Source organism: Perna viridis, chromosome 8 (assembly GCF_037379345.1).
Source record: "Perna viridis isolate PV_CMFRI_1.1 ecotype Kerala chromosome 8, ASM3737934v1, whole genome shotgun sequence".
In the NCBI taxonomy this organism is placed as follows: Eukaryota; Metazoa; Mollusca; class Bivalvia; order Mytilida; family Mytilidae; genus Perna; species Perna viridis.
In genome coordinates, this window is record NC_142452.1 from 49,106,425 (window position 1) to 49,394,782 (window position 288,358).

At 33.4% G+C, this 288,358-nt stretch overlaps 6 protein-coding genes, 1 long non-coding RNA gene and 1 pseudogene across 17 annotated transcripts; 4 read left to right on the forward strand and 4 right to left on the reverse strand.

The window, feature by feature from the left end:
• Positions 1 to 22,890: 22,890 nt before the first annotated feature.
• On the forward strand, positions 22,891 to 54,212 carry LOC148610829 (ras association domain-containing protein 9-like). Of its 10 annotated transcripts, none has more exons than XM_088596241.1 (4): positions 22,891 to 23,223; positions 35,695 to 35,781; positions 40,275 to 40,347; positions 52,288 to 54,212. In XM_088596241.1, exons 3-4 carry the CDS (start codon positions 40,345 to 40,347, stop codon positions 53,761 to 53,763), a joined length of 1,479 nt encoding a protein of 492 aa, XP_088452367.1. In that variant the 5' UTR covers positions 22,891 to 23,223; positions 35,695 to 35,781; positions 40,275 to 40,344; the 3' UTR covers positions 53,764 to 54,212. The 10 variants fall into 10 exon arrangements, with proteins under 10 accessions (XP_088452367.1, XP_088452364.1, XP_088452366.1 ...); XM_088596240.1 differs by lacking the exon at positions 22,891 to 23,223 and adding an exon at positions 30,757 to 30,963; XM_088596242.1 differs by lacking the exon at positions 22,891 to 23,223 and adding an exon at positions 30,757 to 30,935.
• A 32,234-nt stretch (positions 54,213 to 86,446) lies between these two features.
• LOC148610830 (uncharacterized) lies at positions 86,447 to 87,649 on the reverse strand. The gene is given in 2 exon segments (XM_088543244.1): positions 86,447 to 87,521; positions 87,524 to 87,649. Coding segments are annotated over 2 exon segments (909 nt in total). The 3' UTR covers positions 86,447 to 86,738.
• A 5,817-nt stretch (positions 87,650 to 93,466) lies between these two features.
• LOC148610831 (electron transfer flavoprotein regulatory factor 1-like) lies at positions 93,467 to 107,248 on the reverse strand. Of its 2 annotated transcripts, none has more exons than XM_088596247.1 (3): positions 107,171 to 107,248; positions 95,142 to 95,224; positions 93,467 to 93,784 (listed from the first exon to the last, which is right to left on the reverse strand). In XM_088596247.1, the coding sequence occupies exons 2-3, from the start codon at positions 95,187 to 95,189 to the stop codon at positions 93,569 to 93,571; spliced, it is 264 nt and encodes an 87-aa protein (XP_088452373.1). In that variant the 5' UTR covers positions 95,190 to 95,224; positions 107,171 to 107,248; the 3' UTR covers positions 93,467 to 93,568. The 2 variants fall into 2 exon arrangements, with proteins under 2 accessions (XP_088452373.1, XP_088452374.1); XM_088596248.1 differs by lacking the exon at positions 107,171 to 107,248 and adding an exon at positions 106,035 to 106,111.
• Positions 107,249 to 128,752: 21,504 nt separating this feature from the next.
• Positions 128,753 to 146,497, forward strand: LOC148610832 (Na(+)/H(+) exchange regulatory cofactor NHE-RF1-like). The gene is made up of 5 exons (XM_088596249.1): positions 128,753 to 129,247; positions 137,532 to 138,044; positions 139,750 to 140,154; positions 143,344 to 143,375; positions 146,244 to 146,497. The coding sequence occupies exons 1-5, from the start codon at positions 128,860 to 128,862 to the stop codon at positions 146,448 to 146,450; spliced, it is 1,545 nt and encodes a 514-aa protein (XP_088452375.1). The 5' UTR covers positions 128,753 to 128,859; the 3' UTR covers positions 146,451 to 146,497.
• On the forward strand, positions 130,860 to 132,534 carry LOC148610833 (zinc finger protein 862-like; annotated as a pseudogene).
• Positions 146,498 to 155,998: 9,501 nt separating the features above from the next.
• LOC148610834 (transforming growth factor-beta receptor-associated protein 1-like) lies at positions 155,999 to 232,927 on the reverse strand. The gene is made up of 22 exons (XM_088596250.1): positions 232,715 to 232,927; positions 226,698 to 226,750; positions 226,170 to 226,266; positions 225,103 to 225,201; positions 219,748 to 219,834; positions 213,849 to 213,953; positions 210,912 to 211,046; positions 209,086 to 209,246; positions 206,816 to 206,948; positions 203,542 to 203,637; positions 202,293 to 202,397; positions 200,880 to 201,065; positions 196,531 to 196,724; positions 195,580 to 195,648; positions 195,186 to 195,258; positions 190,531 to 190,665; positions 189,928 to 190,028; positions 189,506 to 189,617; positions 186,490 to 186,650; positions 183,685 to 183,757; positions 180,578 to 180,768; positions 155,999 to 158,446 (listed from the first exon to the last, which is right to left on the reverse strand). The coding sequence occupies exons 1-22, from the start codon at positions 232,787 to 232,789 to the stop codon at positions 158,305 to 158,307; spliced, it is 2,583 nt and encodes an 860-aa protein (XP_088452376.1). The 5' UTR covers positions 232,790 to 232,927; the 3' UTR covers positions 155,999 to 158,304.
• A 16-nt stretch (positions 232,928 to 232,943) lies between these two features.
• LOC148610835 (uncharacterized) lies at positions 232,944 to 236,509 on the forward strand. Its single transcript, XR_015924795.1, has 2 exons — positions 232,944 to 233,121; positions 236,364 to 236,509. It is a non-coding gene; the product is annotated as an uncharacterized LOC148610835 (long non-coding RNA).
• An 18,375-nt stretch (positions 236,510 to 254,884) lies between these two features.
• LOC148610836 (inactive pancreatic lipase-related protein 1-like) lies at positions 254,885 to 270,721 on the reverse strand. Its single transcript, XM_088596252.1, has 6 exons — positions 270,577 to 270,721; positions 269,029 to 269,312; positions 268,443 to 268,671; positions 267,679 to 267,777; positions 257,891 to 257,971; positions 254,885 to 255,144 (listed from the first exon to the last, which is right to left on the reverse strand). The coding sequence occupies exons 1-6, from the start codon at positions 270,617 to 270,619 to the stop codon at positions 254,909 to 254,911; spliced, it is 972 nt and encodes a 323-aa protein (XP_088452378.1). The 5' UTR covers positions 270,620 to 270,721; the 3' UTR covers positions 254,885 to 254,908.
• Positions 270,722 to 288,358: the final 17,637 nt, after the last annotated feature.

A 288,358-nucleotide genomic window follows, 5' to 3' on the forward strand; every position in this document is an offset into this window, starting at 1 on the left:
TCATTATGTATCCTTTTGTACACTACATGTTAATCGAAGTACTTATATAAGTATTCATATGTGTAAATTGAGAACGAAGGATATTAAATGTAATCTTATTAATATACAATGTAGCATATACAAACCAGTCATTTCATTGTTAAGGATGGCTCTAAATGTCATATTTGTGAGCCCATGGCAATTTAATGCATTTACCACCTGTCTGCATGTGCCAAGTGCGCCTCGGTATCGTTTTATATGACGAGTTAAATATTAGATTATCCATTAATAAACTTTCAAAAACTTTGATATAACTTATCATCAACCGCATCACGTAATATCGCAAATAGAATAACATTTAAAGGGATTATTTTAGAAAAAAAAGTTTTTTTTTTTTAAATTTTACATTACATCTGCCGAAATGACATTTGTTCAAAATCAGATTAAGACTCGACTCACTAATAAAGGGATATTAGGTCTTTAGATCACACGCAAAGATAATGGTGTTGTTATATTGTCTTATTTGGTAATTTACGCTTGAAGTGCAAGTCTTTGTATGAATCAGGCAAATTTTGAAAAATCTGAAAAGTCAAAACCGAACCAATTGTACTTTTATTCATTCAAAATTGTCCCCCCCCCCCCGTCTTGGGTCTTCCGTGTCGAGTCCCTCGTCTTGGGTCTTTCGTCTCGATTCTCCTGTCTCGTCCCTGTCGTGGGTTCACTGTACTAAATGTAATATCCACAATCATTTGACCAATTGATAGTTCTTTAAATAGTATATAATGTTTAGAATTTATCATTTGCCTCTAATACGTCAATATGTAGTCCACTACAATGCAACCACATTGTGTGCCTATTGTAAAAAGACGAGACGGCGGATCCAGAGATTTACATATGGTGGCCTAAAGCCTCGGCTCCAAAATTTTCCTTTTGATAAAACTTTAACCTATATCACTTTACTTAACGTATTATATTTGCATTTGCCAAGTAATGAATTTGCTTGGTCATTTATTAAACTGTATTCTTCCTGAGTAATTTCTATATTTTTATTTAAAATATATATAACATTTGGGAAAAAATCTATCTTATAAAAAGGAACCGAGCCACCCACCCCTTTTGGATCTGCCAATGTAAACCTGGTCTTTTTGTCTAATTTTTATCATATTGTAGATCTACAAATAATCAAATAACACTGTTCTCCCACTGCCTAATTCTTACAAAGAACGACACTGAAACAAATAGACTATAAAAGAGAAGTTCTCCCACTGCCCAATTCTTACAAAGAACGACACTGAAACACATTCTGAAGTTTATCGCTCCGATCTTCACGGCGGTTTTTTTTATTAGATAATTAAAATATTTTACAAATGTAAAAAATTAAGGGTGATCAATAGTAGGTCACGCTTTAAAGGTTTTGTTAATTTGTGAGACAATCAAACCGACGACTTTATGTCAATGTGAAATTTTAGGTTTCTTAATTTCAACCCCCAAAAAGAAGAAATTTGAATTCCTTTAGTTAGATATACTGCATATAAGGAAGTTAAATCTCATAGTAAAAAAATGTAAATTTTTCATATACATGTAATAAGTGTTACCAAAATTACAGGAACATATTTCTTTATGAGCTGTGAAGAATTCCTTTGTATATTATTCAACTGTTCTTGTTCTGATATTTTCTTGAAAACTACTCAACTTTGTACGCCCCCTTCTATTTGGAAAAATATTACCTTTTGTATGATTTCTTTCTACTCCAAAATATGTCTGTGCTCGTTTCGCTTGGTCATTAATTCTTAATGTATTTAAACCCCCCTCCTACAAACAAAAAAGTTCCACCTACAGAGCATCAACAAATTTATTAAAAATTTATAGTTGAAATTTGAGTTTGTATCTTAGACTAGTTAAAAGTCCCTAAAGTAGGATTCAAAACCTCAACACGAACCAGAGATTTTGAAAAGGGGGTGCCAGAGTATAATTTATTTATTTCTGTCAACATTTTCAACGAAATAAACAAAATTTTCACGACCAACAAAAAGGGCTTCTAAGTCTGTAACCCTCTGGATCTGCCACTGGATCCACACAGAGGAAGGCTGCTGTGAACGGAGAATAGTTGAACATGAAAAAAAGTGTTTAACTGCCTAAATCAGATAGAATTAATATGTTATTTATGCTGGATGAACATTATGGCAGATAAAGAACTAGACCTGCCACAAGTAACTCTTTATAAAATTTATGTAATAACCTCCCTGATCACGCCTCTCCTGCAGTTTTTTTTTTTTTTTTTTTGCTACCAGAAGAGATACATTCAATGAACACACATAACATCTATTCTTAAAATCAAAGAGAGGCAATTGCAGTAAATTTAATGAAATACATTTTCGGTTTAGATGAGGAATGAGATATCTTTTTTTCTTAATGATACCCACATTTATACCTATTATCGAATGAAAATTTGATTATTTGGTTTATGACCAATGAAAACATTGAATTTAACTCCATTAGAAATTCCCTACTTGCGGAGCTCGGGATACAGCCATATTTTATTCTGTTTTCAGAGTTACCTCCCGTAAGAGCAGGTATAATTTCTTTCGAGGTCTTTCTAATTGATGTTCGGATTCGGGTGCAGAAAAAAGAGGTAACTCGAATGAAAATGAAATCCCCAGCAGACAAACACAACGGTGTTTCTAAAATTTACAGGGTGTTTCATTTTGTTGGTAGGTTACATAAGGACGATTTTCATTTGTATCCCGGGTAAAGAAAGTTCATGGCAGGGTCAGTAGAACGAGAAATTCTCTTTTGACTTTCGAGATTTTCTAAAGTATCGTCGATATTGGATGGAAAATCTTACGTGTTCCGAATAGACACCTGCTCCAAAGGGAGATAAATGTTGACAAAATGTTGGTCCGCAAGTCGGGAATAGGTACCAGTATCGTATTGCATATCCCTGAGCAGATGTACGTCAAAACATGGATGCTATAAAAATATAGTGCATTTTCTTTTTGCCTCTCTACAAACTAATATTTTGTCAAAAGATATGAACAATGACTTATAAAATAGAGCAAACATCACACTGTAAGATGAAGAACTTTTTTAAAAGAAAATCTAACATAATATCATAAAAATGTTCCACTGAAAAGGTTGGTTTGGTGAGTACAAAACGAAAGTGAAAGTAGGGAAAATGGCTATTTATAGTTCGAGACTACTTTTCTGTCCGATCTTCGTGGACTCACCCTATTTTCTTTGCGGGAAATTATTTTTTCACATGTCCTTAGAAATGCTACATAAGTGAAAGTTTTATTGAATCAATTTACATATTTTTTAAAAAATCCTAAAAATATGCACTTCACTATAGAAGTCTATGGGAAAATTAATACGATACTGAGACCAATAAGTGATCTTCATTCTATACACTAAAACATCTAGTCAGACTAGTAATGGTTCCTTCATTGGGAACAAACTCCTCTGGGAAAACTACCTATATCTTGGCATAGTACACTGACTCTCCGATCATTTAAATATCATTTTATCAGAAAGATTGTGGTCTGGTAAGGTGTTTGTGGGTGTGTGTGTGTGTGTGTGTGTGTGTGTGTGTGTGTGTTCTATTTTACTTAAAAGTTGATTGTATGTTGATATGAGCCCTCTAATTAGTGATCCATTAGATAATAAAACATCGAATTTTTATTCTGATCGAAAAGGGCGTTTAAAAATAAACATAATCCTAACCATTTTGTGCAATGTTAGTCAAAGGGGAGGTAACACTATTATTATTAAAGCGTACGTTGCTTCTTTTAGTGCTGCGGACGGCTAAGGATTTTTCGAACTTTAATGGGCCTAGAGGGTATACGGCTGTACATATGTCATATGTCAATGGAAAGATACATCAATGTAGTTTTTGAATATCATTCTTTTTAACTGAAAAGTGGTAAAGTTTTCTGCTATTTTGCATCAATTAGAGGAGGGGTCAAAGATCAATCGACCCCAACGCAAATTTCAAAACTTTTTCCGACAAAAGTTGACTATTTAATCACAGAACAAAAATGCCACTAAAACTGGTTGCATTTTAATGCATTTACATCGATTAAGAGATAATAAGACACCGTAGAATATTACAAGGTATATCTAAGTATTCTTTACTGAAAATACGAATAAAATAAACACGAAGTTCTCGATTCGATCTGCAACATAGACTTTGCAAAATGAGTTTGAAGTTGCAAATTTTCACATATTTAAACTATTAATTGTACTAGAATTGTATAACACGGTCGTTTCCGGGCAATTGGTCTAGTTTCAGGACTGTTTTATAAACAGACTCATTTAAAGTATCGAGTCTACCTTACGTTCTGATGAAAAAACTTAAGGTTTTGAGATTTTTTTTACATACAAATATCATACATATTTGTTTTTGTTGCATTTGTCTTTATATGCTTGGACTTCAAATAAAACCTCAAGATTTAACCATGAATCAGGGATTCTCAAACAAAAAATGATCAGCACTATTTACCTGATGGAAACACAAGCCCAATTATTCACAATGCTATTTCCGTACGAGGGGGGTCCACTAAAATCTAAAAATAGATCCGGGTGAAATTTCTCTAATCTAACGCAATGTTGCTAAAATACACCCATATAGCTTTTAAATTTTGAAATAAGAACCACCATGTCATGGCGTTTTTTTCTCCGTAAATTGAGTTTAAAAAGGGGATATACTTTTTCACATTAATTTTTCAGTAGCCACCCTAAGCCTTAAGTGCCCCATAAAATACACATATATGGGCTGTTAGCTTTCAAATTCGATACTTTTGGTTCCTTACTGTTCGTACAATTTTTCATGAAAATATCTTTTTTATTATCCACTATTAAATCATGAACGTTTCTGTATTTTCCGCTCGTCACGTAAAGATCTGGCTGAATACCGAGTAGACATAATTGAGCTTTTGTAACCTAATACGTCACGAACCGGTAATGGGGAATCCCGGGACAATAGATGTGATCACATCATACCATGAAGTCAAGAAGATGCGAAATGTCCATTGACGAAATAGGAGAAAACAATTACTGAAATTAAAAAATGTCATTTTTTACCAAAAACAAAAAATGAAAATAGGAAGCCTGAGTCGGAGGCCGAACCAAAATTGTTTCGACTATCAGATCAATTAGGCTACGGACACTACACTAGCCTTACTTCTGAATAACCTACATTGTGTATATAAGGTATGTTTGTATGTTTGGTGTTTTTAATAAAAAAGCTACATTTTCACACAAAAGCACATCATTGATAACCATCTTTTTTAGAATAATATATGTTCTTCTTTAATCCTAGAACGCGAAAATCCTTATGTTATAATGGTGATGAAGGTGCTAATTTCCGATTTCAAGTCACAGGTACTTAGGGTCGGGATCTTTTTTTGTTTGTTTTGTTTTGTTATTCTTTAAAATAAAAACGATTACAAGTACCTGTGCTTAAAATGTCCTATTTAGAGCAAGTATGACAAAGAGTAATCAAGGGAACCAAGATTATAGCGGTAATCAAAAGAATGCAATCCAGGGACAAAGACCAGACATGAAAAACAGACATACACAACCAAAAACATGAAGTAACTAAAATCATACATACAAAGTAACAAAAGTAAATGAGCAACTCCATCCTCCCAAGTTAGGGTTTTGAGTCCACCCTCGCTCCCTCAAACCCCTGACATCACTCATTCATATTTAGCTGGTATCGTCCATCGTTCTTGAAGTTTTAGCTATTGAACATGTTTCTGCTACATACTGATCTTTAACCCTGTTAAACCATCTGAGTAATGATTGGTACCTATACATGTTTAGTAAGTGTTTGTGAACGATACTTGGAGTCCTATCTTAAAGTTTTAATGTTATGCAATTCAAAAGGAATTTGACTATTAAAGAGATAATGCAGTGAAGTATTTAATTTTCTTTTTCTTTTGTAAATTCTAAACAAATTCAAATAAAAAATTTTTTGAGGACAATCGTTTTGTTCTGAGAGAAAATTAACTAGTACATTTTCCAGCATTGAAATATTCGCTACTTGTGTGGTACGACGGCCCACATGTGTGGTATAATATGTATTTACCAGACTTGAATTGTGAATAGACAGTGAATTAACTTGGACAAAAATAATTCTGTGCAGAAATCAGTTTGACACTGGCTTGCCTCTGAACAGTCTATGACAATCTATACTCGGCGTCACATAAATAACATACTGTTAAATTTGAATAAAAATATTTTCTACGACTTTATTGACACCTACCGTCGTTTAAATTGTCTTAAATGACTTGTTCATTCGTTTAGCCAAACGGCTTCTCCCTAAACATTGAATCGTTAAATTCCGGTCAGATTTTAATTCTCGGTGCCAATATTTACATTGTAAAAAGTCGGCCATGTTTACAGTGATCGGGTTGTTAGGAGATGTTGTTTACGTTTAAATGGTTTGTCCAAAAACCGAAGAACCCAGAATGCATTTCGGCGTTATTTCGGATATCTCGGATTTATTTTACGCGAACAACGTACAATACCGAGAAGTTGATCAAGCAGACGATTGTCACCGGAGTTCGACGGGAACTTACGAACTTCGTTTGTAAACAAATCGTCCCGTAGAAACCAACATGGCGGATATTAGTATGGGATTTTCCCGTAAGGATTTGTTACGCATGATTTAAGCTAATAAGCGACTTGTTTAGGGAGAAGCCGTTTGGCTAAACGAATGAGCAAGTCATTTAAGACAATTTAAACGACGGTAGGTGTCAATAAAGTCGTAGAAAATATTTTTATTCAAATTTTAACAGTATGTTATTTATGTGACGCCGAGTATAGTCCTCAGTGGCGACGTTACAACTTTTCAGTTCACTTTTGCTCTCTCACTTTTTTGCGGGATTGTTTTCAGTGTAAGTTTGCTGAGAACAATGGTTACAAAAAGTCATATTATATGTAGTTATACATGTAGAAATTAAGGACAACATCATGATTCATTTTAAGTACTATTCCATATAAAATTCAGGCACTGCCTATGGTAGGGGTGAAAACCCTACAAACAAATTATGTCTACACATGATATGATATTTTTACGTAACGATAGTCCTTTTACTATTCAGATCTGTATTTTTTAGGAAACCATACATGTCTCCCACTTAAATCAACCAAATCAAACAAAATAGAGAACAATAACTCGTGCCATTTTCATACACAATCTATGTAACTGCCAGAACTGAATGACAAACTATGACTAGTTATGTGATCAGTAAGTGTTTTTGAAGTAAACATGTATTGGATGGGTTTTATGCATGCATGAATAGATCTTTTGGAGACAGTCAATTCAAGACTATTATCTGAATATAATAGCATTAAAACCTATGATTTTTCAACACTGTATAATTCTATTCCCCATACTCAGTTAAAATCCCGACTTAAAACATTATACATAGTTGTTTTTCCAAAAAAAGATGGTACACCTAGATACAAATATATAGCTCTTGGTAGAGATTCCTCATACTTTGTAAGAAATAATTCCAAATCATCTTCCAATTAATTCCTTTAATTGACAACATATTTGTCCAGTGTGGTGGACGTGTTTTTCAACAAACGGTCGGCATTCTAATGGGAACAAATTGTGCTCCTTTACTTGCTGACCTATTCTTTCACTCTTATGAGGCTTACTTTATAGCTGATCTGATCAGAAAGAATATCGTTTGGCTAGATTCTTCATTCGCAGTTTCCGCTATATAGATGACGTATTATCTTTAAACAATCCTAATTTCGGGGATTTGATACATCGCATCTACCCAAAAGAACTTGAGATAAAGGATACTACAGACACTGTGAAGTCAGCCTCATATCTTGACCTACACTTAGAAATCGATGGTATAGGAAAACTATTGACCAAACTTTACGACAAACTTGATGACTTTTCATTCAGAATTGTCAACTTTCCTTTTATCTGTGGCAACATCCCTTCGACTCCTGCGTATGGAGTGTTCATATCACAACTCATACGTTATGCCAGTGCTTGCCGAAACTACGCAAACTTTTTGTATCGCGCTAGAACTCTAACAAATAGGCTTCTGGAACAGAGTTATGTTGCTACAAAATTGAAGTCATCACTACAGAAGTTTTATGGCCGTTATCATGAACTCGTGGATCGTTATGGTGTATCCATCAGCACCATGAAAACTGATTTATTCAACGGGTCATAGTTTTCCTTCCCTCGTTTGTCTACCCCGGACTTGACTTTTTATGAGCAACTCGGCGGGTGTTTCTAGAAAAGCAGAGGACGCTTACCCTACCAATGCACCTGGTCCATGCTCCCAGTTTTTAGTGGAGTCCGAGTTGCTCATTTACTTTTGTTACTTTGTATGTATGATTTTAGTTACTTTATGTTCTTTGTTGTGCATGTCTGTTTTCCATGTCTGGTCTTTGTCCCTGGATTACATTCTTTTGATTACCGCTATAACCTTGGTTCTCTTGATTACTCTTACCTCCTATATGATTTTTATCAAGACTGCTACTTACGACTACAGTTTCCCCAACCCTTATACAAATGTCTCCTTCCTATACCTTTGTTGCCTATCACTTGCTTTAAAAAAACAAATTACCTGTCACTTGAGTCCAAAAAGGGGGATATATTTACTAGGAAACTACAACATTGTTGTGGAGAAGTTTACTCATCAGTAAGTTTTCAATAAATTATTTGTAGGAAAAGTTTGAATGGTCCATTTCTGGTATAACATTAATAACTCGCAATTGAAACACAAGATGTTTGTATTCTACTAAGATGCCAGCGGATCTTTGGTCACTGCTCCTATTATTTATATATTTTTTTCATCTTTATTTATCATTTATTTATATCTGTTTTGTTTATTTCGGGGTTTTATTTAATTTTTAGTTTTATTTATTGTTGTTTTTTATGTTTTTATGGTTATATGTTGTTTGTTTTGTTTCTTTATTCTCTCTAGAAATCGTCGATTGGTCTTAAAGTCCGTAGAAATCATCGATTGGTCTTAAAGTTTCTAGAAATCATCGATTGTTCTTAAAGTCCGTAGAAATCATCGATTGGTCTTAAAGTTTCTAGAAATCATCGATTGGTCATAAAGTCCGTAGAAATCATCGATTGGTCTTAAAGTCCGTAGAAATCATCGATTGGTCTTAAAGTTTCTGGAAATCATCGATTGGTCTTAAAGTCCGTAGAAATCATCGATTGGTCTTAAAGTCCGTAGAAATCATCGATTGGTCTTAAAGTTTCTAGAAATCATCGATTGGTCTTAAAGTCCGTAGAAATCATCGATTTGTCTTAAAGTTTCTAGAAATATCATTGTTTTCACTACAGAAGTCCATTAGTGCCATATGTTGTTTATTTACAAGCCTTAATTGAAAACGACTACTTAAAAAAGTTATTTCTAGCACAGGCACTTGGGTCTAGGATTTTTTTCCAAAAAAATAAAAAATTCTTCGTTTTTAACCATTATTAGAAAGTTCTAACGACAATTTGGCAATTTTTGAGAAGTTTCTAGCTTTGTTTGTATGGTGTATATGAATATATATATATGAATATGAATTTCGGGGAGGGTCAAACATGCCAAAAAAAATGCCAAATTTTTACCCGAGAACTTGCTAATGATGGTTAAAATTGACGAATTTTAAATTTTTGCTGACTAATTAATACCAAGCACATGGACAAAAAGGTGTACTATGTAGTGAATAATTGTATGTAAATAAATGAATATGTATTTCAATGAAATATATAACATGGACTCTGACTTCATTAGTAGCAAAGCAGTTACAAGTCTAAGATATGTAAAAATGATAGGATAAAAAAAGCGAAGACACTGAGAGGACATGATAGAAAAAATCCAGGAAACTCAGAATCCAGGTCAGTGAAAAAAAGACTGGATCAGTAAAATAAAACTGTGTCAATACAAAACAACACTGGGTCAGTAAAATAAGACTGGGTCAATGCAAAACAAGACCGTGTCAGTAATAACAAAACCGTGTCAGTAATAACAAGACTGTGTCAGTAAGGACAAGACTGTGTCAGTAATGACAAGACTGGTTCTGTAATAACAAGGTTTGGTCAGTAAAAAAGATTGTGTCAGTAATTAATAAGTATTTTATTTCACCAATCATGAGTAACAAAACAATATTTAATGATCCAATTCACAGACACATGTATAAAGACCATTTAAAACACGCAATTAGAGTATTGTTTGTATTTTCAAGTACAATTTATCATTAAAATAATCATTTGTATGATAGTGTACTTTGTCAGATAGTCAGACCAGGAAAGCAGAGAAATTACGTATTGTTTTCCAACATAGGAGGAGCTTATAAGGTGATCATCCAGTTGACACTATTTGGTTGTTTATCTGCCAGAGGCACCAAGTGATAGCGATTTAGGAATTACAGTTGTTATTAATGCATTCATCCTGGTTTCTGATGAAGGGAAACAAAACTATTCAAAATTAAAATATAAACAAATACGCTATCGGCTTACAGTAATTCGACAAAAAGGACACATCTGGACATTACAATTTCTATTTATTTGGTTAACATACAGTGATTAATCTGTAAAAGTCACCAAGGGACGTGCAGCTAAGATAAAATTAAAGTCCTCGTGTCTAATGCAGAAGAACAGCTGTATATGATTAGCTTTAAGGATGATGCCAATATGTATGGTTTAACAGAACCACAAAGTAAAGTATATTCGAAAACAGAATATTAAATAATATGAAAAGAAATACTAAATAAATAAAATATATAAAATGCTAGTAAGATAAGTTGACAGCTGACATTCAGCTACATCGTGACCGGATAAACCTGCTCAAATCTCTTAATATCAACGTTTCCTCATATGTCATCAGCCATATGTTTGTCAACTTCATTTAAAAAGAAAGAAGTTGTAACATAATAGAGATATGATGTGATATATGTATTTGTTGTCTCTCTCTTGATCAAAGTGAGCACAATATGCAACCAAAAAGGGAATGGATTTCATCCTCAACTCCCCCTAAGTCACACCGCTATAGTCTGTAATGTTTCTTTTGAAATCTTTCCTCTATTCAAAATTACAAAACTCTGGTACATGTTTAGCAATTGTTGCAGTGAGCCATACCATGATGGTTTATCTTGATCATGGAATCATTTTAAGAGTTTAAATGCATCTTGTAACAATGAGAATGATTGATAGTTTTCTAATCTGAGCAAATTTGACAATGTCACAATGTAAGTTTAGAAAAGACAGCAAAATTAGTTGTCTTTCATGTACACTCAGTATAAATTAGCAAAATTTAATGTGTAGTTTTTCACAAAAACTATTCAATTAATACATGTCGAAGTTAATCGACCCATGTCTTTTGGTTGAGATGGAATTGAACGAGCCCCATAGTTCACTATCATACTGTGACAGTAATTACAAGACTGTATCAGTAATAACAAAACTGTATCAATATAAGCAAGACTGTGTCAGTAATTAAAAAAACTGTGTTAGTAAAAAAGAATGTGTCAGTAAAAACAAGTCTGTTTAAGTTGGAAAAAGACCGTGTCAGTAAAAACAAGACTGCATCAGTAAATACGAGACTGGGTCAGTAATAAGACTGTGTCAGCAACAAAAGGATCCCAGGAGCCTGAACGCTCACCTGGTTAAATTAAGACATAATATTTTGCCTTTCAAGAGCAATAACTCTAACAAGGATTCATCCCAAAACTTTGATCCCCACAAACTTTTGTTGGCCCTATCATAAGGATCATTTCAGCAACTGAAGGTTTCATTCTATCTATCATAGTTTTCAGGACATTGGCTGAAAACGGTAAAAAGGTTATTTTTCACCTTCCAAGGCAATAACTCTTACAAGGGATCAGACAACTTTGAACCCTTGGAGACTTTTGTGAGCCATATGATAACAATCATTTCAGCAATTGAAAGAATTTGGCTAAACCTAACGGTTTTTGGAGATATATGCAAAAAACTACTTTTACCTCTTGTCAGAATTTGGCTGAACCTAACGGTTTTGGAGATATATGTCTGACCCCTATATTATATTTTTAGTAATAGCGGCCATATTTTTCAACGGATAAAAAATCCCCGCATCAGTTTTATGCAGAATGCCCCAAGGAACATTTTGAAAGAAATGTTAAAAAAAGGGCAATAACTCCAACATGGTTAAACAGATTAACAAAAAAACCAACAGATAGATCTCATCATGCTGGACACTTTTACCTCGTCAGAATTTGACTAAACCGAACGGTTTTGGAGATATATGCAAAAAAAAACTACCTATGTTCTATTTTTAGTAACAGCAGCCATGTTTTTTGACGGATAAAAAATCCCCACGATAGTTCTATGAAGGATACCCCAAGAAACATTCATACCAAGTATAGTTCCATTTGGTCAAGTAGTATTAGAGGAGAAGAGTTTTGAAAAATTGTTAACGACGACAGACGACGACGGCAGTGATGGCAGTAGTTCACATGGCCTATGGCCAGGTGAGCCAATAACAATACCTTGGCGGTAAAAGTAAAGAAACAACAAAAGAAAAGATGTCTAAAACAAAAAAACAAAAACAAAACAAAAAACAAAAACAAAAAAATAGGTGTGCGAAAACAATTTAAAAATCTTTCAAAATTCGAGGTTCGATTTTAAATCCAGTAATTGATCTTGATTTCTGAAAACAAAACATATCCGTAACTTACGTTTTATTGCAAATGACTTTGCCAATATTTTCTTGCACCCACCAGTTTGAACTTAACTACAAAAATTATCTACATCAAAGGTTGAAACTGTTCCCCCATCAATCGGACGTATGATCGACGGGTTATTTCTCCTATTGTGTATCTCTTAAACAATTCTCTCGCTACGATATCCTTTTCAGAATCAGTTCCCTCATATTTGACTACATGCCAACGCATACTTTTCATGGAATCGTATGTATTTTCTTGTATCCTCAAAATTTGTTTTGAAAAATTTAACACCATTGTAGGTGCAGCGCAGTTATATTTGTTGTACTTCGAGTAAAAGGCAACAGGTCCGACGTCTGTGCGTCTCGAATAAGGTGGGGTTTTCGCCCACATGTACGGAGGAAATAGCGCATTTCTTGTAATGAATGTAGAGAGGATGTAGTCTGCAAACTTCTCTACATCTTCATCTTTAGGCATCTCTGGCACAAGATCCTCTGTAAAACAATCTTCTACTTCGTCCGAATCTAAAAATGCCAAACCAAAGAAATCATGCAGCCATTTGCTTTTTTCCGTCTTTTTATTTCTGTACTTTTTTGCCAGACCTAAATCCTGAAGTTTTTGCCACCATGCTTGTCCGAGGTGAAAACGGGTGCTCTTGATAACGATGAAAGGAAAGTGTTCCTTCATCGCTGTGTGTATCCTAATGTCGAAATCGAGATGAATGATGTTAAAATTTAGACTCAAATTGAAGGACTGGCAGCACCTATCTAAAAGGTAGGAAAGAATGCGGTAACAATCTTTCGATTTTAAGGGTAATAAACAGAACAGCAGCGGTACGTATTGTCCGTTTTTGAACCCATGAATAGTATACATCTGCTCATAAAATGACGGATAGCACTTAAAAGAATCATCAGCGAATATACCTTCAGCCTCTTCACACAGAAATTTTAAATTTGATTCACTTCCAAGAATTACTATTTCACTTTCTTTATCATTGACCAAGACAAAGCCTTCATCTTGAGTAGTAATCAAACCAACGTCTTCTAAAATAATTTGAAACTCTTTCCTGGTTTTAGGTTCAGCCTGAAACAACACTCGTTTTTGTCTAACTCTATACATGGATTGACGAACACACTGTATATCTTGTTTTAACATATAGTTGTGTTCGTCCATTTTGAATAATTCGTGCTCGATAATTTTTTCTGGTCGCACTGACATAAACTCTTCTGCTTGCCTTTTGCACGCTGTCCGCAATTTTTGGCGTTGTAGCAAATTTGGGTTCGTTTCGTGTAAATGCTCGAATATTCCACTTAACACAGCATTTGACATAGCGTCAGTGTAAATAGTAGCAGTGCAATGTTTAACAGCGCAGCGCCACCTAATTATACCATTCTTCTTTACAAACGCTTGTCGATATTTTTGATTATCTACAATTATCAGCGGTTTTCCTCTGTTCGAGTCTACTTTCGTGATGACCATATTTTTCACTCGCAAATCCATCCTTACTCGGATTGTTCAGTCCCTCCCCGTTAGATCTAATTTTTCCTTGTTTTTACGACCATTTCATCCTACTGCCAATATTGGTTGATTAGTATCATTTATCGCAGCATCTCTTAGGAAAAAAAGAACACTTATACTAGTAGCATAAAGGGACGAGTTAACCGATTAGACAAGTACATGTTCATATTGATAGCCCTAAGTATAGAGAGGTGCAGACAAGCTGATACCAATCACATGTGTGTAGGGAAAGGTTATGAGCGAATAAGTCTTCACGGTTTGTTGAAAACAAATGCAGCATATGGCGAATCTTGCGTCTTTCCTTCTGGTTTTTTTTCCTCCATGTAAATGAATTACTGAAGCATGGTTAAAGTTGAAATACTGATCCGAAAAAAAGACTAATCGATGGCTTCGACTCCTTTCTCCTATAGACTAGGTGTTTCAAGTTTGAAAGTGCATTATGCCAAACGGGTATATGTACGAACGATCTGCAGCGAATTGATGCAAATTTTAAGCAAGAATTATATCTGGCTGTAAATCTATCAAGTAACAAATATGCTATAATCATTGCCCTTTTTAAAAAAAGAATAAATAAAAAATTTGCTTCGAAATGACGGTAATTTTATTCTTTGTTTCACTAGACACTCGTGGTGATAAAAGTGTCATTTTATTTCGATACTAATTTAAAACGTATATTTTATATCAAAAGTTAAAGATAACATGTAAATTGTTTTCTATTAAAAACTAAAATACACGCACCTACATGTAACTTCTGGTCAAAAATATTAATAATTGTTCATTTAAATGCACTTACGTTGTCTCACAATTGAGAGATTATTCTAGAGTTCTCTCCCTTATCCCACGTGAAGTGCATTAATTGTAGAATTAAATATCACTCAAGTAACTCGTCCTTAAAGCCAATCAGCAAGCACTAACCCTTCCCTTAGGCCTGTCAGCAGGCATCAACCCTTCCCATAGGCCAGTCAGCAAGCACCAACCCTTCCCTTAGGTCAGTCAGCAAGCACCAATCCTTCTCTTATGCCAGTCAGCAAGCACTACCCTTTCTCTTGGGACAGTCAACAGGCACCAAACCCCTCTCTCTGTCTGTTGTTCCACGGAAGATGAAACCTACTATAGGCATTGTACATATTCTGGCAGGAGAGATCAACAATTACACGAATCAATCAATATGAGTCATGGCATTCGTTAGTATTCAAAGAAAATTAGAATTATTTTTTGTGTATTTGATTCGTTATGCATTTTATAACACGAGGTAGGTTTATGTTTGTTTTTTTTCGGCACCGACCATAATTATCCTGAGGGGGGACTGGTATTTGATATCGAATAATTTTGTGTGTGCAAACACAAGCACAAAGTTTACATATTTCAGCAGCAATCGAAATCAATGTATATTTTTAAATATGTCTTGTTGTGTAATGGGTGAAATATTGTATGATTCTTGCTTTATTTATAAATGCTACTTAATTATTCTTGGTTTCGTTCAACATGTCTTAGCTTTCCTTTTCTCTTTCGTCTACCTCGGACTTGACTTTTTATGAGCAACTCGGCGGGTGTTTCTAGAAAAGCAGAGGACGCTTACCCTACCGGTGCACCTGGTCCATGCTCCCAGTTTTTAGTGGAGTCCGAGTTGCTCATTTGCTTTTGTTACTTTGTATGTATGATTTTAGTTACTTTATGTTCTTTGTTGTGTATGTTTGTTTTCCATGTCTGGTCTTTGTCCCTGGATTGCATTCATTTGATTACCGCTATAACCTTGGTTTCCTTGATTACTCTTCATAAGATTTTGCCTCAGTGTTTCTTATCCGACATGACCGGTCTATTTGCTCCAATTTAAGACATCTTTTGATTTTAACACTTCCATATCCTCGAGTTATTGCCTTCAAAAGTTCAATTTTCTATTTATCTACAAAAAGTTCAAAGAATTTCGATAAACCTATCAATTCTTTTCAATAAGGCGTTATGGTCTCTATAAAGAGTGAGTTATTATTCGTTTTATTGGGAAGTGGTCAATATATTGTGAAATAAAAGGTGGAAATGTTTATCTTGAAGGAGTTTTACCAAGGTTTCAAATAATAGATTGATAGTTAGCATCTCTCCGCTCTTTGGTTTGAAAAAAAAATAAATAACGTCATTGGGGCAAAAACTTAAAATATTCATCAAATAATGATATGCCAAAAGTTAATGCACTCAGTGGTCCTTATATCCTATGTTTACAGTGTCGACGTCTCTATGTATCAGTTGTAAATCTTTGAAAGAATCTAAATTGACCGTTGACCTAAGACTCATGTATGGGAGGGGACTGGTCATTTACTTTTTTTTCGGGGATGAGAGAAATTTATAATTTGCTCCTTTTTTTCAATACCCATCCATGCAGATAGGGAAAAAATCAAGACCCCTTCTAGAATTTTTGAAACACGTTTTTTTCGAAACCCCCTCTTGTGGTACCTGTTATTTTCAAGACCCTCATCATTTCTAACACCCCTCACCCTTACCTTTATAAACGATCAGTCCATTACAAGTTGAAAGATCACATATTTGTTTTTGTAATATAGTTAAACATGTAAAATCGAATTTCTTTTCGTCTGAAGTATAATTGTTCCGTTTGGTTTACACAGGTTTCTTGTTTATCAAAGATTCTGTTAACATAGGTTTCACTCTAATTAACCGAATGTGCCATGTTATTTCTATTGAGGGGGGAAATCGATGAAACCAAGTAACATTTTCAGTCTTTTTCTGTGAAGGGGATAACTTTATTAATAATAACATCACACTTTTGTATCTTAAATATATTTTACATATAGTTAACATTTATTGCACCTAGTCTTTACACTTTTAGTATTTTTACATTTTTGACATGTACAATTAACTTTAATGAAGTATTCTATTTAGACTCATTACAGTGAAACATGTGTTAAAACTTCGAATTCTTCAATCTCAGACTATTAGTACTTAATTGTTTGAGATATGAATAAACCAAACCTCTGTTGAACCTAACTATATTTAGACAGATGTTGGAGGATGAACTATATTTAGACAGATGTTGGAGGATGAATGATTACGAAATGCACGAAGGTTACAGACAACGATTACATTTTAATGCCAAATGTATAATGGTTTACCAAGGTTAAAAACATTTCAAATAATACAAAATGACTTTAAAAGGTGTCTGGTTTAGACAGGATTTCGTTTAAATTCAGGGCTAGGTTTTGAAAGGTTTAACTGTACTTTCCACTTTAATGGGGATTTATTTGATAAAAATGAGTGCCAAATTATTACTTTCATATATTTTGATAAAAAAAAATCAAAAGTTAAACATCCAAGCTCCGCGGGTCATTTAAATCAAAGCTCCGGGGGTCATTAAACATCCATGCTCCGGGGGGAGTCGTTAAAATCCAAGCTCCGGGGGTCATTACACATCCAAGCTTCGGGGTCATTAAACATCCAAGGTCCTAGGTCATTAATTAAAATGTAGAACATCCAAGCTCCGGGGGTCCGGGGGTCATTAAAGATCTCAAAGTGAGAATTTCTTGAAATCCTTGATTTTTTTCCTCATAGTTGTACTTTAGTTTTGGACCACTTTGTGTGATATCTTGTATCATTACGTCTGACACCAATGCTGAATCAATTAACCGGCAATGTTAATGAGATTAAAAAAGTCCTCAAAATTTTCCCCTCACCCATCCTGGATCAATGTTTGCTACATCATCCAATTTGATGGTAAAATATTTTGTAAGATTGGCACTCTTCGTACAGTCCAAACCACATTAATCCAGGCGAAAGGTAACCCGTTACGAAATCTTGATTTTATTCCCCTCTTTAACTTCACGCTGATCTGTAGAGAGAAAAGCGTTCAAATCCTAAATTTTAATCACACGACGTAGCCATTAAATATATCCAATAAATCGATTGTCGCTAATCCGACTAAATTCTCTGACAAATAAAAACGGATTTTTGTGTCAGAATTTAACATAAATCAGTTTTTATAATAAAAAGTTGCGGTTTTCGCCCTTTCATTGATTCCCGAAATATTAAATATGCTGATTAGATAAGCTTCGAGATATTATAGGCGCATTTGACATGAACTCAAGTGTACTAGAAATTTTCAGCTGTTCTTGCGTGTATATTGATTGTCAAGTTGACATAAGAAAATTTAATCTTTCATGAACTCTTTTACATTCTTAAATTTGTGAAACTTCTTCTTTTTGTTTCTTTCTTTCTTTTCTTCTTTTTTTTTTGAATTGTTTGAATATATTTGATAGTCAATTACCCGGTTCGGTAAGTATGCCGTATATTACCTTAAAATGACACTGTCATTTCTTTATATCTGTATAAATCAGAAAAAAAGAATATCAATAGGCTTGAGATTCCGCCGCTGATTAGGTATAAATCGAGCAGTGGTAAATTTTTTATTCCTTCCACGACTGTTACTAGTACTAATTAAGGCTGTATTATTGGTGCTAAAAAATGTTTAAGAAGATATGTTCTAAATAAAGCCAGTACAGCTGAAAGATAAAACTCGGCGATAAGTTTGTAATCACTTGGGATAAAATTGCATTAACAAAGTTAGAGGATGAAAATATGGTACAATTAAATGTTTACAGGACATACATGTATTTGTAACTTGGTTGTGTTAATCATGATCAGGTCTGTGTAGAGTCTCAGATCCATAGCTGGCCTTAATAGGCGGAACAATTTGCATTTATTGATTAGTGTTGGTGAGAAAATTGTAAGATAAATGTTTCCCTTTCTTTTTATCTAACTTTTTTATTCATATTCATATTTATAATGTAAAATCACATTTTCGTTAGAAACAGTGGTCTAAACTCTTGATCAAATATTACGGTACATGACATTGATCTTGCTATTTATTTGAATGATTATTATCTTTTAGGCTTAGCACGTAAACAGCGAAAATACCATAGTTTTACGATTTATTAGAGAACCAAATGTTCGATCAATGGTCTTGAATCCTTTGAATGAGATTCGCAAACATCCTAGGAAAACACATTTTAATTGCTAACACACCGAGCAATTAAAGCAGGTCATATAGTACTGGTCAAGCAAACAGTACAATTTTATTTTATAATGGATGTTAATTGGTGTTGGTATAAATACTAGAACATTTTGACCCAATATTCAACTTGGAAAATATAAAGGTCAGTAAGTGAATAGTTACAGAATGTGACGACTCTATTCGCTACACTGCTCTATCGGATCAAATTGATACAGGGAAGATAATGTAAACTTATAGAAGGGTCTGAAAAATTCCAAACGATATTAGAACTGTCAAATTTGCGAAGCAAATGTTTGTTCCCTCCGCGGCTGGATTCGAACTCGTACCGCTGTGACATCTATGGCAACACCGCCTGCACAAAGTTCAGCGCCCCAGACCACTCGGCAATCTTCCTAGTTCAGATTTTGAAGCAATATTACTTGCAGTTCTTCGTTCACATAAAACACATTTTGTTTTCGTTTTTTTTTTCGGAAAGAAAGATGAAATGAAGGAAAATTACTGAAATGTGATGGTGCGCGCCCAATTCCTGAGTTATTTTTAAGTCCTAAGAAATGCACACGCCTGAATCAGCTTCGTTCATTTAATCGAATCATTCAGAAATGCACATTTTTTGCAAATTAGCATCACTAGCATAATTGTCGTTGAAAAATAATAAGAGTATTCGACCAGAGATAAAGTATTAGATAATGATCGCTTTTCATGAAGTAATTCTATTAAGGATTCTTGTGATACAATTAACAAATGATTTTCTGCCAGACTCCTGATAAAGATTTTATTTGGATCTATAGAAAATAAAAGTACAGTACAGAGTTGGCTTTAATTAGCTGAATTAATTTCATGTCAATTTTCCACAGAAATTGATAGGCTGTGCGTAATTAACGCTGCTACAAGTGCTGTTACTTTGTTTAGATAGATTGTACACGATAAAAACCAAATAAAGATGTATTTCATTGGAATATTGGACGGTTTATGCAGAGTTGCGTGGGAATATATGCATTCTAAACAATTCACAAGCGTACTATATCCAGTAAGAGAACTCTTAGGTGACTAAGCAGGGATGCATCTACAGTCGTATGAAAGTGGAGGTCCAGAAAAAAGGGGATTCAAATTTTCCAACAAAAAGGGAGCAAGAATCTTTCCGCTGGATCTGCCACTGTCTTTCTTTTCGCTGGATCTGCTACTGTTTTTCTTTCCGCTGGACCTGCCACTGTCTCTCTTTCCGTTGGATCTGCCACTGTCTTTCTTTCCGCTGGATCTGCCACTGTCTTTCTTTTCGCTGGATCTGCTACTGTTTTTCTTTCCGCTGGACCTGCCACTGTCTCTCTTTCCGTTGGATCTGCCACTGTCTTTCTTTCCATTGGATCTGCCACTGTCTTTCTTTCCGTTGGATCTGTCACTGTCTTTCTTTCCGCTGGATCTGCCACTGTCTTTCTTTCCGTTGGATCTGCCACGGTCTTTCTTGAATTTAGAAAACAAATAAAGAACAACATCCTGATGTATTTTATCATTTTATTCCGTGTGTGTATTGTTTGTTCCTGATGTGTTTTATTATTTTATCTCTGTGTGTATTATTAGTTACATAGTGATTTAGTGGCCGTGTACGGAATTTACCCTGGTCAGTATATTTCACATCCGGCGAGGCGCAGCCGAGCCAGGTATGGAATCTACTGACCAGGGTAAATTCCATACACGGCCACTCAATCACTATGTAACGAATTTATCCCATCGGTGATTTTGTTTTTGTTTATTGTTTTTTTTTAAGAAAAAAATAGTTTATACCCGATATTTAGATAGCAATAATTTTCTTTAGTGTTCCTGATGTGTGTTTCAATTTTTACCCTTGTGTTGCCTCTGTGGTAATTTTGTTTTGTATATCGTCTTCCGTAAGCGACGCAAAACGTTTGGTCGCCAATTTGGTTGTAGTAAACTAAAAAACGATAACTGATCGGGTATTGCTAAAATGGAGACTGTGTATCGGAAATACACCGTCTTCCTGTGATCAAAATACAGCGCTCCGATTAGTTGATTTCAACCGATAATTATCAGAGGTGGGGTAATGTTTGCTACTGATGTGTTTTATCATTTTATTCTCAGTGTGCATTGTTTGTTCCACATTACTTTTGTACGCTTTTCAGTTGAACATTGTTTCTATTTTTGTACCAACCCAGTGGCATGGATTATACATCGATATAATATCCAATTCTGATTCTGTGGTCGCCGAGTCCTTATACATGTACATGCATATTTTCTTTTTCTATACATATATTTGATATAGGAATTCCGAAGGCTGTAAATTTTATGGTCCATATTCTAGTAATTCTGTCAAGTTCAGATACATTTGACCCTGCTTTAAAGTGCCTCGCTATTTAAAACATCAAGTGTTCTCTAATGCGTGGGCAGATAGTTCTGGTTGATTTTGTTATATTATTGCCAAATGAGGATCAAATGATATTAAATTATCAAAATTTCGAACAGGAATTTATTTATTTAAATCAATAATAGGTCAAATGGAATTGTAACCTTCTCAATCAAATTGGTATCTAGTCGTTCAGTGGTCCGAATACAGTCTTTTGATATTAACCGTTCTCTTTAAACTACAGACATCCCATTCATACCAAAAATGACTCAATTAGCCAATTCTTATCCAAAAGTAGTGTGAAATTCAGAAATCAAATTTATATTAAGGATTAAAATTTTACGTTGTAGTAATGTGTATTTAAGATATACTTCAAAGGGATTAATATCTGTCCTCGAATGACCATTGAAATCAAGCATTTATGAATCAATTTTAGGGCGTTTTATTTGCTGAGCATGGTAATAAAGTGTTCATTCACGTCATTTTGGGGTTTTGGGCAAATATTTGGTCACTTGGAAACAGGAAAATAGATTTGAGAGCTGTTGACCAATATCTAAAGTTGTGCCAACTTCCGAAACTGACAGAGTCTACAAAACCTTATATTTGAGTTTTGTTTAAACAATTAGCATACCAGTTCTTCAAGGTGAAACTTTCACACAGATTTCTTATTTGTTTTTTATAGAAAAATCTATGATAATATTGAATCTTAAAAGAAAAGACACGCATGACTGGTTTTATATAAATATACATGTACAGAGTATACATCAGTTGTACCAAGACGTGTTCATGTACCAAGTCTGACCATTAAATAAGGCAATTTTGGCTGGGGTACTTTTTTTATGGATATTTTGGGTGTTTTTTTCTATTATAATGTGTAATATTTCATTTCATTCACAGAATATTTCCGAAATTCGTGAATTCATCAAGCCTAATAGTATCTTAAAGTAGATAAAGCAGACAAATATTTCAGCAGATTTGTTGGTTAGCATTAAATCGCTGCTAATCTGATAGTACTAAATAATAAACATTAAAATTAACGGTCATTAACGAGTCATCTGCTAAATATTATCACCTATCTCGGTATATAAACATATTTCAATGTAAATATCTCTATCATAAAGGGTGTCAAATTTAAATAAACAATTATTTATCATAACTAAACTTTTGAGAGGAAATTCGGACTAATCCTTTAATCCAATCTGCCATTTACTTGTCGTGTTACAGTTTCCCCAAGTCGAAATCCATCAAATTAATAAATCCGTCTTTAACAGCCTTTTTCAACATGTTTTATCACGAGGTGTCTATTTAAAATTAGTTCTAAATGTTTGTTTTAGGAATTAACCTCGCGATCAGCGATTACAAGAGGGCGGTGACTAATTTTAGATGAGCACACAGATTGTATTTGTTTGATAATGTTTAAAAGTCATACACGACCGTGCTTCCGCAAATACAACTTGAGACTGTCTGAAATCGACACGGTTTATATAAATCGACTTGGTTTGAAATCGACACGTGTGGAAAAGACATAATGAATATTTTATAAACTATTGGATCATATTTCGATCGAAATAAGGCCCATTCATTCCCGTACATAATTGATGAGAAGTTTCGTGTTTTGTGTTAGTTTTGTGAATATTATTGAAAGGATATAGGCGTATGGAAAAAGATAGTTCTGAAGGTACGTGGTGACTTTTATGTGAAATCGATTTTAAAATGTTTATTCAAACGTATGTTACGTAATATTTATCTAAATTTGATATTGTATGTACTGTCGGTTATCATAATTGTCTTGCTTGTGTAAACTTCCTTAAAATCTTTCCATGGTTCTAATTTGTTAAAAAATTCCTATTATTTTCTATCGCTAAAATATTCACAAACTGAAACAAATAAAATTCAACAACTGATTCACACTTTCATTCCACATCACCATTATAGCAACATATATAAGGCTACGTGAAAGCATTTTAGTGTAGCCGCCCGTGCGAGTCCCGACGTTAAAAACCCCCTGTCAGTCATTCAAGTATAGAAGGGGGACAGTGATGGTCAGTCGGAGGTAAAAAAAATGTGATATTACACATGTAATACTGTTCATGGGGGACAGTGATGGTCAGTCGGAGGTAAAAGAATGATATTACACATGTAATTCTGTTTATTGGGGACAGTCATGGTCAGTCGGAGGTAAATGTGATATTACACTTGTAATACTGTTCATTTGAACGTAGCTTACATGTACATTTTGTATTAGCCACTACTATTGATGAAATGTGTGTGCATAATCTAAGATGGATAAAAAAAAAATACTAAATCCGGTAAAAAAAAACACGAACTCCTCATATTCTATGATATCCAAAGTATTCATTCTACAACTTCACAACCCGCATTGCGTAAACAATTCCCATCACCATGAAAATCCTCATTCAATAATAGAATTGTGACCATTTTTTGCAGGTTACATGTACATCCCCCTTTTCCAAAATTACTTGAACTTAGAATTTGAAGGTGGTCAAAATAATTACATAACAGTAAAATACATGTGTAAGATAGTTAGATTCTTCTTAACATTTTATTTCCTTTCTTCAATGACTGACTTAACTCCAAAAAAATTCAGGAGATTCACAAGTAAGTAGATTTGGGAACATAAATCTGGGTTTTTACAGCCTATAAAACTTAAGCCATTAGATCTTCTATTGAGGTTTTACTTGAGATTTATCACTATTAGTTGAATCATAACGTCTTTATATCACGGATTGAATAAAGTAAATTCCAGTCCCGTCCTTCAGAACATTCTCTATTTATTTTATTATCATCGATCAAACACTTTTGTTAAAGATATGCAAATTTTCTCACTTTTCTTCAAATGGAGTCTTTATTACACAATAGTTGTATGGTGATACACAACTATAAGTTTTAGAATTTCTACCTATGATGGAACATGGTATGTGAGTTGAACTGTTTTGTTAGTTTAAAGTGTACGGTGTTTGTTCCCCCTTTTTCTGGTAAGTGGACTGTGTTTGGTCTCCTTTTTCTGGTAAGTGGACTGTGTTTGGTCCCCCTTTTTCTGGTAAGTGGACTGTGTTTGGTCCCCCTTTTTCTGGTAAGTGGACTGTCTTTGGTCCCCCTTTTCCGGTAAGTTGGTTTAGTAATGTTGAAATAAAACATGGTGCACTATTTTAGTATGGATTATTGATTTGCACAAGATGTTTGGGGCTATGGATCAGAGTAGCTGATTAAAGGGTCGGTTGATAACTCCAGGTACATATACAAATCTCACAGTGAATTTACCTTAATGTTCACAATTTAACATGGACTTAAAAGAATCGTCATCAAGTGAATTTAATGGGAGTCAAGCTTTCATTTGAATTTCATATGTAATCATTTGAAGTAAATTTCACATGAAAATTACATAAAAGTCATATTAAAATTATGTGAATTTCATGTGAAGTAGATAGACATGAATTTCAACTTGAACACTTAACTACATACTGTGCAGCTTAATTGTAACTACTCTCTACCATGAGTGAACAATATACGTGTACATGCAGATGTATTATATATATATATACATGTAGTAAAATGACACAATCTATATCATTTTTATCTCAAATGCGCAACAACCAAATGGAAAACTAAGACTTGTTATGTGATTAGTGACTGTTTCTGAATAAGAAATAAAAGTCAGTTCAGTCGGTTTTTGACATGCATGAATTGCCTCCTGTCTGATTTTTATAAAGACTGCTACTTAACAAAAAATAAATGATAATGCATTAATGGAACCTTTTGTGATACCCCACCTTGTAATGGTAAAAAGGGGGTTGCAAAATGTTCAAAGTGGTCTAACTCGAAATCATTTTTTGATTTTTCTTGAAAATTTAACTTCACCTGAATTTTATGGTATTCAACATCTGTGTGAATTTGGAATAAATCAAAGTACTTATGTACTGAATCAATTTATATCGATGATTTGAATTTTTACGCCCCAAATAATCGTCAAAGTGCAAAAAATAGGGATAAGCTATAAGTAAAAAACGAGAATTGACTTGAAACTTATTTAGGCACAAACGTATTGTTGTAAATGGTTAGTATTAAACTCTTATTTAGTTTCACCATATTGATTACAAAGGACATTCAGTTTACCAAACTTCACGTGACATCGTAGCAGTGCGCCAGTTTACGGAATATTCAGGTTCGATGTCGATTTAATAGGGCATCGAACACCTAGATGACTGAACACGAACCTCTCCTACATTCTGCCTAATTGAGCTACAAGCTTCTAAATGCCAGATCCTTCCCAGTTCCTAAATTTTCAAGTCAAGTTCAATTTATCGACCTCCACTTCAAAACCATCAAATCCTTCAAACTTAAGCCACAATCGTTGAAATAAATCCTGTCCTTAGATGCATGTACCATATTTTATAAATGCACGGTAAAACGGGTGATACATCAAGATGGTTTCGGGGGTTTGGCTACCCTTTTGTTCTAACTTTGGTAAGAAAAACACAAAAAAGAGGCAAATAATAGCCTGGAACCCCTTTCAACAAAACTACCCAATTACGAATATCATCTCTCTTCTTAATGAAATTACGATTATCCTTTTTTGTGATTATGATATTTACCACGACTTTTACGGCAACTTTCGAAGTTACCGAAGGCAATTATTTTCCGAAACAACATATATAGGCCAGAACTACTTAGAGGAACCATGTAGCTGAGCAACTCTTGGCAAAAACGCGTTTTATTCGAGAAAATAGACTAGAAAAATCTGAACTGATTCTGCCATTGCCATGATTGGATCGTCGTAATTGCAATTACGATTTTGAGTTTAATACCAATGTTATATAAGTTCGGAATGTAAATATTTGGATCCGCCTAGACCAGCATGAAATAGATGAAGGCAGCTATTCCAATTGGTACTCAGCATTTCTCTTTATATTTCCTTTCTAAGATTGATGACTATTTATTACCTGGTAGGGTTTACATTTCTAGCTAATCATAAAGTGATTTCTTTTGTGTCTATATATCGACAGTGAACGACTGATTTATTCTGGTAAATGAATAGAAATGAACGACATGCACTGGTAAGACGATAGATGTCAACTTTTTTAATTGGATCTTAACCCGAATAATCCATTTCCTCTCCGTATCCGTTTCTTTCCTACTCTCGAGGAATGATGGTAGGAAACGTTATATTACGACTGGAATTTTCGTGTTAATTAGATTGTTGTTAATTAGAACCTAGTATATAGTTGGCAGTAAAAGTCGTTTAATGAGTTTGTTAATTGGTGTAAACAACAGAGGATATACAATGTATTAAAACTACCTGCAAAGTGGACCTTACTATCTGCATTTGAACCTTAACGTGGTATGTAAATGAAACTAAATGTTTACAAGCCCGTTGCTTGGAATTTCAGGACACTTTTAGTTAAGTACAGACTTGATATTCGAGTATTTTTGGATAGTTGGCTTTCAATGGCTCCGTCCGAAAGTGGAACACATACATGTAATGCTTATAAGTATTTCATAATTAAAGAGTCCGGGTGATGCTTAAACGTCATAGTTAGAAAATTGGTTAAAACGGGGATGGGGCGTGTATATTTTATAAAAGAAAAAGAATCAAATATCCTCCCAAAAATATGGAGATTGTGCTCTTCCTAATACAGCTTGCCTATCCCCTGATTATTTTCTCAAAATATTCGTCTTTTCGTGTCCGAATATCGGAATGAGGCCGTAAAGACCATCTAAACATACTGTAGCATATTTTATACGCCTAGCTTAGACCACATACTTGGCTCATAACCCTTTTTACGGGCTTTGTCGTAATTATCCTAGGCCATTGTACCCATATTGATACCTGTCAGTCAATGTAGATTCCAATCTAAAGTCGTTGATTTCAGCCATGATAGTTGACATTATTAATAACTGAAACGTCGGTATCTCATTGAGAATTTGACTTAAGTCATGTGTCCCATGTTTTTTTTTAATACGTACCGCGTTTGTGTGGCTTTAATGTCCCTAATTTTATAACAAGGACTTAATTGTTATTACTATACTGGCCATGTTAAAAACACGGATCTTGTTCAATTGAGATGTTCTTTTTCGTGTAGTTGCTTTTAATTATAATATATTAAGTTGCATTTTTAATGTTTTTGCCAGAATAGTAGTGTCTATATTACAATCGCTCTCAGCATCAGCTATACTATTGGGGGGGGGGACTTTCTAAGGATACAACTGACCTTCATGTAGGTCATGTATAAGTATAATTTGGGCAAAAGACAAACAAAGGTAACAAGGAGACACCGTCTGATTTTCCATATGAAACGTGCGTTCCATTTAACATCTTGACGGGATTGACGAAAAGAGGGGGAGGGGAAAATATTGGAAAACAAATTAAAACCAGAGGAAATAACCAAGCAATACACGCATTACGATAAACTTAGGTAAGCTAGATAGGACACTCAAGTTTAGAATTTGTTTTTGAAAAAAAAACTGTCAATGAGATTTGTAATTTTCATATGAATTCGTTTTACGTAATCTTCTTTAATAGATTGGGTTGATGTTTTGCTGGTGAAGGTATTGAGACCTTACAGCTTAAATGTTTGGTTCTTTAGTGGTACGATAATTATTTCTCGGTAGGACACATTGATGATATATCATGTCTCTCAATGTTAGCCTTAATTGTCCAATTAATTGTTACGATGAAAATTATGAATGAAGGATAACATGTTTTAAATCTTGAATATGTTTATTTTCCGTCTACTAACTAATAGAATGGCATTTTTTAGGTACGTCACAAACAAATATCTCTCATTAATGGGAAATAATGTTACACGGGTCTTGTAACATGAAAGAGCTTTGTCAAATGACCCAAAAAATTACATCTAGATTATGAAAATTTAGAATCCGTTTCTTTTGTTGATTTTAAATACCTGTAAAATCGATCAAAGGGTGTTCTCGATCATTATATAATTGTAGTGATGACTTTTATTTGTCATTTTGAAAGACGTAGCTGAGTCATTTTACCCATCTTAGGGGGTACATGTAAACGGGTCAACGTTAAGACCACGTACCTAGTCTATTAGCGTTAATATCTGTAAATGAATGAAAAAATAAAACATTGTCCCCAAAGTAAAACAATTATTACAACGATTATTAACAATTCAAAAGAAATTGGAAAGATGGTGCAATACTGAAGTTATTTTTACAGCATATACAACAATAAAGACATTGTGCAATGTTTCTTCGTGGTAAAACATGGGTATCTATGAGAATCTGTTCTTTTTTCTCTAATTTGTTTTGTGATTTACATTGTTATGAGGTCGTTGTATCATTAGCATTTTAAAAAACATCTCTATTTTCTGTAATAAGCAATTCCTCAGCTTATTTTGGAGTATAGTTTCATATAATGAGTGGTTTTGTTTAATTTTTACACAGCCCAATCTGTCAGGTTATTGTAATGATTGCTCTTCAAAATAGTAAAAAAAAAATGTGTCTTTTTGTTTGGTCATTGGCTGGCGAGCAGTGTTAAACTTCTTTGTTCTTTTAAGTTTGAGTTAACTGGGCTTGGGTTCCGTTCACACGTATAACGTGTAATATTTTCTCTTTGGGAGAACATCCCACCCCAAAGAGACAAAAGTGGGAGTTACCAAACTAATGTCAACAATTAAGTTTTTTTATACCTTCTTTTATTTTTTTTCCATATCGACTTTTGTACTAATTTAAATGCATATATTTTTTATTCTTTTTTATTTATACCACATATTGTTTCTATACTAAGAACAATCTTGAAGTTTCTCGATTCTTGACACGAATTACAGATATGCTTTTCTGCACATGGACGTCTATAATATTCGTAGTAGATGCTCCGAGAGTAGATGGAGCTAAAATAAACATACAGCTAGACCGGAAATGAAACGCTAGTGAATAGTCATACGTTCTTAATTTATTTTGTACTTCAACAAATGAAATACTTCAGGCAAAGCGATTGTTCATGTGTTCGATTCTAGATATTTTGAAACATCAACTGTAAGTTTAAACATTGTCATTTCAATACTCCAAAGTAACTGTTCCCGAATAAATGAAGAAGCAGTTGGTCGCCTAATGCTGCGGAAGTCGCTTAAGTTCACGTTGGCAATTTTATTTGTATGCACAACAAGTGCATGTAAAACGAATTTGTGATTGGCTAAGTGTCTATAAACCTAATACCATTTCTTAAATTTCGTGAAATATCAGACCAAAACCTTTAAACATTGATATTTAAATGTGATTTATTTGCATTTTCTCTTGAATTTGACAGGTGCGAATTTATAATCTACGGTGTATCTAATATCTTGGTGTTAAATTTAAACGTTTTGGAAATTACAACGATCCTACGTATTCGTTGTAAATGATTTATCTACAAGATAGAAACATTTCAAATGGAGACGAAATGGCAAAGTTTTCTTCTTTTTTTTTGCTGCAAGAAAGGGCTAATTTTCTATTGTTGGTTAGTTTGTGTTTTATTGCCATATATTACCTGACCTATTTTATGGTATATTTATTTACTTCATTTTGTTTACTGGTCCAATCAGTCCATCCATCATGCATGTTTTGATATTCGCTACATCTAACTTTAACACCTGGCGGAATGAACGGTTTACGAGCTGGGGCCAATCCTAAAATTTGAAAGGGGTCCAGAAAAAAAGGGGTTTCAGACCCTTGTATTATTTGCTCATTTTTGCCCAAATTTTGTCTGAAATACAAGTAACAGGGGATTGTTTAAAACTAAAAGAAAAGTTTGAAATTTGTACATTTTCATTGTGCATTATACCTTTAATGCATAAAAACTACGATCGTCCACTGCAAAAATGTCTAAATTTGATACCATTCCACAAACAAAAACGAAAACCGTATACTAATTTTAAATTAAACGTAAGAAATAAACTTCCTAACAAATATTCAAGTCAAACGAAGCAGCCTAATGGGGTGAATGCCATGATTTCTCAAATAAATGTATACAACTATTTCGTTATCAAATCCAATTAAGATGTGACTGATGCATTATTCAAATATTTATCCTAAGAAAAGATCTTTTTCCCTACTTTATCTATAAACATGTTTATTCTATGTTCACTATAACCAACTACATGTACGGTAGCTTACAGAGGACTTAATCGTTTACTTTGTTTCCGAGAAGCGCTTGGGTTTTAAGCTCTACCTAAGATTCGATTGGATGAACAAACATTATCGAATGTAGTGAATTTGATAGCTTGAGCTACAAATATGTATAGTACATTTAATGCCTAATTTGGATACGGATTTGCTTTAAAAAGGTGGTGTTTTATTTTGTGAATTTTGTGAATTTCTGTGTCAAGGGATGAACGTAAAAGGTGTTGATATTTCGGATTTTTTATATATGTAAGTTGAGGACGTTGACTTTTATAAGGTTAGTTAAGTTAATCATGATTTTAATTTACGAAGCATATTGGCTTTAAACGTTTTTTTCCTTTTAATCAGAAATATTTCAAAATGTATATGTAGCTAGCTGTATTTTTGCCACGGTTGGAAGGATCTGACTAAGAATCATTATACATTGTAAGTTATTCTATGTTTTCCTTATTTTCTTTACAATGTCTGGTAGTAAACAACATCTGTTTACTCTTTATAGATAAAGAAAAATGACTTCTTAAAGTAAATTTTCATTTCAATAAATTCTATTTTATGGTTAGATTAGCGTCATACATTTTCCATGTTTAATGTACAGTCTTTCATAGGTCTCCTGAAATAATATTCAAAATACCTATCAGGATTAGTTACACATGCACAATTGATGGTCCAAAAGTTAAAAGAAAGTAGCCAGTGAGGGGCTCTGACAGAAAAATGCAAATCAATACAAAAAGGCTACGCTTAGCTTGTACATATTTGTTCAACTAAAACACCATCTTTTTACACCCCCAAAATAAAAAGAAGAAAGTAGACATATTAAATTGATGGTTCCTCATCTTCTAAAACCTTTTTAGCAGGGTAAGAAATAATGCAACACTCGTCGATGCTTTGATTTATCGAAGTAGCAAGGTAAATTAGAGATACAAATTAAGTTCATGTTGAAACGCCGGTACTGGTTGTTCCATTTAACCTATTTGAAATATGACCAGTTACTGTATTTCTTCCTCGTATTATGTATGATTTTATGGTGAAATATGGCCCTGACATCAACCTAAAACATGTTACTTGTATTTATGGCTTGTAAGGAATTATGCAAACTATTGATCAGGGTTCCCCAAAACATTTTTATCATGCTTGTTTTCGGGTGTTGAAACGAATGTATAAGTACAGATATTCACTTGAAAAGCCAATTGCCATTTGTATAATTAAAATACCATAATTTAGCAAAACTTGCAAATTTTCCTTCAGTTTTACCGTATTTGGAACACGTTATGAAAGTCTCGACCAGACAAATTACCCCGAACCGTAACAACAGACCACTTTCAACCCTAATTCAATGTAAACACTACCCAAAGTATACATTTTACAATCATGTACCATCGTAATTCTCAGGATTTGATAGTCACTAAGCCAAGATTTTAAAAGGTTTTAATTGTGTATTACATTTCTAAATATTATTCTTTATCAACAAAAGTTTCGTTTAATTTACCAAAGTTTACTTTGCCGAAGTGAAATAATCTTGGCATTATTAGGAAAATTTTAAAGCATATTTGAACAAGATACAGTAAAGCTAATATGGTTAATAACATTTTTTTTCTACATCTAATACTAATCGATAGTTGTATGACCCCAGAATAATAGATCACTCTAGCGTCTTTACGAATAAATATACAATCAATCCGTGACAACCATTGCCTCTTGGACTGTAAAATCGTATTATTATCATGGATTTACTATACGGAGATCGTTCTAACGTTTTATGTAGCCTCAAAATGAAGGTATTTACAGTCAAAACGTGACAACCTTGCCTCTGAGACTGTGCTAAACGTCCGAATGAAGCTAATTACAGTTAGTCTGTGACAACCATTGACTCTTGAGACTGAACAATAGCTGTATGATAACGTCTCTACGTAGTCCCGAGTGAAGCTATTTACACTGAGTTACATGTAGTCCATGATAACCATTAACTCTTGAGAGTGTACAATAGTAGTAATGACCCTTGATATATATAGATTATTCTAACATTTGTATGTAGCCCCGGATAAATATATTTATACTGCAATCGTTCTATTTGATCAGTCAAAAAGCATTGAATGTTTTTTTTTCATTTCGCTTTAAACTCTAGTATGCCATAGGCTTGATAATACTACATTCGAGTGCTACATGCTAAAAGACCCAACGATATGTTTTCAAAATCTTTCAACAGTGACACTGACGTCACTCTTCCAAAGTATCGAGTTCCCGCCGAAAAAAAGTGAACAAATAGCGATATTAGTGGTAGGGTTGTATTTATTACATTTGTATGAAATCAAAGGATAGAATTGAAGAGGCTTTAGTACTAATATTTACTGCATTAATACTTCTTGTTTCCCTAAAAGAAATTCTAAGATGGAAATAACTAGTTGATTTTCAATGACCGATGTATAAAATTCCCTTGATCAAAGAAAAACCAATTAAAAAAACCCAGACATTTCATTGAGTCATATCAAATTAAAAAAGTTCTTTTCAAATTAGCTGAGAGATGCAATATTGCATGTAGCTCTAAGAAACATGTACATGTACTTGTAAGTAGAAATAAGTGTTTAGGGATCGATGTAGTAAATTTTTATGCCCCCGCGACAAACAGTCGGGGGCATATTAATGTACCCCTGTTCGTTAGTCCGGATTAAGCATGATCATGGCTTGTCCGGCTATCTTCACGTACAGTTTTTGAACTACATCTAAAATATTTTACAGGATATTTTAACACATGATGAAGGTGTGCAGAGCCAAAGGATTTTGATTTTCGTGAAATATTACGGAAATTGGTAATAGTTACACTTAGTCATTTTACTCAGAAATATATAGATCATGGCTTGTCCGGCTATCTCCTCGTACAGTTTTTGAACTACATCTAAAATATTTTACAGGATATTTCTACACTTGATGAGGGTGTGCAGGGCCAAAGGATTTTATTTTCATGAAACTTGGTGACAGACTTAGTTATTTTCATCAGAAATAGGACTATATGGCTTGTCCAGCTATCTTCTGTAGTTTTTGAACTACATGTAAAATATTTTTTTGCTGGATGTTTCTACACATAATGATGGTGTGCAAGGTCATAGGATCTTGATATTTTGTGGAATATTACGGAACTGGATGATAGTTGGAATATGTCAGAAATATACCTCAAGGAACAATAGTACACGTTGATCTTGTAAAAGTCACTTATGATTATAAAAAGCTGGAAAAACGTTTCGTATTATTCGCTCTTTGTCAGGTTAATTTGATACATGTATCAGGAGTATTGTAGTGTCATAAGAATTAAGGTATTATATTTTAATGGTTAGATTGACATTTTGGCAACCCCCATTTGCATCCCCTCCCCCTTTTCCATGATTTTATTAAGTGGAGAAGAATGATAGACTTATAACTATTTAAAATCTCACAAAAATGTGATTCCGATTTACATTTTTTTAATCAGATTTGTATATTGCCTTAGTTTTCACTAAGAATTGTATTCAGTGACGATGATAAAAGAAATGGTTGATCCTGTTTGGTTGTTACGTTTTGTAAGGTTGTACTATAATCTGACCGTCAATTTTTATTGGGCAAAATAATAAGCAAATATTGGTCAACTGCGGGAACTGCTGTGTTTAAGGTTAATTATACAAACTTATTTGCAATTCATGATTTTAAGCTATTCTCGGTCAAGATAAACATTTAAATTATTGTTGTCAATCTTGATACCTAATAATATAAAAATTCTGAAAATGTTGGTTATAAGTTCGATCCAGAATTAGATGCCATACGTGATTTAGAATAATCGATCTTTCTTTGTACTCGGTGATTTCAATTCAAATTCGTTTATTCACTATATTGTTTATGAAATTAAGCGTGGATTTTATAAATATTTATATCACTACACATGACTCCGTGTAGTGTACATATACATTGTAGCTTACCAATGACTTTAGATGTTGTGTAACTTTAATGCTCTGTAAACAAATATCATGTAAAGTATGACGCCTGTACATCTTTTAAGCTTAGTTATTTAGGTTTAAGTTCCTATTTACGGAATGAAATATGTACTTATTGAAATTTACGGTATGAAATGCGTACTAATTGACCTATTTACGGCATGGAATACGTACTTATTGACATTTACGGTATGCAATACGTACTTATTGACATTTACGGTATGGAATATATACTTATTGACATTTACGGTATGAAATGCGTACTTATTGATATTTACGGTATGGAATATGTGCTTATTGACATTTACGGTATGGAATGTGTACTTATTGACATTTACGGTATTGAATGCGTACTTATTGACCTACATGTATTTACGGTATGGAATGCGTACTTATTGACATTTCGTACATGTAAGAGTAATCAAGGGAACCAAGGTTATAGCGGTAATCAAAAGAATGTAATCCAGGGACAAAGACCAGACATGCAAAACAGACATACACAACAAAGAACATAAAGTAACTAAAATCATACATACAAAGTAACAAAAGTAAATGAGCAACTTGGACTCCACAAAAAACTGGGAGCATTGACCAGGTGCACCGCTTTTCTAGAAACACCCGCCGAGTTGCTTATAAAAAGTCAAGTCCGGGGTAGACAAACGAGGAAAGGAAAACTATGACCCGTTGAACAAATCAGTTTTCATGGTGCTGATGGATACACCATAACGATCCACGAGTTCGTGATGACGACCATAAAACTTCTGTAGTGATAACTTCAATCTTGTAGCAACATAACCCTGTTCCAGAAGCCTATTTGTTAGAGTTCTAGCGCGATACAAAAAGTCTGCGTAGTTTCGGCAAGCTCTGGCATAACGTATGAGTTGTGATATGAACACTCCATACGCAGGAGCCGAAGGGATGTTGCCACAGATGAAAGGAAAGTTCATCGTTTGTCGTAAATATTTCCATTCCCATTATATATGCATGCATACATTGTTTTGTTTATAATGGGCGCCTGAGGAATATAATAACCCATGCACGTTTGATTTTAGGAGGTTAGTGGATAAATAACAACATGAAAGATTCATCTGTAGCATCAGAATTGTACAGTACAATGCAAGGACTCATCAATATCGGAAGTATAAAAAATTAAAACTAAAAAAACTTAAATGTTAGGATAGATTTTTACAACAAATTAAATAATCTTTCACCTCTAGGAATCAAATTAATACTAGTGTTCACTTAATCCACTATTGCTGGTGATACATGTGACCAGCTAACTTTCAGTTATGGGCGTTAAACATGGTCTTCTCTACCCACTTACAAGTTCACTCGCCATAAACCCTCCGATTGGTACCTGAAAGTAGAAATGATTTTGTTTAATGAAGTGTATGCATAAAACCTTTGGTCATAACTACATTGAACGACATCCCATTATTAGTTTATAAATCTTTCTCCGAAAATGTCAGTGAAACATTGAACAACCCCTCCTCCTTTCAAATATACAATGTAATGCTACACACTGTATAAATATGTCAAATCGCCTCTGTAGGTCTCCAATCATTTCATGCGTTATTAAATTGAACTTTATTGGCAAATAAACTGTACCAGTGAGCATAAAATTAAAAAGCAAATTGTTATTTTACTACTCTTCATTACTTTATTTTATATTAACTTTAAAGTAAGTTTACTTTCTGCTCTGGCTGCCTCTTCTCTTTGTGTTGAAGAAATTGATTAACTGAAAACCTGGAAGATACAGTCTATCTTTGCTGTGATAAGAACGAATCTTTTAAAGAATAAGACAAAATTTGTAAATATGAACACCCCCCCAAAAAAAATATACGAATATATTTGCTCTCCTCAATTTAAAACTATCACTGTCTGTACAGTGTACTTTCAACATTGAAAGAATTTGTCACTTTTTCGTATAATACTGAGAAAATTGAACGTTCTGAAGACTCAGAGTTTTCTGTCCCTGTCGTAACCATCTCAATATTGCGAATCTGTTGTTATATACCATAGTGGTAATAGAATGAAAGGTTCTTACACGAGTCTTTATTGAAAATGTGGGATTTCTTCCGCGAGTGTGAGAAATTCCGTCTTTTGACGAGAGTAGCGCAGCGGGATCAGTGAAAAGACGAAGAATTTCCCACATGAGTGGAATAGTAATCAAGGTAACCAAGGTTCTAGGGGAAATCAGAAGAATGTAACTCAAGGACAGAGACCAGACATGGAAAAGTAAATGAGCAACTCGGACTCCAATAAAAACTTGGGGCATGGACCAAGTACACCGGTAGGGTAAGCATCTTTTTCTTTTCTAGAGACATCCTGGAAGAAACCACAGATCTCCAATAGATGTCGAGTGTTATAACGTGTTTCGTCCGTTTTACAGCCAAAAGCTGTGGAATTACAATAAAGGCCAATGAGTAATTTGCATAAGATATGTGTCAAATTAACAACTTGCGATTAACAGTAATCACCCCGAAAATTCTGTTATATAGTAATTACTAATTCTCAAGTTTTAGTATATTTTGAATACATCAACATTAATTGTCATACAAGTATATGGAGCTGGATTAATTTGTCCTTTGACCCTCTGAACTTACTGGACTACTTTTACATTGCTTGTTGCGATTAGCTATTTCACCAATGACAGACACGGTCGGGTGCGCCTGTCTGTCGTGGGCTGTCTGTCATAGAAAAACAACAAAAACGGAAGAACAGTGAAATTCTTGACATGTACCTCATCCCCTTTCATTAGATAAATAAATTTAATGATGTTCGCGGCTTTATTTAAAAGTAACAAGGGTTTTTTTATGATTTTTCTATACAAAAATATAGTTTTTGAGACATAAGCATTTGACGGCGGAAAACGATATCTCTTGATTTTCCATACGCTTTGTCTTACGAGGTTTCATCAAATACAAACCTCGATGAAATAACAGAGATTTCATAACATCATATTAAACGACATTTTAAGCTGTATTTAATGAAATTATAAAAAAAGAAATGTTGGGGTCACTGGGCAAAACATATGTATAAAAACTGACATTTTTTATATAATTGAGAAATTTGGAATAAAGGACTAAATATACAAAATCTTGACTATAGAATTATAAACATGTCAATATCTTGAAGGATGACAAGAAAAAGGACAACATATAAACAGTTTAATGAGTTTGTGTATTTTTGGAAGCTTGACTCTAATTCAAGAAGTAACAAGTTGGGAAACAGCCTTAATTTTATGTTCTCTGATCAGTATCAAAGTAGTACATGTAGGTCTGACCATGTTTATCCCGCTGCATGATGTATACAGAATTTGATATATAACAATGCAAATGTAACCATAACAACAAATTAAATATTAGAGAACAATAATTACATATCAAGTTTTTAGAACACCCTGAATTCCGTTGTATTGCATTCTGTCTGCATACAGGAAGTGTATATTAGTGTAATATAAAACCCCTCCTGTATATTACGTTTTATAGAAATAAAAAAAAACCAAACTGAATCTCATTTTGGACTGAAACATTGTTCTTTTTAGACAGGTTTTCGGTATACGTAAGTTCAAAATGAATGAAAAAATGATGTGAATTGACTTCAATAGATATCGAGAATACGCACTGTATATAGGTATACAAGGTTCGGTTAAGATAGGTTTCCGTGTATAAAGGAATACACGGGTCGGTTGGGAGATGTTTAACTGTACACAGGTATACACGGATGGGTTGGGAGATGTTTAACTGTATACAGGTATACACGGATCGGTTTGGCGAGGTTTAACTGTATACAGGTATACACGGATGGGTTGAAACAGATTACACTGTATAAGCTAGGTATACACGGATAGGTTGAGCAGGTTGCACTGTATATACAGGTATACACAAACGGTTGACAGGTTTTACTGTATACAGGTATACACATGTCGGTTGACAGGTTTTACTGTAAACAGGTATGCACGGATAGGTTGAGACAGGTTTCTCTGTATACAGGTATCCACGGATAGGTTGAGACAGGTTTCTATATATACAGATATCCACGGATAGGTTGAGACAGGTTTCTCTGTATACAGGTATGCACGGATAGGTTGAAACAGGTTTCTCTGTATACAGGTATGCACGGATAGGTTGAGACAGATTTCACTCTATACAGGTATACACGGATGGGTTGAGACAGATTTCACTCTATACAGGTATACACGGATGGGTTGAGACAGATTTCACTGTTAATGATATACACGGATCGGTTGACAGGTTTTACTGTATGGACAGTCATACACATTGGTTGACAGTTTTCACTGTATGGACAGTTATACACATTGGTTGACAGGTTTTACTGTATGGAGTTATACACGGATCGGTTGACAGGTTTTAGTGTATGGACAGTTATACACATTGGTTGACAGGTTTTACTATAGGGACAGTTATACACATTGGTTGACAGGTTTTACTGTATGGAGTTATACACGGATCGGTTGACAGGTTTTACTGTATGGACAGTTATACACATTGGTTGACAGGTTTTACTGTATGGAGTTATACACGGATCGGTTGACAGGTTTTACTGTATGAACAGTTATACACATTGGTTGACAGGTTTTACTGTAGGGACAGTTATACACAGTGGTTGACAGGTTTTACTGTATGGACAGTTATACACATCGGTTGACAGGTTTCATTGTATGGACAGTTATACACTTCGGTTGACAGGTTTCACTTTATGGACAGTTATACACATTGGTTGACAGGTTTCACCGTTTGAGCAGTTACACACATCGGTTGACAGGTTTCACCGTATGGACAGTTATACGCATCAGTTGACAGGTTTCATCGTATGGACAGTTATATACATTGGTTGACAGGTTTCACCGTACGGACAGTTATACACATTGGTTAACAGGTTTTACTGTACTGACAGTTATACACATTGGTTGACAGGTTTCACATTGGTTGACAGATTTTACTGTACTGACAGTTATACACATTGGTTGACAGGTTTCACCGTACGGACAGTTATACACATTGGTTGACAGGTTTTACTGTACTGACAGTTATACTCATTGGTTGGCAGGTTTCACTGTATGGACAGTTATACACATTGGTTGACAGGTTTCACCGTACGGACAGTTATACACATTGGTTGACATGTTTTACTGTACTGACAGTTATACTCATTGGCTGACAGGTTTTACTGTACTGACAGTTATACACATTGGTTGACAGGTTTCACTGTATGGATAGTTATACACATTGGTTGACAGGTTTTACTGTATGCAGGTATATACGGATCGGTTGACAGGTTTCATTATATACAGGTATACACGTTTCGTTTGAGACGGGTTTTACTGTATACAGGTATACACGTTTCGGTGGAGACAGGTTACACTGTATACAGGTATACGCGAACCGGTCGAGGTTTCACTGTACTTTCCGGGAAACGCCATGGTTGTCAGACACTTATCTTACAGTTATTCGCTATTCAATATTTTTCACACGTTTCATTAGCAGCTTCGTTACTATTTATAGTGGAAACTCTTCGTTTCCGCTTACATCCATGTTATTTATTAATGTCACGAATTGCATACAATCGCTTCCATTAATAGAAATAATGCTTTTTTTTCTACTTTCAGTGAACAAAGAGTTTTGATCAAAGGAACAAAAATTATGGACTAAACAGTTGGGAATATTTCATTTCTTTTTATGGTAAGTGTCCATGTATGTTGAATTACCAACGTTCTTTTGCGTTTAAACTGTGCGTAACAGTCTATTATTGCTTTGGGATAAAAAGAGGTTTGTGCTTTGCATGCTACCGATAACCATTACACGGGCACAATGATGAGCAATTAATAATTCAATTAAGTGTAATTAAATTAGCAAGACCAATGATTGTACGTGTATGAAAAAGAAATTGGGATGCATGAATGAATAACAGAAGGGGAAATGTATGTGGGGAAAGCAAAAAGGGCTAAAATGAACAGATGATTAAAAATGATTGCTACTCTAGATGTGAAGCATAATAGCATTATGGTGAAACTCTAGAAAACAAGGAATCAAACCGAGTCGAAATAAAAAAAGGGGGGAAACGACAAGTACATGAATTGGTTGCACCAGTAAGATCATGAAATAATATTATCTTCCCTTTACCACGGCTCTCTACTGACTCAGCGATAAAGGAAATGTTCTCTGTGCATGTCTCGGGTCCTTCACCGCATTCTAAGATTCCTACATCACTGAGATGTTAAAACATGTTTTGTATAAATCTACAGTTAAATACCAGTTTTTACTGTCCCAAAGAATCAGGATAAATGGTTTTTAGGCCTTATAAAATCAAGCAATGAATCTTCAAATGCAGTGAACTTTTTCATTAGAACTGGTAATATTTACAGAAACGATTACCGCAGTGTACCTATGCATGTGATTATTTCTATTTTCGTACATGTGATCTAGATACCATACAATATGTAGGTTGGTGCATACAATCAAAGGAAGTTTATGAGTTTATTCCCACAAATGTTTTGTGTCTTGTTATACTTGGCTTTTAGTACTACATGTATTTTCGTCCAACCTTACTTAAAATCCTGTATCCTTTCCTGTTTTTATTGGCACAAAAAATACTTCTATTTTCCAACAAAGGGACATTTTATGAACTGTTTTGAGTGACCACTGGATCTTGTGACTTCCGGTCAATTTTTGTCCGATATTTGAAAAATAAAAGTTTTGAATTTGAAATTCCAGTGCCTCTAGCATATGTAAATATTTAAGTTGGGAATTCATTGTTTTCGTTTTGTTTGTATTCGATTACACATTAGTTGCTCTGAGGGTCAACAAAACGTTTGAAGTGCAAATCATTGTGTAACTTAACGAACCAACAATCAAGATTTCGCAGCGATAATGGAGATAACTGTTGATATAGGGTAGATAACTGTCTTTATCGAAGTGAGATAATTGTCTGATCAGATTATTTGCACCTACAAATATTTTCTGGTTAAAGGTTAAATGCAAAACAATGAAATTAACAAAGATACGTGTCACAAAATCTGATAACAATTTGTATTTATGTAGCAAGGACATCGATTTGGAATAAGCCTGATAAGTGACATAAATTAATCATGATATTTATGTCTCTGCACAAGTCCTGATCACGTTTTATTGTTTTTTAAACATGAAGATAAGGAACAATCTGTAAATACTATGGGCCTATCTTGTCTAGATAAAGTTTGTACAAAAAGTACGTTTTTGATGGGAATTGATAATATTATTTCTATAAGCTCTACTCAGTTAAACCACCTTTAGTGCGCAGGTCTACTCAGTTAAACCACCTACAGTGCGCAGGTCTCCTGTTCTATTTTGTATAGTGACAATCGTATTTATAGCTTTTTTCGGATATTGGTTTTCATTAAGTTGTTTAATTGAACATAAAGTGAAGTCCCCCATTGATGAATTTATATCAACTCTTGACTGAAATCCTTCCACTTAGGTTACCCTTTTCCTGCACGTCTGATCCAAACACCTTTCTCTAATCCATCTTTCCATGCACCTCTAATACAAGTCTTTCCACACCGGATCTCGGATCTATTTTTCCATGCTCTTCTGATACAATTCTCGCCACTCCAGATCCATCGCTCCATGCACTTCTTATCAAACTCTTATCTTTCCATGCTCAACAGACTTATCTTTCCCTCTACGCGAAGACTCACCTTCCCTAATTCTAATCAAATCCTTCCACACCAGATAATACACATCTAAAATTTCTCTCCACTCTAAAACCCATTCCTTCTCCAAATTCCGATCAAATCTCTCAACTGCAGATCAGATTTACTCTCCAGCCTGGATACATCTTTCTCAATTGCTTAAGTTCTTTTTATTCTACCTCTACATTTTTCATTTGCATTGCACATTTTTATCTTGGATGTAACGTATATGCACCAACCATCTATTTTTCAAATCTTATTGAGCAGGTATACGAGAAACATTTGATTGTGTTTTTCTAACCAAGTAAGAAATACATAAAATGTAAATCAAATTATTTCTTTTTTTTTTATTATTTACGGCTCCTTAGGTCAATTACATGACTTATTTAAAGAAAACAATGATAAATTTCCCTTCGTCAGAAAACAGCCTGAGGTCAGAAGGTCAAACCTCGAAAATTGTCATTCAATAAAAAACTTATTGTATGTTCGCTTAACTGTCACTATTAATTATTCATTATGATTAAACGGTTTCTGTCACTCCATGACGAAAAATTAATTTTAACATTGACAATTGAAAGTTCAAAGAGAACTTTAATCGACTTTCATGTAAAAGCCTTTCTTATTTGATTATTGTATGATAATGTACCCTCTTTAAAGGTCCTTTTGTTGTTCCTGAAGTTACAATGTACAATTGTTTTATCTTTATTTAATTATTTTCTATATTTGTACATTTAAATTTCATTATCCAAAATACTAAATGTCTGAAATATGTCTATGCCGCATTATGTTGACGGAAAGCACGCGCACCACCTTGGACATTTTTAGCAACCTGTCAGTCTATTGGATTAAAGCACAATTGCTTTTAAAAATTCACGACCAATTTCAGCTTAACTGCGAATCGCATTAATTTCATAACACATTTCGCTCTTTGAATCGTTATAGTATTTAATACCATGAGCATTATTTTGGTTTTTTTTTCATATAAAATCTACATGTACATGTACAACTGTCATGTAAAATTAAGTTTCGTAAGTATACATGTATGCCGTAATAGTCATACTAAAATACTACCTTTTAGATCTTATCTCAAATATTTATGCAACTGTTGAAAGTGCAAACATTTTCGAACCAGAATTAAACTTCAAAATACGGCTATAGGGCATGGCGCCTTGATTGCGCAATGACAGGAGACGGTCGACTCGATCCTTCAAGGGTCCCAAGTCCTAACAGTTTGTACAACAATAACCAAGCAGTTGCCTCTTGAAACTAAGCTCAAGTGTTGTTAAGTACACACTAAGTCCTAGTATTTACGACCGTGAAGTTTACGACATGACCCGAATTTTTCACTCACAGTTACGACTTTTCTTACGAAACGAATTTTATGGTAATATAGAATTTTTAAGTTTAAAGGTTTGGCGACGCGGGGACTGTTATTATTAGTAAACCATCCATCAAGATCCCTATTTGTTGTAATGACAAATTTATGTCTTTTCTAATCAATTTGGTGGTGGGGTAAATTATAAAACAAGGGAGATAATATATGTTAACAGTTGTGTGGTTTTATGTCATTTATCATGATTAAGTAGTTCCTGGTTATTTCTTTGAAATATTTGGCTAATATATTAAAATGGTTATTTATTGAAATAAAAGTATTAAAAGGACAGACAAATCGGAATATAACCTATCGCAGGATGTATTGTGTCAGAGGCGGTTCCAGTAAATTTTAAAAAGGGGGTATATAACCCTGATTTTTTTTTAAATGGCGGTTCAAGAAGGCTATTTGTTGCCAAATTTGAACGAACATTCATTCCACCACTGCGTGTATTTCATAACAGAAATACTTTGAAGCTTGGACTATAATGCTTTTACATTATATTAACTTCAGATACTTCAGGAGTTTTGGCGGAGACAAGTGGGCAATGAAATGTTCACTGTTTACCAAATAAATACCATTGTTTTACAAAATTCTATTCTGTACACAAACTAAGATTGTGAAACAATGGCCGGAAAGAAAATGAACACGCCCCCGGATTAATTTAAACATTTTAATATATCTACAAGTACTTATAGTCAATCATTGCGGTTCCTTTCACAGTACTCAGTCTATCTCGATACAATCAATCAACTGATTATCGGTTGCGACAATCAATCTGGTTTGTTCCGTCAACCTTCAGGCATTTACTTTGACCCTCGAAGATTGGGGAGTTTCTGAATTATTTTTTTCATTGCACAGAGATTGTGTCCGCATACCTCTGTAATTCGGATTAGAGTGCATAAATTAAAATTTCATGAATTGCATCAGGAATGGCGTTCAAGGTAAGGTATATTATATATCATTAACATAACACGGCAATTTAAATTTTTGAGCTCAATGAAAATTTCATAAGTATGTTTATGTCTATAACTATTTTGGAGTCTCTCTTCTGTATTACAATTATTGTACTGCTTTCAGCATGTGTATGTCAGTGGGTCTGAAACCAAAAACTTGAAAGAACTAAATAAAATTTAATAAAATAATGATTCAAATAAAATCAAGTACTTTGTTGTCAGAAAAGAGTTTTTAAGTTGCTTCACACATAAACACGACTGCAATACAAGTTAATTAGTGTGGAACATTTATTTGTATCTTTAAAATTATCAAATAAGCTAATGAAATAAAGCGCCTCTTTTGTTTTCAGTACACAATATTTTATGAGACACTCATACTATCTTAATCACCTTCTGTTATTTATCTGTGCACTGAGTCGAGTGCACCTTTACAGTGACTGGCGCTTTAATTGTTGTCTTCTAAAATTGTAAAGTATATTGACAAGATCGGTATATTTTAAGTCTACATTCTGTTTGAAGTTCTATATCACATTTAACTTAAATTGATATGGGTGTGAAACTATTTCTAAAATATATTTACTATAGCTTTTAAAGCTAACAAGACACCGCTACTTTTGAATTTAAACTAGACGTTGGTTCAAAGACAAAAGTAAAATATAAAACCACTACATAATCTTGAATGCATAGGATTCTTTATTTTCTATTATGCATTTTACAAGGCAAATAAAATATGATTACCCCATGTTTTTTAGTGGGTAAATTGTTTTTTTCCTGTCAAATCTGACATCCATTTCAGATCTATATATGATTTATATATTTATGTACGTAAACAAACGTTAAATTTGAGATGCTTGTTTATCAGGTTAGTTGAGTAATTGTACGATGTTAGTGAAAATAGTTAATTGTCATGGGTAATTCATTTCTTATTGGAGATAGAACTTTCTTTCAATGCTCCTTTTGTCATCAAAACGCTTTAAAATGCATGTCAGAAAACACAAATAGCATGTATTAATACATGTTTTGACGGAGAAAGCTGTCAAGCATCTATGAAAACGACCTGTGCTAAGAATTTTTTTTTTAAAGAATTCAGTTTTGTTCGTGTCAACGTCAAACACTAAGGGTTTACTAAACTGTTAAGTTATGTACATGTATTTGTGTATCTTACAGTGCAGATTCTTGTAACCAACGAACACCAGTTTTGAGATTAAAAGCTACAATATACTAAATTTGTCCCTTACAGATTTCTAGAGAGTATTTTGTAGTGAATAGTTGGAGACTGTTTTGTATTTTCCATTTGAATATTGTAGATTTGAAGCATTTTGCCTTATACACGTATATATATACTGGTAATTAAAATCACATGATGTGTTACTTTCACTAAAATATTTTTTCATTATATCTTGATGAGGGACCCATAATATATTCGTTTCGGACGAAGAAATAAATCCACATTTTTATGAAGTGTTACTTTTTACCAGTGATTACTTTTTTCAATAAGATTCAAGAAATTGATCCGTCTGGCAGCCTGTTATAAACCCATTGAACATCAAATTCATCTGCGTGCCAGGAAACAGGGGAATGTAATTCCAAAAAACACTATTGTTCAAACCTGCGAAACCTAAATTATGACTGACACCAGAGAACAATTGACAAGACGTGAGGGATATCTGCATGTTTATCTATTGTTTTGTTAAGGTAATGCCCGAATCTGTTATTTTTGTTACCTCCATTTGAAGATAAATTACATATCAGGTCATCTGACTGAAGGGGACCTTCTGTAAAGATTATGAAAATAAACTCCGTCATTATTTAAATTTGGATGTATTATCGATGTAAACTTGTATCATTGTTATTTTATAAGTATGTGATATAAAGTTTCGTCATTATCTACAAAAAGCGATGTTCTTTTGTTCTAAGGTGATAGAATTGTCACAACAATTTCAGACTGTCCACAAACCTTTGGTTGATCCTAGGCATGGGGTCATTTATCCCCATTCAATGGAAAAAACAGTTTAATATGCGTTTAGACAGGTTTACAAATAACTACTTGTTAGCCCAATATCTGCTGACCGACCATTTAAATATTGGGAGTTTATGAAGTAAGGTATAGTTTGCTAAAGCATAGACTTACATCTTTAAATTGAAATGTCTTAATTCTGAAAAAAAAATGGAACCAATGGATAATTGCCAATTACGAACGCTTGAGGTAAAAGGTGCTTTTAATTTCGTTTTTCAGCAGTTCATTTAAACGGGTAAAATGGTTTCAGTAGTTATCCAGCAATTAAAATTGATGTTTGTTACGTAAACCGCCATGTATTCATCTTTTACCAGCGTTTATCTTCTAAATAGAAGCATATGGGGTTTGTTACAAGGATCGGGAACTTCCGGAACATTTGAGTTCTGTGTGGGTCTGTGCTGTTCGTTTGTCGCCAACTAGTGCGGTTGGTTCTTCCATTTTTTGTTGTTTGTCGAGTTGCGTTGATTTGTCCACGGATTTCTCCATGTTTGTGTTCCACCTGCTCGAAACCAGTATGCCTTCTATTGCATAAAAAGGGACGGGTTGGTAGTATTTTCTATGTGATTTATGTATATGGTTACTGAGCGAACTGATTTTATGTCAAGTAATTTTTTTTGTATTTTTTTCTTCTAAAATGTTATCCTAAAAGCAGAATTGCGTATGTATATAGTTAACAACGCACACTGCTTACTTTGAGCTTAAGACTGTTGTCTCGGTACCGAAGCGCATTGATTGAAATTTTGCAAGATAAAATCAGTCGAGTGCACCATTTAAAATTAGCTCCAAGACAAACTGAATGAAATATATATATATATATATATATATATATATATATATATATATATATATATATATTTTTCTTTACCATTATTATTATATATTGAAGTGTATATGAACGTGTACCAGGGATGAGATTGACCTTTTAAATTAAATATCCTAGAAATTTGTATATTGACCTACAAAATTAAACGATGAAGCGAATATAATTTTTCATTCAGTGTTTATCTATGCATGTTTATATTTTTCAATCAACGCGGCGTGGATCTTTTCATAAGTACAAAGGGTCTTTAAATCCGTTCCTTTATTCCAACCTCGGTTTACCACAAATAACTGATTTTGAATGATTGAATTAGTAACTTTTAAAAATTGAGGTTGTAATGATTTAATGCGATCAATCGGTTCTAATTCTGTGTATTATGACATTTATTTTATCAAAGGAAGTTTTAGAGGGTGCACAATCGGATGAAGATTAGGTTTGAGGTTTAAGGGATTGTATTTAATAAGAGATTAGGAGCGGTTAATTTACAAACACTATGTGCTTATATGCCAATTGACCTTTAAAAGTTTTCTTTTTTTTTTCTAATTTAAAACCTTAATCTACATGTTTTCAATGGTGATTGCTGTGTATGTTGAATTTGATTGTGTTTTTTTTATTAAACAACTTGCAACACAAACGAAGGGCTACGTAAAAAAGAAACAGATATATTGTTCTGTGTGTTAGGAAACAACTTTCTGAAGTAAGATATATTCATAATTCAGTTTTTTTTATTTGTTCTTTGGCTATGTTGTTAGTGAGTGAGTTGTTCTGTATAGATAAGATAGTACATTTATTCATGTTTTCGTTAAAAAAAATCTGATAATGTAAGTCGAGATTTGACGTGTGAAAATATGTAAACAAAAAAAATATTTTTCCTGTACTATAACTTGTTTGCATTCATTTGTTTGTATTCATGGACAGATCGACAGTAAGAATGCACCTTAGCTCGACTCGTTCTTTGTTGATAAAGCATAGTTTTGTTCAAGTAACTGAAAATCTGCATTTTGATGCCGTTGTTACAATTCCCAATGTGGAATATTTGAATTAGATTTTTTAAGGCAAACACAACCAATTTCATGTCATGTTTGGTAATAAACGGATATCTTAATTTTAAATCAACTTCGGCTCTAAGTCACTTGTTAAACAATATAGAAATGTCGAATATTTCGATTTCATAAAATTTTTAATGAAATTTTTGCTTGAAAAATAGGTTTTTAATTCGTTCATTATTTGATACAATTTGATAGAACACAATACCACTATTGAAATGATTGAACCCTTTTTATCTTTTCCCATTATTTCAACATAGCCCTTTTGTCTGCAAAATTTTAGTATTAAATTTCTACATTATCTTTGTTAAATATCATTTACTATATCAATATCGAAAAGTTGCAATTTTGTGGTTTTATCACATCAACGATCAAATTATTTAGGAAAATGCAATAATTATGATAAAAAGATTTACAGAAAAATATTTTGTAAAATTGAATATGCATTTCGTAAACATGGAACTTCGAATGAAATCAAAAGTTTATACTGTCAGTGAAAAGATATAGATTATTGAAGCAGTAAATTTATGCCACATTTTACATAATCCCAGGGGCAAAAAAAGTTCTCATTAACAAATGTCAATCAGGCGAAACCAACAAGTTGAGTTCGAAAAATTACCTTCACACTGTAAGGTGCGTTCGAATTTGATTCGAATACCGAGATCAAATTACGGTTTAAGAGACAGACATACAGATTGCATTTCTTTCCAGGGTCTTTCAGAGCTTGATTTAAAGGTGTTTTCACTTGTTGAAGATAAAAGTATTTACTATTTTGGATTTATGTTTACGCTGGCGGATTTGTTAAGTTTCACCATTCCCGTTCTTTTTCTTATTGGAAACATAGATAGTCATTCTACACGTAAGTTATATTTTATTTGACATTCTTTTGATCACCAAAAACCTTATTACAATTTTTGTGTATGTTTTGATAATTATATTCTCAATGTTAATTTTTCTGCAAATACGTTGTTGTGACGTCTTTAACATTAAACATTCTGACCACACAATACACTGTGAATTCTAACGAAAGTTTGCGAACGTGTTCTTAACAAATTGAAAGATCATCTTTAAGATGTTTAAGCTGCATACAAACAAAACTTATACATGTACCACTTTAAGACTGAAATATTGTGAAAATGAACTTTTTCATCTTTTCAAGGGCGAATCTGTAAGTCCAAACACCCCGGTTTTGTGAAAGATAAATTATACCGACTTTTCGTCACGTCTTTAATACCTCTACACAGAAGAGTTATTTAACGGAACATGCTACATCCCATGACATTTTATACCGTCTGCAAAAAATAAGAAATCAACATTTATATTACTTTATTGTATCGGATGTCCCTTTGACACTGAAAATATGTCCTTCCAATGTTTTGACAGTTTCTTTCTAATTGAAGGAGTATCATGTTAGTTTTTTGAGACATTAGACATCATGGCTTTATTCACTGAGATAAAACTATAAGTAACCAAAGTATAACTTTCATTGTTTAAAGGAAACAAATATGGAAACTTACTCTAAAATGGCGTCATATTTTAAATTGCTTATGGACGAAGAAGAACGCTCACTAAATGATATGTACTCTATTGTATGGTACCTTACTATCACGCAAGTTTTCTTTGGATGAGAATTGAATGAAAAGACACACAAGGTGCAGATCCAGAGGGGGTTCAGAAAAAAAGGTGCCAAACTATCATTTTATAATTTTGCCCACATTTCGCCGGAGATTAAAAAGAAAGCAAAAGGTGATTCCAACCCCCAGAATCCCCCTTTTTGGATCCGCCACTTCATTTATTGTACCTTTAAAGCATCGATCTTAGTGTACACGTATAAACAGGCAACTCATATTGCTGGTGAAAATTTACAGTTTCTCAATGTAATAAAAATTTTTTGCACTTACATTTACAACTCAACATCCCAACTTTTAAGTCTGTTTGATAAAGCTATATGTGAATAATAATCTTCTGTATTTACGGGTATTATAGGTGCATTTCTTTATATTTTCAAATAGACACACCTTAAAAGACAAGCTGTTTATTATAGAGATTTGCCAATACAATCATCCAGAAATTGTCGTACTGTTCAATTTGTACTGTAAACCAAAATGGTAAAATTCTCACATTTTGAAGCTATTATAACAGAGGCATTCTAAGTGACCTAACTGATATTTACTAATCTAAAACTAATCAGAAATAATGATACCACAAATGTCTTAAACAGTTCTCAAGCTCAAAAGTTATTTCTCTTTAATTTAAATCAATTCAAGAGGGTTTTCATTCAAAGCAAAATTATTGTAGCGACTAATTCAAAGTTCAACTTTAGATTTAATTGAAATTTAGGAATATAAACATAGTGTTACATACGTTCTCAGGAAAGCGAGAACTGACAAAAATCCGTTTGAATACAAAGTCGTTCAATTCACAAAACATTGATACGTAACGGCTGGTTGTAAGTTAAAAGATTGAAAAGCCACAATATTTTCTCAGGTGTAAAGCATCTGTAACTTTAAATAGAAGAGTTTCGACCATTTGTACAATTTAAATAAAATAGTGACCATACGGAACTTAACATAAAAGAATTCATTGAAAGTAACAGAAAAATAAAAACATACAGTTATGCGAAAAAAAAAGAAACAGTGCCCTTGTCATAAATTTCTAATTGTAAAAATGAAATATATGCCTATATCCTTTCATTGTAGTTAGACTGAAAAAGCTCTAATTTTGCAACCTTTTATTTCAGAAATAATTGCAGGTCCTCGCGACGGAATATTTATTAAAAAGTTCATGTAGTTATTTATTCAATTTTGACAAACTGTTTTGCGCTTGTGCCTTACCATATACATACATGTACATGTGTATATGCAAGCAGGCTACCTTAAGTTTGAAAATTTAAAGAAAAGAATGAAATTGCGATCAGATCACGACGTCATGAACGTTTCAATGTTTTTGATGGGCTAAGATCATTAGAACGGGGACATTGACTGTAAATGTGAACTATTGAAACGTACTCTATAGTAAGATGCTTGGGGTTTAAAAACCTTCGTTCATTGAAATTCGACAAATACAGCTGCAAAAAGCTGATACAATGGTTCATGTTAGTCTGCTATACAATTCAAACAAAACCTCAAACAGCCTTCTCAAAAGCTACGACAGAGGCAATACTCAATTGCAATCTCAAAGCCTTTTCTTGTTATATAATGGAGATCTGCTGAGCAATTCACCGATGAAAAAGTGAACATGAATTTTAATCTTCTTCAAATTGAAAAAAGATGACTTTGACATTAATGCACAATCATACTGTATTATTCCGGCGTATTTATTTTCAAGTATTATGTAAGGCCTCTGTAAGCAAACAAACTTTTCCGAAATATTGAAGTAAAGAGTCCATTTTGAAATGTTCCCACGCAGGTAATATGCTGGTTTTTTCTGAAAGCCGGAAGAAATTAATATTTTCATAGTTTTATAAGCGAATATTTTATTTTATGGAACAACTGCGGATTTTATGTAAATGACTTAGTAAGTACTTATTAAGTTAAAATGTAAAATACGTGCATGATAATAAATGAGATATTAACACTATAATGTTTCCACAGAAACTGGAGCGATTTTTATTTCTCCGAGATATTGTAAAAGTCCTAGCATCGCACGAAAACAATAAGATATTTGAGAAACGTCACCAAGCTGTGCGTTTGTTCAGGTGTCTGATATACGAAATTTTCAGTTTTGTTTATATATTTATAGATGGAAGGAACTGAGCCGCTATTTGAAATCCCTGTGTGGTTCACTGGAACTCAAAGATGGGTGACTGGATTAACTAAAAGGACAACGTGTGATGACGTCATTTACGCTTTGTTATACAGTGAACAAAAACATGAAGACGAGAGGACTGACAAATACACAATTTATGAAAGATGGAGGGATGTTGAAAGACCCCTCCAAGGTCGCACAAAAATTTTAAAAATATGGAAGGCATGGGGCGATGAACAGAAAAATGTTCAATTGACAATGCGCCATGTCGATGAATTTGACGAGTACGGCGAGTTTCTTCGAGCAAGACGACGCCACCGAAGATCTAAACATCGTTCACGTGACGGACAAGGTCAGAGGTCAAAAGAGATTGATCATAAGCATAAATCCTCAGACAGACTTAAATCAATCGATGAGCTTGCCAAAACTGTTATCAAACAAGAAAGGAAACTTTACGATCTGTCACACAGATTAGAAGGAATGGATAGAGAAATTGAAATGTACGAAACTAACATGCACAAAACAAGAATAGAAGCTAATGGGACAGACTACGTTCAGGATGCGTACCTCAAAGGATGCCATGAAGACAGCATGGACGAATTTTTACGGAAAGTCGATCCGGAAAATCTTGAAATGTACATCGAATTTTGTGAACGGGTATTAAACTTGGAATCAAAGATTAAAAAAGAAAACTCTTTAATTCAGGATTTATCTCATCAAATTAGTGAGGAACCATTTAATAAAGGATTTACCGACAATCCAATTCTTACAGACGTTTGTGATAACGCGCTAGAGTCTGAACTTTCAAGTTTACAAGCCGAATTGAATAGAATTGTTTCTGCTAATATGATGCAGAAATATAAAGCAGCTGAAATTACTCGGGAAATAGATACTTGTGACAAGATTTTATCGGATAAGCAGAAAACGATTCAAAACTTACAAAAAGAACTTGAATTTCTTGAGAAATGTGAAAAAAATGTTCGAGACAGTACAATTACAAGTAACATTGCTATGTGTTCAAGGACAGACGCTTCCTCAGACTGTATTAATATCGATACCATTGTATCAACTGATCTCTCTCCTTCCGACGTTTGTAAAAAGAATTTCTGTGATACTGACGATTCTTTCTCTGTAGAAACAGATACCTCAAACGACTCACAGTTTGGTTATAGTAAAGAAAGTACGCCCAAAAATGGCCACCGACGGAACTGTCTATTTATTCCACAGGGCAAAATGTTCGATGATAGTGTCATAAGTGAAAGAATTATATCAGAGGTATACTCTTATAAATCTAGGTCAGACTGTCGCTTGAAAACGGACGGATTTGTTACCGCCAGTATGAACAATAACTCTAGATCGGACTGTTGTGTCAAAGTTGCTGACGACGATTCTAATTCCGACACAGGACTAAGTTCGATGCATAGTGACGACACGACACCCCCATACAATGTCCTTGAGACTCTAGTTTAGCGCTTGTATTTTCTTTTTGACGACGAATGCTACAAGGGACTCGTTAAGACTTTTTTGTGTTGTTTAATCCGTCATGAGGAGATACGACTGTATACCTTTTATACGGTATTGCTTTTGGAAAACTATTTAAAATGACAATGGCTTATGAAAATCTGGTAGTCATCATGTTAACCATAAAGTTCCAGTATAAACCACACACATGATTAGATTCTCTGACCGCCAAAATAATTACGAATTTTGCAGTTTTTATATTAGTTAATGAGCGAGCCTTTTACATAATCATATCTCCATACCAAGGCATGGTAGCATTCTATAAATACACCACATTGTGTTCGGATTTGTGGTACTTATATTAACTCTTCATCCCTTCTCCTCATTCCTTTCCATTGATTTAGTTATACCAGTTGTTGATATTTTTGATATATACAAGAAATTAAATGTTTCTTCAAGAGCAGTTTATTTTTCTGTTTTTGTTATGTTTGTTTGAAAATGCGTCTTTTAAAGTAAAGTAATGTATCACATGACTTGTGCTGCACACTGTATGGTGCAATATATGCACAGATATTAATCCGTCTGTCTGCCTGTTCGTTGTTTTGACCGCCACAACTTTACTTCATGTACCCGTGGGCTTAGGTAAGAATAATTATTTGAAGATTACATTATAAAACTGAAACTATCTGTACACAGAGTGCCGAATGGAGCGATAGTATTGTGTTTTACAGTTATGACAGACTTTCTGGGTGCATGTTTTAAGGCGAAGCTGAAACATGTTTTATGAATCCAAATCATGTTTCATGGTTGGTTTCCTTTGTTTCACATGATTAAAAACCATGTTTAGAATTTCATTTAAAAAAAGGCACGATGAAATAAAAAATTGTCTGGAAGCTTGTTTCAGATTTACGTAAAAGAAATGCGCCCAAGCTGGTTTTTCAATTGGGCGTCGATGCTAAATATCGACAAAAGTATACCAGAGTGTCAACAATGGATCATGGAGAAGTACAAGAGATGTAGTCATCCAAGTCACATGACAAAAATTCAACCATCTATCAGCACACATGCGTGTAGTAAAACCAGTTCGAGTCATTAGCATGAATATACATTTGTATAAAGATTCATTTATGATTTATCAATGGTTACAATCTATACAAGTCGTCTCGTTTTCTTGTGTAATAAGAGAAATCCACGAAAGTCCTTAAAGTCGCTAATCGTCAAATATTCTATGCCACTGATCTTTACTTTCTTTCAACACACGTTAAATGCTAGATACTAAACTTGATTCCAAATCAATCAGCGATTTTCTCATTTTCATCATAAACATTGGCATTGATATATGTATGGACTTTGTTATATAAATTTAAATGAACTGAAACTTGAAGATTTTATTTGGATTTAAGGAAGGCTTTGCAAAGAAGATGATTATGTTCCTTTCCATGTATTTCACATCTTTTTGACATCGTACGTTTGTACATCACTGGCAAAATAAGCGTATTCCTTTTTTCGAAAATATACTTGACATTTTAGAACTATATTGTGTCGGTTTCAAAAGCTCATAAGAGCTTGTGTTGTAATATTTCATATATACCGACTGAAATAAAGCTTTTGAAGTTCGAAATTTGTTGTGGAACGCAACAGTTCGTCAATCGGGTAAGATCGGCAAACTGTGAGTGAGTCCGAATTGGTACGATCTCAAGCGAAGTTGCGATATGCTCTATTTAAAATTGAGTGAATTCATATGCGTGATGCCCGAATTTTTCTCAATCAAAACAGCTCGGAGCTATTGCCATCATTTGGCGTCCGTCGTCGTCGTCGTTAACAATTTTTAAAAACTCTTCACCTCTGAAACTACTTGACAAATAATAACTAAACTTGGTATGAAAATTCCTTAGGTTGTTCTGCATAGAACTGATGTGGGGATTTTTTACCCGTCGGAAAACATGAACACAGTTACAGAAATAGAACAAAGGGGTCAGACAGAAGGTTTTCGCAGATATCTTCAATGCGGATATGTCGAGTAAAAGTGCTCAGCATTATGAAATCTATCTGTGGTCAAATTTTCGTGTAAATCTGCTTAGCCATGTTGGAGTAATTGCCTTTTTCCATGTTTTTTTTTGCTATTTTTAATGTTATTACTTAAAAAATCCTTAGAAACTACTGGACATAATTTAATGAAAGTTGATATATTATTATTATGATTATTTTTTAGGTATGAGCGTTAGAAATTTTTATCTAATAAAAAATATGGCCGCTTTTACAAAAATAGAATGTTGCTTATCGAACCAAGTGAGCTCATTAGAGCCTTTAATTTTTAATAGTTTGAATTAAAACTTGTCCAGAGTCCCATTCGAGTGCGGGAGGTCTTATGGCTTTCATACTGCTCCGGCAGGCCCGCGACGTGCTAGAGATACAATGGTGACTGTTTCTCGTAAAGAACTAGAATACCGTGGCTGTGAACTATAAAATCCAGGTTCGCATATCCGTGGGGTACAAAAGCAGAATCTGTTGAATTTGACGCATTTCATCACAAAAGAATGGCTATCCGTTTTTGCAGAAAATATGAATTAATTTCCAGATTTTTATTACTAAAAATTATTACCATTTCCGTTTGCCAGTTAATACCCATTGCCTCTTGTTCGCCATTTGAAAGTGCATGGAAGTAAGATACCAGCTGTATGAGGAAGATAAATTTCTTAAAGTTATTAAGACATAAGCACTAAATAAACATTATTACACAATTACCAAACTCAAAATCAAAAATCGAGAGAGAAATAAACAACAAACTTGCAATATCAAGTGTAAACCACGGAAAAATTAAATTAACATCTACGTTCCTGACTTGATTGTTACGTGCATTTCGAAGTGAAAAAGTTGGCTAAACCAAGTAGGGACAAAATGGTGTAAATTTGTGTTTCCCGAACGAGAGTTAAAATAGGCAAACAGTAATCAGTGTCGCGCAAGACTAGACGACTGGTGGAGTTGTCATGCTAGCTATTCACTACTCGTGAGGTAGACTTTTCAATAGTAAAAAATGGCAAAGTCGAACTGAACAGATAATGGGCACAAACCAAAACAAATATATACAACCTATGCTCCATCTATATAAAGGTCATCCGAAGTCGAGCGAGTGAAGTTCGACTGTACCAAAATTGATATCAACCCATCAGGTCATGATGATAGTGACGAAATTTGGACAGACGAACGGACAGTGTTATTCCAATTTATCATCCACTCGATCGTTGAGTGGGATATAATAAGAACTTCTAAATATGTTATAAAACACACTGCATAGCGGGAAATATAAAACTTTCGAACATGGTAGTCTACTTACATATTTACATATCCGGTTGTGGGACGCAAACGGGTAGCTAACTGACTTTAGGATTTGTGAAGAAGTGATTCTTCCTCTGAATACCACCGGGAGTGTACCAACAGAAAATATGTCCACTCGTTCCCTGCCTTTACGTGTATCCGATTTTCCCCTGCGTTGTATAGTGAGTTGAACTCACTTTACCGAAAATTTAAGCGTGAATTCCCTGTGATATATTTTATTGTTAGAAGTGCTATCACACAAGGTTAACTATTCAGAAATAAACGGTACTAAAATCTTCAGAAATGAAATGTGAAAAATAAATAAATACATAAAAATGTATAAATAAGTTTAATTTGTTGGTTTATTATGTAGATAATATGCTTATTGTATGCAAATAGATCACGTACAAAGCGGAATAACTGTTTTTGCCAATTGTCCCACAATGAACCATCGAAACGTTGTCTTTAATTTGTCTAGAAAATTAAATTTGTTATATATAAGGAGCAGATGCCGTTTTCAGCAGTTGGCGTGGTGCAGTAAAAAAAATGTTCAACATAAAAATCTTAATATGCACCAAACAGTCGTTGGGAGTACATGTGTCATGCTAAGACAAACAAAATTTATAAGGAGGGCTGGAAAAAAGTGAACCCGTTTCCAATATGTTCGATATCTTAAAAAACTCAAGGAAGGAATAAATACAGGTCTTGCTCTAAATCATCTCTCAAACACAGAGAAAAATCAAAATATAGAAATACTTGGTATAAACACATGAAACAATTAATCAACGAAAAATGGAAAGTTAAGAACTTATGTTCAGCTACATGTAAAAAAAAAAAAAAACACAACTCAGGATTTGAAAAATATATTGATATATAATGTCAATAAATCAAAACTTAGAAGACACATCACAAAATCAGCACGAACTTAAAGTTGTACAAGCTCCTAATACCATTAACTGTTGTCATAGATACAATAAACATGAAGTTAATGATGAAGTTCATCTTTTAAATAACTGCAATTACTAGTACTTCGAAAATAACCAAAGTACTCATGTACTGAATCAATTTATATCGATCCTTTGAATTTTTACATCTCAACTAATCGTCAAATTGAAAAAAAAATGAATAAAATGGAAGTAAAGGGGATTGAATTCAAAACGTATCTAAATATAGTAAGCTTATTGATGTAAATAGTTAATGTTGAAATCTGATTTATTTTTAAATTCACCTTTCTGATTACGAAGGACATTACAAAAAACACACATCAATTTCATAAAGCATCGTAGCAGTGTGCCAGTTTGCGTATTATTCAGGTTAGATGTCGGTTATGCTACCCTTTTTGTGAAACATTTGGCAAAAAATGAGTGACTAATGATAGCATGGCACCCCTTTCTTTATATAAGTTTCTTGATCGGATCTACTGCCCCCTTTTTGTAAATATTTGGAACCGCTAGGCCCTGTATGTCAGAAGATAGCTTTAGCATTCCGACTATTTATAGCTGATTGCATAGAAATAGGTATTAAGAGAATAGAAGTCAACTATTTTTAATTGGATCGTTGATAATACAAAGGTACAATCCTATTTAATCAGCATATTGAGTTCGCAGTAAAAGTCGTTCATTGGGTTTGTTTATGGGCGTAAATAACATATAAGTAAATTTGATATACTAGAATTAAATATCTATAAAACAGATCTAACTAACTGCATTTGAACCTATATGAGTTATGCAAATGGGACTATTTTACTGCGGCAGTGTAAGATAATTGCAGATGCTATCAGGCTTACAAATCTAAAGCTCTGGTGACTGCTATATCAATTCTGATCTTCGATCTAAATAGATAATAATAAAAAAATACGATCTGATCTGTGAACCTTATGATAATTTTCAATCCCTATTATTTTTTCATATTGTTCAGTTTGGACCTTCAACTGTGATAACAGAGATTCTGAATCACTTGTGTACGTTCCTCCTGAAGTCGGAGATTATCACCATTTAAGTCATGTAGCGACTGCTTTAAAATTGTTGTCATTTTGTTGAATGCATGTCTTCAGTCACTGCTGTGTTGTACTTGCTCCTCGAGGGCCCTCAATTGGTCAAATAACTTGTGTTTTTTATTCTTGTTCCAGGATATCCATTGCTCATTATTGCCCCAAAATTTCACAAAATAACCAAAATTTTTCCAAAAAAAAAGTATCCACCACTGTTGACCTTTCAGTATGAGTTTGTGAAGGACCATTGAAATCTAAAACTTATTAGAAAGACCAAATTCGATTACAACAAGCAAACAATACAAGGTCGGAAAAAAATGGCAGTTAAAAATTACACCGAAAGAAAACAAAATGACAACATTCCCATGTTTCTCGTACACAAACAGGTCACACGGAATGATAACATTCCTATGGTTGTCATGCACAAACAGGACACACGGAATGACGACATTCCCATGTTTCTCGTGCACAAACAGGACACACGAAATGACAACATTCCTATGGTTCTCGTGCACAAACAGGGCACAAGAAATGACAATTAACATTCCCATGTTTCTCGTATACAAACAGGGAATACGAAATAAAAACATTATCATGTTTCTCGTGCATAAACATGGTACACGGAATGAAAACATTCCCAATGTTCTCGTGCACAAACATGGCACACAGAATGACGACATTCCCATGTTTCTCGTGCACCAACAGGAAAAACGAAATGACAACATTCCTATGGTTCTCGTGCACAAACAGGGCACACGAAATGACAATTAACATTCCCATGTTTCTCGTATACAAACAGGGAATACGAAATGAAAACATTCTTATGTTTCTCGTGCACAAACATGGCGCACGGAATGACACATTCCCATGGTTTTCGTGCACAAACAGGGCACACAAAATGACAACATTCCCATGTTTCTCGTACACAAACAGGGCACATGGAATGACAACATTTCCAGTGTTCTCTTGCACAAATAGGGCACATGGAATGACAAGATGCTTCAAGTCCTCATGCACAAACAGGGCGCAATGCAGCCCTCGTTGTGAGTGAAACTCTTTAGAATATTTTAATGATGCCTAGATCTAATCATTTTGACGAAATGGGAAGTTAAAAGCCTGCTGAATCGTGTACAGTTGAAAAAAAAAACATGTTTGTTTTCAAACAACATTATATAATCTAATAAACCACTTCTAACTGTAAATCCAAAAGCCTAAACTATCTAAACCTCACATCATGTGTCACTATAAATATGGCTTATCATTCCATAGTTAATCAATACAGATTTTCTTAATTTCTAAATATTGTTTCTGTTATTTTAACAACCATAAAATATTGAAACGAATTATCATTAAAAAGTTTCTTTATTACAGTTAAGCGATTTTGTATTGATAAATTTCTCACTTTCCAAAAATTCATTAACTTTAAAACTGATTGTACTTTGCATTTTAAATTCAAACTACGTGTACTGTAAGCCGTCTTTTTTTTGTGCAGCTTTGAATACGCAATTCGTTCTACAGATCGAATTATGATATAGTCACGCCTCTTTTATTTTTGCGTTACAAGTCTTACTGGAAAAAAAAACAGCTGCGGTTTACAGGAGTACATTTGGAGATTTATCATCGCCCATCACCATGGCTAAGAGCTGTATAATACCACATTGTATGTGGACAATATCATTTCTTCTATGTTCGTATTAGGAATGATTAAACATTTGATCTTACCGTTCTTTTTAGCAACGTAACGCACACAATGATGCAGATAATTCACATCCTTCTTTTAATAAGTTCTTAAATTTAAAAGAAATTGACAATGAAAAAGTGCCGAAAATGGCACAAAGTAAGATATTTTAATCCAAAAAATTGATTTCTCCGCAAAACGAAATTTCTGCAATATCGGATATAAAAAAGAAGAAAAAGATTTACAAAAAACAAAAAAATAATTTCATAATTTAGTTTCAATTTATATTTGAAAAGGTTGTACGATAACATATAAAGATAATCATTTAAGATTTTCTTATTGTACAGTCAATGTAAGGCTCTATATTATAAACACATAGTTAACTTATTTAGTAAATGAAATCTCATTTATTTCTTAGGTTTTCACATTTTTTTCTTCATGCAATAGTTGAATTGCATATTTTTGGAAGGAAGTTTTATTTCAGTTGATTTTTGCCTTTGTTACTATTTCCAGAAATTACAGAGTGTAACATAAAAGGAAAATGTTTCAAAGTCATTTTGATATAAATTAATTCGAGATAAATACTGTAATCTTATTGGTTAAAATAATTTTGTTATATCTCAATGGATAAAAAAATATTGACACGACCATATTCAGTTAAATTCAGAGCTACTTTTCTCATGTTTAATAATAAAAATATGTTTTAAAATTAATTTATAAGAATTGGCTATGATAAGAAAATTGTCTATTGAAAAATAACATAAATTTTCCATGTGCATATTTTGTTTATTGCACTTCGCGCAATAAACACTATGCACAGCCCTATTTCAATTACTCTAATAACTTCCATTACCGTTTAAATCTTTCTGATATACGTTTTAATTGTCCTAATACACGCTCCGACTTTTGTGTGATCCAAAATGTCCTTAGGCCGAATTGTCCAGCACTTGAAAATATCATGGTACCTATAAACTGCAAAACGTATTTAAAGATTAATTTGATTTGACTTAATTTAATTTCGTTTCGTTTCGTTTCATTCTGGTTTGACTTGTCTTGTTTTATTTCGGCATACTTTTAAACGATTTATTTTTTGTTTTTTTGTTTTTTGTTTTTTGTTTTTATTTTTTTGCAATTTTTAAGTACCCAAGAATTATGGGTAATACTAATTTTTGTAAATATCAGGGCGTCATGCTGCTGACTATGATTCGATTTGTATAATTATCGAAGCAAGCGAATAATTTCAGTCACTGGTCTTGTTCTCAATCGCATTCTTAATGTATACGCAATTGAAGCTGCCATGATGCTGTTTCAAGCTTCTGAATCTGAAGGTTCAAACCGGGTACTGATGTTTTTTGTTGTTTGTTTTTTTTTCTGGCCATAAGAATACTGAATAATTTATAATACAATCATTAATGCTACCTTCGGGAGCGAAATAACGACCAGATTTTCATTTGAGGAACAAACTACAGAGAAAAGAATTTCTGAACTTGATATATCAGAGCGCTTATCTAATATTAGTATTTTACCATGCAATTCAATTCAAGAGCACCGATCCCTATATTTTCTATTCATTAGAAGTGACATTGTAGGTTATACAAATGTACACATTACATTATTAGAGTTTCTTTTTTTTCTTCTATGGTTTTAAAGATGAACCTAGAAACCAAAAAAAAAAAAATGGTGAACTTTAATTTAATAGGAATTAAAATAAATTTACAAGTCTCTGACAAAAGAGTTTATGCGCATACAGAGATTAAAAACAAATTAGTTCATCGTGTATCTGTAATATGGAAGGATACGAGTTGAAAACACTTAAAACTTTAAAGGGTAAATAATTCTAACATTAACCCTTTACGAATGAGCCTGCTCTTTACTAAAGACTTTAAAGAAAAGCTAGCTAAATTTTCTAATGAAGTAACCAATGTATACTTACTTTGATAGCACAATATAATGCTTTACTGATTGGTTGGTTTTTCACGTGTTGTAAGTGAATTTGCGTAGTAAAGAACCATAACAGACTGAGTCATACGATGTTTCCCCCCACGATTATATCGGTATGTGAGAGAATTAATCCATAATGAGTACATTGTTACATTTTGAAGTGCTTAAAAATCTTCAATACTGTTACTACTGAGAGATTGACTAAGTTCTATGCACTTTTTTGTCTTCACATTCAACAATGCAAAGGATGTTAACTCGATGTATAGTACACCAAGTCACTATAAAATACACACAGGAATAATGAGATCAGAATCGGCTCTATAAGTCAAGAAAATGAATCAAAATGATGGAAGGATCGGCAAAGTTTTATAAAGCCCATGGATCGATAATAAAGGCTGGAAGTGTATCAAAAACATTCATTACTTGTAAGTTAACGAATGTTTCAAATAAAAATAACTGGGAAGTGATGAAGTAAGAACAAGATAGATATTGGAACTATGACACAATTTATAAAACAAATCATTGTGTAATAAATAATTTGACAAAAAGTATTCACGAAAAAACGCCACACATGTGTTATGTTAGCTACCAACACACCAACGATTTGGACTGAGATGTTAGATTTTGAGCAAACATGTCGGAAATAATGTAAATATATATACAGTTGACTTAGCTTCTAGAGTAAATTATTTTAAACTCTCGAATAAATTGCATTAATTGCATTTATTCGCGTACAGTATTTAGGCATTTTTAGATAATGTAAATTTTGTATTTCGGATACAATGATTTTTTTATTGTACTAAACCTATAAAAACTATAAAATATGATGTTAGTTAGTGAGGCGAAATCTTCTAATCAGTTTAATGACAGTCTGGATCTTACATGTCAGAATGTTCTTGAATCTTCTGGAGTTTTGCAATTGTTTTATGCATGGTTGATTATCACCACTAATTTCACGGTTGACTCAGATCACCTTTGAAGTAAAATTTGTCAAATATTTTGTGTAATACTGTCTACATTTGCTTAAGGGTAAGAGTTGGGGTCCTAGATAAATTCACCTATCCCGCATAGTTGCTCCCTGTCCAAAGTCAGGAACGTTTACCATACCACCTTAAACTTGAAATAATCAGAGTTAACAGAGAGAAATATTTCATGCGTTCATAACCTTGGTTTCCTTGATTACACTTCAAAAACATCATTAAAGCTTTAATATATGATTAAATCTTATGTTCTAATTTTTCACAGATGGTTTTTGTTTAAAGCTGCATTAGCTGCCAAATTTGTTCAGTTTTGATTCTCCTGAAATTTGCTGATTCAATGAAATAAGTTAGTAGTAATGCAACTGAAGCAATGAATGTCCATAATACCTACTGAATATTGTGAAAACAACGGTTTTTTTTTTAATCAGAGGAGATCGATAGCTCTGATCTAATTATTTTTCGCCATTACTTCCGAAGATTGCCGACAGGACACTCATCTGGGTTAAAAATACTTTAACCTGTGTGAAAAAAATAAGAATAAGGGTTACATAGGTAAGCCTACATTTTTTGATATTATGTTTGAATTGCCTCAGTAAACAGAAATAACATTTTGTTTTTCATATAACCCATGTTCTTAGAAGAATAAAATTATATAGAATGCACTGTAGATTTCAAAATTAAGGGAGATAAGTCTGTAAAAACACTTAAATACTATAGAATCTATTGGATTTTCAATGTTGATTATCTTCTAAGAGCAGACAGATTTGAATGAATAATTACACATTTCATAATATAGACCCATAAAGCAACTTAATTACAAAAATAAAAATTTGTAGCCTTTTTTTTGGGTGTATCACATTTTTAGATTATTACAAAGACTATAACTTACGTGCGCAAGTGCTCCATTTTATTAAAATGATGTTTGGTTCAATTAAAACAATAATTTGGATAATTCAAAATAAAAATAAAGGGGTTGTTAATAACAGCAAACAATGACAAATGATATTTTTAAGTAAAGTAGACTTGGTACAAGTCTCTCCGTAATATATGTATTCTTTTAGGAGGTAGACCTAGGGTAAGGGACATAACTCTTGAAATCAGTGATATGTCTGTATCATATTCAATTTCACCAAAGCCTTTCAAACTTTTATCTGAGACAGACTGAAATCAGTCCAAGTCACTTTGATGCTAACATGAGCTTGATGTAAAAATGATGAACACAAACGTTCCAATGATTTCTAAGAGTTGTCCCTTACCTTAGGTCTACCTCTTTAATATCATAATTAATATCAAATATTCATTCACTTTACATCTTCAGTACTGTACAGCGGAAATATAGTGTAGATATGTACAAAGAATGGAATATGGGGAGCCCGTACCGTAGATATAAACATTTTATAAATTACTAATACAGATGTAAAGAAATAGTAATCAAGAGAACGAACTAAGGTTAGAGCGGAAAGGAATATATTCCAGGATTGAGACTAGACAGGGAAATAGACACACAACAACAACAACAACAAAAACCAAAACTACATATACAAAGAAATAAAAGAAAATGGGCAACCGAAACACCCGCCGAGTTGGGCATATGATGTCAAGTCCGAGTTAAACGGAAGAGGAAAGGAAAACTATGACATATTGAACAAATCGATTCTTATGGTGCAAATTTGTATACATTGAATATAAATACTTTAAATGTGTACATATCGGATATAAATAACTACGAAGTACTTATTATATCGAAATAACAATTATTTAAGAGAATGACGTTTTTGATAAGAGTAATCAAGGGAACCAAGGTTATAGCAGTAAATCAAAAGAAAGTAATCCAGGGACAAAGACCAGACATGGAAAACAGACATACACAACAAAGAACATAAAGTAACTAAAATCATACATACAAAGTAACAAAAGCAAATGAGCAACTCGAACTCCACTAAAAAACTTGTAGTATGGACCAGGTGCACCGGTAGGGTAAACGTCCTCTGCTTTTCTAGAAACACCCGCCGAGTTGCTCACAAAAAGTCAAGTCCGGGGTAGACAAACGAGGAAAGAAAAACTATGACACTTTGAACAAATCAGTTTTCATGGCGCAGATGGATATACCTTAGCGATCAACGAGTTCATGATGACTACCATAAAACGTCTGTTGTGATGACTTCAATCTTGTAGCAACATAACCCTGTTCCAGAAGCATATTTGTTTGAGTTCTAGCGCGATACAAAACGTCTGCGTAGTTTCGGCAAGCTCTGGCAAAACGTATGAACTGTGATATGAATACTCCATACACAGGTGCTGAAGGAATGTTGCCACAGATGAAAGGGAAGTTGACAATTCTGAATAAAAAGTCATCACGTTTGTCGTAAAGTTTGGTCAATAGTTTTCCTTTACCATCGATATTTGAGTGTAGGTCAAGATATGAGGCTGGCCTCTTAGTATATTTTACTGCTGATCATGACATGTCAATGTGGCTAGTGATATGTGTCAAATGTAGGCCACTTCAAAACAGACACCATGTAAATAAACTGAGTGAAGTACTCTACCACCGGTTATCTATGTGCAAATTATAGAAAAGTTCAAAAACACACATGGCTTTAGAACAGATATGGAAATCTGGCACAGCTTAAAATAGGATTTTTCTTGTTCTGGTATTGTGAGAAACCTAGCACAGCTTAAAATAGGATTTTTCTTGTTCTACTGTTGAGAGAAAAAAAACGTGTACAAAGAAACAAAAGTAAATGAACAACCCACTAAAAATCAATCAATAATTGAGAATATGAATCAGGTGCACTGGAAGGGTAATCACTTTCTGCTATTTTAGAAGCACCAGTCGAATTGCTCATAAAATGTCACATCCAGAGTAGACGAATGTGATAGAGTTGATTTTTATTAGTATAAGCAATCATAATGTGTATTGCAATTATCAATTCACTAATTGATAATCACATATATATTGTCCATTTAAACCATTAAAGTAATCTCCAGCTAACCTGACTATATTATTGATTTATTGTTTTTACTACATGTACAGGTATAGAATGAACATGCATTGGTCATGTGACTTATACAGGGTCATTCTATCTATGATGTAATTTTACTGTTAGCCGTATAAGATTGTATGATCTATGTCTGAGCGAGTGATCTGATTGGTTAGATTTAGTGTGTGAATGATTTCAGAGTTAGCTTTGAGATGTGATGTAGTGGTATCCGAGAGTTATCATTGGTTGTATGGTCATGAGGTTTGAGAAGCGTTTGTGATTGGTTGAACGTATTGGAGGGAATTTAGATTCTTTCATTTTTTTTCATTGTGTCCAAGTAATATTGATCTTTGATATTTTCTTATATTTTATTTAGGTAAATATAGCCCTCAAAGTTTAATATTTGATATTTTTACTAAATTTTCTACACTTTTTACAAGATAGGACATAAAAATCAGCCAAAAAGACAAATTTTTCATAATTTGGACCTATAACTTAAAAAAATGCATACTTAGAAGGATTTTTGTAGTGTATTCTTCTCATGGCAAAGTTTACAAATATTATCATTGCTTGGGTTTATGTTATTTGGAATCCTGTTGTTCCATTAAGTAAAAGTATTTATATTTTACTTTTCTAGATGCTAATTTATGTAAATTGGTGGAGTTATGAAGTAGATTTCTTTGTACTATGAGAAATGCTGCAAATGGGAACTTGTTTCTTTTTGAATCCTTTATTACCTTGAAACTATATAAATATAAATATATTGAAACTCAGGGTATGGATCATATACCGTTATAGTAGTTTGAAACATTAATGAAAATATTGAGTACTGATAATATCTATTATACCTATAGGATATTTTTATTATTGTATTATATGCATAATATGATTTAGTTGTTATACTATTTGTAATTTGTATTTATTGTTATTACAGGGTTGTTTTGTTTCCTGTACACAATAAACAACTACTGGGAAACTGTGTGTATTTCATAGAACCTCCCGGTTACATTTGGCATCCTCGACGGGATACAGAGGTCGCGGGAAGGTGGTGATTTTAGGTTACAGACCACCAATTCAACCAATGAGCATTTGGAACGTACGCAAAAATAGTCCTACGCAGAAATTACCCCTGTTCCTCATAGTGCTGTGAAAAAAGTTCTTATCTTATTTAAAACATTTAAACAGTTTCTGAAAGGAAAAACATTTCTGTACATTTTATAGGTGCATTTTGCTTCTTGTGATGTGAAGCCTAATCTCCATAATGATTTTTAAATATACCCCTATCTTGTGAAAACACTGGGATTTCCCATGCTATTTATAGACCCTTCACTTCCGGTGACCAGTACTGCACTGCAAGTCTGCTAACCCCACATGCCATTCTGAGGATTGTGAGCTGACATATGTAGAATCAAGCTGATATATAGTCCTCTGCAGGTTAAAGTTAAGGTAAAGTCCAGAGAAGCCATTGAATATTGTGAAATTAGCATAGAAGCCTATGGGAAGTGGAATTAGTGGTTTTTAGCCTTAAGTTGAAGCCATGGCAAAATGAAAAGTTTTTTGAAATAGCTTTAAACTACTAGAAGATCTTGTTAACTTTGCCATGAGAGGAATACACTACAAAAATCCTTCAAAATATGCATTTTTTTAAGTTATAGGTCCAAATTATGGAAAATTGGTCTTTTTGGCTGATTTTTATGTCCTGTCTTGTAAAACGTGTAGAAAATTTAGTAAAAATATCAAATATTAAACTTTGAGGGCTATATTTACCTAAATATGGTGGTAATAAGCACTTGAAATCAAGTTTTGTGTAGATTTGAGCAAAAATTAGGTTAGAAATGAGGAAAAACTCACTTTCATTACTGCGGTTAAGGCCATATAAGCATTCCCCTATGGTAACATGGAAAATCCATTATTGAGTACTTTTTTTGCTTTAGGTGCCCTTTACTGGTCATGTTTTAATGTGAAAACACTGTATTTACAAATTTAAAGCCAAATATATCACCTTTTGTGAAAATTTAAAGATTTAGGATTTTTGACATGTGATCAAGAAAAAGGGGGAGGCATGTCAGAAATAAATTTTTAAAAATAGACCAATTTCTCAGAAAATGATTACTTTTAAAACTATTTCTTCATTAATATTGTTAAAAAACAAGTTGTGATTGATATTTTTTATTTGAAAAGTCAGAAAAAGTTCTTTGCAAATATTTAATGCATTTAAGTATGGTAGAATATTGTCACTTTTTTGCTCGCACAACTTGGTTACCCTATATTTAAAAATCAAATATTTAAAAAAGTGCTTGTCACATTTCACTGAAACTTTGCAAATGCATTCAGTATGTGTGTAGGAAGATACCTGTATAGTTATTTATTTTTTCTAAGACAAAAAGTGACTCTTTAGGTTACAGACCACCAATTCAACCAATGAGCATTTGGAACGTACGCAAAAATAGTCCTACGCAGAAATTACCCCTGTTCCTCATAGTGCTGTGAAAAAAGTTCTTATCTTATTTAAAAAATTTAAACAGTTTCTGAAAGGAAAAACATTTCTGTACATTTTATAGGTGCATTTTGCTTCTTGTGATGTGAAGCCTAATCTCCATAATGATTTTTAAATATACCCCTATCTTGTGAAAACACTGGGATTTCCCATGCTATTTATAGACCCTTCACTTCCGGTGACCAGTACTGCACTGCAAGTCTGCTAACCTCACATGCCATTCTGAGGATTGTGAGCTGACATATGTAGAATCAAGCTGATATATAGTCCTCTGCAGGTTAAAGTTAAGGTAAAGTCCAGAGAAGCCATTGAATATTGTGAAATTAGCATAGAAGCCTATGGGAAGTGGAATTAGTGGTTTTTAGCCTGATAACAGGAAGTCCTAGGAAGAGTCTGTTCTTTAGGAGGAGAAAGCAGATAACTGTGTTTTAATTACTCATGTTTCTCTGAGTAACTGACTCAGAATGAACTTTTGAAATGTGAACTAATTCATTTTTGTGATAACTGTGGTATAGCTGAGAAGTGACATTGAGCTGCCAATTGTACGTATATTTTCCTTTTCTCTTTTATACTATTTATTTTAGTTAGTGGTCCTGTCTAGTAGACATATATTTACCATTTACGTACATAGAATAGAGTATATCATTATTTATACTTTACTCGGTGATACAAAGCTAAATATTGAAATCAAGGGCATATTTTATATACATCTAGCTATTGGTATAGTATATGTACATGAAGTAATTAATCTAAGTGGTATATTTTTTTCTGTATTTTGACAATAAGACAAATTACTCTCTCTTGAATTTCATATAAACACATTTCCTATACCCATATATCACATTGAATATAGATTTCCTTCTATTTTATTAGTCTTATAGTACACGTGATATTACTATTGACATAATTATTGATGTGGTGATAGTCACATACTAACTAGCTCAATATTGTCTTAAACATAATACAAAGTCGGTATACTTATGAGCAATCGACTTAGGAAATATTTGCATGAGCAGCCTTATACTCCAGAGAGTTTTCGGTACAGTGTCCCCATTCTAGTTTCTGACAGCAAAGGATACACACTTAGAAACAATTGTCAGGACTACCAATTTCCTCTTGAGTGTTGATGCCAACCTAGAGCTAGAACCAAACATCTGGTTGATATTATAGAGGCCAGAATCAAGAAAGCCATTCAGCGACATAACAGTATAGTTATCTACCTTTGGGCTGGAACGTGTGATATTACTTACAAAAAAGGTAAATCTATATTCTTGCGCTATCGATCTAATAGAGCAGTGGAAGAAATTCTCCAGCAGTACGAGAGGGCAATTCGCATAGTAAAAAGATTTAAGCAAGCTGGAATCAAGTTGATAGACTGTCCCTTTTTGTCGATTGTCAAGTGGAGCACTTCAAAAGGACATCCAGAACCAGAATCCTTTAAAGAAAGTGATTTGAGAGCTACCAGTCAAATAGAGAGTCTGAATAAAGAAATATGGAAGCTGAATTCTAGCCTAGGAAAGGCAACCATTAAGGCTAGTCAATACTTCCTTAAAAGGCGGAAAACAAAAGCCAGAAAGGTAAGAACATAAGTAAATCGTAGCATTAACAAAAAGGACGGTGTACACCCAGGAAAGTTTTTAAGTGAGCCATCAGTAAATATATACTATTAGATACGTATAAAGAGTGCTATCATATCGTTAAAGAATCTGAGCAACTGCAAATAAGAGTAGAGGAGGAGGAACTATTGTCTCTCTTTTAACTGTAGGTGTGTTTGTCGTACCACGTTAACAAGAGTTGACAACAAACCAACCTCAATACCTAACTGCATAAGAACTGATTATTACAGCATGTAAAAGATGGCTTCCACTGGAGAAAGAAAAACATCAGACCAACCAACTAAGCTGAGTCCTGATGATGAGAAAATTTTGCTTGAAGCATTTCAAAAAATTGGAGCAAAACCAAAGATCACCAACGCACAAGTCCTGAAAAAGTGGATGCTCAACTATTTAGGAGAGTCTGTAAAAATTGAACGGGAAAATCCAACATCAGATAAGGGCCAAGGACAAGATAGCAGGGACAGAAATCAAGATGCTCCATCAGATGTTCCAAGCCAATACTCTAGTTCAAGGCCATCAACTCAAGATAACTGTAGAATTGACTCAACAACCTATACTCCAAAGATTTACAACTTCTTTGGCGAAGAAGGTAAGGGAGAGGCTCCTTATGACGTCTGGAGATATGAGGTAGACACTTTATGAAAATCAAACTTACAACAACCAGTCAAAGAGATAGGAAAAAAAGCGATCACTGAAAGGTGAAGCTGCACGATTTGCCATGAGTCTCGGCAGTGAAGCAAGCTTACACCAACTGCTCATCAAACTAAAGAAAATATATGGTATATCCATCCAGAATGATCAGTTGATGGAAGAATTCTGACAAAACTCAAAAACAAAAGCCAGGTGAGGATGTAATTTCCTGGGCAAATAGACTTAAAGACTTACTGTACAAGGCTAAACAAAGGCACATGATACGAAAAGACGAGGCAAATACTAAACTATGATCCATGTTTTGGAGTGGTTTAGATAATGAATTAAAAAGTATGTCAGGTCACTTGCATTATATTGTGAAAGACTTTGATGAGCTTAAACAAGAAATGAGACAGATTGAAGCTGAAAAGAAAAACACCAAACAAGCTACATTAAAATGGCTTCAGTTAGAAAGAGTGACACTGACGAAAACAATTATACAGAGAATGGCGACAGATATAGAGACACTTCAGAAAGATACAAACCGACAACATCAATACAAACCATGGATACCAGAGAAAACAAAGAAGAGGTCAGAACTATAGGCGATATCAGTTCAATGGTAACAACAATAATCAGAGACGACAAAATAGTGAAAACAGAGATTATGATAAGCCACTAGAACAACACCAACAAAAAGAACAAGAACAGCAAGACGATGAAAATGAAGATGTGATATGTTGGCGTTGTCATCAGAAGGGCCACCTTAGAATTGGCTGTCGATTCAGGCTTGATCACAGCAAGAAAGCTTTAAACGAAAGAGATCAACATAGCGGGGCGTATGGTTGGTCGGAATTTTCGAAGCTCCAGTAGGAAGAGTTATCTAAATGAACTCGTTGGAACATCAAACGAAGCTACTTTAACAATAAATTCCATACCAACAATTTGTCCAGATACGGGTTCTGCCGTTTCAACATTAAGCAGATCATTTTATGATGAACACCTGTCAGAACTACAAATACAGCCTATACATGATCTATTATCGATAGGATGTGCTGATGGGAATGAGTTACCTTATGATGGTTATGTAGAAACAGATATTAGTATGAAGGCTAATGACAATGATAATACTTCAACTAACTGCCTATTACTGATTGTTCCAGACCGAAGTACAATGCAAAAGTAATCACTAATGACATCACTAACTGAAACCTTGCAAGATAAATATGGTGACAAGTACCTGCAAGATGGCAAGCTTATAACACCAGTATATATGGCTCTACGATGTATGAAACTGCGTGAGAAGAACCTACACCGACGAAATAATCGATTAGCAATAATCAAGTCGCTATAAACAAAAAGGGTAACCATAAAACCAAAGAAATTACAATATCCGGGTATTTTGATAAGCAAGTACCATACTATCCTGTAAGCGCATTGCAACCAACAGTTAAGTCAGTTATTCCATCGGACTTAGATATTACACCATCATTGATACCATACAAATATAGTGAACAGTCAACCAGTTCTGTAGAAGTTATTATTACAAATCCAACAACCAGAACAGTGACAATATATCCACATACTATTCTTTGTGAGATTCAACCAATTCACATAGAAAACATTAATTGCCAAACAGAAGAACTTAATCCTCAAACAGAAAAGAAAGAAGTAACGGACCAAATCACAATATGAAAAATATGGTTTGACAAATGAACAGATAGAAAAAGGAAAGAACCTGATCAACAAATTTTCTGACATCATGTCCAAAGATGATCTGGATATAGGACACACTACCATGGTAATACATCGAATTGAACTAGTAAATAATACACCATTCAAACAAAAGCACAAAAGAATACCACCATCGATGTATGATGAAGTGCGTGACCATCTACATTTACTTCTTGCAAGTGGCATCATACGAAAGTCTTTTTTACCTTGGACATCAAATGTAGTCCCTTGCAGGAAAAAGGATGATAAACTGCGAATGTGCGTAGATTATCGCCAGTTAAATGACAGAATAATTAACTATGCCCATGCACTGCCAAGAATTGAAGAAATCTTAGATGGACTGGCCGGCAACAAATACTTCACTGAAATTGATATGAAGTCGGGTTAATATCAGCTAGAAATTCATGAAGACCATAAAGAACGCACGGCTTTCACTGTTCACTGTACATTAGGCTTCTATGAATATGAAAGAGTAATCAAGGGAACCAAGGTTATAGCGGTAATCAAAAGAATGTAATCCAGGGACAAAGACCAGACATGGAAAACAGACATACACAACAAAGAACATACAGTAACTAAAATCATACATACAAAGTAACAAAAGCAAATGAGCAACTCGGACTCCACTAAAAACTATGAACGAATGTCATTTGGACTAGTAAACAGTCCTGCAACGTATCAACGGTTGATGGAAACAATATTAATGGGTCTTAATCTGAAAATATGCTTTGTTTATCTTGACGACGTGATCATCTACTCTGACACATATGAAGAACATCTAGATAGAATTGACCAAGTATTTAGTAGACTCAGAGGCGCTGGTTTAAAATTGGCAACAAAGAAATGTGCATTGTTCATGCCGAAAGTGAAGTATATAGGTCATATCGTGTCTGAAGATGGTATTGAACCAGACCCAGATACGATTGAAAAGATCAAGACCTGGCCAAAACCAACAACACCTGAAGAAGTAAGAAAATTCCTTGGTTTTGCTGGTTATTATCGCCGTTTTGTGAAAGATTTTGCGAAGATAGCCAGACCTTTAACCAACCTGGTACCACCGACTGTGAAGAAAAAAGTAAAAAGGTAAAAAAAAAAGATGTACCACATGCAAAGTGGATATCGGAAGTAGCTCATGACCAATCCTGGCTATCCAAACTTCAATAAGCCATTCAAGCTACATACTGAGGCATCTGGACAATTTTTAGGAGCAGTCTTGTGTCAGGAACAAGAAATTTACTGTAAAAGACAACTTATAGCTCATCTAGCCAAGGCCATATACGCTTACGCCATCATTTGGCGTTCTCGTCTGTGATAGTTAAATTTTTCTTTAAAAATCTTCACCGAAATCTCTCCGTGGTTTATTACCAAATTAGGTTTACAGCATTCTTATAGTGTCCACTTACGAAAATTGTGTAAATTATATGTATTGTAGATCAAGAGAAAAGCATGGATGCTGTTGGTTATTTTTTGTTGTTATTTTCGGGTTTTTGATCCCTTATGTCACCAGTCCATCACTGGAACTTCCCGTCTATTTCTGAACACTACACAAAAATATAGTCCAAATGTCATTCCTTTTATATCATTCAATACTTCTTTTATAACCTGTAAATAGGTTTCTTACATTTATTCAGCTCAATAATATTCTATTCTTTATGCAAATGAAATTAAGATCTAGTGTTCATTTCACCTAAAGATTTCAGGGACTCCTTTTTGGTCTTGAAAGATATTTAGTTATAAAATGTATTAAAAATGTTCCGTTTAACACGTCTGTTTGTCAAATTCTCTATCCTATCATTTATATTTTACCATTGATAAACAGGAAGTGACGAGAACGGTGATTTCAACCAAGTATAATTGGGAATATTCAAATTGATAAAAGTGTCTAGTTTTTGAAAATCTTCTGTTCATCAAGGAAATAGTTTTCTTGAGCTGAAATTGGTTTTATTTAAGTATAATTATAGTATACTAACACTGTGCTCATGGCCGAGTACAGTTATATTTAGTATTGGTCCCTGACGAGTTCATCGATAGTGTCTACTCTAGTACAGAGAACTACAGATGTTTGTAGCATGTTCCAATGTATGATGGTATATGGGTAATTAATATGAACGTTTATAAGTGTCTTTTGTCGTCTGAATTTGTTTATAATGGTAGAGATGTTTATTTCTTGTTCTATTGTCTGATGGTACAAGTAGATTTGTTGGGTGTATTTCCAGTTGATGGTAAATGATCTTATTAAATACTGCTAGTGTTGTCTGAATCACAGGGACTTGTGGTCCTGAATTAGATTCATTAAATGACGAAAATTGTACCAAAATGCTGTTTTAATTACATGTATGTTTTATATTTTACTATCCATGGCCATATACTAAAACCAACCACGGAAACAGGCCGCCATCTTGGATTTCATGCACTTCATACTTCACTTTGAATACCAACAAATTTAGTCAAACCCCTTGATACATGCATTATTTTCATTTTGAATAGCACATAAATGATTTCTGTCTCATTCACAGTTACTGTCTCGGGTCTCCTCATAGCGGTATTTTTATGGTCTTGTGGGAAATCTTATTCTCATCTTTGAATTTCTGTTCGTATATGAAATTCCGTTAATAGTTCAACCTAATATGCAAATTAAGTTCTTTACCTAATCGAGTAGTCCTTTCCGCTTTGATGATTTTGCTTGTAGTATTTAAACAAATCGTGAAAGTTTTTTCATTAATGCGACGTTCGTTACGAGATAAGGTGTTATAGGTGTATATATCCCCATCCTTCAACTCCCTACATCCCGATTCGGTCCAATCAATTCTAGTCTGCTTGTATTGCTGTACATAGAATAGCACATTTAATCAGCGATCAGTGCAGTCCAAATTTACATGAGCCCTTATTCGCAATGAACGACGGTTTTTGGTAATATCTTTGTGTGCATTATTACAAGAAAACTCGGCAGATTTTTAGGTCCAGGCAGTTTTCGTTTCGTTCTTCTTTATTCAAGTTCTTAATTTTAATGTTACAAGTGCATCAATCATTGTAAATTGTTGAATAAATGGCGATCTTGTAACGAACGCACAACCCTACACTGTCTTGTTTTTACATTCATAGTAACCAAGAAAAGATTTATTTTCGGACGAATGCAATGAGGGAGAAAATAAGGTTACTTACTTGCTATGTAAATTAAATTGATCAAGTGAAGAAATGAAGGAATTAATGATGCCGTTACAAAAGATAGCATATTTTTCTTTTGTTGTGGTAGATACTTGGATAAATGTAGGAGTCACAACTATAATTGCTCAATGGGAATTGGTAATCTGCTGAACGAAATTCCTCCTAGACAAAAGAGTAAAGTAAGTATTCAACTTTACACGTTACTCACTAAACTGATATGTTGAATTAATTGTGTTTACCTCAGCAAATTGTTAAAATTGTAAATTATTATTTTTGTTCAAGAATTATATCCAGTTTAAAGTGTCCATCATTATTCGATTGTAAAACGTCGTTTGGTTGGGAGTATGTCGGAAATTATACTACGGACCGGCGGTTTCGTTACTATATCACATCGCATTTTGTTAGCGAGGGGATAATAAGACAGTTATTATATCACTTTTAACACATCTGTAAATGATGTTTTTTCTTTGCGTAAAGTTTCATTCAAATCCATGAATTTATTAACGAGAAAGGTTAAAATCTAATCATTTACACACATGATACATGTTGATTTACATGGGTATCTTTATATGGAGACTCCTCTTTGTAAAATTTCGTTAAATTTGAGTAGCAATAAAGGATGACTTATGAGAAGTGTGAAAAGCGAGTGTAATTTAGTTGTATCGTGTATTTTCGGTAGATTCCGCTTATTCCCGTAACACGTTTCTATATTTTAAGAATATGAAGCAAGATAGTTATGTTTATGTAATATTCATCTCTTAAGAACATTATTTTTTTTCTGTCTTCTTATCTTTTCTATTAGTTTAAGAGCCGTCATCCAACTTAAATGCATAATTTCATAGGGATTTATCATAATTTTGAGAAAATGTATGAGTGAGTGATAGATCATTTAAATCTTAATAAACTTAATACTGCTTAACTTTGAAATAAAAAATCATAACATGTCTGCTCTGATACGGCAGAAATATCTGCCTTTGTCTGTTTTCACATGTCGCTATTTTTAGTTATTTGAATAATTCACAGATAAATATCTGTGAGAATAGATTAATATGTGTAGGTTTGAATTAGAGTTTAATATAGGATATTTGTGTACTAGAGACTTTAAGATTACAAGAAAAAATATTGTTGTTTTTAGCACCTTGAATACACAATTCGCGTATTGATCATACCGTGTATTTACAATGATTATTTATTATTACAGGGAATTTTTCATTGTTTCCTATGATTCTAATATTACACGATGATTAATAAACAACATGTGTCTTATGAGAATAATGAACAAGTGAACAATAGCCACGTATAAAAGGTAAAATGGAACTACATACGAATAAAATATAAATAAAACGTAAACAATTTTTTTAGAATAATCAAAGGAACTAAGGTTACAGCAGTAATTAAAAGAATGTAATCCGGGGACAAAGACCAGACATGGAAAACAGACATACACAACAAAGAACATAAAGTAACTAAAATCTTACATACAAAGTAACAAAAGCAAATGAGCAACTCGGACTCCACTAAAAACTGGGAGCATGGACCAAATCCACCGGTAGGGTAAACGTCCTCTGTTTTTTTTCTTTTCTAGAAACAACCACCGAGTTGCTCATAAAAAAGTCAATTTCGTGGTAGACAAAAAAGGAAAGGAAAAATATGACACGTTGAACAAGTCAGTTTTCATGGCGCAGATGGATACGCCGTAACGATCAACGATAAACTTCTGTAGTTATGACTTCAATCTTGTAGCAACATAACGCTGTTCCAGAAGCCTATTTGTGAGAATTCCAGCGCGATACAAAAAGTCTGCGTAGTTTCGGCAAGCCCTGCCTTTACGTTTGAGTTGTGATATGAACACTCCATATGCAGGTGCTGAAGGGATGTTGGCACAGATGAAAGGAAAGTTGACAATTCTGAATGAAAAGTCATCACGTTTGTCGTAAAGTTTGGTCAATAGTTTTCCTTTACCATCGATTTCTAAGTGTATGTCAAGATATGAGGTTGACTTAACAGTACCTGTAGTATCCTTTATCTCAAGTTCTTTGGGGTAGATGCGATGCATCAAATCCCCGAAATTAGGAATGTTTAAAGATAATACGTCATCCATATAGCGGAAAATGAGATTAAAGGATCTAGCTAAACGATGTTCTTTCTTTTCTGATCAGATCAGCTATAAAGTCGGCCTCATAAGAGTGAAGAAATAGGTCAGCAAGTAGAGGAGCACAATTTGTTCCCATTGAAATGCCGACCATTTGTTGAAAAACGCGTCCACCACACTGGACAAATATACTGTCGATTAAAAAGTCAAGCATTTTGTAAACATCTTCTGTATATTTGGAAGATGATTTGAAATTATTTCTTACAAAGTGTAAGAAATCTCTACCAAGAACTATATATTTGTATCTAGGTGTACATCTTTTTTGGAAAAACAACGATGTATAATGTTTTTATGGGGAATAGAAGTATACAGTGTTTTAAAATCATAGGTTTTTGATGCTATTATATTCTGTTAATAGTCTTGAACTGATTGTCTCCAAAAGATCTTTCGAATTTTTTAAGATACATGATTATGTACCTTTGATAGCAAACCTCAACGTCATGAATCATAGGACATTATGTTTATTTATTTCAATGCACCTTGTGTATCTTTGATCATACACTCGCTAAAATAAACACAATCATATGCAAAACGAGAAGGTCCAATTTTTGAAAGCCCGTGTTTTGTAAATTTTAATGACTAATCACACTGATGATTGGCAAAAGGTGAATACATATATGATAGTATATGTTAAGACACAAATACACAAATGGAAATAAATCAAAGGGGAATCCCCACTTATTTTGGGATGATTGATATAAATAAAATCGAACGGTATACAATGTAAGTATTGCAATCACTTACATATCATTTTGTCTGATTGTTTTTGTATTTGTCTTCTGTAACGAATATTTTATCAGTAATTTGCTGTCGTTGGGGACCATGTATGATAAAATGAAATATTAACGTGTAGTGGCAACCATTTAGTTCTGATTTGGCAGTAAGCCAGAGAGTGATAAATATAAAGTTCTTTACAAACAAGAAAGATAAATTTCAATGGTTGTATTTGTAGAAAGCATGCGATACATATTAAAGTAAATAAATCATTCGAAATGAGGTTTATTCAGTATATCAAACAAATTTTCACAAGACAGTTAAAAGTGATATTTATAGCTCTCATGCACATTTAGTTAACGTGCTGCATGTCCTTGGCCGAGACAAATCCTTCTTTGTGACCAATAGTAATGAAACCAACAACAGATAAATAGACGATGCTATACTGTTGATTGACATTATACACAGTGTATTGGAACAGTTTGGTGAATTAATGTTTCAATTATGCAGCTTTAACTGTTAATCTTTTCATACATTCTAATCTGAGCTTTCCCTATAAGTAAAATGTTTTAATACTAAATAGTCATAGATTTGGTGATTTTCTTCATCTCTTCAAACCAAGTTGCCTGAAGTCAACAACATACACAGTGAAAAGTGCCTCTAGTTTATTCTGAATAAACGAAAGAAAAATCTTTCAACTACCTTGACAATCGAGAATACATTGATTTCACAACTTAAGTGTATGAATTTTTTTGTTTCTAACTAAAACGTTTTTTTTTTTCGAGTAACCATTACACCAATTTCATTGCCAGTTCAGCAACTTAAACAAAAAACTATTTTGACAAGAGTTGACCATAGAATAACAACGTCATTCCAAGTTTAATTGGTGACACAACGAGCTTGCTGAACCATATGGAGTGGGTGTTACTAAGAACGATCTCAGTCTGTCGTAGATGTTATTCCTCTTTGACCGAATGGAGTATCACAATATGTACGGAGGTTGGCTAGCCTCTCTTCTGGTACCCATCATACTGAATAATGTTTGAAAACAAAATGGGGATCTGTTTCCTAGCCATTCGTCAGATGATGCATTAAATTAATAAAGAAAGAGGTGGAATGATTGCCAAGGCAATGTCGCTAAATTATCGTTCTGTCATGATATGATGAATCTTTATTTTTAACATCAATGGTTCAATCTTTAAAGACTTGACTTAGAATAAGAAATGTTTCTTGTCTTTATCCACAATGAGCATTTACTATCCGACAATAAAAACTTAACATATGAAAAAACTGTACAAAAATTTGCTGCTATATATATATATATATATATATATATATATATATATATATATATATATATAGGACGATATATAAATCAAACTAAAACTTGTTAACAAATATTCTGCTGTATGATAGAAGAGATCAAATTATAATAGCTTGGTTTTGGTCTTGTTGGAATTTTCACTATGTTAGACGTGACGTTGTTAAAAAAAATTCAACATATATCATAAACACCAATTTTAAAAAATTAGAAAAAAAAACATTTTCGACAGAACCATTCTGCTATGCCAAATTTGACCATTATCCTGTTTATTTTTCCTATGCGTGATAGGTTGTCGATTTGAAAAATCTTTCTGAAATCAACAAAAGTACTGAACGAAGATTTATATCGACGTGGCCACCTAGATATGGTTTTGCCACATCTATTGTAAAATTACCTTCATTATCATTTAGGCGATTATTATTTAACATTATCTCGCAAAAGTTCTTTTCTGTCACAATATTATTAATACCAATTTTTTACAAAGAGTTATGCGACATATCCACTCGTAAAATATGCAGTGATGGATCGGTTAAAGTAAATGGATCAATGTATTTCAAACCACAATATGATGTTTGTTTGTTGGGGTTTAACGTCCGAGCAGCAATATTTCATCTATATTCAGACGATGAACATGAAATTGATGATAAAATGAACATGAAATGATGATGAAATAAAAAAGTGATGGGACACAAGGACAATGGGGTCGACAAATTTTGATTGCCACTGGAATCGGGGAGAGGTGGGTAGGGTCGGGCAATTTAGCCTCCTGTGGCGGAGCCCTATAGTTCCTACTCCGGAAGAATACCACAATAGGGTTCTTTAACGTGCGAGGAACGTGGCATCTTTCCCAACACGGTGCACCACTATGGTTTGCGGTCAGGTTTTCCGTATTATAGCCTGACAACTCCAGCATGTATCAGACCAGGGGTACCCCATTCCACCACCTGTTGCACACAACCCAGTTGCTCTGTGGGCAGTGCACCCTAGCCGCTGGTTAGGGTTTTGAGCACTATTTAGTCGCCTTTTACGACAAACTTAGCGCTGGTGTAGGCCTATTCTTTTGACACCCGGACCTGCACGGGTCAGCCACGATATGATGAGTTGATTCTTCGCAATTTTCGTTGTCCTCGTAAATCACTACGTTTAAGAAAAGTAATACGGTTATGGCTTAGATCTATAGTATCTAAATTAGTTACACAATGTATTAATCCTATGTCTGATATGTAATTATTGCTTAAGTCTATTTTCACGATATTGCGAACTTGGCATAAATTCAGAGGAAGTCTTGTTAAACATCCATTTCTGTGAATACATATGGTGCGGTGTCGTTATCATCAGTGAGTATAACAGCTGACCCATCACTCACTACGTATTCCAAATTAGTAAATTTTCCTAATCCAAAAATCTTCCAATTCGTTTTTGACATGCAGCTACAACAAAAAAGTTCACCAACGTCATACACTCTAGTTTTTTTTTTACTGTTGATGTCAGATTTACAAGTTACATTCGGGCATAACAGATCCATACGTTGTACGTGTGGAGTAAACCAAAGTAAAAAGGTGTCATTTGGAATGATCTCAAGCGGGAAAGTCCAAAACAAAAATAAATTTCCATATAATAATAGCCAAAGTAAAATATTCATATATAATCTGTGTTTGTTTAACTGCAAAGATACGACATTCTCCGATAAAAATGTGCACGTATTTCTATTTAAAGATCGATACACGTCTTGATAATTTACATTGAAAGCAAAATTATCGTTCAAGACAACAGAGGTTAGAAGAATCTGCATGTTTCCCCTTGTTAGTATTTATGAAAAATTAAGTCGAATTATGTAGTTCTGTTGATTTTGTACTTTCAATTATTTTGTTTTTGTTTGTATCTTGTGAGTTTAGACAGGATATGATTGTATCATAGTCAAGAGTTTTATTCCCATATACATTCACTGTTTTCGTATTCGAAAGCAAGAGTTAACGTCAAAATATAAATTTTAGAATTAACGTGAAGCTAGAAAGGCTCTAACTGAGGATAAATCCATAACGACCTTGGTCGAATTTCCTGAAAAATTGTTTTCTTACAAATTGAAATTAACAATTGTGACAGTTTTGGGTAAGAATATGAAATTCAAGCAAGTCTCCATATGTGGATGACGAGCATGAAACTGCTGTAGTGATAACTTCAATCTTCAATTTTTCAGTAGCACTCGCAAGCATTCGCGATCAAGTTTCTAGGCACAGACCATAGTCAATGGAAAGGAGTTTAATGTGAAATGAAAAGGATAAAAACAACCATAAAATTCTTTTTTTTTTATCAAAACCAGCATGCAAGAGAAATTTTGAAACTTCCATTTCATTTACAAGTTCGTATGATAAGTTTAACCTAATGTCTGAGAAACCAGGTAGGACATAAAAAGAGACCTTACATCGATATGATTGCAAAAATTACCAATAAGGCAAGCATAAAAAATTGGTTATATTTTGTTTGTTTGTTTGTTGGGGTTTAACGTCCAAGCAGCAATATTTCAGCTATATTCAGGCGATGAACATGAAGTGGATGATAAAATGAACATGAAATGATGATGAAATGAAAAATGGGATGGGACACAAGGATAATGGGGTAGAAAAATTTTGATTGCCACTGGAAATAGGGGGAGGTAGGTAGGGTCGGGCACTTTAGCCTCCTGTGGCGGAGCCCTATGGTTCTTACTCCGGGAGATACCACAGTAGGGTTCTTTAACGTGCGAGGAACGTGGCATCTTTCCCAATACTATGGTTTGCGGTCAGGTTTTCCGTATTATAGCCTAACAACCCTAGCATGTAACACGCCAGGAGTACCCCATTCCACCACCTGGGGCACACAACCCAGTTGCTTTGTGGACAGAGCGCCTTAGCCCCCGGCTAGGGTTCTGAGAACTATTTAGTCGCCTTTTACAAGCTTAGCGCTGCTACAGGCCTATTCTTTTGACAACGGACCTGCACGGGGTAAAGATGGGTTATATGATGCCTTTTTTTTCAGCATAACAAAACATGCTTAGGTGTATCTAGATATAAAAAATATATTGGATAATTTTTGTTTGTTTGTAAGAACTGATATACTTAATACCATAATGCATTAAAGGTTATCTTTGAAATACAAATTAGAAGTTTGCGGCCCCGAATGCATATAACAACAAGCGACTGTGGAATTGTCACTTGCTTTTATTACTTTCTATGTATGATTTTAGTTACTTTATGTTTTTTGTTGTGTATGTCTGTTTTCCGGGTCTGGTCTTTGTGCCTGGATTACATTCTTTTAATTACCGCTATAATCTTGGTTCCCTTGATTACTCTTCCAAAAAAGATGCAAAACAGGCTGTTTCTGTAATCTCCTGTATCTCGAGCTCTGGTGGATATATTGACGGCAACCATTTACCGAAGGAAGGGATATTGATGGACAATACATCATCAATATATCTGTATATAAAGTTTAAGGATTTAGGATCTATTAAATTTTTATTCTTTACGAAGTTCTGAAGAAATTCAGTATAGTCAGCTAGAAAGAACAGTTAGTGCCCATTGGAATGCCAACTTGTTGTTGAAAAATAGCTCCTCCAAATGTGACAAATATGTCATCAATGAGAAAATCAGGCAAACCTGCTTCTTTTCTATGAAGCACACTTTGAACTTTTGTGATGTTTTAGAAAAATATGTGGATTTGTAACCAAGAACCACGACTTGGTTCATTTATTAACATATTTCTGGAGTTTTTCAATACGATTCCGTACCAACGATCAGATTGCACGTATCCAATCTAACAAGGACTCGATTTCTGGTTCTTGGACATTTTCTCTCTTTATCCATGTTCTGGCATAATCTTCAACTGCATCCATTATGGTTTTGAAATTAAGTTTCCAATGGAGGTGCTGTGGTTCTCTGAATTTTAGACCTTGAGAAACTACCTTACGTAGGAGTTCATTCTCAATGATATTCAAATCTCCTGTGATGACATGACAAGAAGGACAGTAATTAAAAAGAGAGGAAGCACATTGACACGTCAGAGTGGATTTTAAGTATTCCTCAATGTTTAGATTATGCAACGTATTTTTTTACGGTTGAAAATTTTACTTCTTATTGTCTTAGTGCAGCTGTAAGAGGCGATAGGAACAGATTGATTATTGAAATATGGTGGAATTTTGGATATTACCTCTTTACGATAAAGAATATTGCTGATGTTAATAGCATCTATTCCATTGTTGAAAAATGGAATATGTATGAATTTCCGATTCACATCGTGAAGAGGTTCAGATCAACAAGTTTAAAAAGAAGGAATTTGGCCACGTCAGATATAATGCTGGACAATCTGTATATCACCAAAATATATTAGACCACATATAGTATACTCAATATCGTAAATGACATTTTCGGTATAACAGTCCAGAGGTTCATAAGAATTTGTAAATTGTAAAATAGGTTTGCCAGTTAGATAACTGGTACATTTGGGTGAAATAATCAACATATATGTTTTGCAAGTAGTGTTTCTGCTAGTTTCTGATCTGCATTTAGAAATATGAGTGCCGGAATTTTCAGAATTAGAAAATTTTAGAACATCAGTAAGGGTTATGCTTGATTGTTTTAAGAGTAATCAAGGGAACCAAGGTTATAGCAGTAATCAAAAGAATGTAATCAAGGGACAAAGACCAGATATGGAAAGCAGACATACACAACAAGGAACATAAAGTAACAAAAATCATACATACAAAGTAACAAAAGCAAATGAGCAACTCGGACTCCATTAAAAACTGGGAGCATGGAAATATGGTTAGAAGTAGGAGTTCTGAAATAATAATTACCTTGTGGTTGAACATAATAAGTCAATTCTGGCGTCTGCCGTAGGATGTTCCAACAGTAAATTCGTTTACCACTTTGTGCAAACATTTTGTTGCAGTCGAGGACCTAATTAACCCAGGTGACATCCTAGCCGGTATGTTCTAATAAACTCTTATCATCTATGCTTTGAATTAAAAAGCCACCAAGTTGCATTACTGTGCGGGGAGATCAAATCGCCACCAGCAGTAGTAATGGCATGGTTGTTGTAAATAAGGGTAACAACAAAATTACCTATATAAAGAAATACTTAGGAGAACAACAGTTTGCTAATATATACAAAAAATATTAAAATGCATTTACTCATATGTTGCTTTGATGTTCTATATGGGTTGAAAAATCGGACCAATCGCATGATAAGTTATTTTCAATCCTCCACTCACATTCCTAAACTGTAGCAAATCTATAAACTTGCACAATCGTATGAAACATTCTTTACGTCTAAATTTTAACTTCATATTATTCATATGGTCTTTACCGACAAATTCTGGACTGCCTAATTTATCTGAAATGTGTCGAATAATTTTCTTTGACTTGTTTGTGAAATCAATAAAAAAAAATCCAAGTCTCGAAGTCTCAGGAAGGCTTTTAGAGGTGCATCTTGACAATCTACTGAATCTAAATGATCAAAGTTTATGATAATCACTTCTTTACTTTCGGAAGATTTGAACTCAGTCCATATATATCTCCATTTGATATTACGTTTTTGTACATTGACAAACATGTAACTTATTATCACTATATAATGTGTGCACCATTTGACACCCCGTAGAGTTTCTTCTATTAATGTTCCAGGTATCATATCTCGACATGGAATGTAAGTTCGGTAACCCATGGACCGCAGTTTTACATCAAAGCTTTTAATTACCAAATGGCGGAGCTTGGTGTTTTCTTCATCAAAGGAGATAAATACATCGTAAATGTATTTACAATAAATTTTGATTTAATTCTTTTTTACCAAAATTTCTTTTTCAGAAGGTACAACTCAATTTTGAACCTATAAACACCAAAAATGCAAATTGAGAATAATAGGACTGCAGCCACAATAACATGTACATTAACTGGCATTCTTACATAATCACATAAATCAAATTTTGTAGTTTTCCACTGATTTAATCCAAGAATCCGCTGAACAAAATATATGACTAGTACTTTTACATTTGGCCAGCTCTTTATTTTTTATCCAGTCCAGAAGCCAGGTATCGCTGCATTTGCAGTTTATCGTCACTGTATCCATGATAATGTTGCACGGATTGAGAACCTGCACTTCCCTTGGTAAACGTTTGATATCGTTTGCGTTGATGTTAAGTACGGCATTCACATGTATCTGCAAGATTGCGCCAGGGTCAAGTTTAACAATTGAATTCAGAGACAAATCTATAATACTAGCTCGAGTTAAGTAAGGTTAACTACTTAAATACTGAATGCAAATGTTGGAAAAATTCAACGCAAGATTTGTATAATGTGGAACAATTGAAGGTAATTTAGTCATGTCGGTTCCCGTGCAGTTAATGACTGTTTCGTTAACAGGATAAGGTTGATAGTAGCACTTACATCCTCCCGGACAGTTTAATTTAACATCGCATATAAAATATTTAAGTGTATCATTATTACCACGAAACTGTTCCATGATTATGGACCCATTCAAGTTGTCAGGGCTTTTACATTTTGCATACTTATCTATTGACCAAGGTGAAGAAGTTATTGGTCCGAAACTTTCGAGTAGCTGTATAAGATTACAATCACATGGCCAGTCTACTGCGCCCAATTTAACTATAATGTTATTTATCTTTCCAAGGAGTGATAATTTGTCAACTTGAAAAACTTTCCTTAAATCAACAAACTTGCTAAATAAATTGGTATTTATTTCGACGTGGCCACCTAGATATGTTTTTGCTATCGTAAAATTTCCTTTGTTTATGATATCAGTTATGCGGTTGTGGTTTAAAGTTATGTTGCAGAAATTCTTTTCTGTCACTATGTTACTAATATTGATTTGTGACAAAGAGTTGTGTGGCAAGTCCACTCGTAAAATATGCAGTGATGGATCTGTTAAAGTAAATGGATCAATGTATTTCAAGCCACAGTATGATAAGTTGATTTTTCGCAATTTTCGTAGTTCTTGTAAATCACTACGTTTAAGGGAAGTAATACGGTTATGGCTTAGATCTACAGTATCTAAATTAGTTACAAACATAGTAATCCTATGTCTGATATGTAATTGCTGCTAAGGTCTAATTTCACAATTTTGAGGACTTTGCATATATTCAAAGGAAGTCTTGTTAAATATCCAATTCTGTGACTGACAAAATACATGTGGTGCGGTGTCAGTAACGTCAGTCAGTATAACAGCTGACCCATCATTCACATATTCCAAATTAGTAAACTTTTCAATTCCGAAAATCTCCCATTTTGTTTTCGATAAGCAGCTACAACAAAAAAGTTCACCAACTTTAAACGTTTTAGATTGAAAAACATTTATGTTGGACTGAATAAAAGTTGCATTCGGGCATAGCAGATCCGTACGTTCCATGTTCGGATTTATCCATGGTATAAAAGTGTCATTTGGAATGTGCCTAATGTAGAGAGTACAAATCAAAGAAAGATTTCCAGAAAAGAATAGCAGATGTAAAATATTCATGTTTATGCTATGCGTGTTAACATTTCCTGATCAGCATAGATACTATATCTTAAATGGGGTCTAAAAGTTTACAGAAGATCGATAAACGTCTTGATAACAAAACACCGTTGGACAACAGAGTTTGTATGATTGGTTTAAGAATTAAGTATAAAGGTTTCGCATTTTCTTTAAATCTTTATCAAAAATTAAAACAATCAAGTGTCCTTGAGTATTAAGAACAGCTCTGCCCAAAAACCAGGCAGAGGATTATAATGGGTAATTCATGTACTTGTGTATTTCTTATCCCAAATATTTTTGTTGTTTTTAGGACCTAAAATATATTTATACAATTGCATTGCTTATCTTAAGATCTGATTAATCACCTCCTGTCTAATCTTTAGATAGAACCATACTTTAAGAGGCTGTTCATTTAGAAACCAGGCAGTTCCTAATTCCGAATCATCTTCCAAATATACAGAAAAAAAATGTTTACAAAATGCTGGAATTTTTAATCGACAATATATTTGTCCAGTGTGGTGGACAGGTTTTTTTTCAAAAAACGGTCGGCATTCCAATGGGAACAAATTGTGTTCCTCTACTTGCTGACCTATTCCTTCATTTGAGGCTGACTTTATAGCTAATCTGATCCGAAAGAAAGAATATCGTTTAGATAGATCCTTTAATCTCAGTTTTCGCTATATAGATGACGTATTATTTCTAAACAATCCTAATTTCGGGGATTTGATACATCGCATCTACACCCAAAGAAATTGAGATAAAGGATACTACAAAAACTGTGAGGTCAGTCTCATATCTTGACCTACACTTAGAATTCGATGGTAAAGGAAAATTATTGACCAAACTTTACGACAAACGTGATGACTTTTTATTCAGAATTGTCAACTTTCCTTTCATCTGTGGCAACATTCCTTCAGCACCTGCGTATGGAGTCTTCATATCAAAGCTCATACGTTATGCCAGAGCTTGCCGAAACTACGCAGACTTTTTGTATCGCGCTAGAACTATAACAAATAGGCTTCTGGAACAGGGTTATGTTGCTACAAGATTGAAGTCATCACTACAGAAGTTTTATTGTCGTCATCATGAACTTGTGGATCGCTTGGGGATATCCATCTGCGCCATGAAAACTAATTTGTTCAAAGTGTCATAGTTTTCCTTTCCTCTTTTTTCTACCCCGGGCTCGACTTTTTATGAGCAACTTGGCGGGTGTTTCTAGAAAAGCAGAGGACGTTTACCCTACCGGTGCATCTGGTCCATGCTCCCAGTGTTTAGTGGAGTCCGAGTTGCTCATTTGTTTTTGTTACTTTGTATGTATGATTTTAGTTACTTTATGTTCTTTGTTGTGTATGTTTTCCATGTCTGGTCTTTGTCCCTGGATTACATTCTTTTAATTACTGCTGTAACCTTAGTTCCCTTGATTATTCTAAAAATTTGTTTACGTTTTATTTATATTTTATTCGTATGTAGTTCCATTTTACCTTTTATACGTGGCTATTGTTCACTTGTTCATTATTCTCATAAGACACATGTTGTTTATTAATCATCGTGTAATATTAGAATCATAGGAAACAATGAAAAATTCCCTGTAATAATAAATAATCATTGTAAATACACGGTATGATCAATACGCGATGAAATATTCAAGGTGCTAAAAACAACAATATTTTTTCTTGTAATCTTAAAGTCTCTAGTACACAAATATTCTATATTAAACTCTAATTCAAACCTACACATATTAATCTATTCTCACAGATATTTATCTGTGAATTATTCAAATAACTAAAAATAGCGACATGTGAAAACAGACAAAGGCAGATATTTCTGCCGTATCAGAGCAGACATGTTATGATATTTTATTTCAAAGTTAAGCAGTATTAATTTTATTAAGATTTAAATGATCTATCACTCACTCATACATTTTCTCAAAATTATGATAAATCCCTATGAAATTATGCATTTAAGTTAGATGACGGCTCTTAAACTAATAGAAAAGATAAGATGACAGAAAAAAAATTAATGTTCTTAAGAGATGAATATTACATAAACATAACTATCTTGCTTCATATTCTTAAAATATAGAAATGTGTTACGGAAATAAGCGAAATCTACCGAAAATATACGATACAACTTCATTTCACGCGCTTTTCACACTTCTCACAAGTCATCTTTTACTGCTGCACTAATTTAACGAAACTTTACATGGAGGAGTCTCCATATGAAGATGTCCATGTAAATCAACATGTATCATGGGAGTAAAATAAGTAGATTTTAACGTTACTCGTTAATAAATTCTTGGATTTGAATGAAACTTTACGCAAAGCAAAAAACATCAATTATAGATGTGTTTAAAGTAATATAATAACTGTCTTATTATCCCCTCGCCAACAAAATGCGATGTGATATAGTAACGAAACCGCCGGTCCATAATATAATTTGTGAACACACTACAATTAACATCCTTCAAAAGCTCCACACAACAGCAGATGTTCGTTTCCTCTCGAACTAATCGCTGCAGACAGGCCTTTCAAAATTTTCCAACATACTCCCAACCAATAAAAATTTAGATTTCAGATTATCATATTTGCTGAGGTAAACATTTGTATCTTAACACTAAAACAATTAATTCAACATATCAGTTTAGTGAGTAACATGTAAAGTTGAATACTTTACTCTTTTCACTAGGAGGAATTTCGTTCAGGAGATTACCAATTCTCATTGAGCAATTATAGTTGTGACTCCTACATTTATCAAAGTATCTACCATAAGAAACGAAAAATATGCTATCTTTAATTCCTTCATTTCTTCACCTGATCATTTTAATTTTGACAACTATGATAACATTTTCATCTTTAATTATATAGCAAGTAAGAAACCAATCGAAATCTTGTCTTAATATGGTGTCAATATACTAAGTATCTTAAACTACAATTAAAACTAAAAGACGACGACTTTTTGGAACAGCTACTACTTGTAAATACTTAGTTGTTACTTATTAACAAACCTCAAATGAGTAGGGCTATATCACAAAGATATAAAGTCCAGATGAGAATAAGATTTTCCACAAGACCATAAAAATACCGCTGTAAGGAGACCCAATACAGTAACTGTGAATGAGACAGAAATCATTCCTCTGCTATTCAAAATAAAAATAAGGCATGTAGCGAGGGGTTTGACCAAATTTGTTGGTATTCAAAGTGAAATATAAAGTGCATGAAATCCAAGATGGCGGCCTGTTTCCGTAGTTGTTTTAGTGTATGGCCATGGATAGTAAAACATAAAACATACTTGTAGTTAAAACAGCATTTTAGTACAATTTTGGTCATTTAATGAACCTAATTCATGAACTGAAGTCCTTGTGATTCAGACAACACTAGCAGTATTTTAAGATCATTTACCATCAACTGGCAATATACATAACAAATCTACTTGTACCGTCAGACAATAGAACAAGAAATAAACATCCCTACCATTATAAACAAATTCAGACGATGAAAGACACTTATAAGTGTTCATATTAATTACCAACATACCATCATACAGTGGAACATGCTACCAACATCTGTAGTTCAATGTACTAGAGTAGATAGTTTTAAAGAGATGATTACCACATCAGCTGTTTCACAAATTTTCTACACAGCAAGAGATGTAAATAGTTTAAACAAGTACTATCTTTAAAAATGATAGCCGACGCAGTAAAATTTTTCCTTCTTTTTATTTCTAAGTATCCACATTTCTTTCAAGAAAAAAAACACATGGCACGCAATTGCAAATTTTTGATACATTTTTTTCGAAAGCCGCTCCGTTATCAGTATTTGACCAATCGGGAAAAAAATTGCGATCAGGTGACTTGCGTTTCCCTAGAAGAGCATCCTTAAGGTCAAATGGTAAAAAGCGAAACAATACCGACTACGTCAGAAGAAAAAAACAAAATCACTTTTGACTGAAACAAAATGTATATTTACACTTAAGATCTAAGTTCTTTTAAATTTATGCGATAGCCACGCATGCAAACGGTACATCATAGTCATCATAATGACGGAGTGCGGAATGAAAATTAACCCCGGTGTATTCATGTCAGCAATGTTTACGATCTTGAAAATATCATTTCTGCTATCGATGAACTCGTCAGGGACCAATACTAAATATAACTGTACTCAGCCATGATCCCAAAAGCACAGTGTTAGCATACTGTAATTATACTTAACTAAAACCAATTTCAGCTCAAGAAAACTATTTCCTTGATGAATAGAAGATTTTCAAAAACTAGACACTTTTATCAATTTGAATATTCCCGCCAATTATACTTGGTTAAAATCACCCTTCTCTTCACTTCCTGTTTATCAATAGTAAAATATTAGTGATAGGATGGAGAATTTGACAAATGAAAATATAACCTATTTACAGGTTATAAAAGAGGTATTGAATGATATAAAAGGAATGACATTTGGACAATATATTTTTGTGTAGTGCTCAGAAATAGACGGGAAGTTCCAGTGATGGACCGGTGACATAAGGGATCAAAAACCCGAAAATAACTACAACAAAAAATAACCAACAGCATCCATGGTTTTCTCTTGATCTACAATACATATAATTTACACAATTTTCTCAAGTGGACACTATAAGAATGCTGTAAACCTAATTTGGTAATAAACCACGGAGTGGTTTTAGTGAAGATTTTTAAAGAAAAAGTTAACTATGACAGACAAGGACGCCAAATGATGGCGTAAGTGTATATGACCTTGGCTAGATGAACTAAAAGTTATTGTTGACAGTAAATTATGACACCAAAAGAAAAAAAACAACCAGCAGTTAACATAATACCTACTAAATTAAGTTGTGCCCCTTTGAACACCCTAGATCTTCTGTCAATATTATTGTCATGTACACTGTGTAAAAATGTTGTATTCTATTCTGTCTTCTTATTTGTATGCTTTACTTTCCAATGTGTCATGTTCAATCTGAACTTAATAGAAAATTTGTAATTTAATTATGCAGTAGAAAATGATTGACTGTCCACAAAATGGTGATCAATTTTCTAAATGTCAACCATAATTATTATAATAATATACATCCAGATTAAAAACTGCTTTCACCTAAATGTAGCTAGCTACATGTACAATTTAACTTAATTATGGCAAGTCAATGTTTGGTAAACCAAAAACAATTTATTAAGAGTATTTTTTAGCCAATATTAGCTTCAATAACCCTAAATTCTTTGTGTACATGTATGTTCATCTACTATTGTGAAAGTACTTTAATTTGTGATACCAATTTTCGTGAATTAGAGAAGAAACACATGTTCGTGGATTCTTGAATTTGTGGTTTTGAGGTGTTTAGTATACACGTCAATGGAAATCTCCTTTTCGTTGGGAACCAAATTTAGTGGTTCGGCCTACCCACAAAAAGCCATGAAAATGTGTACCCCATGAACAGTAGTACTTTCCAGTATCTTATCAGAATAAAGGGAAATTTATCTTTATACAAAATCATAGATCTGAACTACTTTAATACACAAAATATTAACAGATATGTACATCCAACTCATTAAGTTAGGACTAGACATCCAAATCACTACATGTACATATGTATAATCATGTCTTCTCTCCACTGTAGTATCGTTTCTTCAGCGTTCTGTATTTTTTTAGCATATATAATGCCTCAAGTTCTTTTTTAACAAATTCTCCTCTTGCTAAGAGTCTTTCAATCTCTTCAGGATCAGTTACATCTTTGTTTCTACAGAAAGCATTTTTACATTTCTTTCTAAAATAATCATAGCCTAAAGGATAGTCTTTTCCATAGTACAGCAACTACAGAAGATAAAATAATGAAAGAGCGTTAGTGAGCACGCCAAAAGTTGCCAAAACTACATGGACTTTTTTTGCACAATTCTAGAATCGTTACAATTAGGCTGCTGTAACAGGGTTATGTTGCTACAAGATTAAAGTCATCACTACAAAAGTTTGATGGTTGTCATGATGCACCCATCTGCACCATAAGAACCAATTTGTTCAAGGGGTCATAGTTTTCCTTTCCTTCTTCGTCTACTCTGGATGGGACATTTTATGATCAACTCGACTGGTGCTTCTAAAATAGCAGAAGGCGCTTACCCTACCAGTGCACCTGATTCATGTTCCCAATTATTGATTTTTAGTGGTTGCTCATTTACTTTTGTTTCTTTGTACATGCTTTTTTTTTATTATTTCATGTTCTTTTCTTGATTTTCCTATCATACAAGTACCAGACAATAAATAAAGGAAAGAAGCTTATAAGTCACTTATATGATTAGTAACGCTCCATTTAAGTTTGAGATGAGGTATGATACAAAAAATAATGACATTTTCCAGGCAAAAACAGTTATAATAGACAGATTGGTGGTAGGATGGTCTTATCAATAACACTATTCAATTGCCTTAACTTAAGAAAAACCTTCAGAATTAACATATACTGTATGATGTATGTCTATCCACAATATAAACAGCCCTACGGCAATGACTTGAAATGACAAAAAGTAAATCAAAACCACTAAGCTTCTGATTTCACATTAAAAACCTTTACATGCACAAGGTGGAGATGTCAGTCTAATATGTTTCTCATCCAATTTTTTTCTTTCAACACTAGAACAAGAAAAATCCTATTTGAAGCTGTGCTAGATTTCCATATCTTTTCTACATAAAAAAAACAAGCGCTTTCCATAAAAAAATTGTCACAATAAAATAAAAGAGTTCAGGAATGATCATATCTTACCCATGTGTGTTTTGAACTTTTCTATACATGTAATTTGCACATGGATAACTGGTGGTAGATTATTTCACTCAGTTTATTTACCTAGTATCTGTTTTGAAGTGGCCTATTTTTGACAATTATCACTACCCACATTGACATGTCATGATCAGCTGTAAAATATAGGCCATTTAATTTCAGAACATTTAATTGGAAAACAAAATCAAAGTGAGAAAATTATATAAGCACCAGCTATCTTCAGTACTGGGAAAAATCTCAGGAACTCGTGGGTAAGATATGATTCATGCTCTCCAACATTGCAGAGCCTCATTATCAAAAATTTAACATGATCTGTTTAAGGGGCCATTTTAAAAGAAATGTAAGGGAAAGATTACAGAATCATATATTTATATAATATTTGACCTTCTTATGTTATAAACTTACTGTTTTGTACAGTTCTATCACTTTGGGTCTCAAGCTGTTTCCAGACATTCTTTTGAGGACTTGTTATATCACTTTCCTTTCATCTGAAATATAAAAAAAAAAAAAACAATTTATTTTAGAACTTTTGTATAACTAGAAATACTGTAAGCTCATAAAAATATAAATACCATCTTGCCTCAAATTAGAGTTAAATAATTATAACAGTAAATGTAAAACCATCAAGCACATCTACACATGAGGCCCAACCTCACTATGAAGTTTCATCCATAAAACTTGGGAGGTTTATAAGAAGTTGTACTCACAGGGTTTTCTTACATAAAAACACTTTAGTTGGGTTATCTCCCTTAGGCTTAGGAGTCCTGTAACATTAATTATATTCTTTGGTGCACACTCACATATGATGCCCAATCATTCAATAAAATTTCAACCAAATTACTTAAGTGGTTAAAGAGATGTTGTGCGTACGAGGTTTTAACATTTTTATATAGGTCTTGGAGAAAATCTCACTGAAATTAATGTTTCGCAACAATAAATGGACAATCAATTTTTTTTCTTATGTCATAAGTTATGACAATTAAGGGGCTACTCAAATCTTTGGGTCTCAGGAAAGTCAATTCTTCTGTGTATCACCACTGTATTTTAGTCACTAAATATTTCTCATCCTCCCAAGTCAGGGTTTTGAGTCCACCCTCGCTCCCTCAAACCCCTGACATCACTCATTCATATTTAGCGGGTATCGTCCAGCCAATTTCGATTGGTTGCTTCTACGGGTGCGAAACACCAATGAAAATTGATTTGACATAAAATGTCTGTGGAAAGGTAAACAATGATACGAGTAACTGATAGTTGTAAGACGTAACAAATGATTCAATATGACCAAATAGTGATAACTGTAGATTCTGTTTAGTCTTTAGCGAAAAAAATGTCCTTATGTATATGTAGCCATTTTTTAAGTTATATCGAAGAGTTTCTATTACGAGTGATTTGATTGAATTTTGGATCCGTGTTAAATTTAGGTAACTCACTATATGGCGCTGGACGATACCCGCTAAATATGAATGAGTGATGTCAGGGGTTTGAGGGAGCGAGGGTGGGCTCAAAACCCAGACTTGGGAGGATAAATATTTCATGGCTCTGAGCTTGCTGATATTGATTTTTTCTTTCTTTGTACTTCTCAATGATATTATAATGTTGTATTGCCTTTCATGGGCACTAATTGGAATAAAATATTCTTATTCCTTTTCTTATAACTAAATGGGCTATTTGTCCAGACTGATTGGTCAAACAGTTTTCCACAGCTCTTACATGGTCGAAAATGAATTTCCAGCACAGTAATTTTCTGCTTCTCTCGTGATATCATAATGTCAAAATGAAGCATGAAAGAAGCTGACCAAGATCCAATCAGAAATTACATGTAGCTCCAAGATCAATTGAGGTATGTCTATAAACTTTTTTTTCTTCAAGGGAAAGATTCATGTTTCACTTGTCTATCCTTTTATAAAGGACTCTGGCCCACATGTGTTGTACAAAGTAGCGGTTAAGTGGCCAGTAACTTCACAATTTAAGTTTTAATATTTCAGCAAAACTGGTTTGTCACTAGTCAAGCAACTATCAATCCACACGTGTTCCTCACTAATAAAATGCATGTGGACAGGAGGTTATATTTATTCACATGTGTTCCTCACTTATTATATATACATAAAATACATGTGAAAGGGGGTTATATTATCATAACTAGTTTGTTATTAGACGGCACAAAAGTCTTGGGTTCTATCCTCAGAATGCTGAATCAAGGGTTTTTATAGTAGAAAAGATTAAAGTACCATTCTGTGTAAGAATCAGGTATAATTAATTGGTTAATGCTATAAAATCTCTGCGTTTTTTTCCTTCATGTGCCACACCTTAAATAAATTTTGCCAGATTCTTAGACGGAGAAGTACTGAAATCTCATGCGTTTTTTATGTAGTAACATACAATCAAAATCGAAAGTCAGATTGTGATGTTGATACTATAAGAATTGATTTATTTGATTTGTATTTTTTGTGTGTGTAAAATAATGAATTGCCACTTGTCAAAATAGTGACATCCTATAAGTGAAGTCTGCTCTGCTAATTGGAATTTTAAACTCATCCCTCATTGTCCTGAATATTGACTTCAAGGTTTCTTTTTATTTTTTTTATTTATTTATTTTTTCTGTACTAAGGTATTTATTACTGCATATAAGGAATTTCACTGAAAACCCTCTGCGCTTTATTCTCATTTATTGAGTTTATTAACCTATAATATCAAGACACTCTCCTAAATATGAGTGACAAAATGGAATAACTGTCGCTGTACACAAGGCACGATGAGAAAATGTGATATTCAAATCCTGTCTACTATAAATATCCTTGGCTGCATGTAGTAACCTTCAGCCTTTTACTGGATTAACGTTCATTATAATTCCTTTAAGATTCAGTCTGACCAGGCAGAAACCTACCGCGACGAGAACAATAGAACTCGCGCTCTCGTTTAGTTGAGGCATCCTCCCAAGTCAGGGTTTTGGGTCCACCTTCGCTCCCTCAAACCCCTGACATCACTCATTCATATTTAGCGGGTATCGTCGAGCCAGTTCCGATTGGTTGCTTCTCCGGGTGAGAAGCACCAATGAAAATCGATTTAACATAAAATGTCTGTGGAAAGGTAAACAATAATACGAGGTAATGGACGATCCGTTATAGTAACTGAAAATTGTATGATGTCACAAATGATGCAATATGAGCAAATAATGATAACTGTAGATTCTGTTTAGAGTCTTCAGCGAAAAAAATTACGTTATGTGCAGCCACTTTGTAAGTTAAATCGAAGAGTTTCTATTACGAGTGATTTGATTGGATTTTGGACCCGGGTTAAAATATGAATGATTGATGTCAAGGTTTTAGGGAGCGAAGGTGGACTAAAAACCCTGACTTGGGAGGACGAGTTGAGACGGAAAAGTGAATCCTGTTGTTTACTGCCGTTGCTAATGACCTTAAAAGTTACTTTTAGACAAAAAAAAATTTCCAATTCAAGTTAGGAACATTATTAGTAAACATTAAATTATCAACAAAAACAGTATCAAATAATATTAAGATAAAGCCTCGATCTTTAATTGAAATCATTTTGAGTGGAGGGTACGTTAAATCAAAATTGGATCGTTTTTTTGTGTTTGATCACAAAAAAATCAGGAAAAAATACACAAGTCGGTCAAACGTGTATCTACCAACATGCCAAATTGGATTTTTTCTAGCTGTACTAATTATAGAAAAATTTAAGTGAGTCGGGACATCGAAGGCCTGCCGATGTACGCACGACATACATTTATATGGCAAGCCAAAGTGGACAAAAATAAGTATTTTCTCATATTAAAAAAATGATTTTTTTAATATTACAAATTCATTTTCTAATATTACAAATTAGATTTCTAATATCACATAACTCTTTTTTAATATTAAAAAATCGACTAAATTAAAAAGCGACTTTTGAATATTAGAAATTAATTTTCTAATATTAGAAAATGGATTTATCGTATTCCGTTACGATTTTTTAATATTAGAAAATCATTTTGTAATATTAAAAAATGTGACTGATTTTGCAATTTTGCAAAGAGATTTTCTAATATTACAAATTCATTTTCAAATGTCACATATTCAATTTGTAATATTACAAAATGTCTGATGATTTATTATATTACTAAATCAGGAATTTGTAATATTAGAAAATGAATTTCTAATATTAAAAAATCTTTTCTAATATTAAAAAAAATGATTTTGTAATATTAAAAATTCATTTTCTAATATTACAAAATATTGACTTATGTCCACTTGCCATACATTTACCTAAGTTTACCTCTATAATCCCGTCAATAAGCTTGTCAACAATTAAGGTCAATGTTACATGTTCGTGTATATCGAAAAAGTGCCATGCTTTAATACCAAGTGATTTACTACAAATATACATGTATCAGTGACATTTACTCAAATATTATTTGAGTATACTTTTCACTCTATTTACTAGGAGCTTTATTCGCAAAAATCTGAAAATTTGATTAATAATAATAATTCTTGCTTTTGAGGTATCTGTGGTAGTGTTGAACATGGTTTTTATTTAAAACGTTTCCGTTCGCAGGTTTTTTTTCTCTAGGTCAAAATATGCAAACTACATACGTTCTACTCTAAATTCCTTTCTCACGCTTTTAGTCCCGAATTTCTTATGTTTGTGTAACAATCACATTGTCTCTAATTCTATGGTTTACGAAATTTAAAACTACGCCGATTTTTTTTCCAATAGAAAAGGCAATTGCACTACACATGTGCACAAAATGTAGAGGATGCGGCACCGACAAACATCCCCATGGCGACATAATTTTGGTTGGTCAGAGGACTACGAGACATTCCTCCAAAACCCCAAAATCAATACAAACCTTTCTTTATCCTGTTATAAAATTGTATTAACGTCAACCTAATCTGGTGTAGACATGAATCTCTCGGTAAAGCTAAAAGTATGCATCTCACACCTCTTTCTCATCAAAATTATTGAATCTATGTACATGTACATGTATACATACTATAATACCCACAATCAAAATTTTCAAAGTTTCATCCTTTTTGCAAGTATGATGCAACCTAATATTAACCAATTCTACTTCAACAAGGAATGTAAAGCTTCCCGGATTGCAGTTTGATACGACCGTAAAGGTAGAACCCTCAACAATTTAGACAAGTATCAACACACCATTCAATTTTGATACAACTCAGAATTTTTCGTTTGGTTAGTAAAAACTTAACCTCGATTATAGCGGCAATCAAATTAGTAACAGTGTGATAAATAAATATTGAATTTATTTCGTTTTTTTTAAACATTTTTGTTCTATACAGTTCTTGACACCTTCACATATTCACATATTTGATAAATGCATTCCTTCTGTTGCTGTTCATATAGGTATAAACACATGTTGATCCAATCCGACATAAGCTGTTCTATCACACTTATCTGTATTTTCCCTGTAAAATGACAACTGCATTATATAGTAATACTGTCTGAATGACTGTATTTATGACAATAATACGCACATGTATGTATATTTAGTTACAATAGTTAACAGTTACTATAAAAACATGTGTATATGTCATGAATACATACATGTACAAGTATACCTACATGTACATATATATGCTACCAAGATACATGTAACAGATACGAAAATCCTATTACCGAACACAAGTAAAATGTTAAATAAATGTAACATTAAGGAAAAAGAGAAATTTACTACTTGTAAGCCTGAAAAGAATACTTGTCTGTTGTTCTAAGTATGTTTAATATTTAAGAAGTACTAGGGAACTGGAAAAAAATCATTTTCAATCAGCCAATCATTTTTGTTAAATAATGAATAAATTACAGGTACGCGTCGCATGCACTTGTTCCTATCACTATCCACACGTATATTTGTACATGAACCCTGGGAAAAATCTTCACAGGGTATATGTGAATACAGCGAAATCATTGATATAAAGAAGTGACTCTGCTATATGGATGCACTTTAAGAAAATTCTAGTTCAAAATTAAATGTGTGTACTTGGATTTGATGTCAGATTATTTTTTCTCTCAATGAATGGATGAGATAAAAACCACATAATTTGGAACTCTTTTTTTCAAGACCATACGATCTGGCCCTTCTTCTATTATAAACATGGTGCCTATAACAATACCTTGTGACGAATATTTTAACTACCTTCCTGATTGTCAAGTGTTCGGAATATAACATATATAGGGTCTTAGCATAAATTTGCATTGAGCATATTCCAAAAATGCCAAAATCGTAACTTGTCATCTTGTGAGTATGTAAGGATCCTACATCAGCTATCATCTTATTCAACTCTTATGTCTCTAATCTTGAATGATTTTAAGATACGACTGCCGTACGACGGTTGAAATCAAGAATTATGGCAAGCCAAAGTGGGCAAAAATCAATATTTTGTAAGATTAGAAAGATTTTTTTATATTACAAAACCATTTTTTTAATATTAGAAATTCATTTTGTAATATTAAAAATTAAATTTCTAATATTACAAATTCCTGATTTAGTAATATTATAAACACATGTGTTGGAAAATGAATTTGTAATATTAGAAAATCAGTCACATTTCTTAATATCACAAAATGATTTTCTAATATTACAAAATCGTCACTGAATAGACAAATCCATTTTCTAATATTAGAAAAAAAAATTCTAATATTCAAAAATAGTTTTTTTAATATTAGAAATTCAACTGAATTTTTAATATTAAAAAATGATTTTTTAATAGTAGGATGAAGAGTGGTAATTTGTTGGTGAATAAGGCATTACAAATTTATGATCTCTTGATGGTATAAGGTACACTTGACTATTTATGTTGACCAAGTTTTGTGATAAAAGAAATCTAATATGTAATATTAGAAAATGAATTTGTAATATTAAAAAAATCATTTTTTTAAATATTGGAAAATGCTCATTTTTGTCCACTTTGGCTAGCCATAAAGAATGGAGCTATACAGTACATGTACGTGCTACATTGCAACCTTTGATCCCTTTTGTTTACTTAATAATGCACGTGTGTTGCGTCTTCAAGTAAAATTTTAAGTTAAAGGGAATCACTTCTATTTGCGTCTTCGGAGGAAAATAATGTTTACTTTCCAGGAAACAAGCACTTACCATAAAATTAAACCGCATGGCACCACAGTTTACCACCTGAATATAAGAATTTTTCACAACTTATCCATCCAAAGAAGTCATCGTTTTACAAATCTGTTAAGCAAACGGCACGATCTACACCTGTCGTTTCCTGTTCACCATACATGTAGAAAGCACTTTTAACCAGACATATATTATCAACACATGAATATCGTTCATATTCGATCATTTTCCATATCAGAACCAAGAACGGCCTATCGCAGCCATTTCCTCCCTGACAGACGAAAATCACAATGAAATGGGAGATAATTTAACTTGGGTAGGTTTCTGCCTGTGACATAATCCAAAAACATTTTCTGGGTGAGCAGAAAATAACAGCATTGTAACACTAAACCTACGATATTCTAAATACCATAAAGCTACTAACCTTGTATACCAGCTCACTTCCGACATAAATTTGCTGAACAATTGTCATAATTTTTTACAATCTTCTTTCAAACATCTATAAATACTGGTGAGATCCCACACAATGATGTGTAGCAGACAAATGTGCCATTTTTTTAAAGTGACTACTGTATGCCTAAGCCTGACCCTAGCTCAAACTTATTGTTAGTATTCAAAATGATATCATACTTTTAGATTTTTTGAAGGCCTTTGATAAAGTCCCCCATCAAACACTTATTTAAGGAATGTAACTAATATCTGAACATAGTATCTTGTAAAAAGACTGCTTTGGGTCCTATCTTATTTTTACTTTCCACTAATAACATGCTGACTGCAGTATTAGACTTTTTGCTGATGACTGCTTGCTGTACAGACCAGTCAGTCATAAAAATGACTCCGATTCACTTCAAAAAGACCTGTCAAATTTACAGAAGTGGGAAGAAAAGTGTCAAATGAAATTCAATAAAAAAAAATGTTATGTCATCAATGTTTAAAAAATAAAATAAACCATTGCCGTTTAAGTATTCACTACATAATCATGTCTTAGAAGTTGCTACAGAGGCCAAATATTTGGGGTAATTATCAGTCATGACCTTTATTGGGGACCCACTATTGATGATATACATCTGTAACTAGAGATCATGGAGATGGCAGCCATCTCTTAGGGCCCCGCTGTTTGAAAATATATTTTTAAATATCCACTGCTTAACAGGAAATATTGAGAACTTGGTAAAAAATTGGTCGAGCGAAACAAAACGTAAACATAACTTGTAACTCATCATAATTGACACATGATTGACTTGCTGACCAAATATAAGTCCAGTATCTGCATGCGTATGAGAAAAAAGTGCTTAAAAATGCGATTTTAGTGAAATTTTGGAATTCCAAGGGCCGTAACTTGGTCGAAAATCAGTGGAGCAGAAAGAAACTTGGTAAAAAATTGGTCGGTCGATCGAAAGGAAACGTAAACATGACTTGTAACTCATCATAATTGACACATGATTCACTTGCTTACCAAATATAAGTTCAATATCTGCATGCGTATCGAAAAAAAGTGCGAAAAACTGTGATTTTAGTGAAATTTTGGAATTCCAAGGGCCGTAACTTGTCAAAAATCAGTGGAGCGGAACAAAACATACACTTGAGTTGTAACTAATCATACTTGACACATATACACAACATTGGTCCATTACCTGCAAGCGTATGGGAACAATATGGGGAAAACTGCGATTTTTTATGAAATTTTTGGATTCCATGGGCCGTAATTTGGTCAAAAACTAGTGGAGCGGAACGAAACTCAAACTTGATTTGTAACTAATCATAATTGACTCGCATACAAAATATCAGCCCAATATCTGCAAGCGTACGGGAAAAAAGCTCGGAAAATGGCAATTTTAGTGAAATTTCAAAGTCCAAGGGCCATTACTTGATAAAATATTGGTGTTAATAAATTTCCTTTTTACCACATACTATCTCTGACTGGAAATCATTGCCAGAATTAAGTACTTCTCTGTCTAAGAATCTGGCAAAATGTGTATAAGGTGTGGCATATGAATAAAAAAATGCAGAGAATGTTTTCCATTATCCAAGTTTTTACACCTCATGACCTCCAGAAACAACCATCAAAGTGTTTGTGAAGTTTGCCTTTTTGATATATTGATAAGTCAAATTTACGGTAGCTGAAATGCACTATGGAAAAATGGGGCAGGATAATTTTCCAGCACTTTTTCCATATATATAAACAGTTAAAAAATACATATGTCATAGATGTTTCAGAATAACTTTAAATAGGTTAGTTGTTTTCTAAATGTACTGAATGTTTTTGAGGCATAAAAGACCAAATTCAGAAAAACAATGTGCCATCCATTGCCTAATTCCTACATAGACTGATACATAATTGTAACATCCTCAAGCCTTGAATTCTTCAAAAGTGGTATTTCCACATTAACATTTGAAGGAATCACATATAAACTGCTTCAACCACTGTACATATTGCAAATAATATTGATTTTAATTAAATTATAATTCCATGTACATAGCACACATGGTTCATACATGTTATAAAGTGGTTCCTTCAAAGATGCCAAGTTTTGCCATTATTGGCTTAGGAAAGCAAAGACATATGCCAAAAGTATTTTCCCATAGGGTTTCAATGGCAACTTTGAGTGGCTCCAGAAACTTGATGAGCCAACTAAGCTACACAAAAGGTATATTGTGTGTAGAAGGCACTGAGTTCATTGAGCCTACTAAGTTTCAAAACATAGTCACCGAAGGTTTCAGGGAGGTTGACTTTTTGAAAATTGGCCAATCAGAGGCTTAAATGGCATCTGGGGGCCATCTTGTTCAATCAAGTGGAATCAAAATTCTATCAGAAGTTAAAGTTGACCATTTTATCATTTCTGCCTAGTTTGTTCACTATTGGCTTAGTAAAAACAAAGATAAAGACCAAATGTTTTTTTGTCGAATAAAAAATCCCAAGGTCATTTCTTTTGAGGATACCCTAGGAAACATTCATACCAAGTTTGGTCCTGATTAGTCTGGTAGTGTCAGAAAAGAAGATTTTCCTAAGTAATAACATTATAAATAGCGAAATAATGTCAAAAAAAGGGCAATAACTCCAACACAACTTAATTAGACTTCATATAATTCTTGTCATGCTGCACACTTCAACCCCGTCAGAATTTGGATTAATATCAATTTTAGAGATAAATGTAAAAAAAACTTCTGTCTGACCCCTATGGTCTATTTTTAGTAATGGTGATCATGTTTTTTCGTGAATCAAAAATCCCCACATCAGTTGATGATACCCTAGTGAAAATTCATACCGAGTTTTGTTCCAATTGCTATTGTACTGTGTCAGAGGAGAAGATTTTCAAAAGTAAAAACTTCAAATTTAGCAAAAAATGTAAAAAAGGGAAATAACTCCAACATAGCTCAACAGGTTATTACAAAAATTTAACCACAAATAGAACTCATCAAGATGAGCACTTTTATTCTATCATAATGTTCCGTAACCTAACGATTTTTAGAGATATATGCGAAAAACTTCTTAAGGAACATTCATGCCATGTTTGATTGCAATAGTTTCAGAGGAGAACATGTTTGAAAAAGTTTATGCAGGTGCAAATGCCAACATCAATGATGGCGATGACAACAGATGCATAGTGAAAGCAAAAGCTCAAATGGCCTTTGGCCAGGTGATCTTAAAACCTGGTCTACTAGATATCAGTCTTGCATAATTTTTCAAAAATTTTGCTTATGTAGCATTTCTAAGGACATATAGAAAATTAATTGTCCACAAAAGAAGTAGGGTGATTCCATGGAAACTATCAAAACTCATAATTTAACTACCTTTTCAGAGGAACATTTTTATGTTATAATATTTTCTTAACAAAAAGTTTGTCATCTTAAAGAGTAATGTTTGTTAAAACTTGAAAATAACTTTATTATAAAGCCCTCATAATTGGGCCATCCGTGCATGACTCGCAAGAGTAGTTAACAGTGTTAAAAACCCCATTAGTAATTAAGTGAATCTCAGGTGTTAGTTTAGTTCTGTAACATAAAACCACGCTCTTTATGTTTATCTTTCATGTTTTCATTGGATATTTTCATTTTTTGTTTATAGTCAAAATGCAAGGTTTTATCATTGGACCTTAATTTCAAGGTGTAAAAATCAACTTTAAATTCAGACATTTTAAGACTATTTTTTCAACAAAACTATATAATTTCAAGAAAAAGAAGTCAAATTTATCCCAACAAACCTTGTTTGGAAGATAATATTCCCGAATTAAAACACGAAGTGATCTGGCCTACAAGCTGACATCTTGTTATGTTACGGTTGACTGCACGTTCGGATTGATATGGTGGAACAAATTTTTATCATTTAAAGGTTAAAAGTATTTTTTCATTCCAAAAGCAATGATCACAAAAAATTATGAAAACCTTCATTTTTTTAATTTTACTATACTACTTTCATACTAACCACATGGTTTTCAAATATATTTTATCTTTGATAAAATGATGTGTGAATAAATTTCGTTGCGCCATTAAAAATCTTAAATATTTAATGATCACTATTTGGAAATGTGCTTCTCGAGACTTATCGATTCTGGTTTTTATGGAATCTTACATGTGCTGATTCAAAAGCAAATTTGGATGCTTTTAATGGAATTTCTGCATCGGGTAAGAAATTTATTTTACAGCCACGTCTTTTAACTTTGTACTTCAATCATTCTTAAATATTTTTATTTGATATTACATTATATCTAGACAAAAACATCCTGCAAGTCAATTCGCTGGAACGTTACTCCCGCAAATTGGTGTCCAATGATAAAACCTAGCATTTTGACTATAAACAAAAAATGAAAATATCCGATGAAAACATGACCGATAAACATAAAATGCGTGGTTTTATGTTATAGAACTAGTGTTAGTTTATTTTGGCACTTGATGTGAAATTTAAAAAAAAAAATAAACAGCAAAAGTAAGGTTAGTTTTTGGGTATTATTTTATACATAAACAAATTGATTTAATTTTCTCATATACCTTCAAAATTTTCTCGATACACAGGCTTCACTGTCTGCAGTCAGAATTAAAGAATGAATTTTACTGTAAAACTGTGGCCATATTTGTCGAAACTACGAAAGGTTATGATTTATTCCTTTTGGGATTTGGCGCTGGTGATTATAAACCACTGTTGTTAAACCAAAAAAAAATATCTCCAGCGCCAAATCCCTAAAGGGATTATAGTTACGATGAACCTTAAGCCTCTGGCACGTCGCTGTGGCTTCTACGACTACAGTTCAGAATCCTTTTTTTTCCAGCGGTATTTATGCTGGTTAACTCAAAATACTTGCATAATTTTTGCTCGAAGAGTTTGTGAAAATGGGCAACTTACTCTGCTAAGGACGGTAAAAAGACCTTTATACTGTGTTTTTTCTGTACGCTCTTCTGACAAAAGTTAAAGTTATCAAGGGTGGGTAGAAATAAAGACCAAAGAAGTTTAGAGAAGTCCAAATATACAACAGGCTTTAACTAGATTTTTATAGTAGTCTGCTTTGGTATTAGTGACTTACTTTATAAATTCATTTAAGGTTTATGTGTATAAGTAGATTCCAATAATATTAGTAGTCATTTTTTCATCATGTATAGGAGTTCTTCGAGGGGGTAATTGAGACCAACTTATTTAAATTATGTATTGATGATATACCAAGTGTGTATAAGACAGGCTGACCACCTGTTTTTCCGTTACATATATTTGATCACACTATATAAAACCATTAATTATATATGGAAGTGGTATGTGGGGCGTATCCTCAACAGTTTAAACTACAGGTCAAATGGACAAATATTTTAATACATTATGTAACAAAACTGCACGCTGAAAAATTACACATACAATTTTTCAAATATGTTCTTAGGATTGGAAAACGTTCCACCAATTCCAGACTTGCGGACCAACATTTTGTCAACATTTATCTCCTTTTGGAGCAGGTGTCTATTCGGAACACGTAAGGTTTTCCATCCGATATCGACGATACTTTAGAAAATCTCGAAAGTCAAAAGGAAATTTCTCGTTCTACAGACCCTGCCATAAATTTTCTTTACCCGGGATACAAATGAAAATCATCCTTATGTAACCTACCAACAAAATGGAACACCCTGTAAATTTTAGAAACACCGTTGTGTTTGTCTGCTGGGGATTCCATTTTCATTCGAGTTATCTCTTTTTTCTGCACCCGAATCCGAACATCGATTAGAGAGAGACTTCGAAATTACACCTGCTCTTACGGGAGGTAACTGCAAAAACAGAATAAAATATGGATGCATCCCGAGCTCCGCAAGTAGGGAATATCCCAATTCACGGTGAACTTGGAAGATTTCCTTTGTTATTAAAAGTTTTTAATACGGTCAAATTCTGGGTCCATATTAAGTAGCTGTCTGTAAGAATCATGCAAAATCTGAAAAATGCGATACACCTTACAAAGGCTACATATTTTTATTTTTGTAATTTTAAAAGTTGTTTTATGTCTCTATACTATGAAATGTGTAATTATTCATTCAAATCTGCCTGCGCTTACGAGATAATCAACATTTATTATCCAATATTGTATTTGAGTATTATTTACAGAGTTATCTCTCTTAATTTTGATATCTACACTGCATTCTATATAATTTTTATCCCCTAAGAACACGGCTTATACGCAAAACTGAATATTATTTTCTGTTTACTATCGCAAATCAAACAAGATACCAAAAACAAAAATATGTAGGCTTTTTACCCATGAATCACATTTTGCATGATTCTTAGATGGAATACTACTTAATAACTCAGATATTACTGGCCTAGTAAAAGAGACCCTCAAAACTAAAGAATCTTTACATGAAGAAAAAGAACTAGTTGGTTCACTAGTATTACTCGTATTGTGAAATATTTCCATTTAGATGTAAGCAAAATATTTTCACTTCGAAGTTCATTGAAACAAATATTTGTACAATCAATTTTGTAGCAAATATACTGATATTTAGAAATTCAATATATTCGATGAATATCATCATGAAAATAGGGCTTCAACTTAGCTCTTCTGGCAAAAGGCTAAGAAGCTAATGTCTTTTAAGGGATAAATAAGTTTTTGAAGATTACTTGAACTGGGGTACATTTGGTAAAAAAAAATTATCACTAAACACCCCCTTTCCTTTAAAAAAACAGAATGTGTTTTAAAATAAACGATCAGATTAATTTTTAGTCACAAAGTAAATATGTAAAATTTACTGTCTATTGTATCATTAATAAATCAATTATCTGAAGATTCAAAGTCTGTGATAGCATTCCATTTTCACTATACTAAATTTACTACACTAATAAATGACTAGAAACTATTAAATGAAAAATGTCAAAATTAACGCACAAAGTCCTTCGGGTAAGCTGTTTTTTTGGTAATGCGTTTCGGTCTGGAAATCAGTTCAACTTGTTTATGTTCACTTGCGGATGGTTTACTTTTGCTCGGAGCTGGTATTGGCTCATTGTCAATGCTCACAGAATGCTTTAAGTCAGTGTCTTTTGGTGATCATTGGATGTGATCATATTCGGTTCTTCAGATTTATAGTTGTTTATCAGTTCTCGCAGAGGTATTGTTTCGCGAATGTGCACAACAATCTTTGTCGGCCTCATATGACTACGGTATCGTCTATATGGAACTCCTTCCTGAGTTTGAACAATGTAAGCGTGTTCACTTATCCTTTCTTCCAGTTATGTCCTTGTTTGTGCTCAAAGTACAGAGTCACCAATAGCTAACGGTGGTAAGTCTATAAATACATTATTAGGATGCTGTACATGTGTGAGTCACTGTAAATTACAGATTCGGACTTGTGAAACGTATTAACTTCATCAATACCTTCTATAAGTTTACATATCTTCCCTGTATCAATTTGATCCGATGGAGCAGTGTAGCGAATAGTCGTCAACATCCCATTATATGTAGATAATCGTTCAGGCCAACTAATTGTGATGGGGAAGGGGGTTTAACGACCTTGAATACCAGAGGTCGATGTTAGTGGTTAGTAGAACTAACTGGATTTGGTAGCGGAGCCCAGCCTTGGGGATGCCTGTACGAAGAACTCGGTCAGTGTAAATGTCGGCTGGCGGCTGGGCTCCTGTGTAGACGTTCTGGCATACCCACAGATCCCACTAATTAAGATCTGGGAGCATTTCTCCACTCAAACTGTGTTGGAAGTACGTCTACGGAAGAGTGCCAACTACTGGCATAGACCTGTCATTAATAAATATAATTATTGCGTAAGATTTTCCGTATTGGCTTAGGGCTAGTTGAGGACAAATGACTCAGCCAGTATGGAAAACCCATCCTCCCAAGTCAGGGTGTTGAGTTCACCCTTGCTCCCTCAAACCCCTGACATCACTCATTCATATTTAGCAGGTGTCGTCCAGCCAAATCTGATTGGTTTATTCTTCGGGTGAGAAGCACCAATGAAAATCGATTTAAAATAAAATGTCCGTGGAAAGGTAAACAATAATACGAGGTAATGGACGATCCGATATAGTAACTGAAAGTTGTATGATTTCACAAATGATGCAATATGAGCAAAAAAGATAACTGTAGATTCTGTAGAGTCTTTACTAAAACAATGACGTTATGTGTAGCCACTTTTTAAGTTATATCGAAGAGTTTCTATTACGTGTGATTTGATTTGATTTTGGATCCGGGATAAATTGAAGTAACTCACTAAAAGGCGCTGGACGATACCCGCTAAATATGAATGTGTAATGTCAGGGGTTTAAGGGACCGAGGGTGGACTCAAAACCCTGACTTGGGAGGATGGGAAAACCTTACGCAATTGTACTAGTCCAATACGGCATATTTGCATAGGCCAATATGGATTTTAACTAGATCAATATGAAGTATTGGATAGGTAAAGCCGTATTAGACGGCTAAATCCCGTATTGGCGCACTTTTCATTCGAACGTGAGTCAATAAATGTTATTGATCAACGTTCGAATATTAGCCTAAATGTGGTCAAAAGGACAGTACGAAAGTGCGTCCTATACGACTTTACCCATAATCATAATATAATGAACGATTGGTTTATTCGAGTAAATGCATAGAAATAAACAGGTACTGGGAGGTTATAAAGGTCAACTATTTTTAATTGGATCGTTGTTAATACAAACCAAATTAGTCATCATGAAGGGGGGATCCAGGATTTTAGATTAGGGGGTGCACGGTAAAAAAATTGTATTGTAATGTAGATGTCTTGTAAAATTAGCGAGAAATTAAAGTTTCAACCTAAAACCGCCTAAATCTACCTCTGACAACCCATGCTTTGCAAATTTTAGGGGGCGCACGCCCGCCGCGCCCCCGATCATATTTAGTTTACAGTATAAGTTGTTTATTGGGTTTTTTATTAGCGTAAATAGCATAGAATTAAATATGATATATTAGAAATACAAATACAGTGGACTTAACTATCTACATTTGAACCTTAATGAGGTAAGCCAGTGGGACTATTTTCCTGCGGCAGTGTAAGATAATTTCAGATGCTAACAGGCTTTACAAATCTAAAGGCACTGGCGACTGCTATGTCAGTTCTGATCTTCAATCTAAATTGATAAAATAGAACATGCACTGATCGACACAGGCCGATATAAACTTCAGTGTTGCTCGCCAAAAACATCTGCTATATAGACGGGAATTTGTTACATTATATACATGCATAGGCACCCGTTTCAGACAGAGCCCCGTCCCTAACTATACTGTCACACCACACGAGTGCGGTAGATATAAGGAGCGGCAATGCTCTGTCTATATACATGTTAGTGAACGGTCGTTATGTTCTTTCAATACAAATCCGGTAGCGGACTTTTTGATCAGTTTATGCAAAATTAGAGCAACAATGAGCTAGGTGTAGCCGTGACCCCTGTTTAAACTTTCTGACCCCCTTTGTACACAATGCTGGATCCGCCCTTGAAATCCCAAGTGAAACCTATTCATGAGGGGGTGGACAGTGGGTATTTCATCCCAACTTCCCTCCCCCTAGACCACATCTCACAGTTTTCCAACCCCTTTCATTTTATCCCCGGTTATTGTTCCTAACCATAATCCCCGCTTCCCGTATCTCGTTCCTCACGCCTTCAACCACCGATTCCAGGGATCTTAGCTACTAGTATGCTTACATTTTTTCGGATGCATTATTAAGGAATTCTAATTTTTGTACTGTCTATAGCAGGGGAAGAATATTTTTCTAAAATTTTGAGTATTTTTAAGTCGCTAATGTGGCTAATATTGTTAGCGTCTTTTTGCACTCATAATTTTAGTACTTTGTATTCACATATGACTTGTATAATGATAATATGTATACTCCACGTAATGCTGCAGACCTATGCCGTGTTTACCGCTATAGTGTAGTAGTAGTTCTAGCGTCATACAAGATATAAATATACCTCTTAAATATCATACACGTGTGTTCTACGTGTGTTTCTTGCTTTTTATGGGAACGGGAAGTTTACATGAAATGACCAGTCAGCGATGAACATTACCCAGTTTCCAATTCGGGCAGGTGCTCGTTACAAGACTATATAGGTCATATACATTTACACGGCCCCGATATCTATTTTTGCTTGTTTGAAGACGGAAGTTAACATAAAAAGATGAAATGATCGGTTAGCATTGAATTTATGTAATATTACACAGTTTCCGATTCAAAGGCTCGTTACAATTCACTGTAATTTTTCAGGACCCCGATGTCTATATGAACATGTAGCCATTGTTGTTAAATCTGGTTCCGGGTAATTGAAAACATTGGGGTCATCATGGTTACGAAGAGTACGCAATCATATCGAGGGGACCAAGATTTTAGCGGAAGTCGCCCGGTCTTACAGCATATCGCATTCGTGCCATTTCGGATGTTGAAAGTAACCCAAAATCAGGGACAGATGGACTTGAATCAAATCCCTCTATATTATATGACACAGAAAATCTATGTAAATAACCTCTCTGATAACACTAATTTCTGTGAAAGGACTGAAATGTACAATAAAGCTTAAAATAAAATAAAAGTAACGTGAAATATTAATATAGTTTTACTTTGATAATTAAAGTTATGTAACTGGTACGTGTATGTCACACGAAGCTTTTTTGCTCTTCTGTTTCAACACATTTAAGTAATCATGCTTTATGAATTTAGGTAGACATGCTTCATAAGCACTTAGGGAAGGTAAATATCTAGTCCAGGAACATAAAGTCGTCTTCCAACTCATTTTTATCAGATATGCCTGGCGTTCGTGTAGACAATGGTGGTTTTGTTATATCTGCTGTAGGTTTTTCATTTTACAGATGATTTCCAGTCACTCTGTTCAAATAAGCACATATTTGATACATATGGTGATCTTTGTTTTGGTTTGTAAGAGCCATATTCTGCACATTCGTTGTCATGGCAACATTATTGCCAACGCAGTAGTAACCAGGATGCATACTTGACTTTATTTTGTTAAGCCTTGTTCCAATTCTGCAAGATTGAAAATAAGATCAACTGTAACTTCAGGATCAGCTTCCAGCAAATTGATAGAATTTTTAATTGAGTCAATTTTGCTGACTAAATAGTTATCATCTGTTCTACCAATGATGACATCATTTTGCCATATTAATAGTTGTTCATTCCATTTGCTTCATATCTTGTCTGCAATAGCTAAATTAGCCGTATAACTCAAACAATCGTTGGTGGAATTGAGTCTCGCAAATTCTGACTTCTTACACCCTCCTTTCCATAGTATCAGATTGTTGATGTGCTAGAACATCTTTAACTATTGGTTGTACAGAGAAAGAAGCTTAGAACCAGCTGATGTTGATCCTGGCAAGATACCACCATCTTGTATGTTTCTCTTTTGGGATGGGTTTGTAGAACACATCAGTAGAAACATGTAAAATGTTGGTGCCTTTCCTTTCCATTCATCAAGAATTGCTTGATAAGAGAAACATTAAAGCTGCATTAGCTGTCAAATTTGTTTAGTTTTGATTCTATTAAATTTTACTGATTCAATGAAGTAAATTCGTAGTATTGCAGTTGGAGCAATCAATGTCGATAATACCTACAGAATATTGTGAATATAACGTTTTTGTTTTTAATCAGAGAAGATCGATAGCTCTGATCTAATTATTTTTCGCCATTATTTTCGAAGATTGCCGACAGGACATACACGTGGGTTAAAAATACTTAAACCTTGGTTAAAAGTAACAATAGACCCTTTCTGCTAACAGTGGGGTAGTCGATGAGCATGCGCAGAGCATGCTCAATGTACACTTCCGCGAGGAAAATTCTTTTGTTCTACCCAAGCCCTACCTCGCGGAAGTGTATATTGAGCATGCTCACCAACTTACCACAAAAGGGTCTATAACGGCTACACAGGTAAGCACGTGTTCTGTTTTCATTTCATTTAATCTATTTCTTGATTAGTTTTCAAATGAATAATAACCATATTTGAGCCACTTTATATCACAATACGTAAATTTCAAAAGGATTCTTGTGTTATATTCGAACTTTTTTCTTTTACGGCTTGAGTTCGTCGGTCTTCCTTGCCGTTGAACAACCACTTTCGTTTTGCAATCAGATTTGTTATTTTAGAAGCGACCCCTACAGCACATGCGCGTATTAAGGTCACCAGAAGTCACATGCATACGAACTTAATATCTAGGTAGATTTTTTGTCTTGCAAGACAATAAATGTATAGACACCTATTTCATGTATTTAATGCATTTTATGTGTGGATATCAAATGAAATTATACAGGAAAAGTACAAATTAGTCGAAATAATTAGAAGTTAGGGTATATTTCAACAGAAAAAACAATTTACGAATTTGACAGCTAATGCAACTTTAAAACTTGTTTTCCGTAGAACAGAATTAGTCGATCCCAGTGACGGTAGCCGTATTTCATCCTGAAAATCATTTAAAAGTTGCTTTGTACATGTTAGAAGTATCTAGATAGAAAATAACATCTAGATGAAAATATAGTTATTTTGACATGAACGTCCGCAATGGTCCACTCATAGTAGGAATGGCTAGAGTTATCAATTTGTTTAACGGTACTTTAACATCATATTACATCAAAATCTAGCTGCTACGTTTTTATTATCAGCATAAACTGTCCATCTTAATTATTATCAGTATCAAAATCAGACTTCACAAGTCCCTCTCCCCCGTTATAATTAGTAGACTTTCTATCTGAGGGATACATGCAACCAATAAACTTTTTCGTATATTCTTTATCTATACGTCACCTAAGTTACATGATGTCTCCATAGATGGTCTCCTTCCTTTCATACAAAAACCTCTTGGACTTCATCACATTAGAATCAAACTTTATTCTATACCTCTCACTCTACTACACTCCCTTTACAAAACAAGTATTGACACTCCTGTTTCTGACCCCACCTCATCATTATACATACTTGTTGCCATCATTTTGGATATTGGTTTCCACAGACTCTTTAAACCAGTTTGTGTGAAAAGTCAAAATGAAGAAAAAACGATCATTTCTTCCACTACCGTTTGTCAACAAAGGTATATCTTGGCTAACATACTCCATCACAAAAACGTTACCAACAAAATTCCCCCATATTTCAAAGACAAATCCATACCAATTATTTCATATTCCTATACTTCACCCATCGCGTCCAAAATTTTCAATTATAACAGGCTATTGCAGAACCTCGAGATTGAGGACTTCAAAGCTAAACCACCTGACTGTTCTTGCAAAACCTCTCCATTCAAATATGGTCCTTCTGGTCACGTCGTTACGGGAGTTTAACCATTATCGAAAACGAATCTCTGCGTAATATCCTTTCTAAAGGTCCCAAGTACTGTGAACCACGCTCCATAAATTGGAATTATAACTTTAAAGTTCTTATGGATGCCGTCGAGGACTATGCAAGAAAATGGATAAAACGAGAAGAAGACATTGTTTCTCTGTCAGAGTGGTTAAAGGCCTTGAGGTCTTTAATTTTGAAAGGAATGAAAGTTTTAAGTAGGTCAATGAGTGCCAAGGCTACATCAATTTTCAAAGACCCCGATGTAGCAAAAACATTGTCTACTATACATGACAAATATGTTGTCGAACCAGCAGACAAAGCCCAAAACAACATTGTTGTTGTCTGCAAAACGTTTTACATCCAATGTATATTATCAGAGGTAGACGTAGAAAATAATAGCAGTGATAAGACCTACACTGCTACCACTCTCTCCAAAGAAGAGATTGTGGAAAACCATAAATCTGTGCTATCCTCTTTTGGTCTCTCTACCAAGGACGATGATTGTGATTTACCGTCTATGTACTGGATTCCTAAACTTCACAAGAATCCATACAAACAACGTTTCATAGCTGGATCTGCAAAATGTACCACCAAACCTCTTTCAAACTTTTAACTTCTATACTCACAACTGTCAAAGAGGGTCTACAGTCCTACCACAACACTTGTTTCTCCCGTAGTGGTATTTATTCAATGTGGATCCTGAAAAATTCGAAAGATCTTTTGGAGACAATCAGTTCAATACTATTATCTGAATATAATAGCATTAAAACCTATGATTTTTCAACACTGTATACTTCTATTCCCCATACTCAGTTAAAATTCCTACTCAAAAACATTATACTTGTTTTTTCCCAAAAAGATGGTACATATATGTACACCTAGATACAAATATATAGTTCTTGGTAGTGATTCCTCAAAAAAAAAAAAAAATCAAAATCATCTTCCAAATATACAGAAAATGTTTTCAAAATGCTTAATTTTTTTTATCAAGAAGATAATTGTCCAGTGTTACGGACGCGTTTTGCAATAAACGATCGGTATTCCAAATTGTGCTTCTCTACTTGCTGACCTATTATTTCACTCTTATAAGGCTGACTTTATAGTTGATCTGATCCGAAAGAAAGAACATCTTATAGCTAATTCCTTTATAGTTTCCGCTACATAGATAACGTATTATCGTTAAGCAATCCTAATTTCGGAGATTTGATATATCGCATATATGTACCCCAAAGAAATTGAGATAAAGGATACTACAGACACTGTGCAGTCAGTCTCATATTTTGACCTACACTTAGATATCGATGGTAAAGGAAAACTATTGACCAAACTTTACTACAAACGTGATGACTTTTCATTCAGAATTATCAACTTTCCTTTCATCTGTGGCAATATCCGTTCAGCACCTGCTTATAGAGTTTTCATATCACAATTCATACGTTATGCCAGAGCTTGCCGTAACTATACGCAGACTTCTTACACTTAGGCTTCTGGAACAGGGTTATGTTGCTACAATAGGTTACAGACCACCAATTCAACCAATGAGCATTTGGAACGTACGCAAAAATAGTCCTACGCAGAAATTACCTCTGTTCCTCATAGTGCTGTGAAAAAAGTTCTCATCTTATTTAAAAAATTTAAACAGTTTCTGAAAGGAAAAACATTTCTGTACATTTTATAGGTGCATTTTGCTTCTTGTGATGTGAAGCCTAATCTCCATAATGATTTTTAAATATACCCCTGACTTGTGAAAACAATGGGATTTCCCATGCTATTTATAGACCCTTCACTTCCGGTGACCAGTACTGCACTGCAAGTCTGCTAACCCCACATGCCATTCTGAGGATTGTGAGCTGACATATGTAGAATCATGCTGATATATAGTCCTCTGCAGGTTAAAGTTAAGGTAAAGTCCAGAGAAGCCATTGAATATTGTGAAATTAGCATAGAAGCCTATGGGAAGTGGAATTAGTGGTTTTTAGCATTAAGCTGAAGCCATTGCAAAATGAAAAGTTTCTTGAAATAGCTTTAAACTACTAGAAGATCTTGTTAACTTTGCCATGAGAGGAATACACTACAAAAATCCTTCGAAATATGCATTTTTTTAAGTTATAGGTCCAAATTATGGAAAATTGGTCTTTTTGACTGATTTTTATGTCCTATCTTGTAAAAAGTGTAGAAAATTTAGTAAAAATATCAAATATTAAACTTTGAGGGCTATATTTACCTAAATATGGTGGTAATAAGCACTTGAAATCAAGTTTTGTGTAGATTTGAGCAAAAATTAGGTTAGAAATGAGGAAAAACTCACTTTCATTACTGCGGTTAAGGCCATATAAGCATTTCCCTATGGCAACATGGAAAATCCATTATTGAGTACTTTTTTTGCTTTAGGTGCCCTTTACTGGTCATGTTTTAATGTGAAACACTGTATTTACAAATTTAAAGCCAAATATATCACCTTTTGTGAAAATTTAAAGATTTAGGATTTTTGACATGTGATCAAGAAAAAGGGGGAGGCATGTCAGAAATAAATTTTTAAAAATAGACCAATTTCTCAGAAAATGATTACTTTTAAAACTATTTCTTCATTAATATTGTTAAAAAACAAGTTGTGATTGATATTTTTTATTTGAAAAGTCAGAAAAAGTTCTTTGCAAATATTTAATGCATTTAAGTATGGTAGAATATTGTCACTTTTTTGCTAGCACAACTTGGTTACCCTATATTTAAAAAAGTGCTTGTCACATTTCACTGAAACTTTGCAAATGCATTCAGTATGTGTGTAGGAAGATACCTGTATAGTTATTTATTTTTTCTAAGACAAAAAGTGACTCTTTAGTTGAAGCCATGGCAAAATGAAAAGTTTCTTGAAATAGCTTTAAACTACTAGAAGATCTTGTTAACTTTGCCATGAGAGGAATACACTACAAAAATCCTTCGAAATATGCATTTTTTTAAGTTATAGGTCCAAATTATGGAAAATTGGTCTTTTTGACTGATTTTTATGTCCTATCTTGTAAAAAGTGTAGAAAATTTAGTAAAAAATCAAATATTAAACTTTGAGGGCTATATTTACCTAAATATGGTGGTAATAAGCACTTGAAATCAAGTTTTGTGTAGATTTGAGCAAAAATTAGGTTAGAAATGAGGAAAAACTCACTTTCATTACTGCGGTTAAGGCCATATAAGCATTCCCCTATGGCGACATGGAAAATCCATTATTGAGTACTTTTTTTGCTTTAGGTGCCCTTTACTGGTCATGTTTTAATGTGAAAACACTGTATTTACAAATTTAAAGCCAAATATATCACCTTTTGTGAAAATTTAAAGATTTAGGATTTTTGACATGTGATCAAGAAAAAGGGGGAGGCATGTCAGAAATAAATTTTTAAAAATAGACCAATTTCTCAGAAAATGATTACTTTTAAAACTATTTCTTCATTAATATTGTTAAAAAACAAGTTGTGATTGATATTTTTTATTTGAAAAGTCAGAAAAAGTTCTTTGCAAATATTTAATGCATTTAAGTATGGTAGAATATTGTCACTTTTTTGCTAGCACAACTTGGTTACCCTATATTTAAAAAAGTGCTTGTCACATTTCACTGAAACTTTGCAAATGCATTCAGTATGTGTGTAGGAAGATACCTGTATAGTTATTTATTTTTTCTAAGACAAAAAGTGACTCTTTAGTTGAAGCCATGGCAAAATGAAAAGTTTCTTGAAATAGCTTTAAACTACTAGAAGATCTTGTTAACTTTGCCATGAGAGGAATACACTACAAAAATCCTTCGAAATATGCATTTTTTTAAGTTATAGGTCCAAATTATGGAAAATTGGTCTTTTTGACTGATTTTTATGTCCTATCTTGTAAAAAGTGTAGAAAATTTAGTAAAAATATCAAATATTAAACTTTGAGGGCTATATTTACCTAAATATGGTGGTAATAAGCACTTGAAATCAAGTTTTGTGTAGATTTGAGCAAAAATTAGGTTAGAAATGAGGAAAAACTCACTTTCATTACTGCGGTTAAGGCCATATAAGCATTTCCCTATGGCAACATGGAAAATCCATTATTGAGTACTTTTTTTTGCTTTAGGTGCCCTTTACTGGTCATGTTTTAATGTGAAAACACTGTATTTACAAATTTAAAGCCAAATATATCACCTTTTGTGAAAATTTAAAGATTTAGGATTTTTGACATGTGATCAAGAAAAAGGGAGAGGCATGTCAGAAATAAATTTTTAAAAATAGACCAATTTCTCAGAAAATGATTACTTTTAAAACTATTTCTTCATTAATATTGTTAAAAAACAAGTTGTGATTGATATTTTTTATTTGAAAAGTCAGAAAAAGTTCTTTGCAAATATTTAATGCATTTAAGTATGGTAGAATATTGTCACTTTTTTGCTCGCACAACTTGGTTACCCTATATTTAAAAATCAAATATTTAAAAAAGTGCTTGTCACATTTCACTGAAACTTTGCAAATGCATTCAGTATGTGTGTAGGAAGATACCTGTATAGTTATTTATTTTTTCTAAGACAAAAAGTGACTCTTTAGTTGAAGCCATGGCAAAATGAAAAGTTTCTTGAAATAGCTTTAAACTACTAGAAGATCTTGTTAACTTTGCCATGAGAGGAATACACTACAAAAATCCTTCAAAATATGCATTTTTTTAAGTTATAGGTCCAAATTATGGAAAATTGGTCTTTTTGACTGATTTTTATGTCCTGTCTTGTATAAAGTGTAGAAAATTTAGTAAAAATATCAAATATTAAACTTTGAGGGCTATATTTACCTAAATATGGTGGTAATAAGCACTTGAAATCAAGTTTTGTGTAGATTTGAGCAAAAATTAGGTTAGAAATGAGGAAAAACTCACTTTCATTACTGCGGTTAAGGCCATATAAGCATTTCCCTATGGCAACATGGAAAATCCATTATTGGGTACTTTTTTTGCTTTAGGTGCCCTTTACTGGTCATGTTTTAATGTGAAACACTGTATTTACAAATTTAAAGCCAAATATATCACCTTTTGTGAAAATTTAAAGATTTAGGATTTTTGACATGTGATCAAGAAAAAGGGGGAGGCATGTCAGAAATAAATTTTTAAAAATAGACCAATTTCTCAGAAAATGATTACTTTTAAAACTATTTCTTCATTAATATTGTTAAAAAACAAGTTGTGATTGATATTTTTTATTTGAAAAGTCAGAAAAAGTTCTTTGCAAATATTTAATGCATTTAAGTATGGTAGAATATTGTCACTTTTTTGCTAGCACAACTTGGTTACCCTATATTTAAAAAAGTGCTTGTCACATTTCACTGAAACTTTGCAAATGCATTCAGTATGTGTGTAGGAAGATACCTGTATAGTTATTTATTTTTTCTAAGACAAAAAGTGACTCTTTAGTTGAAGCCATGGCAAAATGAAAAGTTTCTTGAAATAGCTTTAAACTACTAGAAGATCTTGTTAACTTTGCCATGAGAGGAATACACTACAAAAATCCTTCGAAATATGCATTTTTTTAAGTTATAGGTCCAAATTATGGAAAATTGGTCTTTTTGACTGATTTTTATGTCCTATCTTGTAAAAAGTGTAGAAAATTTAGTAAAAATATCAAATATTAAACTTTGAGGGCTATATTTACCTAAATATGGTGGTAATAAGCACTTGAAATCAAGTTTTGTGTAGATTTGAGCAAAAATTAGGTTAGAAATGAGGAAAAACTCACTTTCATTACTGCGGTTAAGGCCATATAAGCATTTCCCTATGGCAACATGGAAAATCCATTATTGAGTACTGTTTTTGCTTTAGGTGCCCTTTACTGGTCATGTTTTAATGTGAAACACTGTATTTACAAATTTAAAGCCAAATATATCACCTTTTGTGAAAATTTAAAGATTTAGGATTTTTGATATGTGATCAAGAAAAAGGGGGAGGCATGTCAGAAATAAATTTTTAAAAATAGACCAATTTCTCAGAAAATGATTACTTTTAAAACTATTTCTTCATTAATATTGTTAAAAAACAAGTTGTGATTGATATTTTTTATTTGAAAAGTCAGAAAAAGTTCTTTGCAAATATTTAATGCATTTAAGTATGGTAGAATATTGTCACTTTTTTGCTCGCACAACTTGGTTACCCTATATTTAAAAATCAAATATTTAAAAAAGTGCTTGTCACATTTCACTGAAACTTTGCAAATGCATTCAGTATGTGTGTAGGAAGATACCTGTATAGTTATTTATTTTTTCTAAGACAAAAAGTGACTCTTTAGTTGAAGCCATGGCAAAATGAAAAGTTTCTTGAAATAGCTTTAAACTACTAGAAGATCTTGTTAACTTTGCCATGAGAGGAATACACTACAAAAATCCTTCGAAATATGCATTTTTTTAAGTTATAGGTCCAAATTATGGAAAATTGGTCTTTTTGACTGATTTTTATGTCCTATCTTGTATAAAGTGTAGAAAATTTAGTAAAAATATCAAATATTAAACTTTGAGGGCTATATTTACCTAAATATGGTGGTAATAAGCACTTGAAATCAAGTTTTGTGTAGATTTGAGCAAAAATTAGGTTAGAAATGAGGAAAAACTCACTTTCATTACTGCGGTTAAGGCCATATAAGCATTTCCCTATGGCAACATGGAAAATCCATTATTGAGTACTTTTTTTGCTTTAGGTGCCCTTTACTGGTCATGTTTTAATGTGAAACACTGTATTTACAAATTTAAAGCCAAACATATCACCTTTTGTGAAAATTTAAAGATTTAGGATTTTTGATATGTGATCAAGAAAAAGGGGGAGGCATGTCAGAAATAAATTTTAAAAAATAGACCAATTTCTCAGAAAATGATTACTTTTAAAACTATTTCTTCATTAATATTGTTAAAAAACAAGTTGTGATTGATATTTTTTATTTGAAAAGTCAGAAAAAGTTCTTTGCAAATATTTAATGCATTTAAGTATGGTAGAATATTGTCACTTTTTTGCTCGCACAACTTGGTTACCCTATATTTAAAAATCAAATATTTAAAAAAGTGCTTGTCACATTTCACTGAAACTTTGCAAATGCATTCAGTATGTGTGTAGGAAGATACCTGTATAGTTATTTATTTTTTCTAAGACAAAAAGTGACTCTTTAGTTGAAGCCATGGCAAAATGAAAAGTTTCTTGAAATAGCTTTAAACTACTAGAAGATCTTGTTAACTTTGCCATGAGAGGAATACACTACAAAAATCCTTCAAAATATGCATTTTTTTAAGTTATAGGTCCAAATTATGGAAAATTGGTCTTTTTGACTGATTTTTATGTCCTATCTTGTATAAAGTGTAGAAAATTTAGTAAAAATATCAAATATTAAACTTTGAGGGCTATATTTACCTAAATATGGTGGTAATAAGCACTTGAAATCAAGTTTTGTGTAGATTTGAGCAAAAATTAGGTTAGAAATGAGGAAAAACTCACTTTCATTACTGCGGTTAAGGCCATATAAGCATTTCCCTATGGCAACATGGAAAATCCATTATTGAGTACTTTTTTTGCTTTAGGTGCCCTTTACTGGTCATGTTTTAATGTGAAACACTGTATTTACAAATTTAAAGCCAAACATATCACCTTTTGTGAAAATTTAAGGATTTAGGATTTTTGATATGTGATCAAGAAAAAGGGGGAGGCATGTCAGAAATAAATTTTTAAAAATAGACCAATTTCTCAGAAAATGATTACTTTTAAAACTATTTCTTCATTAATATTGTTAAAAAACAAGTTGTGATTGATATTTTTTATTTGAAAAGTCAGAAAAAGTTCTTTGCAAATATTTAATGCATTTAAGTATGGTAGAATATTGTCACTTTTTTGCTCGCACAACTTGGTTACCCTATATTTAAAAATCAAATATTTAAAAAAGTGCTTGTCACATTTCACTGAAACTTTGCAAATGCATTCAGTATGTGTGTAGGAAGATACCTGTATAGTTATTTATTTTTTCTAAGACAAAAAGTGACTCTTTAGTTGAAGCCATGGCAAAATGAAAAGTTTCTTGAAATAGCTTTAAACTACTAGAAGATCTTGTTAACTTTGCCATGAGAGGAATACACTACAAAAATCCTTCGAAATATGCATTTTTTTAAGTTACAGGTCCAAATTATGGAAAATTGGTCTTTTTGACTGATTTTTATGTCCTATCTTGTAAAAAGTGTAGAAAATTTAGTAAAAATATCAAATATTAAACTTTGAGGGCTATATTTACCTAAATATGGTGGTAATAAGCACTTGAAATCAAGTTTTGTGTAGATTTGAGCAAAAATTAGGTTAGAAATGAGGAAAAACTCACTTTCATTACTGCGGTTAAGGCCATATAAGCATTTCCCTATGGCAACATGGAAAATCCATTATTGAGTACTGTTTTTGCTTTAGGTGCCCTTTACTGGTCATGTTTTAATGTGAAACACTGTATTTACAAATTTAAAGCCAAATATATCACCTTTTGTGAAAATTTAAAGATTTAGGATTTTTGATATGTGATCAAGAAAAAGGGGGAGGCATGTCAGAAATAAATTTTTAAAAATAGACCAATTTCTCAGAAAATGATTACTTTTAAAACTATTTCTTCATTAATATTGTTAAAAAACAAGTTGTGATTGATATTTTTTATTTGAAAAGTCAGAAAAAGTTCTTTGCAAATATTTAATGCATTTAAGTATGGTAGAATATTGTCACTTTTTTGCTAGCACAACTTGGTTACCCTATATTTAAAAAAGTGCTTGTCACATTTCACTGAAACTTTGCAAATGCATTCAGTATGTGTGTAGGAAGATACCTGTATAGTTATTTATTTTTTCTAAGACAAAAAGTGACTCTTTAGTTGAAGCCATGGCAAAATGAAAAGTTTCTTGAAATAGCTTTAAACTACTAGAAGATCTTGTTAACTTTGCCATGAGAGGAATACACTACAAAAATCCTTCGAAATATGCATTTTTTTAAGTTATAGGTCCAAATTATGGAAAATTGGTCTTTTTGACTGATTTTTATGTCCTATCTTGTAAAAAGTGTAGAAAATTTAGTAAAAATATCAAATATTAAACTTTGAGGGCTATATTTACCTAAATATGGTGGTAATAAGCACTTGAAATCAAGTTTTGTGTAGATTTGAGCAAAAATTAGGTTAGAAATGAGGAAAAACTCACTTTCATTACTGCGGTTAAGGCCATATAAGCATTTCCCTATGGCAACATGGAAAATCCATTATTGAGTACTTTTTTTGCTTTAGGTGCCCTTTACTGGTCATGTTTTAATGTGAAACACTGTATTTACAAATTTAAAGCCAAACATATCACCTTTTGTGAAAATTTAAAGATTTAGGATTTTTGATATGTGATCAAGAAAAAGGGGGAGGCATGTCAGAAATAAATTTTTAAAAATAGACCAATTTCTCAGAAAATGATTACTTTTAAAACTATTTCTTCATTAATATTGTTAAAAAACAAGTTGTGATTGATATTTTTTATTTGAAAAGTCAGAAAAAGTTCTTTGCAAATATTTAATGCATTTAAGTATGGTAGAATATTGTCACTTTTTTGCTTGCACAACTTGGTTACCCTATATTTAAAAATCAAATATTTAAAAAAGTGCTTGTCACATTTCACTGAAACTTTGCAAATGCATTCAGTATGTGTGTAGGAAGATACCTGTATAGTTATTTATTTTTTCTAAGACAAAAAGTGACTCTTTAGTTGAAGCCATGGCAAAATGAAAAGTTTCTTGAAATAGCTTTAAACTACTAGAAGATCTTGTTAACTTTGCCATGAGAGGAATACACTACAAAAATCCTTCGAAATATGCATTTTTTTAAGTTATAGGTCCAAATTATGGAAAATTGGTCTTTTTGACTGATTTTTATGTCCTATCTTGTAAAAAGTGTAGAAAATTTAGTAAAAATATCAAATATTAAACTTTGAGGGCTATATTTACCTAAATATGGTGGTAATAAGCACTTGAAATCAAAGTTTTGTGTAGATTTGAGCAAAAATTAGGTTAGAAATGAGGAAAAACTCACTTTCATTACTGCGGTTAAGGCCATATAAGCATTTCCCTATGGCAACATGGAAAATCCATTATTGAGTACTGTTTTTGCTTTAGGTGCCCTTTACTGGTCATGTTTTAATGTGAAACACTGTATTTACAAATTTAAAGCCAAATATATCACCTTTTGTGAAAATTTAAAGATTTAGGATTTTTGATATGTGATCAAGAAAAAGGGGGAGGCATGTCAGAAATAAATTTTTAAAAATAGACCAATTTCTCAGAAAATGATTACTTTTAAAACTATTTCTTCATTAATATTGTTAAAAAACAAGTTGTGATTGATATTTTTTATTTGAAAAGTCAGAAAAAGTTCTTTGCAAATATTTAATGCATTTAAGTATGGTAGAATATTGTCACTTTTTTGCTTGCACAACTTGGTTACCCTATATTTAAAAATCAAATATTTAAAAAAGTGCTTGTCACATTTCACTGAAACTTTGCAAATGCATTCAGTATGTGTGTAGGAAGATACCTGTATAGTTATTTATTTTTTCTAAGACAAAAAGTGACTCTTTAGTTGAAGCCATGGCAAAATGAAAAGTTTCTTGAAATAGCTTTAAACTACTAGAAGATCTTGTTAACTTTGCCATGAGAGGAATACACTACAAAAATCCTTCAAAATATGCATTTTTTTAAGTTATAGGTCCAAATTATGGAAAATTGGTCTTTTTGACTGATTTTTATGTCCTATCTTGTATAAAGTGTAGAAAATTTAGTAAAAATATCAAATATTAAACTTTGAGGGCTATATTTACCTAAATATGGTGGTAATAAGCACTTGAAATCAAGTTTTGTGTAGATTTGAGCAAAAATTAGGTTAGAAATGAGGAAAAACTCACTTTCATTACTGCGGTTAAGGCCATATAAGCATTTCCCTATGGCAACATGGAAAATCCATTATTGAGTACTTTTTTTGCTTTAGGTGCCCTTTACTGGTCATGTTTTAATGTGAAACACTGTATTTACAAATTTAAAGCCAAACATATCACCTTTTGTGAAAATTTAAAGATTTAGGATTTTTGATATGTGATCAAGAAAAAGGGGGAGGCATGTCAGAAATAAATTTTTAAAAATAGACCAATTTCTCAGAAAATGATTACTTTTAAAACTATTTCTTCATTAATATTGTTAAAAAACAAGTTGTGATTGATATTTTTTATTTGAAAAGTCAGAAAAAGTTCTTTGCAAATATTTAATGCATTTAAGTATGGTAGAATATTGTCACTTTTTTGCTCGCACAACTTGGTTACCCTATATTTAAAAATCAAATATTTAAAAAAGTGCTTGTCACATTTCACTGAAACTTTGCAAATGCATTCAGTATGTGTGTAGGAAGATACCTGTATAGTTATTTATTTTTTCTAAGACAAAAAGTGACTCTTTAGTTGAAGCCATGGCAAAATGAAAAGTTTCTTGAAATAGCTTTAAACTACTAGAAGATCTTGTTAACTTTGCCATGAGAGGAATACACTACAAAAATCCTTCGAAATATGCATTTTTTTAAGTTATAGGTCCAAATTATGGAAAATTGGTCTTTTTGACTGATTTTTATGTCCTATCTTGTAAAAAGTGTAGAAAATTTAGTAAAAATATCAAATATTAAACTTTGAGGGCTATATTTACCTAAATATGGTGGTAATAAGCACTTGAAATCAAGTTTTGTGTAGATTTGAGCAAAAATTAGGTTAGAAATGAGGAAAAACTCACTTTCATTACTGCGGTTAAGGCCATATAAGCATTTCCCTATGGCAACATGGAAAATCCATTATTGAGTACTTTTTTTGCTTTAGGTGCCCTTTACTGGTCATGTTTTAATGTGAAACACTGTATTTACAAATTTAAAGCCAAATATATCACCTTTTGTGAAAATTTAAAGATTTAGGATTTTTGATATGTGATCAAGAAAAAGGGGGAGGCATGTCAGAAATAAATTTTTAAAAATAGACCAATTTCTCAGAAAATGATTACTTTTAAAACTATTTCTTCATTAATATTGTTAAAAAACAAGTTGTGATTGATATTTTTTATTTGAAAAGTCGGAAAAAGTTCTTTGCAAATATTTAATGCATTTAAGTATGGTAGAATATTGTCACTTTTTTGCTCGCACAACTTGGTTACCCTATATTTAAAAAAGTGCTTGTCACATTTCACTGAAACTTTGCAAATGCATTCAGTATGTGTGTAGGAAGATACCTGTATAGTTATTTATTTTTTCTAAGACAAAAAGTGACTCTTTATACAAGATTGAAGTCATCACTAAAAAGGTTTTATGGTCGTCATCATGAACTCGTGGATCGTTACGGCGTATCCATCTGCACCATGAAAACTGATTTGTTCAGCGTGTCATATTTTTCCTTTCCTCTTTCGTCTATCCTGGACTTGACTTTTTATGAGCAACTCGGCGGATGTTTCTAGAAAAGCAGAAGACGCTTACCCTACCGGTACACCTGGTCCATGCTCCCAGTTTTCAGTGGACTCCGAGTTGCTCATTTACTTTTGTTACTTTATATGTATTTTTAGTTATTTTATATAGTTTATGTTTGTCTGTTTTCCATGTCTGGTCTGGATTACATTCTTTTGATTTCCGTTAAAATCTTGGTTCTCTTGATTACTCTTCCATGGCTGGTCTCTGTCTCTGGCTTACATTCTTTTGATTTCCGCTTGAATCATGGTTCCCTAGATTACTCTTTCATACGTCGATGTAAGTATTGTTGCCAGGTGTGTAGATGTAGTAGCTATTTTGGTCACATGATGTCATCGAATTTGATACAATGTACGTAAGACATTGCCAGAAAGGAATTTTAATAGTTTTATCTACTACGTCTACATTTTAAATAAAATTACAATATTAGAAGTCTGTATGATTAACTACGTAACTATTTAGTATTTGTATCTAATGTTTTCTAATATTGGTGTCATTTTTCATTTTTTATTATGCGAATTTGTCCTAGTGAAGGTTGATGAGGATTGCAAAATGTCCTTTTTAAAACGGTCCCTTTTAAGAAAGTTTTTACCTGAAGTTGACCTACCTGGCTGAATTTGAAGCCTTTGATTGGCCGCTTTTATCATGTGACTTACTATCATCCGCCATTTTGCTCGCCTACCAAAGACACTTTCGCAGGTGGAGACATTTGGAGATTTTTATCAAAAGTTTGTAAAGTTTCACTTGTTTTGAGATGAGTGACCAGGAGAACAAACCAAGACTCTGCCACTTGGTTAAATGGCCTGACCATGTTTTTCAGGGATATGGATTTAATTTACATGCCGAAAAAGGTAAAGCTGGCCAGTACATCGGAAAAGTTGACGAGGGATCACCCTCGGAGGCAGCCGGGTTAAAGGATGGGGACCGAATCGTGGAAGTGAATGGAGTTAATATCGGTAACGAAAACCACCAGCAAGTAGTCACTAGAATTAAAGCTGGTGGGGATGAGGTTAAACTACTTGTAGTGGACCAAGAAACCGACCGAATCTATAAAGAAAATAAACAAGTTGTCAAAAGTGATCTTCCAGAAGTTTTGTATTTGACTTCAAAGAGGCCACGCCCAGATGAACAAGAAAATACAGGTGAGTCAGGTTGATAATTATTTCTTTTTATTTATTGATTATATTGTTGAGAGTAAAGTTTTGATATGGGGTAGGCATTGCCTAAATCAGCGAGCACCGTGTTTACCATACATGTATGGTAAACACTGTGCTCGCTGATTTAGGCAAGTGCAATATTTTTATTTATATTTAAGCAGCAGGCAAAATCAATATTTCGTTTCGAAAATTGCCTTGTTAATTAATTGGGGAGTTTTTTTCAATAAATGGATAACTTGAACAATTGTTTCCCCCAAAATTCCAATCCCGTACCCCCTTTCCCCTTGCTCTCAAAATGGTCAATAACTTTAGAGCACTTCGCAATACTTTACACATTTTATCCCGTAAGGGCATGTCTAGCAACATCCATTTCAGTTTAGCCTGTCAGATCAATCTCTACAGATACCGGAAATATTACAGTTCTCCACGGATGGTGGGAATATTTTACACGTATCTTGTGACGTAAACAAAATTCAGACAACAGCTGCAAATTCCAAACAAGAAAATGATTGCCTTTCCTATCTTCGAAAAGCTATGCTTCGATTTGGATAATATAATCGGAGTTATATTTTTTTCCAAGGCGGGTTAGGTCCTTGACAACAGCAACAGTGGAACAGCAGAGATACATGTGCACGTATGTACATGCACGTATTTCCTCGAAGTATTTAAAAACATAACATTCACTTCTTTATATAAGTAAAACAAATTAGAAAAAGGCTTGAAAACTATCAGGTAAGATGAATTTAGTTTTACTGTAGCGTAATCTTAACCGATATTTTTTTATTTGTTTGATTGAAGGAAATGATGAATTTTCTTCATAAGGACAGTCACTTTTTGTTACTTCTGGGACATGACTTTTTTATTTGTTAGTATATTGGGGAAGCTTAAGGGAAATTTAGAAAGTTCATGCAATAACTAGAGCTCACACCGCTTTGATGCGCTCGGTATAAGCTTAACTCGATCGTTTGTTCTTGATACCTAGAAAATACCTGTAGTTTATTTTCTATTAGATAATTTGTGTACATGTAAAACAGTATGATTGAAATCTGTTAGTCCTTACAGTTTTATGATTTATACAATAAAACTGTATATTCATTACTTTTTACCTGTGATTATGTGCTACATCTATATGTACACAGTGTTCTTGCTAGAATTTGAAAATAGTGGGGCGCAGGAAAGAGGGCACTTTAACGTGTAGCATGTTTTTTTTTCAACGAAAAAGGAACATTGATTGTGTATGTTTGTGTTAAGTCAGTAGTTTTTATTCTTATTGCTTACCTGCCAATTTTTGAAAATGAATGTCACATCATAATTTGCTGAGTAAATTTGACTGCATGATTAATATATGCATGACACCCTTATTGTATTGAAAGACCTTTCTCAGATGACCAAGTGCTTTTAGAAATTTAACACATATGTACAGAGGTGATTAAGCTGAAAATGTATTATGGAAGCCTTAAGATCCCTATGAAAGAATTAAGACTTCAGTTTTGATATGATCAGATTGTTGTATGGACAAGATTTGTCATTGTTCTTGCAGCAACAAGACATCATGTTAACTCATTGGGGTGATAAGGGCAAGTGATTCTTTACATTTATGACATACTATGAGGTGAAAGTTTCAAATATTCAGTATTTCTCTGATTAAATATCACAATCTCATGTAAGTAGAAGCAGTGATTTAGCTAGCACTCGCCATTTTCGCCATTGACGAATGATTTTCGAAAGTGACGAATTTTTCTCGTGCACGATTTGTCACTTGATAATTCGCTCCCCCCCCAAAAAAATATCGGTAAAAAAGCCTCTGATGTTCCCATGACCCCATAATTGACAACTTTATTACCTTTCCCAAGCCAATTAGGGTTTTACAATAAACAATCATGACCAATGTTTTGATTGCATCACCTTTGATCACACCTTGCTTGATCACCTGGTTGAGGCTAATTATCCAGACAAACAAATTAATTAACGGTAATGATTTGTTTGTTGAGCGCTGTGACACGTTCTCAAAGTACTCAAAGTGTCATCGTATGTATTTAAAATGGAAAGATGTTTGGATTTTTCAATCACAGTTCGAATTGCAACTATGTCCGCCATTACGAACTATTTTAGTTCGTCGTCACATGACAACGTACCTAAAGGTCAAAAGTCTGAAAATAAGTAAACTACTACAAAGAGTTGCAGTGATCGACTATTAAAGTCAAAATTTAAACCAGAGTGGTCAAAGATATTTCCATGCATATACTACAAAGTTGGTCGTTTGTTGTCTGATGAGCAGGGTGGTAATATCATAGCTTGTGGTCTTGTTGAGTTCCTGGCAGTTTCACACTTTATGGCTGATGTCATGTGTTTAGTTTGTAGGGTTAGTTGAGTGTTTCAGAAGGAAGATCTTAATTTCACTGTTGTTAAGGAGACTTTGGATCCTGCTTGTTCTGCTATATCTGACATGAAAACTACTCCAGGTCCTAGGTTGAAGTCATTCTTGTCTCAGGTTTCTACTGATGTTGTGGAGAAGGGTCATTTCATGTGCAATGGTAACTTGATAAAGTACAGTGGAGCTCAGAAGTCCAACTTTGACAATCTTCAGGTGAGGTTTATTGACCAGTTAGTTTCTAATCTTCAGTGTCGTTTCCCATCACAGGACATTTTCAATGCTCTTTCTATCTTTGATCTGAAGTTGATTCCAGAGAAGGGTAGTCAGGAGCTTGTTTCCTATGGCAGTGTTCATGTGGATTTTCTTTGTAGGCATTTTGGACAGGACAAGGGTGAGTGCAGTGCTTTGATCAGTGAGGTGCATTTTAGAGAGGAATGGTCTATGATGAGGCATGTTCTTGTAGGGTATAGAGGTTTTATGTATGGCAGATACTCTGTCTTCTTTGTTATCCAAGGGCAGTTTTTCTGATGACTATCCTAATGTTTCTAAGTTGCTCTCTGTTTGCCTTCTTTCTGCTGGATCTTCTGTGGACTGTGAGAGGGGCTTTTGTAGGTACAATCTGATCAAGACCAGTCTGAGGAATAGGTTGAAGGAGGAATCAGTGAACACTCATCTTAAGGTTTGTCTCCATCCTTCTGATATGGGTTCCTTTGATTTTAAGAGGGCTTTCACTTTGTGGTGCATGGCTAAGGACAGGAGGTTTATGCATTACTGATCAACATAGAACTGGTGTGTGGAGTTATGATTTTTAGAAAAACGTGGCCGCCGTTACTAAAATAGAACAAAGGGGTCAGACAGCAGTTTTTTTCGTTTTTATCTCCAAAACTGTTAGGTTAAGCCAAATATTAACAGAGTAAAAGTGTTCAGCATAATGAGATCTACATTGTATCTTTGGTCAAATTTCGTTTTTTTATCTGATAAGCCATCAGTGATTTTGTTAGCCTTAATTTACCTCTGAATTTTGGCTGTTTACCCCAGAGATAGATTCCCAATTTGGTGTATTTATTTCCCAAAATTATAAAAATTCCCAATGTAAAACTGGTAAATATTTGATTGCTAACTTTTGAAAAGTCTATGCTTAGATTTCAAGTGGGTGGATCATGTTCATTTTCGTTCCCTATAGTGCTCAAGTGTTTCAGATATTGTTTATTAATGGCCCAAAGTTGGCGTAGGTATGATTTTTCATCCAGAAATTCAACTTTACTTCGTTTCACTCCCTAATATTTTTGGAGACGCAATCATGTCTCACAACAGCAAATACTACACCAAAAAGTTAACTAATCACGACGCAGCCGATTGAATCTTTTTAACGCAGAAGTCAACGGCTCATTTAAATCAATATTCAGAATGTATACAAGATCTTCTTTTACAAATAATCAACTTTTTTTCACTCATAAGTTTTTGGCTGTGAGCCGATGTGATGAAAAAGTCAGAGATGCGATATTTTGTTTACATGTTGGAACGTCCACGTGTGGTCGAAACCGAACTCGTTCATTTGTTCAGATATTTTATAAAAGACTGAGTATGTGATGAAATAACACAAATTCTAATATTTATCTTAAAATAACTTTTTTTTTTATTCAGTTTTTCGATCTGAGCAAGACTGACACAAATGTCTGCTGAAGTTTGATAAAATGACTAGCATGGGCTGTCAAAATTTCTGGACCCTTGGTTTACTCATGTTTGATTTTAATGTTTTTATGAACTATGTTCCAGCCAGAGATTCCTGACTACATGAATCAGATAATGTCAAATTCAAAAATTCTATCATTATGACTTTTCCAACCCTTTTTCTCAAAACTTCCTCTATAAACTGTGTTTGTCTTATTATTATTGTCTAAGTGCTAAAAGAACTGGCTTACACAAACAAACCTTGATGCGATCATGAGAATTTGTCACAGAAATGAAGAGTTAACAAGTAGAGACCTAGTCAAACTGGTTTAAATGTTTAATGGACTTAAAAGACAGAAAAATGAATCTATAATTAACAAAGTGGAACTGTACTCTAAAGTGAATTAAAACAAACATCAAACTTACTTGTTCTCTTTAATGTTTAAAACAATGAATCAATTTTATTTGTATGTATATGGCTGTTATTTGTTTTGGTGCTGTCGTGGTTGTCTGCATATTTTTTTCCCAATTTGGTGCAAATTTTCCCAATAAAAAGGGAGGAGGATGCTTTGAAAAAAAGTGACAAAATCACTGGCCATGTTTGAGTTATTGCTCTTTTTCAATGTTTTTTCCCCTATTTTTAATGTTATTTCGCTTGCATAATTTGATAACATGCAAGTGAAAAACCTGCCAATTGAGCTGCAGCATGAAGTGAAATGCTTTCATTTTTCCAGTATGGTGTTTCAACTCTTCGACACAAAAGTTCGTCATTTATTTACATTTGTTTTCAAAATTTTCTTTTTGTATTTTCTCATGATGTTTTCAACAAAAATTAAAATACAAGTAAATGAGGGCAAATGCATCAGTGATAGGTTTTCAAATTCAGAGTTTTAGCTGATAATATTTTTTGCTTTTTTAAAATGGGCAATAGGTGAACAATGGGACAGATTTTAAAGAAATTTTACTCAAAAGTGGTTGACTACAAAGTCGTCATATATATATCTGAAAATTAAAGATAAGTACATGATTATTTTTAACATTGAAGTGCAACGAATCTTTCTTCTTTTCAAGTGATTAGACTTTGATTTATAGCTCACCTTAGCTCACCTATCTGAAGGCCATGTGAGCTATTGCCATCATTTGTTAACAATTTTTCAAAAATCTCTTGTTTTCATGTTTTTTTTTGTATTTTTAATGCTATTTCTTTCAAAAATATTCTCCCCTGATACTACTTGACCAATTGGATTCAATGTTAGTATGAATGTTTCTTGGGTAAATACATTTGTAGAATTGATGTTGGGATTTTTGACCAATGGAAAAACATGGCCTCCATTACTAAATATAGAACTTCTTAGCAGACAGAAGTTATGGCATATTTTTCCAAAACCGAAAGGTTTAGCCAAATTCTTTCAATGTTGAAATGATCCTTTTTAGAAGGCCTACAAAACTTTTCAGGGACAAAGTTGTCAGACCACTCCTTGTAAGAGTTAATGCCCTTGAAAGGTAATAACAACTTTTTTTTTTAGTTTTTAGCCAATATCTTGAAAACTATGATAGATAGACAGAAACTTTCTGTTGCTGAAATGATCATCATGATAAGTCCTACTAAAGTCTTCTTTAGTCAAATTTGTTGGACAACTCCTTGCTAAATTAATTGCCTAGAAAGGCAGATTTAACCAGGTTAGTGATTCAGGCTTCTGGATGCCTTGTTTTTTTTAATAAATGCAATATTAGTTAGTTTGTTTATAAAGACTTCGATCTTTTTTTATGCAATATTTCGTTGTTGGTTGGTTGGTTTCAAATCTTTTTTCTTCTCAAGTGACAAGAGTTTGATTTTTTTTGATAAATTATGCAATATTAGTTTGTTTTTGTTTCTTTTGAATAAAAATGCAATCTTATAAAATAATATGATAGAGGATACACGATTAAGTAAAGTGAATTTATAGATTTGTAAAGTAGTATCACCTGATGTTAAAGTCTTCAATTTGCCCTTGGGTTCAATCTAATTAATCAGTGCCAGGCTTTATTTTATGACTTCTTACAGGCATCGTCCTTTTTGCGCCCATTGAATAAAAAATCGTAGTTAAATTGTACCAAAAAATTTGGTAAAACTGTAATTTATTGGTGCAATTGAACTACGGAAATCGAAAAGTAAACTGGCACAAAAGGAAAACCCCTTTTTCCACATCTGTCATACTGGTCACAAATGTCAATTACAAAAAACACTGGATATATGTTTTACAATTAAAGGACAAAATCTGAATTTTCAACTAGTTAATTTTACCATTTGGTTTATTAAAAATCTTAACAGTTTCTAAAATTGCATAAAACTGGTAAGAAAAATCTTAAATCTGTTATATAAAAAGATAATTAACTGTACTAAAGATTTTCTTTCTGGAATTTTGTATTAGTAAATAAAACTTGTCAACTGTTGCCAGCTGCAATTGAAGTTAATTTTTTTCTGCTTACTGATTTTTAATAGTTGTTATCTTTTCAGTCATGCCCTTCCAGTGTTCATTCCAGAAAATTGCGAAAGGGGGACAGTGGTCCCTTTGGCAGTAAAACCGGGTCATTTTAAGAAAAAAGGGAGCCAATATGGCAGTGTGATAGGGGTCAATTTAAGACAACTGGAGAGATTAAACTAACGAATAAGTGAACCTCAGATTCATACACAGTAGCAGGTTGATCCGTCCCCATACTTTTCCGAGTTTCATGTTAAGTTGAGAGGTATACATCTCAAACCATGAATAAAGAAATAAAAGTCAGATGATTTTTTTGATTAATTATGGCATTCTGTTGATTGGAAATGTCATTCATTTTGATGTTGCTGCTCCACTTAGAATCTCTTGTTCTTATCAGGGTCTTATGGCAACAATCAATTTTCCATTTTACTTGAAATACTGCAGATTTGCCGGCCATGTCCATCTGTTTTCAGTCAGTCGGCTCATCTGTAATTTATCAGGTGCTGTCTGCATGGTCAGGGGAGATGAATGTTTCCCCTGCGGCATTGCCGGCAGTTTCCTTTAGCTGTTTGATCTGAAAAACAATGCACTTTTCTACCAAAGGGTCTAGGCCATTGGCATGTTACCTAACAGAAACGCATCTGGACATGAAACTGAAAAAAATTAGGAAATTCATAGATCTGCCTACGTAAAACTCTGCGCCGGCAGTGCCCACATGCCACACTTTTTGTGCAGCATACATAAAATATCTGCACCAATGGCACAAGGGCCCCGTCTTGAATGAACACTGCCCTTCATGTTTACCCAGTACAGTATATAAATGTGATTCCTTTAATTTATCCATATATATATGTGATAATCTTATCTCTTGGTGGTTAGATAGGAGCATTTTCTAGATAAGGTGATTATTTTGAATTTACAATTGGTATTGAAGTAGTTAGTTACATCAGTATCAATTGTCGGGGTGGAATGTTGGACGACTCTTAATTGCATTTTAAAATGTAAATAATTTATGTGCAGAATGTTTATACTGTGGTACAAGATATGTTGAGATTTAGACATAACTTTTAAGTTGATATTGCTCGCTGGTGTGTTTGGCATTGTGCGACAATGTTGTTTGGTAAATAAGCATTTTATTTCATAATCATGGAGTTAAATATATTAATCCTCGTGAAGCTGTTTGCACAATAAAAATGTTCGTGGGACCATGACAGGACACCTTTTTTATGACAACCGCAGCTTTCTCATCGACAATCTAATCAATTATTTTGTTGACGGAGAGAGAAAGATTCACCTTTCTGTAATCCCCAATAATAACGAGTTTGAAATAATCTTAGGCGACCCTCGAACGCATTGTTGTTGAGGTCGGCCATTGACCTTCAGTGTTTTTCATTAACTAATAATAAATGCCGAGAGCTTCCGATAGCTTACTAAAATAAAACGACCGCTGGTTGGTCGCTTCTTTTTTACTCTTCCAATGAAAACTTGCAATCTATTTTCTTTTATTTTTTGCATGGAATTTTCTCGCAAATATTCCAGGAGTTGGCGGAAATTACAAAAATAAAATGAAATTCACATACTTTTATTTTTATTTTATTTTTGGCTAAAATTGTGTTGTATTTACTAAATAATCTTACTGGATGTCGTATACATACTCATTGTGTTGTATTTACTGCTGGTATGGATGTGAAAAAACAAGAATATATATGTATTCTTTAAGTACAACACTTCAATTAAACATTTCTTCATGCCCTACTTTCAGACGAACCAGAGCCTAGCCCAAGAGGTTCTGTTCATAGTGAGGATGACAGGAAATCAGAAAAGTCAGATAGGTCAGAGCGTTCTGAACCTCCTGAAGCAGATCCAGAGCCTGAAATAGTACCAGCACCTGTAGAAAATTCTGTTGAGGATGAGGAACTTGCTTCAGAACATTTGCCTCGCAACTGTAAAATATCCAAATGGCCTGACTTTCAGGGGTATGGCTTTAACCTCCATGCTGAAAGGGATCGTGTTGGACAGTTTATTGGTAAAATAGATGACGATTCTCCTGCTGAAGCAGCTGGTCTTAAGGAAGGTGACAGAATTGTTGAAGTCAATGGAGCAAACATTGAGAATGAGACACACCAGCAGGTGATACAGCGTATCAAAGCAGGAGGTGATGTAACAACCCTGATGGTATTGGATCGACAGGGTGATGACTATTACAAAACTAAAGGGATGACTGTATCATCAGATATGTCTATTGTTAGACAGCTGTCTAATCCAGCTAGAGGAGGTAAGTACCTTATAATGATCATAAATTGTCAAACAAAAAATAAATGTTTAACAAATATTATGTCAAAATAATGCATTGCCATACAAAAGATAATTTTAGAGCCGAGTACCTTTCTGGGACAGATCTACATGACAAATTCAGTTTAGTTTAGTATTACTAAAAAAAAGAAAAAAAAAACTGGAAACAATGGTCCTGACTTGGTTAGGCATTTTTTATTGAAATTGGGTTAAACCAGGATATCAGAGTCCAGCAATATGATATACATATACTTTACTTGTGGTATTTCCATACAAAAATATGTACAAGAGACCATCTTCCAAATAGCTCATACTGTACAAATGTACTTGTGTACAACATGTACAACTTATGCTAATGTAAATTCAGAACCATATGTTTATGCTGCTAAATATAATTCCAATCCTAATAATGAAACTTGTGCAATAAATTTAAATTGGGAATCATAATTTTTTTATGCTGCTGAATATAATTCCAACTACAGTACTTGTATCTGATAAGTTAATTTTCATGTACATGTAGTGGAACTTGCAAGGTCTTGTGCTATACTACATGTATTAACATGTACATACATTGTATGTATATTGTATGTAATGTGACCTACATTTGTCCTATTTTGAAGTGTCTCCTACATTGTATATTTTGAATTAATTTATATGTTTTATGACCCAAGACATTACTGTATTTTTTTTTCAGTACATTGTATTAGTATGTGGGTGAATTTGACATGATATACACATTGAACTTGCACTATTGGTTTAACTTCCTTTTCTTAAGGAATTTTAAAGGTATTTTCAACTGTGCACACTCATGTAATATACATGTAAGAGTCCATTATTAAAATCTCAAGTGAATTTAATGTTACTTAAGTTTCTCAGGTGTGAAATTTGATTCATATTTTGTGATTAAATGCAGACATTTACGTATTTTGAAGTATAAATAATGCAACCAGACAAAATTCCCTGTTATACAAATGTGACATTTTTTGTCCACAGACAATGGTTATGTTTTACCTGTATATTTCACAGGTACAAATGCAAATTTACCTGAGAATAACACCATAAGTAGTCATAATATTACAACACTTGGATATTGAAATTTGTGCTGCCTCTTGTATGCAAACAGCTAATCCATAAAGTGTGTGAAATAAGCTTTATTTCATATGCTCCATTACATGTATATGTGATGAAAAGCTACAAAAAAAAAAACAAAAAGAAAATGCAAAAAATGTACTTACATTGTGGCAAAGACAGAACAGGTCAATTAAAAGAAATTTGTTAAATTGTTAGAAAACACAATATTATTCACACAGGTATCAGAATTCCTGTAATTATACCCCAAGTAATGAAGTTCTGAAGGGTATAATGTTTTTGACCCATCGGTCAGTCCATCTTCAGTTTTCCAGACCTTTTTTTTAAACGCTTGCTGATATTGACGTTTTTTGGTATATAAGTTCACCATGATAAGTTGCAGGTCAAGTTTAACTTTCGTTCTGCTCCGATGATTGTTACCGAAATTACAGGCCTTAGCAAGATTCACAGAAATGACAGTTTTCCCGAAATTTTTTCTAAACACTTGCAATTACTGACATGATTTTTGGTCTGTAAGTTCACCATGATAAGTTACCAGTAAAGTTTATGTTTTATTATCATAATGTAAATTTTACATTTCAAACTTTTTACACTTTCAGCAGTTTCCAATGGTGTTTCTCAAGCTGAAGAGGTAAATCAGCAGGAAGATTTGTCATCAGAGTTTTATCCAAGGTTGTGTCACATCAAAAAGTGGCCAGATTTTCAGGGATATGGATTTAATTTACATGCTGAAAAGGACAGGAAAGGTCAATACATAGGTCAAATTGATGCCGGTTCTCCTGCTGAGGCAGGTGGTTTGAAGGATGGGGATAGGATTATCGAAATAAATGGAAGTAACATTGAGGAGGATTCACACCAGCAAGTGATACAAAAAATTAAAGCTGGTGGTGATGAAACACATATGTTAGTTCTTGATAGAGCTGCCGATAATTATTATAAATCCAAAGGAATTAATGTTAACGGTAGAATGGATAATGTCCGAACAATAACAACGCCAGCACGAAGTAAGTTTTTGTTTTTTTTGGACACAATATTTTCAGTTTTCTCCCAAGAAAAATACATGTTCACCACTCCTTGCTGCACTTTTCATTTCCCTGCTTGCCAAATCAGACATGTATGTAGTAAGGGATCCACCTTTGGCCATCAACTTAACAATAAACAATAATGCAATTACTTCTGCTTAGGCCAAGAATTAATACTTATATTTCCATTGAATCCTCTGAAAATCAGAATTGGTACAACGGCAGAACTTTTCATTTAAAAAAAGAGACTGCATGGAGACGGGCAAGACTAATGGAGCTTGTCCAAAAGTTGTCACAAATAGAACCATTAAATATTTTCTGTCTATGATTTTGGCTTACTTTCAATATCTGAAATTACATGAATGTGATATGCTCTAAAATCAGGTGACTTTCACTTAAATCTTTGTTCCCCTGATATGATTGCATACTCTTTTGTAACTGTGATGAAATGAACATTTTCAATTACCCTGAACCAGATCAAACGACTGGCAATGGGTACAAGTACAATATATAGATAGATATCTAAATGTACAGTAGGTCCTGATAATACAATGTATATATATATATGACCTGTATATAGTCAATTGTAACAAGCCCATTTGAATAGAAACTGGGTAGTATTACATAAATTCAATGCTACCCGATCATTTCATTTTTTAACTTCCCATTCTCATACAAGCAAAATAAACATACACATGTACAATGTAGATATGTGTATGATATTTTTTAAAGAGGCACATTTGTACATTGTGGTGATCTTTGTATCGCCTATGGTATTGACCAGGTAGTCAGATTAGGAACCAGATTAAATATCTGGCTATGAATATTTGTTGATATCAGGGCCATGCTAATGTATATGACCTATAGGGTATGCAAGTCTCGTTCTAGTTTCAGTTTCTTTACCGGAATTTACGACATAGAACATATTGAAAACCGAAGACCGATCTGCACTTTATTATTTACTTCCGGGTAATTGAAATACTGTATAACAATGCAAAATCTTCTGTTTTATGTTTTTAGCTTAATACCTTTATCATGTAGAAAGATATTTGTTATTTTGTATTGGTATTTTTTTACACAAAAAGATTTTTTGCCTACAACACTGAACTCAACGCTCTCTAAATGACAAGTCTCCATGCTTTTGAATGGTAGACTAGGACCCAATGATGGCAAATCTTGTGAAATCACGGGGTCACATGACGAGACTTACATACCTTATATAGTTTTGTAAAGAGCCCCTTTGCCTGGATTGGAAACTGGGTAATGTTCAATGCTAACTGATCACACACATGTATAGTAAACTTCCCGTTCTCGTACAAGCAAGAAACACAAGCAGAACATAGGTGTATGATATTGAAGAGGTCCATTTTTATCCCCAACTATGACAGTATGGTTGTAAAAACAGTACAGATCTGTAGCATTAAATGGAGTAAAAATATAAGATTATGCAAATCATATGCTAATATAAAGTACTGAAATTACGAATGCAAGAAGTTGCTAACAATATTAGTGACTTAAAAAGTCTTTCAATGGGTGCAGACGATACATGAATCAAAAAATAATTTATTGTTAGTTTTTACAAATGTGGAAACACTCTCTGGCTTTCCAAAAATTGAAAAGGAGCACATTCTATTTCTTCCAAGTGATTCTGACAGGCATATATTTTCTGTTTGAGTTGTGGATCCTGAAATGGATTTTTTTCCAAATTTTACATTTCCAACTTTGAAATTCCTTTCCTCTGAAACTACTAGATGGATTGTAACCATTATTAGCATGCATGTTCCTTAAGATGTCCTTAATTACAGAGTGGGGAGTTTTGATCTGGCAAAAAAGCAGTGTCACTGTTACTAAAAATAGACCATAGGGGTCAAATTGAAGATTTCGGAAAATGACTTGTAAACAAATTCTGACAGGGTAAAATTGATTATTACATGTTTAGACAGACCTGAAATTTTCATAAAGGTCTGTTGAGTGATGTCCAAGTCGTTGTCCGTGAAGTGCCAAAAACTGACTTCTAGAGATTTATTTTATAATTTGCAAATCCACTTGAAAACTAAGATGATGCTGTGTATTGATTAGATGATATTTATGACAAAAAGTAAAGTAGGGTCAAAAGTCCACTTAAGAATGCTTTAAAGACTGTTTTTGACCAGTTAAGCAATTCAGGCTCTCTAAGAGTTTCTAGTTTTTCCTTTAAGAAGTTTTGGTCTTTGAGGAAATGGCAGATGCATGTTGATGATCATGTTGTTCTGAAATTTATAATGACATAAATAGTTTGAAATCTGTAATAAAATGCATGAACAAAATGAGGGTTAGTCATTAAAAGGAAGATATATGGTAAACTGTGTCACTTCCCTTAATTATTCTGTTATTCAAATTTTCTTGTGGAGATAATATCAGTAATTATGGAGGTTGTAATGGGACATCTTCTGATAAAATAAAAAATACACCAAGACAACAAATTATGATTTAAATGAATTTCGTCAGTTGCATATACATGTACATGTGTGATTATGAGTACTTAATATTTCCATACATTCTGCTTATGTTTTTTGTCCCAGCTGGAAAAATTGTGTCGGCAAATCCATAAACCAACAAATTATTAAACTGTGGCCTAATCTAGACATCAATTTAGTAAATTCTGTTTGAAAAATAACAGTATTGTCATTTTTGTTCATGTAATCTACAAATGTACAAAAATGTACATTGTAATACAAAAACTTTTTTCCTTTCAAAGACAAATTGGAGAAGTGAGCACAAATGAGGAGAAGTTTCTGCTGATTTCTCCCCTTAGATTATGCATAATACATGTATAAAGTCCACTTTTGTACATGTAATGATTTAGACTGTTCTTGCTTGAAAATTCTAAGCTTGTATTGACCTGTAAAATGTACAAAAAATGTAGATCATGATGATATACATAGCAAGTTATATTTTTTCATATGACTATAGGTACATTGTAAACACTTTTGCTTTCCAAATTGAAAAGGAAACAAGCAACACAATGATTTAATTTAGCATGGCCTCTGTTTAACATCATTAACTATAGAAATCCAACACTATAGGTAGATGTTTTGTATCTGGAAAGTTTCACTTACATGTTCACATATTAGGAAGTTTGTTGCAGATTGTGGATCATGGCGTCTAACAAATCTTCTCAATCTTTTTCAGGCTCACAAGTTAATGGTAGTTCTACAACAAATGTAAGTTATATTGTTCTTTTAACAAGTATTGTAATGTATTACTTGAGTGGGCTTGATCAAAATAAAATTCTCATCAAGGCATTAACAATTGAATCTTTTTTGACATCTTAGAATAAATCAGCAAACTACTTGAGATCCCTGAAACAGATTTGAAATTACAGGTGGTACTATTACCTTGTATTTAAAAAATAAACACTGGTGGATTCTAAAATTTATGCTCATGAATTGATATTTTTTTATACAGTGATTATTTCCATTAATGATAGCTCTTTTTGTTTCCCCTTTTTATTATATCCCAGCAAACAGAGTTTTGGGGTATGTAGGTTTCACCTTGTATGTCAAAAGAAACCCTCAATTTGGTTGTATCTCAACCCAGAACATGATGTGCTTCCCAAGATACATAAAATTGGGAACCCTTGGAGACTCATTGTCTCAGCCTGTAGCTGTCCTACTGATCACGTTTCTAGTTTTCTTCACAACATTTTCATACCCATCATGGAGAACCTACCTACATTTACCTATCTCAGAAACACTACTCATGCCCTCAATATTCCTTATATTTTTTTAGCCATAGAGTTCAGATTTCAAATTTTTCACTGTGGATGTTGACAGACCTATATACAAGCAACCCAAATAATGATGCTGTGAGGCATTTCGTTGACATTAGAATTAAGAATCCTTACATTGTATGTTAAAATTGACACCGTCTTAAAGCTTGCCAAACTTGTCTTCAAACTCAATACCTTGCATTTCGATGGCAAACAGTATAGCCAGTCAGGTGGGGTTGCATTGGGAACTAAAATGGCACCCAGCATTGCTTGGGTATTTGTTGGCTACCTGGAGCAGAAAATGTTCTCTGAGCATATAGGCCCTGTACTTGATTTTTATAAAGGATACATGTACATACATGTACATGTCTTTGGGGTGTCCTCCAATGAAGAAAATTTGATGTCTTTCATCAGTTTTGTTTCTTACCATCCAACCATCAATTATACTTTCAATATCAAGGTCAAGCAATGACATCAGTTTCCCAAGTTAAGAGATTTGAGTCTATAGAAAAAAGGGTCACCAATGTGTTTATGGTCTTGACATATCATCCTCACAATGTTGCAATCCGGAATATCTTGATTCACAACTTTAAATCCAAAGTCTTTAAAGACAAATAGATGTTTTCAGTATTCAATGATTCACTTCCAATTACTGCCTATAGAAAAGGAAAGAGTCTTAAAGCGCACATTCTTACAAGTTCTTTCAAGAGTGCCACTAGATGCCCCCCTGATTATGGCCTAGATGCCCCCCTGTTATGGCATGCTGTTAAAAATGGTTTCACCTGTACATCAGAAAAGTTGTTTACACTGTGGTTTGCAGACACTAAAATAGTTTGCGAGGGCGAGACCTAACGAAGCTTGGGTGATTGCAAAGTGTCACCATTTGGAAGGTTTGTCCAGTTGGTGAACATTTTCGGGAGGCAAACCTCAGAGTTGATGACATGAAAGTACCTGTAACTGTCCTTTTGGAAACATGTTCAAGCCAAAAACAACAAAAGTTCCTAGAACAACATATCATCAGCTTTCTTGAGACTGCCCACACCTTTGGAATGAATGTCAAAACCACCATCATTTAGTCACCATAACCAATTACTTATCGTCAGTTCACTTACCTGTACAATTTTATAAATTTTCATCATGAACTTGATGCATCTTCACAATGATCATGATTAATTTTGAAGGTACCTTGTCTCTGTGGTGTGGGTCCACAGTGGTCAATTTTCTTTTTAATACATTTTGCCCCTGACAAAATGCATAGGCCCATGTGGCATATTTTAAATTTTTTTGTTTTATTTATATTTTATTTGTATGTAGTTCTTTTTACTTTTTAAACATGGCTATTGATCATTTATTCATTATTCTTATTTTTGAAGCAGCTGGGAACATTGTTATGAAACTTTGTGGGATGTAATATAACCATATTGATATATGCATATTGTCAGGAATTTATGGTCGAAATGATATCTGTTGGAACTTAGGCATTTTAGAGCAAAACTTGGTCTGATAGATTGTCTGCAATTTGCAGGATTGATATGAAACTTAATGGGGTTTTAGATTACCATATTGGGATGTGCATATTGTCGGGAATTTATTTTTAAACAAAAATTGTAAAAATGATGACCGTTGGTACTAAGGCTTTTTTCAGCAAAACTTCTCCTTTTAAAAGGACTCAATAGAGTAACATATGGATATTTTAATACTGTCAGGAATTGGTAATATTTTGTTATTGTGTTGTCAGCATAAGATAGTACTGATTGCTGTTTGGAGTTGGATGTTTTAGAAATGGCAGCAAATTGGGTGTCTACATTGTATAGCTACTTGTGTCCAATATGAATCATATGTCCACTTTTGTTCTAGAATGTACAGGTTTCAACTGGCTGTGGGGGTATTAGGCCTGTTAGGGACATGTAGTTGTTTCAGTTATATATACACGTACATGTATGTACATGTGCATGTTTATACAAGGTATATGCACATTATCTGAATAATGAAGGTTTGTTTAGGTTCTGGATATGTTTATCACTGCCGATTTCATCACTGCTGATCGGGTTTGTTCAGGTTCTGGATATCTATATCACTGCTGATTGGGTTTGTTCAGGTTCTGGATATGTTTATCACTGCTGATCACGTTTGTTTAGGTTCTGGATATGTTTATCACTGCTGATCGGGGTTTGTTCAGGTTCTGGATATGTTTATCACTGCTGATCACAGTGATCGGGTTTGTTCAGGTTCTGGATATCTTTATCACTGCTGATTAGTAAAAAAACATAGGGACAAAAGAATCTAACATGATGAAAAATCCTGATATTTGTTTTTTCAGGCTGCACCTGTCTCTAATTCATCTTATCAACCTGCCACAAAGCCCGTAGAAACATCAAGACCTCCAGCCAGCAATGGAGATGTGACAGATTTCACCAAATTATCTGCCAAAGAAATGAGAGAATTAGTTGCTTCCAAGAAAAAGAGAGACCCTAGAAAAGAAAACACTGACTTCAGGAGAAAATATGATGAGTTTAATCGCCTATGAGATAGTGTTTTGTGTTTAATAATCAAATATATCCGAAATATGTGGAAGCAATGCAAGGAGATGGAGATACAATCACATATATATGTATAACATTCCAGACAACATTCCAAAGGCTTAATTAACTGTATAGACAGTGGCCTGTTTTGTTTATGTTTTTACTGCTTAATTAATACAAGTAGCCTCTACCAAGTAGAGACCAAATGGTACCTTCTACATGTACAATGTAAGTATATTCCAGACACTGAAATGTTTCATAGAGAGGTTGTTTGTATACTGTATGAACAAGCACTGAAGTCATATTGCCAAGAATTTTCCATTAGTCTCGTTTACCATTTAATGAAGGCCAATTCATAAATCATATTTATATAACAGCTGTTAAAAAGTCTGTCTAGATAACTTTACTGGATTGTTCAGTCTGCATGTACATGTAAACTGTACATGGAAGTTTACAATAGTCATAGGCATGTATCAGAAACTTTCTATTTTTTAGTTTAAGGTTATTGTGATGAAATTTTCATTCTTACTAATCAAATGAGGTAATTCTGGTTTATAGTTTTCAGACATTAGAGTACTTGTTCATTAACAGTTGGATAAGCTTCACATACACTGCTGTATATATGTGAAAAACCTTTTGATTTTTGAAGTACACATGTATGACAATACTCAGGAATGTAAAATGTTGGGTTGTTTTTTGACTAATGCACTCTCTGAATGTGTTTTGTACTTATTTCTTGATGCATGGGCCAATTGTTTATTTGTATCATGCCTTAAAGTTATGTAATTAAAATTTTAATGGGCATAATAGAAAAAACAAGTCTTTGGATTTAGGTTGACATATAATTTAGGGTTGTGAAATATATTAAGGTTGGAAAAAAAAAAAAAAAATTACTCTGTGAAGGCCTTCATACTCTCTTATAATTTTTTTTCATTTCAAAGATTTTATACATTTGATAGAATTGGTAAATTATTTTTACATGTACATTTTCAGCATTTAAAAACAAAGCATGGTCTGCATTTATATAAGACATATGTACTTGTACATGTATGTATGTCTATACACAAGTACTTACTTGTACCCTTAATAACTTGGTGAAATTCCACACTTGGAGTATTGTAACAATAAACCAATCCTGATTTCATGTAATGATTTTGATATTAGGAAGAAATCTTGCTGTGATCATTCAATTTGTCTCAGCTTTTCTATACAGGTACATGTGTATGCTAATTTTAAAGATATATATTGGAAAAGTATTCAATATGTGATACAAAAACATAAAGGAGTGATGAAGTACATTTATGTATGCTACAAGTAAAATGTATTATATACATGTACCTCTCGTGTAAAGTACTAGTAATGGGATCTATCATACATGTACAAATTAATGAGGTGATCTGGTATACTTGAACAAATATCCTTTATACATGTTTTTAAAAGTTAAAATAAGATCATTTAATTTTTTTGATGAAGTAAAATGTAAAACGTACATGTATATTGCATATCCATGTACACATACAATTTTGAGAACATGTGTAAATGTACATTTTAGAAGTATATGTATATGTACATTGTACCCTTTACATCTGAATTGTTGAAAATTTCTAATGATTTTTGAGTGACAATTTTTAAAATTTTACAGGTACATCATTGTATATGAAGTGTGAAAAGATTTTTTTTTTTTTTTTTTTTTTTGGGGGGGGGGCATTTTCTTCATTACCTTGACTCACATTAAGTTTAATGATTGTCTAGTTCAACTTACATACATGTAGAAGTGTAGAAAATTGTAGAAGTTTTGTGTGATTCAATTTTAGGAGGGTAATATTTAAATTCTACAGATTTAAAACAAGACTGCATTGAAGTTGACTGTTTACCTTATGATAAATACATAAATCTAGTTCTTGCTTGGTTTCTGAATTATGTTTACCAATGTAGGTTTTATAGAGAGATGAAATATTTTCTCTATAGAGAGCTCACATTATTACCCTTCAAAATTCCTGATAAGGAAAATCAATATAGAATTTGGATTCTATTGTCTACTTTGTATATTTATGTAGATAAATTGAGGGTTGGCTAAAACTTCTGCCTTGTTATCTGTAGGACATTCTTTGTTTAATGTAACAGTCAGCTTTAAAATTTTAGTATTAGAAAAATGTTTCAACATTAGATGTGCATTTTCAGTTTTACTTCCAAGCCTTACTTGTGACAACCTAATAATTTACAAATGCTAACAAAATTGAGTTGTACCATTTTTATTAGTTCTTCAATTATGTTTCGCCATTAAACCATACTTTCTGGAGTAAGATTGCATACATTGTCTACTGGTCAGAGAGTTCAGTCCAGATATAATTCTTGTCAGTGTACAAATTCTCATCTACATGTAGCTTAATAACACAAAGTTGATATAATCTATTGGAATTGGAATCTTTTCCCTGAAATTTGAGAAAGAACAGAAAATGACAGTGAGAAGTTGATTAAACTCCTACTACCATGTACCAATTACACTGTATGTATCAGTTCAGTCCTGAATGAATTGTACATAATTTTAGAAAACATTATATCATATCATTATATATCATTAGTAGAAGAAAATTGCACCAATCTAAACTTCTGCATGTTTCTTTAGTAGCAAGCATGAACAATGTGCATAGATATGTACTATATTCAATAAATACTTGCAGCTTCTATATTCTGGTCTAGTTGTAGAATTGGCAATTAAACAAGTTCTGTCTTACTAATTAAAATAAAGTTTCAGAACTCTCTGAACACTTGGTAAAATTATCTTGTTGGTTGTAAAGATGTTGAATTATATATTTATTACCAAAGTGTGGAATAGTTGTTGTTATATTCTTTATATTTTTACACAAATGTAACATTTTTTCTATATATACATTCTGTGTTTATATATATATTATTTTGTACAATGATTGATTTATAATCAGAATAAAATTAACATTCAGAATTTATGTTTCAATTTCAGAATACATGTATACTAAAATATTTTATGGTATGAGATGTCACAAAGTTTTTATTCAAAATTTTTATCTATTATATTTTATATGTTAAATGATTACTTCTTTTGCTAAAATGGGTAATTTATTCAATGGATTGTAATATCAATCTCCTGACTTAGTTGACATTATAACCTACATGTCATGTGTAGCTTTAATGTATACATTGATGGTTTACACAGTTTAGCTGGCTTCCATGTATATGCATTCCTGTAATCTCGGTTTGATGGAGAAAGAAGAGTTCAGTCCATTTTCAATGTTGCCATCATATGACAGATAGTTTGCTGTTTTTGACAGAAATAAAGTAATTATACTGTTTTCCTTGATTTTTAAAAAAAAATATCAGCTGAACCGGAATGGCATTAAATAGTACTAAAGTATACCACCATTACAGATGGTTGGGCAAAATATCTAGATTTAGGAAATAAGGTTAACAAGCATTTGTAAGTATATTTGAAATAGTGAAGGGGTAACCACATTATCAGACATAAAGATAATAACAATGTAGACTCTTATCATCTACCAAAATGGTTAACTAATTTCTATAAAACCAACATATGTAGCATGAGGTAAACTTAGTGCAAGTATTTTCTGATTAGGAGACATCCCCTGTGGAGTGGATGGTTACAGCTTACATTCAACTGTCAGCGGAGCCAGTGTACTTAAATTGTAACATTTAAACCTGCTATTGGTGTCTTTAAATGATGTCTCCAATTTGATAAAGCTGTCAATTACATGTCTATGAAAGTTGTAATTGAAAAAAGGTAGAAGTAGCTTCTGAGCTTGTAAAACCATCTAATGGGCTATGAAATAAAACCACACATCTTGTTAAGAAATGAAGTGTGCAGACACCGACAGAGAAAATTTGGAAAGGGGTGGTCCTAAAGGAGAGAGATTCCAGGTCATGTTTTGCTCATCTTTGCTCATATTTCCATCAAAATCAACAGTAATTTTTCCTGGAAAAAAGGGGCCTCCAACCCCTTGTTCACTACTGGTATGTAAAAGAGTAATCAAGGGAAGAAAGGTTATAGCGGTAATCAAAGGAATGTGATCCAGGGACAAAGACCAGACATTGAAAACAGACATACATAACAAAAAACATAAGTAACTATAATCATACATACAAAATAACAAATCAAATGAGCAACTCAGACTCCACTAAAAACTGGGAGCATGGACCAGGTGCACCGGTAGGGTAAGCGTCCTCTGCTTTTCTAGTAACACCCGCCGAGTTGCTCATAAAAAGTCATGTCCAGGGTAGACAAACGACTAAAGGAAAACTATGACCCGTTGAATAGATCAGTTTTCATGGTGCAGATGGATACATCATAACGATCCACGACTTCATGATGACGACCGTAAAACTTCTGTAGTCGTAACTTCAATCTTGTAGCAACATAACCCAGTTCCAGAAGCCTATTTGTTAGGGTTCTAGTGCGATACAAAAAGTCTGCATAGTTTCGCCAAGCTCTGGCATAATGTATGAGTTGTGATATGAACATTCCATACGCAGGTGCTGAAGGGATTTTGCCACAAATGAAAGGAAAGTTGACAATTCTGAATGAAAAGTCACCACGTTTGTCGTAAAGTTTGGTCAATAGTTTTCCTTTACCATCGATTTCTAAGTGTAGGTAAAGATATGAGGCCGACTTCACAGTGTCTGTAGTATCTTTTATCTAAAGTTCTTAGGGGTTGAGGTGATGTATCAAATCCCCGAAATTAGGATTGTTTAAAGATAATACGTCATCGATATAGCTGAAACTGAGATTAAAAGATCTAGCCAAATGATATTCCAAACAGCATGTTTCCAAACCTACACTTGGGATTGCTTTGAAAATCTTGCTAGGGGTATATTTTACAGAATAAAACAGTTGAAAAAAGATCCAATATTATCCCATGAAAACCTGTACATGTACTGTGACATCAGTCATTTAAAAGGATGGTATGACCAAAAAAAAACATCCCAAAGGTGTGACATGGTGTAAATATGGAATATACATTAAGATATTCACAATAATATAATCAAACAAAACATTCTTATATCTTTACTGAATCCTCCTTTTTGTTAAAAAAATTCAAAATTTTGGCAAAAAATGAGATCATTAGCCTGGAACCTCCCTTTTCTCTGGACTCATTTTGACATAGAGGGACCACTTGTTGTCTTGGGAGTCTGAATTATTAGTCCGTGTTGGGTGGCTCACCTACCTGTGTTGAGCTAGCTCATTAAAGGTTCATTTGATTGATCAATTGTTCTTGTCCTGGAATGCATGAAATTCTAGCCAGTCAACTAAAATCAATATAAAATCCTAAGCATATACAAACAGAAATAGTAAACATGAAACTATGTGAAGAAAAGTCATTTGAAATTCACACAGATTTTTTGTCGTTGTTTATGTGGTAGAATTAACAAGAATTTAGATAATCTTTTGAGAGCACCATTCTAGACAGTAAGACTTTTTACATTAGCAGTGCATTTCCCCTGTTAAGAAAACTTACAGACTGCAGGAACCCATGTGACCTAAAATTACAAGGTGCAGAGAATTCCATCGAGGTAAATGATTTATATAATTACAACAATTAGTCACTAATGAGGATGTTTATTACCAAGTTTCTTCGTCATAAGTGGCTTTGTTTACATCATAGATTTTAGAAAGTCTTCGATCATATTACTGTTCTGTACACAGGTCATGAAGTATATATACAACAAAACATTTGAATTAATTCAATAGAAAGAGAGACCTTCAACTATTCTGCACCACTGCTCTGAAGTTTCCAAACTTAGCAAAAAGGACAATTAAAGGAAACATTGGGAGATAATACACATTTAAACTGAAAACAATACAAAAGAAATGAAAGAGTCAATAGTTGAATAAAGCACTTCAAAGTCAATTGTCATTTCGCACCTATACAAACAGTGCTGAAATATCCTTGCCAATATTGACACTAAGGCCTGAAGGGGATGTGGCTTTTCTAGACAGGCCATTACCCCACATTAAGGATGTTTTTCTTGATACAAACAAACATCCAATTCATTACACATCACCACCTGATGTTATCTTAAAAACAATGGAGATATGGCTATTTATGGTGATTAAACAAGTATTACATTAATTATAATGTTCAGATCAGAGGTTGTGTGACAGAACTTACTCATTGTACATACATATTAATGAAATAACAAACTTTTAAGGACAACTTTATTGTATTCTGTCATTAAATATTTTTGATTATTACACAATGATAGATAACATGTCACTCACGACAATATTGCACTAGATCTACAATGAATGAAAAATATAGCTATGATGCATTGTTACATTCAAGTACATGTATAAATAAAGATCACTCCTTATAAAGGAAAGCAAGGGAAAGAGTAATCAAGGGAACCAATGTTATAGCAGTAATCAAAAGAATGTAATCCAGTGACGAAGACCAGCAAATTAGGGATCAGAGGGGTTTACAAATAGTTTTTGTTGTGCCTGGTGAGGCATTCACTTTTTGTATATATAATAATAGATAATCCAGATTTTATGCAAAATAGTACTATTTTCAATATGAGGAATATACCCGTAAATGCTGACCACAACATTTTTGTTTTAAAATGACACCTGCATTGTCACATGGAAAGTAAAAATAAAAAAAAAATATATACTAGATTGATTTAAGACAGCAAGAAATGGTGCACATATGAATAGATTGAGGCTTATAATGAATACAAATTGCATCTGTGATGCACTTTTACATAGCTATACATGTGTTTTTGAGGTTGCTGATTGAAATCCTAATGTAAGAGTTTAAAAAATGTAAAAAAATAACTGGAGAGTGAAAGACCTACATGTATTTCTGTCCTTTAATTTTCAGTGTCTAAAATAAAGTGTATGGTAACTGACAAAATAAAAACAAGTAATTCCAAGTTACACGAATAAAGAGCTTTGCAGAGGGTAGCATGATATGACCACAGTGGTCAAACCCTGAACAGACAAGGCAAGTGTGGACACAATATATGTTTTTGACACATTTATGCAAAGGCACTTTGCAAAAGAAACCTAATGGATTTGGAGAAGTTAAGAAAAACTTCTCACTGACCCCTTTGTTCTATTTTTAGTAACAGCTACTATGTTATTGGAAGGAAAAAAAATCCACATGTCAGATCTATGCAGAATACCCTAAGGAATATTCATAATGAATTTGGTTCCAATTGGTCTGGTAGTTTCAGAGGAGATTTTTAATTGAAATAACATTGAAAATAGGGATAAAACATCGAAAAAGGGCTATTACTCCAACATGGCTTAACAAATTAAAATGAAAATTTGACTTCAGATAGATCTCATCATGCTGAACCCTATTACCTACATCAGAATTTGACTTAATCTATTGGTTTTGGAGATATATGCGAAAATCTTCTGTTTGACCCCTATGTTCTGTTTTTGGAAAAGGCAGCAATGACTTTAGAAGGATCATAAATCCCCTAACTGGTTCTATGCGAAATACCCTAAGGAACATTCATAACAAATTTGGTTCCAATTGGTCCAGTAGTGTCAGAGGAGAAGAGTTTTGAATAACTAGTAACAATGATAGATGACAAAGAAAGATGCCAGGTGATGGCAATAGCTCACAATTGGCCTTTGACCAGGTGAGCTATAAATGTTGCTTTTTTAGGGCATGGACCAATTTTGTACCCCTGTAACTCCAACACAATAAAATATAAGCCTACCAAGTCAAAAATATTCAAAGAAGAATTTTAAGGAGAACAGATTGACAACTGAATCATAAAAATTGGATCAACAAGACACCTTTTCTATCAATTGTAATGACTACACCTATTTCCCCCTTTAAGCCCCTTATTTCTGTACGGCCCTCTGCCATGTCCCTTAAGGAAAATTGGGTTAAAATTCCAAAAAGATTGGATAAGTTTTAATCAAGTTTTATAGTCATATACCTAAAGATAATGGAAGCCAACGATGACAGGACATGATACCATTAAACACCTGAAAAAAAAAATTGTGATCCTTTAAAATCTTGCAATACTTAATACAATCCAGAAAAATGGGTCTGGTAAATGTAGGAGGGGAGTTGAAAATATTAAAGGATGTTAGCTGTTCTGTTTAAGAATAACAAGGATTGTAAAGGTTTTTGAAATCTTCTGAGATGTCAAAACATGTAAAAAAAAAAGGGTAAGTGTACTTGTTTTTGACATTCTATTTTCAGTAGGTTTGTATTTATGAAAACCCCAGAAGAAATAGCAAGGATTTCATAGAAAAAGAAACTTCTCAAATAACATTTTAAGCTTTTTATGAAATTATGAAAAAGAAAAGTGTGGGTCAATGGGCAAAAACATTTATACTATGAAATGAATGAATAAAAACATAAAAATCTGACATAAATGGCTAAATAACAGCACCAGTCTGTCAAGCACTTTTTGGGTCCAAAAAACTAGGAAATCAGGAGATTATCAGGAGTTTTTTAACATAAAAAGTAATGTAATAATACAAAATTCCATGAAAATGGCTGCCTTCAATGCAAAGACATAAAACAGACAGACAAAAACAAAAGACAATTCCTACTATAGTTGCTTACATGATGTGACATTTATTGAGGAAAAGTCATAGTTTGAATGTAAAACTGCAACCCAATAAATACACAATATCATTCTTCACAATATACATTCAGTTTTACTTATATAACATTAAGAAATATATAAATATTTTTTTGTATCGCCATACACTTCTAAAAAGTAGGCTTCTGGAACATCGTTATGCTGCTACAAGATTGAAGTCATCACTACAGAAGTTTCATGGTCGTCATCATGAACTGGTGGTTCGCTATGGTGTATCCATCTGCGCCATGAAAACAAATTTGTTTATCTTGTCATCGTATTTCTTTCCTCTTTTGTCAACCCCGGACTTGACCTTTTAAGAGCAACTCCGCAGGTGTTCCTAGAACAGCAGAGGATGCTTACCCTACTGGTGCACCTGGTCCATGCTGCTAGTTTTTAGTGAAGTCAGAGTTACTCATTTGCTTTTGTTATTTTGTATGTATTATTTTAGTAACTTTATGTTCTTTGTTGTGTATCTCTGTTTTCCATGTCTGGTCTTTACCCCTGGATTGCTTTCTTTTGATTTCCACTAGAACCTTGGTTCCCATGATTACTCTTTTAATATTTTTTTTTGGTGATGCAAAGGTTCAAGTCAGAAATTATCAGGAGTTCCTCAAGAAAATTCAGGAAAAAATCAGGAATTGCTCAAAATCAGGAAAAATCAGGAGTAACTTGACAGACTGTCTGTTTTATTTTCTAACCTGGTAAAGAAACAGCATAACAAGTGTCATTTAAGAAGAAGGAACTGATCACCTGATTTTATATAGTGATGTTTTCACTGTGTACTTTAGTACTTTAGTTCTGTTTATATAGTGATGCTTGTTTCACTTTTTGTGTGGCTTGTTCTTTGTATATTGTCCTTTTTGTGTTCTAAGATTTGTTTTGTTCAGGGATATTCCCTCATTTGAACCTTCAATACTTATACTTAAGGCATATTTAAACTTAATCTATGCAATATTTATTTATCATATCTTTTTCTCCATTTTATAACTGGTACAATGAAATAAATTTTGTCTGATAAAGTTTAAAAACCAGGCATATAATAAAACTAAACAACACAAGGAATTTGACAAAACATTTTAAGAAAGTCTTATGAATTCCAGCAATTTATGCATCTATTCAAGATCTTTCTCAATCCCTTTAAAAATTGTCTGATTTGATGGTTATGGAAAAATCCATTTGATTTTTATAGGGGGGGGGGGGGTAGGTTGAAAATTTCTGCCCTGCTTTTTTAACATTAATTTATATGTGACAACAGAATATTATGAAGAAACTAACAAGATAGCCTAAATGTGTTGGTATATAGTTGCATGATCCACTATTTTTGAAGAAAGAAAATTTCATAAGGAAATCAGCACTATATGACTGAAGAGATCAAGCCCTTGTTCTGTCATCAGTCCAGATTAACATAGCCCTGGTCATCATGGTCATGTGACAACATATCACAAGAGGGCTGGGCATATTTACACAATGGAGGAAGTAAAAAAAATGAATGATTAAATGATGCTGCCAAATGGTGGCATCTTACACCCTCTTTTCCCTGGGCAGATTTTCAATTAAAAAACTATATAAATGTAATGACTTGACATATCTGGTGCTTTATTATGGTCATATGGTGTCAGATAATATCAATATAGAAATACTGTGAGCAAGCTCACAAAGAAAATGGACTCAAATGGATTATCTCCTTCTGGTGTCATCCAGGGACTTTATATTACACTCATCCGACAGTCAGTATATTCCTTTATGCACATCTACATATGTTACCCAACCTTCCTATAAAATTACATCTAAAGCCCTTGTGCATATATGGTTTTAACATGTAAAACCATTAATTTGGATTATCTCCCTTAGGAGTCCTCCAACAGTAACTATATTATTTCATGCACATCTACATATGATACCCAACTTTCCTAAAAATGAAATATGTCTGGTGAAAAATACCATGACATTGACACAATGTAATGGTTGAGTGAAACATGCCATGACATTGACACAATGTAATGGGTTAGTCAAACATGCCATGAAAATGACACAATGTAAAGGGTGAGTGAAACATGCCATGACAATGACACAATGTAATGGGTGAGTCAAACATGCCATGACAATGACACAATGAAGTTGGCGAGTGAAACATACCATGACAATGACACAATGAATTGGTGAGTCAAACATACAATGATATTGACACAATGTAAGTAGTGAATTAAGCAAACAATGACTTTCACTTTTTCTATAGTGAAAATGCAAAAGTAGTCTAGATTTTATTATTTAATTAGAAGTAGATTGTATCAATGTTACAGCTCTAGGATAAATTGTGGAATACAAAAAAAAAAAGGAAACAACATGAAGCTGGGTTCAGTGGGTATGATTCAGTGAGTGATTCAAACTGTGTCACTTAAGTTGACTGGTACAATACAAGGTATCACAAGTTAGTGTACAATACACTGTATCACAAGTCTGGCTTGTACATTACACTACAACACAGGTCTGGCTTGTATGCCACACTGTATCACAAGTCTGGCTGGTACAGTACACTTTACCACAAGTCCGACTTGTATGATACCCTGTGTCACATGTCTAGCTTGTATTATACAATGTACTACAAGTCTGGATTGTTTGATACACTATACTTTAAGTCTGGATTGTTTGATACACTGTATTATAAGTCTGGCTGATATGGTACACTTTATTACAGGTCTGGCTTGTATGATACAATGTTTCACAAATCTGGTTGGTACAGTACACTGTACTACAAGTTGGACTAGACTTCAAGTCTAGATTTTTTGATACACTGTACTATAAGTCTAGCTGGTATGATACATTGCACATCTGAATTGTATGATACACTATGCCATAAGTTGACTGGTACAGTATACTATACCTCAAGTTGGCTGGTATGGTAAACTGTAACACAACTTTCAGCATAAAATAAACAGCGGGTATATCCAAATAAATATATTGTCAATTTGTAAACACTCTAACCAATTATAATGTGCTATAAAGGTATAAGGATCAGTTACAAAGTAAATTGATCAAATTCTGTTGAACAGAAGAGCAAAATTATTTTACCATTCTAAACTATGTATGTGTTTTTTGTAGCAATCAAACTTTCATCATAACATTGAATGATTCCTGTATTTTGTCTGGATTGTCAAGATTCCTTGCCTTGACTTCTCTTGATCACAATGAACTCTCAATGAATGTCACTATGACAAAAAAACTTATCACTGGTTTGCTCATCTGAGTGTGTCAAGAACGCTTGGTACTAAAAAGTTTACCGCTAACTGGGCATATATGTTTATTTTTAGCACAATGAACATGAGTCACAATACCATTTGGATAACGCACAAATGAAGTGTCTTTGAAAGCTCTGCTACACACAGCACACATCCTGAAAAGATAAAAAAGTTATAGTTCATGATCCCTTTTTTTTTTTGAAATTGACATGCTAGAAGTAACAAAAATATACAATTTTTATTTTTTCCTTCATTTTGAAGCACCAGGATCAAGTGCCATCTACAGTGAAGAGTTTCAATGAGCCTGATTTTTGGTAAATTGGTTATGTTATAAGCACAATCTCCTGTCTCAAAGAAATGCTTTAGCCTAAGTACTGTCTCCAGTGAAGAGGTATAACCAAGCAGTGTCTCTAGTTTTTCAAGTAAATGCTTTAAAGCCAAGCAGTGTCTCTAGTGTTTCCAGTAAATGCTTTAAAGCTAAGCACTGTCTTCAGTAAAAGGTTTAAAGCCAAGCAATGTCTCCAGTAAATACCATAAGGGTAAGCACTGTCTCCAGTAAAAGGTTTAAAGCCAAACAGTGTCATCAGTGAATGCCTTAAGGCTAAGCACTGTCTCCAGTAAAAGGTTTAAAGCCAAGCAAAGTCTCAAGTAAATGCCTTAAGTCTAAGCACTGTCTCCAGTAAAAGGTTTAAAGCCAAGCAAAGTCTCTAGTAAATGCCTTAAGGCTAAGCAACGTCTCCAGTAAATGCCTTAAGGCTAAGCACTGTCTCCAGTAGAAGGTTTAAAGCCAAGCAATGTTGCCAGTAAATGCCTTAAGGCTAAGCACTGTCTCCAGTAAAAGGTTAAAAGCCAAGCAATGTCTCTAGTAAATGCCTTAAGGCTAAGCACCGTCTCCAGTAAATGCCTTAAGGCTAAGCACTGTCTCCAGTAAAAGGTTTAAAGCCAAGCAATGTCTCCAGTTAATACCTTAAGGCTAAGCACAGTCTCCAGTAAATACCTTAAGGCTAAGCACTGTCTCCCGTAAATACCTTAAGGCTAAGCACTGTCTCCAGTAAAAGGTTTAAAGCCAAGCAAAGTCTCCAGTAAATGGGTTTGAATTACTGAGCTATGTCTGCTGCAGAAGGGTAATTCTATGTTCTACAGAGGAGTATTTCTATGTATAGAGGGGTATTTCTATGTGATGTCTCCTGCAAATTGATTAATATTCAAGTGTGATTTACACTTAATGAATTATGCTAAGAGTTGTCTCATGTAAGAAGCAGCACCTCCTGTAAATATTAACAGCTACCCTGTAAGTAATATGAGAAACCTAGTTTCCTGTAAAGGAATTATACTTTTTTTTATTTTTCCTTAACTTGATACTGAAATAAATAAAACAGACATTTCAGAATTTATAATAAATTATGGCCATAAGTGGTGTCCTTGCCAAAAATGTTTCAGTAAAAGCATAAAATACTTTTTAAATAATAGTATTCAAAACAAATGTCGTTGATCATTTGAGTGTGGCAATTTAACTGAGAAATTGTAAGTTTTCAATCTTGAACATGATTAAGATCTAGATTGATAACTCTTACATCCTTTATACACCTGGTTAAGGTTGGAACTACCAGTATAATTAGGATTAATTCACTAACTTATCTTGCTTGACTGACTTTAGTTATTTTGATTTTAAATGCTTTCAAATAATCCATTCTAATGGAAATATATTTCTGAGTGTAGACATTTTGAACTTTTAAAACTGTCCAATTTTGCATAAGAAGATCACATTTACCACAAATATGTGACTCCACCTGACAACATCGCTTGTTCATTGCTCTCTTGAATGTATACTTTCAATCTCCACCTCCAAAAATCTCAAATGATAAAAATTCAATGCAAGTCATAGTTATAATAGTGATAAGCCATCAAATGACTAACAGAAGACCACCAGAATCGAAGAGGAAGCAGAAAGTGTGAAGGCATACATGGTTTTAAAAACCAACCTACCTGACTAATACCAGAATATTTCAGTTTAATATGTTGTTATAGTAAAACCAACCTATCCGACCAATACCAGAATATTTCAATTTAATATGTTGTTATACTAAAACCAACCTACCCGACCAATACCAGAATATTTCAGTTTAATATGTTATTTTAGTAAAAACCAACCTACCCAACCTACCAAACGATGTTAGAGCTGTCAAATATATATAAAAATATAGCTTTCGCTGGCCGAAATATTTTTATATAGCCTAGCTGGCCGAGTGGTCTAGGGCGCTGGATTTAGTGCAGGCGGTGTTGCCATAGATGTCACAGCGGTACGAGTTCGAGTCCTGCGGAGGAAACGACCAAAAATTTGCATGCAAATTTGACAGTTCTAACATTGTTGGGAATTTTTCAGATCCTTCTATAAGTTTACGTTATCTTCCCTGTATCAGTTTGATCTGATGGAGCAGTGTAGAGAATAGAGTCGTCACAGTCTATTTTATTTTAAGATTTTAGATTTAATGGAATTCACTTTAATTATTTCATTAAACTTTATTTATCTTTATTTAGTATAGCAATTAATTCTTCACAATTTATCTACAAATATATTTATAAGTTGGGACCCAGCATATTTTGTACATGTTGTAACATGCAGAAGAGAATTCGTTCAGGTCGCAACTTAAGTGTATTTTTGTATCATTATAATGAGTGTAATTAATATTAGAGAAGTAAAACAAGTGGACTTGTATAGGTACGTGTATGTGTGACCACAAACTCACTGGCAAATTATGCAATCTACAAGTTGGGATCAATGTGTGGACACAAGATACATTTTAGTAATATGAGTACTTCATCAACCTATACACTTTATCAATGCAGTGCAAACTACTACTGGTGATGTTTAAAGGTTTACTTTCACTTGTCTATCTCAAAATAAAATTAAAATGGCACAATAATTTAGAAAAAAAATACATGTGAGTCCGATATGAAAGGTTTTCTTACATCAGCTTTTAATCATATTGACGTTCTACATGTACATGTATGTTTGCTTAACCCCACCTAAATCATGTGATGTGTACAGGTAGGTCCAACTAGACCTAAAAGTACATGTACAGGTCTGTTTGCATAAACTCTCTATGTCTGTACATGTTACAACTTTTAAACACCATATTTAGATATATGTTGATCTATCTCCTCAAAACCCACATTCATGGTAAAAATATCAAGGTGTATTTCAAATAACATCCTTTCTATGTTGAAGGCTTTTAAGTAAAACCACAATTTTCTCTATTTATTCTTACTATTTAGATAAATGCACTTTAAATGTTGGGAATCATCAATTATTGATTCTGCAGCAACCATTTGATTTTCTGGAGGAAGCAATTGAGTTTTATGAAGAAAAAAATGTCATTCCTAAACTTTTCAGGAAAAAAAAAGTTTGTCTTCAACAATGTGAAAATAACATTGTTTATCTCTCATATCTTACTAACTTAAACTGTATATTTGAAGATATATTGTTTCTGAATTGTAACATTAAAATAACAAATTGTTTTTCACAAAACGCAAAAAAAAAAAAATAATAAAAAAAAAAAAAATAAAATAAAAATTACCTGACAAAAACATAGATAGCCATCCAGAAAATTATATGTTTGCTGCCTTATAACAGGACTATATACTAATTGTATCTGAAAGCATACAATGTAAAGAGTGGGAATATTCTGTTGAACCATACACTGTAAAGAGTGGGAATATTCTGTTGAAAACATATGCTATAAAGAGAGGGAATATTCTGTTGAACCATACACAGTAAAGAGTGGGAATATTCTGCTGAAAACATACACTGTAAAGAGTGGGAATATTCTGTTGAACCATACACTGAAAAGAGTGGGAATATTCTGTTGAAAACATACACTGTAAAGAGTGGGAATATTCCGTTGAAACAATACACTGTAAAGAGTGGGAATATTCTGTTGAAAACATACACTGTAAAGATTGGGAATATTCTGTTGAAAACATATACTGTAAATAGTGGAAATATTCTGCTGAAAACATGCATTGTGAAGAGTGGGAATATTCTGTTGAACCCTACACTGTGAAGAGTGGGAATATTCTGTTGAACCCTACACTGTGAAGAGTGGGAATATTCTTTTGAAACTATACACTATAAAGAGTGGGAATATTCTGTTTATTAAGTTACTTATCAAACAAATTATTCAGCATATATAACACCAGATCTAACCTATATATTGACAAACAAGAAATGTCTGAAGTTCACACCTTTCTATAACCTAGCAACCACATTAAACCCACAATCTTTAAAATATTTTCCACCAGGAAGAGAAAACAAGTAATTTGTTTATTGCATACTGACTGTTCGTTGGATTCAAGTATCAAATGACATCTGCGGAAATAACATACATTACTAATGTGATAAAAGCTTCCAACATCTTTGTGTATCCAGGCTCTATTAATATTACATAAACAAATCATTGTAACATAGCTGATATTTTAAAAGATGTTATTTTCGTGACATATTAGTCAAAAAATTAAATAGCATCATAAATATACTTTCTTTCTGAAAAAAAAAATAAAATATGAAGTTTCTTTTTGCACTATGGGGTTTCATCAATCATTCACACTTCCATCTCAACAAATCCCATAAATCTATCCACCACACCCTATCAACCTTCCCCAAAGTCTATCAACAATACCCAATCAACCAACCACCACACCCTATCAACCTTCCCCAAAGTCTATCAACAATACCCAGTCAACCAACCACCACACCCTATCAACCTTCCCCAAAGTCTATCAACAATACCCAAACGACCAACTACCACATCATATCAACCTCCCCCAAAGTCTATCAATAATACCTGATCAACCAACTACCACACCCTATCAACCTTCCCCAAAGTCTATCAACAATACCCAGTCAACCAACCACCACACCCTATCAACCTTCCCCAAAGTCTATCAACAATACCCAAATCAACCAACTACCACATCATATCAACCTTCCCCAAAGTCTATCAATAATACCTGATCAACCAACTACCACACCCTATCAACCTTCCCCAAAGTCTATCAACAATACCCAATCAACCAACCACCACATCCTATCAACCTTCCCCAAAGTCTATCAACAATACCCAATCAACCAACCACCACATCCTATCAACCTTCCCCCAAATCTATTCATCATACCTTATAAACCTTTCCCCAAATCTATCCACCATACCCTATAAATTTCCCCAACTCTATCCAACATACCCTATAAACTACCCCCAAAATCAATTCATAACACCCTATAAATTTTCCCAAACTCTAACCACCACACCCTATAAACTATTCCTCTCATAACTTTTAACAGACATCAGATATTGAACATAATTGATGCTTTATGTAAATACAATATGACCTTTAGTCTGATTGATTTACAGTTAATCATACATCACACATATAACCCCAACACACCCTTCAGTATTGCAAATAGTTGTCAAAATTCTGAGATATATATCAAATAAATTTATCATTTGTTTACTGATGAAAGACGAACACATTTTATCCTTATGATAAATTTTATCATTGTATCATTTATTTGACTCTATAAATTTTAAGATTTAACTCAGATAAATCCTTTTGTTTTGGAAAAATTTTATGAAAGAAAATAAAATTCTCACATCCTACATTACTGTGATGAAAAGGAGAAATTGAATAAATTAGTTTCTTACTCTGAGTAGCCACGCAATGTCCAACAATAATGTGAAATATACAGATTCTGTTCTTTATATAAAGGAATATCCTGTTTGCAGACAGACTGAGTGAGACAGACAGACAAACACATAAGATCCAAATAACAAATGAGAGAATCAAATACATGAAACCAAGTACACATATTTTAGATCAGAATTTTGGCCAAAGATATAAACTGGTATTTGGCCAAAGATATATACTGGTATTTGGCCTAGTTAACCCCACTAAAGAAACAAAAGTTAAGTTGGTTTGGCCTGATACAACCATGCAGTAAGGAATACTCATGTAAAGTATGTTCCAACTTATATACCATGAAGTAACTTCAAGGTCATTAATGACACATCCTATCATAAATAGTCATCACTGTGAACCACTTAACTCTTAATGGAATGTAAATTTCACATTATAATGAAGAAATTTTGTCAAATGGAATTTTGATGGTATATTCAACCAGCCTAAATAAAACACCATTAGTTTATCACTATTACACTCTAAATTGGAACTATAGCAGTAACATATTTTAAGTCTATTGTTGATTAGTTTTTATATAAACATGGTTCTTGCCTCTGGACTACAAAATATATACCTTCCCTTGACCCTTATAAGAACAATATCAAAGTAATTTACAAGGGTGGGAGGTCATACATACATTAACACCTTTAAAGTTATTGTTTTGTCCACTGGAGATTAAATGGAAAAACCCAAGACAAGACATGATACCCCAAAAACACAGATCGATATTCAAATAACATGGACTGTTCAATTTTTATATGAAAAAGTAACAAAAGGCTCACAGGAGCCTGAATCGCTCACCTGGTTGAATTTTGCCTTTCAAAGGCAATAAATTTAACAAGAAGTTGTACAACAATTTTGACTCATGAAGTCCTTGGTAGGACTTATCATAAGGATCATTTAAAAAATTGAGAGTTTCTTTTAATCTATCATAGTTTTCAAGATATTGACTGAAAACTGTAAAAAAAGTCATTTTTCCCCTTTCAAGGGCAATAACTCTTACAAGGAGTAGTCTGACAATTTTTATCCCTGAAGACTTTTGTAGTCCTACTATTAAGGATCATTTCAGCTATTGAAAGAATTTGGCTAAACCTAACGTTTTGGAATATATGTGTGAAAAACTACTGTTTGACCCCTATGTTCTATTTTCAGTAACAGCGACCATGTTTTTTGATGAATCAAAAATCTCCAAACCAGCTCTATGCAGGATGCACAAAGGAACATTCATACCAAGTTTGGTTCCTGTGGATCAAATTATGTCAGAAGATTTTTGAAAGAAATAACATTAAAAATAGCAAAGAAAAAAAAATGTCAATAAAGGGCAATTACCCCAACATGGCTAAACCGATTAAAACCAAAATTTGACCAGAGATACATCTCATTATGCTGAAAACTTTTACCATATGTCAAAATTTAGCTAATCCTAACAATTTTGGAGATATATGTGAAAAACTACTGTCTATTTTTAGAATCAGCCGCAATGATTTTTGATGGATCAAAAATCCCCACATCAGTTCTATGCAGGATACCCCAAGGAACACTCATACCAAGTTTGGTTTCAAATGGTCAATTTAAAAAATTGTTAATGACGACGGACGCCAAGTGATAGCAATAGCTCATTTGGCCTCAGGCCAGGTGAGCTAAAAAATAAGAACTGATAATTTTTTTAAAGACAAATGACAAGTAATTAAAACCAATTAATGTAACTTGGTTCAGTTAAGACAGGATTACTAGAATTAAAATACATTAAAACTGATATTGAAGAACTTTAGAAAGCGTTTGGTTTAACAGGTTTCTGGATTAATCAGGTGTTGGTTTAGACAGGTTTCCAGATTAATCAGGTTTTAGTTTAAAAGGTTTAAAGATTAATCAGGTGTTGGTTTAGACAGGTTTCCAGATTAATCAGGTTTTGGTTTAGAAGGTTTCAGGATTAATCAAGCTTTGGTTTAGACAGGTTTCCAGATTAATCAGGTTTTGGTTTAGAAGGTTTCAGGATTAATCAGGTTTTGGTTTAGACAGGTTTCCAGATTAATCAGGTTTTGGTTTAGACAGGTTTCCAGATTAATCAGGTGTTGGTTTAGACAGGTTTCAGGATTAATCAGGTTTTGGTTTAGGTAGGTTTCATGATTAGTCAGGTTTTGTTTTAGAAAGGTTTCAGGATTAAGCAGGTTTTGATTTAGACAGGTTTCTCGATTAATCAGGTTTTGGTTAAGACAGGTTTCAGGATTAATCAGGTTTTGGTTTAGACAGGTTTCAGGATTAATCAGGTTTTGGTTTAGGTAGGTTTCATGATTAGTCAGGTTTTGTTTTAGAAAGGTTTCAGGATTAAGCAGGTTTTGATTTAGACAGGTTTCTTGATTAATCAGGTTTTGGTTAAGACAGGTTTCAGGATTAATCAGGTTTCAGATTAGACAGGTTTCACTACTGAGAGAAAAGTTTACATCAAACTATCTGAAATAACTCTAGCACTTTCATCACATATTCTAATTTAATCCAAGTTTGTCTTTCAACTTGTTACAAATATATACTATATTTTCTTTTTGCTAATAACTTTGTGAAGCATGATTGAGATAAAAGTTGAGAAAATATCAAATTAATTAGAAACAACTACCTGTAACTGTTTACAGACAGATCAGACAGTCCCGTGATTTCAATCTTAAATGTGGGGTTACTTTACTATTAGTTATACTAACAACTGGCTATCAACTGATCCATCATAAAAACCAACTGGAGGATTAAACTATTCTAAAAATGCACCTTATAACCTGAACCAAAATCTTATTAAACCTGTCAATTGTATCCAATTCAAATATGAGACCAACAGAGAAAATATCTGTATTTTCACAGAAAACACATCTAATAAAATCAAGATTAGCATTGCAAAATTTAAAGGTGAGACAAACATACATTTAAAAAATTGTTTGTCATAAAATTTACCTAATAAATAGATGAAACAGTAAAACTGTAAATCTTAATAATTTTATGACCTTGTTATATGGAAATGAAACTTCTTTTCCTTTTGAATTTCTACTCCAAGCTTTCCTTAAAAAAGGAGATTTGGCATTATGTCTAGCTTAAGCAAAATTAGAAGGATTTGGTATTCTGTCTAGCTAAAGGGTTTGGTAATCTGTCTAGCTCAAGCGAAGTTAGAAGGAATTGATATTCTGTCTAGCTCATGGGTTTGGTAATCTGTATAGCTCAAGCGAAGTTAGAAGGAATTGATATTCTGTCTAGCTCATGGGTTTGGTAAGCTGTCTAGCTCAAGTGAAATTAGAAGGATTTGGTATTCTGCCTAGCACATGGGTTTGGTAATCTATCTAGCTCAAGTGAAGTTAGAAGGAATTGGTATTCTGCCTAGCACATGGGTTTGGTAATCTATCTAGCTCAAGTGAAGTTAGAAGGAATTGGTATTCTGCCTAACACATGGGTTTGGTAATCTATCTAGCTCAAGTGAAGTTAGAAGGAATTGGTATTCTGCCTAGCACATGGGTTTGGTAATTTATCTAGCTCAAGTGAAATTAAAAGGAATTGGTATTCTGTCTAGCACATGGGTTTGGTAATCTATCTAGCTCAAGTGAAGTTAGAAGGATTTGGTATTCTGCCTAGCACATGGGTTTGGTAACCTATCTAGCTCAAGTGAAGTTAGAAGGATTTGGTATTCTGCCTAACACATGGGTTTGGTAATCTATCTAGCTCAAGTGAAATTAGAAGGATTTGGTATTCTGCCTAGCACATGGGTTTGGTAATCTATCTAGCTCAAGTGAAGTTAGAAGGAATTGGTATTCTGCCTAGCACATGGGTTTGGTAATCTATCTAGCTCAAGTGAAGTTAGAAGGAATTGGTATTCTGCCTAGCACATGGGTTTGGTAATTTATCTAGCTCAAGTGAAATTAAAAGGATTTGGTATTCTGCCTAGCACATGGGTTAAGTATTCTGCCTAGCTCAAGCAAAGTTAGAAGGAATTGGTATTCATTCTAGCACATGGATTTGGTAATCTATCTAGCTCAAGTGAAGTTAGAAGGATTTGGTATTCTGCCTAGCACATGGGTTTGGTAATCTATCTAGCTCAAGTGAAGTTAGGATTTGGTATTCTGCCTAACACATGGGTTTGGTAATCTATCTAGCTCAAGTGAAGTTAGAAGGAATTGGTATTCTGCCTAGCACATGGGTTTGGTAATTTATCTAGCTCAAGTGAAATTAAAAGGATTTGGTATTCTGCCTAACACATGGGTTTGGTAATCTATCTAGCTCAAGTGAAATTAGAAGGATTTGGTATTCTGCCTAGCACATGGGTTTGGTAATCTATCTAGCTCAAGTGAAGTTAGAAGGAATTGGTATTCTGCCTAGCACATGGGTTTGGTAATCTATCTAGCTCAAGTGAAGTTAGAAGGAATTGGTATTCTGCCTAGCACATGGGTTTGGTAATTTATCTAGCTCAAGTGAAATTAAAAGGATTTGGTATTCTGCCTAGCACATGGGTTAAGTATTCTGCCTAGCTCAAGCAAAGTTAGAAGGAATTGGTATTCATTCTAGCACATGGATTTGGTAATCTATCTAGCTCAAGTGAAGTTAGAAGGATTTGGTATTCTGCCTAGCACATGGGTTTGGTAATCTATCTAGCTCAAGTGAAGTTAGGATTTGGTATTCTGCCTAACACATGGGTTTGGTAATCTATCTAGCTCAAGTGAAGTTAGAAGGAATTGGTATTCTGCCTAGCACATGGGTTTGGTAATTTATCTAGCTCAAGTGAAATTAAAAGGATTTGGTATTCTGCCTAGCACATGGGTTAAGTATTCTGCCTAGCTCAAGCAAAGTTAGAAGGAATTGGTATTCTGTCTAGCTCAAGCAAAGTTGGAAGGAATTGGTATTCTGTCTAGCACATGGGTTTGGTAATCTATCTAGCTCAAGTGAAGTTAGAAGGAATTGGTATTCTGCCTAGCACATGGGTTTGGTAATCTGTCTAGCTCAAGTGAAGTTAGAAGGAATTGGTATTCTGCCTAGCACATGGGTTTAGTATTCTGCCTAGCTCAAGCAAAGTTAGAGGGAATTGGTATTCTGCCTAGCACATGGGTTTAGTATTCTGCCTAGCTCAAGCAAAGTTAGAGGGAATTGGTATTCTGCCTAGCACATGGGTTTGGTAATCTGTGTAGCTCAAGTGAAGTTAGAAGGAATTGGTATTCTGTCTAGCTCATGGGTTTTGTAATTTGATATCAACAGTAAATGAGCAACTCGAACTCTACTGAAAACTGGGAGCATGGACCAGGTGCACCAGTAGGGTAAGCATCCTCAGCTTTTTTAGAAACACCCATCAAGTTGCTCATAAAAAGCCAAGTCCAGGGTAGATGAAAGAGGAAAGAAAAACTATGACACATTGAACAGATAAGTTTTCATGGTGCAGATTGATACACCGTAACAATCCTTGAGTTCATGATAACGAGCATAAAACTTCTGTAGAGATGACTTCAATCTTGTAGTAGCATAACCCTATCCCAGATTTATCCCGGATAGCCTAATTGTAAGTGGCCTAGCGTGATACTAAAAGTGGGTAGTTACGGCTAGCTCTGGCCTAACATATAAGTTGTGATATGAAAATTCCATACACAGGTGCTGAAAGGGATGTTGCCACCGATGAAAGGAAAGTTGAACATACGGAATGATGTCATCATGTTTGTCATATAGTTTGGTCAATAGTTTACCTTTACAAGCAATCTCAAAGTGTAGGTCAGGATATGAGGCTGTCTCTCTGTCTGTAGTATCCTTTATCTCAAGTTCTTTGGGTTAGATATGATGTATAATTAGTATTGTTTAACAATAATAAGTCATCTATATAGCGGAAACTGAGATTAAAAGATCCAGCTAAACGATTTTTCTTATTTTGGATCAGATAAGTTATAAAGTCTGCCTCATAAGAGTGAAGGAATATGTCAGCAAGTAGAAGAGCACAATATGTTCCCATTGGAATGCCCACCATTTGTTGAAAAATGTGTCCGCCACACTGGACAAATATGTTGTCGATAAAAAATCCCAGGATTTTGAAAACTTCTGAATATTTGGAAGCTTGGAGTTGTTTTTTTTATAAAGCATGAGGGATCTCTACCAAGAAATATATATTTGTATCTAGGTTTGCAGTTAGAAGGATTTGGTATACTGTCTAGCTCAAGGATCAGGATGTCTGGCTAGCTCAAGTAAAGTCAAAAGGACTTGGTATTCTGTCTAGCTCAAGCATTTGGTAATTGCCAAGCTCATGAAAAAGTTAAATGGATTTGGTAATCTGTCTAACTCAATATAATTTACAAGGATTTGGTATACTGTCTAGGTCAAGGATTTGGTATTCAGTCTAACTCAAGAGAAGTTAGAAAGGTTTGTTTTACTGTCTAGCCCAAAGATTCAGATATCTGTCTAGCTCATAAGAAGTTAGAAGGATTTAGTATACTGTCTAGCTCATGCAAAGTTAAATGGATTCGGTAATCTGTCAAGCTCAAAAGAAGTTAAAAGAAATTGGTAATCTGTCTAGCTCAGGAGGTTATAAGGATTTTGAAATCTGGCTAGCTCAAGTTAGTAGAATTTCGTATTTTGTCAAGCTCAAGGATTTGGTAATCTGTCTAGCTCAAGCAAAGTTAGAAGGATTTGGTATACTGTCCAGGTCAAGGATTTGGTATACTGTCTAGGTCAAAGATTTGTCATTCTGTCTAGCTCAAAATAATTTAAAAGGATTTGGTATTCTGTCAAGCTCAACAGAAGTTAAAAGAATTTGCTTTTTTGTCTAGCTCAAGTTAAGTTGTACTTATGTTAAACAAGAAAAATGTCTACGGATCAAAATGTTTTATCTTAGCTTAATTTAAATTTTACAAATTAAAGTCCAAACTCAATTACTTCCTACAGCATGAATAAATTAAACTTGGTTTAAACCATGATTTTGACCTGCCCACTAACAGGTCCATATTAAACTGAGTTTAAAGCAGAATTAAAACCAGTTAAGGACATTTTCAATTCAAATTTAAATAAAATCCATCTTAATGAATATGGGCCTTTCAGTATCTGTCATATTTTCATCTTTCTGTTGAAAAGACTTCTAAAGTATCTGTCATATCTTCATATTTCTCTGGACGAGACTTTTAATTGCCAGGACATAAATGCAGACCACAGTAATGATGATTCTACCCCCCTAAAAACAGCATGGTATGGTAAAGTGATACTACCACAATTGTTTTCCAGTTCATATAAAAATACATGCACCTTGTAGTAATTTTACATCTGATGTACTAAAAAAACTAAGACATAGAACTGATATTGTTAGTATTATAAGGACAGTACAGATAATACAGACAGAATCATTCTGATAACCTCCATACAATAAATCACATCATTCTTCTGTCAAATTCCTGACCTGGTAAGATACCCTGGTGATTACAGGTAGAAACAGGTATGTATTAACACCTGGACAAAAGTTAAAATTGATTATTTTATAAAATTATCAGAGGTCTGAGACAAAAACAATGTCTCATAAAGAATGCTACAATATCTGGTCCAAGGAACATCAAATAAGACTGAGACAAATTAGATGTCTAGATTCAGGAACTTCAGATTAGCCCCATACTGATGGTCCTCAGGCAGGATAAAAAAAGCACCAGCCTTATCCAATGTTTGGTCCTAACAGGATCATAGGAATTCCAGACCGAAATAATATAATCAAGAAAATTTGTTATGGAAGAAAATTTACATCTACAGACCGTGAATTTTCTAGTGCCAAGCAGGGACCAAAACACAATTATCATTTTTAAATAGTACTAGTCTCACCTGCCATTAATATGTAACATCAAACATTACAAATTAATAACATGCTTCACAGGGTGCAGCTTGATTAGACTGTAAAGGTTGAACCCTGAATAGTTGGGGCAAGTATGGATGCACCATTCAAACTTGATACAGCTTTTGAAATAAATTACAATTAGATATTTGACACAGGATAAGGATTCGACCAGAATCAAAGTGATCACTTTTTGACACCTTATTCCTAAATGGTTCCAGTCAAAACCTCCAAAACAGTCTCAACTTTCTTTTGAGTGTATGGCACCTCGTGGTACAATTTCAATTTCCATTCCCATTTCCTGAAGTTATCATACAAAATCAGAAAAAAAATTTGTTTCTGGCCCTGTGTGGCTCCAAATTTTACTTGGCTCCAGTCACAACCCAAAAAATCAATCCCTGCCTACCTTTTGTGGTATAGCACCTAGCAATAAAATTAATATGAAATCCGTTCACTTTTACTCAAGTTATCATCCAGAAATCAGAAAAAAAATACTTGTTTCTGGCTGCTTACTCTTACTTAGCTCAAGTCTTAACATCTAAAACCAATCCCAGTTTTCCCTTGATGGTATGGCACTTTGTAATACAGTTTCAGACAGATCCATTCACTAAAAGTTATTGTCTGAATATCAGGAAAATGCATGTTTCTGGCCCTCTTTTTGGCCCATAATTTCAAAAACCCCAAAAATTAATTCAAGTCTGATCATTGTAGTATTAAATATTGGGGAACAATGCTATAGACATTCCTATGCTTTTACTGAAGTTATATAGTTAAAATTCATGAAAAGCTTATTTTTGCCTAATTTGGCTCCTAATTCTAAAACCATTACGGCTATAACCCCTAATTCTATACAAACCTTGTTATAAAATCTTGTAAAAACCAACCTACGGATATTATCTCATGAAAACCAAGTGCCTACAGATGACGACAACAACAGTGCCATACTATTATACCTTGCAGTCATATAAAATTGATGAAAATATTACATTTCCCTTAATTCTGATCAAATTTTTTTTATAGTAAGTTGTCCATAATTCTTTAAACAATCTTTGAAGAATTTGTTATCTTTCTTGTCAGACCAATGTATTCAGTCAAGAATTCTAAGTACAGCTACACAGGACAGATACATGATATGCTGGATCTAAGGGTCAGTACTGTAAGCCAAATGGAAGGGAATAATTATTTGTCAATGCTTTCTACTGTTTAAATTCAGTGCAAACCAATCTACTATAGTCAAATTGTATATCCCAGCATATTATTATTTGAAAACTCTTAACTACTTTATATTTACGAGTTTCACAGGTCATACAGGAACAAAATACAAAGTTTCTTAGTAAGTTAAAAATGAATCTGAAGAGTCAATTAAATTCAAATCTGTTTAAATACGGTAAATTAATTAAATTATCAAAAATAATTTACACTCATTCAAAATTTAAAATAAAACAAATTGAAAAATCTCACAATTTTAATGGAAACTAGTTTAAAAAAAGTAAATAAGAACCTGAAAGTTCTAAACTGTAAAGTTGAAGGTAATCCCTACAGATATTGACAGATGATCAGCGTGTAATCCCTATAGATATTGATAGATGATATCAATACACAATCAATCTTATATGAAATAATTATATAAAACAATGAAGTCCTGCACGAGAAATGCTTAGTTGTATGCACAAAATATTGTACACATGATGGACTAATCCATGAATGTGAAATGTTCAGTCATGCAGATTACAATTTCTAGCCCTCAAATTTGTTTCTCTTGCACAGGTAAGACTTCTTCATTTCTTTACAGGGTCTACTAAACAGACTTTGTAGATGAATAGCATCAAACAAAAATAAAATAAAGAGCATTATGGAGCACAGGGCAATACAACTGTAGCATGCTGAACACTACTCCATTGGGGCAGTTGTGGACACAATATAAAAATAGGCGATGAAGTATGATTGCAAATGAGACAGTCATCCACAAAAAGCATGCCGTCGGGAAAAACAACTTTCTGGCACACTATTGGTGTGTACAAATTTTTCACTACCATGCATTGTATATGTTTGAAAAAGGATGTCTGACATGGAACACCTACTGAGAAATTATTGGGCTAGGTTTATGACAAATGTCCAGTTGAATAAGTTCATAATGAATTTGCAGCAGTCGTGGATCATCAAAAGTGTCAGAAAAAATTTCGAAACTTGAACATCATGGCCAAACGAGTGTACATGAGGCTAAAAGAGTGTATATGATCTTCACATTTCAAGTCAAAACAAATTGCATGGTTTTTTACCTTAACCTTGTAATGATAATTTTCATAAAGAGGGTTACCTAGTTTTCCTCAGATTAATGTTAAAATTAATGCTTTTTTATAAATAGTAAATACATTATTTTATTTTTCACACTTATTTATTAAAAATTGTGTTTTCAACCTTACACATTTTATAAATGTTTAGCGCCTTAATTGTTTGTACATGCAATTGAAAAAAGCTGTCAGGTGTTTTTTTTTTCACATGTGATGACAATGTTTTTATTTTCTGATGGAAAGGCAGATTTAAATAATGGGTATATTATCCTACAAGTATAGGGTCTGTTTTTCATAAATTGAAAACATGAGTTGTAAGAAGTACATACAATACATGACATTAAAGCACATTATATACTTATATTCATATTAAATAATTTCTTGTCTATAACCTGTTTTATTTACAACCTAAATCAGAGCATCTTCCCTTACATGGAGCAATATATCCTAAATCAGAGCATCTTCCCTTACATGGAGCAATATATCCTAAATCAGAGCATCTTCCCTTACATGGAGCAATATATCCTAAATCAGAGCATCTTCTCTTACATGGTGCAATATATCCTAAATCAGAGCATCTTCTCTTACATGGTGCAATATATCCTAAATCAGAGCATCTTCCCTTACATGGAGCAATATATCCTAAATCAGAGCATCTTCTCTTACACGGAGTAATTTATACTAAATCAGAGCATCTTCCCTTACACGGAGTAATTTATCCTAAATCAGAGCATCTTACATGGAGTAATTTATCCTAAATCAGAGCATCTTACATGGAGTAATTTATCCTAAATCAGAGCATCTTCCCTTACATGGAGTAATTAATCATAAAATAAGTGCATCTACCAATCTCTTACTAGGAGTAATTCAATGACCAGTAATTTAACCACTCCACTTTAATAAATACATTTACCAGTCTTTTAAAAGGGGTAATATAAGTTTCAGTTATTTATTCAAAATACCTAAATCAGGTTTGTTCAAGCATAAATTACCTATCAATTTTGTTGGTCAAGTGACAATTTTATTCACTATGTACTAACACAACCCCATTTATCTTTGATAAGGCAATCATTATGGATAAAAATAAATAAAACAATTACACATTTATGGTATTTTGGGTTGTCTATGATCATTTTAGGAAAGCCTACACAAAAAGGTGAAGATAATTTGATTTCCTCATGGAAATATTTACCACTACAAAGTCATGCTGTAAAAAGGGACTGGATATTTCAATAGAGTATTTTTTATTCATGAGTGATTTAGAATTTTTTTCCCAAAATAGAAACATTTTTTTATGATGGTTGACCAATATATTCTGGAGAAAGAAATTAAGGTCCTTGATTTCCTTATTAGATGGAAAACCACAGACAGCTAGTGAGTGAGCATTTTTTTTATTTGATTTATTTCTTTTTTTTCAAAATTAGGTTTTTTTAAACGCCAGGCATTTTTTTTAAAACAAAGGGTGATAACTTTTGCCAGGCATTTTTTTTTTAAACAAAGGATGATAACTTTTTAGGTTGTAAAATATAAAACTTGACCATAACAGGAGAAAAAATAAAACAAAAACAAAACAAAACAAATTAAATGCAGAAAATAAGACTAATGAGGTATTAAATTTGTCTTATCATGAAAAAAAAATTGCCATAGATTGATTTAAGTACAGTGTTGTTCATTTTGTTTGACTTCTGAACATTAGCTAGGTTTTCTGTTTTTGTTTAGCTCACCAACTGATTTCAAGCCATCAACACAATCTCTCTGGATTACTACATGTAGTTTTAAATGTGCACACATTAAACTATTTCCAGCTGCATTTGTCTAGTTTCATTGGTGAAAAGATTTGTTCTTTTACACCTTTGCAAAAATCAACAAAAACCATTGACATTTCTGTATCAGGCATTTTGTAATAAAAAATGCACAGTGTAAGGGAAATAACTTTTACAAGGACATCATTTGGTCTCAGTCTTGTATTGTTTATCCCAATGGCTTCTAAAAGAAAATTTTCATGATTTAAAAAAAAATGAAGAGTTTCAATCTAATTTGACCATGTTTTTCCATTAAGGAAATGTCAAAATCATTTTTAGGTGCATGTTAGAAAACAAAAGGCTCCCAAGAGCCTGAATTGTTCACCTAGTTGAATTTTGCCTTTCAAAGGCAATAAAGTTAACAAGATGTTGTCCAACAATTTTGACTCAAGAAGTCTTTGGTAGGACTTATCATAAGATCTTTTCAACAATTGAAAGTTTCTTTTAATCTATCACAGTTTTCAAGATTTTGACTGAAAACTGTTTTAAAAAAAAATCATTTTCCCAATTCAAGGGTTATAATTCTGACAAGGAGTCATCTGACAACTTTTATCCCTGAAGACTTTTGTAGTCCTAATAATATGGATCATTTCAGCTATTGAAAGAATTTGGCTCAACCTAATGGTTTTGGAGATATATGCGAAAAACTACTGTCTGACCCCTATGTTCTATTTTTAGTAACGGCTGCCATGTTTTTTGATGGATCAAAAGCCCCACATCAGTTCTATGCAGGATTCACCAAGGAAAATTTATTTGGTTCCAACTGATCAAATAATGTCAGAGGAGAAGATTTTTGAAAGAAATAACATTAAAAATAGCAAAAATCGTTGAAAAAAGGCAATAACTCCAAAATGACTCAACAGTTTATATCCAAAATTTGACCAGAGATAGATCTCATCATGCTGAACACTTTTATCCATGTCAGAATTTAGCTAAAACAAACGGTTTTGGAGATATATGCAAAAAATTGCTGTCTGAGCCCTACGTTCTATTTTTAGTAACCACGGTCATGTTTTTCAAAGAATCAAAAATCCCCACATCAGTTTTATGCAGGATACCAAGTTTCGTTTCAACTGGTCAAGTAGTGTCAGAGGAGAAGATTTTTGAAAGAAATTACATTAAAAATAGCAAAAAATGTACTTTTGACCAATATCAGAAAAATCATTGGGTCACAAAGAAACAGCCCATTGTTATAATTTTTCAGGTCAAAAAGTCAAAGTAATTCTTCTGTAGGTGAGTCATTCAGTTCATATTATAATATAGATAATGATCCTGTTATGTAACAACAGTCTTATAAATACTAACAGAGAATTTTCCCTGTAGCCACTGAGCTTCAACTGTCAAATCAACAGTCTGTACAAATATCTATACAGAATAGTCTTGTTTGATTCATTGCATTTCACAAGCAAATTCTCAAGTACCAAAAAACTAATTCAACCTGTGACATTATTACATAACCTAAAGGATTATTATAATTTGATTTTTCCTTTTTAGAAACCATCATGTATAATGTGTTAAAGATTATATATCAGGAAGTTCTTTAGTATCAACTTCACCTATTGAAGGCAAAGCAAAAAACATATTGTTTAAGGTAGCCAAGTTTACTCTCCAGTGAAAGCATGACCTGGCCATAGTTAAACCACATTTTAGTTACAAGCAACTTAACATACTGAATTCATTGACAAGAAACTGTAAAAAACAAGCAAACAATTCTGGGAAATCTAATAAAATGTCTTGGAAACCAAAATTTAATAGCACCAACTCTGAATCCTTAAATGATTACAATTTTTTAGTGTTTATAATCACAATTTGAAGAAATTCAACTTTTGATTTTAACTGAAATACTTGTTTCCAAAAGGTATAATCTGCTAAATATAACAAGGAGCCTGAATCGCTCACCTGCTACAATTTTGCCTTTCAAGGGCAATAAATTAAACAAGAAGTTGTCCAACAATTTTGACTCAAGAAAACTTTGATAGGACTTATCATAAGGATCATTTCAGTCAATGAAAATCTAAATCTATCATAGTTTTCAAGACATCGGCTGAAAAAAAAAAAACCCTGTAATTTTCCCGTCAAGGGCAATAACTCTTATAAGAAGGTGTCTAACAAATTTAATGCCTGAAGACTTTGGTAGTCCTAAAAATAAGGATCATTTCAGCAATTGAAAGACTTTGGCTAAACCTAACGGTTTTGGAGATATATGCGAAAAACTACTGTCTGACCCCTATGTTCTATTTTTAGTAAGAGTGGCCATGTTTTTCATCGGATCAAAAAACCCCACTATAATTCTATGCAGGATACCCCAAGAAACACTTATACCGAGTTTTATTTCAATTGGTCAAGTAGTGTCAGAGGAGAAGATTTTTGAAAGAAATAACAATAAAAATAGCAAAAAACTTTGAAAAAGGGCAATAACTCCAACATGCTTAATAGATTAAAATGAAAATTTGACCGCAGATAGATCTCATCATGCTGAACACTTTTACCCCTTTAAAAATGGGCTAAACCTAACCGTTTTTGGAGATATATGTGAAAAACTACTGCCTGACCTCTATGTTCTATTTTTAGTAACATCAGCCATGTTTTTCGATGGATCAAATATACCCACGTCAGTTCTATGCAGGATACCCCAAGGAACATTCATCCCAAGTTTGGTTCCAATTGGTCTGGTAGTTTCAGAGGAAAAGTCTACTCACTTTTAGGGACATTCATGCATGATTAAAGTTTATCCTACTGACATAACATAAAACAAATAGCTAAAACCTGTAAATAGACCATACAATAAAAATTCAAGAAGATGAACAGGCAGACAGACATATTCCTAGAATTGAGGAGGGGGAAATCACATGAAAGCTATGATCTATATTTTGTACTATATTTTTAGGTTTTGTAGGTACTCATTAGGAAAACTAGGATAAACAGAGACAGACATTGTTTGGAACTGAGAAGGGGCAGAATCACATGAAAGCTATCACCTCTATTTTGATACGGATCAGGAAAATTAGGTTCTGGCTAAGAGCCAACAGGACTGTTTAGGAAGTTTTGGTTATGGCTCTGAGCTAACAGGACTGTTCATTTATAGTAGGACCCATATCAGTGCAAAGTAAAGTTGAAAAGTCCTGTTAATCCCTCATAAGAAATCTGTTTGAATGGGAAATTTCATAGTACAATCTACATATGTACTCTGGACACCAGGAGAGAGTGATCAACCCTGATGACACAATAACATCAAATATACTGGAAAAACAATTGACTTCAAAGAAAAAAATATCAGCAATGGCATTTAAGAGCCAAATTATATTATAACCAAATTTCATGAATCAATGAAATTCAAAGCTTAATTCAAATATCACAGATTAACTATAGGCTAAACAACTTGTTTTTACATTAAAATCCAGAGATTTTGTAAGATTCATGTTATTCCTGTAAAATGATAAAATATGTGATGTAAATTCATTTTGGTACAGATCTAAGATAAGGTAAGAGTGGAAGATCACTTAATAGTAACAACATCCTAGTAGCTATATGGTGGAAATAAAAGTAATCAAACAGGACGTTGATGCCTGAAATCAAATCAAAAATATAGTACACCTTCTGTCAAAATACCAAGTGGACATAATAAATCGTTGCATAGAAAACTGTAACAAAAAAGTGTGGATGGACAAATCGATGGACAGACAACAAGATTATTACATACCTCCAGCAAAGAAAATTTAATCATGTGTTATATTTCTTATTTTTTAAAGGGTTATGCGAAAGAGTAATCAAGGGAAAAGGGATTCTAGAGGAAATCAAAAGAACGTAAGCCAGACAAAGACCAAACATGGAAAACAGAAACACATAACAAAGAACATAAAATAACCAAAATACTGCGTACAAAGCAACAAAAGTAAATGAGCAACTAAAAAAAAAATCACTAAAATCTATTAGATACTCAAGAAACGACTTCAGTCCATCACTAACTTTTATTACTTTATAGTTTTAGCATGACAATAGCACAACTAACAGTAACTAATTTCCAGTACAGAGGTAAGATCACTTTTCACAGCTTTTACACTTTAGCTACACTCTGACTCTTTATATTAATGAACACAGAACATTGGAAACAGCTAAAGCCTTGTGAAAACTTACACATTGTGAATAGAAATGATATAAATCTGGGAAATGCTGATATAACCAAAGGGAGATAATTCAACTCAAACAATCAAGTAGGATCATGTACATGTACACATCCAGGCAAATAATTAGTAGTTTCATGATACCAAACTACTCAGTTGCATAACTGCCTCAAACTGTCTCAAAGATTAAGTTAACCGGCATTAAAGGCAGTATTGTATAGAGTCCTATTTGTCACAACTTTAAGTTTCCAAAGCAATGTAACAACTGAAAGGAAAGGAAAAGTTCTTCTATCAAAATAATTTGATTCAACCCAAAAGCAAGATTTTATAATATCCCATATACTTTAAAATTTGACTGATCTTGTTTCACCATTATTATTTGAGTCTAGCTGTGCTCAGCAGTCTGTTTTACAAATTTTTTTTTTTTTCATATTTTTTTCCCATGGACCACCATCCAATACTGACTTTGGTGTTCAGTCACAGACAGACAAAAAAAAACAGAAAAGTACAATTGTCAGCAGTAACTCACCTATCATCATTCATGGTAACAAATTCTTTCTGAATTTCAATAATGTTTTGTTTGACTTGTAAATTCTCTCCCCTTGACATCATCCTCTCAATACGAGTAGTCCGACTATTGTTCATACTTTTCCTTATTGCACGATTTAAAAATTGTGATACCAAACTAACAGACCAATTTTCTGGCAAGGACTGTAGCACCTGTAAAGAAAGGATAAATTATAACAAAAACTACAGCCATTGTATTCACAGTGCAATCATCACCAGTAAATTGCCCTCACAGCCAATACCAATAATACTACACACACAGTGCCATCATCATCATTAGTAAATTGCCCTCACAGCCAACACCAATAATACTACACACACAGTGCCATCATCATCATTAGTAAATTGCCCTCACAGCCAACACCAATAATACTACACACACAGTGCCATCATCATCATTAGTAAATTGCCCTCACAGCCAATACCAATAATACTACACACACAGTGCCATCATCATCATTAGTAAATTGCTCTAACAGCCAACACCAATAATACTACACACAGTGCCATCATCATCATTAGTAAATTGCCCTCACAGCCAACACCAATAATACTACACACACAGTGCCATCATCATCATTAGTAAATTGCTCTATCAGCCAACACCAATAATACTACACACACAGTGCCATCATCATCATTAGTAAATTGCTCTAACAGCCAATACCAATAATACTACACACAGTGCCATCATCATCATTAGTAAATTGCCCTCACAGCCAACACCAATAATACTACACACACAGTGCCATCATCATCATTAGTAAATTGCCCTCACAGCCAATACCAATAATACTACACACACAGTGCCATCATCATCATTAGTAAATTGCCCTCACAGCCAACACCAATAATACTACACACACAGTGCCATCATCATCATTAGTAAATTGCCCTCACAGCCAACACCAATAATACTACACACAGTGCCATCATCATCATTAGTAAATTGCCCTCACAGCCAATACCAATAATACTACACACAGTGCCATCATCATCATTAGTAAATTGCCCTCACAGCCAATACCAATAATACTACACACACAGTGCCATCATCATCATTAGTAAATTGCCCTCACAGCCAATACCAATAATACTACACACAGTGCCATCATCATCATTAGTAAATTGCCCTCACAGCCAACACCAATAATACTACACACACAGTGCCATCATCATCATTAGTAAATTGCTCTAACAGCCAATACCAATAATACTACACACACAGTGCCATCATCATCATTAGTAAATTGCCCTCACAGCCAACACCAATAATACTACACACAGTGCCATCATCATCATTAGTAAATTGCTCTAACAGCCAATACCAATAATACTACACACACAGTGCCATCATCATCATTAGTAAATTGCCCTCACAGCCAATACCAATAATACTACACACACAGTGCCATCATCATCATTAGTAAATTGCTCTATCAGCCAACACCAATAATACTACACACACAGTGCCATCATCATCATTAGTAAATTGCCCTCACAGCCAACACCAATAATACTACACACAGTGCCATCATCATCATTAGTAAATTGCCCTCACAGCCAATACCAATAATACTACACACAGTGCCATCATCATCATTAGTAAATTGCCCTCACAGCCAATACCAATAATACTACACACACAGTGCCATCATCATCATTAGTAAATTGCCCTCACAGCCAATACCAATAATACTACACACAGTGCCATCATCATCATTAGTAAATTGCCCTCACAGCCAACACCAATAATACTACACACACAGTGCCATCATCATCATTAGTAAATTGCTCTAACAGCCAATACCAATAATACTACACACACAGTGCCATCATCATCATTAGTAAATTGCCCTCACAGCCAACACCAATAATACTACACACAGTGCCATCATCATCATTAGTAAATTGCTCTATCAGCCAACACCAATAATACTACACACACAGTGCCATCATCATCATTAGTAAATTGCTCTAACAGCCAATACCAATAATACTACACACACAGTGCCATCATCATCATTAGTAAATTGCCCTCACAGCCAACACCAATAATACTACACACACAGTGCCATCATCATCATTAGTAAATTGCCCTCACAGCCAACACCAATAATACTACACACAGTGCCATCATCATCATTAGTAAATTGCCCTCACAGCCAACACCAATAATACTACACACAGTGCCATCATCATCATTAGTAAATTGCCCTCACAGCCAACACCAATAATACTACACACACAGTGCCATCATCATCATTAGTAAATTGCTCTAACAGCCAACACCAATAATACTACACACAGTGCCATCATCATCATTAGTAAATTGCCCTCACAGCCAATACCAATAATACTACACACAGTGCCATCATCATCATTAGTAAATTGCCCTCACAGCCAACACCAATAATACTACACACACAGTGCCATCATCATCATTAGTAAATTGCCCTCACAGCCAACACCAATAATACTACACACAGTGCCATCATCATCATTAGTAAATTGCCCTCACAGCCAACACCAATAATACTACACACAGTGCCATCATCATCATTAGTAAATTGCCCTCACAGCCAATACCAATAATACTACACACAGTGCCATCATCATCATTAGTAAATTGCCCTCACAGCCAATACCAATAATACTACACACAGTGCCATCATCATCATTAGTAAATTGCATTCACAGACAATACCAATAATACTTAACTGTATTACTAAAACTATACAGGCATGATGAGTTGTACATATTTATATATTTAGATATGAATACGTCCAGTCTTACCAATACGCAAATGTAAAGCGTTACTAATTGATATGTAGCAGAAATGTATAATTAATATTCAGAATTTGTAGTAAAATTACCATAACTTGTGAATGACAACAAAGCATGTTTGTGTATGGAAAATTAATTGGTTATGGATTCAAACCAAATCTGTGACACATTTAAATGAATGCTTAATATCAACCTAATTTCTCTTCTAACTGCTTCCAGAAAGATCATGTAAACAAGTGTGTTGGAATGACAGAAGTATATAGGAATTAACATTGTACTTACTTTAACAGTATCAAACTCAGCCACATTACTATTGAGTAAATCTACAGCTGGCCTTACAAAAGTCTCTTTTTGGCTGAAATATTAAGCAAAAATTACAATGTAATAATGTTTGTATAATGTCACTTTCTCCATTTTAAGGCTGGTAATTAAAAATGCAAGTGGCCTTTTAATCACTGGATGGTGACTGAATTTTCGTGAGGAATTTCCTGCCAATTCAAATTTTCTAAGAATTCTACTGATTTCATGGGAGAAACCCATTTTTCTTTTTTCTTTTTGAGTTAGCCTATTTCTCACCTCTTTTTTTGAAAGAATAATCAAGAGAACCAAGGTAATATTGGTAATCAAAAGAATGTAATCCAGGGACAAAGACCAGACATGGAAAACAGAAATACATAACAAAGAACATGAAGTAACTAAAATCATTCATACAAAGTAACAAAAGCAAATGAGACTCCACTAAAAACTGGGAGCACGGACCAGGTGCACTGGTAGGGTAAGCGTCCTCTGCTTTTCTAAAAACAACTGCCAAGTTGCTCATAAAAAGTCAAGTCCGGGGTAAACCAAAGAGGAACGAAAAACCACGACACGTTGAATAAATCAGTTTTCATGGTGCAGATGGATACACCACAACGATCCACATGTTCATGATGATGACCATAAAACTTCTATAGTCATGACTTCAATCTTGTAGCAACATAACCCTGTTCCAGAAGTCTATTTGTTAGAATTCTAGTGTGATACAAAAACTCTGTGTAGTTTCGGCAAGCTCTGGCATAACATATGAGTTGTGATATGAACACTCCATACACAGGTGCTGAAGGGATGTTGTCACAGATGAAAGGAAAGTTGACAATTCTGAATGAAAAGTCATCACGTTTGTCGTAAAGTTTGGTCAATAGTTTTCCTTAACCATTGATTTCTAAGTGTAGGTCAAGATGTAGTATCCTTTATCTCAAGTTCTTTGGGGCAGATGCGATGAATGAAATCCCAAAATTAGGATTGTTTAAAGATAATACGTCATCGATATAGCAGAAACTGAGACTGAAGCTTGCAATTTGAAAATCTTAATTTTACAAATAAAAGGAAAATCAGGGAACAAGAATTTGCACACTAATCCAGGGGCAAATACCAAACAAACAAAGGAAATAAAGACAGACAATAAAGAACATGAAAAAACTAAAATAACACCTAAACAGAAAAAAAATTAAATAAGATGTTGCATATAAGTCATGTTAAAAATGAGCTCACCCAATCATTTCGGTCAAACCCGGAAAGAAAACATGTTATCATGCAAAATCAATACACCAAATTTGAAGATTTCCACAGATAGAAGCTAAGAAATCAGTGTTGAACAAGAGGCTCCCAGGAACCTGAATCGCTCACCTTGTAAAAGTATGTCTTTCAAGGGCAATAAATTTAACAAGAAGTTGTCCAACAATTTTGACTCAAAAAGACTTTGGTAGGACTTATCATAAGGATCATTTCAGCAATTGAAAGTTTCTTTTTATCTATTATAGTTTTCAAGATACTAGCTGAAAACTGAAAAAAACCCATCATTTTTCATATTTCAAGGGCAATAAGTCTTACAAGGTGTCATCTGACAACTTTGATCCCTAAAGACTTTTGAATGCCTTATAATAAGGATCATTTCAGCAATTGAAAGAATTTGGTTAAACCTAATGGTTTTTGGAGATGTATGCGAAAAAACTACTGTCTTACTCTTATGTTCTATTTTCAGTAATGGTGGCCATCCCCACATCAGTTCTATGCAGGATACCCAAGGGACATTCATACCAAGTTTGGTTTCCAATTGGTCAAGTAATGTCAGAGGAGAAGATTTTTGAAAGAAATAACATTAAAAATAGCAAAAATCAAAAAAGGTTAATCCAAGTGATGGGAATAACTCACATGGCCTCCAGCCAGATGAGCTAAAAACTCCATTGTGTATCAGCTAAATATCTATAAAGTCCATCATACAGGTAGTAGACGACAACAAACCTGAAAAGTAAAGACATGGTACAAGTCATCATGCAAAAGCAATGTACCAAGTATCTAAGAGTTATCATGGGAATCAAGATTCTAGTGGAATTCAAATGAATGTAATCCACACATGGAAAACAGACACAAACAACAAAAAACATATAAGAACCAAAAATAAAATATACAAAGAAACAAAATCAAATGAGCAACTGAAATTCCACTAAAAACTAGGAGCATGGACCAGGTGTACTGGTAGGGTAAAACTGGGAGCATGGACCAGGTGTACCGGTAGGGTAAAACTAGGAGCATGGACCAGGTGTACCGGTAGGGTAAAACTGGGAGCATGGACAAAGTGTACCGATAGGATAAAACTGGGAGCATGGACCAGGCGTACCAGTAAGGTACTGCTTTCCTAAAAACACTCGCCTAGTTGCTCATAAAAAGTCAAGTCCAGGGCAGACAAAAGAGAGAGAGGAAAACTATGACAAGTTGAACAAATCAGAATTTATGGTGCAGATAGATATACCATAATGATCAATGAGTTCATGATGATCATTACCATTTAACTTCTGTAGTTATGACTTCAATCTTGTAACAACATAACCCTGTTCCAGAATCCTAATTGTAAGAAGACTAGTATGATACAAAAAGTCTGGGTAGATATGGCAAGCTCTGGCATAACGTACAAGTTGTGATATGAAAACTCCATACGCAGGTGCTGAAGGGATGTTGCCACAGATGAAAGGAAAGCTGACAAGTATATGATAAAAATCAGCATTATGCCAAGTTAGTGGTCTATACCATTAACATGTTTAGTTTACTCACTCATTAGATGGGTCTAGGTAAACACTAAGTAAAATATGGAACAGTCTTTTCCGGTAGGAAGGGTCTTTCCCATGAGAATTGACTAGACAGTAGTTTTCAGCAGCACCAAAGTCTTTCAGTTTATGAACAAGAATCCTTAAGGCTTTGTCATGCTCTTCTAACTGAAACAGAAGATAATACACCTGTGTTGCTGCTTCAATGGACAAGTGCTTTGTTTACCAAATTCATATCACAACATAAAAAATAAGGCATCTAATGGGACATTGAATGATACCCATCATGTTTTGATATCTAGACTCCAAAGAACCAACTTTTACAATTCTTTAAAAAAAAAATTAAAATTAAAAAAAAATAGGGGTAAAAACTACTTAAAATGACTGTAACTTTTGTGTTAATAATACAATTAAACTAAAATTCAAGCCTTGATCTGTATTTTATAATACTCAATAACTATAAAAAGTTTGAAAAAGATCCTTCAATATTTTCTAAAGTTATCATATAGAAACCATAAGGTGAAGGACAGACAGACAGATGGATGGATGGACAAGCAACTTTTCAGAGGATATCACATAATACCTTGCCACTTTATTATAACATTAAACACAGTTTTTCAAGAATTCATCAATGTGTAAAATCAGACTTTTAATACTCATAACAATTATGCCAGGATTGTGAGTGAAGGGTTCAAGTTTACACATTGATAAATTCACACAAAACAGTGTTTAATCCTGACAATTCAAATCACAAAATATCTGAAATGTATTTATCGCTTTTTTTTCCTTGAAGACCCTCATTCGGTGGCATTCAACAGACAACGTGACATGGTTGTCAAATTCAACATCCAAGGTAAGTAGGTCTACTGATATCTACTGAACCATATTTCTAACAAAATATAAGATGCCAAAAATGAAAGGATTAAAGCAAAAAAATACCCAGTTTCACTCTTTTAACAGATCTAAATGAAGTTGGAAGGACTGTAACGATGTCTGTTTATGCCATAAACAGATTATGTAGTAGTAAGAACTGTCACCACTGAGACTGTAGAAAGTGAACAACCAATTACAATGCACAAAAAATGCATAAACTAATCAGATTACAATTATAAACCTTACAATTCAATTAATAAAATTTAATTAAGATTAATTATGATAAAAACTAAAGTTTACTTTACCTGTTATATGAATTTATATTTTATCAATTTCACAGCTTTTTAATATTTTAAGTTAAAGTAGCACTCAATCAAGAAGTCAGGAAGATTGTCAGGTCTTGTTGGCCAATTCCAGGATTTGTAAAGAGAGAAAACCAAAAAACTTCTTGTTCAATAATTGGTGAAACCTCCTAGCCATTACAGCTAGATGAAATAGACCAGTTCAATACAAATCTATGCAGAAATCTGCCCTACATTATACGAATGTGTCCTACTTATTTACCACAGAACACCAGTGCGATATTTTTGTCACTGTCTTTTAAGTTTGAATAGCTGTTAATTATGATGACCTTGACCTCTATATTATACCACCCACTAGTGTCTTTGGGTAGCTTTTACTCTACTTTTAAGCTATTCATTTTATTTAAATATTCATTAACCCTTTTGATTTTTAATTATGTAACTGAACTGTCTGTTAAAACTTCTTTTAAACAAGAGGTAATTTTAAAATTTATGACTTTTGCAAAATGGCCATGCTTTAAACTTGCAATTTTCTTTCTTAACATAAAATAATAATGTATTTTTTATTGAAATGTTTGGATAAAGTAGTATCTCATTTTTTCTATTTTCTTTGGTTTCCTGTGGTATTTGAGATGCCCCAAATTGTACCAACAACTGAGGTATTAACATTGATTTGAGTGGCCTCAATGAGTTGTATTAACTATAAAATGATCAGTCTATGGACCATCTCACAAGCTTACTACACACTAACTCGAAGGAGAAAACTATGTCATTGTGCAAGTCATAAATATCAAAACTAATCTTTTAAATGTTCATGAAAATTAGACTGAAACAAAATAATTTCCTTTCCTTAACTAATTAATCACGATTTGTAATTAAGAAATTTGAATTTACCGCACCTATGGGCACCACCATGATTGGTTGAGCTGCAACGTCACAAAGTTGGTTTGGAAAGTGAAAGTAAATAGTTAATTGATTACGATGTCCTGAGAAATTGCAATTTAGTAACTTTTCCCATATAATTACAACCCAAAATAAATAGAAGAAGAGACTGAGGCACAACATGTAAGCAAATGTCAGACAACATTGATGAACAATGGGATTAGCAGCAAGAAGACTAGTATGTCAGAGGAAAATCTAATGGCCAGTAATGGCTACTTCCAAAGGATGTTCGTTTTGCCAGTCAAAAAAACTTCTCTTTTATCATTCGTGCAATTTGAGAAATTAAAATATGAATGCGCATAAGATTCTTTATTAACAAACAGTTCAATTAAAACCTAATATAGGCTTTGTTTATCCATTAATATGAATATTTAAATTTAATAAACAATTTTATCCAATCAGAAACAAGTAAATCACTTAAATGCAAGCTACCAAAACACATTAGTGGATGTTATAATAGAGAGGTTAAGGTCATCATAATTGAGAGCTATTTAAAGTTAAATGACACTTTCCTACCAAGATTTGTATTGGAACTGGTCCAATTAGCTGCAACAGTAAATGTTAATATTCAATGAGATCAAAACCATTACATCTCTTCAATCTATTATCTAAATAGGAGATAATCAAATTAACTAGTATTCGACACCACAAAATATTTCCAATACCAGTAAGAAGTTGACAAAATTAATATCATAGAATTCTATGTTATCCATCTTTTATAGTGTAAAAATACATAGCATCTAAAATTTTGTGTTTTTTTGGTTCAAGGATTCTTTAATTACCATACAGACAGTGAGACAGACAGACGGACAGACAGACAGGGAAACAATCTAAGAACAAGGCAAATAAATAGTAATAGTTCACCATATATTTCTGTCTCCACATGGTAACCAAAGATAAACATACCTTTCCATAAAGTATAGCACACTCCGCATGCATTTCTGTCTCCTTAGCTTTACCTAGAATTAACTGAACTCTATAGAGACTTGACATCTGCAGCATATAACGCAGTTTGGATCTGGAATATGAGGAATAAAAAATTTAAGTTCACACATTTTGGCACACATATTAAGCTTTTCATAGCATATTCTCACAAATGTAACATTATAATAACATTTACTGTGCAAATCATTAAATAGGACAATTTCATAGGATAAAATCTACTTCAGGAAGCTATTTGGCTTTACCTAATCAAGTCCAATAAAATCAACACCAGGAACCCATCTGACATTATCCAAAAAGTTTTTTTGTAATGGTTGACAAAGTGCTTGGTGATAAAAGTCACAAATGTGACAAAAGGCATATTCCAAAATAAACCAGGAACCTACCTTGCTTTATCCATCTCTTCCTTTTTCACATTATTGGTTTTGATCAGTCGAAGGACAGCATCTAAATATAGCACAGCTAAATGGGTGTGGTATTTTTCTTTCTGTAAATAACAAATTATCATACAAATTACGTACAGTGAAAAGGTTTTTCTAATCCAAGTCCAGTAATAGGGGCTTCGAGATTTATGTACACTTAACTAATTGTGTGGAATGTGATACTATATAAATAACATATAGCTAGGATGGTGATTGAACATTTCATTTTTTTTAAATTAAGCCCTAACAATCAGTTGTACATGTTTGTCTTTTGTCTTCATTTTCTTTATTATAATTGTATTATTTTCTTTCAAGTTTGCTTTCATTTGCAACAGTAAACGTCAACAGAATCACACCCCTTTTTTGTGACCTTTCTGCTCACAAATAAAAATGTCAATTATTTTTTTTCCTTTCTTGTTTTTGTTTGTTTTTGTTTTCCGTTTTTTTGTAATTAAGTTTTTATTGTATGTTGTTATTTGACTCAACTGTTTCTGGAGGTCTTTACTAGAATTGACAACAACAACAATAACAAAATGCAAGTGATTATTTTTCTGGTATTTCACTTACTTCAAGTTTTTTCTGGAATACTAAATATTCTAAATATGTTATGACAGCTAATGGGAATCGGTGGAGGTAATCTATCACAGTGTCAGGTCTCATTCTCTCAGATGGTGGTTCATTCGTTGGTCGTTCAGTAAAAATCTGAATAAAAAATTTAATATTTAAACTCAACAGAATAAAGGGCACAAATGCAACTTGTTAAAATTGAGTCAACCAGATGTTGCACACTATGTCATGCTAAGAATACCCCCACTCATCTACTGTAAGTAGGAAATGGAAAAGTGACAAACCTGGAAAAGGGAAGCATGGTACTAGTCACCATGTAAAAGGGAAGCATGGTACTAGTCATCAAAACCTGGAAAAGGGAAGCATGGTACTAGTCATCAAAACCTGGAAAAGGGAAGCATGGTACTAGTCATCATGTAAAAGGGAAGCATGGTACTAGTCATCATGTAAAAGGGAAGCATGTGCTAAATATTTAAGCAATCGCTCCAGTAGATGGTAAGATACATGTCTCCAGTAGATGGTAAGATACATGTTAACTGAAAAATTACTACATAACAGAAAGTAGATATTTAAAGCAACAAATCAGGAAAAGGAAAATTTCCAGCATGCATTACCTACATAATTACTACGTTGTACATTGAAATAGACAAGTGGGGCATCTGAAAAGGGGAGCAACTGTACAAGTCATCATGCAAAAGCATTACACCAAATATCTAAGCACTGCCTACAATAGAACCTGAGAAATCTGTTACAGAAATCTGTATCGGATGGATGCTGAATAAGTTGGGATACAACTATGATTAAATATTACTGTCACAACCTATACAATGGGAAAAGAAATTTTAATGCCTTTATTAAGAAAAATATCTCAAAGCATTTTATTAATTCATTGTTTCAATAGTAATATTGTACATTTTCTATTAGATGAACTGTTTTGTTCCTTTTTGATGCAAACTTTTATGGCATTCTTCTGTTTGTGTCTCTGTGTGAAATACTTGAAAAACTTTTATGAAACTTTTCTCACAGTGTCTCTGTGTGAAATACTTAAAAATTACAGTGAACCATTTTGAACCTGTGTAAACTGAACATCTACCTAACTAGAACATAACTTTAAGTCAGGATGGGGTTTGAACTGAACCACCTAAACTGAACATAACCTTAAGTCAGGATGGGGTTTGAACTGAACCACCTAAACTGAACATAACCTTAAGTCAGGATGGGGTTTGAACTGAACATAACCTTAAGTCAGGATGGGGTTTGAACTGAACATAACCTTAAGTCAGGATGGAGTTTGAACTGAACCACCTAAACTGAACATAACCTTAAGACAGGATGGGGTTTGAACTGAACATAACTTTAAGTCAGGATGGGGTTTGAACTGAACCACCTAAACTGAACATAACCTTAAGACAGGATGGGGTTTGAACTGAACATAACCTTAAGTCAGGATGGAGTTTGAAGTGAACAAAACCTTAAGTCAGGATGGAGTTTGAACTGAACACCTGCCTTAACTGAACATAACCTTAAGACAGGATGGGGTTTGAAGTGAACAAAACCTTAAGTCAGGATGGAGTTTGAACTGAACACCTGCCATAACTGAACATAACCTTAAGTCAGAATGGAGTTAGAACTGAACACCTGCCTTAACTGAACATAATCTTAAGTCAGGATGGGGTTTGAACTGAACATAACTTTAAGTCAGGATGGGGTTTGAACTGCACACCTGCCATAACTGAACATAACCTTAAGTCAGAATGGAGTTAGAACTGAACACCTGCCTAAACTGAACATAATCTAAAGTCAGGATGGGGTTTGAGCTGAACATAATCTTAAGTAAGGATGGGGTTTGAACTGAACACCTGCCATAAGTGAACATAAACTTAAGTCAGGATGGGGTTTGAACTGAACACCTGCCGTAAACTGAACATAACCTTAAGTCAGGATGGGGTTTGAACTAAACATAACCTTAAGGGGTTTGAACTAAACATAACCTTAAGTCGGGATGGGGTTTGAACTGAACATAACATTAAGTTAGGATGGAGTTTGAACTGAACACCTGCCATATCTGAACATAACCTTAAGTGAGGATGGGGTTTGAACAGAACACCTGCCATATCTGAACATAACCTTAAGTCAGGATGGGGTTTGAACTGAAAACCTGCCCAAACAGAACATAACCTTAAGTCAGCATGGGATTTGAACAGAAAATAACCTCAAGTCATGATGGGGTTTGAACTGAACACCTGCTGTAACTGAACATAACCTTAAGTCAGGATGGGGTTTGAACTAAACATAACCTTAAGTCAGGATGGGGTTTGAACTGAACATAACCTTAAGTTAGGATGGGGTTTGAACTGAACACCTGCCATATCTGAACATAACCTTAAGTGAGGATGGGGTTTGAACTGAACACCTGCCATATCTGAACATAACCTTAAGTCAGGATGGGGTTTGAACTGAACATAACCTTAAGTCAGGATGGGGTTTGAACTGAACACCTGCCCAAACAGAACATAACCTTAAGTCAGCATGGGATTTGAACAGAAAATAACCTTAAGTCATGATGGGGTTTGAACTGAACACCTGCTGTAACTGAACATAACCTTAAGTCAGGATGGGGTTTGAACTGAACATAACCTTAAGTCAGGATGGGGTTTGAACTGAACACCTGCCCAAACAGAACATAACCTTAAGTCAGCATGGGATTTGAACAGAAAATAACCTTAAGTCATGATGGGGTTTGAACTGAACACCTGCTGTAACTGAACATAACCTTAAGTCAGGATGGGGTTTGAACTAAACATAACCTTAAGTCAGGATGGGGTTTGAACTGAACATAACCTTAAGTTAGGATGGGGTTTGAACTGAACACCTGCCATATCTGAACATAACCTTAAGTGAGGATGGGGTTTGAACTGAACACCTGCCATATCTGAACATAACCTTAAGTCAGGATGGGGTTTGAACTGAACATAACCTTAAGTCAGGATGGGGTTTGAACTGAACACCTGCCGTAACTGAACATAACCTTAAGTTAGGATGGGGTTTGAACTGAACACCTGCCCAAACAGAACATAACCTTAAGTCAGCATGGGATTTGAACAGAAAATAACCTTAGGTCATGATGGGGTTTGAACTGAACATAACCTTAAGTCAGGATGGGGTTTGAACTGAACATAACCTTAAGTTAGGATGGGGTTTGAACTGAACACCTGCCATATCTGAACATAACCTTAAGTGAGGATGGGGTTTGAACTGAACACCTGCCATATCTGAACATAACCTTAAGTCAGGATGGGGTTTGAACTGAACACCTGCCCAAACAGAACATAACCTTAAGTCAGCATGGGATTTGAACAGAAAATAACCTTAGGTCATGATGGGGTTTGAACTGAACACCTGCTGTAACTGAACATAACCTTAAGTCAGGATGGGGTTTGAACTGAACATAACCTTAAGTCAGGATGGGATTTGAACTGAACATAACTTTAAGTCAGGATGAGGTTTGGTTAAGACAGGTTCAACTGTGAAAAGCATCATTATATTCAATGTTTATTTTGATTTCTGATCAGTAAAGAAACAATCATGACTACAAATCCTCCCTATATCTATACACTTATAGGCAGTGTTCTAGGATTTTTTAGAAATTGAGGTTTTCCTAGGAAAAATCCATATAAAATCAACTTTCCAACAGTCAATGACTGCTTTCTGAACAAAACAAATCCCTAGAGCATATGTATTTTTCAACTTCCCATGGGAAAGTGTAACTAAGTACCTAACTTTCCCTGACCCAAATTTCACTGGCCCCAGGTAATGGGAAATAGGAATCCTAGAACACTGTATAGGACTACAAATCCTCCTATATCTATAGACTTAAATGACTTCAAATCCTCCCTATCTTTGTACACTAAAATGACTACAAATCCTCCCTATATTTGTACACTTAAATGACTACAAATCTCCCTATATCTATACACTTAAATGACTACAAATCCTCCCTATATCTATACACTTAAATGACTTCAAATCCTCCCTATCTTTCTACACAAAAAATGACTACAAATCCTCCCTATATTTGTACACTTAAATGACTACAAATCCTCCCTATATCTATACACTTAAATGACTACAAATCCTCCCTATATTTGTACACTTAAATGACTACAAATCCTCCCTATATCTATACACTTAAATGACTACAAATCCTCCCTATATTTGTACACTTAAATGACTACAAATCCTCCCAATATTTGTACACTTAAATGCTACAAATCCTCCCAATATTTAAAGACTTATATGACTACAAATCGTCCCTATATCTATGCACTCAAATGACTACAAATCGTCCCTATATTTGTACACTTAAATGACTACAAATCGTCCCTATATTTGTACACTTAAATGACTACAAATCCTCCCAATATTTGTACACTTAAATGACTACAAATCCTCCCAATATTTAAAGACTTATATGACTACAAATCCTCCCTATATCTATGCACTCAAATGACTACAAATCCTCCCTATATTTGTACACTTAAATGACTACAAATCCTCCCTATTTTCATATACTTAAATGACTACAAATCCTCCCTATATTTGTACACTTAAATGACTACAAATCCTCCCTATATTTATACACTTATATGACCTACTTTTACACCATTCTCTTGGTCTTTAGATAAAACCCAGTCTACATACTTCCATACTAACTCATGGTCACCTAAACTGGAAAAAAAAACAATATTATAAAAATGATTTATTATTAAGATGATATCAGCGTTATTACTGCATGAAACCATGCAAGTCACTGAAAGTTATTCATATTTTGTAATTACATTCACTAGAACAAATTGACAGGTAGTAAAATAAAGTCAGACAATGTCGTTTATCTCACATAATAATGTAGATACTTAAATAGAAGTCTTAAGAACAGAGTTTTAAAGTAGAAGCATATTTCCTAAAGTGTGTCCACTGTGAATGGATGATACATGTTAAATTTACCTAAGCTGTGTTGAACAATTAAACTGATATATATCAAATACTCACTTAGCTAAATAATCTATAATAAAATTTACACCTTCAAATGATTCATCTTCTATTTCACCATTACATATTCTGAAAAATACAACAAAGGAAATCATAAAGTCTGTTAGACAGCATATTTCTTGCTATGGTATATTTTCCTTTCAAAACTATGCATAGGCAATTTTTTGTTATTATTATACAATTGTCCTTTTGTAAAATTTGAGGGGCAAATTTTTCTCATTTTGTACCCTGTCCTCTTAAGTATGCAATGAACAATTTTCTTTTGCTATTGTACCTTGTCCTCTTAGTATGTAGAGAACAAGCTCCTCAAGTTATTGTACTACATCCCTTTGTTATTGTCATTAATGTTAACTTAAGAATCAAACCAGACAATGTAATGCATTTCAATTAAAGTTAAACACTTACAAAAAACTGACAAATATGGTTAAAATCCCAAGTCTTCATTCTGTAGATTAAGAGATTACTTTTTTGTCACTGTGAACTTTAAATAACAACCCTAAGGTATTAAATGGCTTCTGTTACTCACCTAACCCATACAGCTAATGCCTTATCATGTTCACCGTGAACTTTATGTAACAACCCTAAGGTATTCAATGGCTTCTATCACTCACCTAACTCAGACAGCTAATGTCTTATCATGTTCACCGTGAACTTTATGTAACAACCCTAAGGTATTCAATGGCTTCTATCACTCACCTAACCCATACAGCTAATGCCTTATCATGTTCACCGTGAACTTTATGTAACAACCCTAAGGTATTAAATGGCTTCTATCACTCACCTAACCCATACAGCTAATGCCTTATCATGTTCACCGTGAACTTTATGTAACAACCCTAAGGTATTCAATGGCTTCTATCACTCACCTAACCCATACAGCTAATGCCGTATCATGTTCACTGTGAACTTTATATAACAACCCTAAGGTATTAAATGGCTTCTGTCACTTACCTAACCCATACAGCTAATGCCTTATCATGTTCACCGTGAACTTTATATAACAATCCTAAGGCATTAAATCGCTTATATTTTTCTAACCACTCCACAGAATCCTTCAAATCACAACCAGTGTCTATAGCAATCAGGGGAATTAACTCTGGTGAGTCAATTTCAGCATAAAGTTTTAATAAAGCAGTGTCTATTTCCTGAAAAAAAAAATCATGTTTCAAATGATTTCAATCTAGGACTTCATCACCAGTGTTTTGTATACTTCAGTAAATTGTGGTACAGTACCTGAACCGATCCGTGCAACAAAAATTTGATCGGTCATCGATTACCGATCAGTTTCTGATCCGTCAAACCGGTCTATCAAACCGGTGATCGTTTCATGTGACCACAGAAAGGTCAATATATTTTACAGTTTCCAGTGTCTTCTCTGTCAATTTTACACATATTTACATTATGCAAAAAATTTGAACATCAACCTATACTTTTTATTAACATTTGTTTTATTTTTAACGATTCATTCGTCATTTTACATAACAAAACTGTGATCAGATCGGTCACCGGTCATCAATCTGTCAGCGATTAATCAGCCAACGGTCATCAATCCATCAAACTGTTGCACGGATCGGTTCAGGGACTGTACAATTTCATGCTTGTTTTTTTCCTTTGGGCCCTTTATTTCTAAAGGCTTAGGGCAATAACAACATGACCTAATACCAATCTTCTTTTTTTATAATTGATCATTGAGATTAAATTTCACAGAGATCCATTCATTTATACTTAAGCTACTGTCCTGAAGTCAAATGCTTACAGACAACAGCAACATCATGGCAATACAAACAAGATTTAAATAGCCCTACATTAAACCAATGATTCTTTCTTAACTGAACATCTGCATGATCTTTTGGATAAAGTCAAGCTTCAATTGACAACTGTTCAAATTTGAATAACTGTGCGGAAAAGACCACACTGGTGTGTGTTCAGTGTTTTTGAACAAGAGGCTCCCAGGAGCCTGAATCACTCACCAGCTCAAATTTTGTTTTTCAAGAGCAATAAATTCAACAAAGAGTTGTCCAAAAATTTAGACTCAAGAAGATTTTGGTAGAACTTATCATAAGGATCATTTCAGCAATTGAAAGAATTTGGCTAAACCTAACAGTTTTGGAGAAATAATAAGTGAAAAACTACTGTCTGACTCCTATGTTCTATTTTTAGTGACAGCCACCATGCTTTCTGACTGATCAAAAATCCCCAAATCAGTTCTAAGCAGGACACCCTAGGAACATTCATACCAAGTTTGGTTCCAATTGGGCAAGTAGGGTCAGAAGAGAAGATTTTGAAAGAAATAAAATTAATTGAAAAAGGGCAATAACTCCAACATGGCCTAAAAAATTGAAATGAAAATTTGACCACAGATAGATGTCATCATACTGAACACTTTGACCCCATGTCAGAATTCGGCTAAACCTAACAGTATTGGAGATGTATGCAAAAAAAATTTAATCTGACCCCTATGTTCTATTTTTAGTATGCTTTTTGAGGATCAAAAGTTCCAACATCATTGTATGCATGATACCCTAAGAAACTTTCACATCAAGTTTGGTTCTAATTGGTCAAGTAGTCTCAGAGGAGAAAATTTAAGAAAGATATAACATTAACTAGAGGCTCTAGAGAGCCTGATTTGCTCATCTGGTCAAAAATAGTCTTTATATCTTTCTAAAGCTGGACTCTTGACCTTACCTTACTATTGTCACAAGAATCATTTAATAAATACAGAGCATCTTAGTTATCCAACCAGTTTTCATATAATAAAATAAATCTATAATTGTCATTTTTTTTTTTGCTCTTTTTAGAAATAGGTTGGTCTCATCATACTGATCAATTCCCCCCCTCATAAATTAGGCTAAACCCTCTGGTTTCCAAGTTATTTCAACAAATCGTCAATTTTTTTATGTGGTTGCCATGCTTTCAACTGATAAAAAATTAAGGATATCCTAACATCCATCATACAAGTTGTCAAAGAGGAGGTTTTTAAAAAAAATCCATTTCAGGACCCACAACTCATTCATTTATCAACAGATCTTTCTGAAAATTTCTGCATTCACATAAATGTAGGTAATCCCATCATGCTGAACAATTTTAATCCCTGCCAAAATTAAGCTTAACCCACCTGTTTTTGAGTTATTTGCATAATGCTTCAATTTGACCCCTATGGTCTATTTTTAGAAATGGTAGCCATATTTTTCAAAAGATCAAAAATCCACATGCAAAGATTGCTAAACATATTTTACATAATGCAATGTTTTGTTTCAATCCATTCAGCAGTTTCAGGGGAGAAGATTTTCAAAGTTGGAAATGTAAAATTGAGGAAAAATCCATTTCACGACCCACAACTCATTCATATGTCAATGGATCTTTCATAAAATTTTCGCATAGGTTCATTCCATCATGCTGAACAATTTTATCCCTACCAGATTTTAGCTAAACCGAACTATTTTTTGAGTTAGTTGCATAATTCTTCAATTTAACCCCTGTGGTTTATTTTTAGTAAAGGTGGCCATATTTTTCGCAAGATCAGAAATCCCCACACATAGATTTTAAACACATTCAACATAACATTCATGCAAAGGTTTGTTTCAATCCATCCAGTATTTTGGAGTAGAAAATTTTAAAAGTTGGAAATGTAAAATTCAGGAAAAAAATTTCAGGACCCATAACTCATTCATTTGTCAATGAATCTTACTGAAAATTTTCATAAACAGTGGCCATGTTTTTTGCCAGATCAAAAATCCCCAGACAAGGATTGTTAACAATACCCTAAGGAACATTCATGAAAAGTTTGGTTACAATCCATAGAGTAGTTTCAGAGGAGATGGTGTTTGAAAAAGTTAATGGACCATGACAATGGACAGCGACGACTGACGACAGACACATAGTAATGGCAGTAGCTCACATGATCTTTCTGCCAGGTAAGCTAAAAATACCCCTATGTTCTATTTTAGTAACAATGGCCAAGGAACAATCATACCAAGTTTGTTTTAATTTGTTAAGTAGTGTTTGGTGAGAAGAATTTTGAAAAATTGACAATGAAAGAGGCCACATGATGGCAATAGCTCACATGGCCTTTGGCCAGGTAAGCCAAAGATGATGGTCAAAGATGTGTCTTAGCATTGCCAAATTTATTTTTTTAATTAAATTTTAAAGAATCGTCATCGTTCTGTTACCACATATCATTTTACTTTTGATCTCCGGTGGTACCTATTTTTTGGATAAAGGTTACATGCTGGAGTATTTGTTGTATTTCAACATATCCATTCCTTTTTTTACATTGGTATAATGTAGGGCCCATTTCTAACTTGAAATAATTAAAATCACTCAGAAGCCTGCAAATATTTGTATTGAAAAATATATAAATTCAATTTTATTTGCCATAAACTGGTCTACGCATCAATACTAGTACTTACCTGTTTATACCCTGTCCCTGTTCCTTTGATATCAGCCAGGTAAGAACAAAGGAATTTACCTGTTCACACCTGTCCCTGTTCCTTTGTTATCAGCCAGGTAAGAACAAAGGAACTTATCTGTTCATTCCCTGTCCCATTTCCTTTTATATCAGCCAGGTTACAACAAAGGAACTTGCCTGTTCATACCCTGTCCCATTTCCTTTTGATTTTCGGTCAGGTAAGAACAAAGGAACTTACTAGTTCATACCCTGTCCCATTTTCTTTGATATCAGTCAGGTAAGAACAAAGGAACTTACTTGTTCATACCCTATCCCTGTTCCTTTGTTATTAACCATGTAAGAACAAAGGAACTTATCTGTTCATAACCTGTCCCTGTTCCTTCAATATCAGCCAGGTTACAACAAAGGAACTTGCCTGTTCATACTCATACCCTGTCCCTGTTCCTTTATTATCAGCAAGGTTAGAACAAAGGAACTTATCTGTTCATACCCAGTCCCATTTCCTTTGATATTAGCCAGGTAAGAACAAAAGAACTTATCTGTTCATACCCAGTCCCATTTCCTTTGATATTAGCCAGGTAAGAACAAAAGAACTTACCTGTTCATACCCTGTCCCTGTTCCTTTGATATCAGTCAGGTAAGAACAAAGGAACTTATTTGTTCATACCCTGCCCCTGTTCCTTTGTTATCAGCAAGGTAAGAACAAAGAACTTAATTGTTCATAACCTGTCCCTGTTCCTTTGTTATCAGCCAGGTAAGAACACAGGAACTTACCTGTGTATACCCTGTCCCTGTTCCTTTGATATCAGTCAGGTAAGAACACAGGAACTTACCTGTTTATACCCTGTCCCTGTTCCTTTGATATCAGCCAGGTAAGAACAAAGGAACTTACCTGTTTATACCCTGTCCCTGTTCCTTTGATATCAGCCAGGTAAGAACAAAGGAATTCTCTGTATTCTTTCTGTACATGTTGTTTTCCCCTGGATAACTGATTTACATCTGCTATCTCATGTAAAGGTGGTACCGATCGTGTAAAATTACAGATAGAAGGCAAAAGCTTTGGATACAAACTTATTACCTGAAACAGATAATTGCAGGAAGACAGTAAGAGCTTTAAAAAGAAAATGTTTTATACTATGTTTATGAGATAATCAATGTTATATGGAAGTCAGACATAAAACTTTTTATATACAGAATAACAGCAGTTTTCAAGCAGAGATAGAAAGAACAGTGAAACTTCTCCAAACCGGCCAGCACTGGGACAAGAAAAATAGCTGGTTTATAGGGGTGGCCAGTTTTGTGAAAAATAGCAATGCATTCTAAGAGCTGTTTCCATTAATGTGTTTATAACCCTAAACCTTGTCAGTTTGTTGGTTGAGACATGATTAATGCCAATTCAAAACTTTGGGCCTTTTATGACATTTCAAAGCTTGCATCATTTGTAAATGATTTGATTGTACAAACAGTATTGCCGACAAAATAATGTTCACAGTTCTGAAAGAATGTGTATTAAAGATCAAAGGGGTATTGATGGTACATGTAATTAATTATTTGTATTGTCTTTGTAAATTACCTATCAACAAAGTCTAATAATTTCACCCCTATGTTGTTCTGGCTTGGGTTCAGGTCACATTAATTGACAGTTAAAAGATCGTAAAGATCATACTATTAAATGACCCAGGTTGCCTGATGTGTGTACGCACCAATTAACAGCCAACCAATGACAAAATGTAACGTATGGATTAAATTTGTAGTTAAAACTACTGTCCCTTTCAATTATCATCTGTCCACTAATAAAATGAAAACTGATCAGTGAATGAATTATTAATTATGTAATATAACGTAATCATTATTCAGAAGTCACATGAGTGGCTTCGAGTACTGTGAGTAAAAGAATGACAAAAGGGCTTCCGGCAGATAACTTCACGAACGGAAATGCTTTCTTCAAATTAATGCATGATTCTGTTTTAAACTATAAATATTTCACTGATATCCAGAATGAATGATACTTCCGTACAGATGTACAGATGGACAGATGGAAGGAGCATGATGCAGGATAAACTGAAGGATGTACAAATGGACACACGGAAGGAAGCATGATGAAAGACAGACTGAAGGATGTACAGATGTACAGATGGAAGGAGTAGGATGCAGGATGGATAGATTGAAAGAATGGGCTGAAGGATGGAGGGATTGACAGGAAGTATTACAAAATTGTACCATAGTTTGCAATGGGATAATAAAGTCCTCTTACAGTATATGAGTGGGTTCACAATAAAAAAATGAGGCAATATAAAAGTTTTACCTCTCGGACATCAACTTGGCTGCTTTTAAATAAATCCAGGGCCTCTTCAAAGTGAGCCTCAGAAAACTCTATAAATGCTGCCTGTTGTTGAAACCTTTTGTAAATCTACAAAGAAAATTAAACCCTTTATTTTCGACCATATAAACAACATGTTATTTGTTGTTTTTTTTTTTACCGTAAATTCAGTTATATTTCTCATGTTTTTAATGCGAAAAATGCAATGGCTGGCATTTTCAATGTCTACCACAGTGTCCTTGGTACATCTGCGACTGACAACGGGTGTTACAAATTGCTAGAGCCACCACAAGGTGTAATTTTACAAGGATGTCAAATACCTCTTAATATAGAGATTAATGAAGTCATGCAACATTTTACAACCAAAATAATTTAAATGAATTTAAAGTCTATTATTTTAACACAAACTTCATCTTATTAAACTATGTGTAGTTTTAAACAGATTCCATTTTTATATTAATGACCTTCTGTAAAAACTATTCATTACCTAAGCTGAGCCTCCCACACAATGAATTATATAACCAATCTAAAACATGTGACATTGTTTTTTTTTAGTTTCAAGATCCCTATTTAACACATTGACTTTTATTATCAGTATGTGATATTTTACTCATGGCTAGATCCCCACTGAAGGAGAAGGTAATATTGCCATTGTATATACAATCCGTTAATTAACATGATTTTTTGACATTGTATGGGAATCTCAGTATAAACTTTGATTTTGCTAGGTAAATATGAACTGAAAACAGAGAAACTTCCTGACTATATTTTTTTCCAAGTTGTGAATCACGAAAATTAATCCTCCCACTTTCTTCTCAATGACTGTAATCGTGGAAATAAATGTACATGGAAATTTCTGAATTTAGAGTATCAAATATGCAAGTTGCAGTTTATTTGTGTAGATAAGTTCTTATGTATATAAAAACATTCTTAATTAAAACAGTTTTTTATAAACAGAACCTGGACACAAGTAATTATGAGAGGGGGAAATCTGTTGCTTTGAAAAACCTGAAGTTGTAGATTTAATCTAAAAATACAAATAAAGAACTTGTCTTTCTCCTAAATATCTTTATAGTCAGGGATAAACCAGTAATCTCCTAAAATAACAGATAAAAATCCTGTACAGAATACAACTCAACTTGTCAGATGATGCAAATGTACATCACCATTAGCAGACTTATAACACTATAGTAATCTCATTCATTACTCAAATTCAAAGGTTTGTTATACTTACTTTCAAGAACTTGTCTTTAGTTAATCCTGCTTTATTGGCATTTTTTGCAAGTTCTAATGCTTCCGTTACTCTCTTGTCAGCTAGCAGAGCTTGGACCTAAATATTTGTATAATTGTTACCACATCAGTCATAGTTAACACACTAAAGCCATCAATACATGTATAATTGTTAACAAATCAGTCGTAGTTAACATACTAAAGCCATCAATACATGTATAATTGTTAACAAATCAGTCGTAGTTAACATACTAAAGCCATCAATACATGTATAATTGTTAACACATCAGTCGTAGTTAACACACTAAAGCCATCAATACATGTATAATTGTTTACACGTCAGTCATAATTAGCATACTATAGCCATCATCAGCATACCTGCCAACTTACACAATTTATGCTGAATATTTGAACTAATCTGTTAAATATTTGTGAATTGAAATTAAATTAAAAAAAAAATAATTTCCTTTTCGTAACTAATCAACTGTGATTCATAATTAGGGAATTTGAATTTCCTGTGCCAACAGGCGCCACCATGATCCTTTCATCGTAATCAACTTCCTATTTACTTCCACTTTACAAATAGACTTTACGTCTTCACAAGCTAATAGGAAGCTATGGGTAAAATTCAATAAAGTCCGCTTTTGATCAACACTACCCATTCCTTCAGATAGAAGAGTTTTGCAAAATGGTTATTCACATATATCTAAAAGATTTAAAAAATTTGCATAGTCTTGTTATTTTACAAAAGCACATTTAGCATTAAAATTTATTTATTGTTGGTTACATGTGTATGATTTTTCATCAGAGCCGAACTTCAAAACAAAGGTGGTCTTGCCCTTTAACAATAAATTTCTAAAAATTTTGAAAGTGTTCATAATGTATTTTTAAAACAGTAATGTGTGTATATGTTTGTTTATCAATTGTTTAATTTTTTTAAATTTTTTTTTTTTTTTTTTAGAGTATTTGAACTTCAGAATTTCAATTACATTTGGAGGAAACCACCATAAAAGGGGCATTTCTACATTCTTTAAATTATATTCCACGCACATATATTAACATAAAACACTAGGTAAATGGTGAAAAGGAAGGCCCTTATACACTGTTATATGTCAGAAAATTGTCCATTCGGATTTGTCCTATTAAAAAAAAAACCATGGGGATTTTCAAAAGTTCGCAGGTCTGAATCAATCATAGCTAGGACACTACAGCCATCTACTGATGTATAATTTAAAGATACATCAGTCATTGTTAGCACACTGAAGCCATCAATACATGTATAATTGTTTACACAACTGTCATAGCTAGCACATTTTAGCCATCAATACATGTATAATTGTTAACACGTCAGTCAAGCTAGCACATTATATCCATCAACTGATGTATAATTTACTATGAAGTCAGCCTAAAAAAAAAAAAAAAAAAAAAAAACCATGGAAATTTTCAAATCATGGCAGGTATGAATCAGTCATAGCTAGCACATTTTAGCCATCAACACATGTAAAATTGATCACAAATTAGTCATAGCTAGAACACTATAGCCATCAATACATGTATAATTGCTTGCACATTAGTCATAATTAGCACATTTTAGCCATCAATTGATGTATAATTGTTTACTATGAAGTCAGCCTCATATCTTGACCTACACGTAGAGATTGATGGTAAAGGAAAACTATTGACCAAACTTTACGACAAACGTAATGACTTTTCATTCAGAATTGTCAACTTTCCTTTCATCTGTGGCAACATCATTTCAGCAAATGCATATTGAGATTTCATATCACAACTCTTACGTTATGCCAGAGCTTGCCGTAACTATGCAGACTTTTTGTATCATACTAGACTTCTAACAATTAGGCTTCTGGAACAGGGTTATGTTGCTACAAGACTGAAGTCATCACTACAGAAATTTTATGCTCATCATCATGAATTTGTGGATTGTTACTGTGTTTCCAGTGGAGTCCTAGTTGCTCATTTACTTTTTTTCTTTGTATGTATTACTTTAGTTATTTTATGTTCTTTGTCGTGTTTGTCTGTTTTCCATGTCTGGTCTTTGTCCCTTGATTTAATATTCTTTTGATTTCCGCTAGAATCTTGGTTCCCTTGATTACTTTTACACATCAATCATAGCTAGTATATCAATAATGGTAAACTTAATACTATAATTTACAATAAAAGGGATGATTTTTTATTCCCTATCTGTTTTTAGATGGACCCCTTGTCATCATCATTATGATGTTTACATATCATAATTGGTTCAATTTTGTCGTATTTGTAACATGTTTCAGATTTTAACCAAAGAAATCTATATATAACTGAGAAATTATTACATCAATGTTTTCAATACCACAAACTCATAAAAACAGTGACAAAATTTTTCAACCAATGCAAGAATTTCATTCACAAATACAGATGTAGTTGTAAATAATTATTACGTATCTCCAACCCTACATTTTACAGTAATACTCTTCACAAAGCATGGAAAACTCAATATCATGCAATAATTTAACTAAACTGTTGATAAGGCTAATTCGTTAGGGATGTATTCATGTTATTGTTGTCAAATTGTTAAAGACAGCATTTTTTTTTATAATAACATTGATTCGCTCATAAGGTCTTAACAGAAACCAGCACACTACATTTAAAAGCAGTTTTCGGCATGACACAGTTTGTGTCTTATGAGGTACCGTGGTTCTTGACCTCGCATAGGAGAAATTAGAATTGATATGACATACGGTATAATGATATGGGTATAACTTTCAATAGGTTTAAACTGGTCTGGAGCTTGTATGTTAGTTAACTGCTAGTAGTCCTTTGTTTGTGCATTTGAGTAACTTTTATTCAGTTTTTTTAATTCTATTTTTACAAGGAACTCAGACCTTTTAGAACTGATTATCAGGTGTGTGTAATATTTTTTCCACAGAAGTCAAATATAAAAGGGGGAGGCTTGTGATCACACCAAAGTACTTCTATCCCACTGTATTTTTGGTGCCTGTCCAAAGTCAGGAATTTCTGGCCTATGTATGTATTATTTAGTTTTCGCTTGCAGTTTACATTTATGTTGCTGTAGTATATGGGAGCAACTATTTCGCTGTACATGAGTATAATGTTGCTTTTGCATGTTTTGGGCTAGCTGCATTCTGCACTGTGGTAGTAGGGTTTCCTCCTTATTTGTCGAAGACCTATGGGATGCCTTGATCTGACACTTTTTGTCCGTTGTATCTTTACCATATTCACCAAATCCATTCTCAATATATAGAATTTGCAGGACTTACCTGTTTTTCCCAAGCAACAGGAACTAAGGCATAAATTTCTTTGCCAGAAGCTATGAATAACTTGCCATCAAAGTTACCAAGGAAACAACCTCCCTGGAATGGTATGGCTTGTTTCTGCTGCTGATCTAAAATACTGTAAAATATAATGTATGTTAATGTTCTTAGAATATACACATAACCATTGACACAGAACTTACATTTTAAGCATTTCTGATATAATGTACACAATACATAATATTTTGTATTGAAAATTTTAAGGATTCCACTTTGTCCTCTGTCAGTAAATAATCCTAATACTGACAGACAAATTTGAAATCTTTATCTATAATAAATTAGGTATTTGGGAATAAAGGCAAAAATACAGTGAAATATAAAAAAAAACTGACAAAAAAATTATCAAATCACATTGGGTTACCTCCCTTCAATAAATATTGTTCAATTAAGAAATAAATCACATACACTCCATTTTATCATTGTTTTATCACAATTTCAGTTTATTCACACTACTGAATAGAATGAAAACAGCTGATACACATTGAAATGTTATTTGTTATTTGTTATTTAATTAAGGTGGGCAATAATTTACACACATATACACAAGCCATGCCCAATAAGTAAAATAGTATAGAAAACTAAAAACCTGGTCATTACATTTACTTTTCTATGTTAAGGGCACAACTTCATAAAAAATCAACAAACTGGGACAAAGTTCAAGCTCAATCAGAAACTCTAAAATATACACCTACATAAAAAAATCAGCTCATTATCTCCAAGAGTTCAGAAAAAAAAGTCCGGAAACTTGTTGGAGAAGGATAGAGTGTCAAATAAAAAATACACATTATTTAAAATACAAAAATTGTGAAATTTTGATTTCTTATTTTACAGATAAATGTAAAATGCTTTTATCTGATTGGGGGCTTACGTCCTAAGATGAATACCAGGTGTATCTTTTTAAGTCAGTATTTAATCAATAGAAAAGTCCTAAGACGAATACCAGGTGTATCTTTTTAATTCAGTATTTAATCAATAGAAACGTCCTAAGATGAATACCAGGTGTATCTTTTTAATTCAGTATTTAATCAATAGAAAAGTCCTAAAAAGATACCAAGTGTATCTTTTTAAGTCAGTATTTTATCAAAAGAAACGTCCTAAGATGAATACCAGGTGTATCTTTTTAAGTCAGTATTTAATCAATAGAAAAGTCCTAAGATGAATACCAGGTGTATCTTTTTAATTCAGTATTTTTTTTAAAAAAAGAAACGTCCTAAGATGAATACCAGGTGTATCTTTTTAATTCAGTATTTTATCAAAAGAAACGTCCTAAGATGAATACCAGGTGTATCTTTTTAAGTCAGTATTTAATCAATAGAAACGTCCTAAGATGAATACCAGGTGTATCTTTTTAATTCAGTATTTTTTTTAAAAAGAAACGTCCTAAGATGAATACCAGGTGTATCTTTTTAATTCAGTATTTTATCAAAAGAAACGTCCTACGATGAATACCAGGTGTATCTTTTTAATTCAGTATTTAATCAATAGAAATGTTCTAAGATGAATACCAGGTGTATCTTTTTAAGTCAGTATTTTATCAATAAAACACTTGTCTGGTTGGGGGCTTATATATCTTAAAAACAATCGTTTTTCTTTTAAAAAGTGTATTAATGATAGCTTTATCTGAATTTTTTGATGAAATTTCAAATGATTCTGGGAAAAAGAAATAAAATACCAAGTATACATTTAAAAAAAAAAGAGAAAAAAATAAAAAATGTACAAAAATATATGAATTATTCAAATAAACAAAAACACAAGAGAAAAAAATACAAATAAATATATAATCATTCAAATACTTCCTGAATATACCATATAAAAATGATAAAAAAAAACCACCAAAATACTTCCTGAATATACCATATAAAAATGAAAAAAAAACAAAAAAAAACACCAAAATGACCCCCAAAATATGTTTTTACACATCAAGCATATTACTGTGAAAATATTATTGTTCGTGGGGTACCAATTTTTGTGGTTTTTGTGGGTACCCAAACCACGCTTTGGTTCCCTACAAAATGAAGATATTCACTGAAGTGTATACTGAAAACCTTAAAACCACCAATTCAAGAATCCATGAATTAGCGTTTCTTCCATAATCCACGAAAATTGGTATCCACAAATTAAAGTACTTTCACAGTATAAAATGGGCTTTTGTCTGGGGAGTTTATGTCCTACACCTGTTCTGTCTATATCACACTCAACAGTGAATGTATTCATACCTATGTACAGTTATGAATTCATCATTCATGGCGATTATATATGGATGAACGTAGCTCATGCTAACAACATTTTCTGACCACTGTAATGGAGGTCGCTGGGACACACCAGCTGAGGTGACAAACATTCCTAAGGCACTTGGTCCACTCAGCAGAAATTCCTCCTACAAAATGCAACTTGTAAAATTAAATACTGCACAATATTTTATTGGAAATATATCATCGACATGAAACTAATGAAATGAGACATCTAATAGTTATAAACATTAATCAACAAGAAATGTTTTCTATTGTAAGGTCTACACAACAAAAAAATCTACATATGATAATCATGTTGCTAATTAATATAATAAGCACATGATTAACATCATGATTCATTAACATCTTGATTCTTAAACATTATGATTCATTAACATCATGATTCATTAACATTATGATTCATTAACATAATGATTCATTAACATTATGATTCATTAACATCATTATTATTTTAATTTCATGATTCTCGAACACTTAAAGACTTTTTAAGTACCAGTCCGTATAAAATTCAGACACTGCCAATGGTAAAGTGATTCATAGTGTAGAAAAACCACCAAACAAATGATGCTTTTTCAGTCTATACATGCTATACTGTCACATAACAATAATCATTTTTGCATTCAGATCTGCACTTTTTGGAAAATCAACCACTAAAATCAACCAAATGAAACCAAATCAAGAACGATAACTCTTGTAATTACATGTACAATCTACATAAATTTTACCTCAAAAGCGCAACAACCAAATGAAAAACTGAGACTGGTTATGTGATCAGTAAGTGTTCCTGAACAAGAAATAAAACTAAATTTGGTGGCACTTTGACATGCATGAATCACCTCTAGTCTGATTTTTATACAGACTGCTACTTAAAAAGAAAATATTTATTTTGAACCTGATTTGAATATGGAAAACAACGTTTAAAGAATAAATGAAAACAATTTCTAAAAATAAATAAAATGATTGTTTTTTTATAATGGTTTTATCTTCAATCTTGTAACCATATTCCCTACTTGCGGAGCTTGGGATGCAGCCATATTTTATCCTGTTTTTGCAGAGTTATCTACCGTAAGAGCAGGTATAATTTTGAAGTCTCCCTAATCGATGTTCGCATTCGGGTGCAGAAAAAAGAGGTGTTTCGAATGTAAAAATGGAATCCCCAGCAGACAAACATAACGGTGTTTCTAAAATTTACAGGGTGTTTCATTTTGTTGGTATGTTACATAAGGATGATTTTCATTTGTATCCCGGGTAAAGAAAATTTATGGCAGGGTCAGTAGAACGAGAAATTCCCTTTTGACTTTCGAGATTTTCTATAGTATCGTTGATATCGGATGGAAAACCTTACGTGTTCCGAATACACACCTGCTCCAAAGGGAGATAAATGTTTACAAAATGTTGGTCCGCAAGTCGGGAATAGTATCTGTAAATGTATTCAAGTACTCTTAATTTCTGATATTAATAAAATCACATGTTATATCTATTCATGGTTAGAAATCTTGTTATAAAATTTTATAAAGATCAACCAATAGTCAAGTTATACAGTATAAAAACTATAATGTGAGCTGAATAAAAGGAAAAATTCATATTAAATACTTTATATCAAATTTGTCTAAAATATGAAGTGCACATATGTAAACCCTGTATAAAATTTAAATAATATTGATACTTTTTGAGTTACACATAACACAAATTAGCTTTAGGTATACCTATCCATGTCATACAGATGGACAGAAAGGAGCTCTCATTGTTGATGACACATCAGTAAGATAAAATTATTCATTAACTATTACCTTGCTAATTCTTTTAATCAATGGCTTGCTGTGTTCTGAGTCAAAGGGGAATAAATCTTGTGTGTAAGAATTTTCATAGTTAATCATGCAGTATTGGGATTGCAGTGCTGCACACACAAATGTACCATCAATGCCCTGAAAGAAATATTAAAACAAATGTACAAACAATGCCCTGAAAGGAATTTCAAACTAATGTACCATCAATGACCATAAAGGACTCTTACCCTACCAGTGCACCTGTCCATACTACCAGTTTCAGTGGAGTTCAGGTTGCTCGTTTACTTTTGTTTCTTTATATGTTTTATTTTGGTCATTTCATGTACTTTGTTGTATGCGTTTGTTTTTCCTGTTTAGTCTTTATCCTTAGATTTTATTCTTTTAATTTTCGCTCAAATCTTGTTTCCCTAGGCCTTGGTCCATAAGCTCCAAAATGAAAAGTCTCAAAATTTTTTGTATTCAGGTTTCTGGAAGAATGTTGATTTTAGGGCCTTTAATAGGGCACAATTTCTTGAAAAAAAATAGGGAAATTTTAAGTATTTATAGGGACACTATAGTGATGACAGTCAATCTTCAAGACTTTATTGATGTGTACATGAAACTACAGGCTCTGGAGAGTTCACCTGGTCAAAATAGTCTTTTTAGCCATTTAAAGAAAATAACTCAAAAATAGACTCTTGTCATAAGAATCTTTTGATCAATAGAAAGTAATATCCTAAAACCTTTATAGTCATCATTTGCCTTTCAAGGGCAATAACTCTAATAAAGAAGCCATCATTCAACTTCTAACATAGAAGGACATTTGTAGCCTATGCAATAAGGATCAATTCAACAATCATCTATTACGGATTTCAAGTTACACACTTAAAACCGATAAAAATCACCATTTTCACCTTTCAAGGACAATAACTCCAAAAAGGAGTATTATACAATTCTAAACTAATGACAAACTCTGCAGGCCTTTTTCTGAATCTTGTTAATTACCCCAATTATTAAATGATGGAGAATAATGAACTCTTTGGTAGGCCTTTTTATATCTATCTAAAAGGGTCTTCAAGTTATAAGCTATACACAAAAAAATCACCACTTTTGGCCTTTCAAGGGCAATATCTTCCATAAGGTGTCGTCATATAACTTTGACCTAATAATGACTTCTATAGAGCTCTTCAAGCCAAATGAAGAAGTTCCATTTATTTTCCAATATCTAATACAGTCTTTATTCATTTAGAAACTAATGACTTGACCCCTGTGGTCTAAAATTGCAACTGCATCCATGTTTCAGACTTGATCTGTATAACCAATATTTTTTTCAGCCTTAGGATGCTTATGACAAAATCTGGTAATTATCTACTGAGCAGTTTCAGAAGATAAGATTTTCAAAGAAAATTTTAAGACGACTGACTACAATGATGGACACAAAGTGATAATAGAAGCTGACATGGACCTTTGGTTCAGGTTAGCTTATAATAAAAGGGAGCAAATATTTTAGAAAATATTCAAAATTTTATTCAGATCAAATATTTAATTCAATGTCAACTTTTTACTCATCCATGAGAATTTATATGACTAATATAGAAAAAGGCATACATGTACATGTATTTCAGACAGACATATAGGAACAATAGGGCATTGTTGATAAGGATTTTATAGGAAATATGGGGATGCTTAAAGGCCTGAAATAATGTACTTCTATACATTTTTGGTAATTGGCAGGTTGTATAAAGTCTATAATAGAGCCTGTTAACTGCAGAAATAATTATATCACAAAGTCTAAAAATTCAGACACAAAGGAAAACTAATTTACTATAAATGCTGTTAAAACATGCTACACATGTATTATACTTTGTGTTGATATTTTCTGAGAAAACTGTTAATTGCAAATCAAAGTATAAATGTACCTTTATTGTTTTCTTCTAATTTCACTGTCAATCATATATGGAGAAAAAAAGATAACTATTTACCAGTGATACATGTATAGATTCCTTCCTAATAGGGCTGATACATCATATTCCACTAGTTATCATACCACTGTAACTGCAGATTTAGATTTATGTACACCTTTTACATGCATCAGTTTATCTATCTACCACTGAACAGCAGGTTCAGATATATATACATATTTTACATCTATCAGTTTGTCTAAATACCACTGTTACTCCAGGTTCAGATATATATATATGTACATCTTTTACATGTATCAATTTGTCTACATACCAACTGTAACAGCAGGTTCAGATATATGTACATCTTTTACATGTATCAGTTCATCTACATACCACTGTAACAGCAGGTTCAGATATATGTACATCTTTTACATGTATCAGTTTGTCTACACACCACTGTTACTCCAGGTTCAGATATATATGTACATCTTTTACATGTATCAGTTTGTCTACATACAAACTGTAACAGCAGGTTCAGATATACATTCATCTACATACCACTGTAACAGCAGGTTCAGATATATGTACATCTTTTACATGTATCAGTTTGTCTACACACCACTGTTACTCCAGGTTCAGATATATGTACATCTTTTACATGTATCAGTTTGTCTACATACCACTGTATTTATGTACATCTTTTATATATATCAGTTTGTCTACATATCACTGTAAAAGCAGGTTCAGATATATGTACATCTTTTATGTGTACCAATTTGTCTACATACCACTGTAACTGCAGGTTCAGATGTATGTACATCTTTTACATCTATCAATTTGTCTACATACCACTGTATTTATGTACATCTTTAACATGTATCAGTCTGTCTACATACCACTGTATTTATGTGTATCTTTTACATGTATCAGTTCATCTACATACCACTGTAACAGCAGGTTCAGATATATGTACCCGGTACATCTTTTACATGTATCAGTTTGTCTACATACTACTGTGTTTATGTACATCTTTACATGTATCAGTTTGTCTACATACCACTGTGATGGCTGGTTCAGAAATATGTACATCTTTCACATGTATCAGTTTGTCTTCTGTCACTGTGTATATTTGAATTTGTTTCTTTTTGAGAGCTACACAGATCTGCAACAAAAAAAAACCAATTCTTTAATATTGTTTAAACACATTGCAAATCAACCTATACCATTATCAGCTTTAGTGCCTGTACAAAGTCAGGACCATTGTGGTACCAGCTGAAGTGCCTGTACCAAGTCAGGACCATTGTGGTACCAGCTGAAGTGACTGTACTAAGTCAGGACCATTGTGGTACCAGCTTTAGTGCCTGTACAAAGTCAGGACCATTATAGTACCAGCTGAAGTGCCTGTATCAAGTCAGGACCATTGCAGTACCAGCTACTTCGGTGGTGTAATATCTATTTTGCCAGATTTATTTTGGACTTGACTTAATTATGAATGGGATTAGTGTTCGGTAATTTTGATGTTACCCTTATTAGACAATGTGCAATAGCAATAATTACTGATAGAAAACGTAAATCACAGCTTTGATATTCACTAGACCAGATCAAGAAATTTATGGAGTCACTATGCAAAAGACTATAAAACATTTACATTTTTTTTCGCAGAGTTTGCAAATCATTAGAAATTGTCATACATAGGTCTAACACTAAAGAAAATCATGTCAGTCCCTGAAAAATTCTACAGTTTTTTCATGTTGTTACACAGGCAATGGTAACATGTAGTAGTGATATAAACCAGTAACCATGTTGTTATACAGGTAATGGTAACATGTAATACTAATATAAACCAGTAACCATGTTGTACAGGTAATGGTAACATGTAGTAGTGACATAAACCAGTAACCAGTTGGAAGGTCTCCCTAAATACTGAAAAACTGCATATGACATTAAGGCACAGGAACAGATGACTCCATATACTACCACCGCACATTTGGACTGCAAAGGGGGTTAAAGAAATTGGACTTATGATCGTTTGTCAGAGGCAAGAAATTTGATTATTTTCGCAAACCTATTTCGGCAAACCAATGAAAACTAAACATTGGCCTTTACGGGACTAATACCCCGCCCCCTGTTGAACCCTGTAAATTTGGGGACCAATGTGGACACACAAGTCATCTTGGACTTAACTTTTATGGAGGATTGACCGAGCACTTTTGACACACAATTTGCTGCCATTCTAAAACACCCAACTCAAAACATAACTCAGTACTATTTTTTTTGTCAACACAATAACAAAATATGACTGCAAGTTTGTTATAATCACACACTCCTTACAATATGCACACTGCAGTATGGTAATCTAACACTCCTGACAATATTAAAACAGCAATATGGTAATCTAACACTACTGACAATATGAACACTGGAATATGGAAATCTAACACTACAGACAATATGCACACTGCAGTATGGTAATCTAACACTCCTGACAATATGAACACTGCAATATGGTAATCTACCACTACTGACAATATGCACACAGCAATATGGTAATCTAACAGTCCTGACAATATGCACACTGCAGTATGGTAATCTAACACTACTGACAATATGAACACTGGAATATGGTAATCTAACACTACTGACAATATGAACATAGCAATATGGAAATCTACCACTACTGACAATATGAACACAGCAATATGGAAATCTAACACTACTGACAATATGCACATTGCAATATGGAAATCTAACACTCCTGACAATATGAACATAGCAATATGGTAATCTAACACTACAAACAATATGAACACTGCAATATGGTAATCTACCAATCCTGACAATATGAACATAGCAAAATGGTAATCTAACACTCCTGACAATATGAACACAGCAATATGGTAATCTAACACTACTGACAATATGAACATAGCAAAATGGTAATCTAACACTCCTGACAATATGAACACAGCAATATTGTAATCTACCACTACTGACAATATGAACACAGCAATATGGTAATCTAACACTCCTGACAATATGAACATACCAATATGGTAATCTAACACTACTGACAATATGAACACAGCAATATGGTAATCTAACACTCCTGACAATATGAACATCCCAATATGGTAATCTAACACTACTGACAATATGAACATAGCAATATGGTAATCTAACACTCCTGACAATATGAACATACCAATATGGTAATCTAACACTACTGACAATATGAACATAGCAATATGGTAATCTAACACTACTGACAATATGAACCCAGCAATATGGTAATCTAACACTACTGACAATATGCACACTGCAATATGGTAATCTACCACTACTGACAATATGCACATTGCAATATGGTAATCTACCACTCCTGACAATATGCACACTGCAATATGGTAATCTAACACTCCTGACAATATGAACACAGCAATATGGTAATCTACCACTACTGACAATATGCACACTGCAATATGGTAATCTAACACTACTGACAATATGAACATACCAATATGGTAATCTAACACTACTGACAATATGAACACAGCAATATGGTAATCTAACACTCCTGACAATATGCAGACTGCAATATGGTAATCTACCACTACTGACAATATGCACACTGCAATATGGTAATCTAACACTCCTGACAATATGCACATAGCAATATGGTAATCTAACACTACTGACAATATGAACATACCAATATGGTAATCTAACACTCCTGACAATATGAACACAGCAATATGGAAATCTACCACTACTGACAATATGAACACAGCAATATGGAAATCTACCACTACTGACAATATGAACACAGCAATATGGAAATCTACCACTACTGACAATATGCACACTGCAATATGGTAATCTAACACTACTGACAATATGCACACTGCAATATTGTAATCTAACACTCCTGACAATATGAACACAGCAATATGGTAATCTAACACTACTGACAATATGAACATACCAATATGGTAATCTAACACTACTGACAATATGAACACAGCAATATGGTAATCTAACACTACAAACAATATGAACACTGCAATATGGTAATCTAACACTCCTGACTATATGAACATACCAATATGGTAATCTAACACTCCTGACAATATGAACATACCAATATGGTAATCTAACACTACTGACAATATGAACACAGCAATATGGTAATCTAACACTACTGACAATATGAACATACCAATATGGTAATCTAACACTACTGACAATATGAACACTGGAATATGGTAATCTAACACTACTGACAATATGAACAAAGCAATATTGTAATCTAACACTCCTGACAATATGAACATACCAATATGGTAATCTAACACTACTGACAATATGAACACTGCAATATGGTAATCTAACACTACAGACAATATGCACACTGCAATATGGTAATCTAACACTCCTGACAATATGAACATAGCAAAATGGTAATCTACCACTACTGACAATATGAACACAGCAATATGGTAATCTAACACTACTGATAATATGAACATAGCAATATGGTAACCTAACACTCCATTGAGTGTCATTACAATCATGCAATTCATTAAAATGGAGTTGCGGACTTTGCATCAGATCAAGTTTTGCTGAAAAACACCTAAGTGCAACACATCATTTTTATAATTTTTGCCCAAACATAAATTTCTGACAATATGCACATACCAATATGGTTATTTAAAAGAATAATCAAGGGTACCAAGGTTCTAGTGGTAATCAAAAGAATGCAATCCAGGGACAAAGACCAGACATGGAAAACAGACATACACAACAAAGAACATAAAGTAACTAAAATCATACATACAAAGTAACAAAAGCAAATGAGCAACTCAGACTCCACTAAAAACTGGGAGCATGGACCAGGTGCACCGGTAGGGTAAGCATTTTCTGCTTTTCTAGAAACACCCGCCGAGTTGCTCATAAAAAGTCAAGTCTGGGATAGACAAATGAGGACAGGAAAACTATGACCCGTTGGATAAATCAGTTTTCATGGTGCAGATGGATACACCATAACAATCCACGAGTTCATGATGATGACCATAAAACTTCTGTAGTGATGTCTTCAACCTTGTAGCAACATAACCCTGTTCCAGAAGCCTATTTGTTGGAGTTCTAGAGTGAAAACAAAAAGTCTGCGTAGTTTCGGCAGGCTCTGGCATAATGTATGCGTTGTGATATGAACACTCCATATGCAGGTGCTGAAGGGTTGTTGCCACAGATGAAAGGAAAGTTGACAATTTTTAATGAAAAGTCATCACGTTTGTCGTAAAGTTTCGTCAATAGTTTTCCTTTACCATCGATTTCTAAGTGTAGGTCAAGATATGAGGCTGACTTCACAGTGTCTGTAGTATCCTTTATCTCATGTTCTTTGGGGTAGATGCGATGTATCAAATCTCGAAATTAGGATTGTTTAAAGATAATACGTCATCTATATGGTGGAAACTGAGATTAAAGGATTAACACTCCATCAAGTTTCATAATAATTGTGTACACTTTTGAAAAACGCCTAAGGCCATCAGCTGTCATTTCTACAATTTTTGCCAAAACTTAAATTCCTGACATGATGCAAATCTCCATGTGGTTATATTTATCCCATAGTTTCATAACAATGCTGCAAGCTGCTTAGAACAGACATACAGACAGGTTGAAACCTATATACCCCCCAAAATTGAAAAACGTCTAAGGACATCAGCTGTCATTTCTACAATTTTTGCCAAAACTTAAATTCCTGACATGATGCAAATCTCCATGTGGTTATATTTATCCCATAGTTTCATAACAATGCTGCAAGCTGCTTAGAACAGACATACAGACAGGTTGAAACCTATATACCCCCCAAAATTGAAAAACGTCTAAGGACATCAGCTGTCATTTCTACAATTTTTGCCAAAACTTAAATTCCTGACATGATGCAAATCTCCATGTGGTTATATCTATCCCATAGTTTCATAACAATGCTGCAAGCTGCTTAGAACAGACATACTGACAGGTTGAAACCTATATACCCCCCAAAATTTTGTTTGCTGAGGTATAATAATTAGGAGCAACTATGGCTTGGAGGACAATTTAATTTACAATTGATTCACAGTTCTGAATAGACAGTATTCACCAATAAGAACTTTAAGAAGAATTGAACAATAGCATGATATCACTTATATCTATCATAAATAACTTACAGATGTAACTATAGACAAAACTTTCAACAGCTGGCTGGATATTTGGTCTGATGAAATGTCTATTCTTACTTGACTGAATGAAGTTTTTACTGTTCCATACTTTATATAGAAGTACTATAAACTTTTAAAGCAATGCTGGAATTTGTCCCCAAATCTTCAAGAGATATTATCATACCAAAGTACTTTTAACTATAAAGTGTTGGACAGTCAGCTTTTACAGATCAATGACTCAACATAATATACTTCCACAAAGGAGACCTGTAATTCATCGAGTGAAAATAGCTACAGATGTAAAATGACTAACAAGTAAACAGACCAAAAACCAGCAAGGATTCAATAATAGGATAATTAATTAAAAAAGTGAATAACTAAACTATTATCACAATCACTACAGAAGATCTAGATTTAACAAGTGTGCAGAAATTATTCCATGCTCGAGTTAAATTCTCGAGCGTTCTTGGCACGAGTGATCATATTTTGGTTATTCACGATAAACAATTGATTACCAGTATTATATTTATTATAAAGATTTTATTCATAATTTATCAATATTTTCAACATCAATCTTATATTTGAAATAGATATCAAAGGTGTGACGTTTTGGCAGGAAAAAGTGCTAAAGTGAAATTAACAAATTTATTTCAAAGTGTGAATTATCAAAATTGATTACACTGGGAACATTTAATAAAACACCGCTATCTATATAATAAATAGAAATACAAGTATCTTGCACAGTTATTACATACTTACCTCAATGCTGAAAGGATTTCCATTCATAGGATTTTCATTGATACAGAAACAGTTCACTCCTTTAACTTTAGCTCCACTCACTATAGGCTACAATAAACAATTAACATAATGTACAGCTCCATTCACTATAGGCTACAATAAACAGTTAATATAATGTACAGCTCCATTCACTATAGGCTACAATAAACAGTTAATATAATGTACAGCTCCACTCACTATAGGCTACAATAAACAGTTAATATAATGTACAGCTCCACTCACTATAGGCTACAATAAACAGTTAATATAATGTATTGCTCCACTCATTATAGGCTACAATACACAATTAATATAATGTACAGCTCCACTCACTATAGGCTACAATAAACAGTTAATATAATGTACAGCTCCACTCATTATAGGCTACAATACACAATTAATATAATGTACAGCTCCACTCACTATAGGCTACAATAAACAGTTAATATAATGTACAGCTCCACTCACTATAGGCTACAATAAACAGTTAATATAATGTATTGCTCCATTCACTATAGACTACAATAGATATAAACAATTAATAAAATGCACTGCTCCATTCACTATAGACTACAATAGATACAAACAATTAATAAAATGCACTGCTCCATTCACTATAGGCTACAATAAACAATTAATATAATGTACTGCTCCATTCACTATAGGCTACAATAAACAGTTAATATAATGTACAGCTCCACTCACTATAGGCTACAACAGATAAACAAGTGCCAAAAAATATCGGTGAGCACAAACTTATTTAATGTCCCCACTATCTGTCCAATAAAAAAGAAATTTGTACGCTCGTATTTAGCATACCCAATGCTGTATTAAAAAAAAGATACATTTTGAATTTGTGAGCTCAAACTTACTTAAGGTACCCCATGCTGTCCAATAAAAAAAGACATTTGTAAGCTCGTATTTAGTATACCCAATACTGTATTAAAAAAGTTATACTTTGTATCTGTGAGCTCTAACTTATTTAACATCCCCCATGCTGTCCAATATAAAAGTTATATGTGAGCTCATATTAGTAACCATACTGTTTAATAAATTGTAATATGAATTGAGAATTTTCCTTTGATTTTTGCCCAAATCAATATGAGAGGAAGACCAAGTGTGCTCTAAATAGAAATCTTTCATGATATTGCATGAATGGTCACGTGTTCCCATAGAACTCAACTGGAAAACAGCCATGCAATATCAAACCTCCTTTGCATATTTATTGCACATGGACAACTCCACCTCTGACGAAAGTTACTCTGCACAGAATGAGAGCACAAGCTACCTGTGCCTGTATATCTCTCATTGGTCAATTATCGATTAATGGGTATGGTCAGTTCATGTCACAAATCATTTATAGCACCGCCTTCCTTGTTATCCAAATAGACTTTTCACACTGCAAGCTCAAAGTCTATTTGAATAACTCGTAAGACTGTGCTATATGTACATGTATAACAAAGATATATCTGTGAGCTCATATCAGTAATTCCATGCTGAGAAATAAAGATGATTTCTGTGAGCTCATCTTAGTAACTCCATGCTGAGAAATAAAGATGATTTCTGTGAGCTCATATCAGTAATTCAATGCTGAGAAATAAAGATGATTTCTGTGAGCTCATATCAGTAATTCCATACTGAGAAATAAAGATGATTTCTGTGAGCTCATATCAGTAATTCCATGCTTCCAGCCATATGCCCCATCTATATAAAGCCAAACACCATAGTTAATCTGCCCAGTAGCAGCCATATGCCCCATCTATATAAAGCCAAACACCATAGTTAATCCACCCAGTGGCAGCCATATGCCCCATCTATATAAAGGCAAACACCATAGTTAATCTGCCCAGTGGCAGCCATATGCCCCATCTATATAAAGCCAAACACCATAGTTAATCCACCCAGTGGCAGCCATATGCCCCATCTATATAAAGCCAAACACCATAGTTAATCTGCCCAGTAGCAGCCATATGCCCCATCTATATAAAGCCAAACACCATAGTTAATCCACCCAGTGGCAGCCATATGCCCCATCTATATAAAGGCAAACACCACAGTTTATTCATCCCGTGGCAGCCATATGCCCCATCTATATAAAGCCAAACACCATAGTTAATCCGCCCAGTAGCAGCCATATGGCCCATCTATATAAAGCCAAACACCACAGTTTATTCGTCCCGTGGCAGCCATATGCCCCATCTATATAAAGCCAAACACCATAGTTAATCCGCCCAGTAGCAGCCATATGCCCCATCTATATAAAGCCAAACACCACAGTTTATTCGTCCCGTGGCAGCCATATGCCCCATCTATATAAAGCCAAACACCATAGTTAATCCACCCAGTGGCAGCCATATGGCCCATCTATATAAAGCCAAACACCACAGTTTATTCATCCCGTGGCAGCCATATGCCCCATCTATATAAAGCCAAACACCATAGTTAATCTGCCCAGTATCAGCCATATGCCCCATCTATATAAAGCCAAACACCATAGTTAATCCACCCAGTGGCAGCCATATGCCCCATCTATATAAAGGCAAACACCATAGTTAATCCACCCAGTGGCAGCCATATGCCCCATCTATATAAAGCCAAACACCACAATTTATTCATCCCGTGGCAGCCATATGGCCCATCTATATAAAGTCAAACACCATAGTTAATCTGCCCAGTGGCAGCCATATGGCCCATCTATATAAAGGCAAACACCATAGTTAATCTGCCCAGTGGCAGCCATATGGCCCATCTATATAAAGGCAAACACCATAGTTAATCTGCCCAGTGGCAGCCATATGGCCCATCTATATAAAGGCAAACACCATAGTTAATCCGCCCAGTAGCAGCCATATGCCCCATCTATATAAAGCCAAACACCACAGTTTATTCGTCCCGTGGCAGCCATATGCCCCATCTATATAAAGCCAAACACCATAGTTAATCTGCCCAGTAGCAGCCATATGCCCCATCTATATAAAGCCAAACACCATAGTTAATCCACCCAGTGGCAGCCATATGGCCCATCTATATAAAGTCAAACACCACAGTTTATTCATCCCGTGGCAGCCATATGGCCCATCTATATAAAGCCAAACACCACAGTTTATTCGTCCCGTGGCAGCCATATGCCCCATCTATATAAAGCCAAACACCATAGTTAATCCGCCCAGTGGCAGCCATGAATTTTGTGATGAAATTTTTCTGTCATTCAATATAGTAAAACATGGCTGAGTCCCACAAAACAGCAAGTTGATATCTGACAGCAACCATAATTGCTTACAATGTATGACAGAAAGATGGAGGCGATTCCAATATACACTTCCTGAAACGTGTAACATTCCCATTTCAGCGTGCTTCATGTGCGTGTTTCGTGGGATTGTGTGCTTCATGCAGCGTGGGATTCGTGTGCATGTGCCTTTGGTGTACGCACTTCGTGCTTCGTTCTTCGTGAATCATGCAAAGTTCTTTGTGCAACGGTTCTGTATTCTGATTGGATGATAAAAATAGCTCCTATGGTAGATTAATTTTATGGAATACTGTTGTAATTTTGTTTTCTTTGCCAAAATTTCTGTAACATTTCTTTTACATTGAAAAAAAAATTCAGGAATCAATACATGTACATGTAGAAAATAATAGGTTTCAAACAATCGTACATTATTTGCACACATAATAGAATACGGCCAAAATTTGAAGGGCCTTCCAAAACGGTTGGGGGAAAAGTTTCCCGAACTTAAATAGCTTTTTGTTTCTCATTTGAGAATAAAAATTGAGTATATTTTACCCCAGTTTTATGAAATTTCAATTATTTTCATACTCCAAGACCAGTGAAAATGTACCATGTATAACAAAAATGAACCTTTTCATATCAACAATGCAATATTTTCTTTTTTTAGACAAATAAGATGGTACTGCATTAGTTAAAATAGCTTAATTATTTCAAAATAGAGTACTTTTCACCAATTCTTTATGAAATTTTGGTATTTTAATTTTCCTTGAACAAGGAAAATGTGTTCCATATGATCCATATACAACAAATATGGACATTTTTCACATAAAAATTACATTCTTTTCATATTTAGAGTAATTAGATGGTATCACATCAGTCAAAAATACTCTATTATCTAAAAATTGAATATATTTTACATCAATATAGACTAAATTTTTTTTACAATTTTTCTTTAATTTTAAGAATTTTCAGCATTTTCATACTTCAAGACCAATGACAATGTTTTCACAATGTACGATGGATAATGAAAATTAACGTGACTTTATATCAAAACATTTATAGACATTTAAAAATTGTGTATATCAAATGTGTTCATTAAAGCATAATACACATTAATGTAAAATTACATTTAAGATGTTAACAATCAGGTACACTGACTTAACAATTAACACAATACAACGAACACGTACACTGAGTTAACAATCAACACAATACGACAAACACTGAATAATTTGTTTTGCAAGTTAGATTTCGAATATAGCAATTACTGAGAAGAATACTTCCCACGGACAGGATCATTCGTTTATTGTGCTTCGTGCCATGTGCTTTGTGTGCATGCTTCGTGGGATCATGTTTCGTGTGCTTCATGTGCGTGGGATTGGAAACATTACACGTTTCAGGAAGTGTGCCACCAACTACTTGAGAGGGTGTATAATATGAAATTCTAATATGATGTGCTGCAAAGCTCTTTAGACCATACCCATGGTAAAAAATTGATAACCACATCACCAACATTTCATGCAACACATACATTGCAGGCTTCGTCTATTCAAATATATGAATAAACTAATCCTATTAGAATCGAAATAAATCTGGCTGTCACTCGGGTCTAAAACAATGCAACATAAATGGGCTGCTTGTAATAAAACAATGATAAAATGGAGTTTTAATGATTTAATTCTTAAATAAACTGTTTTCACAGAGACACCTCTCACCTGTGGCACATGTACACTGCTATTCAAAACTTGATTGATGGTGACATTGTAACAAATTCTACATGTATATATTATCAAAATAAGGACAACTTAAAACATCAATACAACAATTTGACAACATATTCCTCATGTAGTTTATTGTTTGTATATATGGAACTGTAATGAAGTGCTGTTTCACTTATGTATAATTTTATGCATGAAAGAGATATGTTATTGTAAAAGTGATAAAGTGATGCTAATGCAACTGCATACCAAATATGATTGACCTAGTGGTTCATATTAAACTGACAGGAAACTTAACAAGAACACCTGGAAAGTAATATCTTAGTCAAGCCTTTCATGACATTTATCTGAGGCAAAATAACTTCATGTTATACTTCATTGTATTGTACAAACCTCTAAATCAAACATATTTAGAAGAGATAAATTATTATCTATCAACACCATGATTCTGTTTAATGCTGAAGCTGCTTTTATCTGAACCACAGGTTTTTTCTGAAATAATAATGGTTATCACTGCTTAGAAATTACATACCATTTTTGAAAAATTTAACATTTCTAAATAAAAAAAACCCAAATACTCCCAATAACTTCTGACAGTATGTTACACTTACTAGTAAATAAAGAACTAGAACTAATTGCTTCTTGTTGTGTACATGTGTTCTCCCCACGCTATTATACTGCTGTACTTTGCAGCGCTGTGATTTCTTAGAACTATGAGTTATTAATTTTAGTTAGAATGCACTATGGCCACTGTGTTATAATTTTGAAGAAAGGCCATAAGAGCTGTGCTATGCTAGTAAGCACTGCTACTAAAAAATTATGAGGACAACACTGTGTAATGTACTGTTATAAATCTGATTATGAATGTTGCGTATATGTACTATACTGGTATAAATCTGAATTATGAATATTTAGAACATGTACTATACTGTTATACATTTGTAAATCTGAATTATGAATACTGAGTACATGTACTATACTGTTATACATTTGTAAAACTGAATTATGAATACTGAGTACATGTACTATACTGATATAAATCTGAATTATGAACATTGAGTACATGAACTGTACTGTTATAAATCTGAACAATAATGAATGTTGTGTACATGTGAAGTATTATACAGTTATAGATCTGAATTATGAATATTGAGTACATGTAAATTACTATACTGTTATAAATCTGAATTATGAAGAATGAGTACATGTACTATATTGTTATAAATTTGAACTATGAATGTTTAGTACATGTACTATACTGTTATAAATTTGAATTGTGAATGTTTAGTACATGTACATTTACAATACTGCTATAAATCTGAACAATTATGAATGTTTTGCACATGTACTACACTGTATATTATTATAAATCTGAACAATTATGAATGCTGAGTACATGTAAAAGTTCGTCTCTTGTTTATGATTGACATGTTTTTTACTACTTATATTACTATACTTACTACTGCAAGATATTTATGTCCTTGTTTTTCACTGTGAAATATGACCTTTGAACCATTGCCAACTGGTTTTTCTTCTACGTTGTAATGAACAACAAAACTGAAAAAAAATTGAACACCTTGATCATCATCATCATCATCATTATAACAAATACAGAAACGAGACAAAATTCATCACCTGTGTGAGTGTATTTCAGTCATTTTTTAAGGTTAGAATTATTGACAATTTTTTTTACCAATCTCATGAAAATAATAATTTTTAAATGATTCATCAACAATTAAAGGGACTGACATACATATGGAAAGCACTCATTAATATCAGAATTCCTTTTACTGACCCATTGAAATTCCTTTTTGCACAAAAAAATACCCATTCTCAAAATTTTCATCACATTCACAGTACACCTAATGCAAGGTTCATAAGTATTGTTAAATTTAATCCTTGTAAGAAATGTATGTACTGTAATATACATTTGTACATGTACATGTAGATCATTAATGCCAGTTCAAACAGATGCATGTATGTCTTACCAATCATTGGTTCCAATATACAAGTTCTTTCCACAAACATCAAAACATTCTATCTGAAAGTATAAACAATGAAATTCACATTTCCTTGAAAGGTGTAAAAGTTGCAACCCATTACAGTATCTATTTATCTGAGGTACACATTGTCAATTAAGCAGCATATTAATTGGGTCGGCCTAAAGAATCTGGATATCTATTTTCATCAAAATCAGACAACTCTGAATTTTCCAAGGTGTTGGTCATTTTGAAAATGGCAGCTGATACGTAGTACGAATTGTAAATTGAGCAGCATATTATTAATTGGGGCTGCCTAACAAATCCTTGATATCAATTTTCATGGGAACATAAAAAACTTATAATTTTTTAACCATAGTCCATTTTCAAAGTGGCTGCTGAGACCCTTGCAATTTATAATTCATATTTGTTTGGACTCGCAATATGAATATGTTTAGTTTTGTCAAGTTCTGATCAGCAGTTTCAAAGATAATTGAGTTTAAATGCTTTCTATGTAAAAAGTCTGACAGCCATTTTGAGAAAATGTTGGCCATCAGAAATTTTGTTTAGGATTCTGTTTCCTTTGAAGAGTAGATCTAACTTTCTGTTAAGCTTCATTACAATCCAATGAACCACTTTCGAGAAAACACATGGACACTTTAAAAATTGTAAATGACAGGAGAATTAAAATGAAACTAAGAAACACAGTAAAGACAATAAGTCTTTAATAACAACTCTGGGCATATGCTACTGGGCAATTTGGGCAAAATACAACATGTAATTGCCCTGAGGTTGCTCAATATGCCCTAAGACAACACCAAAATCCATGAAGAATCCCTCTCATTGTCAGACATTGCCAAAGAAAGGGACTGTATACTGTGTATAAACACTGTGTTTATATGCTAAAAATTAGCATTATGGTTCATGCTGATGTGGTTTTTTCAAGGGAAAGGGCAGCAATTTTTAACCTAAATGGAGTTGAAATAGTTTAAATATTTATTACATGGGCTCATTTGAAAACTATGACACTACATACTTGTACTGTATCAAATAAAAGCTTGTTTGAACTAAGGCATTTTAACCCACAATATGACTATTGTCATTCTTATATTTCTATTAACATTCGCTACGCACAACTGTTGTCATTTTGGTTGTTTATGGTCGTTCCTAGACAACAGAAGGAATACTGGATGGGGAAATAATTACCCCCTGCCGTAATTTTGCCTACACTTCAATTTGGTCTCAGCTACGCAACTGCTTAAGATTTTTTAAAACTGTTAATTGATGACTATATAAATATATCATTGTTCCAGGAACAAACAGAAGCCAATGGTGATTTTTTCAGCATTCCTTTGATGTTTCCAAAGTATAGAGTTTTTAACTTACCTAAATGTATGCCATGCCATGATATTAACCTGCGACTTTTTAATGTTTCCTGAAGTTTTATGCTTACATGTGTTAAATTATTTTGAAGTTTATGTCATGGAATTGTTCCAAATATTAAATCACAAGACTTATCTCACAATTATTTGCACCTGGACAGGTAAAATTGCTGATAGAAACTAAAATATGAAACTCTAGAACCCAACAATACTTATAACTATTATTGGTGTATGATCAACAAGAACAAAGATATGCTCAGTCAAACATGGTAAGCACAATTAGTCATTACAAACAAAAACAATAGAAAATAAAATAGCAGCTAAGGTTTCACAAATTGACAAAACTGAATAAGATGGTCTCCATTTTTTTGCTGGTATGAGGAGTGACGCTAATTACGGGAAGGATTTCAAACTCAATCACTTCTTTTTTATAACAATATCAAATCTTTCAAAACTTTATCATCCAGGGTCTTTAGGTAAAGTTTTAATCCTTACAGTTAACAGAAAAACATAAAATTCAGTCAGAAAAATGAGAAATGGTCAAGACCTTTTGAAATCAGAAAACCAACCAAACAAGAAATATTAGAAATATATACATCTTTTTCTTGAGTTAAAATGAATTGAAACAGACTTTTCCACGTCTCATGCAATGTTCAGTTCTAAACTTACCACAAGAATGAATATTTTAGCAAAACATTATCTGGGTATGGGAAGAAAGTTGGTATGGGTACACTTACGGGTTACACATTTTAGACCCTACCCTTCCCTTATCAACTACAGGTTTCCATTTAAAATGTACCAGCCAGAAACTAAAATATGGTTGTTGGACTGGTTTCCAATACCAAACCATTTTAGGAAAGTTTGGAAAGACAAGCCAAAAGGTTCACCTGTATTTGGCAATAGCAATACATGTATACAAGTATTTTTATCATTACATGTTTATGGTTTTTGTACAAGTATTTCTATATTTAAATTGTGTATTGTCTAAGTATTGTTACCTGTAATTTACCTGTGTATCTAATTAGTTACTTAGGATGACCTATTGTATAAGTATTTCTATATGTATTGTTCAGGTATTTATACCAGTATTTAATTAGTGATTTGATGTATTGTAGAAGTACTGCGGCAATTTACAGCCATTGTTCTCCTCAGGATTTTTTTAAAGTGCCACTTCGAATTTTATTTATTATCTAAAAATTGATCTGTATATTCAAAATGTACTTTGATGTTTATGTTTATATGAATTATTCACAGGTAAATATTTTACCATTGCAGTAATTTTACATTTAATACAGTTTTTTATTTTTATTTTTTATACAAATATTTTAAGTAATTCTTCATACACATTTCCCCTTATTCATGTTTTATCTGCAAATTTTTGAAGACAGCAGATCCATTGGAAATTACAATTTTCTATTTGTTTTGGGGCCTTTTATGAATGAGATATTCACTTGATTCAGAGCATTCTCTATTAATTTCTTTTTCTAGTGTTCCCGACTTTCAATATATTTAAAAATTTATAATTATCCAACAGTTACATGAACTACACTACATTGGTCTTAAAATTCATGTTGCCAAAATTTCAGGAAGTCTAAAAAATAAATCTTATTCTTGTTATTTAAGCATGTTAAGGTTGACACACTGGTTGTTATGTTAGTTGGGTTTTTTTAAATACTATTATGTTAAAATTTATTCATGACAGTACTTTCATCACACCTGTAGTACTATTTCTAGACTTGCGGCATTTCACTATATATTTCTCAATTGATTTTCTCGCCAAACACGTGTGGATGATACACAACAACATGGCAATGTAAACAGAGATTGGCCAATTCCTTTTTCTTTTCAAAGAATAAAGTGGAAGTATCTGATGGAATAAATAATGTTTGGGAATAAAATACATTATTTTATACGGTAAATCAGTTTCTAAATGTTGAAAACACCTTGTGGTTGTGCAACATTCAACTTTGTATTTATAAATAGCCACATGCTTTTGGTCAAGTTTTGATTGGTTCACTACATAGATATTTGTATCTGACACCTTTCTTAAAATTAATTTGTGGCCAGGTGGGGTGACTGATTAAGGATTTTGTCGGCAATGCCATAATCATGATTCTCTTCAGACACCTGTGCAGTCATGGGATGATCAACAGACCATAGCGTGTTTACTGCGTAAGATGCCATAAATGACCTTGGGCTTGGGGCACACACCTTTCCTGTCATTATTGATATTTAATCCTCATATTAAACTTCATAGCATAGCTCTGGTAGCAAGATAGTGCCGTATGGAGGTCAATAGTGCACCACTCAAACTTGATTGCGCTGTAAAGTGCAGCGCTTTAAGGACCTGGGAATAACACTGAGAGCAATTATATTAATTAATCCTTTAAAGATTAAGCGATAAAAACTGTTTAAAAGATCATAATAATTTTAATGAAGCACTATATTTAAAGTACATGTGATATATATGTACACTACACTCATGTGTTCAAAAGATCATAAGAATTTTAATGAAACACTATATGTCACTACATGTGATCAAGGTGATTAGCAGCTGTCAAACAGACCCAAATTGGAGAAAGCATACCTACTAACTTAAACGATTTAATCGTGTTTTCACAATTTTGACCAATTGTCCCGCTAACACGATTTTCAGGTCAAATTTGGCACAAAACCATATTTTGTTAAAATTACCTAAAAACTCCAAAATCAAACCCTAAATTCGTGTTTCAATCTCAATTCTTTAATTAGAAGAGTCATAAATCTGACAGAAGGTATTAATTGCTGTCTAATTAGGTAATTAATCAGGTTTGTAAAATGACAGGTAAATAATCTAATAGGAGCAATGATGACAGCAATCAGGGTTTGACAATTAGAAAGTGAATCCCAATTGGATCTACTAATATTTTATGAACATCCAATCATTCTCTAAAGATTAATTTCTACACCACAAGTAATTTGATAATAATGTCATTTTAATAGGTCTCAAATTTGTAGAACCATATGCATAAAAAAAAATTTAAATTACCATTGATTATACAAAATGAGTTACCTCCCCTTCACATTTCCTGTTATTTCAACAGTGCAGTATTTTTCCTAAAAGTTTTATTGGCAATATTTACAAGAAACACTATTCCTTTTAAATAGTGATGATTTTGGAAATTCAGTATCAACATTCTTGAATATTTATTACATTTCCTCATATACTGCACCTCATGGTATGCATTTAATGAAAAGTAAGAGTTGCCCAAATTCCATCAACATAACCTGAAGAATCTATACTGCATCACACTGTCACACAATTAAGGTTAGGCTTGTTTTAGCCAAAAAACTTGCTGTACTATAATTCTTCAAACCTTCAATAGTTAAACTCCCCTTCAATTGACATCAATGGAAAGAAGGAAATAAGTAGAAAAGAATTTGAAAGTAAATAAAAGTTTACTCTTTAATTTTTTTTCATTAGATAAAACTTAAGAATTTTAATTAGGTTAGGAGGAATCAAACACAGAAAACTGGGGCTTACAAACTCCAATCTATTATTGTTCAACTGAAAAGGGCTCTTTAATGCTATAGTCATTGTCTCATTCATACATTAGTACATTAAAACCCATGCAGTTTGCAAAATATGTCCAGAAAATGTCAGTTCACATGTTGTCCTGCATAAAAACCCCCATGGGGATTATCGAAAGTTGGCAGGTATGAGAAAGTACAGTAATACAGTACTTATGTGATGTTTGTACCACCAAGTTAGTTAACACTATAACACAATAAATCTTCGTGGAAATAGACAAAAGCCTTTTTAACCATAAATTTCAAAACCAAGGCTGGTGACCACAGAAAAACAGTAGGTGTTTCGACTTCCATATATGTCACACAAACCAGCCATCACATACATGTGTTAAGAGCTTGTGAATAAAAGAGATGCAGACACCCTTCTACCTATCATAAGGAAAGCTGCAAAGCATACAATAACATAACAGAGTACACTCAACCAACAGCATGGGACAGTCAACCAGTCGGTGAACTTTGTGGACCCACACACTGACAAAATAATTTATTAAATACTTATAATTTAACATTGTAACAAGCAAAGATCCTCGAACACACTTAATTGTTCTTTCTGATAACTACCTACTTAGATTAATTTACTGCAACTATTGTGTGCTGACAAAATACCCCAATTATCACAACTTTCTGCAACTTTTCTTATCATAAGGAAGGCTGTAAAAGCAGGAAGAATCATTCTCCCAGACCAGTGGAGGGAATACAATATTTATCAATAACATAACAGAGTACACACAGCCAACAGCATTGGACAGTCAACCATTTGGTGAACTTGGTGGAACCACACACTGGTGTACACATGCAGACAAAATAATATATAAAATACTTAAAATTTAACATTCCAACAAGCAAAACTCCTCGAACACAAACTTAATTGTTCTTTCTCGTAACAATCTCAAGACTCCCGTGTGCCGGCAAAATACCCCAATTATCACGACTTTTTTTTTATCACAATGACAGAAATTGACTTCCATATAAACCGACAATAAATAGTCGGCACCTTCTCCTTCGTTGTTTTAGAACCAGACTCGGAGTACTGTACAAGAAAGTTTTATGACAGTACGGTATTCGACAGTTTACCTGTGTTTTTGCTTTATCGGACATGAGTTTTATCCGCTCGATGGCGGGGACGAGGTCAAATGCTTTAATGCTCATATTCGTTTGTTGAGTTCATCTACTTAACAATAATGTAAATCGATGCAATGTCAAATTGTCAAAAGAATATAAAATTTTCGACTGATACATGGACAGCGCCATCTTGGATGACAGCACCATCAACAACTTCCGGTAAACCACCCACTTTTGGACCGATAACTCCATCTGCGGACTTTATAATTATTAAGTTTTTTCTTGTTTATAAGTTCAAATCCCTGACACCATTCCAAACAACTTTTGATAGATCTACATATCAAATGGTTTACAAACGGGTGGAATTTACCAAAGGAATGCATATATTGACATACATATATGGATATCGGCTTTCTCAGGTATACGTAGCACAAACATTTTAAAAACATTCTTTTAATGGTATATTGGTGGTGCTAGAAAACGTTCTATAGAAACATTATTTTAACATTTTTAAAACATTTTCTGAAATGAAAAAAAAAAAACATTATAGAAACATTTCCTCATATCTTGACCTACACTTACAAATCGATGATAAAGGAAAACTGTTGACGAAACTTTACGACAAATGTGATGACTTTTCATTCAGAATTGTCAACTTTCCTTTCATCTGTGGCAACATCCCTTCAGCACCTGCGTATGGAGTGTTCGTATCACAACTCATACGTTATGCCATAGCTTGCCGAAACTGCGCAGACTTTTTGTATCGCGCTATAACTCTTAACAAATAGGCTTCTGGAACAGGGTTATGTCGCTACAAGATTGAAGTCATCACTACAGAAGTTTTATGGTCGTCATCATGAACTCGTGGATCGTTATGGTTTATCCATCTGCGCCATGAAAACTTCTTTATTCAACGGGTCATGGTTTTCCTTTCCTTGTTTGCTTACCCAGGACTTGACTTTTTATGAGCAACTCGGCGGGTGTTTCTAGAAAAGCAGAGGACGCTTACCCTACCGGTGCACGTGGTCCATACTCCCAGTTTTTAGTGGAGTCCGAGTTGCTCATTTGCTTTTGCTACTTTGTATGTATGATTTTAGATACTTTATGTTCTTTGTTGTGTATGTCTGTTTTCCATGTCTGGTCTTTGTCCCTGGATTACATTCTTCTGATTACCTTTGTTCCCTTGAACCATTAAGAAAGTCAGGAAAACATTTTAGTCTAATTTATATGGAAACGTTTTTAAAATGTTTTTTTTTTACACTTAACCATACAGACATTTTGAGAAAAAAAGCATTTCAGAAATATTTTCTTTTATTATTATAAAACTGTTTAAAGAGATACACGTTACAAAATAATGCTCTGATGATAATTTCTTAAACTTGCCAAAAAGTGCAATAAAAATATGATAAAAAACTGTAAGTTTCGTTTAAGTAAAATCATTGACGAGAATTTGAAGAAAGGTAAATAAATAAGAGGCTCCCAGGAGCGATTCATTGAACATGAAGTTCCCCAACAATTTTGACTCAAGAAGACTTTGGTAGGACTTATTGTTAGGATCATTTCAACAATTGAAAGTTTTTTTTAATAAAATCATAGTTTTCAAGATATTGACTGAAAACTAAAAAAAAAACAAAAACAAAAACAAAAAAAAAAAACATCATTTCAAGGAGTCGTCTGACAACTTTGATTCCTGCAGACTTTTGTGGTCCTAATAATAAGGATTATTTCAGCTATTGTAAGAATTTTGCTAAATTAATGATTTTGGAGATATATGTGTAAAACTACTGTCAGACCCCTATGTTCTATTTTTGGTAACAGCGGCCATGTTTTTCGACGGATCAAACATTCCCATATCAGTTGTATGCAGGATACATCATTGAACATCCATACCAAGTTTGTTTCCAATTGATCAGAGAAGATTTTTGAAAGAAATAACATTAAAAATAGCAAAAATCATTGGAAAAGGGCAATAACTCCAACATTGCTTAACGGATTAAAACCAAAATTTGACCAATGGCAGATCTCATCATGCTGAACACTTTTATCCGTAGCAGAGTTTATCTAAACCTAACGGTTTTGAAGATAAATGCCAAAAAGCACTGTCTGACCCTTATGTTTTATTTTTAGTAACAGCGGCCATGTTTTAGACGAATCAGAAATCCCTACTTCATTTCTATGCAGGGTACCCCAAGGAACATTCATACCAAGTTTGGTTTTAATTGGTCAAGTAGTATCAGAGGAGAAGAGTTTTCTGTAATTGTTAACGACTACGGTGGACGCCAAGTGATGGCAATAGCTCACATGGCATTTGGCCAGGTGAGCTAAAAAAACATGGTGTTTACTTCAAATCAGGACATAGATGTACAAAACATTTAATTTGATAATGTGTGCCTGAACACATAAAATTAAGTTCTTGGTCAAAATAATTAAAAATGATCTCGTAGCTGTGATAACTGTTTGAAGTATATAAAAGATAGATGTCACTTTGAGTTAAAACCTAAAACACTAGTACTTGTCTTATTAATTCTTATAGTTCTATTCTATGTTTAATGAAAACATATACAAAAAGTTGTACAAATAACTTAATTGACGTTATTAATCTGGACAGTGTCTTGCTACAATCAATTTCTATATCTACTTATAAAGATAATTGTCAGTTAATCCTTCCTTGATAACACATTCTTAGCTGATAAGAGGGTTCATTTCCTGTGTCTCCACAGAAATTTATTAAGAAAGGAGAGTGCCAGATGTACCCCATGCTGTTTGCATGTTTGTAGCATCTTTTTCAAACATTCATCCTTTTATCTGACCCATAAACTGGAATTAAGATGAAAATTGTTTTAAAAATCATATATATATGAGAAACCATAGTACACTGAGAATATTTGGATTGAAGAAATATGTCCAGAATAGTTGTAAGTAGTATGTTATCATTTTTATTCATTGTGCATCATGTTTTCATATGAATGAAATAATAATATCTTTTTGTTGTCATGATCTACGTTACACAAATGTGCAAAAAAAAAAAAACGGAATCAAAAACTGTTACTTAAAAGTGATAAGCAATGTTTGTACAATATGTGTGCTTTGAAAAGCATGGAAATACTTTAACTTCTTTGTTCTTTTTGGAAATGTACTAGCGATTTTCATGTTATATCACAGTTAAAAATTTCTTTTCGAAAGCAGAATAAAATGTCATGGATGCTTCTCTCAGGCTATGGATAGATTTTTTATCCTTTTTAACAATTTTTTCTTCACTAAGATGTGAATATCAATAAGTAAAACTGTTAAGACCTCTATTAGTTTAAACATGAATGACAACATCCTCCCAAGTCAGGGTTTTGAGTCTACCCTCTCTCCCTCAAAGGTGGGGTTAGGGTTAGAGTTAAGGTTAGGGTGAGGGAGCGAGGGTGGACTTAAAACCCTGACTTGGGAGGATGGAATGACAAGTGCAATGTTACATTTTATCACCTATTTTTTTGTTATCTGTTCTTGAATTTTAGTTCTAGTGATAGGATTTTTTTCAATTTTTTAATATTTATTTGCACAATAGGACCTTTGATTATGTCTTTTATGGCATCGAAGTTCCTACAATTTTGGGACCGAAATAAATTTAATCATATTAACCCCTGTTTAGAATTACTAATTTATTTTGTAAAAGGTGAAAGCAAGTGAAAGGAGGAAAAGGATGCCGTATATTCAAAAGGATTCCCAATAAGGAATGTGTTCGATTTATCAGCAAAGGAATTATTGACACACATTACGTTATGCAAAATATATGAATATTAAAGATATCACAACACTCACTGCAATCTCCATGTTATTAATCAGGAAGATAAATCATCTGAATAGATAAAAGCTGAAAACCAATCTGTAGAACATCATTGCAAAATGATAAAAACACATTCACATATCATATGTAAAAAATGTTTCAAACAAGCCAAAAAACTGCTGAGATAACTTGTAGAAAACATTAAAAACACTAGAGAATAAAACATTTCAAAAATGTTTTAAAGAAACATATTTTGAAAATGTTTTTTAAACATTTATGTAAAATGTTTTAAAGGAACATTTCAAAGGCATTTTGAGACCATACAGAATCCTGTAAAAATACATTTTGGAAAAATGTTTTCAATGTATTTTAAGCAAACATTTTTAAAATAGTTCAAACACATTTCTGTGCTACCTGGGTTGCGAAACAACTTCTTTTTTAACCGGCTGACATATTAATTATATGTATGTCAGTCAGCCTATACAGTTCGTGAACATTGAAAATCAGAGCCCATTTCAGACAATTCAGTTGAAAATGCAACCCCGTTTGTCGGAACATACCTGGTACCATGCATATTTTAAAATTAAGGGGTAGGGTTGTGATCATGCTAAAGCTCTATATAGTACTTTTACCCCGCCGCAGTCCCTAGTCAGGAATTTCTAGTCTCTGTATTGTTTCGTTTCCACTTTCAGTTTACTTTTGTGTTGCTGGAGTATATAGTGCCACTATTTCGCTGTACCTGTGAATAATGTTTTGGGCCTGTACGTCTGCACTGTGTTTCATAAATCCTCGTCGTTCATCACAGTCAAATTAAAATTAGACCTTGCGTTTTGGGTTTTTTTTATGTTCCGGCGGAACAAATAAAAATCGGAGGGGCTAATTTTGATTAGATTGCGTCCAACAAAGACCCATAGTAGGCTTTTTCCATCCCGGTGGGGTTGTTGTCTCTTTATCATATTCACCATACTATTCTCGTTATATAAAGTGAGCGCTCACTCTCGGTTTTTTTTCTCAATCATGTCAGTTATGTCAGTGATATACAATCAAACATACAAAAGCAAAAGTGTCAATTATTGGACATCGACAACGAAATCTTTATCTTATACCTCGTTCTAAATCGAAAAAAAAGCCGAATGTACTTTTTTCTTTCGAGTGGATCTTTAAAATGACACTCGCAAAAGTTTAATTAAAACCTTTCACTATTGAAAATAAATTTGTGAATCCCAGATTTCATGCAGGGTCGGATCCGATCATGTTTAAGGCGGTATGTATATAGTGGTTCTAATCAAGAAACTCGAAAAGGAGGTTCCGTTATATGACATAATTATTTGCTCATTCTTGGGGGGTCAAATTTTACACAAAATTTTAAGCAAAACGAAAAAAAAACCAAACAAACAATTACAACAATGCCGAATTAGACCCCCAAAAAATGTCTGCTAAGTCAAAAAAATTGTTCTTAAGGTTTCACTTGTGACATATATATCTTACGTCTGGATTTCAAATACTACGGCTTCAGTTTGCGTGATTTTACTGACAGTTTCAACCTGAAGGACTAGGACAAACTATTTCGAATTGAAGATATACATGTAGTAATTGGAAAGTGCCAATTAACTAATAGTTTGTAGTTCAATTGTGTCGGATGTCGGAGAGTTTTGTGTTCAGTCATCTAGGTGCTCCATGTAAACGGAAAATGAACCTGAATATATTACACAAAGCTGGTGCACTGCTATTTTGGTGTGATTTTTTAAAAGATGAATTGATTGTTGTTCGCAATCAGAATTAACAGTTATAACACCAAGATACTTTTGAAGTCGATCTTCGTTTTTCCCTTTCTAAGTGGTAACATATATAAACATCTTCAGCCTATGGAATATACATTTCACAGTTGACCTGTTACTGTTTAGCCTGTGATCGGTATACGGACTATCTCTGTAGAACACGGATATTGAAATATAAGGTTCTCAACTCATACGTTATCCCAATCTTGAACTACGCAAACTTTTTGTACCGCCTTAGACATCGATGCAAGTCGTTTCGGCCACACTACCACCTCGGCCATAGTTACATGTATGTCGGCCACAGTATATTTCGTCTATACATTTTTTAAATATTGTATACGGTTATAAATATTACATAAACTTGTAATTAAGTGAAAATTTCATTAAATGAGGAATAAACTGTCTTGCGATTTTAGACGACAGAAAAAAATTGCATCGATAAACTGCAACATTTTTGGGTAAAGAAACTTTAAAGCAAAGATCGAATTAAGAAAACTGCATGTGTAAATTTATTCGCATTATTTATTGATGACTGGGTTCTCTCTAATATACTTTTCAACAAATCCACAATATTCAGCGAACATTCTCCCCAAATTCGTGTTTATCTGTATGCCAATTTATCAGCATAAAATTCAGGCGCGTAGCTGAGGCCAAATTGAAGTGTAGGCAAAATTACGGCAGAGGGTCCAGGGGGTCCTGGGGGGCGAAGCCCCCCTAAGCTCCGCGGGGTTAACATTTTAGAGCATCATTTATGCCTCTCCTCGATGTATTTTTGCAGGCAAAGGCTTTTTTCCCTAACGGCAGCTACGCGCCTGAAATTAATTACATATAAAAAGCTGTAAATGTGTATAAAGTCCCAGCTTAAGGGTATAGTTAATGTCCCGGTTATTTCATATCTAAATTTCCCATGGTAGTTTAATAAATGTGACATCTGTAAAAACATAATTAGCTTTTTTTAATGATTTTGTGTTGTTGTTTGAGAAACGACGTAAATTGGTATATGGGTAAATCTAAGTTTACTTACTCTCCTTTTTGTTCTTTTTAATAACTTTAATTAACATTAAGAAACGTTAAAAAATCTTTTTTTTTTTTCATATTGTGACTATATTATCCGTGATAATTTTATACAGATGTTATATAGAAACTGTAAATAGCAATTACATATGTCACTATGATAAGTATTCTACTTACTTACTTATTTATTTGTAGTTTTTAGCATAGAACTGTAATTAAAAATAATTACAGGTCTATGTCTCTAGTACATAAAGATAATTAATCACTAACCATGTTGGTAATTTGATTATGGAGCCCTTGATTTACCGGTTTATTCTGGCTATTCCAACATTCTAAAATTTATAGGTAAAAATTATAAAATCCATGTAGGAATAACCAGAACGGTTGTATAAACAAGGGATTAAGTTTGTGTATACTGTAAAAAACAAAACTTTAATCGGAATTCTAAATGTGTTGGAGTTACCTGTGACATTTTTGCTGTATGTATGAAATTTTATTTGGAGTCTGTAGAGGTTTCATGTGAAAATTCTTATGAATTTTAGACTTGCAAGTGTTTAGGTGTCATTTAAAGTTTTCTTTTTTAACAAATAAAAAAATAAGATTTTTTTTCACAATTTTATTAAATATTCAATATTCATGATGACAATAAGTCATTGATAATATACACTTTATAAGTACATAATATTCAAGCACTGATAACATTGTAAATAAATGAAAAAGCAGTAAATAAAGTTAAAGTACACATGATTTGTTTAAAAGAATCATACAATAAATGCATAAATAAAACATACAAAGCACAACAGCTCAAGCACTAATCAAAAGTTCACAAGTCTACTCTAGATGCAAAAGATGAGAAGCAGCGTAAGCAAACGACTAATGTGAGTTCCTGGTTCTGTAGACGAATCTTTAGTGTTGTCAGTCTGGAGTCGATCTCTCGGTATTTGCGTTTTCTTGGGACACGTTCACCATCGGCTTGGTACTGGAGCAAGGTGCAGGCATGGACGGCTCCTTCGTTTGTTTATTAATTAACTGAATTTAATATTCAGTCTCTATCTTTTTTCCAATATTTCAACATTTTAAGTCTATATTTTATATGTTTATTACCATGAAAAAAGTTATAAATTTGGCAAAAATAGCCCCACATTTTTCTAAAACACATTATAATTTTGCTAATAAAATGTTTAAATCCAATGTTGAATCCCATATTTACCTGTAAAATTAATTAGGCAATAATTACTAAAACAATAAAACCTTCTAAAACAACATCCATTGTTCTCTGCATGTAGGAATATCCAGAATATATATTTTTAAAATGTTGGAATAGCTAGAAGACACCGATTTACCATGCCATATGCAATTACCTGTTTATTCAATTACAATCAAATCTACCACAATTGTAATGTGAAAATTGGCACTTTGGTGTTCAGGAGTTTATTACATTGACCTAAACATTGAACAATGTGCACATGGCATAACGCATTAAACTCGTACAAATCTAGATCTTCTATTTCAACTAAAAACGTGAAGCGGAAAATTGTCAGTCAGCAAGCCCAAATATAAATATTGTAGAGGTAGTTGCGGGACAGTTACAAGTCGCGTGGGCACATACGTCTGCAAACACACGGTTGCAAGCATACATATATCAGCAGTGCTATTCGGAAAAGTAATCAAGGGAACCAAGGCTATAGCGGCAACCAAAAGAATGCAATCCAGAAACATAGACCAGACATGGAAAACAATGGGAGCATGCACCAGATGCACCGGTAGGGTAAGCGTCCTCTGCTTTTCTAGAAACACCCGCCGAGTTGCTCATAAAAAGTCAAGTCCTGGGTAAGCAAACAAGGAAAGGAAAACCATGACCCGTTGAATAAAGAATTTTCATGGCGCAGATGGATAAACCATAACGATCCACGAGTTCATGATGACGACCATAAAACTTCTGTAGTGATGACTTCAATCTTGTAGCGACATAACCCTGATACCGAATCGAATAATCTTACCACTATATATTAGTTATGTTTCTGGCTTTACCCTATAGACGGTCTAAATTTTAGCGGAAAAGAATTGCTGTAAATTATGTTGCAATTCTTTTTAATTTCGCAAACTTGAAATAAGCCTTTTTTTGCAAACACATTATGTTTTAACTGTTTCATAGTAGGCTTCATATGTATATTAACATTAATGCTGTTTAGCCAGGCTTACAAAAAGCAAAAAGTGTACATCCTTCCAAAACAACTGAGTTTTATAATCTTCAGCGGAGTTCCTCTTTTCTCCTTTCTATACTGACTTTATTATACACTTTTCTCTCCTTCCTTCTCTACAAGTCGTTTTTAAAATAAAATAATTTGATAAATATATAAACCAAATAACTGAAATATCCGACCATGATATATAATGATTCTCTCTTTATTATTATATTTCGCCCTCAGGATTGAAATAAAAGAAAATCACACCAAACACGCACTTTGTTCAGTTTATGTGGTGTTAACTAGAAAGGCTGTGTTTTATAAATTTACCACGGGGCCTGTGTACAAAACGAATGGCCCAATCGATAGCCATCGCTTTGTCGTATAGTTGGATAATGAGTTTTCCTTTTTCGCCGATCTCTAAGTGTAGGATAAGACATAAATTAGGCTGACTTCAAATGTTATCTGTGGTGTCTTTTATCTCAATTTTTTGGAGTAGTTAAGTAAAATGTACCCATTTCTTACCCTTTTTGAAATGTGATTCATTATACATATGTGCAATGAATGAGGGACTAAATAGTAGTGGAGCATGAGAAACATTACAATGGTTTGGTTATACTGCAAAATGCGACATATACTCATTACTGTTGCCACATTTTGACAATGGCCTAGAATTTCACACTTTTATGAAACGAGATCATAAAGAAATTGATTCACCGTCAGAGTGGGTGAAGACTGTACATTCTTTAAATTTGAAACGTATGAAAGAGTAATCAAGGGAACCAAGGTTATAGCGGTAATCAAAAGAATGTAATCCAGGGACAAAGACCAGACATGGAAAACAGACACAACAAAGAACATAAAGTAACTAAAACCATACATACAAAGTCACAAAAGTAAATGAGCAACTCGGACTCCACTAAAAAACTGGGAGCATGGACCAGATGCTCCGGTAGGGTAAGGGCCCTCTGCTTTTCTAGAAACACCCGCCGAGTTGCTCATAAAAAGTCAAGTCCGGGGTAGACAAACGAGGAAAGGAAAACTATGACCCGTTGAATAAATCAATTTTCATGGTGCAGATGGATACACCATAACGATCCACGAGTTCATAATGACAACCATAAAACTTCTGTAATGATGACTTCAATCTTGTAGCAACATAACCCTGTTCCAGAAGCCTATCTGTTAGAGTTCTAGCGCGATACAAAAAGTCTGCGTAGTTTCGGCAAACTCTGGCATAACATATGAGTTGTAATATGAACACTCCATACGCAGGAACCGAAGGGATGTTGCCACCGATAAAAGGAAAGTTGACAATTTTGAATGAAAAGTCATCACGTTTGTCGTAAAGTTTGATCAATAGTTTTCCTTAACCATCGATTTCTAAGTGTAGGTCAAGATATGAGGCTGACTTCACAGTGTCTGTAGTATCCTTAGTTCTTTTGGGTAGATGCGATGTATCAAATCCCCGAAATTAGGATTGTTTAAAGATAATACGTCATCTATATAGCGGAAAGTGAGATTGAAGGATCTAGCCTAACGATATTCTTTCTTTCTGATCTGATCAGCTATAAAGTCAGCCTCCTAAGAGTGAAGGAATTGGTCAGGAAGTTGTTCCCATTGGAATGCCGTCCGTTTGTTGAAAAACACGTCCACCGCACTGGACAAATATGTTGTCAATTAAAAATTCCAGCATTTTGTAAACATCTTCCTCTGTATATTTGGAAGATGATTGGGAATTATCTTTTACAAAGTATGAGGAATTTCTACCAAGAACTATTTATTTGTATCTAGGTGTACCATCTTTTTTGGAAAAACAACGATGTATAATGTTTTTAAGTCGCGATTTTAACTGAGTATGGGGAATAGAAGTATACAGTGTTGAAAAACCATAGGTTTTAATGTTATTATATTCAGATAATAGTCTTGAACTGATTGTCTCCAAAAGATCTTTTGAATTTTTCCACATTGAATTGATACCACTACGGGAGTAACACGTGTTGTGGTAGGACTGCAGACCCTCTTTGACAGTCGTGAGTATAGAAGTTAAAAGTTTTGAAAGAGGTTTGGTGGTACATTTTGCAGATCCAGCTATGAAACGTTGTTTGTATGGATTCTTGTTGAGTTTACGAATCCAGTACATAGACGGTAAATCACAATCATCGTCCTTGGTAGAGAGACCAAATGAGGATAGCACAGATTTATGGTTTTCCACAATCTCTTCTTTGAAGAGAGTGGTAGCAGTATAGGTCTTATCACTGCTATTATTTTCTACGTCTACCTCTGATAATAAACATTGGATGTAGAACGTTCTGCAGACAAAAGCAATGTTGTTTTGGGCTTTGTCTGCTGGTACGACAAGATATTTTTCGTGTATAGTAGACAATGTTTTTGCTACATCTGGGTCTTTGAAAACTGATGTAGCCTTGGCACTCATTGACCTATTTAAAACTTTCATTCCTTTCAAAATTAAAGACCTCACGGCCTTAACCACTCTGACAGAGAATAAATGTCTTCTTGTTCTCGTTTTATCCATTTTCTTGCATAGTCCTCGACGGCATCCATAAGAACTTTAAAGTTATAATTCCAATTTTTGGAGCATGATTCACGGTACTTGGGACCTTTAGAAAGGATATTACGCAGAGATTCGTTTTCGATAATCTCCCGTAACGACGTGACCAGAAGAACCATATTTGAATGGAGAGGTTTTGCAAGAACAGTCAGGTGGTTTAGCCTTGAAGTCCTCGATCTCGAGGTTCTGCAATAGCCTTTTATATTTGAAAATTATGGATGCAATGGGTGAAGTATAGGAATATGAAATAATTGATATGGATTTGTCTTTGAAATATGGAGGAATTTTGTTTGGTAAAGTTTTTGTGATGGAGGATGTTTGCCAAATTAATTGCATCTATACCTTTGTTGACAAACGGTAGTGGAAGAAATGATCGTTTTTCTTCATCTTGGCTTTTCACACAAACTGGTTTAAAGAGTCAGTGGAAACCAATATGCAAAATGATGGCAACAAGTCTGTATAATGATGAGGTGGGGTCAGAAACAGGAGTGTCAAGACTTGTTTTGTAAAGGATGTGTAGTATAGTGAGAGGTATAGAATAAAGTTTGGTTGATTGATGAAGTCCAAGAGGGTTTTGTATGAAAGGAAGGAGACCATCTATGGAGACATCATGTAACTTAGGTGACATATAGAGGCGATGACCATGACTCCTTTCCCTTCTTGGATTTTTGTCAAATAAATTCATCATATTTATGCTATTGTTATATTGGCTTGAAAAGGTTTCCTATACTTTTGATGTTATCATTGCATCCGTAAGGTATTGCAGAACCTAGTCTGCGTATCCAGTACTCCTCTCTTTCCCTACGATAGTTTTTACTTAGAACGGGACTGTTCGTAGGATGGTAATTTTTTTCTCTAAAATACGAACTTTCATGGAGAGGATTGAATGATCTTGTTGTTTAAAGTGTTGATAAACAGTCGGGAATTTGGTGGTGTTGATTCCCGAACGATGACCGCACATTCTTTTATTTAATCGTTCTTGCGTTTCTCCGACGTATATTAAACCACATAAGTTGCATTCTAATCCATATATTAAGTTTGTTGATTTGCAACTTAAGTAATCGTGACTTCTTGTATGGAAGATTTTGTTTGTAAGGGAACTGGAGAAGTAAGGGTCGGTTATAAGAATGTTGCATGTTTTGCAATTTTTAATACCACATTTTGATATGGTACAATGTGGTTCATCATCGTTGTAGTCAAGTATATCGTTTAAAGTGATGGCACATGGTTTGATTATTTTAAAATAGTCAGAATTTTTGTACTGGAATAGATGGTCTGCAGACTGAACGTGTGATTGAGTACTTTTAGTTGAATTGGTCGGGAACTTAGAAAACACTGTACACAAAGCTGACTAGAGGATACAACTCACACTCCCCATAAACCATAAAGCGAAAATATTAACGAAGTCGTCAGAACATGGGGTACCGCAAATCAATTAGAAACACGCTAAAATATGTTATAAAGATTCTTAGATTAACGTTTCACTGATTTTTTTTTGGGTGGATAATAGATAGGTGCCCATATTCATAAAATGCAAAGACAATATTTAGTTATTACCCCTCTAAAAACCAAACCAAACAAAACAAAAACAAAAACAAAAACAAAAAACAAAATCAACGAGGAGGAATTGTGGATATATAACATATATGCTCATTACAAACAAGGCACATGTTTTGCAAATGAAATCGTTCCTAAAACATTCAGATCATAATCTGAAATCAGAGGTGCACATCATCAAAATGCAATAGTGTTCAGTTGAAGTTCAGTAAAATCCATTCGGTGATGTAGGCTGAGGAGAAACGGATAAGAAAAATAGTACATTTCAAATATGCGCTCCTCGGCTGTGTCCTACTAAATGAATTAGGTTATAGCTGAAGTTTCCAAATAGAATGTAGTAGTTTCACCATGTTAGCCGTTACAGCCCCGACAACTCTTGTGTTAGCAGCCGCTTGACTGTAGTCAACGAATGCATCTTTCGTCCAAAACAACGACAATAACATTGATATCTTCATAGAATAGCAAAAACACTAAAGAAAATTAACTGAACAAAACAACAGCCATTGTAACTACATATACACAGAAGGCCGGAGTATGAAGCCAGAGTATAGTCCAAAAATCGAATAGAAAAGAAAAGCAATATTGTAAATCTGGCGAGTAAAGAAGGAATGATTATGATCTGAAGGATCATAATGGGCTGCCAAAACCAGCCTCATTTGTGACTCCGAACAGTTTCGAAAACTAAATCTTTAGATTCTGCATATCATCTTCCCTGTAAAACCAAATTTAAATCAAGTTACAGCATTTTGAAATTTCGGCGGAAAATCGGTCTTCATGGCAATGATGACTATAACTTTCTCGAAACATAAAAAACTTTCACTCGCCATAATTTATTTACACCTTAAACCAAATTTCATTCAAATCGGAGAATTATTATTTTCTTGGCGGGAAAATCGGTTTCCAAGGCAACGTACACAGTTTCGTGAGACTTCGCCTTACGGTTTCAGAGATCCCGGTCGAACAACATTTGGAAGCGGAAGAAATAAGGCAAAATCAATAAGGTTCCCAAACTTTTTGGAGCCCTAATTAGTGAGTATAGACGGAATTATAAAGCTTTGAGTAAAGATAGACATACAATACATATTCAGTGTCCTAGCATATCGGAAATATGGGTATGAGTCTAAGAAACTGGAGTTTCGCGAGGCTTTGGCGAGTTTCGCGCCGAGTAACCCATATTTCCGATATGTTAAGACACTGCTTTTGTATTGTGTTCATCCTGCAAATAAAAAAAATATTGGTTGTAGTCTTTTGTATGTAAAATCTTCTTTTTACGTGGTTTACAAAAAGTACTCCTATTGCGCCTCTAACGACGCAGTACGAAGTAATATCTTAGCGACAGTATGGGTATGCAAATCCGTGCGAGTCTGTCAATTCATTTTAAATTAATACATTCGGGAGAAAATGCTTTCTGTGTTTGTAACCTAAATATTTGTATAGATGTAAATGACTTTAAAAGAATTTTGAAAACTATTTTTTTTGTAATTCCATGCCGAAAATTTATTCTTATACAACACTACCGTTTCGCAGCTGAGTTATTTCTTTTTTGCGTAGCCAGCGAAGCACTTTTCTGAAGAAATTGTTGACAATGGGCGCTGAAATAAATTTATGATCTATTTTGAACTTTATATCGTGAAAACCACATATCACAATAATTCAAATGAAAAAAGTAACTGTTTTACACCTGGATAAAATGTGTCTACAAGTCTTGTCAAACGCTTGTCAAACATGACATGTCACTGTCCTTGCCATATTTGGTTATTTGCATTATTCATATTTTTGAGTTATTCTTGTGTATTCTATCCTTTATCTCCTTATTTGGTCTGTTTTGGTTATTATTAAGTTCATTCTTTTAAAACTAGATTTCATGGTCAAGTATATAAAGAGTAGTATTTTCTTAACTTGTCATATTGTAATTTTGATATTTAAAGCGCTGAACTGGACATTTAAATTTTATGAAACTAAGTGCTATTATTGCATTTTATTTCTTTGTATTTAGTCTTTTTGCTTATATCATTTTAGTTACTTTGGTTACATAGTTTCTTATAGATTCTCCATTTTATTTTTTCACTGAGATTATATTAATTTGCTACTTCCATTTCGATCTTAAACTGTTTGGTTAGACGCATTTTTGACTTGTTTCATATTGTAAGTCCAGATGGTTTATCTATTTTAAGGTCGGAAATATAAATAATAGCTGAGATAAAGCGATCAAATAATAGACATAGTCTTGTCACACTGATGGTATGTTGTATTGTTTTCATTTGTATTTTAATTCATTTTATGAAAATTGTGAAAGCGTTTTTCCGATATCAAGGTATCAAACTTTATTATTTTTTAAGAGAGTTGATTTTATTTCTAATCTTTATCTTTCTTGTCAGTAAAATTTAAAGATAATTACATGTACTTGTCTTAGTTAAATGTTTTTGCATCTGCTGTTTTGACAGTTATGCTTATAGTAGTTATTTATTATTTCAGAGAAAGTGTTTTTCATTGTCTTACTATATGATAAAAGATATTACACTTCCAAGGTTTATTTCAAAACAGCCCGACCCCGGTTACAGTTAGAAAATTTTGTTTTATAGACTAGTGAGTAAATATGATGTTTAAAGCTGGTGAGTAAAGAAAGTATTATTTAAATAATGAGTATAGAGAGAATTAAAAAGATTGTGAGTAAAGATGAAATTACAATGCTGATGAATAAAGATATTATGATCAAGCTGTTGAATGAAATAATAATAAAAAAAAACGTTATTAAACTGGTGACTAAAGAAGAGATTCTTTGACTAGCGAGGAAAGAAAGGATTATAACACTATTGAGCAAAGATGGTATCATAAAGCTTTTAAGTACAGACGAAATTATTAAGCTAGTGAGTATAGATGAAATTATAAAGGTGGTGAGGAAAAACTGAATTGTTAATCTGGTGAGTGAAGAATGGAGTATAAGTAAGTGATAAAAGACAGATCTATTATATGAAGCTAGTTTGTTAACTTTATTGCCTATGTTGCATTAATCGATCACACATTTCTGTGGTTATTTTTAAAAATGCATATTCAAAATATTTCTTTAAACTTATACGATAACATCTTTCCAGATAATGGCTTTGATGATTTAGTCCAGGCACAAGTTAAAGCGTTTCTCAAAACTCTATGTTTGAATTTTGAAACTGGTCATTGTAAGATCAACATTCCATAACCGTGTATATTGGAGACAAAAATTTCATCCGTCTAAAAATAATCCTAAAAATGAATAATGGAAACCAAAAATGACAACTTATTGTCTTTTACAATGCGTCTGTGATCTGATTGATCCATGTGTTATTTATTAGGCCATGAAATCCATGACAAATAAAAACTTCTTACGACAGACTGTCTTTCCTTTAAAACGAATTGATGTCAATGACTGTAAATCAACATATGGGTTGAGAAGTTTTTGATGTTTTGTATTGGTATTTGTGTGGAGATGGAAACTTGTCCCTATTTCACCTGGTGATTGTGGAATATAACCAAATGCATTTGCACTCCGCGCTGCGTTACTGAAGTACCCTATGTGGTACACAAGAAAATTTTAAAATTTCATTGACATAAATTAAACATGTTCAAGGATATGCCCAAAACGTGAGAAAGGAATTCTTGTTTTGGTCAGTTTTGATGACTATCATAAAATAAACAATTTCTTTAACAATCAGTTGGAACATCTGTCCTCTTGGTAAGACATTGTCATTAATAAAATAAGACAGAGTTTACTTTTTAGCCCGTCATATGGAAATACAGTTTAAATTTTGAAACTATTGCAAAAAGATGCAACTACCAGAAGAGTATCACAATTGTTTTAAGAGTCTGATTCGCATGGTTAGTGTTAGGGATCAACACTTTCTTTTAAGAGTTTTGAAGGGAGTTAGAAAGATACTTAGGAACAAAAAATTCCCAAGAAACAAGCAAACATGAATATATTGACGTTCAGAGATGGTAAGATCACAATGCTCGACAACATCCTAAAATAACATATATTCTTGAAAAGAGTATCATTGTTTAAGCGTTCCAAGTGTTTCATCGTAACGTTTGTGTAAAAGCACAATGCGGTATAGCTCTGATAATTCCATAAAGTAAACGAACGACTTAAAACAGTATCTCGGTAACGCTCAAAGCATAATTATTTCAAAAACACGCGTTTATTTTTATAGTTTTTTGTTTAAAATTTAGACCAACCTTATTTGAATTCTGTTCATTTGACGAAATGTTGAAAGATTGACTTATGACATTATGTCACGTTACCTTTAACAGCTACTACAAGAAGTTGTGAAATCAATACTGCCTTCGACAACATAGTCGGTCAACGCGTACAATATACACATAGAAATATCACAAAATTCTACGTTACTGTACTGTGACCTGATATAATGAAAGATTTATTTTTTAAACTCATAGGTATTCGATTTCTTATAAGTTGAAATTATTTCATGGTGCCTATTTACATTTTTCAATTCCAAATATTTTTATTGAACTAAATTAAATGGATTGGACAACTGGCTATGCCTACACGTGTCCAAAACAAGCAAGAACATCATGATTGATATAGGAACACAGATTAAAAATAATTCTTTTAGTATGTCATTTTCATGGATACTTTTATCTACTTTATTTATAATAATACTTAAAAATGCAAATTTGTGCAATTCCAAATATCTATGTAGCTCTTCAATGAACTTTCAGCTTCATGATAAGCATATAATGCTTTTAGTTTTTTTATAAATGGAATTCAATATGATTTCAACAAACACAAACTAGTGTGCAAGAGTGTTGTTAAGTTGTTTTTTTTTTTATATAAGTAACAATGTAAAATGTAAGAAGAAGGTGAATTCAAATGAACAGAAAATGAAATGAGTAATATTCTGTGGAACTAAAAAAATGAAAACGAATATTAAAACAGAAAGAAAAAAAAACAAAAAGAAAAAAAAAGAAGCAATCAAAACAGTGTTGTATCCATTTACCATAGGCTTTATAATTTAAATATAATATGAGAACAATGTTGCATCTGAAAACAAAATTGTTTTAGTGAATCAGATCTACATTCGATGATATACACTATTTAAATTGTTTTGAATCTGTTATATAACTGTGCACACTTTTTGTGATGGTAATATTATCATCTGGAGACAGGTACGTTACTTGAACCACAAAGTAAAGTAGGTAAATTAACATTAATATTATCGAAGTTTCTAAAGTGTTGAAATAATTTCATGCACTGTCTATTGTAATGTTGACAAACATAAAAATAGTGAAAGTTATCTTGAGACCTGTATACAGGTGATAATTCAAATAATAAGTAACTTCGTTATGAATATAACAGTGTATAATATTCAACTTAGGAGGACGAACCGAATAGTGACTGAGGGTGGGGGTGGGGGGTTGTCAAATCATTATTTAGATTATTCTTGCAAGAAGACATTGACGTCATATTGGAGCGTCTTGATCTAAGTTGTTCCAAAGCTAAAATGCATTAGGAAAAAGGCTATGCTTATAAATCTGAGTATAACGAATATTAAAGAATCTCTGGTTCCTGAGGCGATCGTTCTCATCAGTATTTACGAAAGATGTAACATATTTTGATAAGTAACACTGAAGGTTTCCACCAAGGAATTGATACTCAAATATAATTATTTACCTATATAAGAGTAATCACCGGAACCAAGGTTATCGCAGTAATCAAAAGAATAAAATCCAGGGACAAAGACCAGACACGGAAAACAGACACACACACAATAAAGAACACAAAGTAACTAAATCATACATACAAAGTAACAACAGCAAATGAGCAACTCGGACTTCACTAAACACTTGGAGCATGGACCAGGTGCACCGGTAGGGTAAGGGTCCTCTGCTTTTCTAGAAACACCCGCCGAGTTGCCCATAAAATGCCAAGTCCGGGGTAGACGAAAGAGGAAAGGAAAACTACGACACGTTGAAAAAATGAGTTTTCATGGCACATATGGATACACCATAACGATCCATGATGTCATGATGACGACCATAAACTTCTGTAGTGATGATTTCAATCTTGTAGCAACATAACCCTGTTCCAGAAGCCTATTTGTTAGAATTCTACCGCGATACAAAAAGTCTGTGTAGTTTCGGCAAGCTCTGGCATAACGTATGAGTTGTGATATGAACACACCATACATAATTGCTGAAGGAATGTTGCCAAAGATGAAAGGAAAGTTGACAATTCTGAATGAAAAGTCAGTACGTTTGTCGTAAAATTTGGTCAATAGTCTCCTTTACCGTCGATTTCTAAGTGTAGGTCAAGATATGAAGCTGACTTCACAGTGTCTGTAGTATCTTTTATTGTTCTTTGGGGTAGATGCGATATATCAAATCCCCCAAAATTAGGATTGTTTAAAGATAATACGTCAACTATATAGCGGAAAATGAGATTAAAGGACCTTGTTAAACGATATTCGTTCTTTCTGATCAGATCAGCTATAAAGCCAGCCTCATGAGAGAGTAATCAAGGGAACCAAGGTTATAGCGGTAATCAAAAGAATGTAATCCAGGGACAAAGACCAGACATGGAAAACAGACATTCACAACAAAGAACATAAAGTAACTAAAATCATACATACAAAGTAACAAAAGTAAATGAGCAACTCGGACTCCACTAAAAAACTGGGAGCATGGACCAGGTGCACCGGTAGGGTAAGCGTCCTCTGCTTTTCTAGAAATACCCGCCGAGTTGCTCACAAAAAGTCAAGTCCGGGGTAGACAAACGAGGAAAGGAAAACTATGACCCGTTGAATAAATCGGTTTTGATGGTGCTGATGGATACACCATAACGATGCACGAGTTCATGATAACGACCATAAAACTTCTGTAGTGATGACTTCAATCTTGTAGCAACATAACCCTGTTCCAGAAGCCTATTTGTTAGAGTTCTAGCGCAATACAAAAAGGTCTGCGTAGTTTCGGCAAGCTCTGGCATAAAGTATGAGTTGTGATATGAACACTCCATACGCAGGAGCCGAAGGGATGTTGCCACAGAGTGAAGGAATAGGTCAGAAAGCAGAGGAGCACACTTTGTTCCCACTGTAATGCCGACCGTTTGTTGAAAAACGCGTCCACCATAGTGGACAAAGATACTGTCGATTAAAAATTCCAGCATTTTGTAAACATCTTCTTCTGTATATTTGGAAGATGATTTGGAATTGTTTCTTACAAAGTACGAGGAATCTCTATCAAGAACTATATATATATTTGTATCGAGGTATACCATCTTGTTTGGAAAAACAACGATGTTTAATGTTTTCAAGTCGGGATTTTAACTATAAAATAATCAGCTAATTAACACTTACGTTTGATTATATTAAACTTTCAATTGTTTTTTTTTTGGTTAAAATAAAATATCCATGTATGTCGGATGGTCTTTCTATAAATCGATATATAGTCAAATAAAACATAAAGACGAAGAAAATCTGTCATTCCGTGAAAATTGCCTTTGCAAATACATGTATAAATTTATGAGAAATATTTTAAGTAGCACTCCAGCTAAGAATGATGCAAAATGTGATCCATGGGTTAAAAGCCTACATATTTCTATTTTGGACATTTTGTTTGAATTGCCATAGTAAACAGGAATAAACATTCAATTTTTCATCTAACCCGTGTTCTTAGGTGATAAATATTATATAGAATGCACGGTAGATTTCAAAATTAAGTGAGATAGCTCTGTAAATAACACTTAAATACAATGGAATCTATTGGATTTTCAATGTTGCTTATCTCATAAGAGCAGGCAGACATGAATGAAGAATTACACATTTCACAATATAGACCCATAAAACAACTTATAAACTTATAAACTACAAAAATATAGATATGTAGCCTTTTTGGGGATTTTTCATTTTTCATTTTTCAGAATTTGCATGATTCGTACAAAGACTGCTATTTAAAAAATAATTTTAGCCGTGTACATACACCGATCAATAGGGCATATCAATTTGATAAATATTTCCCATTGAGTTTTACCGTACAATATCTGATATTTTATCAACAATTCAGTCAATGTCTCTAGAGAAGACCTGAAGGATTTTCTTTCAGTACATCTGGTCTTTGTAGTCAATGATTTATAGCATTCGTGTTGCTAATAGAATTTAATACCTTTTTCTGTATTACATGTACATGTATTAAGGTTCCTGACGTGTTGGTTAGTGCATTTGACATCGTAGTTCGGTTACGACATAAACTACGCTTAATTTTGGACTGATCTATAATTTAAATATATTTTTTTAAATTATAAAAAAAAAATAATATATATTCCACACACATTCCCAGCCTTCTTTACCTCAAATCAAAATAAGTTTGCGAGACATTGTTCAGTGCCCACTTAGATTCAATTTCAAGATTTATCAATGGAACCTGAAGATGCTGATTCCGAGCCTTCTTTACCTCAAATCAAAATAAGTTTGCGAGACATTGTTCAGTGCCCACTTAGATTCAATTTCAAGATTTATCAATGGAACCTGAAGATGCTGAAGGGACGTTGCCATAGATAAAAGAAAAAAAGACAATACGGAATGAGATGTCATCGCCTATGTCGTAAGTTTTGTCTTGATTTTTTTCTCTTCCATCGATCTATAGGTGTAGGTCAAGATATGAGGATGGCTTCACATTGCCTGTAGTATCCTTTATCTCAGGTTCTTTGGGGGTAGATGCGATATATAAAATCCCCAAAATTAGGATTGTTTAAAGATAATACGTCATCTATATAGCGGATATTGATATTAAAGGATCTGGCTAAACGATGTTCTTTAATTTTTTCAGTCTAGTATAAAGTCAGCCTCATAGTGAAGGAATAGTTCAGCGAGTAGCGGAGCACAATTTGTTCAAATTGAAATGTCGACTGTCTGTTGAAAACACGTACTCCACAATGGATAAATATGATGTCGATCAAGAATTTCAGCGTTTTGATAACATATTCTTCTCTAGCATATTTGAAGATGATGTCTGTTTATTAACTATGAGGAATTTCTACAAATTACTACGAATTTACATCTAGATGTACCGTTTTCTTTATAGTACAACGATGTATAATGTTTTTGAGACGAAATTTCAACTAAGTAAGTGGAATAGAAGTTTAAAGGGTTGAAAAATTATAGGGCTTGAAGCTTTAATATAATAATCTTAAACTAAGGGTTTCCAGATGATGTTTCGTATTTTTTCATGACCCACATTTAATTGATACTAATACGGGAGTGAGAAGTGTCGAGGTAAGACTGAAGACCCACATTGACAGCTTTGAAACATCTTAAATTCAAATTTAAATGAATTTTTATTTCAGTGAGAACAGTATGGAAAGTGCCATCCGGTTTTCAAGTAGAATGTTCCCCGTACGTGAGACGACAAGTAATATCCCATATCTACACAACCATGGGTACAGCTGTGACAATGGTTATGTCTGTAGTCATTATAGCTGTTGCAGTGGTAAGAACCGAAATGACAGTTTGGGTTGATAGATTCAATAAAGTAATATGGTGCTCTCATGTGGCTGCAACTATAAAACGGTGCAATTGCTGCAAATAAAAATTATAATTAAATCAAAACAAAATAAATATATGTAATAACGAAATAATAAAATAACTGCATACTGTCAACACTTAATAATAAGTTTATGGTATATCTATCATATAAACCTTATTGGTTCGTTGTTACTATCTTTGGATTATGCAGCAAAACGGTATGAAAAAAGTATAAAAAGTGGAGTGGTACATCGAAAATCACCATCATTATACCAGCAGAAGAGCATAAGTGGACATTGGATATCTTCAAGAAACCTTAGTAGTGTGCACGAAAATGATTTTTAGTTTTTTTATATAATACATGAACCAGGTAAATGAAATTAGTTTCGAATTTGAATCAACAAACATTTTTAAACAGTTTCTTGCTGTTGATGATCTACAATATGGATTTTATTACTTTTTAATACCAGTCCATATAAAATTCAGACACTGCCAATGGTTAAGTTTGTTTGTTTGTTTGTTGGGGTTTAACGTCCGAGCAGCAATATTTCAGCTATATTCAGACGATGAACATTAAATTAATGACAAAATGAACATGAAACGATGATGAAATGAAAAAGGGATGGGACACTAAGACAATGGGGTCGACAAATTTTTATTGCCACTGGAAATAGGGAGAGGTGGGTAAGGTCGGGTAATTTAGCCTCCTGTGGCGGAGCCCTATGGTTCCTACTCCGGGAGATTTAGTCGCCTTTTACGACAAGCTTAGCGCTGCTGCAGGCCTATTCTTTTTAACACCCGGACCTGCACGGGACGCAAATGGTAAAGTGATTCATGTCTACATATACTCTACATTCACATAACGATAATCACTTCTGCATTCAGTCCTGCACTGCTTACAAAATCATACATTTATGTCCACTAAAATCAACCAATTCAAACCAGATCAAGAACGATAACTCTTGCCAAATGCCCATTGCATGTACAATCGATATTTTTATCTTAAAAGCGCGACAACCAAATGTAAAACTAAGACTGGTCATGTGATCAGTAACTGTATCTGAACAAGAAATAAATCTGAATTCGAAAAAGAGTAATTCCATGAAAAACTAATGATGATAACCGTAAAATGTTTGTCACCATTATTCGATTGTTGCGTCATTCCCAACAAATCTGAACTTCACTATACATATGTTTGCAATAGAATTGTTTGTAATAACGTAGACATAACTTACTCCAAAAAAGATGATACACATAGATGCAAATATGTAGTTCTTGGTAGAGATTCCCCATACTTTGTAAGAAATAATTCCAAATCATCTTCCAAATATTCAGAAGATGTTTTCAAAATGTTGGAATTTTATTTATTGACAACATATTTGTCCAGTGTTGTGGACGCGTTTTTTTAAAAAAACGGTCGGCATTCCAATGAGAACAAATTGTGGTCTTCTACTTGCTGACCTATTCCTTCACTATTATTAGGCAGACTTTATAGCTGATCTGATCCGAAAGAAAGAACATCGTTTAGCTAGATCCTTTAATTTCAGTTTCCGCTATATTGGTGACGTATTATTTTTAAACAATCCTAATTTTGGGGATTTGATACATCGCATCTACCCCAAAGAACTTGAGATAAAGGACACTACAGATACTGTTAAGTCAACCTCATATCTTGACCTACACTTAGAAACCGACGGTATTGGAAAACTATTGACCAAACTTCACGATAAACGTGATTACTTTTCATTCAGAATTGTCAACTTTCCTTTCATCTGTGGCAAAATCCCTTCTGCACCTGCGTATGGACTGATCATATCACAACTCCCTCCTACGTTATGCCAGAGCTTGCCGTAACTACGCAGACTTTTTGTATCCCGGCAGAATTCTAACAAATAGGCTTTGCAACAGGGTTATGTTGCTACAAGATTGAATTTACAGAATGATGCTACAGGAGTTAATGGTCGTCATCATGAATTCGTCGATCGTTATGGTGTATCTTTCAGCACCATGAAAACTGATTTGTTCAATGTGTCATAGTTTTCCTTTCCTCTTTCGTCTACCCCTGACTTGACTTTTTAAAAACAACTCGACGGGTGTTTCTAGAAAAGCAGCGAACGCTTACCCTACCGGTGCACCTGGTCCATGCTCCCATTTTTAGTGGAGTCCGAGTTGCTCATTTACTTTAGTTACTTTTATATATAATTTTAGTTACTTTATGTTGTTCGTTGTGTTTGTCTGTTTTCCAGGTCTGGTCTTTCTCCCTGGATCACATTCTTTTGATTTTCGCTATAACTTTGGTTCCTTTGATTACCCTTACAACACCGTTTTTGTATTTTTGCAAATGATTTTGAAATGGTTTATTCATTTTTTTACTGGTTAACAAAGTAGTACATGTAGTCAAAAGCCAACCTACCCCCGAAAAACACAAAAAAAAAAAAACAACAACCAAAAACAAAAACAATTAAGCTCTACCTCATAAAATAGATCTAATATTAGCGAGCAGTACATAAACACATTATTTTCTTCCCAAAGATGAATTCTTCTTTCAGCTTAAAATTTTTGTATGGATATCTGTCATATTTTCATACGTTTCATGTATGACAATGATCTGTTTTAAGTAGATTAAAAAGCTATAGATGCATTGTTATGTCCATGCTTTACAGAAAAGAGAACACAACTTCATCCTTGCAAAACTTTTGCACATTAAATGACTCTTATTATATCTTCTTTTGTGCACAAAATAACTACAATATTATGTAGTGGTTTTACTAATACATAATACTAATACAATAATACATACGATCGAATGCACATCCAGGTTGAGTTCTACCGCCATTCGGGAAGAAGTCTACTTGTCCCATTCTGTTGTGAAATCCAAGAACTAAAGGGTCAAGACAATGATAATGCTGTTACTTTAATAGGAAACATAACTACAGATAAAAAGAACACTCTAAAGTCGTGAAAACGGAGTTAAGATGAAGAAAGAGTAATCTTGGGAACCAAGATTCTAGCGAAAAAAAAGATACGAAATGGGAAATGGGAATTGCCCAATGATATCATGTGATAAAGAATGTGTGAAAGTTGTATTGAATCCAATTCTGTGGTTTTAGAGAAGTTGTAAATAAGAACACTTTCCACCTGTGGTCGACCATGTTTTGCTTTAGGAAACCATTCATATAGAAAGTCATTCATATAGAAAAAAAATACACGGTACGCAATAGGATCATGTGATAATAAATTCGCTAATGTTTTTTTTTTTCAAATTTCATTTAGCAGAGTTCGGAAGAGTTGCGTTTTAAAAATGACGAACAAACGATCGGAAGAACAAACTGCTTGATCACTTTATACTTTCGGATTTCAAAGCGGGAAGGGGTGATAAAATATCATGTTAAACACCATTATTGACTATCTTTGTGAGGGACTAAGCACAGTTTTAAGTTAAAAAGTCGTATCAAAATGACATGATTGAAAAGAGCATTTCCATACATTTAAAAATTGGAACAACTGGTACTGCTGTCGGAGTTCCCCGAGGAAATTAATGACCGTGGTACAATTAAATTCTAAATCCTTAAGCTTTTAGATTTATTCCTTGTTTTGCACATGGAAGATATTCTCGGTCATGAAATAAGCTTCTTATTCGATTTGTTTGATTTCCAAGGCTGAATAGTGTATACTATAAATAAAATAATGAAGCAGTAATGTACGATATATCACAGAAAATATTGCTTTAAACTATATATGTCGTGGAAGACTTCATAACAAAACAAATTCAACTATAATAAATTCATCTCCCCCCCTCCCCCGACACACTATAATAAATTCATCTCCCCCGACACATGAATATAAGTAAAAAAAAGCCACATAATCGAGCTTCTAATATCAACAACTTGTTGTTTACAACATCATCCTTTTGATCAATGTTTACTGAAGGTTGTGAAGTACTTTGTAAAGTCATGAAACCCCTTTCGCTTTTGTATTGGATAAGTGTAATTTATTTTGTGATGAAATATTTTTCAATTTTATTCAGTGTCTTATCCTCATGGATGGAATAAATAATGTACACTATCAATAATTTACCAACATTAAACCATACATTTCTATTTTGTACTGAAACTTTACTTTTGTTATGACTACTGAAATACTACAGTGACGTTACAGTACTGTCATTTACAGAAATAATACAGTACTGTTTCATTACTGACATTTACAGTATTGTTTCATCACTGTCATTTACAGTACTGTTTCATTACTGAATTTTACGGTACTGTTCCGTAAATATCTTAGAATGTTTTAGAATCCGTGCAGGTCCGGGTGTCAAAAGAATAGGCATGCAGGAGCGCTAAGCTTGTCGTAAAAGGCGACTGATTAGTGCTCAGAACCCTAGCCGGGGGCTAGGGCGCTCTGCCCACAGAGCAACTGGGCTGTGTGCCCCAGGTGGTGGAATGGGGTACCCCTGGCGTGTTACATGCTGGAGTTGTCAGGCTATATATGGTTCCTACTCCGAAAGAATACCGCAGTAGGGTTCTTTAACGTCCGAGGAACGTGGCATCTTTCCCAACACGGTGCACCACTATGGTTTGCGGTCAGGTTTTCTGTATTATAGCCTGAAAACCCCAGCATGTAACAAGCCAGGGGTACCCCATTCCACCACCTGGGGCACACATCCCAGTTGCTCTGTGGGCAGAGCGCCCTAGCCCCCCTGGCTAGGGTTCTGAGCACTATTTAGTCGCCTTTTACGACAAGCTAAGCGCTGCTGCAGGCATATTCTTTTAACACCCGGACCTGCACGGGTATTTGACACCGTATGGAGAGCCATCGTGTGGAAAAAAGTCAGGTTTAGGTGGAAAGTGTTTTACTGTAATAAAAATATGCATGATAAAATTAAGTCATGTGTAGTTCATATCAATATATTTTCTGATTTTTGCATGTGAAACAGGTGTCAGACAAGGTGAAAATTTATCTCCGGTGTTGTTTTCTTTTTATCTTAATTATTTGGAACTTTTTTTTCGAAAATCAAGAATTGATAGCCTTGATCTGGTAAATAAGCTAAGTATTGAGTACCTTGATTTTTACGTCAGATTATTTAATTTGTTATATACTGATGATGCAGTATTATTATCTGTGGGGGGTTACAAAATGCTATAAATGTCTTTAGCAATTATTGTGAAGAACGGAAATTTAATGTGAATATTCAGAAAACTAAAATTGTTATATTTTCTAAACGAAAAGTAGGAACAAATTTCATTTTTAAATTCAAAAGTGAAAATACAGATTTGTGTGATAATTTCTGCTATCTTGGTCTATTATTTAATTATAACGGTAGCTTTACTTCTGCAAGGACTAAACTCATTCAGCAAGCCCGGAAAGCAATGTTCGCTGTTTTTAGTAAATACGAAGTCTTCCATTTTCAATTGATCTACAATTGAAATTGTTTGATAGCTTTGTTCTACTGACGTATTCTTGTGAAATAAGAGGTTTTAAAATTATTTTTGATATTTATAGGGTTCATTTGGCTTTTGTCAAAAAATCCTTAAAAATCAGACCTAACACACCTAATTACATGGTTTATGGAGAACTGGGCCGTTTTCCTCAAAGTGTTTATATCAATATCAGAATGATCGGATTTTGGCTTAACATAAAATCATCTTATAAGTTATCTAGTAAAGTATTTAGAATTTTGTTGAATCTGAAAAATAGTAAAAAGGATTTTTCCTTCTGGTGGTTAAAACCACATTGAAGACCTTTGCAATTCAACTGGATTGAATTATTTCTTAAACACAGATGAACTCAACTTAAGTTCAGAATTTATAAAGATTAAACTGAAGAAAACTTCGCAAGATCGATTTATTCAATTTTGGTACTCAGACATTAAGAAGAGTTCTAAAGGTGACTTTTACGGAATTTTTAAAACAGAATTTAAACTTGAGCCATACTTGTTAAGAAGATTAAATTATTCTGCAAGGATTTGGCTGTGTAAACTAAGAACAAATAATATTAATATACCCTTTGAAACTGGAAGATATGCTAATGTAATAAGGGAGAATAGATTTTGTAAATTATGTTTTGATGGTATTGGGGATTAATTTCACTATTTATCTTTATGTCAAGATACTAATGTTAAACTTTTGAGGGAAAATATATTCCTTTTTACTACCAACGATTTCCCTCTCAATACAAAATGTAAGGTTTGCTCTCCCTTTCTCATACTGAACATTTAACTAATATTTCTCACTTTGTAATGGTTTTAATTTTAATATTGGTATGTTTATACATGTATGCTTACACGCGGAACATCCTCAGTATTTGGAAATTATCCAACTGTACGAATATCATAGCGTTTTATATAGCGGAAACGGCTTGTCAAGCTTTCCTAGTTGATGGAACTGTGATGTCGGCCTAGATTTCATGAATTCATTATTCAAACCAGAAGATTACTAAAATTTCTGTCAATGAGATGTTTACACTCCAATAAAGAATTTGCACCCCGAAAAACCTTTTCCTTTTTCTCATTCAGTGGTCGTTTTGTTACATGTATGGAACATTTCATTTCCAAGTTTGGTGCTTTTATGAGTAATTAACAGTTGGTTGTCCAGCACATAAAGAACGGTGAAATATATTATTGCAGCGATAGGACAGATTATCACACCAGCAAACAAAAAAGATATAGGAATGCCATGAATGATGCATGATGACTATAGAAATGCTTATCCAAAGTATATTTATTCTAAACATGTAACTTTAAGTAGAAAATATTTATATATATGGCTATCATTGAAACCAGTTTTAGGATTCTATCAAGGGGTGTAGTATCGACAAGATGTCAGGAGTCCCAAGTGCGTCAAGTGCAAAGCCATGTTGGGGAAGTTCCTCCATTTTGACGATTTAAGCATTGAATATTGAAATAGACAGACTGGTTTTGAAATACGATATAAAACAAGAAAAAAATAAGTCTACAACACGCCGGGTATCATAACACAACAAACCGGAGCAGAACATTGACTATAGTGCCATACTTACTGTATAATCATAAACAGCTCCGAGATCTGTGTGTTATGATACTCAGCGTGTATAAGCTCACAGAACACTAGTCCATTACGTCCTTGACATATTATTCCTTATTTCTACTTCACTTTATAGCATGGGAGCTACAGCAACTTAAAGTTATAAAAAGTTGCCAACAGATGGTTGTCATTAATTTTAAATTGACTGATTATGGTTTAACGTAATATGGCAGAAATTTCATGCAAGGTGCAAGGCGAGACGATCATTGACCAATCAAACAGACCTTGCTTTGTACTCATCCAAAAGGCTGAGACGAATCTTAAACTTTTCATGTATTTTGTCAGCTTACATAAGCAATAGTCAGCATGTAGGTATGTCACCCCACTCGGTCACATTACTCTGACTCTGAGCCAACCAGACGTCACTCTATATCCTAAGATATTGTGAGCTTGGTGCAGCAGTGACTACCAATTTGAAAGTCTTTGATTTGACTCGGTCAGGAACTATTTTTAGAATTTGGTGTTTGCAATGTTAATGTTTCGCAAACTGTTGTTTTTGAAACATGGCGGTTTGCATCCAGATGTTTCGGCCATTGAACAAGAGGAAAATGGATTACTTAGGTAATTATGATGATTTAGACTCATTGAGAGGTACTTGTAAGTAGCAAAGACATGTGTTATATTAGCGGATTAAATGGGCGGAAGAGAGGTTCACACCAATCGGGAAATTAGAAACACATACTTTTTATTCGTGTGGTTTCCAAAATCTCTACCCCCTCGCCACACTTGAGAATCAGGGACCACCCAACATGCAGTTGTGTCATAAATGTGTCCGTAAAAATCTGTCGAAGACAAAAGAATGCAAACTCCAAGTATAATTTGTTAACATTGAAAGTGCGGAAAACTGATCTGCCAGACTGACTGACAGAGGAGTGCATTGTAGCCAAAGTCGACGATAGGGGACTCAAAATGACAAGACTAGCTGTTGTAGTAGTATACAGTTACATCAACTCTGAACATTTTGTTTCGTTTTGTTGAAGTAAAGCTGTTTTGAGGCAGTTCATACATAAATTTCATGTATTATTTCATAAAAATGGTAAATATTTTTCTAATCCTTGGTGTGTGTATGGAGGTTCAAGAAATTTATAATTAAATTAGAGATGTTTTTTCATAAAACCAGTAGTCATGTTAACATACTGCAAAAAAATATAGCATTTATGTACAAATAAGAGGTTACCTTTCCAAAACTAACACTAAGCCAAATACAAAATATTAGTCTCTAAGAAAACTAGTACAGGATGAGAGCATGCATGGGGGAAGTGGGAAAAAGGTAAAAATTATAATACCCTTTTCGATTCATTTTCTCGCAATTTTGGTTCAAATAAGGCCATTATTCGACAATAAGCCAGCTGATGATGAGAGAACGGAAGGAGCTGAAATGTTCCAGATACCTTTCTTCATTTAAACAATAGTTACACTTGTTTACTATTACATATATCACATCTGTCTACGTATAAATGCTAAGCTACATTTAAACAATATATCTGTTGTGTACAAGTTGTACCAAATTCCGTACATGTTATAACTTGTATAAACCAAAAATACAAGTTATAAAACGTACAAATTTTGCCCATACATGTCAAGCCATGTACAAAACGTTCCAAAAAAATGATTTCAACTTGTACAATATTGAAATGAATCTTTTTAAGTATGTCAAATGAAATAGAAAATGGAAATGCGACAAAAATGATTAAATGATGGCTATAGGTATGAAGGAACTTAATTGTAACATTTTATAATTTAGAAGAGTAACCAAGGGAATCAAGGTTATAGCGGTAATCAAAAGAATGTAATCCAGGGACAAAGACCAGATATGGAAAACAGACATACACAACAAAGAACATAAAGTAACTAAAATCATACATACAAAGTAACAAAAGTAAATGAGCTTTTCTGGAAAGCAGTGTTTTATGGAATGATCCCAGTGTAATAAATTTCGATAATTTACACTATGAAATAAATTTCGGTAATTTCACTCTCGCCAAAACGTCACAACTTTGATATCAATCCGCCAATCACCAAATTTAAAATTCATGTTGAACATATTGGTAAATTATCAAGACAATCTATATAATAAATAGGATAATTAAATTGTTTTGTGAATTACCAAAATACGATCACTCGTGCCAAGACCGCTTGAGGATTTAACTCGTGCGCGGAACAAGTTCCGCACACTCTTTAAATCTAGGCGTTCTTCGGCACTCGTGATAATATTTTGGTTATTCTCTCTTTCCGATTAATTATCCTATTAAGAAAAGACATACAGATATTTATTCTTAAACGTATTAACTGATTATAAAAACACCCAAAAAGGTTAACTCTACGTTTATAATTTTACAAATAACCCCGCGCTCTGTTAAACCATTTTTAAGTCGCTGATTTTGTTAGCGACTTCTTGCATTCATAATTTGAGTCCTTTTCATTTGCATATGATTTGCATAATTATATATTACTACTCCATATTAAGCTTGAGATCGGTACCGTGTCTACCGTCATAGCTTCATAGTTATAGCTATATACAAGATCAAAATTTACCACTTAAATTTAATACACATGTGTTCTACGTGTGTGTTTTTTTTTTGCTCATATGATATTGGGACGTTTATATTATGATTAATCAAGGGAACCAAGATTCTAGCGGAAAAAAGAATGTGATTCAGGGACAAAGACCAGACATGAAAACAGACAAACACAACAAAGAACATAAAGTAACTAAAATAATACATACAAAGTAACAAAAATAAAAGAGCAATTCGGATTCCATATATATCTATTGCCAGTTGTTTAATCTGATTCCTTTGTCAATAGCGCACTTTCTGGTAACCAGTTGTTTTGATTGAAAAAAAAAAACAAACATGCGGGTCATTACAGTTACGAAAGAGTAATCATGTCAAGGGAATCAAAATTCTAGCGGAAGTCACCCGAATTAGAGCATATATCGCATTCGTGCCATTCCGGATATTAAAATCATTCCAAAATATGTGGCATATGAAGTCCGTAGGGCTAATTATAAAATTACTAAGGACACAAGTTAGTAAAGATGGAGGTTGATAGTCTGCACCAATTCGACCAAGGAACCTTCCGAGACTATGTTGAATCAGAGCCTCCAGAAATCAACATTCTAGAGGCATTGGGTACGGCATCTGAGCCTTGTGACAATCAGTCTAGCACCGTAAAATTGTCCTTTCTGAGAGTGACAATGCGTTCCTTCGATTTCGAATGATTCTATGAATGCAGGTAGTACGAGAGAGATTGTTAGTAAGTTAGCACTGGGTGGAGGACAGGGACACATTTATTGTTATTGTAAGAAAGACTGTAAAAGAATTGAAAGTGTAAGTGCAGAAAAATAAAAGTGATGTGTAATTCCAAGTGTCAAATGTCAACAACTTGTGGCAATAAGTACAAATGTAAGTGAATCATGCATGTGTTTTGTAAATACACGTTTATCATTGTTTAGTCAATAAGCATGCATAAAATTTAAGTGTAATGTCGTTTTGAAAATAATGTACTACATGTAGTTGAAATAATTTTTTGAAAATTTTTGTACATGTTATAGCAAGTACAGGCAAAATTTGTACATGTTTTAACTTGTTTTTTTTTGGGACATATTGGTTAAACATGTATAGGGAAATTTTGTACAAAACTACAACTTGTACGCAACATATCCACCAAATTTTTAAGTTTAACAAAATTAGATCGGGTCAATTTGGTGTGCGAAATAGTTTGTCTAAATGTAGCTGCAACCCTTTAGTTGGCGGAATGCTTTATGTTCACTTATCTAGCGGTTCCTGTCAACCAACCTAAATATTACGGTGCACTACAGCGATGCCACGTGTACTCCTCGTCATACTGTCAAGGGGGAGAAATGATCGTAAACTGATCGATAATATATGGCAAGACTTGCGGCTTGATCGAGAATGGAGCAAGTTAAGAATCTTGAAAACATGTTTATTCTAGTAAACCATTTTTCAAAAAAAATTAAGCAATAGGAAACATTTAAGCCTTCAGCATGTTAATAAATGCATCATGCACATCACAATTTCGATTTTTCTCTTTTTTACTGGTTCAAGAGTCGCTATCTAAATATGTTGTCCTACATAAGATTGGATGTCTTGTATTTTTCATTATTTGACATACATTTAATTGTGTACTAACTTGCCACAACACATAGGTCGAAAGGTTGCTTTTCGTATTTCTGAAAAACGGGTTATCAAAATGACATACCTATAACTGCATATCCTTCGCAAATGATTATCATTTTGACAGACATCTTTGATTTTATATAAATGTTGCAGTTTTGCTGAAATTGTCGAAAAAGTAATAAAATGTGTGTTCACAATCCTAAACTTGCTCCATTAACAATCATACAAGCTACAATACTTAACATATATCATCACTCGATCTGTCGCCGATCATTTCTCTTGCTTGACAGTGTGACGGGGATGATGTGGCGTTTCTTCAATATATTTTAATATGTTATTTATATTCAAGATAACAGAAACCACTTAACCATTTGAGTGCCATGATATTTTGCCTATACTCCCTTTTAGGGCCAACAATCGGCCAAGATGCTATTCACAAGAACACAGGACGTACTTTGTTTCCGTATTGTTTTTCATTGTTTACGTCAACTGTGTTACTTACAGGTTTATTCGAAATCACCACAACTATTTATTTTCAACTAAATTCCAAGTTTTTATTTAACAGGAGCTAGTCGATTTAGAAAGAAGAAAGAGGGGGGAAAGCCAGTAATTTTCTATAAAAAACTTTGATTTTTGAGCATTTTAACAGCATACCATCCCCAGTGGGGTCAGCCTTTATGGTTTAGTATTTATCATTCCTAATGATTTCCAAAATAATGACAATTATTTGTGCATCATTCAAAATGAGGTGACGTCAAGGTGCTGAATACGTTACAAATATTGTGACGTCACATAAGACAAAAAAGTCAAACATGTATTTCTGAAAATGTCTTCAAAGGACAAGCAGATGTTCATAGTAAACATTACTGTACTCTTGTACTGAAAAATGTAGTACTTAAACAATACTGTTAAACACAGTGCTGAAAACTTACTGAAACATACAGTACTGAAAATGTGCTGTTTAACATAGTACTGAATATACATTGTAAAAGACAGTACTGGAAACGTACTGTCAACTTCAGTAATGAAACAATATTTAAAATTCAGTAATGAAACAGTACTGTAAATGACAGTAATGGAACATTATCTTAAAATTCAGTAATGAAACAGTACTGTAACATTACTGTAAATGACAACACTGTAACGTCACTGTAAAATACAGTACTCAGACTGTTTCAGTAGTCATTAAAACAGTACAGTTTAGTACAAAACAGAAATGTATTAGTTTAACGTTGCTGAATTATTGGTAGTGTAGCTACCAAAACACTTTAACGCTAATTTTAATATTAAAATTCCGTTTCTTTCAATGCAAAATACTCCTTTTCCCTTAAGAATTCCAGGCACTTTGTAATCACATTTCAAAAAGCAAGTTTAATTATACACACCTCCATCTGAATGAATTACATCTACAAACAATGCATCAGAAGTATCCAGCCTTACTTTTGTGTTAACATGGTTAAAATCAGGTCCTGCAGGATCAAGGCCTGTAGAAAACGAAACCATCTTTGACCTTTATGAGATATTCATTTGTTCTAGGAAGATACTTTTTCCAAAGCTGTATGGACAAAAAGTAATTAAATGGAATAATAAGTGATTCTGATTCGTCAAAATGTAACTGAATGAAATAAGTGATTCTAATTCAACAAAATGTAACTGAACAAGAAAGGGCTAGATTGATTAGTTGGCGATGCTGATCGAACAAAAAGAGTGAATGAACGAATTTGTGATTCTGATTCAACAAGAAATGACTAATTGTACGACAAAATAATTTTGATTCAACATGAAATGACTGGTTTGAATATTAAGTGATTCTGATTCAACAAGTGACGGAATGCAATAATGAGTGATTCTGTTTCAACAAGAAAAGACTTAGTGGAACATTTTTTTATTCAGATTAAAAAATAAGTGACGGAATGGACTATTAGTAATTTTGGTTTATCAAGAAGGGACAAAATGGAATGATAAGTGATTCTGATTCAATAGCGTGGTATAGAGAAAGGTGGAAATGAATAATGAGCCTACAGAAGAATTTCATTTCTATTTTGTTTCTGTAATTGGCATTGTCATTGAAACTATCATAATAATACATAAGAAACTATACAAACGTAGGTACTACAATTTTGTTATTTTGTATAATACTTGAGTTTACCAGTTATTCTACCAATTCCTGGGACACGATCTCCAACGTAACCACAAATATGAGCACCAAGACTATGACCAATTAAATGAATGTTGCTGTAGTACATGTTGGTTGAACTGTGTAGAAGTCGGACCATGTTCGCGGTGATAGCACCAACAACTCTTGTGTCAGCCACGGCTTGATTATAGTCGTCGTACGCTCCTCTAGTCCAAACAACGACTATGACATTCATATCAAACTGCAAGAAATACCGGCACCCCCCAAAAAAGTATGAAAAAAGTACAAACCGTTGCTTTACACCAAGATCATGATGTTTTGTTATTGAAATGAAAGCTTAAAGGTACAATAATCCAAAAGAATTGTGAAGGATGTTAAAGTCTTTCATTTGAGAATTGTTTTTTTTTTTTGCAATTTTTAATACGTTGCATGTAAGTTTCAAGTTCCCTACCAAGATTACATTTGACGTTTTATAACTTTACATCGTGAAAAATTCGTTTTTTTATTTTAATTTTCATTTTTGTCCAAGGTAGTTCCGAAATGCTGATGCACAATAAAAAAGAAACCTTTAGTTTCAAATAGTGTCACGCACACTTACATTTTTCAAAAGTGCAGCAGTCATGAGTTCTATCCATGTATCATTCTCTATTCCATGCCAACCATGTATGATAAACGCAGTCTTGTGCCCAGCATTGAAATGAGTTGAAGTAACAGACGTCGCGTCTCCATTTGGATTTAGGAGCTCTCCAGCCTTGGGATTTTTCCGAGTATGAAGATGAAATGTTGTTCCGATGTGATTTGGCGACAAAGGCAATTTTCCGAAACTATTGGTGAACGGTGGTGAGTTGCTAAAACATCCAATGTGGTCGTAACACACCTCAGCTGAAAATACGTAAACTTATCAACTAACGTCTTCCTCATCGTCTTTATAAGATATTAATCGTAAAAAACTTGTCTTTAGAAATAGAGAACGGCTTTTGCTTATTATAGGAAATATGAAACAGCTATCCATCAAGGCATCATTGAATTGCTAAATCGAAATATCTAGGCATCGCATTGCATTCTAACCATAGCACAAAACCCGCTTAATTAATGCTAGTCAGTGCATTTTGATATATTTTGTTTTTAATAGATTCCTTTTCCTTTTTTTCGTTGTTTTAATTGTCACTTATTGCCGGGAACATGTACTCATCTAGTAAAAAGTCATTTACAACGGTTTATGATGAGAAAATTCCGTTCGCAATCGGGTTAGATTTTAGAGCCTCGTAGGGAACTTTAAATCCTTCACTTGGGTATCTGATTTGTCCATGTCTTGCATTGTAAGCGGCGTACAATTCGTAATATTTAAACAAATGATGAATTGCATTTTAATCTTTTTAGTTTGACTTACGTCACATGGAGTATTACAGAACAAAATATAACTTTTTGTTGATTTCGTCTCTTGATCAGTTATCGATTTCGAAAAAAACAGAAAATAAAATATTGATGCACTTAGTCATTAGAACAGGTTTCTCCTTCTCTTGAAATTTGTGAAAATAAAAAAAAATCGTTACTTGAAAATAAGAGACCACTAGTCTCGAATTATTTGTACTCCTGAAAAAATGTGGATAACCATGACAGGCATAAAAGTTAATGGTAAAATATTTAAAATCATTAGGTTACCCCATATTGTATGGTAGTTTGTGGGGTCGTCATTCGTTCAACTTCAACTTAAATGTCAAGCAACGCTATGGTTATATTTTGATTGACTACATACAAACAAAAACAAACAAAATCGCTTGCATTCTATAATAAGAATATGTTTTATTAAGAGCCAAAAATTACGATGTTGGAAATTTAATTAAAAAGTTTGAAAAAAAAAAAAAATAAAATACAACTTTATCAATTTATACATAATAATGACATTATCTTTTATTCATGGGTGTCAATATCAATGGTTTGTAAAAAAAATGTTAATTCGTTGATTGCATTGTAAAGCAACGCACATTACAATGGCAATATTACATTTCGTTCTGTGTTTCAATTATTGGTGTGAATCAACCACCAAAACTACAAACGATTGTACCCATCAAACAATAGTTCTCCCATAGTAACACAAAAAAAGTAGTGATATTCGACTGTTAGAGTTTTTAAAACAAGTACATACCACCGAGGAAAGGAATAACTGTAAGTAGAATAACTTTCCACATTGTATACTTTTGTTTTGACACAATAACAATTGATGACCTATCGACACGTGAATGTCATTGTAGATATGAAGTCAGTGTAGTTGACCGTATTTAAAGAATTATTCCTATTATTAATCATAACGTAACCTAAGAATCACGCAGAAGATGATAAATCTATCTTTTCGTTCCATATAATGTGTACGCATTCAATATGTCCCGTTAATTTACATATTAGGAACTTATAAATGTGAAGTTGGGAAAATATTGACTTGTTAAATGATTTGTTGTGAAACATGCTTCAAAATATTTTTGAATGGCATTTTGACTAATTAAATTGTTTTTTCTCGGTCTTATATTGCAGCAGTGCCATGAGTGTCGTAAACGGGACTTAATAGTACCCAGAACCAAGACCGGGGGCTAGGGCACTCTGCCTACAGAGCAACTAGATTGTGTGCCCCAGGTAGTGAAAAGAGGTACGCCTGGCACGCTACATGCTTCATGCGTCAAGCCGAAATACGGAAAACCTGACTGCAAACCATAGGGTAGCCAAGTGTTGGGACAAATGGCACGTACCACGTACAGTAAAGAACCCTGATGTGGTATTCGATAGTAGAAACCTTTGGGCTCTGTCGCGGGAAGCCAAATTGCCCGACCTATCCCCTCTCCCTATTTCCAGTGGCAATCAAAATTTTTTATCCTTATTATCCTTGTGTCCCATCAATTTTTTCATTCCATTATCATATCATGTGCATTTTGTCATCCATTTTATATTCATCGCGTAGCAGTAGTTAATACTAACGTATTATAAACATTGAAATTAAGTCCTGATACTTTTGAAATTCTAGCATTTAAAGTATGTCATAAACTAATTAAGATAAATACAATAATCCATGCACAATTAAAAGACGATGTTTTACATTGGTATCGCCATTCATTATCATTAAGTAGTATCCCTCGCTGAAATAAGTAAACTTAAAAAAAAATTCTTTGACAAGCTAATCAACTGTACAGATCGTGTACCTCGTAAACGGTTAGCCTTGTAAAACACTCAAAGACAATCGTGGTACATGGAAGAATATTCCTAAATATTAACATAGATGTTTAAATGTTCAGTCATTAGTAGGCCATACCATTATCGAATTATTCAGAAAGGCACTGAGTGTAGGGTTGGCTCATCAAAAAAACAGAACAGTAAGTTTAAACCCTGCGAAATGGCTAAGATAGTTACGATCGTAAATTAATCATGCATTAGACAAATTTGTAATTAATTAAGTATGGTCAATAATCTGTAACAGCGCAAAAGGGGATCCCCGTCTTCCATCTATTTATATTTATTTGTTGCAATTTCTAAATTGCCGGCTTTACGTCTATTAGAGTGCGTTTTATATATCCTGATCATTCGGGCTTGTAAAGATAATACTAAGAAATATGTTCTTATTCTTCCTATTTTTGTCACACGATCACATGGAATTGACCGACAATCAGATAAGAGCTATCTTATGCATGTAGGCAATGTCAATCAAATATATAGACTCATGCAGAGTACATTTAATAGTTTTTTATTCTTTCATTTCTAAACATTACTTAAAGAGTAATCAAGGGAATTAAGAAAAAGGCTTCAGAAAATGAAACCCTGATCCTAAGAGTGGACTAGACTAGACTAGACTAGACTAGACTATGCTATGCTATGTTGTGCTATGCTATGCTATCCCTACTCTATACTATATTATACTATACTATACCTCAATTTAAAAAAATCGCGAGATTTCACATCTGCAAATATTACCCCTATACGGTATAAACTACTGTATAGCGAATAATATTCGCGGATGTTAAATAATTCTTAATGATTTAAACCATCAGCCGATTTTGTTCAGTTATAAATTAATGCCTTTCTCTGATAAAATTAGGTAGAATCAAGTACTTTATGCTTTGGTTGAAGATTCTCAATAGGTCCTAGGTAATATGGTTTATTATGATTCTTACATGCCGACAAAATGGAAGAAAATAGAACAGAGGATGATAGAATAGATGACTGGTCTATCTGACAATTTTGTTATAAAATGTCAGTCTTTAGTTGTGTTAGACAACAGCTAAAGAAAATAAAAGAAAACAAAAGAATATATATAATAGAAATCTATTTGAATTTTAACACATTTCTACAGGCCAAATAAAGCTCTCATAGCAATTAAACCTTCGAAAGCTGTACGCATATAGGCGCCACTTTTGGAAATGTAGAACTTAAGTGCAGACATTCAATTGTTAATTGGTCAACAGCTTACGGACTTAATACGTAACAAATGTAACCGATGTGATCATTTTGGTTTATTTTTATTGACGACTTGAAGCATTCAAAATCCTTCAGATTTAACTTAACAAGAAAACAAAATAGAAAAAGTTTTTTTTTACTTTTTTGCGAATTTGTTGTTCAAAAAGAACTTAACTATTGATATTGTGTTTTATTTTATAATGGAAAATAAATGGCATAGGGGCGACTGTAGGTCCACATGTCTTGTGTTATTTTGTATAATTAAGTTAACTGTAGTTTGATTGAAAATTGACACTATTTTATTGTGATGCATAAATTTTCCATGGTCTTTCTTGAAAAAGAGTATTATATTTTTTTTCAAAAAATAGAGCATATATTTTGTGTTGGAGTAATTCAGACATTTCGAATTTAAAGTTTAAATCGCTTTAGCTCTGACAAAAAGATTTTAAATGAAATATTTGAATTTTGATAAAAAAAAATCAGATGAGAGTTTGTGTAATGTTTTACTTCATATCAATACTTCAAATGATTGCAAAAGATACAACAAAAAGTGACAGATTGAGTTTTAAAACAATTGCCTATTCACTGACTAGCAGTATGATGATTTCTGAAACACGAGTCTGTCTATACACGTCTTGATCATCTTAATCGTTTTCGACAATCGTAAGCATTTTTCCCAAACTGTTGACCACAATTTTCTTATAGCACTTATAGACTGTCAATTATTAAGATTTTATCAATTAATGTTGTTAATGAAGGCTTACAATTCCAATATTATTAAATGATATTGCAAATTTTGTTATTTTTTTTCCATGAATGAAAATGATAAAATTTTATGAAAAATTTCTAAAACTTACCAAGGAGGTAATGATACACTCAAATTTAGCTTGATTATTGACTTGTTAATTACATTCCTACAATTGTTCGTTTAGTTGTTCTAATAGTTTCATCATCTTGTCAAAACAGTTGCCATGTAATTTTATGTTTATCAAAACTTTTCTCTGCTAGTTTCAAAATTGTCCAAAATATTCCTCAATTTAAAATTTTTTCTCAGTATTTTTTGTTTAAAAATCTTATAAAATAAACAAAGAAAATTTCAACTATAATAAGATAGTTTCGTTTGTATCAAAACATATGAATAACTATATATGGGTAACTTTCTGATGGTTTGTGTGCGTTGGTTTGACTTGTAATTAATGCATTGCATAACGTTTGCTCTTCTTTTGTAAAGAAAAATCATAATCATATTTCTTTTATCAATTTTATTATTATTTGCCTATTTGTATTCTTAGATAAATGGAATTGGAAAAGATTCCAATCCATTTACAAATGTTTTTATACAGCAGCTTTGTACCATTTAAAGTTGGTTTTGTTGAATAATAAAGCTTAAATAATGTCATTGAGTTTAAATTACTTGCATTCACTTTTTTGGAAAACTTTGTAGATTGAAAAGGTAAATTTATCCGTACAAGCGTGGAAATAATAAAACAGACAGAAAACAGAGTTATATGAGGTGGAAATTGCAGTAAATGTATTATATGACCTGGGATGATGCGTGTATGTCCATGTACTTAGACTCAATTTTACAAGGGCTGTTTCGGTGCCTTGTGATGTAAAAGTCTGATTTGGTATTTAGATTAATCTTTTTAATATTGGTACATTTTTGTCGTTGTTTATTGATGGTTTTAATCATACCTTTGTATCTTGTAACCTAATATAGGTACATTGTTGTGCGTTGTCTATAGCATCCACTAACATATATAAGACACGGATCGATACGGTCTCCTATTTTGGATTTTTTTTTCCGAAAATAGTGTTTTTTGTTGTTGAAAAAGTTGTTTCAAAAACAATTTAGGAAGTACAAAACACTACATTTATACGTCATATCACACATATTTCAAACTTTGTATGGTTTTATGGGAGTTTTGGCTCAAAGAAATCGGTCTACTCCTTTAATAGTAAAGATATTTCAGTTGTCGGATAACTCCGTATTGCTGCTTTTTGCCCATGAATGATAATTTGGGCGAATTTTAACGCATGTGGCTACTACTAGTATCTTATAGAGTTAAGTTTAGGGGATAGAAGGGTTAGGGTTAAGGTTAGGGATTAGGTAAAGGTGTTAGGATTAGGATTTAGGGTTAGGGTGAGGATTAAGGTAAGGGTTAGGCTTTGTAAAGGTTAAGGGTTAAGCTAAGGGTTAGGGTTTAGAGTTAGGGTTGTGTGAAAGTAGCCTCTATGTGACCAAGTTACCGCATATAATTACACAAATTTCCGATTTGACTACAATATTTATAATGGCTACATTTTTTGTCTATTTGGTTACCTGAATCGAAAAAGAATTAAGTCTTAATAAATACTTTTATATGGATTTTTTCCCTGTTGAAGTCTGTGACTAAGTGTCAGACCATGCTCTTATCTAAGATTTTTACTGGTTTGTTGGTGATTTACACATTTCGCTCAAGAATGATCGTCAATACTATTGCTTCCTTTTAAAACATCTACAGATAAACTAACTTTTAACTGTTACAACTCTAAGATTTAAGCTAACGTCTGTAGAGACAGCGTGGACTTAAAAGATCGACTTCAAAGTTTTAAACCAACTAGTGTTCAATATGCATCTATTTCACTGCTTTTGCTTGCTTATGAGCATGTTTGTAGCCATAAGGGTTCTTATAAAGTTAACATTTTTTGTCAATCTTACAACTTTAAGATGCCAAAGTAACAAAAATGCAACAGTCAGACCGATTGGATCAGTGTTACTTTAATCATCAAGTGTTGTGTATTTATAGTAATTTTTAGTCATAAACAAATAACGGGTAAGGGCTAACATGACTTTGAAAATCGACGAGAATAAAAATGTTTGAGTGCAAAATGCAATGGCGGTTTTATTTATATGAAATATACACCTTACGAATTATATCTGCTACATTGTTGCTTTCTACAACGTTTATAACATAAATTGCTAGGCATTTGAACATAAATGTAACTCAATACTCAAAATGTTTTTTTCCGCACAAAATTTTAGCGGAACAGACTGTCACTATTCTTGAAATTTAAGCATAAAGGCATGCATTATTAAACGCAGTTGCTTTGTTATTTTCATTTTTCACTTTAATTGCCCCTGTTCGGAGCAATTAAATTCAAAAATGAAACTGTTAGAACTCTAAGATTTAAGCTAACGTCTGTAGAGACATTGTGGACTTAAAAGATCGACTTCAAAGTTTTAAACCAACCAGTGTTCAATATGCATCTATTTCACTGCTTTTGCTTGCTTATGAGCATGTTTGTAGCCATAAGCGTTCTTATAAAGTTAACATTTTTTGCCAATCTTAAACTTTAAGATGCCAAAGTAACAAAAATGCAACAGTCAGACCGATTGGATCAGTGATACTTTAATCATCAAGTGTTGTGTGTTTACAGTAATTTCTAGACATCAACAAATAACGGGTAAGGGTTAATATGACTTTGAAAATCGACGAGAATACAAATGGTTGACTGCAAAATACAATGGCGGTTTTATTTATATAAAATATACACCTTACGAATTATATCTGCCACATTGTAGCTTTCTACAACGTTTATAACATAAATTGCTAAGCATTTGAACATCAATGCAACTCAATACTCAAAATGTTTTTTTTCCACACAAAATTTTAGCGGAACAGACTGTCACTATTCTTGAAATTTAAGCACAAAGGCATGCTTTATTAAACGCAGTTGCTTTGTAAGTTTCATTTTTGACTTTAATTGCTCCTGCAAATGCTTAGCAATATATGTTATTAACGTTGTAGAAAGCTACAATTTGGCAGATATAATTCGTAAGGTGTATATTTTATATAAAAAAACCGCCATTGCATTTTGCAGTCAAACATTTTTATTCTCGTCGATTTTCAAAGTCATGTTAGCCTTTACCCGTTATTTGTTTATGTCTAAAAATTACTGTAAACACACAACACTTGATGATTAAAGTAACACTGATCCAATCGGTCTGACTGTTGCATTTTTGTTATTTTGGCATCTTAAAGTTGTAAGATTGACAAAAAATATTAACTTTATATGAACCCTTATGGCTACAAACATGCTCATAAGCAAGCAAAAGCAGTGAAATAGATGCATATTGAACACTAGTTGGTTTAAAACTTTGAAGTCGATCTTTGAAGTCCACGCTGTCTCTACAGACGTTAGCTTAAATCTTGGAGTACTAACGGAAACTTACAAAGCAACTGCGTTTAATAAAGAATGCCTTTGTGCTTAAATTTCAAGAATAGTGACAGTCTGTTCCGCTAAAATTTTGTGCGGAAAAAAACATTTTGAGTATTGAGTTACATTTATGTTCAAATCCTTAGCAATTTATGTTATAAACCTTTTAGAAAGCTACAATTTGGCAGAGATAAAATTCGTAAGGTGTCTATTTCGTATAAATAAAACCGCCATTGCATTTTGCAGTCACACATTTTTATTCTCGTCGATTTTCAAAGTCATGTTAGCCCTTACCCGTTATTTTTTATGACTAAAAATTACTGTAAACACACAACACTTGACGATTAAAGTAACACTGATCCAATCGGTCTGACTGTTGCATTTTTGTTACTCTGGCATCTTAAAGTTGTAAGATTGACAAAAAATGTTAACTTTATAAGAACCCTTATGGCTACAAACATGCTCATAAGCAAGCAAAAGCAGTGAAATAGATGTATATTGAACACTAGTTGGTTTAAAACTTTGAAGTCGATCTTTTAAGTCCACGCTGTCTCTACAGACGTTAGCTTAAATCTTAGAGTTCTAACAGAAACTTACAAAGCAACTGCGTTTAATAAGGAAATGCCTTTGTGCTTAAATTTCAAGAATAGTGACAGTCTGTTCCGCTAAAATTTTGTGCGGAAAAAAACATTTTGAGTATTGAGTTACATTTATGTTCAAATGCTTAGCAGTTTATGTTATAAACCTTTTAGAAAGCTACAATGGGGCAGATATAATTCGTAAGGTATCTATTTCGTATAAATAAAGCCGCCATTGCATTTTGCAGTCAAACATTTTTATTCTCGTCGATTTTCAAATTCATGTTAGCCCTTACCCGTTATTTTTTATGACTAAAAATTACTGTAAATACACAACACTTGATGATTAAAGTAACACTGATCCAATCGGTCTGACTGTTGCATTTTTGTTACTTTGGCATCTTAAAGTTGTAAGATTGACAAAAAAATGTTAACTTTATATGAACCCTTATGGCTACAAACATGCTCATAAGCAAGCAAAAGCAGTGAAATAGATGCATATTGAACACTGGTTGGTTTAAAACTTTGAAGTGGATCTTTTAAGTCCACGCTGTCTATACAGACGTTAGCTTAAATCTTAGAGTTCTAACGGAAACTTACAAAGCAATTGCGTTTAATAAAGAATGCCTTTGTGCTTAAATTTCAAGAATAGTGACAGTCTGTTCCGCTAAAATTTTGTGCGGAAAAAAACATTTTGAGTATTGAGTTACATTTATGTTCAAATCCTTAGCAATTTATGTTATAAACCTTTTAGAAAGCTACAATTTGGCAGATATAATTCGTAAGGTGTCTATTTTGTATAAATAAAACCGCCATTGCATTTTGCAGTCACACATTTTTATTCTCGTCGATTTTCAAAGTCATGTTAGCCCTTACCCGTTATTTTTTATGACTAAAAATTACTGTAAACACACAACACTTGACGATTAAAGTAACACTGATCCAATCGGTCTGACTGTTGCATTTTTGTTACTCTGGCATCTTAAAGTTGTAAGATTGACAAAAAATGTTAACTTTATAAGAACCCTTATGGCTACAAACATGCTCATAAGCAAGCAAAAGCAGTGAAATAGATGTATATTGAACACTAGTTGGTTTAAAACTTTGAAGTCGATCTTTTAAGTCCACGCTGTCTCTACAGATGTTAGCTTAAATCTTAGAGTTCTAACAGTTTCATTTTTGACTTTAATTGCTCCTGTTCGGAGCAATTAAATTCAAAAATGAAACTTACAAAGCAACTGCGTTTAGTAAAACATGCCTTTGTGCTTAAATTTCAAGAATAGTGACAGTCTGTTCCGCTAAAATTTTGTGCGGAAAAAAACATTTTGAGTATTGAGTTACATTTATGTTCAAATGCTTAGCAATTTATGTTATAAACGTTGTAGAAAGCTATAATTTGGCAGATATAATTCGTAAGGTATATATTTCATATAAATAAAACCGCCATTGCATTTTGCACTCAAACATTTTTATTCTCGTCGATTTTTAAAGTCATGTTACATTAGCTTAAATCTTAGAGTTCTAACAGTTTCATTTTTGAATTTAATTGCTCGGAACAGGAGCAATTAAAGTCAAAAATGAAACTTACAAAGCAACTGCGTTTAATAAGGAAATGCCTTTGTGCTGAAATTTCAAGAATAGTGACAGTCTGTTCCGCTAAAATTTTGTGCGGAAAAAAACATTTTGAGTATTGAGTTACATTTATGTTCAAATGCTTAGCAGTTTATGTTATAAACCTTTTAGAAAGCTACAATTTGGCAGATATAATTCGTAAGGTGCCTATTTCGTATAAATAAAACCGCCATTGCATTTTGCAGTCAAACATTTTTATTCTCGTCGATTTTCAAAGTCATGTTAGCCCTTACCCGTTTTTTTTTTATGACTAAAAATTACTGTAAACACACAACACTTGATGATTAAAGTAACACTGATCCAATCGGTCTGACTGTTGCATTTTTGTTACTTTGGCATCTTAAAGTTGTAAGATTGACAAAAAATGTTAACTTTATATGAACCCTTATGGCTACAAACATGCTCATAAGCAAGCAAAAGCAGTGAAATAGATGCATATTGAACACTGGTTGGTTTAAAACTTTGAAGTCGATCTTTGAAGTCCACGCTGTCTCTACAGACGTTAGCTTAAATCTTAGAGTTCTAACAGTTTCATTTTTGAATTTAATTGCTCGGAACAGGAGCAATTAAAGTCAAAAATGAAACTTACAAAGCAACTGCGTTTAATAAAACATGCCTTTGTGCTTAAATTTCAAGAATAGTGACAGTCTGTTCCGCTAAAATTTTGTGCGGAAAAAAACATTTTGAGTATTGAGTTACATTTATGTTCAAATGCTTAGCAATTTATGTTATAAACGTTGTAGAAAGCTACAATGGGGCAGATATAATTCGTAAGGTGTCTATTTCGTATAAATAAAACCGCCATTGCATTTTGCAGTCAAACATTTTTATTCTCGTCGATTTTCAAAGTCATGTTAGCCTTTACCCGTTATTTGTTTATGTCTAAAAATTACTGTAAACACACAACACTTGATGATTAAAGTAACACTGTTCCAATCGGTCTGACTGTTGCATTTTTGTTATTTTGGCATCTTAAAGTTGTAAGATTGACAAAAAATGTTAACTTTATATGAACCCTTATGGCTACAAACATGCTCATAAGCAAGCAAAAGCAGTGAAATAGATGCATATTGAACACTAGTTGGTTTAAAACTTTGAAGTCGATCTTTTAAGTCCACGCTGTCTCTACAGACGTTAGCTTAAATCTTAGAGTTCTAACAGAAACTTACAAAGCAACTGCTTTTCATAAAGAATGCCTTTGTGCTTAAATTTCAAGAATAGTGATAGTCTGTTCCGCTAAAATTTTGTGCGGAAAAAAACATTTTGAGTATTGAGTTACATTTATGTTCAAATCCTTAGCAATTTATGTTATAAACCTTTTAGAAAGCTACAATTTGGCAGATATAATTCGTAAGGTGTCTATTTTGTATAAATAAAACCGCCATTGCATTTTGCAGTCAAACATTTTTATTCTCGTCGATTTTCAAAGTCATGTTAGCCCTTACCCGTTATTTTTTATGACTAAAAATTACTGTAAACACACAACACTTGACGATTAAAGTAACACTGATCCAATCGGTCTGACTGTTGCATTTTTGTTACTCTGGCATCTTAAAGTTGTAAGATTGACAAAAAATGTTAACTTTATAAGAACCCTTATGGCTACAAACATGCTCATAAGCAAGCAAAAGCAGTGAAATAGATGTATATTGAACACTAGTTGGTTTAAAACTTTGAAGTCGATCTTTTAAGTCCACGCTGTCTCTACAGATGTTAGCTTAAATCTTAGAGTTCTAACAGTTCCATTTTTGACTTTAATTGCTCCTGTTCGGAGCAATTAAATTCACAAATGAAACTTACAAAGCAACTGCGTTTAGTAAAACATGCCTTTGTGCTTAAATTTCAAGAATAGTGACAGTCTGTTCCGCTAAAATTTTGTGCGGAAAAAAACATTTTGAGTATTGAGTTACATTTATGTTCAAATGCTTAGCAATTTATGTTATAAACGTTGTAGAAAGCTATAATTTGGCAGATATAATTCGTAAGGTATATATTTCATATAAATAAAACCGCCATTGCATTTTGCACTCAAACATTTTTATTCTCGTCGATTTTTAAAGTCATGTTACATTAGCTTAAATCTTAGAGTTCTAACAGTTTCATTTTTGAATTTAATTGCTCGGAACAGGAGCAATTAAAGTCAAAAATGAAACTTACAAAGTAACTGCGTTTAATAAAACATGCCTTTGTGCTTAAATTTCAAGAATAGTGACAGTCTGTTCCGCTAAAATTTTGTGCGGAAAAAAACATTTTGAGTATTGAGTTACATTTATGTTCAAATGCTTAGCAATTTATGTTATAAACGTTGTAGGAAGCTATAATTTGGCAGATATAATTCGTAAGGTGTATATTTCATATAAATAAAATCGCCATTGCATTTTGCAGTCAAACATTTTTATTCTCGTCGATTTTCAAAGTCATGTTAGCCCTTACCCGTTATTTTTTATGACTAAAAATTACTGTAAACACACAACACTTGATGATTAAAGTAACACTGATCCAATCGGTCTGACTGTTGCATTTTTGTTACTTTGGCATCTTAAAGTTGTAAGATTGACAAAAAATATGAACTTTATATGATCACTTATGGCTACAAACATGCTCATAAGCAAGCAAAAGCAGTGAAATAGATACATATTGAACACTAGTTGGTTTAAAACTTTGAAGTCGATCTTTGAAGTCCACGCTGTCTCTACAGACGTTAGCTTAAATCTTAGAGTTCTAACAGAAACTTACAAAGCAACTGCGTTTAATAAGGAAATGCCTTTGTGCTGAAATTTCAAGAATAGTGACAGTCTGTTCCGCTAAAATTTTGTGCGGAAAAAAACATTTTGAGTATTGAGTTACATTTATGTTCAAATGCTTGGCAGTTTATGTTATAAACCTTTTAGAAAGCTACAATTTGGCAGATATAATTCGTAAGGTGTCTATTTTGTATAAATAAAACCGCCATTGCATTTTGCAGTCAAACATTTTTATTTTCGTCGATTTTCAAAGTCATGTTAGCCCTTACCCGTTATTTTTTATGACTAAAAATTACTGTAAATACACAACACTTGATGATTAAAGTAACACTGATCCAATCGGTCTGACTGTTGCATTTTTGTTACTTTGGCATCTTAAAGTTGTAAGATTGACAAAAAATGTTAACTTTATATGAACCCTTATGGCTACAAACATGCTCATAAGCAAGCAAAAGCAGTGAAATAGATGCATATTGAACACTGGTTGGTTTAAAACTTTGAAGTCGATCTTTGAAGTCCACGCTGTCTCTACAGTCGTTAGCTTAAATCTTAGAGTTCTAACAGTTTCATTTTTTAATTTAATTGCTCCTGTTCGGAGCAATTAAATTCAAAAATGAAACTTACAAAGCAACTGCGTTTAATAAAACATGCCTTTGTGCTTAAATTTCAAGAATAGTGACAGTCTGTTCCGCTAAAATTTTGTGCGGAAAAAAACATTTTGAGTATTGAGTTACATTTATGTTCAAATGCTTAGCAATTTATGTTATAAACGTTGTAGAAAGCTATAATTTGGCAGATATAATTCGTAAGGTGTATATTTCATATAAATAAAACCGCCATTGCATTTTGCACTCAAACATTTTTATTCTCGTCGATTTTTAAAGTCATGTTACATTAGCTTAAATCTTAGAGTTCTAACAGTTTCATTTTTGAATTTAATTGCTCGGAACAGGAGCAATTAAAGTCAAAAATGAAACTTACAAAGCAACTGCGTTTAATAAAACATGCCTTTGTGCTTAAATTTCAAGAATAGTGACAGTCTGTTCCGCTAAAATTTTGTGCGGAAAAAAACATTTTGAGTATTGAGTTACATTTATGTTCAAATGCTTAGCAATTTATGTTATAAACGTTGTAGGAAGCTATAATTTGGCAGATATTATTCGTAAGGTGTATATTTCATATAAATAAAATCGCCATTGCATTTTGCAGTGAAACATTTTTATTCTCGTCGATTTTCAAAGTCATGTTAGCCCTTACCCGTTTTTTTTTATGACTAAAAATTACTGTAAACACACAACACTTGATGATTAAAGTAACACTGATCCAATCGGTCTGACTGTTGCATTTTTGTTACTTTGGCATCTTAAAGTTGTAAGATTGACAAAAAATATGAACTTTATATGAACACTTATGGCTACAAACATGCTCATAAGCAAGCAAAAGCAGTGAAATAGATGCATATTGAACACTAGTTGGTTCAAAACTTTGAAGTCGATCTTTGAAGTCCACGCTGTCTCTACAGACGTTAGCTTAAATCTTAGAGTTCTAACAGAAACTTACAAAGCAACTGCGTTTAATAAGGAAATGCCTTTGTGCTGAAATTTCAAGAATAGTGACAGTCTGTTCCGCTAAAATTTTGTGCGGAAAAAAACATTTTGAGTATTGAGTTACATTTATGTTCAAATGCTTAGCAGTTTATGTTATAAACCTTTTAGAAAGCTACAATTTGGCAGATATAATTCGTAAGGTGTATATTTCATATAAATAAAACCGCCATTGCATTTTGCACTCAAACATTTTTATTCTCGTCGATTTTTAAAGTCATGTTACATTAGCTTAAATCTTAGAGTTCTAACAGTTTCATTTTTGAATTTAATTGCTCGGAACAGGAGCAATTAAAGTCAAAAATGAAACTTACAAAGCAACTGCGTTTAATAAAACATGCCTTTGTGCTTAAATTTCAAGAATAGTGACAGTCTGTTCCGCTAAAATTTTGTGCGGAAAAAAACATTTTGAGTATTGAGTTACATTTATGTTCAAATGCTTAGCAATTTATGTTATAAACGTTGTAGGAAGCTATAATTTGGCAGATATAATTCGTAAGGTGTATATTTCATATAAATAAAATCGCCATTGCATTTTGCAGTCAAACATTTTTATTCTCGTCGATTTTCAAAGTCATGTTAGCCCTTACCCGTTTTTTTTTATGACTAAAAATTACTGTAAACACACAACACTTGATGATTAAAGTAACACTGATCCAATCGGTCTGACTGTTGCATTTTTGTTACTTTGGCATCTTAAAGTTGTAAGATTGACAAAAAATATGAACTTTATATGAACACTTATGGCTACAAACATGCTCATAAGCAAGCAAAAGCAGTGAAATAGATGCATATTGAACACTAGTTGGTTCAAAACTTTGAAGTCGATCTTTGAAGTCCACGCTGTCTCTACAGACGTTAGCTTAAATCTTAGAGTTCTAACAGAAACTTACAAAGCAACTGCGTTTAATAAGGAAATGCCTTTGTGCTGAAATTTCAAGAATAGTGACAGTCTGTTCCGCTAAAATTTTGTGCGGAAAAAAACATTTTGAGTATTGAGTTACATTTATGTTCAAATGCTTAGCAGTTTATGTTATAAACCTTTTAGAAAGCTACAATTTGGCAGATATAATTCGTAAGGTGTATATTTCATATAAATAAAACCGCCATTGCATTTTGCACTCAAACATTTTTATTCTCGTCGATTTTTAAAGTCATGTTACATTAGCTTAAATCTTAGAGTTCTAACAGTTTCATTTTTGAATTTAATTGCTCGGAACAGGAGCAATTAAAGTCAAAAATGAAACTTACAAAGCAACTGCGTTTAATAAAACATGCCTTTGTGCTTAAATTTCAAGAATAGTGACAGTCTGTTCCGCTAAAATTTTGTGCGGAAAAAAACATTTTGAGTATTGAGTTACATTTATGTTCAAATGCTTAGCAATTTATGTTATAAACGTTGTAGGAAGCTATAATTTGGCAGATATAATTCGTAAGGTGTATATTTCATATAAATAAAATCGCCATTGCATTTTGCAGTCAAACATTTTTATTCTCGTCGATTTTCAAAGTCATGTTAGCCCTTACCCGTTTTTTTTTATGACTAAAAATTACTGTAAACACACAACACTTGATGATTAAAGTAACACTGATCCAATCGGTCTGACTGTTGCATTTTTGTTACTTTGGCATCTTAAAGTTGTAAGATTGACAAAAAATATGAACTTTATATGAACACTTATGGCTACAAACATGCTCATAAGCAAGCAAAAGCAGTGAAATAGATACATATTGAACACTAGTTGGTTTAAAACTTTGAAGTCGATCTTTGAAGTCCACGCTGTCTCTACAGACGTTAGCTTAAATCTTAGAGTTCTAACAGAAACTTACAAAGCAACTGCGTTTAATAAGGAAATGCCTTTGTGCTGAAATTTCAAGAATAGTGACAGTCTGTTCCGCTAAAATTTTGTGCGGAAAAAAACATTTTGAGTATTGAGTTACATTTATGTTCAAATGCTTAGCAGTTTATGTTATAAACCTTTTAGAAAGCTACAATTTGGCAGATATAATTCGTAAGGTGTCTATTTCGTATAAATAAAACCGCCATTGCATTTTGCAGTCAAACATTTTTATTCTCGTCGATTTTCAAAGTCATGTTAGCCCTTACCCGTTATTTTTTATGACTAAAAATTACTGTAAATACACAACACTTGATGATTAAAGTAACACTGATCCAATCGGTCTGACTGTTACATTTTTGTTACTTTGGCATCTTAAAGTTGTAAGATTGACAAAAAATGTTAACTTGATATGAACCCTTACGGCTACAAACATGCTCATAAGCAAGCAAAAGCAGTGAAATAGATGCATATTGAACACTGGTTGGTTTAAAACTTTGAAGTCGATCTTTGAAGTCCACGCTGTCTCTACAGACGTTAGCTTAAATCTTAGAGTTCTAACAGTTTCATTTTTGAATTTAATTGCTCCTGTTCGGAGCAATTAAATTCAAAAATGAAACTTACAAAGCAACTGCGTTTAATAAAACATGCCTTTGTGCTTAAATTTCAAGAATAGTGACAGTCTGTTCCGCTAAAATTTTGTGCGGAAAAAAACATTTTGAGTATTGAGTTACATTTATGTTCAAATGCTTAGCAACTTATGTTATAAACGTTGTAGAAAGCTACAATGGGGCAGATATAATTCGTAAGGTGTCTATTTCGTATAAATAAAACCGCCATTGCATTTTGCAGTCAAACATTTTTATTGTCGTCGATTTTCAAAGTCATGTTAGCCTTTACCCGTTATTTGTTTATGTCTAAAAATTACTGTAAACACACAACACTTGATGATTAAAGTAACACTGTTCCAATCGGTCTGACTGTTGCATTTTTGTTATTTTGGCATCTTAAAGTTGTAAGATTGACAAAAAATGTTAACTTTATATGAACCCTTATGGCTACAAACATGCTCATAAGCAAGCAAAAGCAGTGAAATAGATGCATATTGAACACTAGTTGGTTTAAAACTTTGAAGTCGATCTTTGAAGTCCACGCTGTCTCTACAGACGTTAGCTTAAATCTTAGAGTTCTAACGGAAACTTACAAAGCAACTGCGTTTCATAAAGAATGCCTTTGTGCTTAAATTTCAAGAATAGTGACAGTCTGTTCCGCTAAAATTTTGTGCGGAAAAAAACATTTTGAGTATTGAGTTACATTTATGTTCAAATGCTTAGCAGTTTATGTTATAAACCTTTTAGAAAGCTACAATTTGGCAGATATAATTCGTAAGGTGTCTATTTTGTATAAATAAAACCGCCATTGCATTTTGCAGTCAAACATTTTTATTCTCGTCGATTATCAAAGTCATGTTAGCCCTTACCCGTTATTTTTTATGACTAAAAATTACTGTAAACACACAACACTTGACGATTAAAGTAACACTGATCCAATCGGTCTGACTGTTGCATTTTTGTTACTTTGGCATCTTAAAGTTGTAAGATTGACAAAAAATGTTAACTTTATAAGAACCCTTATGGCTACAAACATGCTCATAAGCAAGCAAAAGCAGTGAAATAGATGTATATTGAACACTAGTTGGTTTAAAACTTTGAAGTCGATCTTTTAAGTCCACGCTGTCTCTACAGATGTTAGCTTAAATCTTAGAGTTCTAACAGTTTCATTTTTGACTTTAATTGCTCCTGTTCGGAGCAATTAAATTCAAAAATGAAACTTACAAAGCAACTGCGTTTAGTAAAACATGCCTTTGTGCTTAAATTTCAAGAATAGTGACAGTCTGTTCCGCTAAAATTTTGTGCGGAAAAAAACATTTTGAGTATTGAGTTACATTTATGTTCAAATGCTTAGCAATTTATATTATAAACGTTGTAGAAAGCTATAATTTGGCAGATATAATTCGTAAGGTATATATTTCATATAAATAAAACCGCCATTGCATTTTGCACTCAAACATTTTTATTCTCGTCGATTTTTAAAGTCATGTTACATTAGCTTAAATCTTAGAGTTCTAACAGTTTCATTTGTGAATTTAATTGCTCGGAACAGGAGCAATTAAAGTCAAAAATGAAACTTACAAAGCAACTGCGTTTAATAAAGCATGCCTTTGTGCTGAAATTTCAAGAATAGTGACAGTCTGTTCCGCTAAAATTTTGTGCGGAAAAAAACATTTTGAGTATTGAGTTACATTTATGTTCAAATGCTTAGCAATTTATGTTATAAACGTTGTAGGAAGCTATAATTTGGCAGATATAATTCGTAAGGTGTATATTTCATATAAATAAAATCGCCATTGCATTTTGCAGTCAAACATTTTTATTCTCGTCGATTTTCAAAGTCATGTTAGCCCTTACCCTTTTTTTTTATGACTAAAAATTACTGTAAACACACAACACTTGATGATTAAAGTAACACTGATCCAATCGGTCTGACTGTTGCATTTTTGTTACTTTGGCATCTTAAAGTTGTAAGATTGACAAAAAATGTTAACTTTATATGAACCCTTATGGCTACAAACATGCTCATAAGCAAGCAAAAGCAGTGAAATAGATGCATATTGAACACTAGTTGGTTTAAAACTTTGAAGTCGATCTTTTAAGTCCACGCTGTCTCTACAGACGTTAGCTTAAATCTTAGAGTTCTAACAGTTTCATTTTTGACTTTAATTGCTCCTGTTCGGAGCAATTAAATTCAAAAATGAAACTTACAAAGCAACTGCGTTTAATAAAACATGCCTTTGTGCTGAAATTTCAAGAATAGTGACAGTCTGTTCCGCTAAAA

Excerpts from the sequence above, each read along its gene's own strand:
- LOC148610834 (XM_088596250.1), bottom strand. The coding sequence starts at position 232,789 with ATGAGCATTAAAGCATTTGACCTCGTCCCCGCCATCGAGCGGATAAAA. Across the intron at positions 195,259-195,579 it reads ATTATAGATTATTTAGCTAA|TTTAGGTGACCATGAGTTAG; the intron begins GTGAGTATTTGA and ends TTTTTTTTCCAG. Across the intron at positions 186,651-189,505 it reads GTGCTATACTTTATGGAAAG|TTAGAAGAGCATGACAAAGC; the intron begins GTATGTTTATCT and ends CTTCTGTTTCAG.
- LOC148610832 (XM_088596249.1), top strand. The coding sequence starts at position 128,860 with ATGAGTGACCAGGAGAACAAACCAAGACTCTGCCACTTGGTTAAATGG. Across the intron at positions 129,248-137,531 it reads AGATGAACAAGAAAATACAG|ACGAACCAGAGCCTAGCCCA; the intron begins GTGAGTCAGGTT and ends CCCTACTTTCAG. Across the intron at positions 140,155-143,343 it reads AATAACAACGCCAGCACGAA|GCTCACAAGTTAATGGTAGT; the intron begins GTAAGTTTTTGT and ends AATCTTTTTCAG.
- LOC148610831 (XM_088596247.1), bottom strand. The coding sequence starts at position 95,189 with ATGTCTGGAAACAGCTTGAGACCCAAAGTGATAGAACTGTACAAAACA. Across the intron at positions 93,785-95,141 it reads TGATAGAACTGTACAAAACA|TTGCTGTACTATGGAAAAGA; the intron begins GTAAGTTTATAA and ends TATCTTCTGTAG.
- LOC148610836 (XM_088596252.1), bottom strand. The coding sequence starts at position 270,619 with ATGTGGAAAGTTATTCTACTTACAGTTATTCCTTTCCTCGGTG. Across the intron at positions 268,672-269,028 it reads CTGCTGCACTTTTGAAAAAT|TTTGATATGAATGTCATAGT; the intron begins GTAAGTGTGCGT and ends TATTTCTTGCAG. Across the intron at positions 257,972-267,678 it reads TGTAATTCATTCAGATGGAG|TTCTTGGATTTCACAACAGA; the intron begins GTGTGTATAATT and ends TTGACCCTTTAG.